Raw genomic sequence first — 242233 nt, 5'->3', positions numbered from 1 at the left:
CTCCTGTCCTTGCACAGTGCTGCCTATCACCAGCACCCCTGTGAAAATAGGTTGAGAAATGGAAGGAAACGGCGCCGAGCTTGCTGCTGTCGGGCAGGGTTTAGAACCGGAACGGCCTATGGGACTGAGAATTTGGTACAAAATTATGGGGAGAAATTTTGATCTGTCGTTTTCCCCTCTGCTTTCCTGTCAGCCGCTGAGCAAAGCCCCTGGGGGTGGGGTTTTTCACATGCTCCTTTTCCCCCCTGCATTAACGTTAACGTGAAAAAACCTAGGGGGGCAGTGGGGACAGCCTCCTACCCCCTGCTGCCCTGCGAGCGCACTGGCTGGATAAAAACCAAGCCAAAGCCTACGCATTGCTGGTTTGTCACAATCCCCACGGCCAGCGCTGCTGGAGGCTTGGATGGGAAATGTCAGAGGTCCTCCTGCCTTCCTCCCTTCCGTCACTCAATGTGCCAGGCTGTTCCTTGAAGCAGTGGAAGGTGAAGCAAAATGTGACACAGCTCCTGACCCAGGGGACAGGCGGTTTAATGCAGAAGAATGGTTAGAGCTCCCTGGAGCTCAGATGTACAGTGAGGCAATGCAAGAAGGAAGCTGTACCCCTGCAGAGCAGAGGCTATTGCTTGGCACTGAGCAGGGAGCGTAAGGTGGGAAGCAGAGACTCTTTGTCAAGTAAGTAATTTTTTTTTTATTTAAATTGCTGGAAAGCATTTATTGTGAAGGAACGGATAAGGACCCCCTTTTTTACAAGATAAAGCAGCTAAGGTACCACCAAGCTATTTTTATAAGAAAAATGGTAGCACGTGCAACATTTAAATGAAAAGAGCGAGAGGGAGAGAAGTACCATGTGTGATTGTTGTTCACAACTGTACAAGTCACAGGAGGGCAGCCCCAGGAGTTACCTCCTCTTCACAGTAGTAAAACTCTCACCTCCTGGGATGCCTGACCTCCCTAGCTCCTATGGGCACGCACAGGTACCTTCGGCATGGGCCGTAGCCGGCCAGAATGTGCAACTACATCCACCTCTGTAACAAGGCTTAAAAAATAACCCCTCCACAAGCGAAAACCCAGTATCAATGAGTCTGCTGTACACACACTGGGGAGCGGAGGGGGGCTGACAGGAGGAGCCTGGTGGGCCCATCCCCCCTCTTCCTGTATTGTTTTAATATTCTTCAAAAGAAAGTTACCAAAAATAAAGTCCCGGAGGGGCTGGGGTCAAGGAGCTGCTGCCAGAGTCTATCATCTGCGTGCGCAGCGAAAGCACCATGACGCAGCACCCTCTGCCGTACCATCCACACCAAAGTAAACATGGACCAGAACTTGCCTTTTGTCTGTCTTTGGTATTGGTTGAAAAGCTGCTAAGATGCATAGACACCTGAACAAGGAGCTGAGTCGTTTCTGGGGAGGGGGAGAGGTTGGTTAGCTCAGTTCAGGGCTCCCTGCCTTGGGTGGGGGCAGCAGTTCTCCACCGCTGCATCCCTTGAAGGCCAACATGAGCGTTCCCCTCTCTGCCTGCTGCTGTCCCTGTGGTTCGGGCAGGTAGGCTGGGGGGAGCCTGGCCAGCTTCCTCTGGCCCCACCATCCCCCTTGAATTGCTTTCAATAAATCTTTGGATTTTTTTTTTTCCCCTTCTTTGAGCTTCTCTTATTGTTTTGTTTCGAACAAAAGCGACGGCACGCACACAACAACATTCCCTCGTTCCTCAGCCCGGGTGAGAGGGTTCCCCCGGTCTCTCGCGCTCAGTACGCCAAGGTCGGCCCGCTGCGTCAGTGCTGGGGGCAGCCGGGCAGCTGTGCCGTTACGAGGGCGGTTTTGCGGTGTCATTGATTCCTGCCAGTAGCGAGGGGTTTCCGTTTTCCTGCTTCGGGGAGATGCGGCTGGCGGGGAGCAGGCTGCTGCTGTACGGGGAGGAGATGCTGCTGGCGGAGGAGGGGCGCAGCTCGCCGGGCGCCAGGTCTCGCTCTGCAGGCCGTAAGCCAGGGGGCTGCAGGGGGAAAGCCATGGGGAAGCTAGCCATGTAGAGAACCCGGCCAACTCGCTTGGCAACCTGAAAGGAGCAGAAGGAAGAGCTTAGTGGGCAGCAGGGGGAGGAGGCAGCTGAGTCAGGGTCGTGTCCCCCCCACTGCTGGAAGCACCGTATGCTGAGCTTGTGTTTCCACTCAACCTTCCAGCTGCCCTGGTTTAAAATGCAGTTGCGGGGGGGGGAGGGGGTGTGCATCATTCGAACGTGCAGCCTCGGTTCCAGGTGCATGCGGCACAGACCTAGCATGTGGCGGGGCAGCAGCTGGGAGCCTGGCTGCAGCACTGCTCCTTGCCCAGAGGGCCCAGTGTGAAGAGGCCATCCGCACTGTAAGCTGGAGTCCCTGGGAGCAGATGGGCTGCTGGCGCTGCCTGGGAACAGGAGCTGTCCAAGCATTGCTATTTTACAGGAGAAAATGGGGTGGGGGGTGTTGCACCTGTGGGGTGTCTTTGGGGGGAGGGTTAAATTTCAGGTGCAATACAGCAGCAGGTGTGAGATCATGATCCGCATGCTTTGGCCACCACCAGTGCCTTGCCTGGTTCAGGGGCCACTAGCCCCCTCCTCGAACCCTCCTTTGCACATGCCCATGTGTTTCTGGGGCTGGAAGGGGGCAGCGTGCATTGACCCACACCAAAGCCCCACTGAGCACAGGTCACCCAGCGAATGGTGGTGATGCCAACCAGCCCCTGCCTGGACAGTCTTAGCACAGTGAGATGGCCCTGCTCTAGTTTCCATCAGTTGTGTGGGAGCTCAGCACCTCGTGCTTAGCCGCACACCACACGCTGTCGACACATGGGGGTAGAGCCTGCACCTCGCCCCCCCCGCCCGCCATGAGGCCACAGCGTCTGCAGGAGCATTAATGGGGTGCAATGTGTAAAGTCCAGCTGGGGTGATTTTGTGGTGTGTGCACCTCTTCCCAGCACATGTGTACGATCCCTCTCCCACCGCCACCTGCAGCACCTGCATCCCTTGGTGCAGCCATGCTTCCTTTAGCATGCACGCCCCGGCAGCCTGGCTGCCTGCACAGCAAGCTCTCAGTGTGGGACGCAGCGAGTGGCACGGCGGCAGGGGGGAAGCGCAGCGTCCTAGTGCAGGTGTTTTAAGTGACACACTCTGCCCTGTGCCTTTTATGCTCCATTTCCTCCTCGCGACCCCCATCCCCCAGCCAGCTGGGGAGTGCTGGCGCTGGCCAGGCTGTGAGCTAGACTGAGGCTTTATGAACTAAGGGGTGGGGCAGCCAGCCGGTGCAGACACATCCCCTGCCCTCTAGCTAAAGCCAGGTCGGCGCTGGGCCACGCCTGTTTCCTGGGAACTTGCACCAGCTGCTTGCTCCATGTCTCTGCGCTGCCTAGGGGAGCAGCCTGCGCCTGCGGAGGGGAGCGGAGAGGAGAGAGGTGCCCGAGGCAAGCATGCCCTCACCACCCACCGTGGGGCTGTGTGGGGAGCCGACCCCCGAGCCCATTTGCTATGGAAATGAACACTGTTTGCGCATCACCCATTGCCTGCTGCTCGCATAACCTGGGACCAAGTGGGGCGTTGCCCCCAGTGCAAAGGAGCAGCCTGGGTGGGGGCGGGGGGCATGATGGGGCTTGGGAAGGTGCTGAGCACTGGCTGCCTACCTTTGTGTGTGGGGAGATGGCGTGAAGGGGTGACTGGTGGCAAATGCACAGGAGGCTGCACCCCAATGGCACAGAAACAGCTGCAGCAGGTTGCGCTGCCCGACCATGGCCAAGTTCCCAGCCCTCTTGCAGCACCTACCTGGCTCTGCTGCATCCTCTGCAGGCCATAGGCCTGTGCTTACCCCAAACAACCAGCCCGCCCGCTTTGGGGGGGGCCTTGTGCACCTTAACACGCCTGCATAAATCAAGCCAGGGCTTTTAAACCCCAGCGCTTAGCCCCCCCCGGCCCCCGCACCCAGCAAAAAGCCAAGCACATCTGGGAGCTAATGGGAGCGTGCTGTTTGAAGGTACGTAAGAGTTTTTATTTCCTCACGAAGTGCTCCACAGGGAACAATTGCCCACAGAACCTTTTTATTAGCCCCCTCATAAACAGTAAGGGCTGCAGGGACAGTAATAAAGTTACCCTCATTGTTTTACCATAATGTATAGCGTGCGTAAACGAAACTGGACAAACGCGTTCATGGGGGGGTGTGTGTGTGTGTGTGTGTGCGCACCAGTATGTACGTACATTAACATGCCTAAGGATGTAAACATTGTGTATACACTTACACATAAATGTTTATCATGGCTATGTAATACAGTAATAAATGGATGTAGGGTCGTCTGGTATTTAATTTATAATTAATATACCTGGAATTTATAGTAAATACAGATTGAACCGCTCTTATCTCACACTCTCTGGTTTGGAACCAAAAAAGCAGCCATGTAGCATTTTAAAGACTAACAAAATTTGTTAGCCCTTAACGTACTACTTCACTGCTTTTTTGTTTTGATAGTGTATAGACTAGCATGGCTCCCTCTCTGTTACTATTCTCTGGTTTAGAAAACTAATCCAGCATGAATTTGGTTAGCTGGATGACCACTTGGTGTGGCCAAGTTTCCCATGGGCTCATGAAGTTTAGTTCCAGCCACCAGTCCTGGGGCTCAGTGTTCTGGATGTATTTAGCTGTAATTTACCCTGAAGTGCCTTCTAAGAACCCAATAAGCAGTGGAAGTGTTGGGAATGTGCTAGACAAGATTGTGGGCCAGCAAATTCTCTCATCCACCACTAGTCAGGTCCCAAGGGTGCTCAATGAGAGAGGGTCATCCCATACCCATTCGTGTGACATTTTATGGTGGCTTGTGTCAGTGCAAATTCTGTTTTGCTTTTAGAGCCCCCCCCACCCCCGTCTCAAAAGGAACCCCCCCCCCCCCCCCAAGGTATTGAGCCCAAGCAGCTGTGTTGATGAGATTGAGTGGGTAGGCTAATTCAGCCACACTGACCCAAACTGATGGTCCACGAAACCAATGGCTAATTATCATGGATCTGCCCGCGGAGTCTGCCAGTGGCATTCAGAGAGGGGTGGGTTAAGGCTTGTCAGGCAAACACTGATGGAGGAAGGACAGCAAGCCTGAATCATGACTACTGCCAGCGGGGACCCAGCAGGCTTTGCCTGGCTTTCTTTAATACCATTCAAATGGACACGATTCAGGCCTTCCTCCTCTACACAATCTCCCTGCCTCCAAGGGCACAGGCACCGGCCCTGCAGCTGGGCGGTAGCACAAGGGCTTACGGGAACAGTGTTCCATGTAAACTGGGGTAGCTGCCCGGGACAGATTCAAATGCCTCCCAGCTGATTAGCACAGCGCCCACATCCGGCAGCCTGTGTTTCTATTGGTGGTGCACATCTGCACATGCCTTGGTGCATGTAACAAAAATTATCCCCCCCTTCCCCCCCCCGGATAGTAAAAGATGGGCGGGAATGCTGCCTGCGAGCATGACGCGAGTGTGTGCTGTTCATAGCGAGAGTGCTGGCCTTCAGCGCTCTCATATGCTGGTGAATTACAGGTGTATGCCCAGAGCAGTGGGGTAGTGGGTAGCAGATAAGGGGTCGGGGAGGGTACCCTCGCTCTGCCTCAGTCACCGACATACACAGCTGTTAACCCAGTGCCTGGTGCTGCAGAGCAACCACTAGCCCTGGGGTGGCCAACCAGTTAGAGGCTAAGCACCCAAACAGCTGGGGCGAGGGCGCAAAGAGCCATGCATTATAGCTATAGAAAATCTAGCTAGAGCCCTAAAGTAAATATATTGCTATGTATAAAAGCTATACTATAATACATGGCTGCATACTCCACCATCATCCCCGCCCCCGCCCCACCACCCCGGCCAAAAAAAAAAACCCCAATGCCAGCGACTCACTGGGGCTGCTGCCACGTGCGTCTCCCACCAAGCGCTGGGGTGGAGCTGCAGGTCACTGCTCAAAGAGCCGCCTGCGATGCGAGGACCGTGGGTTGGCTGCCCCCTGCACTATCCTGAACCCCCCACCCCGCCCCCGGCATTTTGGTCTCCACCCCATGGTGTGAGCAAGCTTGGGGCGGGGGGGGGGGGGGGGCACTCTGGTTTGCTTGTGCTCAGCCCCACGCAGCCACCACCACTGCTGAAGTGTGTGTGCTGGGGGGGCGCGGCGCTTACCTGTGATCTGATCTTCAGCGCCGGCCCCAGTTTGAGCCCCATGTTGGTCAGTAAGTGCTCTTCGGTCAGGAGTGGCAGCGTCTCACCATCGATAGCCTGGTCTCTGAATACCTGCAGACAAGCCCAGCACACCACCATGCTTACACATGCCAGTAGCAGCCAGAGCCAACACCCTGCACTAGCAGCTTGGGCGCGATGACCCCGCCCCCCCCACCGATGTGCCCAATGTATTTGTAGCGCCTCAACTGGTCCAGGATCTGTGCACCAGGTGCTGTACAAACCCAGCCCAAAGGGCCAGGCCCTGCCCCAAAGAGCCTGCAGGGCTTGACTGGTAGTCCCCAAACGAGGCGCCTTTCACCAGCCAGCAATCGGTGTCTGTGTGCTGCAAAGCCTGAGTTGCAAGTGCAGCATTTTTCACCTTTATGGTCTAGCCCCACAGTTGCACCTGGAAAGGAAAGTTGCACCTGCAAGGAAAGTCCTGTGGGCCTGGCATGCCCGGGCTGGCACTCCCTATGGCAGTACACACTGCCTTAATGTACCCAGCGACCTCCCCAGTTGAAAGCCAGCCCAGGACAGCAGTCACACACCGTTTGGCCCATCTGTTGCTACCCTGGTATGAAGCAGAGTCGAATGGGTTTGCGCTGGGGGTGGGGGTTGTGCTGGGGGTGGGTTTGCGCTGGGGGGTTGTGTGTGTGCCTGTTGGGGGGGGGGGGGGGGGGTGGCGCGGGGGGGGTTGGCCACCTGCAGCACATTAAGGACATCCCAGAAGTGAAAGCCTGCATGGCTCGGGGGGGGGGGGGGGGGGGGGGGGGAAGGGACACGGACACTGTGTGTGTGGATGTGTGTGTCACCCTTCAAGAGCATTGTGGGGGCAGGGAGGCGCTTCAAAAAAAAAACACATGGTAAATGAAGCAGGTGGGCCCGGCAGTGTGCATCAGCTGAGGCAGGTCAGTCCAAGCTTTTTTGGGGGTGGGGGGGGGGTGTGTGGCATGGGGAGGAAGGTGAAACCTGGGGCTGGGTGTGGTATGGGGATGAAGGCGTTACTCCTGGGGCAGGGTGGGGTTGGAGGGGGTAAATCTGAGGCTGGGAGGGTGGTTTTGGGGGGGGGGGGCAAAGGGATTAAACTTGGGGGGGGGGTGTTTGGGGATGAAGGGGTTATACCTGGGGTTTGGGAGGGTCATTTGAAGGGGTTAGCAGTGGATTTTTTTGGGGGGGGGGGGGAGCCGGGGGGGGGGGGGCGGTGGCCAGGGCTGGAGGCCATTTGGAGTGAAGGGGTTAAATGTGGTTTGTTTGGTTTTTTTTTTTTTTGGGGGGAGGCATGCGGTTTGGGAATGAAGGGTTAAATCTGGGGTGGGGTTGTGGGATGGAGGGGCAGATTTGGAGGCTGAGGTGGGCAAGGCCTGGTGACAGGTGTGGGGGCGGGTAGCAACTTTGGCAGAGAGAGAGAGAGAGTGTGTGTGTGTGTGTGTGCGCGCGCGCGTGTGCTATTGTTAAAGGTGGGGCCGGGGGGGGGGGGGGGGGCGGGCAAATAGTATGAGCACAGCATCCTGTATGGTGAGGCAGCAATGATGCCAAATACGCTGGCCCTTTGGCCAGCTTGCGCCCGTGCGGCGCACCCCTCCCCGCCCCACCGGGCCTGAATACCAGACGTGGCTGCAGGCTCACTGGACTGCAAACAGGGCTTAGGCCCCCAATGACTGCACCATTGGCTAGGTGTAATTGAGACCATCACGTGCGTAAAAAAGCCTCAGGCAGCTGACAGCTTAAAAAAACTGGGTCTTAAGAGTGGGTGAAGCCCAGCGATGTACGGCAGGCGCTGGCAGTTCAAACTAAACCTGCTCTCAGCCACGGCTATACCTGTTTCCATTGTTTCACCCCGACTCAACAGCCATGCTTGTCTTCAGTGTGTCACACCAGGAATTTTATTGGCTTGAGGTACACGCCCCCCCCCCCCCCAATACCCTTATTGTACCCACACACAAATCCTTAAACACCCTTTGAGCTGGACACCCTGCCCAATGAAAGGAAAACGAACGGTCAAAAAACACACTGTTTTGCATTAACCCCACTAATACATTGGTTCCATGGTAAGACTGCTGCCTAAGCAGCCTTGTGGTTGGAGAGTCAGGTCACCTCGGTTCTACACCCGGCTGCTGCAGCTGAAACTCCACCATTCCCCAGGAGTGCTCCTGCGGCTTTGGGTAGAATAAATTTTGTTACATGCACTGATGCATGGGCAGATGTGCACCACCATACTGCCCCCCGCCTGTAATTGGCTGTGGGCGCTCTGCTCATCAGCTGGGTGCCCCTTGACGCTCTCGTGAGTGGCCGCCCAAGTGCTCAGCTTACAGGGAACACTGCTCCCCAGTGTTTATGTCTGAAATGGTGTAATTGTACCAGGCTCCTGATGAGCTTGACTGCAATAACACCGGTTCAGCACCTCCAGCCCCACTCAGTAATTTTTCTTGTTTGCTACCCAGACTTTCCCCCTCAGTGGTAGAACCTGGCTTTGATGGGGCACACATCACTTTTCTCCTCCTCACCCACCCACAGCTTCGCTCCACGTGGGCTGGCCTCTCGCCTGGGCAAACTGTCTTGGGTCCATTGCACTAGCTGAATCTGCTCCAGCTCTTTGCCAAGCTGCTTTGCATAGCATTGTTATTCCAGCCCAGTGAAGGAAGCGGGGCGTGCAGGCTGCGCTAATGGTTTCTTTTTCAGCTGTGTGTTGCATGGCAGTACCACTCCCTTGGCGAGCGGCTGAGGAACGGCTGCAAATTCATTTATTGCTGGACTCCACCAGCAAAGCGGCACTTGATGACTGCAGCATGTGTTCCTGCTCTTTGACCTAGCGAAACTTAATAGACCAATTCCTTTCCTTCCTACCAAGCCAGCATGGCCAGGAGCCAAACGCTGCCTTGCTCCATTCGCCACGGACCTAACCTGAGCCTACTGAACAGCTGGTCTGCACCAGGGGAACAGAGCTGGAGGAGGCCAGAGATTGGGAGGGGGAAGGATGACTTTGTTTCCAATGACGGTGCTTTTTTGTGGCTCTGAACTGTGTTCCCGAGTGCACAGTCAAGCCACCGAGCGCTCGCTGGTGTCCTGGCGGGTGCAGACTGCAGGCCGGTGCCAGACCTCCCCGTGGCTGTGGCTTGGGGAGGAGCGCAGGCAGACAGCCCCGCAGCACCCCTGCATGCAGTACAAACCAATTAAGCACCACTCTTGATGAATGACAAAAGCATCAGTGCTTTAACCTCCAGCGTGCCAGCACCCCTGGCAGTCCAACACTGCAAGGGGCTGCTGGGGTTGTTTACAAAGGGTCCCATTTTGCAACAGTGCTCGGGTTTGCTGAGCACCAAGAGTGCTGCTGAGCCAGGGTGATGGATTCTCTGGCCCTACGCATGCAAGGTGGAGGAGGAAATGGCACACTGCTGGCATTGCGGATTCCCCCGCTTTCCTACCTGCAGTGGTGGGGGTCACACTCTGCTGTGTTTCAGGGGTGTATATCCAGCAGACCTTCCACAGCCACCAGATCTGGGCTTGTTTCACAGCCCATTCACCCCTGGAAACCTACCCTCTCCCTGTCTCACTAATACATGCAGAATGCCTCCCAGGGCCCAGCCTCCCCTTCAGCAGTCCCAGTAAGTGGAGCTCTTTAGCGGCTGCTCAGGAGAGAGTCAGGTGCTGCCCAGCTGATTAGCAGAACACGCACAGCCGGCGCCAGCTGCCCAGCTGATTAGCAGAACATGCACAGCCGGCGCCATGTGTTTCTATGGGTGGTGCACATCCGCACATACTTCAGGGCACATAAAATTTATTCCACCCTCGGATGTACAAAATTAGTGGGCCCACTACTCCACACCCTCACCTTGCCCCTCTCGCTTGCACATGCACCCCTTGCCTTGTTTCTGTACCGGGGTGGGCAGTACGCCGTTTGTGGACTGCATGCGGTTCACCAGGATTAGTCCCTGACTGGCTGCCAGATACTTTTTTCACCTGGGTGGAAACTGTGGGCACCAGGAAGCAATATCCCCAGTCCTGCTTCCCGCAGCTGCCAGTGGCCAACAGGCACTGCAAACGGCCTTACCCATGGACATGTGGGTTAAATAAAGCGCCAGCAGCCCACGGGGAGCTAGCCCATGTCTGGCCTGCAGGTGGCTTATTGCCCACCTCTGTTCTACACCCACGGCCAGTGTTCCCTGGATGCGGTGCTCGTGGGTGGCTGCTTAGGTGAGATTCAGGTGCTGCCCAGTTGATTAACAGAGCACCCACAGCGGGCAGCATGTGTTTCTATGGGTGGTGCACAGCTGCACATGCCTCAGTGCATTGTAACAAATTTTATTCCTCTCATGGATGGAAAACATTAGCGGGAACAGTCCTCCAGGCCCTGCTTTCCCAACCACCCAGACATAAAAACCTCTCACGCCCTCTCAGCCCCCCCCGCCAACCAGCCATTCAAGTCTTCCCTCTTCCCAAGCTCCCCTTGCTCTCTCAGGCACCCCCCCTTCCTTGCATGTTCGCCAGCGCCCCATCGCTGTCACACACAGGCCTCTCCTACGCTCTCCCGCTCACTCTGCGGGTGCAGGCTGCCACCTCTGAGGCAGCACCGGCCTTACAGGTGGTTTTAATGAAGCTTGTCAGGGTGAGATTAACACCACAGTGAGGGGGCAAGGAAGGACAGGCTCTGCCTTGAAAGCACAGCACCCAGCCGCCCCTGCCACCATCATGAATGGCAAAGGCAGGCTCCCAGCCTCCCTTGCCCCCCCCGCCCCGGGGAGCCTCATTAAAGAGATCTTTTATCTGTGGAACCAGCTGAGAAGAAAAGGCCTGAAACCCACGCCTGGCACCCAAGTGGCTCTCCCACCCCCTGCTCCCAGGAAGGAGGCTAATGGCTTTCTCACACTGCCTGGAGCCCAATCCATGGCAGGAGAAGTCCTTTGTGGGGCTGCTGGAAAGCTCTGAGCAGCAGATCAGCTGGGGGGTTGGCCTGCTGGCTGAGGGGGAGGCAGTGGTGTCTGAGGCTCCTGGGGGGGTGGCGGGAAGGAGCTTCTGAAAGTTACTCTTCAGCCAGCTCAGAAGCAAGTGCAAACCTCCACCCCCAGCCTCCAAGCCGGCTTCCTAGACTTTCCCTCCCTCCTTTTGTGTGTGTCACAGGAGCAGCTGTCTTTGTTTAGCTCCATTTCCCTCTTGTCCTCTTGCTCATTTCCCCTTTGGAGCTGCATCTTACTGCTCCCATCTCCCTGGCTTTTTGTGTTTGTCACCCCAGGAGCCAGACTCTCCAGACCGAGAGGCTCTTAGACCAGGTCCATACTAGGCCGAGAATTTGTTTTAAGAGATGCACTTCCAGCTACGACAATTTCATCCCCGCAGTCGATGTACTGTCGATCGATTTTTCTCACTGTCCTCACAGCAGGAGGTTGACAGGAGCCAACTTCCCTTACTCCTCACAACACCAGGAGTACTACAGTTGATGGGCAAATGCTGATGGTTTGGTTTAGCGCATCCCCACAAGGGGACGAAATGGACCTGTGCAAGATCAACCCTCAACGAGCTGCTCTTCCGGTGAGTGTAGACATACCCTTAGTTCTCACCCTCCACTTCCATGTCACTCTCTCTCCTGAGCACACTGTGCCCACTTCAAAGGGCCGTCCCAGCCAGCTCTCAATGGGGGCTTAGAAAGGATTTCCATGGCCAGGAGAGCCAAAGTATGGAGCTGGTTTTTGTGGCTCTCCAAGCACCCTCACGCTGCAGCACGGAGGGACATATTGCTCCTGCTGCAAAGGGCTTGGAAAGAACCCTGAATGTTATGTGGCAATTCATTTAGCATGGAGGTCTCCATCAGCTTCCTCCCAGAGCTCTCCCCAGAGTGCTCCTGCTACCTGTGTCCGGAGAGCCCTCGCTAGAACGGAGAGCGCTCGGTGCTGCCACGCTCTCGGGTGTTCAGCTATACCCGAGCGGACGCTGACCTGCACTCGCCGCAGGCGAAAGAAAGCCTGAGCATGCGAACCCAGCTGCACCACAGGCAAGGTACCACTGGCTTGTCACCCGGGCCCTGGCCCAGTGCTCCAGGCTGGCAGAGCTATTGCTGGGCACAAGAGATAACCTCATGCCTTGTGTCAGGCCAAGCCAGTGATGCATTTCGCTGAAGATGCTGCAGCCTTCCAGCTCCTGGTGCTCTCTGAGCAAAGGCCCTTCTCCACGGCCCTCCAAGGCGGAACACAGGACCTCATTATAACACGCTGAACGCTCGGCTCCCCTGGACTGCCCTGCACAAAGCCAGCATTGTATTGGGGTTGGTTGTGAGCCACGGTGGCCCCCCACACCCCTACCTTCCAAGGTGGGGAGTGGCTAACAGTGTAACTCACCCCAGGAGCAGCAGCAGACACCCCCCCATGCACACTGCTAGCCCCCCCCCCACACCTTTGCATGCCCTGGGGGCGTCTGCTGGCAGCCAGCGCTCAAGCCCCAATCCAGTAGGAAAACAGGAAAGCCAGACGGCTGACAGGCCCTGCAGGGCTCTCTTAAATATTCCGCCACATTAGCTCTGATTGATTGCAGAGGGGAGCTGGTGCTCCCTCCCCCATTCCCTTCCGCTTCCCCCCCCACCCCCGGCACGTTTCCCAAGCGGCCCTGGATTTACCTGCGTGTACTCTGCGCAGCCAGACAAACTGCCCACAAAGCTACAGACCTCCTCCACTGTCCATTTGCTGATGTCTTCCAGGGCAGGGCTCTCCTCCCCGTCCAAGAACAGACCTCCCACGGCGCCTGAGTTGGAGGGGTGCGGGGGGAGGAGGAGAAGGAAACATAAATCATTAAAATCCCACACGGACAGCAACAGGCCTACGATCTGAATATTTCTCTCTAGCCGCACATCCATTTTTAATGGCCTGTCAATTAAACCGCCAGGCAGGGTCAATGCTGCCTCCTGGAGGTCCCTCGGTTGGAGAAGGCGGGAGGAAGACAAGCGGGGGGGGGGGGTGGGGGGGGAAATTCCCTCTAATGTGTTTCATGTGGTTAATGTTCTTCAGCTGCAGCAGAGCCGGGGTGGGGGGGGAGACACCCCCGCTTTCCCAAGGCGCGTTTCTCCACACGCACCGCAAACCGGAAGAACTCCGGCTGCGCTGCGGACTGCGCTCCCCTGCCCTTTTCCCCGCTAAACGACACCAGGGCCTCGCACCCGCCACGGCCGCCTGCTGCTTTGCTGGAGCCAGGCTCTGGGACAGAATTTTCACTCCTTAGCGGTGAATCTCCCACAGCCCAAAATGTCGGGCTGCTTGATGGGCCATGGTGGTCGAAATGCGTAACCCGTGGCTGGGGCAGGATCTGGCCCGGTGGGAAGGAGACCCTGAATCTCTGAGGAGTGTGTGGCCCCCTTCACGCAAACAAGTCAATCCTCCAAAGGGCAGGGGCGGTTCACGTCCCGGCCCGGCCCTGTCAGCTGCAAGGCAACAGAGCGAGCACTCCAATCCCAGAGGGATAGAGAGGAGGCGTCCTTGCTCTGACAGCGTGGGATGAACATGGAAGCAGAGAACTGGACTACAGCCTAGAGAGGCGCAGGACAGAGGTCTGGAGAATGAGAAACAATGGAGAGAATCCAGTCAGGTAACTCCAGCGTCTCCTGAAGCAGGAGCAAGGGGACTGCCCACGTACTCATCCACGTCTGGAAAATGCCTTGTTTGCCTGGGGAACCCACCGCCTAGGAGGCCCAGAGCTCAGGAGGCTGCTGAAAGGCACAGGAGTTTTACAGGCCTCAGAACACATTGGATAGGGTAAAACTCTCCAGTCAGCTTTTACACTTCCAGGCACGAGCCAACCAGTAAGTGGCCGAAACATCACTGCTGCCTTCCCCCCGCCTCAACATGGGTCACTAGGTCTGTTGTGAGGTTTCAGAGCATCCTCTGGACCATCTGGTGCTAAGCATCGTCCTCAGCCAAATTTATCATAGGAGCTGTGGGGTGGAGAAGATCTCAGGGAGCCATCAAGTCCGGCCCCCTGTTCAAAGCAGGACTGACCCCACCTAACTCATCCCAGCCAGGGCATTCTCAAGCCAGGCCTTTAAAACCTCTAAGGATCTGTCCACTTGAAAAAGGGCTAGAATTGTCTCCCTCCCTCCTACCCCTTTGAAGAGGTGTGGCCTCGGGGGGATCGGAAATTTCTTCCGCCTCCCCACGTGAGTGGGATTGAGTATTCCCTGTCATAGCCTGCACCCACATGGAGGACTGCTGCACCTGGGGGGGCACAAATATAGAGCAGAACTCCACTGTGCTAGGGGCGGCAGAAATGCAGTGCAAAAGGTCAGTCCCTGCTCGAGGAAGTTCACAGCGCCTCAGCTCCTCCTTTCTAACCCGAGTGAAGATCAGACCCTACACCTCAGCTCCTGCCCACAGCCCTGGTCCCCCCCTGGCAACATAAGACAATTGGAGACACATCTCCGAAGGGACCTTGGGAGGTCATCTAGTCAAGGCCCCTGCCCTTGTGGCAGGACCAAGCACCATCCCTGGCATCTATTTGCCCCAATCCCTAAATGGCCACCTCAAGGATTGAGCTCACAGCCCTGGGTTTAGCAGGCCAATGCTCAAGCCACTGAGCTACCCCTCCCCACAATCAATCTCTTTTCACATCCAGGACAGGAACGGCATCCACACCCCTCCAGACTGGACCACTCTGCCTGCTGCCATACACAGAGGGTCCAGGGCACCACCACTTGCTGTCCTGTGGCCTTCAGAAGCTCCACGTTCCCCTGCAGTGATGTGGAAGAGCCAAACACAGGAACCCGACTCTCTGCCCCATGCTTTGGATTGAGCCCCCTCGATCTACGTCACCCCCCTTCTCCTCTCTGTAAACCAGAGCCTGGGCTCCAATCGACTTTCATCCCCTCTTACGAAGGCTGCCACAAGGGAACCATGAGCGTTCCCACACTGCAGAAGGAATGGAACAGGGCAGAATCCCAAAGGGTCTGGGATGTCTCTTGAGGAGCAGCATCTTCCCTTCCCTTCCCTTCCCTTCCCTTCCAGCTAGCGCCAGATGGACAAACAGATGGGTCCCTTAGTTCACATCATCGTTTTCATTTGTGGCGCGGTCACCGCTCTGAAACCCAAACTTCCAGCCGTTTACCTCGAAGCTAGTGAGACACTGGGACGGCTGTTTTATTTTCCGCCTCCTTTTTTGGAAAAGCGGCTGCAGCTCGGTACGTACAGGAAGTGAAACTGAACTCAGTTATTCCGGGCACAGCCGACACGGGCGAGACGCCTCCATCTGCAGCCAAAGCGAGTGTCTCCAAGGGGAGCTTGCTGTAGCAGCCAACTGCTTGAAAATGAGGCACTTCCTTATTCTGAAGGCAAGCCAAGGACTGCAGCAGCCCAGCACTTGGGAATGACGCCTTCTCCAGCCAGTCATTCAGCCAGCTCGCCTGCCCAGGCCTCAGGCACTCAGAGAGGCTGGCAGCACAGACCTGGCAGAGGCTGTCTGCAGATCCCAAAAGGATCACACTTGTGAGTGGAAGGGCTGATGTTCTCCTCGCCACACACATGCCTGGGGGCAGAGCTGGGGAAAGGAGCTGAGCCCACCCGCCTCTGTTTGCAGCTTTGCTAACGTCACTAACGGAGCGGAGCCAAAGGTCAGCTCTGCCAGGCAGCACTCTCACCAGCCCTCCACGCCTACCGCTACACCACATTCTGCTCCAGCCTCCAGCAGGGAGAGCAGCCCGGCCCGGGGGCAAGATCTAATATTTTCCACCTATCCCCACAGAGAGAACGCTCATCTCGCCAAAGCTCTGCTCACCAAGGGCTCGCCTTCCCTCCCCATCTAAACCAGGAAAATACAGCTAGTTCTTGACATGCGTCGCGCCGATATCAGTTGTTTGACACTTACAGCACCGAAACGTTGAGCAACGTGACGTAAAAATTCCTCACACTTAAGTCATTAGGTCATTTAGAAAACTGAAAATTACCAGACCGTCCTAGCATCCTCTGCGACTCTCCACTGCCTCATACGGCACGTTTAAAAATGCACTTTGAGTTAGGATCATTTCTTTAAATGTTGCTTAAAATGCTTTAAATGTCTGGTACAGTAAGTGAGTGGTGCATTAGGGGTTAAATGGTCACACAGGCACACTTACTGTCTTACACGGCGCCCTGACCTTGAAATAAGCTACGCAACTTGCACTATGCAAATTGTGTAGCTTATTTCAAGTAGATTTCGAAACAAGCTAATTCGGCACTTGGTGCTGTGTAAACGGGGCCACGTGCCGAAATAAAGCCCTATTTCGAGGCATCCCTGGACGCCTCATGCAATGAGGTTTACAGGGATGCCGGAAAAGCAGGCCCGTTATCTTGAAAGCTGTTTTGAGACAACGGGCATCTTGCATAGATGTGGTCAGCTATTTCGAAATACCGCTGTAGCACGAAATAGCGTCCACCATGTAGACGTAGCCTTACAGTCCCTATCACCCTTTACTGGTGTTATTTCTTAGGAGGGGCAATTCCTTATTGTATGTCCTTTTGCTTTAAGTTGCAACTTTATGGTCCTTATCCCCAACATATATCGAGGACCAGGTGTACTCAGGCTGAGGGTGGAAATGTTACTGACATTTTAGGGGAAATACCGGCACCCCTGGGCTCTGGCCTGTTAGCAATTCCTACAGCACAGAAGTTGGGAGAGATGCTGAACTCTTCGCTCCAATGAAGTTAGTATCAAAACATCCACTGATTGCAGCCTGGTCCAAACATCCCCTAGGGAACCCGCTCTTCATGAATTTCAGCTAAAGATTTGGGTGCTCAGCACCTTAGAAAGAGAGGACCTAGAAGGCATCTCTTCTGTCCCCTACTCTGCAGAGACAGCAGAAGCTCCCAGGCTCAGGACATGCCAGAACTGCTGGGTACAACCGCCTGGGTCATGCAAGGGTCAGAGACAGTGATGTGAATGTCTCTTCTGGCCTGGACCGCTACTGACCTCCCCAGTTTCTACAGGGAACAAGCCTGCTGTTGTCCACTCTCTGGCCCTGTCCCAGCTGGAAGGTCCCAAGCCAGCAGACCCCCAATTTGCTTCCCTACGCCGCGTCTACACGTGCACGCTACTTTGAAGTAGCAGTGCCAACTTCGAAATAGTGCCCGTCACGGCTACACGCGTTGGGCGCTATTTCGAAGTTAACTTCGATGTGACGCGGCGAGACGTTGAAGTCGCTAACCCCATGAGGGGATGGGAATAGCGCCCTACTTCGACATTCAACGTCGAAGTAGGGAACGTGTAAACGATCCGCGTCCCGCAACATCAAAATAACGGGGTCCTCCATGGTGGCCATCAGCTGAGGGGTTGAGAGACGCTCTCTCTCTCCAGCCCTTGCGGGGCTCTGTCGTCACCGTGTGCAGCAGCCCTTAGCCCAGGGCTTCTGGCTGCTGCTGCTGCAGCTGGGGATCCATGCTGCATGCACAGGGTCTGCAACTAGTTGTCGGCTCTGTGGATCTTGTGCTGTTTAGTGCAAGTGTGTCTGGGAGGGGCCCTTTAAGGGAGCGGCTTGCTGTTGAGTCCGCCCTGTGACCCTGTCTGCAGCTGTTCCTGGCACCCTTATTTCGATGTGTGCTACTTTGGCGTGTAGATGTTCCCTCGCAGCGCCTATTTCGATGTGGTGCTGCCCAACATCGACGTTGAACGTCGACGGCACCAGCCCTGGAGGACATGTAGACGCTATTCATCGAAATAGCTTATTTCGATGTAGCGTGCACGTGTAGACGTAGCCCTAGAGAGCACAGCCTGCTAGACCTCAGGACATAGCAAACCCATGTCTGGGGCCCCTGACGACAAAGCAATTCCAAGGACCTATAAGGGACGCTCCCTCTGATGGTAACGGCACATTATCAGATACTGCTAGGCAGTGGGGACTGGGGTTCTCGCTTCTTACCATTCATGGGAAGAATAAATTTTCTTGTGTGCACCAAGGCATGTGCAGATGTGCACCACCAATGGAAACGCATGCTGCTGGCTGTGGGCGCTCTGTGAATCGGCTGGGTGGCACCTGAATCTCTCCTGGGGGGCCGCCCGAGCACTCAGCTAATGGGGAACACTGGTAAGGATGCAGTAGCATCTGTCCCCAGCCAGGCTCCTCCTCTGGGACTGGCTAAGGGTGAAAACCATCCTCCCAGGCTGGGGTCTTCTGCACAGGTGCCGACATAAAAACAAGCCCCTACCAGCTGGTATTAAATACCCACACCCCCTACCCCCAGCTTTCTGCCAGCTCTGGTAAAAAAGCCAAGGGACTTGTAGCCTGAACTACCCAGCTCTGAGGTGCAGACCTCAGTCCCCAGCTCTGTGTCCCAAGTAGAGAGACATGAACTCAGACACTGGTGTCCCAGAGCATGAGCTCTGCCACGTGTACGCCCGGACAGCAGGCCTGTCAGCGGACTGGAGCGGGACCTGTCGCCGCCAACAAGGCTACAGTCCTGACAGCCAGGCCTGGGCTTCTGCACAGAGGACTGATCAGGGCAAGAAAATGTACACTGACCGCCCCCCACCCCACAGAAGCCAGCACACAGATGGGTTTACCCAGTCTTGTTATTGCTCGCTAGCCCGTCCCCCACCCCCGAAGCACACACCGTGGTGGGTTCCGGTCATGAAGCAGCACTCGAAGGCTCACGTTAATTGCTCTCCAGACTGCGGATCAATAAAAGGATTTTAGCCTCCGGCGCGCTCCATCCTTCACCTTTTCCAGCGGAAGGCGGTGGGTGTAGGGGACGAGAATACAACGCTGCTGAAACCTTGAAGGGATGAGGTCATCCTGGCAGCCGCCAGATCCCCAGGAGGCGGCTCAGAGAATCGACCAGACTCTGGCTGCCTGTCGATAGTTTTGTCATCGGGGACAGAAACCAGGCTGCTGCCTCCCAAGCACGAGAGGAGCCCTCCCCATTCTGGAAACCAGCTGGGCTGCCAGAGACTCCAAGCCTCTCCGCTTTCCCTTCTCCTACAGCCGCTGGGCTCTGCTATGCGAACGGCCTCTATGGACAGTCAGCTCCTGGGGACACAGGCTGTGTCTCCTCACCATGGTGTCCAGGCCCATGTGAGCCAGAAGAACGGCCCATGGACAGGAAAGAGTTTAGAGACCAGCTGTTTTTCTGTTCTCAGGCACAAAGTCCTCCTGGGGGCCAGGGTAATCAAAGGGTTCCAAACACTGGTCGCATACAGATGAATACACTGCAGAGGGGCTCTGGAAACATGAGTTCCGGTCCCAGTTCCCTGCAGCATGGCCTTGGGCCTCAGTTTGCCTTTCCCACCTGCACTTGCTCTGGGTTGTCCGACTTGGAGACAAGCTGGGCTGAAGCCAGCTACGAGGCACCCAAAACTCCACAGCGAACGTTGATCTACTGCTCTTTCTGCACTGTAACAATGTCAGTCCATGCAGCCAGGTAGAGCAAGAAGTACTAGAGGGCTGCGAGTTTACTCCCCAGACTGTCGCGTGCTAACGCTCCATAGAGATGCGCCGGACGTGTTCATAGGGCCAGCCCAGCACGGGCCTGATCTCAGCAGGGGCCACTGATGCAAGTGACAACTCTCCTAAGAACACACGGGGCACCAGCGTATGGCAAGAGCCCTCATGCAACGAAGCAATGATGGCCCCGACTCAGGAGGAGCCTGAGAAAGACAGTGGGTCAGTTTAAATGCAGACCTGATCATACGCAGGAATAACAATAAAGGACCTAGCCTAGTTTCTGAGAATTTGATGGGGTGGACGCAGGCCTGCAATCCACACCCGGCTTTGCAGGGTCGCACATGGGGCGAGCAGCGCACAGAACTGTGTGTTTCCCTTTTTAAATGACTGTGAGGGGAAGGCTCCCACGTGGTGTGTTTATCTTGCTGGCCACCTGACTGTCACGGAGAAATGATTTCCTTCTGGCTGGAAGGTGGCTCCGAATATCCCACGTCTTAAGGGCAGCCGCCCGCGCCCTGCCTGAGTCGTTCAGTTATAAAGGAGGAGGCCTAGCCCTGCTCCCGCTCTCACCGGACACAACCTCTAGCTCTTGCTGACAGCTCAGCTAAGGAACTGGACGATGCATCTCGCTTTGGTTCTGGGCTGGCGCGCTGGGTGAGCCAGCCTCCCAGGCAGGCTGGGAATCTGAGTACATGTCCCACCTCTCGGTGGGCTGTCCTTTCCTCCCAGCTCTGGGTGTTGCCTCAGTGGTGTCCCTGGTCGTGCTCACCTCCCTTCACGCCCTCCAGGACGCACAGCCCACTTTACAAGGCAGGCAGGGGACAGACAGACCAGGCTTTCCCGTGGGTTAGCAACCCTCTCAGGGAACTGCCCTATCACACGTGCATGGCCCCACTGCCTTCCTTAATCCTGGCTGCTGTGGGGCAGACTGGCTGGATCCCAAACAGCCTGCTACTCTTTGGAAAGGCATCGGGAGGTCACAGGAGCAAGAGTTTCACCAAGCCCATCTCCCTCTCTGCCAGAAGAGGGGTCAACTGGGCAGTGACAATAACCACAGAGGAGCTGTGGTTTCTAGCTATGTTCCTGATGGAGGAATGCAGCTGGTGGGCTCAGCCACTCCAGTGCCTCCTCATGGGCTGATGACCTGAGTATCGATGCATCCCCCATCCCTACACGCACACCCCTCCTGCCTGCAGAGAGCTGGGGTAATCCCACAGCCCCCGTTCCCCCCCAGGTTCACTGACTGAAGCGGAAAGTTAACCACCCTCCAGAGAAAAAAGCAGCCCTGGAGCACTTTAAAGACGAATGAAATAATGTAGTAGGTGACGAGCTTTCGTGGGGCAGACCCACTTCTCCAGAATCTCCAGATCTGCCCCAGGGAAGCTCATCACCTAATATGTGATTCATTTAGTCTTTAAAGCGCAGCAGGACGGCTTGTTTGCTTTGTGAAGAGACAGACTAACATGGCTCCCTCTCTGTGACAACACACTAGAGATTTCTCTGAGGTATACAGGGGCTTGGCAAGGGACCACCCCGCAGGTGACAATGCACAACTTTCAGGGCAAAAGAGCAGGGCTGTCCTGCGCAGGCAGCGGGTAGCACCTGGGCAACTCCATCCCTGGTGCCACAGGCCCCGCTCTGCCCCCACCCTACCCTGTTGCTGCCGCCCACCACGGCACCCTGCCCCAGGTAATCCTCCCCCATCGCGTCCAATTGCTGGAGCAGCCGCTAATGGCAACCCCCAATAGCACAGGGCCTGGAGTGACCATCCTGCATTATCCTATGGACAGGACAGCTCTGGGCCAGAGCTGCCAGGGAGGGGGAATCACTGTCTGGGGACCTCCTGCATCTCTGTCCCAAACCTCTAGGTTCTCACCAGGACATAATGCACCAGGCTCCCAGGCTCAATGGGATGGACAGGGGGCACCCGTTTTAATTCTGCACTTTCCTCCCGACCACCTGTGGAAACACAGTGAGAGGGTGAAGACCTACCAGATACGCCAGGCTGTCCCCACCGGCTGCCGGAGAGGACTGCTCCCTGCACTCCATCCCTGAGCAGTATGCCAGGCAGGAAGGCTTTGAGAGATTGCCCCACACGGCTAGTTTCCAGCTGCCTACCCTGAGATGCACTTCCTTTGTCCCAGACAATCCTCCTGGCTCCTTCCAACACTGAGAGGTGGTGACTGGATCCCCCCCTCTCCACGAGCCTGGTCATCTTTTAGCCCAGCTCTACCGATTTGATTCTTCCAGCCTATTCCCTTCACCAGTCGATCCCTCCAACCCTAGTCATCTTTGCTGCCCTTCCCCAGAGCCTGCTCTAATTTATCCATGTCTCTCTTGAACCGAGATTCCCAGTAAGGTCGAGCCAACTCCACAGACTATTCCCTCTGCTCGGTGAGGGTCCCATGCTTATGCACAGAACCTGCAACACAGCATGGCCATTTCCCTACCCATCTCATTAGCTTTGCCGGTACCCAGCCACACACCTCAGCATCAACTGCTCAGAACACAGCAGGCTCCAGGCAGGTGTATGTACACACCCAAGGGGGCAAGAATTCGTCTTCAGACACATTTGTGTTCTCCCCCTTTGAATCTTGGCTGCAGTGGAACCAGAAAAGGTTCACAAGAGGGCAACAAAAATGTTTAAGGGAACAGAACACGTTCTGAAAAAGGTGGGATTAACAAATTTGGGACTTTCCACTTGAAAAAGGGAACACTAAGAGAGGAGATGGTAGAGGACTATAAAATCATGACTGGTGTGGAGAAAGTAATTAAGGAAGGGGTATTTACTCCGGCGCGTAACACAAGGACAAGGCGTCGCCCAATGAAATTAACAGGCAGCAGGTTTAAAAGAAACAAAAGGAACCACTTCTTCACACAACCAATAGTCAACCTGGGGAACTCCCTGCCAGAGGATGTTGTAAAGGCCAAGACTATAACAGGATTGAAAAAAGATTCATGGAGTATAACACCCCTCAATGGATATTAGCCAGGGCGGGCAGGAGCAGTGTCTCTAGTCTGTTTGCCAGGAAGGAAGGGGTGGTAGGGGATGAATCACTTGATGATTACCTGTTCTATTCATTTCCTCTGGGGCATCTGACATTGGCCACTGTCGGAGACAGGATATTGGGCTACACAGAGCTTTGGTCTGACCCAATCTGGCCATTCTCATGTTCCTCTGAACTACTGTGCCATCCAAAGTTCATTTCTACTTGGGTCTACCATTTGCCCCTTTCCTTTATCATGCTTTTGATGCTCACCAGTCTGCTACCTTCTCCGGATCAGTGGTCTCCTCACAACCTCTGAGTCACTTTGTTTGAAGCTGGGCCCTGGACATTCAACGTTTGTTTTAACTCTAGCTGCTCAGACCCCATAGAGGCCAATGCACCAGGAGTATGGTGAACAGAAGACCAACCCCATTCTTAACATCCTGTGAAACTGGTCCTCTGCCAAGCCCCCGTCCCACGCAGCCACCCTCCCTAGTGCCACGGCACTCACCTACCTGCATGGAAATAGGGGCTCATGGTGTATGGAAACCCAAAGGGCAGCGGCTGAGGTGGTGGGATGGAGGCCGGAGGGAGGTATTTCACCTCGTTTTTGCTGATGCCTGGTCCGAGCATGTGGCTGGGGGACTCGGTGCTGGAAGAGCTGCCAGGGACATTCTGGCTGGAGGCCCCTTCACTCAGCTCCTTGGCCCCCTCATAGGTCTTGCCCGTCTCTTTGCCCTCTTTGAGTTCGCTGGCAGAGCTGCTGCTCTCAGCTTTCAGGCTCTCGGGCTTCTCGTCGCTCACTTCAGCGTCGCTCTCCGAGTCCTTCATCTCCTCATCATTACCGTCGGGCGCCCGGGCCTCAGCCAGCTCCTTGGCCTCGTTCGAAGGCTCCGCCCGGTGATGCGCTGATTTCCGGCTCCCTCTCCGGCTCTGCTCCTTGGGCGGGGTGGCACTGGGGACCCCGTGGTTGAGCGACAGCAACGGCGTGTTGTTGTGCCGGAGCACGAGCATGGCGTTCCTCCGCGACAGCTCCTCCCGCAGGGGGTGCCCCTCGGGGATGTCGTGCACGTTCCGCAAGGCCGGGTGGTCCTGGGGTAACCCCGGGTGCAGGCTCAGTGGGTCGCCAGCCAGTAGCCTCTGCCGATGGAGATTCTCCAGCTCCTTCTGGCGGATGATCTCAGCCGACATCTCGAGCCTGAACAAGGAGAGAAAGATCAGCAGGGTTTACGGGGTGAACTCATCCTTCACTAGCTACTGCAGCTTCAGAGCTCCAAGGCCTAAGGCTTGGGGGTGATTTTCACCCCCTTGTGTTGTTTCAATTAAATTTCCCCCGACACTGCTCACAGAATAGGGCAAGGAGTTTGGATTTCTTTCAGGACACTGCCATGTCCAACCCCCGTGCGAACTGGGCTCACTGGCCAGCTCCTGGCAGCCAGGCTGGCCAGTTGAGAGGAGCTGGTAGCAGGTGACAGACCCTTTTACCCCGACGTCACAGGTTCAAACCCAGCAGGTCACGCTAAAAGCCCTCCCCTTCTCACTCCTCAGAAGGGGGGAACCTTTTTTGGGTTGAGGGCCAGTGACAACCCTGAAAAATCAACCGGGGCCACACACAACTGAGAAGTGGAAAAAAAAAGTCATTGCTCACTGATGTAGCCCCAAATGAAACACCTCTCGCCCCTCGTGCTCCACCTCCATGGGAGAGGGAGGGGAAAAGACCGAGGTTCAGGGCTTCTCCAGGACTAGTAGATATTATGGGCCCCCCTAGGCTCTCAGTGAGGCCAAAAATGAGGGGTTCAGTGCACAGGACGGGCTTTTGGGTAGCAGGATGGGGCTGGGGGTGTGGGGTCTGCAGGAGGGAGCATCCAGGAGCAGGCTGGGGACTGGGGGGATTTGGGAAGGAGGTGAGGTGCAGAAGCGGGCTGGGTGGGGGGGTTGGGAGGGAGGTGGGGTTCAAGAGCAGGCTGGGAGCTCAGGATCTCGGTGGGAGGGGAAGAGGCTGCAGGAGCAGGAGCAGTTTGGGGTCTGGGTGGGAGCGAGCGTGTGGGAGCTGGCTGAGGTGAGGGGTCTGGATGGGAGGTGGAGTGCAGGAGTGGACTGGGGGATCTGGATGAGAGTCAGGGTGCAGGAGCGGGCTGGGAGCTCGGGGTCTTGGGGAGAGGAAGAGAGGGTGCAAGGGCAGGCAGGGGGTGGGGGCGCGGGGCCTGGGTGGGAGGGGGCGAGGCAATGGGAGTTGAAGGGGGGGTGGCGCTTATCTGCTCCTGTGCTCCTGCCACTCCCACTGGCTGAAATTCTGGCCAATGGGAACAGCTGGGGTGGAGCCTCTAGGCCAGCACTTCCCTGGGCTGCTGTTCCCCAGCCGGCGGGCAGGAGGGCAGCAGAGAGCAGAGCCGCTTCCTCCCCCTACCATGCAGAGCCCACGGGCCCAGCCTGGCCCCAGCCCGCAAGGCTCAGGCTCCCCCCGCTGTCATGAGGAGCCAGTACTCATGTTCCAGCCACGGGGCAGGGGGCCCGAGCCTCGCTGCTCAGACCTGGCAAGTTGCAGGTTGGATCCAGCCACAGCGTGTAGCTCTCCCACTCCGCCTTTAGGAGACAGCAGCACCGTGTGCACCCTCCCAATGGTGCGCTCAGCAGAGAGGGACTGGACAGGTGTGAGGGCTGGGGCAAGCGTGCCCAGCTGCTGCCTTGGCTGTGCCGACCCTGCAGAGGGCAGGCTTCCTGCCCCAGCGCTGCGCTGCCAGACAGCCCCATGGTCATGGCCAGGACGAAGGCCAACAGGGGACAGGGAGCTCCTCTGGCAGCACTCCTTACCTGGCAAGGTTCTGCTTCCGCAGCATCTCCTGCTGCCGGGCAAACATCTCTGCTTGTGCCGGCTGGAGAAAGCCGTAACCTGTGGGCAGGGGAAGCATGACATGCACAGGGTTAGACACGGCAGCCTTGGCCCTCTGCCACAGCAGCTGCAAGAGGAGGGTGGGGGGGAAGCCATGCAGCACAGGGCCCCAGAACGGCTCCTGCTGAAAGCTTTGCTCTCTGCCGTGCGGGGGTCTGTGCTGGCTGCAATCCCAGTGAGCTGCACAGATGTGATTTCCCGGGCCTCCCAATGCCAAAAAGGTTTCCTGCTCAGCACCCCCCCGGGTGACTTCACTGCTGGACTCCATTTCTGCTGCACGGTGCAACAGGCACACATCTGCTGTTCTCTGCGCAGGGCATGCCAGGAGCCCGCCCCGTCCCCCTGGGAGGCCGGCTCTGCACTCCCACGTGCAGGCTCTACTCTGAGACAACATTCCTGTGGGGCCAGGGAAATGGCACTGCCTGCTCCCCTCGACACAGGCCAGGGGAGCGAACGCCACATGAAGCCAAGCATCACCCAGTGCACTTCCTGAGGTGGGGCAGCTCCCAAGGCAGGGCTGGGGCAATGAGCGACAGCACAGCCTTCTCTGCCCCCATGCCACGTGGGCTGTCCCCATGCACTCACCTGGCGTCTGGCACAGCGCTGAAGGCACCCCCAGGAAGGGAGGTCTCAAGTGAGGCCCTAGTGTGATGTGAGGGGCATTCTGGGGTGACAGCAGAGGCGGTGGGTGGGACATGTCCCTAGAGAAAATGGAAGAGAGTTCGACTGAGCGATGAAGAATGGCACGATGCCCAGCGCAGCAAAGTGACCGTGAGCTTAGCTGAGCAAGGAGATGGCTGCCTCAGCAGGCATGCCTGCAGGCCTGCTGTATGTTCCCAGCCACTTAGGTACACACACACTCCCCTCTCCCAGCACAGCTGAGGCTCAGCTTTACAAACACACCTGCCCGTTAAAGGACTGCCCTGAGCCCTGCCTTCTCCTAAGGCTGATCTGCCAGTCAAATGCTACCATCAGAATTTCATTGCTCACCAGCCTGCAACTCCATAAATAACCCTGCTGCCTCATGCACAAAGGGCTTCTCATTCTCTCACATACCCTTAACTGCACCCCTCCCTTGCCTTTAGTATTCGAGCTGGGCTGGACAGTCTTTGGGATGTGAGCTGCGTCCTCCTGCTCTAAAAGTCCCAAGGACATTCCACTACAGAACAGACTCTAGCCTAAAGTTTCTGCTCAGTTCTTCCCTCAGTAAAACTCTCCCTGACACAGGTGGGAGCTGTGCCAGAGATAGAGGCAGGGAGAGACCAGAGAGAGACCCCCTCGAGATACAGGCAGCCGAGCAGCTGGCCCAAGCTTGCTGCGTTAGCGACCTAGCGGGAACGCTCTCCAGATGGCTCAGAAATTGTGCTTGCCCCGGGAGACAAAGGAGTGGGCTGCACGACTCCTGCTGACTGGGCCTGGGTGCTGGGCACTTTTACCATTAGTTGGCTTTGCCAGTCCCTCTACTGCCTGGCTCCTCTGAAAAGTATTCCCGTGGGCTGTGGGTTTCCCAGCCACGCCGCATGGGCGGCTGTTCTCGGCCCTACAGAGGCGCCTGCTTTGCGATGGATGGCCAAGCAGCACAGACCACATTTCATGGATTCACACAAAGCAGCGTGGCCAGGCCAGGAGCGGCTGGGTCCTTTCCCTCCAAGCAGCCACCAGCACCGTCCACCCAGTCTGAGAGTGGACGTGAGCCCGCTGCCCTGGTTACTATAAGGAGCTGAATGTCCCTGATGCCAAGAGCCTCCAATTCCCATTGGCAGCTGCAGACATAGAGTCTCACAGGCAGCTGGCCCCCAGGCTCAGCATTTCAAAGGGGTCCAGAGCTCCAGCCAAAGCACCTTTGAAACACTGCGGCAGCACTGTGTCACCTCTCTGTGTGTGAGTCCGAGGGAGCCTGGAGTGGGAGTAGGGCTGACTGCCCTAAGCCCCACCCCTTCAGCCCTTGGCTCCGCCCCTTCTGGAGCCGGGAGCTGGGCCCCCCTTCCCACCTTGCCCCTGGGCCAATGGCGGCTGTCAGTGCCACTGGTCGGAAGATCACAGCCACTCGCAGGATCCGGGTGTTAAAGGTGGGAAGGAGGTGGGCACAACAGCTCCCAGCATCCTTCATAACTCACACACCCATTGCCATCTCCCTCCTTCCCAGAACCGGCCCGCAGAGCCTCTGGAGGCTACCAGCACTGGCGGGTGTGAGGCTGAATTTCCTTCTTTTTGTTTGCCAAACGTCATAAAGAAAACACCGGGGGGCGGGGGGGCACAAAAGAGGAGCAGGCGACTCAAATCCGAACGCAGGGGAATGACCCTGGCGTCCCCGCTCTGAAAGCAGGCTCTGCTGGGGCGTATGCTGTGGGCCAGCTGGGCCGGGGTGCACAGGGCAGCACCGTGTGGAGGCATGGCCTTCCCCGTAGCAAACCTGCCTTTGAAACTTGCCTGTGACAAGACACCATCTAGCTTTGTGGGCGGGAGTCCCTCCCGGTTGTGCAACCTTTGCCCGGCGTGGTACGACAGGCAGCCTCTTCCCTGGATGCAAGGGACTGCTGCAGGTTGGAGGCGCGGTGCATGGGCAAAGGGCTCGCTGTAGGACTGGCAGAGCAGGAGAGGCTTGGAATAGCAGGGAGCACGGCCTGGCTGGCGGAAAGCTGCCTTGGCAGAGTCAGGGCAGGGTCCCATGCCTGAGCATGATGCAGGACGACAATACAGGACAACACCACAACGCAGTATGACGATGCAGCACACTGAAGTCCACCCTGCTGCGAACTGACGGTAACCAGAGCGGAAGGCAGCATGAGGGAGAGGGAGACCCAACCAGAGAGCAGCCCAAGGAGAGCCCGCGTGGAGAAAAGGGGACAAGAGAACGCGCAGGAAGCGAACTGCAGCCAAGGTCTGTGCCATTAGTCAAATCTGCCTGGGAAGCCTGCAAGCAAATCTCCGCCTTCCAGCTGCCCGTCTCTTAATTCCCTTTGATGGCCACTTAGGACGTTACTGCCTTCACCAGGGCATCTCGAGGCAAAGGCAGGCATGGGGCTGCTGATTTCCAGCTTATAGCATCTTCCTGCAAACACTGCTTTTTGTGTGTGTGTGTGTGTGTGCGTGTGTGAGAGAGAGAGAGAGAGAGAGAGAGAGAGAGAGCCAGTACAATATACAAAGCATTTGATCCGCGAAGGGGATGGCTCTGTGTGTGTGTGTGCGCCCATTCGCCCTCCGGGGGATGGCCACATGGGTGCGTGTTTAACGGAGGGGGGCTGTCTCCCTGCCCCTGTCCTGCCTCCATTCTGCTGGGAATGAGTTATCACTCCAGTTCACACAGCTCCCGCTGACCATTGTTTGTGCAATGCCAGATTTCCAAAACTATTGCCGGGGCCGGATGTGGGGTGGGGGCAGGTTCCTCCTCCTTCGCCTCCTCTCCCTAGATCGCCCCGAAAGGGCCGTATCCTTCCCGTCCGCCAGCACCTAGCCCGCAGCCCCCCCCAGACCCAACACAGCTGGCGGAATGACAAATTTCCCCCAATCAGACTTCCCTCTCCTGCCCCCTCATCTCCATCTGTCTTCGCCTCCCCGTCTGGCTCTTCCTTTGCGCCTGTCGCTCTTTTTGTCTGTCTCTTTTCTCCTGCCCTTCCCCCGTTCTGTCTGCTGCTCCTCCCCCCCCAACCCCCCCCAGCTCCCCTCTAAACTAATTGCACAGCTCGCTGTGTCTGGAGGAGAGCCACACATCGATCCGTCGCTGTTGAAATGTTAATGCTAATCGTATAACCGCTCCGCCAGCGCCTCGCGCTTCAGTGGCAGCTCCAATTAATCTCAGGTAACGCAGCGCGTGACCTTCGGCTCAGAGCCGGGGCAGCAGCCAAGCGATGCTTATGTAATTACACCATGAAGTGTGTAATCACCTGCCCTAATCCCTGAGGCCTCACAATTAGCTGAGGCCTTGGTCGCTGGGCTGCCAAGTGCTTTGCCACCCTGGACAGCCTGCGGATGAATAACGGACAATTAAAGCGGCATGACGGGGGCTAGGAGGTGTCGGTTCGATCGTAATTAGCCGTAATCATGGGGAGACGAGCCTGGCAGACATGCTGGTCGTTTGATAAGAAGCCATTTAGGAAATCAAGTTGCTTTTAACTCCTGCGCAGCCACCACGGGAGAATGGAGTCGGCCCGGGAGACGGGGATGCAGGTAAATCCCAGGTGCAGGCTGCACAAAGAGCTCGCAAGGACAGGTGAGACACAAAAGGAGGAAGAAGCCATCTGTAGGGATCAGGACCATGTGCTGTGAAATTAACGAGCCTTCCCTGCCAGCAACACAACCTCACATTACAGGGCAGGGCTCTGATCTTGGAGGCACTCGCTTGTCCTCCACCTTCTATACATCATGCACTCGGTTGCAGAAGCCGAGCACTCGGTTCCGCTTCCTGTCCTTTGTGGGAACACTGATCACCTGCTACCATGGGCTGGTCGTAGGGCTCGAGACAGGCAACACAGTAAGGCCAGAAATAGTCCCTGGAAGTAGAGAGGAGCTGTCCCTGCAGGATCGCAACTTTCAGGGCCCAGGAGTTAGAGGGAAACGTTAAAGGCTAAGCTGCAGAGAGCCCTGTGAGGATGAGTTCTGGGGGCTCCTTGCAGCTACAGAAGGCAGGTCCTGTCTGCACTGCAAACACAACAGCGGCTGGGAGCAAGCCCAAGGATTTTCAAAGCAGGTTTGGGCTTCAGAGCTGCTCTAATCCTGTTAAGCAGTGAGTGGGTTGTAGCGAGGTGCCTGGAGACAGCAGCATTTGCAATGTAAACAGAAGTTTGCAGCCTTCTTCCAGTCTGTGGCCATAAGAGAGGAGTAGGCAATGGGCAGGAGGAGCAGGGTGAGGTCAGAAAGAAGGGACTGTGAACAATGTTCCCTCTTTTTCTTTTCCCCATCCGTGGGCAGAATAAATTTTATTCAGTGCACCAAGGTGTGTGACGATGTGCACCACTATAGAAACAAATGCTGCCCCCCATGGATGCTCTACGAATCCGCTGGACAGCACCTGACTCTATCCTGGGTGGCCGTCCAAGTGCAGAGCTTCCTGGGAACACTGACTGAGACCCAATCGGAGCTTCTGTTATTAACAGCGCTGTGCAACCAGCTTTGTGGCCCTTGAACCAGAGCTGGGAAGTTGGGAGGTTCCCTGTGGACAGACCTGGACTGAAATCCTCACAGCTTTCCTCCTTTCTCCAACACAACACCTCTATGCACCAGCACCAGTCAAGTACCCACATCCCCATATTTCACGCTGCACCATACTCTGCAAAACCGGGCTAAGGGGCAGGGTAATACCGTGCCCGTAATCCCATTGCCTCCACAGTATCTAACGCTGCCAAACAAGCAGCTGTAGTGGAGTACTGCGGCACCTGCTGTCCAGCCTGGCGCAGGGCCGCTGCGTTCACATACCCAATGACCAGGGGAGCAGCCCCCCATCGCTAGATCGCAGCATAGCATCTCTTCACCTAACTAGTAATGCTGGGAAGGAGTTCACATGTCTACTGGGATACAGCCTCCAAGAAACCGCCCCACGGTCCCACCCAAGTGGGGTGCCCTAGCGCCATGAACACTGTGTCCTTGGGAAGCACCGTTCTGAACAGAGTCTGAATCCACCCTTGGTCCTAACCTAGCCCTCTCTCTCCTCAGAAACAGGCAGCATGGCGCTGTAAGCTCCCATGAGCCACAGGCTCCCATCCTGACCCAGAGGGGCCACTGGCAAGGATGAGAGATGGCTAGGTAAGATAGGCAGCAAGCATGCTAATTAACACCAACTGTTCAGGCAGCTTTAGGATTATAGAGACCTCTCTACAAGTCCTGGATGGAGATCCACCAGCTATTTGTACACAGGCTGGATAAGAGTGAGTTATACTGAACCAGCATCCCAGGGGTAAAAAGTCCACACCCATACCAATAACTAAGGCCACCTTGTATTGAAGCACGTGCATTAAAAACAAAAGGCTTTGGGCCAACTCCTGAGACTCCCCCTGCCCAGTTACATTTCAGCCTTTACTCAGGTAAACTGGAGAAAGGCCTGAGAAATCACAGAGTAACAGCCCGGTCCCCTGGGAACCTGACCCTAGCTTGGCCAATTACATTTGTTAAGCCCCCTTGTTTTGCAGAGAGCACTTCTGCATGCATCTTTCTCCTCTTTAAAAGAAAAAAAAAAAAAAACCTACATCCATGCCAGCTGGAGGCCTGTGTGTAGGGTATTAGGGGATTTGCACTGCATGCTGCTAAATTTGATATGTCCTTTAACAGGAGACAAATGGTTCGCAAGGCTTAAAAAGTATTGACTTTTCTTTAACAATAAGCGCTAATGGCCTTCAAATAATCAATATTTAAAGTCATTATGGGGTTACACATTATACTGTTAAAACCAAGCATTTCCTATTAACCCCATCGCGGCCTCCCAAATCCAGAGCTGCAGGTTTGCAGGAGTGAAATGGGTGAGCTGAGAGGGTCAGGAAACGCAGATTGAAACTGACAAGGCATAGAAATAAATTTAGAGAGGGTCAGCGGCTGCAGGGGGGAGCACGGGAGCTTCACTTTATTCTGCTTTGCTTTTGATAGGAAGAGACACTTTAAACCGGAGGTAATGGGCAATTGGCACATAGCTCCTGACTGGTTTGGAACAGGCAATGTTACTGCCCCTCCACTGACTCCCGCTGCACCAGGGAGGGAAATAAAATCCACCCAACAGCTTTTCTGAAGAATGTGTCTGGGGACTGTAGGTACCAGGGGACTTGCACTAGGTAGATGAGGGGATGACAGAAATATCTTTAGATGAGGAGGGGCTGGGGGAAACGGCAACCACCTTTAAAACTGATTCAGGGTGTGTCTACACTACCCGGAAGATCAACTGTGTCAGGGCTGATCTTCCAGAGTTTGATTTTGTGCACTTGGTAGAGACGTGTGAAATCAAACTATCTAAGGACGGTGGCTGACCCCTGCACTCCTCGATATCGTGAGGAGTACAAGGAAATCAACGGGAGAGTTTCTCCCATCAGCCTCCCTCTGTGTAGATGGCCAGGTAAGTCAATTGCAGATAAGTTGATTCTAGTTACGCAGTTGCCATAGCTACAAGTGTGCATCTGCAATCAATTTATCTCCCTAGTAGAACAAGCTGTGGTCAAACCAGTCCAGGTCGCCTGAATCCTGGCTTAGGCTATAGCCCCAGAAATCTTGGAAATGGGTTTGAATCTGGGAGGAACACTCAAACGTACACCAGGCCACAAATCAAAGACCGGTGAGTTCAGTGGAGGAAAGTCTTGGGAGGGACTACAACGTGGGAGGGGGGAAAAGAAGAGAACTGGAGTAAAAAAAGCCCGACAGGAAGCCCTTTAAGATCATGAGAAGAAGGCAGCTGAGGGGTGCCAGGCCTTGGATGCAGCAGGTCTGGGAAAGAAGCACACCCTGACACTCTTATTAAGTGTTTATAGCAAAATGTCCATTGCCTTTGAGGATAGTTTTGCCTGAGGAAGAACTTGAGTTTTACCCCAGCAATGGGCAGCTAGCCAAAAGCCTGCCGGCCTGCTGCTTTACCCCGTCACACCGCCAGGGAGCCAAACACAGGACAATTTCCCAGTACACGGATTTTCACTAGGTTTCATTTCACTCCTCTCCCATCCTTCACCCCCATTATTTTATGTGGTCCTGGGAAGTGATAAATGAAACCCCAGAGTGAATTATGCCCCCAAGACTCTGATGACATACAGTGTTAACAGCCCTTGTCCTGGGGCAATACTTCAAAGGTTTTAATTATATTGGCACAATATCCACGATACTTCACCCCCAACCCGGCTCATGTGCAAAGGTATATCCAAATGTTGCCTGTAATTTTTTCCATCTGTGCGTGGAATAAATTTTGTTATATGCACCAAGGCATGTGCAATTGTGCACCACCCAGTAGAAACACATGCTGCCAGCTGTGGGCACACTGCTCATCAGCTGGGTGGCATCGGAGTCTCTTCTGGGCAGCTGTCCAAGGGCTCAACTTACAGGGAACATAGGGTATATTCCACATCTTCCCTGGATCAGATCCATCCATCACCTAGTTTTAAGAAAAATATGCTGTCCATCAACAGCTCCCAACAAGCACAAAACACCCAGACCCAAAGTGTCATGGAATCCCTTTGGTTTCATCACTCCGCAGACAGTTCATGGATCAGCCAGCCTGACTTTCCTCCCCTGTGCAGTGCACTTCAGATGAGGCGTATACACATTTTCCCAGAACAGAGAGGAATACTAACTGTCCCTTTCCACTCTACCTCCCTGCTCACAAAACCAGGCCAGACACCTGAGACCACCCCCACAGGGAGGAGCTGGGGTGGATGGAAAAGAACACTAAGCCTGAGGGGGATGGCTAGAGGGGCAAATGCAAGCGCTCGCCTTTCACCTCTGAAGACTGGCTCAGATCTGAGGCTGGGCAGGCTCTGCTTGGAACCTAATGGGTCATTTATTACACACACCCCTGCAGAGCCTGCTCTGACGAAGAAGCTTCTGTTTGGATGAGGATGTACATAGTAACTAGCTGTAGGTGCCACAGGATAAATTGGCAGAGGGTGGGGTAGCACCCTAAGTAGGAAAGTGGGAAGCCAAAGGTCTCTCCAACAAAAACAAGCAAGCCCCACGTGGAGGGAGGGGATGCAACAGCATAGAAGCATATCAGGCTAAGGTCAACAGAGACAGGTTGTCAGCTGGTGGGAATGAACCTGCAACCGTAGAGGCAAACGCCCTGTTCTCTACCATGTGAGCTAAAGGCCAGCTGGCTCTCAGACAAGGCGGTAGAGCAGAGACTTCACTCTGCATTATTAATGGTCTCAGTGCCTCTGGTGTTACACCCACAAATCCGCAGATATCCATGGCTTGGCTTTGCAGTTCTGGATGCAGCCGGGGATACAATCATATCCACGCAGGGCTCTCCAGAAGCAGGGTCAAGCTAGAGCGGTTGGGATCTGGATCGAAACTTTTCCAAGCCCTTTAGGACCAGTCCCATAAGCAACCTTCTCAATTCGAGAACCCACCCTTACAAACAAACCTCCCAGATCTGGGCACCCTTTAATTCTGGTTTGAATTGTGAGCTGAATCACAGCCCTGGAGCTTGAAAAAGTCTGGATCTAGATTCCAAACTCTTTAGCTTGACCCTTTTTCTACACACAACGCCCTGGGGAAGGTAAGTCAGTTTTAGGTATATCAGAGATGAAGCTACACACTGAGTGCCTCAGTGTGCTACGGCCTCGTGACAAAGTTGTTATGTGACCCCAGGAGGGGGAATCGAAGCCTGCACCTGCCCAAGCTCCACGACCTGTGTGGATGGCCAAAATCAAAGCCCAAGGGCATCAGCCCCAGGCGGGGAGCCTGTAACTTGAACCCTGCCATGCAGAGTGGAAACCTGCAGCCATCAGACCTGGCCCATGGGTTCGCGCTTCATCCTTGGGCCTGGGTGGGGGGCTTGGCACCGGGCCCCAGCAAGTCTAACACGAGCTCTTGTGACCCCATTACAACAGGGTCGTGACCCACTGTGCGGTCTCAATCCACAGTCTGAGAACTGCTGATCTAGGTACTCGTGTGGCTCCCCTCACCCCAGAGGAAGCACCCGTGGGCTCCACACACTTCAGGGTCGTGCCTTTGGAAATGGATGCCTTTTGCTCATGCACCTTAGAAACAAGGTCCTTGGCCTCACGGGTGATACCTGGCCTGTGTTCTGACTCTACTACCTTCTCGCTGACCAGCGACTATAAATCCAGGGGGCAAAACCTGAGCCCCACCTGTCTTTCTGCGCATTCCTCTGCTCGTAGGAATTGTTCTGCAACCCTCCCCAGTCTGGAAAATTACAAATATACAAACCAACCCAACTTTTCCAGCAGAATGCAAAGGTCTCCACATTCCTCTTCTGCAAAAAGCTTGGTGCCACCTCAATAAATAAACCCGGCTTGGTGGTGGCGGCGAGGGGTTCTCCCTTGCTATTACTAATAGCTGACTTCTTGAGTGGCTAATTATTCATGACAGCCAAGCCACTACGTTTGTGAACTGACCGCCACACTCTCAACAGGAAGCTGAAATGGAATTGGAATGCCATGCCTGGCAGTTCACACCCCTTCGCATCATGGCTTATTACCCCTCCACCCATCCACTAGGAGTTTTCTCCACGGGGGCCAGCTCTTTCCATCCCATCTTCCTCCGCTGCCTTAGACTTTCCACACCCTTTCACAAACCGTCTCCCCCACGCCAAAGGAGCACAAAGGCTACTTTGATTTATCTTGTTGACAGAGACCACAGCAGTCAAATACAAAACCTGAGGCCAAGATCAACAGCGAGGGCGTGAGGATGACAGGTTAACCCTCCGCGTGCTGGATCTCTGCAAAAAACAAGGAAGAGTCCAGTGCCCCTGGATTCCTTACTGTTTTTGCTGAAATAGACTAGCATGGTGACCTCTCTGAAATTTGTCTCTGCAGTTTGTGCCCGCGTTTCTGCAGCAGTGTTTCCTACATTTTTGAGACCACGGAACACCAAAGAATAATGTCTTTTATGTGGAACACCTAAGAAAATTATCTGCACAAAATAAATAAATAAATGAACAGTCGTCAGGCCAAAGAAAAAGAAACAAACCAAAGAGCAACAGTGAAACCAAAATGAAGGAATGGAATCAGGTCTCATAGCAAGGAAGAAGTAACGTTGTCTCTGGTTTTAATAACAGAAAACAGACGCTGTCAGTGTATGAAATCAAAAGTGTCCCAGGCTCACGGCACACCTGGGAGCTGTTCATGGAACATCGTTTGAGAAACATTGTTCTACAGGCCCACTTACTGCGCTCCACAGCACAATGAGAGCGCAGCGGTAAACGGCCCTTCTGAGTGGGAGTAGCCTGAGGCACGATGACCCCAAATAACACTCAAGTGGTTAAGGATCTCTGGGGAGAAAAGACAACCCTGGGAACCCACGAGAAGCAGACTCGGGGAACTTGGCCCACAGGACCCAGCGCCTGCCTCCCAGCAAGTCCCGGCAATCTTCCCTCAGTGTAGCTGACACAGAAGTATCACACCCGAGAATTCTGCCATCCAGGTAGAACACACACGGACACAGCCTGCCCGCACTCTCGTCGCAGGACCAGAGGGCTGCAGGCAATTAACCTGTTGGCTCAGTTGTGTCTTGCACACAGGGAAAGGGTGACGTGCCCAATCGAAGACGTGCCCAGGTCCAGCTAGGTCTACGCTGCCAACTTTTCACACACCTTGTCCACAAGCTCCTCAGGCAGCTACCCTGCCCACACACTTGGGGGGGAGATAGAGGGAAGGAGGCAAAGGGGCACTGTCCTGGGCCAGCAATTCAAAAAGGTCCAGGGCCCCCAGCTGCTGTCCCTGCTACTGCAACACTCAGAGCCCCGGATGGTGCATTCCAGGCAACATTAAAAGCTGCGTGGGAGGGCACGGGTGACACAGTGCAAGCAACGCGGAGGGTAGTTCACTGCTCCGCCCACTAGATCATGCTGCCTTCCCACATGATTTAACGCTCTCTGGCTCAGGCTTTGTTAACTTCCCTCCACCTGCTTGGCAGTCCCAGGTAAATCCTGGTAGCCACTAAGACGCACTTTTAGTTTTCCCTTCCAATGTGCACCCCTCCATCCCCTCCCAGAAATGCTTTCTCAGCCAGTTCTCTGGCTGGCTTGGCAGCCCTCCAAGCCACACGTAGTCAGTGAAGTTTTCCTACCAACCGGCTGCAAGGAAACACGCCTAGCTTCGCATTCCTGACAGGTCTGTCTACAGCACGCATAGACTGTATAGGGTTTTACTGGCTGGGTTAGCCAAAGTGCAGCCGGTAGGATAAAGGTTTATCGGGACCGCCCAGCCCCTGCACGCAGACAGCTACTGGGCAGAGGAACCCCTGGAGCTGTGAGCTGACAGAATCACCTTCTCCTCTCATGCAGTCAAATTACTGTTCCAGATTCCTTTGCACTCCCCCACAACCTGAAATCAAGACCATTAGCAAAGGCTAGAGTGAAATCCTCCATGGCCCTTTACAGGCCCCCCAGAGGGAGTCAGCCCCAGTGGCAGCCTATCTCCTGCCTCTTCACTCCTCCGCTATCTTTGCAAGAAACAAAGGCAGCTTTAAGTTAATTTATCTCTGAACTTCCGGATTGTGAAGGGAACATGTTATAACACAGAGCGAGATAAGCGATCTGGGGTCAATTAGGAGGGAGGTAAACCAGTTTCTAACAGCACCGTCTAAGCAAAAGGGGAGCTTCTCTCTATCTCTCACACACACACACACACACTCTCTTGTCCTTTTAAAAAAAAACCCTCGCTCAGCTTCTGTCCCAGGGTGCCAGTTCCCTTTTGTTATTATCTGGGGCAGCTACAAAACTCTAATTTAAGCAGCTTTGCATGTTCATTGCCAAAAGGACACGTTCCATGCTACTGTCAACGCCTGGATTCCAAGGCACGATCTAGACAGAATGTTACCCACAGCCCACGATTCGCAAGCCAAGATCAGAAATGCACATGTGTACACAGGCACGTCAGCCCCATTCCCACACGTGTGCCAAGTGAGCACACACAACCCCCCACATGTAACGAGCAAGCTCATCCATGTGTAGGAATGTGCAAACACTAACATGCAAGCTCACAGACCTGCACATGCACCAATGCAGGCGTACATGTATGAGACATGCAAGCATAAGCCACGCATGCACATCTTCCCCATCACACATCCACTTCCCAAAGACACCCGCCCATCAACACTGACCACACACACACATAATGCACATTCTCGTGCACATCCAAGCTGACACATACATGCCTGATCAACCCACACATCACATCACACTCCTGATCCAAAAACCGGTCAGCCAGCATTTTAATGGACTGGGCCATTCTGTTAATGGCTTAAAAGTTTGCATCTTACTGAAGAGGAAGTTTCAGAAAAGTCTTGAAAGAGAGGCTGCTGAACTCTCTTTTATATTCAAATCTGACACATTAACATGTGGTTTGAACCAGGATGTGAATCATCTGGGTCATTATGGGGGCTCTCTTGCATACTTGGCTTAATCTAATTCTTGACCTCCCCCCACCACTTCTACCCCTCTACTCTCTGATTTGCTCACCTTGATAATTTTTTCTGATTTGTCAACCTTGATTACTATTTTTGGTTCTCTGTGCCTTAAATATTGAGTCTGTTCTGGTATGGCTATGGCCTGAAGAAGTGGGTCTGTCCCACAAAAGCTCACCTAATAAATTATTTTGTTAGTCTTTAAAGTGCTACTTGACTGCTTTTTTGTTTTGATCCTTTATTTATGGTTTTACTGATTTTTGCTCCAAAAAATCCAGTTTTACAAAAGCTATTAAATAATAATGTTATTCAATTTTTAACAAATTCCTGGAACTTACAGGTCCAGAATTTCAAGTACGTGAATATGTTGAGTACATTAAAAAAATCCATCACATTACATGACGTAGATGTATTTATGTTTATAATAAATTAGCCTGAGTATAAACGTGAGTCTTTCTGTTAAAGTATGGCAACGGAGTGGAAGCTGCACACCCACAAGTGAGAGTGTGTATGTTAGTGTTTTGACTCCTAAAAAAAGAAGTGCCAAAATTTCCCAGACTCAGCTCGCTCCTTAGAGATGGTGGGTCAGTAACCCAGATGGCCCAGGTAACAGTTGCCACCTCTCCTTCCGGATCAGGCCTGGAAGTGGAAGAGGTTGAGGAGAGAGCATTGAAGAGCTAGCCCTGCCCCCCACACTGCTTCTTCCATTCCAGGACCACTTTCTCTATCTGCTCCTTTTTCCTGCCCTCTCATCCCCCAGTATTACTTACACACACACGTCACCCAGAAAAGTTCAGTTGCTACACCAAGTTCTACCCCTTTTTAAATGTTTGCAGTAAACACCCTCTCCATTTCCGCGAAAACCAAGCAAGAGCATCCCCAGCCAACCCCAGGGCCAAGAGGGCACCAGTCACCACCCCACGTCCCCTTCCAGCGCCTGCCACCCGCACCCCACTGGTGGCAGGCAAGCCCCGCCTCGGGGTGGGGCAAATAAAATGGGGCGGGGCTAGCCACTTGGCCCGGCCCCACCCACCCTCCGCACGTGCGGCCCCCTACCTCTCGGGGAAGTGCGTGTCGCGGTGCTGGGGGAGCCCCTGTTTGCGGCGCTGGCTGGAGGAGTTGCTGGCCGAGGGCAGATGCGCCTCCATAGCCCCGGGGTTGCGCGCTGCTGCCGCTGCCGCCGCCGCCGCCTCTTGCCGCGCTCGGAGAAGATCTGCGGAGGGGGAGAAGCCTGCATGAGCCGGCGGCCGCCCCGAGCCGGAGCCACCCCCTGCCTGACCGCCTCCCCGCCCCGCTCAGCTCAGCTCAGCTCAGCGCATCGCTGGCGCGACGCGGCTCGGCTCTGCCCCCGCCCGCTCTCCCTCCCTCTCGCCCCCGCCGGCGCGCCGCAGAGCCAGGCTGGCCCGGGGCGCCGGGGGGGGCTGCAGGCGAGCAGGTGCGGCCGGAGCCCGGGGGTGGGGGCAGGAGCCAGTGCAGCTGCCGCGCGGCTGGGCTCGGGCTCCTCGGACGGAGCGAGCGGCGCTTGGCCACGGGCAGGCGGAGGGGGTGGCAATTAACTGAGCCTCTCTTCCCGGGGGAGAAAGTTTCCGCGCTGCGCCGGGTCCGGCTGGGCGTGCTAGCAGCAGGAAACCACGTGTGTCTGTGGGGAGGGCGGGAGAGCTGGCCCCGTGTCTGCTGGCGGGAGCTTGCCGGCTCCGAGGCACTTGGGACCCACCTCCCAGCCTCAACACTCCCCCAGCTGGCCAGGCCACCCTCTCGGGGGAGGTGCTGCATGCTCCGGCCAGGGTCCCCGCCCCCCCCACAACAAGTCCCCGGCCGGGATCCCCGCAATGGAGTTGTGGGGCAAAGAGCTGGCAGCTGTAGCTTCCCTTCAGCTCATGGCCGAGGGGACAGGAAGTGAGCCGGTGCTGTTTGCAGTGACCCCTCATTAGAGGGGTCTGGAGTCCAGGGGGTAGCTAACCGGCTTCCCCTGTAAGCAGAGAACTCCGGTGGCTGCCCAGGAGAGATTCACCCACAGTTTGTAAGGTGTCTTTGTATGGTTGGTGCACATAACAAAATTTATTGTCCATGAATGCAAGAAAATAGAGGGAATGTTGCTGTTAACATCACTCCACTGCCAACAGAGGCAGGGAGCAGTGCTTATGAACATACATAGGGGTGCATCCATTTAATCCCCCAAGGGAGAGGGGATAAATAAGGCCCAGAGTTCAGATCCATAGGCAAGGTTCCCTGTTGGATTAGATCCCACATGACTATGTTTGCTGTCTGGGGGTGTACCATTGCTGTTGAAAGCACCAGCTGGTTCTTGTGAGCACACACACCCTTGCAGCATGTCACGAACTGGCTCCCTCCCCTGTCTCTAGAGTGCATGGCCTCGGGTCCCTTGCTGAGGTCAGACACACTCAGCCCTGTACGCAGACTGCTGCAGCCCTGGGAGAATTAGCTCAAAGGATCCTGGGCTACTGTTGGTAGGGAAGGGACCTGGTTCCAAGAGTCACTGAGCTAGGCAGAGAGAATTCCTGATGGCAAAGGCGAAGGACAGGGTGACACTGGCTAGTTTGGCAAAGGCCATCACTGACCTAGCGGCAGAAATGATTGGGTTAATGATCAGAACTATGGCAAAGCCTACTCCCCCCCAAAAGAACCCCCATAATGGGTCAGACCAAGAGTCCACCTGGCCCAGAATCTGTCTTCCCGCAGTAGCCAGTGCCTCACCTTTGGAGGGAATGAACACAGGAGAAGCTGAGTGATTCAGCTCCTGTTCCAGCAGCCAAAGGCATAGGTACTGGAACTGGAAGGGGTGGGGTGTGGAAAAGGTTTTCATTGTGTGTGGGGTTTCCAGTTTGGTTCAAAAGCTCTCAGCACCCCCATTATAAAAATTGTTCCAACCCCCATCCAGAGCAGAAGTGGCCAATTAACATAAGGGCACAAGGGGGAGTTGCCCCAGGAGGCCCCCCCCTCAAGCTCCATAATTCCATTTTGTTTAAATAATTTGTTTTAACAGAACAAAAATATCATGTCACTCTTACTTCAAAATTAATATCAGGGTACTCTATTGTGCATCATGAACAATAAGCATGAGTAGATTTTAAAGCATAATGATGTTACATTAATATATGCAGGGGGCATGTGACTGTGTTGTCCCAGGGCCCCACATGTTCTTCATCTGCCCCTGCAGAGCGGGTGTACATGCAATGTTCCCTCTAATTTTTTCCTTCTGGGGCAGAATAAATTTTGTCATGTGCACCTAGGCATATGCAGCTGCACACCACCAATAGCAATACATGCTGCTGGCTGTGGGTGGTTGTGGGCGCTCTGCTAATCAGTTGGGCAGCACCTGACTCTCTCCTGGGCAGCTGTCCAAGCACTGAGCTTACAGGGAACGCTGGTTGCATGCCTGACCATCTTGAGTCAGAGCCTTTAATGGGTCACACACAGCTCCCCCTGCCACATAAAAAGGGATAGTGCCCACACAGGACAGCCAGGATAAGTTCTGAGTTTCCTGGCTTCTCAGAGGACATAGGCCGGTGTTACAAAAGTAGCATCCCCCTCCTAGCCTCCCCAGAACCTTTTGCCCAGTAGATAATGCCTGACACCCACTGGCCTCTGAACAACAGAACCATGGAGGTAAGAGTAAGTCATAGGGCTGCTTTCTTCCCTGGATGTTCTATCCCAGCCCAGGCTGCCTGCATATCCCTGCTGTTGTGTTAAGTCTAGTGCAACCCTGCCTCTCCCCCATGTCCTACCTGGAGCCTCACCCGTGCCCAGAACTTGGGGGAGAGAAGTCAGCAAAGGGAGGCATTGCTTTGGCATTTGCAATCAGACTATGAGCAACATCTGCCTTGCCCGGGCTAGTGCGTGGGCCGCACTCCCTGCTGGAAGGGCTCCCACAGCTCAGCCTTGGGGCACACATGCAGGGAATTCCAGGGAACGATTTAAAGGGAGGTGGGGAATGAGTCAGGCAGTAAATCAGTCAGTCTTTACAGCAGGAAGGGTAGAGCTGCAGAGGGCTGTGCAGAGGGGCTGCTGAGTGGGAAGTGGGGGTTGCAAAAAGCCTCATCTCAGTTCCTTGGGGGGAAGCAGCCACAGCCCTCCCCCTTCACTCACCGTTCTGCAGCTGGAGATTCTCACCCCGTTAAAGAGTGTGTGTGGGGGGGGTTGTAAATAGGAGACTGTTTCACATAGGACAGAACAGGAATCACTGCAATGTCCCCCTCCCGCCTGAGCTGCCACCCCCAGGCTTAGCTCACTAAGCCTGAATCTTTTCACCCAGAGACCAGCCTGCCACTTTAGGCCATGTTGCTGCAGCCTTGTTGACAAAGGGAACAACGCCCGAGTAGCTGAGGCAGCTGTGGTGCACACCTCAAGTGACTTCGGTGCAAGGCAGCACTTGCCCACTGTTATTTTGGAATCTGAATGCCCTGGTTCACAGGCACACGGCAAGTGCTACATGGGATTGGAGCCATGGTCCCCTAGGGCACTGTGATTCTGAAATAAGTGCCCACGTACACAGACTTGCAGCAAAGTAACTTACAAGCACTTTCATTCCATTGACCATACAGACAAGCCCTTAGCTGCTCTGACTCAGCTTCCCTCACCTGTAAAATGGGGATATTAATTCCTTCCCCAGCAGGATTGTTTCTGCACACTAATGAGCTAATGCTCATCCAAGCAGGGCATCGCTGTGCAACTGCCACACAACTTGATTTGATGCAATTATCCTGCAGGGGGACCAGAGCAGCCCAGGACAGCCAGTGAAACAGTAAAGTGCATTAGTTATAAACGAGACAGCTGCCTGCACGGCAAGAGAATCTTTCTAGGGTGCCACCCCACCACAGAGTAAACCACCAGGAGATTCCCTGCTTCCAAGCTGTGCTGCTTCCCCCACACTGGGCTTGCCTCTCCATATCTACTACCTACACTCAATTCCGGGGCACCCTACCACTGCACGCTTCTACCAGCCCAGAAATGACACCTCTGCCGCTGTCTGCATGAGACACTGGAAAACACCTAGACAGGAAACCCCCTCTTCACACCCACCGTCTCCTGCTCTGTGTCAGAGGAAGCCAAGCCGGAGACGAATGCACTTGAATGAAGGAATAGGGTGTATGTTGCTGTGTATCTTATAATCGCCATCACACTTTGCACATCTGTAGCACCTTCCATGCAGGTGCTTTGCCGGCGTCAACCCCTTTGCCTCCTGCAACCTTTCATAATTATTAATACCGTGCTGGTCCTGTGGTGTGGAAAGTCAGGACACTGCTGTGCCTCAGTCTCCCCATGTGTAAAAACAGGGATCATTCTTCCCTACCTCTGCAATGTGCTTTGTGTTCCAGGGCTGGAGAGCACTATGGAGGGTGCTTAAGATTACACCGGCCCCATTTTACTGATGCTAACATAGGTCTGGGCTCACCCACCTGCCAGAGCTGGGAACAGACCCTCTCATTGACTTTATTTGCAGTCCTGTGCACTATCCAGAAGACAAGATAGTTAACGTCAGATGTGTAAGAGGTATTTTTCAAAATTCAAATGATACATACTCTCTTCATGTGCCTGTAACACAAGTATGGCTGTACACCCCCCAGCCCTTCCCTCACAGGTGAGAAATCTTTCCAGGCACACCACAGCTCTTGAAATATCTGGCACCCTGCCAGGGGACTGAAAAAATGGAGGCTCTCCAAGAGTTAAATCTCAGAAAGTTTCAGTCAGGCCATGTGCCCTCCAGTCAACAGTTCCCCAGCTCCCATCTCCTGAACGCTGTTCTGCCTCCTAGGCTGGCCTCTCTCTTTCGCTTCTTCTCCCACTCAAGATTATTTGGCACAGTTGCCTCCACAGGGCTTGATTCAGCCTGAGACTGAAAGTCCCAGCCATGGATTGTGCAGTGCTTACTACAGGGAGGGTCTGGTCCATGACTGGGGGTCCCCGAGGCACTAGGAGAACACAGATAATAGCAACCCCAGCATAGCTGACAGCAAGTGGATCTGAAGAGGGAGGTTTTTAGGCATCAAATCCAGTATAAAACCCAAAGGTTGGGGTGTGTGCATCATGCTGCGCTGTACCAGAGGTCCCCCTCGTACCCGTTTCAGAGCTGAGAGACAGCCCGGTAGACACCCCCCCGCAACCTGTAAAATGGGGATATTAATTCCTTCCCTGGCAGGATCATTTCTGCACACTAATTAGCCGATGCTCGTCCAAGCAGGGCATCGCTGTGCAAGTGCCACACAACTCGATTTGATGCATTTATCTACTGGTGGGACCGGAGAAGCCCAGGACAGCCAGTGAAAATGGTAAGTGGATTAGTTATAAATGAGACAGCTGCCTGCATGGCAAGAGAATCTTTCTGTGGTGCTATCCCACCACAGAGTCAACCACCAGGAGCTTCCCTGCTTCCAAACTGCTTCCCCCATTCTGGGCTTGCCTCTCCTTATCTGCTACCTACACCCCCATCCCTACCCAGCCCCTGCCTCAGCAACCAACACCAAGCCTCCCTCTGCATCTCCAGCACTGGGGTGGGGAGCACATGGGAACGCAGTCTCCTGGCTCGGGATGTTGGGGAGGGCAGAGAAGGCCTTTCACTTCTAAATCACCATGATACACACAAGCAGAGGCAAAAGTAAGGGGTTGTGCCCTGGTGCACAGCTCCGACAAGAGCTGGCAAAAGCCAGCAGGGAGCTATCGGAAGAGCTTGCAAGGTCCCATGTTGCATTAGGAGAGGAGCTGTCAGTAATCGTAAGTTACTTTCACCCCTGCGAATAAGAAGCCAACATGTCAGGAGGACTCTGGGTCTTGGATCAATTCCCACATCACAATGAAAACTTACCACCACCCCACCCACTGCTTTCAAACAGGAATGATGAGGAACGTGGGAAATGCTGGAGAAGGAGCCAAGCAATGGATGGGCTCGGCTCAGACCCTCTTCCAGCCAACGGCGCTATCAACCACTTCAGAAAACAGTGCAAGCAACTTCCCTGGTGGGCAGTGATGGAATAACCGGCCCCCGGGAGGAAGTTTCTTGCAAACTCTGAGTAGTTTGGCTTGCAGCTTGCAGTGTGACAAGTTATATCCCTTCCATCCCATGGCATGGCTCCAGGCAAGTTCCCATTACCCATACAAGTGCCCAAGACCCGTCTCCTGGCCATGTTGACTAGACGTCCTTTTCACCCTTTGTGGGGGTGGGCCAGGGTCTTCCTAGCCAGGGTTGAGACCCATTGGTGGAAGGGCAGGTGAGGGTGGAAAACCTTGCCCAGCTGCCCTCTGGGCTGTGGATAAACTGGACTTCGGTCCCTAGGGCCCCTCTTGCTGCATCCACATACAGGCGAACTCATTAAAAAAAGAAGAGTAGAAACAACCATTAAAATGATCTATGTTTTTAAACTGGAAAGGCCTGTACGGGAGAGGGAAAGAACCAGCCAAATGTGCTCACAGAAAAAGCCTGCAGAATCCGCCAACCCGGGGACCCTGCGCCTCCAATGTTTATAAATTAATTATCTGAAAAACCGAGGTCACTCCTTATTGCCCCGGTGCCTGTAATTTAGAAGTCTGGCATGCAGCCAATTCCAGAAGCTGCATTGATCCTGAAAGACCGCAACAAACCCTCCCCCCCAACCCTATACCTTCCTGTCTTCTCCTGTTGCTCCCTCCTTTCACCACATCCCCATGGCCTCCCCCTTCCTCCCCAGCCCCGGAGGCTCTGTTATTTACAATCCCACACTCTGACAGTTGGTAAAGGAGAGTGATTGACACCGGACGCTGGTGGATAGCGGTTCCAGGCACGGAGACAGGCTGAATTCAGAACATGGCTTGCGTGTTGCTGGGAGGCAGGGAGCAGCGTGTGCAGTGCAGGAGCGGGGAAGGGGAGAGAAAAAGCAATTAGAAGAAAAAAAGAGGGAGATTTCTAAATTATTAACATTTTCTAAATAATTAACGTTACTGGTGCTGCCGCGTGAGCCTGCAGATAAACTGCGCTTTGTCTTGGCGCGAATAATTTATAGCCTGACCAGAGGCCTGTGGTGTGGAGCCAATCCAAAACATACTGAAGTTTTGTCTTGTCAACGTTGCACAAGAAAGCCTATCTGTGTGGCCTCCCCTCCTCCTCCTGCCCACCCCAAAACCTCAGAATCAGACCCCTCTCCCACGCCCAGAAATGCAGAGGAGAGAGCTCAGGCACGATTTTCAAGAACATGAGGCTTTTCACTGCAACAAGCTGTCCTGGAGAGGGAAAAACTGGGGTACCAACTGCTCTGGGGCACCTGTTGTGCCAGGGAGCAGGGCATTTTGTGTGTCTGGTGCCCAATTTGTGCCCAAGTGAGTTGCATCTATGTGTTGGCCAGTTGTGAGTCTGTGTAATGAGCTTGTGTATGCGCATTGTCTATGAGTTTACGCCAGCACACAGGCATATATCAGGCACAGGTTTTTGAGCTGTACCTATGTGCGTGCTGGGTGCCCATGTTGTGCTTATACACATGGTATTTCTGCCGTGTTTACTGTATCTATGCATTGATGCAGCATGTCCTCAACACATTTGCATGCACAGCACCTTTGTGTAAGCATATATCACCTACTGCGCTTGTGTGAATACTGAGCAAGCACTAATGTGTGTGATGTGCCTGTGTGTAAGCATACACTGTACCTCTGCATTGTCCTTGTGCAGGGGTCTGCTTCCTGCAGCTCTGGAGCTGCATGCGGCTCTTTAAGCACTTTTTTGTGGCTCCCAGCGCTGTACAGTAGAGCCCCAACTTATGGCGAGTTTACGTTCCTACACAACCCACGTAAGTCAAATTTTGTGTTACTCAGGGGAGCCAGGAAACCGAGCAGCACTGGTCAGTTTCCCTGCTCCTGTGAGTGGAAGGGAGCTGGAGCCCCTATTCCAGATGCCTGCCACTCAGAGAAATCAGGAAACTGACCAGCACTGGTCAGTTTTCTGGCTCCCCTAAGCCCTAGGCAGACAAGCGCCAGCTTCCTGCCACTCAAGAGTTGTGTTAACCTGAGATTGACGTAACTTGAGTGCGTGTATCTGGGGGTTCTACTGTCACTGCAAAGTAAAAAACAGAACACATAAAAAGTTTGTGAACATCCTACAGTGAAATGTATCGCATTACCAATCATTGTGCGTGTGCTGTTCTTAAAACAGGGGTTCCAAAAGCCTGGTGTGACATTATTTATTAAGGGCCCTCTCGTATTCACATGCATTGTGGCTCTTGAATTATTGAGCTTTTTTACTGAATTTGAAAAAAAAAAGTCTCTTTTTGCTACGTTGGGTACCGACCCCTCTCCTTGTGTGTACTGTCGTTGTGCACTCCATGCCTTTTATTACCGTGCATTGTGCCAGTGCATGTTACATACGTTGTATGAGTCTGTTCTGGTACGGCTATGGTCTGAAGAAGTGGGTCTGTCCCACAAAAGCTCATCACCTAATAAATTATTTTGTTAGTCTTTAAAATGCTACTTGACTGCTTTTTTGTTTTTACATACGTTGTGTGTGTGCACTGAGTGCCTATATGTGCCTTGTGCCTCTGTGGAGATGTGCTGCATGTCTCTGCACAGCGCCTATGTGCATGCTGGGGGTGCGCTGTGCTCACACACATGGCGTGTCTGGGAAGGGGAGTGCAGGGCCTGAGATGCTGAGCAAATCCCTAGCTCTGCATTAACCAGGATCACCTTCCTGCCACCCCAACAAGCAAATCAAATCAAATGGAAAGTGGAAAGGGAAGGCAGCCTCTTTATTAACCTAACAAGCAGCCCTGGGGATTTACTCCAGGTTGGAGATTTTCCTTCCAGTCTTCATCAGATTCTTTGCTGATGCTGCTTTGCCTCTCCTCCTGCCACTCCCAAACCCGCTCTTTCTCTCTCGGGTTAATCCATACCACACACAGTTTGGCAGCCGAACACTTTGCATAGAGAGAGGTACAGAGGAACAGAGCTGGAAATGGACTAAGGGATTTTGTGTCATGTAATTTCTATTCCCCCAGTGATGCCTTCTATGCTCAGACAGGTGTCAAACTCTCACCAACAATCCCTCTTGCTCCAAGACAGCTCAGTAATTCTCTCTCCCGGGAGGTTCACCCCCCTCACCTTCCTTGGCCTCAGAAAAGGTGAAGGGAGCATGCACAAAGTGAATAAGGAAAAGTTATTTACCAGTTCCCATAAGAACTGGGGGTCACCCACTGAAATAAATAGGAAGCAGGTTTAAAACAAACAAAAGGAAGTTCTTCACATAGCGCACAGTCAACCTGTGGAACTCCTCACCAGGGGATGGTGTGAAGACCAGGACTTTAACAGGTTTCATAAAAGAGCTAGATACATTCTTGGAGGTTCGGTCCACCAGTGGCTATTAGCCAGGCTGGGTAGGAATGGTGTCCCTAGCCTCTGTCTGTCTGAGGCTGAAAATGGGTGATGGGGAGGGATCACTTGATCCATCCTCCTGTTTTGTTCATTCCCTCTGAGGCATCTGATACTGGCCACTGTTGGACACTGGGCTAGAGGGACCTTTGGTCTGACCGGTGTGGCCCATCTTATGTTCACAATCAATGGCTTTGTTTTGACCATCTCCAGTCCTGTGGCAGAAAGTCAGATGTGCACAAGCGAAGGGAAGGTGTACATACAAATGGCCACGTGTACAGCACACATGGGTTCTTTCACTATGACCCAATTTCCCACTGGCAGTTTTGGTAACAAAAGAGTGCCCCTACAGATATGCTTGTGCTATACATCAAGCACCACACGCTAAGTTCTGGGTCAGGCTTCCCAGTTTAAGGGGCAAATACTTTTATTTTTATTAACTAATTAAAGCACAAACCACGATGCTGGAACACAAACTCCCCCAAAGAACCTGCAATAGCCCAGAATAATCAGAAACAACAAAACACAAACACCTGTTCTGAACTGGGGTTGTTTTTTAAGTCCTGGGGGTATTTTTATTATTGTTTTGCACTGATGTGGCAGCACTAGTGCAAATCCTTTGTATCAGCCAGGTGCACCAGTGTGAAAAAGGACCAGCCTCTATACAGCTTATCTCACTGTGGCTACGTCTACACTAGCCCCTTCCTTTTGGAAGGGACATGGTAATAAGCGAGTTGGGAAGATGCAAATGAGGAATATGCAGCGACTCATTGGCATAATAGTGGCCACCCGTGTAGATGGGGGGCCTTTCAAAAGCCCCCCCGGACTTTGAAAGCCACTTCTTCTTATGTGGTTTTAGGAAGAAGGGGCTTTCAAAGTCCAGGGGGTCCTTTTGAAAGGCCCCCATCCACATCGGCACCACACGATTTGAAAGAGCAGCTTTCGAATTGCGTGCGGCTGCTATTATGCTAATGAGGCGATGCATATTCATGGAAGCCCCTCATTAGTGTCTTCCCAACTCGCTCATTACCATGCCCCTTCCAAAAGGAAGGGGCTAATGTAGCCATGGCCTTTATGACTACACCAACACAAAACACCTCCTACAGGGTCAGCACCATCTTCACTTGCATTTGCTCTCTCTGTGAACAAATACCCACTGTGTAGCTAAACCACAGGCACCTCCCAATTATACCAGAGCAGGGAGAAATAATCTTGGCTTCCCCATAACACCCAACACTATTAGCCCAACTGTCTTGCTTTGTTGCTGTTATTTTGTGACTGCCTGGAAGTCAGTGCCTGGAAGCTGCCTTCAGTATCCTTGTGGCAAAACTCAGAGAGAGAGACACACCACAAGTCCGCTGGGCACAAAAGAAGTTTCGCCCTTTCAGCTCCTAGGTTTACCAAGCCTCTGCCCACATCAGATCTGGTTTCAGCCAGTGAGGGACCAATTTGTCTCCAGCATCACAGAGTTACATCAGAGAAGAATCTGCCTGTCTAGCCCCAGAAACCCATTTCCCACTGGCTTACGCATTTGCCTGCTAAACAGGTCCCATTGCACCCTGGGCTCTTCTCATTCCTAAAACCTCCGTGAATTTAATCCTCCTAAGGCAGCAGGTCATAAACACCAGCTACAACCACACACGGTGCAGACATGTGTTGTACAAATTCTCACACGCGGCCCTGCCAATGCACTTCGACTACATCTTGCAACACTTCCTCGTCCTCAAGCACTGGATCCTTTCTTACAACTGCTACTGCAGGTCAGCAACCACAGCCCCTTCCTCTGCCCCAGCCCTGGTCATCTGCTCAGCCAAACCTACAACCCACTCTGGATGATGCCAAAGGGTGACGGAACTAGTGTTCCCTCTCATTTTTTCCACCTATGGGCAGAATAAATTTTGCGATGTGCACCAGGCACATACAGATGTGCACCACCAATAGAAACACATCAAGTGTCTGGGGGTGTTCAACTTATCAGCTAGACGGCACCTGAATCTCTCCTGGGTAGTCACCCAAGCGCTCAGCTAACCGAGAACACTGGCAGAGTCCCACTAAATTTGCACCACTTTTGACCAAGTGAGACATGCACTGAGGATGTTGGATATCTGGGTTCACCATCTCCAAACCAAAGCAAAAGGAGGAAGGAGAGAGGACCCTGCACTTCCCACAAGCTGCCCTCGAAAGCTAATTGTCTAAGCTTCTCAGCAGCAAAACTCACAGCAGATCCACTCCATTGTCACCACTAGATGTTGATACAGCCCATGACAGTGGCTAGATAAAGTATCTGCGATCACAGGGAGTTAAAGAAACAAAATTACAAATCCAGCCCCTTCCTTCTGCCCTCCCCAAACAACTGTACCGCCATGGCTGGGGACCGCCATGCTGTTGGCCAACTGGAAGAGGCGTTGCTGCTGCTGCTCCTCAAAGGTGCTGTGTTCGTTCAGAGCTGACATCATCCGTCTGTAGTGTTCCTCTGGGGTCATCTGAGTCACCGAGTCCTCAAGCACGGGTGTGTGGGAATTTTCTAAAGAGCAGAAAGTTTGTTTAAAAAAAAAAAAAAAAAAGGCAAGAGATGGAAAAGAAATCACAGTGCAGGGAGACCCCGAGAACCAGCCACAGAAGGGAAGTCAGGTGACAGCCTTCCTCACATGCCACAAAACACATGCATGTGAACCCGACACACAAAACCTCCAAACTTAACACAAATGCATATGAACCTGACCCCCCAACACATGCACACATCCCCTCAATGCACAAAATCTGCAGACCAGCTCCCTAAACCACACACATCTGCTCCCAACACCCCTTCCAAACACACACACATGCTCTCAACACAATAAACTTGAGATTACATCACGCACGCGCACACATCACACACGCGCACACTTTTCAGAAGCCAAAAGTGTTACGTTATAATCAAATAAAGTTACAGGCAAGCTCACTTTATCGAACGGGGGAAGGACAGATACAGCCACAAACACATGATGAAAGACTTACTGAATTCTCGCCCACTCCCCTCAGGGGATGGTAGTTCTCTTTTCAACTAACGCCTAAACAGACACACGCTCCCCCTTTTTTCCACCCTGCCACTAGGAACATGCTTGGAGGAGGCGGCTACAGAGATCCGTCACTCCAGAGCTGCTCAACTGCCAGTAGATGCGTTTGAGAACGGCAGGACAGACACCACGCCGCCCGCTCTGCTAGGCACGGTGCTGACAACCCATCCGCTCCGCTATTGAAAAGGAAGTCACAGAAACAGACTCTCTCAGGACTCACACTGCTGAATACCACAGTCCTTAGGTGTTTTTTTTTTGGTTTTTTTTTTTATCTTTATCTTCACAACACTGCTGTGAGGCAGGCCTGGGCAACAGAGTGCAGGGCCGAGTGAGGGATTTATCAAGGGTCCCACAGAAAAAGTCCATGTGAACTGGAGACTGAATTCACATCTACAGTGTTGGACAGCATCTACCCAATAATTCTACCCCCGAGAGACTGCAGATGGTCATGTGGTTGAGGTGTCATATGGAGGCTTGGGATCAGAGTCCCTTTGTTACAGTCTCACTATATGATCTCAGCCAAGTAATTTACTCTGATTCGGTGCCTCAGTTTCCTCATCTGTAAAATGGAGGTGGTAGTTCTTCCCAGTTTCTGGGAGTCAGGAGAAGGTAACATCTGGGAGGTTCCCATAATGGTACAATAGTTATAAAGGAGATGTAGTTATTGGGCCCCCGAACTGTCTGGGCTATTTGCAATCAGGAGCAGAATTCTGCACCTTGACCTATACCTCAAGACTGTGGTTATTGTGAAGAGATTGAGACCAAGTCTACGGATTTCCTCATTACCTTGAGTAGCTGAAAAAGAATCAGTTGATGGCAGGGTAACAAGCATGTGATTCTTCCCTTAATCCTGAAATCAACTTGACTCCTGTGCCTCTTCACTTAAGCCCCCACAGCAACGCAAGAAAAACCTACGCCACCCAGATCTCAAATAGCTTATGTGCCAACCTGCTTCCCATTGCTCAGAGGTGTAGTACCAATGTCTCCCACAGATCAAGTGAGGTGGGTAGGTTCTGCCTCCCCCACACTGAATCCACTGGGATTGAATGGATAGTGAAGGCAAGATTAGTTACCGTGACAAAGGGTTAGTCTATACTAGGCAGATAAGTCAACTGCAGATACGCAAGTCTTGCTACGGCAACTGCGTAGCTAGAATCGACTTATCTGCAATCGACTTCCCTGGCTGTCCACAGAGGGAGGTTGGCAGGAAAAACTCACCTGTTGACCTCTCTCACTGCTCGCGATATCGAGGAGTACGGGGCTGACTGCTGGCCCAGATAGTTCGATTTCTCACGGCTCCACCAGGTGCATGAAATCGAACTCCAGATCGACCCTGAACAGGTCGATCTTCCCTGTAGTATAGACAAGCCCTAAGATTTACCGCACATCCCCCTGCCTCCTCCTTCACCGAGCCTTGCTCTCTTGTTGGGGGGGCAGGCTGAACCCTTTCAGAAAGGGCCCCCCTGCTCTCCAGCAATAGGGACCCCACCATACAATCAGGGGAAATAAAACTGGAGCAGCTTTTGTTTACTGTAAGCAGAATTCCGAGTAATTACCACACTTGTGCCTTGGCAGCGGCTGCTCTTGCATTATTTTATCTTGGATCATCCCCACAGGCAAAACCTTTTCATTACTCACAGAGGAACTCCCAGTAACAGCTTTAACGGGCAGACGGAAATGGGGGAGGGCAGGCTCCCACCCATCACGTAGCTTCACTAGAATGCCATCACGGTGACTGCATGAGAGAGCGGCCTATTAAAGGAACCATAGTGCACACACCCCGAACACGCTCTCCTTCTACCATGCACTCCCCGTCTCCAAGGCTGAGCCGTTCAAGCCTCCCTGAGAGGGCGGCCATGATGGCCCTAAATCCAAGATGGTAGCAGAGGGACAAAGTCCAGTCACGCAGCACTAGCTCTCTGTCACAGACTTGCCAGCACCCAACACTTGGCTGTGACTAGAGCTATGGACATACTTCTTGGACAACCGAGAGGTTTGTGCGGGTATCCGCAGAGAGGATGATCACTGAGGGGAAGAAATGGCACTGGAGAGCAGGGTTCCCTCGGATTTCTTCCATCCATGGATGGAATAAATTTTGTTATGTGTGCCAAGGCATGTCCAGATGTGCACCACCCATACAAGCACAGGCTGCTGGCTGTGGGCACTCTGCTAATCAGCTGGGGGCACCTGAATCTCTCCCAAGTGCTCAGCTTACAGGGAACACTGCTGGAGAGATAGCATGTTACAGCAGACAGGACACAGTACTAGGACTTGAGGTGACCTGGCTCTGATCCGAGTTCTGCCATTGCCCCAGTTCAGGCATGTTGCTTCACTTCACCTTCCCTATGTTTTGCCTGTCCTGTCTACTCAGAACATAGGATCTCTGAAGCACGGCCCCTCTCCCCCATGTGTTCACAGAACTCCTAGCAGACCAAGGCCCTGATCTCAACTGGAGAGGCTACTGCCATAACCAGTCCTAAAAACCATATGCCCTTCCTAACCCCAGGAAGGGAATGAGGCTGAAAGGGTTTCCAGCCTCCAAACCCCACCTAACATACCCAGTTCTTTACCAGTGACAGGGTGAGGGATTTCTTTCCTCTCTTGCTGGGGTCTACGACAGAGCTCTGTTCCCATTCTCACCCACTGCAGCACTCTGCAACCAGGGCCACAAACTGCAGCCACCAAAATCCACCCTAGCAACATGGGTTTGCATCTCAAAGACCAGGGGCTTCCTGTGAAATTCACAGGTTCAAAGCCTGAGTCGAGCTGTGTTGTGCCAGGAGTTGGAACTTCCAAGGGGTGCATCTGCCTCACAGCCCATTGACTCAAAAGAGGAGTGGCGGATAATTAGACACAACCATGGCACCTGCTTGGGCAGCAGGCGGTTGGTGCTTTCAGGACAGATCAAAGGGATTGGAATTCCCCTCCAAATCACCTTCTCTCCCCCATCTCTCCTAGCTCACACAGCCACCCACGGTCCCTGCCTTCCTAGCCCGACCTCCTCCCCAGCAAACTCACAGAGGCATCAGCTGTTTCTGATGCTCTTAACTGGAGCTCTGAGGAGAAAAGCCACAGGACACAGGCCCCGATTTAGGGAAATCGCTGAGGTTTCTTCACAGCCGTGTCATTAAGAAAAGGTGGCGGGGAGATAATGACACTTAATTACCCTAAACACTATCCGATCAGTCCCAGAGCAGATTTCAGGTGCAAGGTGGGTGGGGAGGGGGTGCCCGAAAAGCTGGATTCCCACACTTATAATTGGAGATTTCATATGATTCAGCCGGTGATAATTCCAGCTCGGCGGCAGCTTTGCTGTCTGCTTCTGTCATTACCAGGGTGGGATGGGGTAGGGGGTGGAGTAATGAGGGAGACTGATCTTGTCAAATGTCCTCCAGCCACCAGGTGTGAAGGAGACTCTGGTGTGGAAGCTCAGAAGCAAGCGCCTAGACAGACATCTGCTTGCCTCTCAGCTGCTGGCCTGGCCCACCCCATCCCAAACAAGGGCTCCGCTCTCACACTCTGTCAAGCCCAAGACAGTGCCCCAACCTTTCGTGCCCTCTGGGAACCAGCTCTCCAGAGCGGGCAGGCGCTCTGCTCCATACAGCTCTGTGATGCAGGCTACAACTCCACTTCCTCTCCCCAGGAGGGACACCCTGGGTCTTCACACCTCAAGGTGGGCAAACAGAACCCTTTGCTTGAAACTCAAAGCTAAAGGCAAAAAAAAAAAAAAGAAAAAGAAAAAAGAAAAAGAGTGAAAGCCAAAGCTGAGTGTTACAGTCGTGGCCAGCTGCTTTTCTTCTGTTCGTGTACCCACTGCAGTCCAACAGGGACATTCGTTACCAATGCCAGTGGGCACAGGAGCGGGGCCAGAATATTGCTCTTCAATAGATTTTAAGCAGAAAGAAATCCAGACCAAAATCACGGAGCTGGAAACCAGGGTGCCCTGTAAGCCGGGCCCTTGGATGGGTGCTTAGGAGAAATTCAAATGCTGCCCAGCTGATTAGCAGCGTGCCCACAGCTAGGTTTTGTGTTTCTACTGGTGGTGCACATTGGCACATGCCTTGGTGCACATAACATTTATGCTGCACATGGATGGAAACAATTTGAAGGAACATCGCTGGAGAGCTGTCAATTTTGGTGAAGTTTAGATCCAAGCTGTCTAGCTCTGGCCCACCACCAGGGACAGGTCTGGTTTTGTAAATGAAAGATCCAAAGTTGTGCTGTTGGTCTGTAGAGGGTTTTTTTTTTTTAAGTGATTCACAGAGAGCTATGAGAGAATGGCAGCCCCACAAAGTCATGCAGTCCACCCCACAGGGCCAAGGCACGATCGTTCCCTACCATGTATCTTCCAGCAGTTACTCCAGCATTAAATCTCCCCAGCTGAGGAGGCTTCTCACATTTAATTTTCAGCAGCTGAAATGGGGTGGGGGAACCTCCTCCCTGATTTTAATTCTTTATCTCTCTCTCTGCAAAATGTAGCTTTATTTCGTCTCCCGGGATTGGAGGAGCACATCCCCAGACCATGCTTTTGCTGCGGGGGTGAAGATTTTACGGGGGAATTGTCGCCCAGGGAGAAAGCTTCCCCCGTGACCTGCCAGCACAGCCCTTGCTCCGAGCCTCTGATACGCTCACATTTCCATATTAGACGCGAGAACGTTCTGCTCTGTTTGACAGCAGGGCTGGCGTGGCCCCGTTTCCACCCAGCTAGGTCTCTCCTTTGATCTCTGGTGCGTGCATCGGGGAGGGGGAAGGGAAGGTTACCACAGCGCTGTTGCTGGAAGGGTTTCCAGCCCCACGGATGTTTTTTTCAGCCGGCTGGAGACAAGGAGTGCTTTCCTCGGCTGCCTCGGCTCTCCTGGCTTTGTGAGACGCCTCTGTCGTGTCTCAAGATGACCCACAGGTCCAGGGTCAAATAGGCCACCTTCTAGACAATGCTGCCGTGCCCCACGCGACAGCCACACCTCGGGCTGGCATGTGATGTGACAGGAACAGGCCCTTCCAGGGGGCTGCTGACAGGCAGCACACACAGGCAGGGGAACAGCGTCCATAGGCCCCTCTACAAGTACCCAAGCAAAACCTCCCACACGGCACAGCTTTCCTGTAGCTCACAGGGCCTCACCAGCGGCACCGGTGAAATTCATGCCAGGGTTCTGCCCCTCTCACCAGCGCCACTGCCCACCACGGCAAACGGGCAGACCCAGATCCTGTCTGGCTTTGCTGTGGAAGGCAGCAAGCATCCCGCTGCTGGAAAGGGAGACCGGGCCAGTCCAGGAGCTGCCAACTCTACACAGGCTGTGCCCTCGCACTGCTCTGGCGGCAGCCCCGCCTGGGGGACTTTCCAGCATGGCTTTAGCTAATTAATTGCTGGATTGGTAGATTTGCAGGTGGAGCCTTTTCATGCATCTCCCCCCGTATGCCCCCCAAGTCCCAGTTGCACAAGCTCCCTCTTTACCAAACACCCCAAGCCAGGTTTTGCCCTCTCCTCAATAATCCAGCACAAACAGGTGCCCATTTGTAATACTCCTGCAAAGTCACACCTTTGCCAGGGTTGCTTGGAAACTTGTCAACTGCCCCGGGGGGAGGGGGGGAGTTAATCCCATCAACAGGGACAGTGGAAGGGAATCCTGCAACCAATAACAGGGCATTTCCCCAGTGCAGTGCAGAGCACACCCATGGAATGCTTTAATCCCACCCTCAACTGATGGGGAAGTCTTGGATACAGCTAAATTTGCAACACAGACAAACAGAGCTAAAATGCTGAGCTGATGTTCTGTCTTAGGCATTTACATCTGCTGCTGCTGCGGGTCATCTCAGTACCTGAAATGGAACACGGATTTGAACCCAGGTCCCCCAAGCAGCATTCCCTGTAAGATGAGCACTTGGGTGGCCACCCAGGAGATATTCAGAAGCCGCCCAGCTGATTAGCAGAGCAGTCACAGCCAGCAGCCGGTGTTTCTATTGGTGGTGCACATCCACACAAACCTTGGTGCATGCAACAACATTTATTCCGTCCATGGATGGAAAAACAAAAATAGAGAGAACTCTGCTCCCGAGCCCTAAAGTAGTGCTCTAACCACTGGGTGATCATTCTGCTCCCTTCTCCTGCACACACGTGGAAGATGAGCTTCCTTACCAAGCCCCACCCCTCGTCTGCACTGACACACTCTGTGAACACTTCCCATAAGCGGCCTTTCCCTGTAAAGAGAAATGCTGGTGCTACCTTGGGGACAAGATGTGACTGTGAACGGGACAGGCAAGAAGATGTCTCCACTAAGAAGAGGCCTCACGTGATTCAAAACAAGGCGAATGCCACTGCCCCAAGCCACTGGACAGTGCCTGGCACAGTGGCATCCTGGCTCAAACCCAGAGCTCCTAGGCGGTATCACAGTACAAGTACATTATCAATAATAATCATATCCCTGAGGTCAGAGCTCGTTAGGATTCTAAGGAGAGTCTGCAGAGATAATGGAAACGTTCACCATTGCTGAAGACAGGGTAAGTCCTAAAAGGACAAACTAGTATATTTCAGGGCATAAGTCACCAATGATGAAACTAAACGCCTGCAGGTGGCCCGGGTCACCTGATTTGGCCTCAGGGGGCTGCATAATTGTCAGACAGACATTCAGAATCGGGCTGGGACTCTACTCCAAGCCCAATGTCTACGCACCGATTTTTAACCCGCAGATTGAGCCCTGTGAGCCTAAGTCAGCTGACCTGGGACTGGGACAGCTGTGACTATGCTGTGCAAACACACCTTAAGTGACAGAGATTGGGAAGAAATGGCCCAGTCCATGCTGGGCTATTTTGGGGGGTGGGGGGGTTGTAAATCTTTCTACTACTAGTCTTCACTAAACACAACATATTGGACTAGATGAACCATTGGTCTGATCCCTTCTGGTCACTTGGACGGTCCATGTTCCTTATAGTTCCTCTAATCAATGCACAATTCAAAACACCATCACTTCCACTGGTCAAGGAACCTAACTCTTCAGTGCCGGCTCCCCATGGGTCAGAGACCTTACACAGCACGTAGGGAAGAAGAGCAGCACTAAACAATCTCAGGATGCCTGCAGCAGAAGAGGGGGCACTTTGGAGGTTTAAACAAGATCCACGTCACTTAGAACATCTGCGTCCATCTCCGTTTAGCTTAAAAGTTGGGAGGCTTTCAGGGAAAGGAGGGCGATGTGGGGGTGGAGTCAGAAAATGGAAGTGGAGTTGTCACCCATTTGGGCTTCTGGGGAAACCCTGAGCAAATGCTGCAGGATTTAGAAAGAAGCAAACCTGGGCAAAAGCAAAGTTTGGCTCCAATTTGGCTCTCATTTCGCCCAACCCAAGAGAGGGTGGGCTGGGGAGAGGCAGCCTTATGCTTGGTCTACTCTAGGCAGGTAAGTCTATCGCAGATACACAATTCTAGCTACGGCAATTACGGAGCTAGAACCAACTTATCTGCACTTGACTTACCCGGCCTTCGACAGAGAGGGAAGCTGACATGAGAAACTCTCCCATCGACCTCCTTCACTCCTTGCGATGTCAAGGAGTACAGGGTGGAGTGCCAACCTCAGATAGAGACATGCAAAATCGAACCACCAGACAAGCAAAACTGAACTCTGGAAGATTTACCCGATCCCTGGTAGCACAGACGTACCCTTAGCCAATCTCTGGTAGGACTGGACTGTTTCTGGCTGCAGCCTGCAACCAATGCAATCAAGTCATGCTGACAACAATTGTGCAGAATGGAATCCTTTTGGGGAGGTAGGGATATGAGTCATAGATGCAAAATGCTCATCTGGTCTTGAACAGCCTGCTTAGAGTTTAGCTGCTTCTCAACAAGACAGATTAAACAGCCACGGCTGTGCTGCAATTTCAGAGCATGTGATGGCTAACAAAGGGTAGAGGAGACAGAGTCAGCAGAAGCTGGACAGTGGAGCTACCTCTACACTGCAGAGACTAGTTCAAATAAGAGAGTTCAAAACAGTTATTTTGAAACAGATTATTTTGAAGTAACACAACAAAACACAAAATGTATTTGGAAATAACATTTCCAGACACACAGCGCTACTCTGAAATAGTGCCCTTGGACATCATTAAGGCTTATTTTGAAATAGCGCTGTTTTGTATCTTAACAGTGCCTACTTTGAAACAGTCGTTTCGAAACAGGCGTTACTCCTCCTGCAATGAGATTTACTGATTTCGAAATAACACACCTGCTATTTCAATTTTATTTCAAAACAGCCTGTGCGTAGTGTAGACGCTCACCCACTTATTTTGAAACAACGGCTGTTAATTCGAAATAACGCTGTAGTTTAGACGAAGCCTGGGTGGGCTACCTCCTTTATGGAAGTTGGGGCAGCGTGTGGTCTTGTATAGATCGACAGTGCAAATCTAAAAGTCCTGATTAATAAATACGTGTCAGCACCTGCAGATGCTGCCTGCTGGAATATACAATGGCACTTCTGATGTGACCTTGGGGAGGGCAAGAGGAGAACGGGAAGCAGGCATATGAACAAATAACTTTGGACTAGTGTATGGTATTGGCTTACCCATGGGACCTGTTAGACCAGGTATTGTTAGCACTTGCTAGGGATTCCGGCTTGACTATTCATGCATTCCCATCTGGAACAATTTGGAGATAAGAGGCAGGAAGGGGGTACATACAAGCAAATGACTGCAAATGACTGAATGTTACTAGGTAATGTTTAGCAGCTACTGTACCAGGCACTAGCTGCTCCCATTAGCAGCCAACGAGGACTGCTTCTGAAATACTCACACCCTTCTAGTCATAATTTGGGGTAGGAGGTAGGGAGGGGGGTACAGAAAAGAATATTAAAGTATCATCCCAGGCACTGTACAAGGCACAGCTAAAAGGCGCAAGAGAGGTTATTATTTTAGGAAGCAATGAACGTTCCACAGTAGCATACTGCCCCTTTGGGACCGACTGGGTTGGTTAACATGGGGTCGTTATCTGCATTCCCTCCTCCCCCATTTAAGAATCTCAGCTTCTGTACTCCAACACCATGAAACAAGACCTGACTTGCAGGCAGCCTGCCTAATGCCCTATTTTTTTTTTTAATGGCCAGAAGAGCGCAGGTTAAGGAATAATGATTGAGGTGGGCATTACTGACAGCTAATTAGTTTGAACTTAACAATAAAGCCTCTAAGTGAACGGCCTGAAAATCCTCATTTACTCAATCCCAGGATGGATTCATTAGCTGCAGGCTCCATTACCCACTCCACTTTGCTGGTGGTAAAAAAAGTTTTAAAATCATGGTTCTGGGAGGGAGGCATAAAAATGAAAGAGGAGAGTCCAGTAAAAACCGTCAAATGAAAATCAAACCATTGCTTCCCTCACTTCCACTCTACAGATTGCGTCTGTAGAGGGACAGCTTCATCAAGGCCGAAAGAGCATCTTGCTGGACTTTTACCATACTCGTAATGAGACACATTAAAAAAGCACATGCCAACATGACAGCGCGCTGCATGCCCTGTATTAAATATTCAAACCAAGAGTCGCTGCCTGAAAAAGACCCCTCCCCGCAACCCACCTCAGGAGCTCCCAGTTTGGTTTTTAAACGGTAAAATAATCAGGCTAAGGAAAGGAAATAATCCCCCCTCCCTCCCTCCCCCCCCCCCCACACACAGATCTTCCTTCCACTTAGCTGAAGAGAACACTGTGCATTGGTACCTTCCTGACACATCCCCATACTGACAGCTTCTTACTCAGCACCCCACATCCCTCCTTGTTAATCTCAATTAAGTTCAGGTCTTAAGACAAGCAAACGGGGTGGGGAAAAGAGAGAGAAGTAGCACTTACCCTTTGGGGACTCGCTTCGGGCTTTCTTGCTTTCTAAAGGACACTCACTGCTGCTGTTGGGAGAACATACTCTTCTCCTGCCTAAAATTTCATCTAGAAAAGAAAGAGAGACATACAGAGAGAGAGAGAGAGAGAAACGAGAGACCTCAGTATCAGATAACACTCCACTTCTTTCCCTCTCCCAGAATCAACCGGAGACTTATTTTGCATTTTGCTGCCCAAACACAGATTCAGGCTATGGATGGATGGGGAGGGGAAAAAGAAAGAAAAATCATCTTCTTGAGAGCCCGGATCTGCTTCCCTAATCATGCAGTCCAAAGGGATGGAAGGGCTCTTCCAACAGGGATCAATGCAATGGTTTTAAGCCGTAAATTCAGAATCTAGTTTATTTCCTTACTGAGTTTCATCATTTGTTCGGCAGCCTTTTGTCCCTCTTGTGTTTCCACTCCTTTCATGCCCTGATGCAAAGCAACTGGGGGGAGGAAAAAGGAGGTGGGAGAGAAAGAAAAACAATTCCCTCTGAATCTTCCTACCACAGTATCTCTCTCTCCTCCTAAAAACCTCAAGGTCCTTAGCAATCTTCTCCCTCTAGATTGTACGGAAACGCTCGAGCCTCTTGCATTAGTGCAGCTCTGCGAGCCAACGCAAAATATCTAATATACAATTACAGCGTCCCCTGAACAGATTTAAAATCAATATCCTCCCATAATAACGCTGGGGAAGCTGAAAGCATGAAGTTGCATATGGGCAGGAAGGAAGAGACAGTTTGTCACCGTGAGCATCAAATTCTCATTTATCAAGGGCTCGTTAAAGATGCAGCATCTCAAAAAAACCCTTGAAAACAAGTACCATATTTGAGAGCGTATATGTTGCTCCTGTCTATGAGTCAACATAAGCAAAGCATAGATGCGTTGTATGCACATTTCTTATGGCTGAGAAATGTTGCAATTCAAATCACCACTGTTTTAACACAGCAACAACAAAATGATTTCCCTTCCACATGACATCTCAATCCAAACCAGGGTCCTTTGCACTAAGTCATTCTGCATTAATTCAAGTTCAGCTAGCTACGTCTAGCTGGCTGAGCTGGCATTTTGTTAACCGGGAGGCACGGTGAAAGGAGTGGTGGCTGACACGTGTCCCAGCAGTGCAGAGAACAGACAGTTAACATGTGGCAGGCAGAACCTGCTGGAAGTGCCTTTATCCAATGAATGATGTTAGAACTCTGCAAAGTTACAAGAGGCATTTCAAGGTTTTAAAGAGCACAAGCTGCCTCAGATCTTATCTCCCCCTGACCCTTTCACCCTGGTGCTTGGACGGGAGGCAAAGGTCACCCGGAACGGAGAAACAGAGTAAATACAATAAAATGGTGGCAATCTGAAAACAGAGGGGAGAAAGGAGGGTCCCAGAGACAACAACAGAGCTTAAATTGTCAAGGTGCTTCACATTCGAGCCAAAGCTGGACGACCTACAAGCATCATTTGAAGGCACTTGAACAATATCATCAACGCTGCCTCAAGAGAATCCTGAATCTCTCTCGGGAGGATCGGCGCACGAACACTAGTGTCCAGGAAGAGTCAGACATGACCAGCATTGAAGCCATTATAATTCATCAACAACTCTGTTGGACTGGTCACGTGGTTTGGATGTTTGAGCAGCACCCTCCCCGAAAAAGATTCCTCCAAGTTAGAGGAAGGACAGAGGAGAGTTGGGAACCAGAGAGTTGGGAGCTGAAGGCACACGTGAAAAAGTGCAGTGTCAGTGTCGACACTTGGAAAAACCATGCCCAGGACTGTCCCCAGTGGAGAGCGGTAATCCAGGAGCGGGGTGCCACAATTTGAGAGATCCCACCACAGTGCACACGAGGAGAGGTGGAGAATTAAAAAAGAGCAGCCAGAACTGCCCCGCACCCCTCCAACAGCTACAAACACCTGCCCCTTCTGTGAAAAGATCTGCGGCTCCAGAACCGGGCTGATCAGCCATCAATGGACTCACAAATAGGAGGGTGACATGAAGACATCCTACTCGTTATCCAGTGACAGCCAAGAAGAAGAACTCAGCCTGGAACCAAAGGCTTGCCACGCACACCGTCAGTCAACAGAGCCAAGATCAGGAGTAACTAATGAGGGCCTGGCCTGGCCTCCTGTATGCAGGTCACAAGACAATGCCCACCCCTCTCCATCTGGAGTGCCTCATTCTGGGGTTTGAGTCCTCTGCTCATTCTGCTCTTGCGCTGCAGACCCTTGCAGCTGGCACAGCCAAGAGCCTGTGGCCTTCTCTCGTCCAGCATTTGTAGTTTGGTAACCATGATGCCCCCATGCTCCGCAGTGCTCCCCACTCCCAAACTGGGCAGGAGGGAAGAGTCACATTTGACCTGATTTCCTGCACTTCAGGTGGAGAAGGTGTTTGTAATTCAAGTGAGGAACTGGCTGACACACAGTTACAGGTACGGGTGATTCTAAGCAGCCGTAATAAGCACCTAACACCTCATTCGTGTAGCATCCGCACTATTTCAACCGCACAAACATACGCACAGGACTGTCAACACACAATCATTTTGACTTGCCTCATGTCACTCCTGACCCACAGCTCCTCCAGTACTGGCGAAACACTGACTATGCTGTGCAAACATAAACAAGTGCCTCACTCTTTGCCCCTGGCTCAGATCCTGAGTGTGCTCTGCCACAGTCTCCTAAGCACCGTGTGCACAAATGCAGCAGGGGGTCGAACACACTCATGTGGTTCGGGTCATGTTCTACGGAGAGCTCAATCTTTTCCATTTCTGATCAGCTCAGGATTGCAACCCAGATCTCCACACACGCAGCGTCAGCGCATATTAACACCAGTGAGACCTGCCACAGCTCATAGCCACGCACAGTCCTGAGGCTCCAAAAAACCTTTCACTAATGTTATTTTCTTGTTGAACCAGCAGGTTCCATTTTTAAACCCATATTACATTCAATCTCTTCCCTGCTAAAGCAGGAGCCAACTTTGCATTTCAAATTTGATTTTTAAATTTAAATCACGTTTTACCGCAGCACCAGGAGAACAAAAAGTAGAACTGTGGTTAAGGCATGGGGTCCCCTGCATGCTATTGCCAACTCTGCCACTGACTATTTGGCCATGAGCAAGTCACTTAACCTCTCTAGGCCTCATTATTAATGTGTTTGCATTACAGCAACACCTAAGGACCTCAAGTGACATCAGGCTTTCACTGTGCTAAGCCTTATACGTGCACATAAGAAAAGAGAGTCCCTGCCCCACAGAGCTTGCAGTCTAAGCCCTCGCAATGGGTAGGAGACAGGAGTTACTATTGCCAGACAGCAACGCACAGAGGAGCGTACCCACAATCACACAGGGAGTCTGGAGCAGAGCTAGAAATTTAACGCAGGTCTCCTAAATCCCAGGCCAAGACCATCCTTGCTCTAAGCTTCCTTATCTGTAAAATGGGGCATATGTCCACCTCACAGAGGTAGCTGAATGGTCCTGTTCAGTGCTATTTCCCAAGTTCATTGAGACCCTCAGGTAGAAGGTGCTACATAATGCATAGATTCATATCCTAGCACAGAAATGATTCTCTTCTCTCTACATCTAATCTGTGCAGACAGCCCGGACACACCAGTCCTATCTGGTGACTATATGCCCTGTGCCAACACCCTGCCACCCACCCATCCCCAGGCACCACTGCACCCCAGGGGCAGTCTATCAAAAGCTCCTTTTAGACACAAGCTCGAGGAACAGAGAAAAACCCACCCTGGGTGCCAGCTTACAAACATGCTCCCCCCCGCCCGGGCTCAGTGGAAACAGCAGCAGAGTGAGATCAGAGCGCAGGAGCCTGGGCACACAGCAGGTCTTAGTGAGAGGGGAGACACAACCCCCTCCTCCTTCCCATGATGCTAACTGAGAGAGGTGCCCTGGGTGGGTCCCAGCATGGAAAGGCCAGAAGGCCGTGTAATGATGGAGTCGTACCCTTTCCAAATGCGCTCACTGGCTTCAAATGGCAGGCACAGGAAGGTACCAAGAGTTGCACCTGCACAGCTCAGGCATCCCAGCAGCCATTCAAACCCAGCAATTATCTCGGGCATATTTTGAATTTTTCCTACCTGGGGGCCAGCACCACCTGCATTAACTCCCTTGCAAACCTTCATGACCACTGCCCCAGTCGCGGACTTGCCTTCCCTGAACTGAGTGTTGATGGATCTGCAACAATCCAAGCTTGTCAACTATGGCCGGGCAACAGCAACACAATTCTGCGCTGTCCCAGCTCCTTTACTCTAAGAGAGCTGTGTCCCGACAGAGGTGCGGGCAGTCAGGCCTAATGCTCAGAGCAGGAGCTGGCGTCAGGAACCTGGAGTGAAACCAGCGAGCAGGGCAGGTGCAAGGCTTGGAGCAAAGCTGGCACAGGAGTGATCACACGCACCGAGCAGCCACCGACCTGTTGCTGAACTTAAAAGCAGGGCCAGTTGGCTGCCTTGAGCCCACCAGGTCCCCGCTAGGGTCCAGCTGCACTCACTAACCTGCCTGTGAGCTGAGCTGGCTAGCCCTGGGCTTCAGCTGAAGGAGCTCTCTCCTCTCAACCTGGCCACTCGGGTACCAGGCGGGCACAAGTGCCATGGCGGTTCTCCTCTTGAGAACATCCCAAGCTCACTGCTGCACATTCCCATCACAAGGTAGCCCTGCCACGCGGGGGTTGTGGTCAGGGGCCGGAAGCAGCATGGGGACTGGGTTAGCTCCGTCCACGCCTCCGTGTCCACATGGTCCCGTTCTGCTGTTGGAAGGCTGCTGCCTGTAGCTGTCGGCTGCTGCCATTGCCTTCTCTAGGCCAAAAGCGGCAGGGGCACGCCAAAGAAACACCAACTCCACAGACAGCAGCCAGGGCTGACCCTGAGCAGGATCCATGTCAGATCCCACCCTGACACCAGCTGGGAGCCTGCCAGGAAACAGACTTCCCAGGCCCAGATCTCTTCTGCTCACAATCCCCACAAAAAGCAGAAAAGATGCCCCAAATGTGCGCCCAGAGCAACACACTTGGCTGTGGTGCCCCAGATCAAAGGAGAGCTGTTCCCGCTTCTCAAGGCCAGGGACTCTGGGGAGCCGGGAATACCTCCAAGAGCCTTTGAACAGCAAGAGCAAGACCAGCATGCAGAGTCCCGTGGGCCGCAAACAACTAACAACAAAGGCTGGCGTCCAGCCAGCAAGGGGCTGTGGGGTGGGCTGAGCACAAGCGCGTGGAACCCTGTGGCCAATCGACTCTGCCCATCGCCGGGCAGAAGCAAGCAAACAAAAGGGAGAGTGTAGCGCGAGGTCATGGGAATTAAGGGCCATCATTTAAGCAAGGCCAGGGGGTGGGGACAAAAATGATTTGGAGGCGGGGGGGACAGAGACGGAAGGAAAGCCGCGGGGCCTCTGGGGCTGGGGAGCGGAATGAGCAGACTTTACTACTTGCACAGAGTAGAGGAAGCCCTGTAGTTCAATCCCGAAGCAGCTGCTTTGCACCCTTCCGGCAACGAGGGCTTCATCCTTCCATGCATGAAAGTAACTTTTAGTTTTTCACAGATCCCGACCCACTGCAATCCAGGTCACTGCCAGCTCTGTGGCTAGCTCTCTCTTTCACTTGCTATGCATTCACCAGCTGAGCTGTTGTTGCACCCCGTCGAATCTGGCCCAGACTCATAGGGCTGCATCGGCAGACGTAGAGCAGCACTCTCACCCTGTCCCATTACTTGTGTCTGTGGGCTGCCGATAGCTTTTGCTGCACTTCACCCAGGGCACCTGCTTACTTTCACATCCACCTCCCTCTAGCAGGTCAGCTCACTGGGTGAGAAAGGCAGCGTTCCCTTTAATTACGTCCATCCATGAGCAGAATAAATTTTGTTCCATGCACTGCTGCATGTGCAGGTGTGGACCACCACCAGACACACATGCTGCAGGAGCTGTGAAAACAGCAAGAAGGCCCATGGCACCTTACAGACCAACATTTTATTGTGGGCAAAGACCTGCTTTGCCAGATACACGTGGGAGCTCTGGGCGCTCTGTTATCAGCTGGGCGGCACCTGAATCTCTCCTGGACAGCCGCCCAAGCACTCAGCTTACAGGGAACACAGCTGGTGTGGGGAGACCGCAGCCTAACACACTGACTGGTTATTGTCTTGTTGCTTCCTTGTGCTACCTGTGAGTCAGTCAGTCAGTCTCCACCTGTATTGTTGGACTGCAAGCTCTCTGGGGCAGGGCTTGTCTTTTGGCTCCGTGGGCCTGGGCCATTGCCAGGACTCCCAGCCCTGCACACAATACTCGTGTTAAATAATAATTTGCTAACATAGTCACGAGTCCCTAGCTAGAGATGAGATCACAGTGAGTGACAGATCTGGGCCTGTGGCTCAGGATCACTCTCGCCCACAATAGGGTTGCTGCAAATGTTGGTGCCCGGAACCCTCTCCCCAAACATCAACCCTTCAGGTCCCCTGCCTTGTTCCCTGTCAGCTGAGTGCTTGGGCAGCTGCTCAGGAGAGATTCAGGTGCTGCCCAGCTGATTAGCAGAGCAGCCACAGCCAGCAGCATATTGTCCAACTTAGTGGTGCACATCCACACATGCCTCGGTGCACATAACAAAATTCATTCTGTCCAGGGACGGAAAAAGTTAGAGGGAACATAGGTCCCCTGTAACAAAGTACTTTTAAAATGGGGAGCAGGGACAGGCACAAAGGGAGGTCTCCTGGGAGGCACCGCCCAAGGATGGAGTGTTTGAGCAGCTGGGGCAGCTGACGGTTCCTCTCTCCGTCCCTGGAGCATTTCCATTAGGATGCTGATCATGCAGCACTAAACAGGCCAGAGGATGGTATGGGCCTGCAAAACCTCAGCCTGCACCTGCCCTACAATCAGAGGTGTGACTACAGCTCAGACGAGCAAACCGAGCTCGCTTTGACCTCGCCTGTGTGGGCCACGGAAACCCACCTGGAATGCTGGCTACGTGCTGGCACTGCTAGTCCAACCCAGGGTCAGTGTTACTGCACAAAGGCACCGACTCCAGGGGTGCTGAGCAGCGTTCCCTGTCCGCTGGGTGCTTGTGCGGCTGCTCCGGAGAGAGTCCGACGCTGCCCAGCTGACTAGGAGAGTGCTCACAGCTAGGTTTCTGTTACTCTTCATGGTGCACATTCGCACATGCCTGGGCACGTGTAACAAAATTTACTTTGCACATGGATAGTAAAAATTAAGAGGGAACCCAGTAGCTGAGGGGCTGGAGCACCAAGCAGCTGTCTGGGGGGCGGGCCAGCGGCAGGCACTGGAGGGAGGGGCTGGGGAGAGGGGAAGAGTGAGTGGGGAAGAAGTAGAGGGCGGGCAGGGCCCCAGGACAGTGTGGGGCAGAGCACCCACCTGGACAGAAGTCAGCACCAGTGCTACAACCTCCTGACTGCCAGTTTAGCCAGGTGAGCGAGACGAACGCTAGCATGGCTCTGCCGACCCGACCTCCAATCACACCTTTGCCTGCAGTGTAGACAGACTCTTCACTTACTCCGTTTCTCAGAACTCCTTTCCCTCCTGGCAGGCCCTTCCTGACTCTTCCTTGGAAGAGACTGCAGGGAAACTGGGCTCAGAGTTGGGAGGAGAACTGGAAAAGCCTGGGGCACAGATCCCTTCTGGCCTCTCGCAAAGAAAAAGACTACAAATAGCAATGAGCGATATTTAGACCCCATCTCCTCTAGCACCATCATCTTCAAAGGGTTCTACCAGCCTCAGTGCCTGGGCAGGAGGGACTGGGTGGGCTTGGTCCATTTGTCAGATGAGCAGAGCACGTGAAAACCCAAGGTCACACAGAAAGTCAGTGGCAGAGCTGGTGTTTCACATCCTGACCCAAGTCGCCTGCTCCGATCTAGCCACACGCCCCTCCCCAAGTCTGGGAAAGAACCCAGGTCTCTCCTGAGGCCCAGCTCTGTGCAGTAACCAGCAGGCACGCTGCCTTTCATGCACCCTGTCAGCACCAGCCGTCACTCACCAGCTGTCTGCATCCCTTCGCTTTGCATCAGCAGCAGCCAAGCGCCTCCAAGCCCGGCCCAAATAGGAAGATACTCAGGGAACGTGACAGAGGGAGGTGCAGGTCACCCTGGAGCCGGCCTCCAATCTGTCTGCAACAGGCCTCTCTACGAACCATCGGGCACAAACACTCCCTTGTCTCCCACCTCCCTTTGCAATTCATTTCCATCCAACGCACTGAGTCACAAAAAGGTGGTAAATATTCATAGCATGAAAAACACTCGCAGAGGGGATATGCTGGGCTCGAGAGAGACACACAAGCTGGTTATCTATGCTCCCCAGAGAGTCTGGGTTAGCAGCTGTGAGCCCTTTCCCTCTCCTCAGGGACGATTTGAAGGGGACAGGCTGGGAGGTTCAGTGGGTAGGGTAGAGGGTCTGGGAAGCTGAAGCCTAGGATTCTATCCCCAGGGAGCAGTGTGGGGGAGTAAGACAAATACTATTTATGAAGCACTGTTAATCAGGACTCCAGGATTCTATCCCCAGCTATGGGCAGGCATGTAGGCTAGAAGGTAAGGCAGCCAGCCTGAGCATTAGAAGTTCTCAGTTTAATTCCCATCTCTGCTCATGACCCGCTGTTTCTCTGCTGTTCTGAAGTCCTCTGTACCTCAGCTTACCTGTTTGTAAAATGGGCATTCTGCACCTGCCTCACAAATGCAGTCTGAGCTGTAACCAGTGCTAGCAGAGAGCTTGAAGGTTATGGGATGAATGATGCCCAGGCAGTAAAGCATTGTGCCACGACCCCAGACAACTCAAGCTCATCCTTAGGCTGTGCGTGCTCACCGTGAGTGTCTCCACAGCTCTGCACCTCTTCTTCAGAAAACTGCTCCACTTCTGACTACTTGTCCCCAACCTGGGCCTTGTGATTAAAAACCTGCCTCCCTTACCCCAAGATGCACCCTCGCCCCAACCCTAGGGCACAGGAGAGCTTGATTGTAGCCTGGAGCCCAGGCCTTCCTAGAGCTGGGATGAGCAAACTTTTTACGTTGGGCCGCACTTTTCTTCCCTGCAATTAGCAGCCCCCTGCCCCCCGCCAGGGTAATCCAAACCAACGTAAATGTCAGTTATGTTCATAGGAAAAAAGAACCTTTTTGGCCCACGTCAGAAAAGAAGTCTGTAGAACGTAAAAACTTCCTTAATTCCTATAGAAATGGGGATACCCGGATGTAAAAACAGTAACACATTTCGACATTTTGAATGAGACGGATGAGCCTGAGACCCAGCAGCCAACTGTGCTGACCCCCCACTTAGGAAATTTCATGCCCTGCCAAGGGGACCCGCCACCCACTTTGTGCACCCCTGTGGTAGAGCAAGCAAGCTGGCAGGAAGCACAGCCCAGCCTTGGCCCAACGACCTCTCTTGACTGAGCCAAAGTGCTTGTGTGTGTGGCCGGTACCAGTGAGATTCTCCTCCCATACAGCCTCTGCACAGCTGCAGCACCTGGGCCGGTTTCTTGCTGCGCTGCTCTCACAGCTGAACACTAAAGCCTGGGATTCCAGACAGAGCTGCTGATGGGGCTGCATCCTGAGAGTCATTTAAACATCCGATGGTGCTCATTCTGCCCCTGAAAAAACCAGCGCTCTTCCAGCCCGTGACAGCTTTGACAGCCAGACTCCTTAATTCCTTTTTCTTATTCCCTTAATCTGTCATCTTTATCAGGCTGGGGAAGTGCCAGGCAGCAAGCAAGAGACCCGGCCCCCGATCAATCTCCACATTACAGCTGACAGAATGGTGCTAATAACTTATTGATCTAATGTTTGCCAAGCCCCACTGGGGCTGAAAGGCTGCCATTGATTGGCTTAAGGGAAAGAGCCCCTCAGCTGAGAGCAGAGCGGAAAGCTTTCAAATTGTCTTCTTCCTGAGCCCCTTACTTGGAGACAGAGGGAGGGCAGAGAGAGGGATAAGGAAGGGAAGAAAGAAGAAAAACATGTAAGAGGAAGAAAAGAGGGAAGAGTGAAAGGACAGAGAGAGGAAGAAAGAAGTGACAAGATGAATAAGGCTCAAGTAAGGGAAGGGAGGGAGGATGCGAAGTGTGTCTGGCAGAGAGGACTCAAGAAAGGCAAGGGAGAGAAAAGAGTGGTGCAGACAAGGAGAAGCATAAATGGAAGGAAATGAAATGAGGAACAATGCACAAGCTGGAGCTGAAAACTTTTAACCCACAGACAGGCTGAGCAGACAGCAAAGGTGGAAAACTGGGATGGGGGTCAGGGCATAGGAAGTGCCTGTATAACGCACAGCCCCAGATATCAGGACTGTCCCTATAAAATCAAGACAGCTGGTCACTCAAAACCAGTGTTTCTTAAACTGTCTTCCCCGAAACACTGGTGTTCCACGAACAACCCACAGGGGTGCCACGAGCACGTGGAAAAATCCACTGATGGTTTAGATTTGCCGTTATTAAAACCAGATACAATATTACTACATTGCTAGGAGACCTGATTAAATTACTCTAGTGATTCCCAAACTTAAAACATTCAGGTACCCCTTTTGGGACTTGGGCCTTATCAGCACAGCCCCTCTCCCAGTGCCGGCCCACTGCTTATCTCCTAAGTTTTAGTACTTTATTTTTTCCTGTGTACGCCTTGAAATCCTTTTGTGTACCACACTTTGGGAAACACTGAATTACTCCATTTTGGTTTGGCTGCATATGTTGCTAGTTTGTTTGTTTTTTTTCCCCTCTGACAACAATTTTTTTTCAAGAAAATTTTCATAGGCGTTCTATACACTCCCCTCTTTGTACTGACAACAAAGGGTTAACTCTCACTCCCCCACCCCCCCCGCCTGGCCTCCAATTCCCCCACCCGCAGCATTGTTGTTCTGGGAGGACGTTTATGTTTGAATGCTGCAGAAGGGCACAGCGGCGACAGGATCCCCAGGCAGCGTTCAATACCACGCTCAGGCGTTTGGGGAGGGCATCAGCGGCATCTATTTCATTGATGAACCAGCTCCCCTCTGCCGCGCGCTGCCAGCTGACGCCTCCCCGCCGGTTCGATCGGTACTGCAGGCTAGAAGCTTGCTTCTGCCACAGACCGTTATTGATAACCCGAGTAACTGCTGAAAGGCGCCCAACGCTTGAGGGCAGGAGGGACATCTTTGTTCAGTCCCACTAGGCCTGGGAGGGGCGTGTCTTTGAACCAGGGAGCTACTGCAGCCTGGGATGACCTATACAGGTATTGAGAAAACGAGCATCGGCTACAACAATGACTACAGCCAAAGCCCATCTGAAACCACCACACATGGTGGCTTCTCGTGGATTCCAGCTCTGCCCCACGGGCTGGGTTGAGCGCTGACACACAAACTGACCTGAAGAGGGCACCAGTGAGCAGCACCCATCACTTCCTGGAACGCAGCTGGTTCTAAATTGGAGGGATCTCAAGTGTTATTCAGCCCATCTCCCAGCAGGGCTGCTTTAGCTTCGTGGATCTGAATGGCAGGGGCAGGTTTTGTGTTTTTAAACTTCCTCGGCCTCTCCTTTAACGTCACCTTCACTCTTTAATGTCACTCCTCCGCAAAACAACCAAACACCCAACCAGGCCTGTCTCCAGTAAGGGGGAGTTTTCCCTCCTTTCATAAATGCTGAACCCTCGCCAGGGTCTGCACGAAAGCAAGCCCAATGCCTTCTGCTGGGGCAGCTAATCACAAAGCAAGCTCTTCACTGACACGCTGCAAAAAAAATTAAAAACTTCCAAGCCAACCTAAGCACTAGTGCAAGAGATCCTGTGACTTCCAAGCATGGTGTGAGTGACTTCAGGGCAGCAACTTCTGATAACAGATTACATGCAGGTCTATGCACTCTGATGTGCATATGTACCAACATACATATGTTCTAACACGTGCACTTCTTTGCACACTCACACACATGTACGTATCAAAACAAAAAGCAGTCAAGTAGCACTTTAAAGACTAGCAAAATAGTTTATTAGTTATAGCTAATAAACTATTTTGCTAGTCTTTAAAGTGCTACTTGACTGCTTTTTGTTTTGATAGTGTATAGACTAGCACGGCTTCCTCTCTGTTACTATTCACACATGTACGTGTTACACAAGCACACGCTTGGGGAGCCGAAATCTCGGGGCTGAAATCTATTGACTGGTGGTGAGGTTGGGAGCAGCAATTCATTTCTCGCTCCCTGGCAGCAAGCGAGAGCGGACAAGTCAGGTGCCACATTACACTCCATATTGGATTTCTATATATAACCTCAGGGAGATGTCACAGCTCTGATGATTTGTTTTGGGCTCTTTACTTGCTGCCTGTAAAACACTTGGGAAAGACTTTTGTTTTGGTATGTTTAGTTTTTTATGTAGGATGGGGAAGGGAGAAGGTAGGGTTAGTTTTGGTAGTGGGATAATCTTGCTCTGTCTGCATCTGTGAGGAGAGGATGAGAGTCTGCCTCTTATTTCAATGGCTCTCAACCTTTCCAGACCACTGTATCTCTTTCTGGGGTCTGATTTGCCCTGCATATCCCCAAGTTTCATGCCGCGTAAAAAATACCTGGCTTATAAAATCAGACATAAAAATACCAGTGTCACAGCGCACCATGGCTGAAAAATTGCTGACTCTCTCATTTTACCCTGTAATTCTAAAAGAAATCAATTTGACTATAACGATTGCACTAACATTTCAGAGGATAACATACAGAGCCATATAAACAAGTCATTGTCTGTAGGACACTTTCGTTTGCCCTGACTTTGTGAGCACATTTTATGTAGCCTGTTGTAAAACTAGGCAAATATCTAGATTATTTTTTTTCCCTGCGAACTACTGACACATGTTTAGCCTCCGAACCCGTACGGAGCATGACCTTGTCGCATCAGTGCATAAACCACGTCCACAGCAGTCATGGTCTTCTGCTTTGCGTGCTCAGTGTAAGTAACAGCACCTCAGATCGCATTCTCCAGAAAGACCTTCAGCACACCCCAAGTTTCCTCATAAATACAACCCGAAATGCGCTTGACGCCTCCACCACGAGCCAAAGAGCGAATAGTGGGGCTTTGTGATACCCTGGATGTTACCTCTCAACACCTTCCTCTGGTGCTTAGCGCCTCCTTCTCTGAGGCCCTTCCCTCCCTTGCCACAGCCAGACATGATCGCTGGGGTTTCAGATGGAGCTGCAGGTGAGCTGATGTACCCCTGTAACACTTCCGCACGCCCCCCAGGGTATGCACACCCCTGGTTGAAAACCACTGTTTTTTTTCACTTCGCAAAACACAAGACGGGTTGGGGGTGAACCAGCTGGAGCTCGTGTGCTTGTGTAACACGTACATTCGCCTCTTCTCACAAACGTGCCGTCCATGGCCCCAGCTACAGTCACGGCATCCCTCCTGGCTCTCCTCACTCAACTGTGGCTACAGAGCAGTGCTTCTCCACCCATTCCCCACAGTGGGCAAGGGCAACCCATGAACTCCCATTTCGGGGGGGTTAGCCCCTGAGTTCCACTGCTTCCTCCAAAGGCCCTGTTCCACCTGTTCCGCCCACCGGAGCTCCCCCCACCTCCCTCACTGTGGTTTGGCCAAATGACCCCAAGCGCCGGCCCTCCTGCCCCAAACCCTGGGCCTCCCACGAGCTCCAAGCACTGGCCCAACGCCCAGACCACTGGCTGGCTCCAACCCCCAAGCTTGACCCCAACCTGCTACTGGCCGAGTCACCCAGGGTCACTGGCCAGCCTGAGCCACCTGCCGGCTTGAGCTGTCCCAGTTTGCTGGCTGCCCCGGGCCACAAGCCAGGCACGCTTCAGGGCAGAGGGAGGAGGATGGAGCCACAGCCTGGGTTAGGGGAGGCTTAGTCTCCCCCAGTCTATGACTGTGGGGCACAGACACACAATATATTTACTAGCTGTATTGCCCTGAGGAGGTCACATGGGCCACAGCCATGTGCCCACTGGGCTGCAAGTATCCCATGGTCTCAGAACCACTGTGCAGCTCCCCACGCTAAAAGCCAGGTGGGTTTATCTTGAAAATGTCATTAATGTCCACAAGGGACTCAGCAGTGCAACCCCCTCAGACTCATTTTGCTTTAGGAGTTAGGCGGGCCCTGAGCCTTGCTCTCTGCAGGGATTCACTGAGCAAGCTGGAAAGGAGCACTGACCTCCTGATGTCCTCGCAGGCAGCACCGCAAATGAAACAACCCCCTTTGTGCCAGCATACAAGGGATGTGGACCTGACCTAACACCTGCAAAAGTCAGCAAAAAGACACCTTCCTCCCTGTTTTTTTAAAAAAGATAAATAATTAACAGGGAGAGGTTAAGTGACTTGCCCAAGGCATGTGCCAAATAAGTGGCAGAATCAGGTTTTCCACCAAGGTTTCCCGACTGCCAATCCAATGCCCTGTGTACTGGCCCCGGGAGTAAACGTAAGCACGTGCACACTGGTGCGCTGCTCTGTCAAGAGCTGGCTGATCAGTGGCAAAAGCCAGAAGAGAGCTATTGAAAGAGCTGTCAGGGCTCCAGGTTGCAATAGGCTGGCACCAGTGAGAAATGTTAAGTTACTTTCACCCCGACTGGCCCTGTGCTGCCACGCATCCCCAAACTGCACTTCCACCACATGCTTGGATGTTGTTCCTTCACCTCCCAAGACTTGAGCTGACATGCAAAGCAGAACACACCCACTAGCAGAGGCTGGTCATCTCCAGCCGAAATGGAACGTGACAGAAGCACAGAGAGGGGCGAAATTGGCAATTCCAGCCCCAGAGCAGACTCTGGGGAGCTGGGAGGTGACTGATCCCGGTCCCCCACGCTGCCTTGGTAAACCATTGTCCTTCACTGTAACACGTGTGCACAAAGGTGGCTGGGCTTCCCACCCCTATCTTCTCATTTGGAGCTGATTTTCTGCTCAATTTAAGGCAGCAATTCAATAAAGCCTTTTTTTTTTTTTTAGTTTTAAGTGGAAACACGTCTGTGTCCTGGCTCGTTATCCGAGGCTCAGAAACCAGCCCCTTCACTGCATTCTGTCTCTACTCATTAGTTGCAACAGCCCTGCCCTGAGTTAACTCTTGCCTGGCTAAATGCAAAGCCCTTTGAAGTCAGGGGGGATCATGCTATTGAAAGTTCACTGAGGTCTGTATCAAGCCCAAGGACAGCAATATAAGAGATTTCATGAACTACTCTTGCACACAGTATTGGATGAAAACCAACGTAAGGGACCTAGCGCACACATTCATGCCCCTTCCTGAAACCCCCCAACAATCTTTAACACAAGCCTCCCTATTCCATTTTCACTGCTGATTACGCCGTATTTCATCGCGTAGCCCAGAGCACCAGACTTGGAGAACTAATTCCTGCCTTTGCAACCCAACCCCTGGCCGACCTTGAATAAGACACTTCCCCTCTCCGTGCCCCAGGTTTTCCCATCAGTAAAATGGGTCATCACAACACACCCGCTTCGTGAAACCTTTTGTGAGATCTGCGGATGAAATGTGTTGTCTAAGAACGAAGTGTGACCCGCATCCATGGATGAATGTGCTAAATATTAGTCTTCTACGAAATCTCTCAAGGAGGCCTCGTCAAAAGAAATAAAACATGCGAATTGTGCAAAGGTTATAAAATATTGCTCACAAACCAGAGTTAAAACACAGAATTCATGAGCTGGCTAGAGACTAAGGGAGAAGGAGCCCTGTCGAAATCTGGGAGTTTGCCTCTTGCCCCAGTTGTCTAGACATTCTGCATCTAGTTTATATGAGCCATACGGGCCTCACCATGTGGGCAAATTGCAGCTGCATCTGGCCCGAAAGCCGGGGACACCCTGGAAGAGGATACCCTTCCCATTCGGTCAGGCTGTCCTGTTCAAGTCTCTGCCCACCGGGACCAGGGTCTCCAAGACAAGGCTGTACAGTCTGTCAGCACTCCTGGTAGAGAGAGACGCCAGCTTTCCAGACTCCAGGTGGGCCTTGGAATCACTGGGAAGAGGAGGGCCCAATCCATGGGACAATCCCACTGGAACATGGGACTGTATGACTCTCCTGTTGCTTGGAGATCCACGCTAGCTGAGGTCCTGCTAACCACACTGTGCCTCGAAAGGATCATGGCATGGTGCCCTGTTAGGTGCAACAGCCAGCCATCATGCCAGCTTCGTCCCGTCAGGTGGGCAAAAGGCAGGTAGGGGGAGGACAGCCCACATCTTCCTCTAGCGCCCATTGCCCTGATCCTGCTGCAGCCAATGGGAGTATTTACCCAAAGCACACCCCCCACCCCCCAGAATCAGGCACCAGGCAGGGGAGCCACTAGGGAAAGGGAGGATGGGGCAGGAAAAAGAAATCAAGGGCCTCTGCTGGGGAGAGGAGAGATTGTGAAGCTGGAGATGGCCCTTTCTGCTCCCCAAGGGGACAATGGTCCCCCAAAGCCTGCAGCCAGCCTGGAAGGGAGAATCTCAAGCATCAACTGTTACTCACTGGATCTGCAAAGTAAGCCACTCACCTTCCCCTCATCCCACCTCCCTCCTGCCCTGGCAGGCTGCATGAGCCAAACTGGATACAGGGGATTGGACTTGTTTACAGACACACAGCAAGCTGCTTAGAGGGGCTCTAAGTCCGTGTTTGATGTGCAAACCGTCAGCTTTGCTGCCGTGCCTTTGTCAGGCTCTGCTCATCCTTCTGCGCCTCTTCCTCTCTCTCTCTCTCAATTAAGATTAAAAGTGCTTTACACCCTCATCCTCTCACATGGCAAAGCCCTCTGGCGTGTCGCCGCAGCACCTTGCCTGCTGCCTCCTCTGTATCTGATCCTGTTGGAAACTACTTTTATATTCTCATTAGCTGCCTCCCCCTCCCTCTCCCTTCTCATGCTAAGCCTCCGCAGCACAGGCGGCCTCCATGCATTCCTAAGGCGGACAAGTCCCAGGGTATGTCTACACAGCAAAGTTATTTCAGAATAGTGGCCGCTGTTCGGAAAGAGCTTTGCAAGCGTCGACACAGCAAAACGGCTATTTTGAAATACTTTTGAAATAGCAGATGGCTTATTTCGAGTTCTGTAAGCCTCATTCTATGAGGAGTAGTGCTTATTCTGATAGTATATTATATAGATATTTCGGAATAGGGGTTATATATCCAGGGAACAGGGGATATTTCAAAGTAAACTATTCCAGACTAGCTTATTCCAAAATAATTGCTGTGTAGACACAGCCTGGAGTGCTTCCAGGGGCTCTAATCTGGAATAGGCTCTATTGTGCGTGGACACACTATTTTGTAATAAATGTTGCTTATTTTGGGGCTTCCCTGCAGTGTGGGCACGTCATTCCGGAATAGTTTGTTTTGGATTAACAACACCAGAATAGGCTAGTCTGGAATAACTCTGTAGTGTAAACATGCCCCCGATGTTTTCCCTTTTACCACCTTACAGCCCAGCTATGAGCCCGCTGCATTAACCGCTGCTGGATGTTGGAACCAGGCGTTTTGCAGGGAACACAGAATTCAAGGTGGAAGGCAGTGGGCTTTGGAAAGAGAGAAATTGGGGAGGAAGAAGGAATACAGACCTCTGCTATGCACATGGGACTGGTACAACCAGGCATCCACCACAGGGATTTTCCCCACAGCCATACCTTCACTGCACACACCTAGCCAAGATGATTGGCACCTGCATCAGTTGAACCTGGGTGTGAGCATCCCTAGTACAAAACCCTACCTGTATCACTTTCCTGTTCATTGGAGCATTGCCTTTGGTTCTTCGTGCTGAGCTACACTAGGATTTTTTTTCCAGCCAATTGTAGGAAAACTCACCTGTCCTTGGGAGTGCGAGGGAGGCTTCTGGGAAGGCACTGGAGGACTACGAGTAGTGAAGGAGTTTAGCTTTGAAGTCTCGCTGCAAAGCAGGCGGGGTCCAACCTGGGTTCCTTGTAGGCTGAGCGCTTGGGCGGCCACTCAGGAAAGATTGGTATATTGCCAAGCTGATCAGCAGAGCGTCCACAGCCGACAGCGTGTGTTTCAACTGGCAGTGCACATCCACACACGTCACGGTGCAGAAGTCCTCAGCTTACAGGGAACACTGGACTTGGGGACCATTTCTGGAGAACCTGGGGTCAGCTTCTGGTCTAAGTTACTCTGCTGGCCTGCGAGTTGCTCTAGAGCGACCTCATCACAAGCCTGGGGCCTGGAGTTTAAACCTGGGCTTCATGACAGCTACTTTCCTCCTCCTTGGAACATTTGCTGCCCTCGGCCTTTTTATGCAAAGGGCCTCTGAGTGAGAAGCCCTGTGTTCCAACAGCCGACTGGGGGACAGACACAGGTGCAGACAGATCTGTTGTTCCAAAGGCAGGTGGGGGGAGCAGGCTGTGGGCTAGGCCCCCCAACAGAGAGGGAAGGAACGGTACCAAGGAGGCAATTGCCTCTAGGCCCAGAGCTCCAGCCACCAATGCTGCAGCTGTGGCCAGAGCCCCAGGCCTCTTGAAATGTAAATGTGGCAGCTCCTTCCTGGAACCCAGGGCAGCAGGTTGGCTCCTGCAGCAATCCAAGCACAGCGCTGATAATAATCATCATAAATCTTCGGTGTCAGGCAGCAGACCCAGCACATGCAGGGGTTTGCTCCACAATTAAGAGATCTCCATAATATCTGAAAGGTCCCCAGTGGGGCTGGAGCAGCGAGGTGCAGCGAACATGCATCAAACACATAAGAATATCTCAGTCATTACGGCTGCCAATGATAGCTCCGAAACCTATCGATAGGGCAATTAGATTCTATCAGCACACGCCTTTTGGCCTCCTCTTCCGCTGTCTTTGCAAAAGCCTTGGTGATAGCTGCTGTTTCGGGGCCCTTTTTGCCTTGCTGAGAAATGATGGCTGGAGCGACGTATAGTTTTTTGCAGGTGGGGTTTGTGCTGTCTGGGTTTATGTCTTCAAGGTTCAAGAAGGGGGCAGGAGGGATCAGAATTTAGCTGTGAGCGATTTGCAATCAGACCGCTTATTATTAGTGATATTATTTATTATCTGCATTACCATAGTAGCTAAGAGTAGAGCCTCGCATAGATACAAAATCTGAATCTGTGCCTGCAAAAATGAGCCACGCTGATATCTGCAGATGCAGATACCACAGATTTAAAGCAGATATCCATGTATTTGCACGCTTCTACCTAAGAGTGCTAGCCATGAACCAGGCACCGAACAAACCTCCTATCTTCACTATACAAATGGAACATTTGCATAAGGAAGAACCAGCCCCGGATGCTAACTCCCTAAAGTCAGACTGCCACCTCTGCATGCCAGCAGGAAGGAAACCATAAGGACTAGTGGTGAGAGCCGGGGGAATTGGCAGCCAGGAGATGTGGCAGGTGACTTTATGCCACCTTTGTGTGGTACTTTGGAGACCCTCATTTAAAGCCACTATAATATGGCATTGCAGCTTCTGTGATCAGACTCTATCCCAGGCAGGTTACCACCACCTCCTTTCTCTCACTGTGTCAGTCTTTGTGATGCTGCTTTAACTGCTCTAGGCCCTGAAAGTTCTTTGGTGCTGCGACTTCTCTTATGATGCACATGTACAGCACCTAGCACAAGGGGGGGCCCTCAACTCTGTAGCTACTGTGTTACAAACAATAAACAACACCAACAGTGAATGCTCAGTATTATTTTCTCTCATCACGATTAAGTAGATTTAGCAGCAGCTTAGCCATCAGGATAACCCAGCAGTACATTCACAGCCCAGCCAGTGGTAAATTGGTGGTGGGATTTCCCCCCTGTAAAATTAAAAAGCAGGGTTCTGAGTTTTCTTTCCCTTTTCCCCAGCCTGTTCCACATCAAGGAATCTGCTAGTATGAATGAATGCTGCAGGTACATAATCAACACGCACACTAAAGAGAGACAGCTGTCAGGTTTTGCCCCCCATTGGGTACAGACAGTTCCTACAAGGGACCTACCTCTAAGCAGCAGACTTAAACTCTCCCCCCCTACATGGAGCCACAACAATCCTCCAGCCCCACTTTCATTCTCCCAGGCTATGTCTACATTGCTGGGGTTTTCAGCAACGTTCTACTGTCGAAATAAGTTATTTCTGAAAAGAGCATTCACACAGCAAGAGCATTTTGAAATTGAGTGTTCACACGAGAGAGCCCAGTTTTGAAATAAGAGCAATGACAAGCTCCTCCCTGGAGGACAATTAAGCTGTAATTACCTCTACTTAGTACACATGGAGTCAATTTCGAAATTGAAAGGGTGGGGCTGGCGAAAGTCCTTTGTTTTGGTGGAAAGTAGGGCTGTAGCTGTGTTAGTCTGTATCTGTGAAAACAACAAGAAGTCTCGTGGAACCTTATAGACTAACTGATTTATTGGAGCAAAAGCTTTCGTGGCACAGACTTGCTTCGTCAGACGCATCTGATAAAGCGGGTCTTTGCCCCGGAAAGCTTATGCTCCAAGATACCTGTTAGTCTCTAAGGTGCCACAGGACTTCTCTTCATTTTGGTGGGGTTACTATTTTGAGTTAAATGCCCACTTGCTCCAGAATAACAAGCTTTGCAGCATGGGTACAAGGATTTTTTTCCCCCCCACAAAAAAACAAACAAACAAAACCTAACCAAAACCAACCCAAAACAAAACAGTGTAGACAAGCCCCCAGTTTTTCCCAGAACATCACACCCTCAAACACTCTGTCCCTCGGCCAGCAGCCTTTCACAACCCTTGTAGAAAACACAGGCGTATTTCAGTGCCTCTCCTTCACTGCTCACATGAGCCCTGGATACACATCCAGGCTCAGACACTGTAACAGACCTGGGTGAGAGCGACACTCACGTCAACCCAACCAATCGAAGCCCAGGTCTTTCCCCACCTCTGGGATGGATCCATTCAGAGACAGATCCATTCAATTTGCAAAGGAAGGAGGGACTCCTGCTGAAAAGGTGAAGCCCACAAGCAGCGTTCCCTGTAAGCTGAGCACTTCTGCAACCACCCAGGAGAGATTCAGGTGCCGCCCAGCTGATTAGCAGAGCGCCCACAGCCACCCATGGCCAGCAGACTGAGCTTCTATGGTGGTACATGTCTGCACATGTCTGGGTGCACATAACAAAATTTATTCTGCCCATGGATGGAAAAAATTAAAAAGGGGCCATTGCCCATGAGCTGTTCTCCTAGATATGTCTGCTGGCAGGAAATTTGCAGAGTAGTGCCGGTGGCTGCTGGGGAGACAGGAGGGGTGTCACACTTTAAATGCCTGTGCCCACCACATGCTTAGAACTGGACCCAGTCTACAAATCATGGACCTTACATTCAAACTTTCCAAAAGCTTAGGAGCAGGATCCTGTTGCAGCCCATTACCTAGAGATGGGCCAACTTGCTACATTCAAATCAGATCTGAAATTACCCCGCTGCCCAGGGGCTCGGCTGGAGGATTTTGGTTTGACCACCTGCCATTTGGGTTTTAAGGGGCTGAGAAGAGAGCGTTCCTTCTTGGGGCCAAAGGGAGCCAGGGCCAGGTCTCTCCTTGTCAGCGTTCCGTTTCACATGCTACGACTCCTCCAGGGTAACTAGAGAGGGAGGGCGTTTGCCTCACTCATTAAAACCGTTGCTGTCTCCATTTCCGAATACCCTGGGGCCTGACTCTGCAACCCTGGGCTCATCGAGCCCCAGGCTATGCCAGGAGCACTCACAGGCACCCGGACTGGGGAGCAGACACTTGAAAAGTTTGCATTGGATTCTCACTGCAGGACGACCTTATCTGTTGTCTTTTGCTGCACTGGCACCTCACCCATCAGAGGTGACTGGTGCTGGGAGTGCCCTTGCCTTGTCCCCACCTCTGCCCCTCCCCCTCATTCCTTCCTCCATCCGTGCTCCACCCATTTCCTGCCCATGCCCCACCTTGTTCCCCCCAGTCCCGCCCCCACCAGCCTCTCCCCACAGAAGTGCTGTGCTGCTTCTGGTGGGTGCAGGGCAGTTTCCCCCCCTTCCCCCAAGCAACGTGGCCTAGAAACAGCACTTTCAGGCCAGGTCACTGCAGAGGAGTTGTCGGGGATGCAGGGGTGCATGAGGGGTGCATGAGGCCCCCCTCTGCATTCCCACAGGTCGCCTATGTCACCTACGCATTACCAAATCAAGACCTCAATTCAGCAAAGCACTTTAAGCACTTTCTTATGTGCTTGGCTGAACTGGGGCACAATGGCCTTATGCAACTCCCATCCAAGGCTCCTGGAACCTTTCCATTGTTTTTAATAGGAGCTGGACAACATTCCCTCTAATTTTTCCCATCCGTGTGCACCAAGGCACCTGCGGATGTGCACCACCAATAGAAAAAATGGTGCTGGCTGTGGGCGCTCTGCTAATCAGCTGGGTAGGATTTGAATCTCTCCTGGGCAGCCACCCAAGTGCTCATCTTACAGGGAACCCTGGAGCTAGCCCAAGCCACAATGAAGAAGACCAGCAGCTGTACCTGTTGGTATCAGACACTGCCTGTTGTACACACCCCTCCCTTTCCCGCCACATGCTTCATTTTGTAGGGGAACCCCCAGTGAAAACCAGATTCAGGATTAAGCTGCATAATCAATGATTCACAGGCAGGCACAAATGCCCAGCTTGCAGGCAAAGGCCCTATTAACGTACCCAGACACAGCGACACTCTGACTTTAGAAGGCTGGGGAGAGGCAAGATGAAAACAGAAAGACCATCATCTGCCTTTTAACAGTAGGGCCTGAACCAACAGCCAACACTGAACAGCCAAAACTCACTTCAACGTTAACATCCTGCTCTCAAGAGTGGTTTAGAAAAATCACATTAAAAAGCAATGCTCAGAGAGTCAGCTTTCCTGACACATACAGCTTCATTTAGAACATAAGAACATAACATAAGAACATAAGAATGGCCATACTGGGTCAGACCAAAGGTCCATCAAGCCCAGCATCCCATCTGCCGACGGTGGCCAATGCCAGGTGCCCCAGAGAAGGAGAACAGAAGACAAGTGATTTATCTCCTGCCATCCATCTCTTGCCCTTGTTATGAAGGCTAGGGCACCATACTTTATCCCTGGCTAATAGCCATTTATGGACCTGACCTGCAAAAATTTATCAAGCTCTTTTTTAAACCCTAATAGAGTCCTGGCCTTCACAGCCTCCTCGGGCAAGGAGTTCCACAGGTTGACTGTGCGCTGTGTGAAGAAAAATTTCCTTTTATTAGTTTTGAACCTACTACGCATCAATTTCATTTGGTGTCCCCTAGTTCTTGTATTATGGGAAAAGGTAAATAATTTTTCTATATTCACTTTCTCCACACCATTCATGATTTTATATACCTCTATCATATCGCCCCTCAATCGCCTCTTTTCCAAACTGAAAAGTCCCAGTCTCTCTAGCCTCTCCCCATATGGGACCCTTTCCAAGCCCCTAATCATCTTAGTCGCCCTTTTCTGAACCTTTTCTAATGCCAATATATCTTTTTTGAGGTGAGGAGACCACATCTGCACGCAGTACTCGAGATGTGGGCGTACCATAGTTTTATATAGGGGAAGTATGATATCTTTTGTCTTATTATCGATCCCTTTTTTAATAATTCCTAACATCCTATTTGCCTTACTAACTGCCGCTGCACACTGCGTGGATGTCTTCAGAGAACTATCCACTATAACTCCAAGATCCCTTTCCTGATCTGTCGTAGCTAAATTTGACCCCATCATGTAGTACGTGTAATTTGGGTTATTTTTTCCAACATGCATTACCTTACACTTACCCACATTAAATTTCATTTGCCATTTTGCTGCCCAATCACTCAGTTTGCTGAGATCTTTTTGTAGTTCTTCACAATCCCTTTTGCTTTTGACTGTCCTGAACAACTTGGTGTCGTCTGCAAACTTTGCCACCTCACTGCTTACCTCATTTTCTAGATCATTGATGAACAAGTTGAACAGGATCGGTCCCAGGACTGAGCCCTGGGGAACACCACTAGTTACCCCCCTCCATTGTGAAAATTTACCATTTATTCCAACCCTTTGTTTTCTGTCTTTTAACCAATTCCCGATCCATGAAAGGACCTTTCCTCCTATCCCATGACCACCTAATTTACATAAAAGCCTTTGGTGTGGGACCGTGTCAAAGGCTTTCTGGAAATCTAGGTATATTATGTCCACTGGGTGCCCCTTGTCTGCATGTTTATTAACCCCTTCAAAGAATTCTAATAGATTAGACAGACACGACTTCCCTCTGCAGAAACCATGCTGACTTTTGCCCAACAATTCGTGCTCTTCTATGTGCCTTGCAATTTTACTCTTTACTAGTGTTTCTACTAATTTACCTGGTACTGATGTTAAACTTATCGGTCTATAATTGCCAGGATCTCCTCTAGAGCCTTTTTTAAATATTGGCGTTATATTGGCCGTCTTCCAGTCATTTGGTACCAAAGTGGATTTAAAGGATAGGTTACAAACCACTGTTAATAACTTGCTTGCTGTGAACATCGCTCCCCCCAAAACAACCTGAAACTGTGCCCAAGTCTCTTCTCACTTACCACTGGACACAATGGAGTCACTCCATGTTCCCTCTAATTCTTTCCATGTGTGGACAGAATAAATTTTTTATGTGCACCAGGGTCTGAACGGATGTACACCACCAATAGAAACACACACGGCATTTGTATCTCTCCTGGGTGGCCACCCAAGCACTCAACTTACAGAGCACACTGGAGTCACTCCTGATTTACACCAGAGTGAGCGGCCCCCTTTGCGTGAACGTCCATATTTCTGATCTCTGCTATGCCAGCATCGAACTTGTGCTGTGGTGTCCAGCCTGTTCTGAAGCAGTAGCCATGACTGCAGTGTCTACTGTTATTTTGAACTAGCCACATTATTCTGAAAATGTAGTTATTGTTCAAGCCAACTAGCCACCTTCTACTGGCCAAACAGCCACATGTACCAGTGATTCATGTGCTGGACATCACGGGCCTTGAGCAACTGTGTTGAATAAAGTTGCTGAGCAAGGGCAGACACCAGTGCAAGGGAAAGCTGAAACCGGCCCTGATTCTCAGACACAAATGGTGAGATTTAACGATCCACTCAACCCCCAGCCACTAATCAGCCTGCAGGAGCAGTTGGCCGATTCTACAAGAAACAAAGAGAACCGACAGCGTCACCAGCGTTCACTTGTTGACTGAGGCACATTCATCACTGGGGGCTCCCTCCCTGCATCTTCCTCCCAGATGCTGACATCCAGGGGGCAAAGTGCACAGTTCTACTAGAGCATCCCTGGTTCAGCACAACAAGGAAGGGGAACTTCAGCAAGGCCAGGCCCCAATACAAAGCCATGCCAATATCTTTGCAGAGTTGGCAGGGATGGAAGTAGCATGGGGAGCCTCTGATTAATGCAATTACAAATCAAACAGAGCTCTCCCCGCCAGGCCTTTCTGCACCACTAGTCACTAACCTCAGGGGACATTCCACTTCTTTGCTGGAGCTCTCTCCTCCCCTGCATTTTAACACATGCTGCTAGATCTGAGACCAAAGCGGAGCTGAAATCTTGCTTTAACATGACTTAAAAAAACCATCCTTTCGTGTTCATCTTTGTGTGGGAATATGGAGAAACTCGCGTGCCTGGCTCTGAAATCTAATGAAGCTGGCCTGCCAGAGCAGAGGGGTGGGAAGTCAGCAAACCGAAACAAAGCTGCAGCCAGAACTTTCCTCTTCCCAGAGAACAAGGACAAAAGAGCCAGGCATCCTGGCTGCTTACCTGCTGCTCCTAAGCCGACCTCAATGCTGTTTCTCTTGAATTCACAGCGACTCTGGGTCTCTGGCATAACGAGCTGGCGGCTCTGATGCAGGTTGGAGATGATGGTGGAGAGGTCGTTATCGCGGCTGCAGTAGAGCAGAAAAATGCCAATTTAAGGATACCCTATTTACCACCACCTAATTGATTCCCACATATAGGAGACCATGCACATGCCTTTTTTTGTGTGGCCTAGAGATTGCTGAGTTATAAGGACGGTTTTTCCCTCCCTCCCACACTTGAAATTCCTAGGCAACCTCCTCTGCTTAAAGGGAGGGGATGCCCCTGGAGGGTAAAGCACTTTCCAAGCAGCAAAAAACTCAGCAGAGGCCAGCCTCCCAAATCCTCTTTGCCAGAACACATGCCCCAATCAAACCCAGAACATGGCCAAGAACTGAGCAGGCCTGTTCAAGAACTGACTGACCCTTGGCCTTCAGAAGATTGACAAATGGGTCACAATTAACAGACAGCTGCCTAGCTAGTCTTCCCATTCCTTCCTCCATCGCGTGAATGGGAGACTGCTTTATTTTCTCGCTGAATATTTTTACATGCAGAGGTTTACCAGGGACTTGGGCCCAGTGGTGGCCCAGAGCGAAAGCTACAATCTGGTTTAGAAGCCCTGTTCTCAGTCCATCATTCTAGACAATACCAAAATAACTGCTCCTTCCTTCTGGGATAAGGACATACGGACGGAGCAATTAAATATTATTTCGCCTATTATCCCTGGCATCAAAGCTGCTTCCAAGTGGGCTAGTTTTACAGCCAACATTTTTACAATGCTCTCGCCTCACCCCGCCCCGCCGCAACCCCCACAGGATGTATGAGCGAGCAAGGAGAAAGTGCAAAGACCTTCACAGGCACACACGTGAGAGTTAAAAGACTAAAGTCACAGTATTACAAAACCCCAGTTGTCATGCTTTACACAGAGAGGTAGTGGATTATGGATATATATATATAAATAGAGACAACAGACAACATAAGAAAGAGAGAACGTTCTTTATACATTTGCACACCTACAAGCTAACACTGGCAGTTCTCCATCTCTTTTTGATTAATGCCGCACGTTAAAAAAGCAACTTCTCTAGCCCAGAGTGCCTGTCCTATGCCGACACAATCGCTATGTTCCCTCCTCTCCTCGGCCAGAGGACAATAACTTCCTCCTGTGAGAGCTGGTTTAAGACATTACGGGGACAAAAAAAGAAAAAAGGAAGGCAGAGGGTCTCTTACAACTGTTACTCACATGCCCAGTGCACCGGCTCTGTGTGTCTGCGACACACAGCACATGACCGCCGACTCGCTGGCTTGGAGGAGACCGTCCTCAGCAGGGACCACCAGGGCAACTCAGAGGAAGCATGATCTGCAGAATGACCTAGCAATCAACTTCCCCTTAAATATCCCCCCATCGCCATCAAAACCGCAGAGCTTCTCAGATGCTCCAAAGAGCCCATCCCCGGTGGAGAAGCGAGGGCTAATCTGTCGTCTAGCTCTCTGCTAATCAGATGAGTTTATGACAGAAAGTCTTTAGGCCGAGGTACTTTCAGCAGGCGTCTGGCTCCAGATTTTCACAGGATGCAGCAGACGAAAACAAGACTGTGCTTTAGCAGCTGCTGTCGTCCGCCCCTTTGCTCACCTCCCCCTCCCACCTCAGGTCCAAAATCTCAAAGCCCTTTAGCTTCCAGTGCTTTACTTGCCTCTACTAAGCCAAGGCAGATTCCACCTTACGCCAGCAGAAGGCTAATTGCTTAAGCAAGTCTGCAGGTGTGCGGGAAGCCCCTTTCCCCCTGTCCCAAGCAGTTTTGAGTCTGATCCTCTTTGAGCTGCCACCTTTAAGATGCGCTGTGCACATATTTCAGTGTTTTAAGTCACTGATGAGATTAATTTGAAGGGCTTATCGGTTCTTTATAATCAGACCCATGAATAACTGGATGTCGGGTCTAGAAGGCAAATGCAGATAAATGCTTCCATCAGCACAACGGGGAGGGAGGAGGAGGTGAGACAGGGAGGAGCAAAGAGGGAGAAAGGCAGGGAGCAGGGAAAGAGGAATGGATGGTGGCACCTTGCATCCCAAAGGAGCCAACAGCACTTCAGTGATATTCCCACAGCCATAAAATTATACAGAAGGCTCACTTTATCCACCACTGAACTGCAGCTGCCTCTGGGGTGGGGCGTGTCAACTGTTTTAACCACAGGCAGCAATACCACATGATGCTAAAGCAGTGGTTTTCAACCCCTTTCCATTTGCAGACCTCTAAGAATTTTTGAAGGGTGATGCAGATGCCTTTGGAAATCTTACCTGTCTGGGCACCTCAGGGGCCCACAAAGCACAAGCTGAAAACTCCTGCTTTGACAAGAAAAGGGGCAGAAACTATATTCAGTGGAAACTACAAGGGGAGGTCAAAGGGGACTGAAATGTTACCCCAGAACTAGAACTGCCTTTCGAAATACACCAGGGGATTTTTAAGGACCTCAAATTCAAAAAGAGTACTGCCACATCCAGGAAAAAAAAAGAAGGCACAAGAATAGGGCACTGAATTACAGTACCAACAAAATCATCAGCAGCACTTCAAAGAGTGCTCCTGAGAGGGTTCCCAATGCAAGTAGAGGGCTGAACAGAGCACCCCAGCCTGTGAAATCTGATGCTGTGACAGGGCCTCCTGCCCCGTCCCTCTTCCAAGGGGTCCTACCCCATAGCCACTCTTCCCCAGTTGTAGCCCTAAGCAGCTTAGGCCCAGCAGCCTAGTCCTTTAAGTTTGGGCTCAGCAACCACTGAGACCTGAGTGAGTGGGCTTAGCCACTCCAGTCATTGCCTTGCTCCCTGGGCCACTTCCTCTGTGACCCCATGGACCTTCAAGGCCTGCAGTCCAGCAGACATCAAGCTGGAGCCTTCGCCAAATTCCCCCTGCCCTGCCTGAGAGCTCATCCTGCACTTTCCCCGGCCAGGACCCAACGGACTCAGCTCTGCGGGAGCACCTCCTTATATGCAAGATTGCTCCAGCAAACTGCCCTCTGATTGGCTCCCCAGAGAAGCCCTTCACTCATTGGCTCGTGCAGCTGCCCAGGCTCCTTCCAGCCTGCCTTAACCCCTTCCTTGAAGTAGTGGGGCACTCACCTCACTACAGATGAAATCCTAGTAAAACACAGTGGCTGTGTCTACACTTGGGCAAAACTTTGAAATGGACATACTAATGGCTAAATCAAAGAATACTAATGAGGTGCTGAAATGAATATTGAGTGCCTCATTAGCATGCTGCCAGCCACGGCACTTCGAAAATGCCACATTTCACTCACGTGCAGCTCGTCTACACGGGGGTCCTTTTCGAAAGGACCCCGCAAATGTCAAAATCCCCTTATTCCTATTTGCTTATAGAAATAAGGGGATTTCGACACGTGTGGGGTCTTTTCGAAAAGGACCCTGCATAGACAAGCTGCACACAATCAAAAGTGTCATTTTGAAGCGCTGCGGCTGCCATTATGTTAATGAGGTGCTGCGTATTCATTGCAGAGCCTCATTAGCGTATCCCAAAGTGTCTCATGAGCATCCCCCTTTCGAATGGGGTGCTAGTGTAGACATAGCCGACATGAGATACAGACCGTGAGAGCGGTGGGTTCCCTCTGCGTCCAAAGTGCTGCTATGGTTCAATCGACGCACCTTGCAAATTCTAGGTATGCAAGCGCAGTTAGCAAATGTCCCTTATCCCCAGAACCCACCTTGGTTACACCCATCTTGCAGCGCACTGAGATGAAGGAGGGCCACTCAGGCAGCCCGCTCACTACTCTAGGTCAGAGGTGGCCAACCTGTGGCTCTCAAGCCACATATGGCTCTTTGAGCAATGAAATACAGCTCCTGCTCAGAGGCGCATGTTGGGAGTGCTTACCCGTGCTCTGTGCAGGTGCCCCATTTGTATCTACCTATCTATAGAAAGATAATAATAAATATATGATCCGTGGATCTCTGCGCTGCATCCACAGCTATTTTGGCTCTTAGTCTCTAGCTGGCCACCCCTGCCTTAGGTTGTCTGTCACTGCCTTTGACTCTCAGCTCTTTGTGGTCGCACAGGGCTCTGAGGTCTTTGGCTCTACAAACAATAATTGGTGCTTTCTTGTGTTTCCAGAGCTAATCTGCAGGAAAATAACACTGACTTCAGAAAATGCCCTCCTGAACTCCCCAAATACAGACAGCTTCTCTGAAGCTCAGAGATGACGGATGTCTCTTCCATTCCTATGCCAGTCAAAGACAATGAGATTTTATCCTTCCCCTTTAAGGAGAGCAGGTCTGGCCCCTCAATACATTAGATTCTATACGATCATTCAATTTGGCGTTTACTACTGTTCACATTATTTGCCTCTCCCTGTTGACTCGAAGCTCAATCCCCACTCTTTGCCACTTCAGATGCAAAAATATGCCTCACATTTTTATACATACCAGGCTCCCTTGTGATTTACATCTGCTGTAATGTACCAGCTGCACGCACATCTGCGCTAGAGCTTACTGCACTCTACTGACTGATTCACAAAGAGGATAAGGGACCTACTGCTGTTGCCTCTGAAGGGATGTTTCTTTAGCTCTCGTGGTAGAGGCTTGCATTTCAAAGCAACTAAAGTCTGTGGGTTCTATTCCCAGCTCCCCATGTGAGAATGTGTGTAAAACAGAGTTAGCCTGCAATACATTGATTCTCTACACGAGTCCCTTATATTTTGTCTGCCCTCATAACCTCCTGCCTTTCATACAGCCATGCCAGTTAAAAGTGGTAGTTACACATCCCACGCTCCCCAATACCAGTAAGAAGTGGATTCCACTTGCACCACTGGCCTTAGAATACAAGCAAAGGAAACAGCCTTTTGCGGCCATTTGTTTATGCCCATAACTTTTCATCACACACTTCCAGAGGAACTGGATGTTCTTTGAGAAGATTTGACAATGTGACCTACCCTTTTCCACGAGGGGACTTTGTGTTTAAATTCAAAACATCTCCACCACTTCCCTCTCCTAATATACCTGCCAACAGCCCCAAACTCCTGCAATGTATTCAGGGGCTTGAGCCAACTCCTACTGAACTCTTTCCACCAAGTGCACAGAGCAATGGATTGGGCCCCTAATGCACAGCATGCAAGACCCGTGCAGTGTTGGCAAGTGGAATGAACACCTACCCTACCAGCCTGAGGCAGAGACAATCTCTGCTACGGTGACCATCTGTCCCATTTTGGATGGGACAGCCCTATGTTTTGGGTGCTAAGAAGGCATCTCAACTTATTTTAACAAAGGGACTAATTGCCCCATATTCAGGCCTCCTGCTGGCTGACCCTTTCCCCTGATCAGCACAGGTGCAGCTGCTGGCTGGAGAGCACATATTCACTTGCTTTCCCACCACGCTGAGAGGGAGCCAGCAAGGGGCCCTGCATAGTAAGGGGTATGTTGGGGCATGGGGGCAGCTGCCTTCTCCCAATGCCTCTGGGAAGCCACACCAGTGCAGCTGCCACCTGGTTCCCAGCTCCCCTGAGCTACCCCAAGGCATGGAGCAGCCGGAGAGGTGCCCCACAGAGACAGCAGCCCTGTTCCCAGTGCCCCGAGGCAACAGGGAGCCACCCCCACCAGGGTGTCCCATATTTGGGCCCATGAATTATAGTCACCCTGATCTCTGCCCTCTTGCCACAGCACTGGGCATGCGCTTCACTTGCTTATGCTGCACAGAAGGCACAGCTACAGCTGCACAATGGAGACGTGAACATTTCCACAGGAGCAAACATAATACATAGGCTGTAATATTAATAAATAAAGGCGGGGTGGGGAGGTGACCAACTAACCACAAGTCATTTTTTAAATGCACAGGAACTCTGCCAGTGCCTGTAATCAGCATGTACCGGGGTGCACTGGGGTCACCTACAAGCCAGTTCAACCCCAGGGCTCCAAAGATTCAGTGACCCCCAGAGGAACAAACCTTGGCTAAGGGGAAGAGAAAGGAGTAGGGGAAGCCTTCTGCCTCAGAGAGGATCTTCTCCATCTGCCCAGTGAAGCTAATAATTCCACTCAGGTGCTCACTTCCAGCCCCAACAGGAACGCATCCTACCTTGCCTCTGAACCACTGTTGGGCGCCTATTAATACAGGCCCCACTCCATGCACACAGGCACACACAAGCACAATCAGATTAAAGGTCTGATCCCTTCCAGTAGCATAATATTACATTTTAAAAACCGGATTAGAGAAGGAGGCTAGAGGGAGGTACGGCTCTCTGGAAAGGTCAGGGAGGAGACACTCAATCTGCTGGAGGGCTGCAGGTTGCCATGGCAATATTTAATTTGCGTGATTTTCAGTAATTAGCAGCTCTGGGCCGACAGTAACCCCAGTAAGATGCCTGTTGTCCTCTGAATGTAGGTGGAAAACAATTGGGTGTGCAAACTGTGCCCAGGAACAGACAGGCCACATTTCAGTCCTTCTGCAAACATACCTGTGTTTCAGCAGAGAGGGGTGGAGCTACTCACTCAAACCCAAAGCCCAAGAAATGACAGAAGGTGCCCTGCACATTTGCTTTCAGACAGATTTCAAGCCAAGAAGGGTCAAAATTCTTGCTCCGACATTGCCAAAGACTCAAGGGAACATTCCCATGAAATCGGATCCAAGAGAGTAGACATTTTCATGAGATTTCTGCCATTTGTGGGTCTAAAAATCTTATGACCAGACTTGTGAAAGTTCAAGATACTTTTATTCTGAACTTAAAACTTAGCCCAGATTTTGCATCAAAGCAAGACTTTAAAACCAGCCAAGGCCTGGACAGAATCATAGAATCACAGAACATGAGAACTGGAAGGGACCTCAAAAGGTCATCAAGCCAGTCACCTGCCCTCACGGCAGCCAACCACATCTAGACCATCCCTGAGAGATGTCTGTCTAAACTGCTTTTAAATATCCCCAGTGATGAAGACTCCACAACCTCCCTAGGCAAATTATTCCAGTGCTTGAACCACCCTGACAGTTAGGAAGTTTTTCCTAATGTCCAACCTAAACCTCCCTTGCTGCAATTTAAGCCCATTGCTCCTTGTCCTACCCTGAGAGGCCAAGGAGAACAATTTTTCTCCCTCCTCCTTCTAACACTCTTTTATGTATTTGTAAACTGCCATCATGTCTCCTCTCAGGCTTCTCTTTTCTAAACTAAACAAGGCCAGTTCTTTCAGTCTTCCGTCACAGCCCCTGTTCTCTAGACCTTTCACCATTCTTGTTGCTCTTCTCTAGACCTTCACCAATTTCTCCACATCTTTCTTGCAATGTGTTACCCACAACTGGACACAATACTACAACTGATGCCTAATCAGTACAGAATAAAGTCCCGCGTCTTGCTCACAACACTCCCGTTTATGAATTGTTAACTGTTAATATTAATGAATGATCCGAATTTTGGATCAGGGAACACACACTGAGGACAGTATAAGCCAGCGATGGGCAGCCTAGGCTAGTGAGTGGGCTGTGTGAGTGACCTTCCTTTACCTCAGTGGGTCACAAGATTGTCATAACCAAGACGATCTCCTGAGATAGGGTTGTTTTGCTAACTCTGCGTGTGCATCTAGAATTTGTGGATGTACTGACTGAACCATAGCAGCACTTCGATTGGACGCAGGGGGAGTACACTTGGTTCTCGCAGTCTGTGTTGTGTGCATCCTCACTTCACCTGCCCCCTTGCTTTATTTGCAAGTCATTTTACTAGTACCGGTAGGAAAAAAACCAGGCAGACAAAAACCAACAGAATCCAGCAGTCTTGTGCATGAGCAATGGCAAACAAAATGTTACAAAGGATGAGAACTTCACCTGCACCTGGTCCTTGCTTGCTACACAAAGGACGGGGATCCTGTCTTTGTGACAACGTCGCCCCGAGTGTATGGATGGAAGAGAAAGAGAGAGGGATGCTGTGAAATGAGCCAGGAAGTAAAAGAGAGAGTGCATGTGAAAGGAAGGAGGGAGCTCACACAGCTCAGGGGAAAGGAAGGAGAACAAAAAAGGGAAGAAGGAAAAGAGGGCCTGTGGGAAGGAAGGAAGGAAGGGCTCATACAAGGCAGGAAATGAAGACCGGTGGTGACACTCATTTAACACGCTAGAGTCTCTGACTTCCAATATCAGCAAATAAGAGAGATCTTAGTCCTTCACAGTCTTTCCCACAGCCAAGCTCAAGCTGGGAGAAGATTCCCTCACCAACATCCTTCAACACAGCTCCTGACAGTACAGCAAGACCAACCCCGGTGGAAGTGCTGAGCCTCCCGGCCAAGTTCAGCAAGAACACAACACAGTGCATGCTCACTGGCCAACATTTCTTACCACTGCTCATTCAAAGCCCCACCCCACCCCAGAGGGCTATGACCGCTCTATCGCATAAACTAGTGCACTTTGCACATGGGTAAGTGATTGTGCAAGGAGCAGGGCTGTTTGTTAGCTTCACAGCCAGCCTCTCCCATATCTGCCATTCCGAACATTTCCCATTCCACTACAATATTCACAATCAATGCGATTTAGAGGCCTTTAACCCTGATATTTCATGCAACCTTATAACCTTCAGGCAGCCAAGACCCCATCAATGTGATTAGATAAGGCAAGATTCCTGAAGAAAGAGCATTTCAGGATATTGTTAAAGACTCAGAGAGATGTCTCCCATAAATCTGCTCATATCAAAGGAAAAGCCCAACTAGGCTAGGAAAAAGGCATGATTTGTGTTTTGCCCTGGAAGCAAAGAGAACATCACCAGCTGAGCAAGTCATTGCAATGCCTACGCAATAGGGCACACCCCCTCCTGACTCCACATCAGGTCTTCAGACCAATCAAAAAAGAGCTTTCCCTGCCTTCTTTGAGAAAAGCTATCCCGGGTTTTACAGCAAGTCCAGCCAATGCTGGGGGAAGGAAGTTGTGAGTGTAGTACTGACTCTAGGAATACCTATTCAACGTAGACACCATCTCACACCACTCACTCACTTGCTTCATCTCAGCACTTTGATGGAAGGAGCACTCGGGACACAGCATCGCGAGACGCACAAATAACCAGCGGCCACAAACATTACAGCTGGGTGAGGAAAACATTGTCCATGTTTCCCACGACTGCCCCAGTCGCTGCACTGTCTACCATCAATGGAATTAACAGGTCATCTGCATGTCCTCACACTGGTCTGACCAGGCCCTCTGTGATGGAAGCATAAACGTCCACCTCTGGTAACTGGATAGCTCCACAGGTCACAGGGAAACAAGCTCGAGAAGAGCTACTGGTGGACATGACATCGGAAGGGAAGGCTTTTGATTGGTGGATGGTGGAACAAAGTTCTCCAGATTCTTTTATGGAATCTCAGCTGCACCAGCGGTTGCCTAGTTACTACAGCAAAGGGCATTCTACAAACACAACTGATCAATATTTGCCCCAAATTGATTTTGTTCCTCAGATAAGAAGTTTGTTACCTCAAGAGGAGAAAATGTTGGCAGCATCCTAGCAGCAGGTTTTCACATTTCTAAGGATATGCCTGTGGTGCAATCAGAAATGTGACTGCAGCAGGTGTAAACACACCCGAGCTCGCTTTGATCTACCCAGCTCCCATAGCATGGCATTGGCAGCATTGGCTGTACAAACCTAGCAGGGACTATGGGCATTCACCCAAGCAGCTAGCCTGAGGTGAACAAGTTGGGCCCGTGTAAGAGTGTGAGAGGGAGGCCAGGCAAGGCAAGGGTTAAACAAGGCCTGTTGGCCCAATCAGCCTCACCCTAGTTCACCTGCAGCCAGTGTCAGGCCTGGAGGGGTATAAAAGGAAGGAAGCCAGCCCAGTTTGGGGCTGACCAGCCAAGAGGCAGGAGCTGACTCTGAGGCAGCAGGGCCCGAGCCAGAGCTGCCACCCAGTTGGCTGCCAGAGGGCGCAGCCCAGGACCCCTCCCCTGGCTCAGGAACCCCTCCCCTGCCAAAGGAGGAACTAGATTCTCAGGGCTACACCCCAAACTTAACCCATAGACTCTCGGGTGGGGCTGAAGACCCACCCAGCAGGCCCTGGCCGGGGGCCTAGCCACTAGGCCACCTGGTCCCAGGTGCGAACCAGGCACAGCCCGTTTTTTTGTCCCTGCAACTAGCAGCGCCCCCCACCTTTCTTTTGGTTATGTTCATATGACAAAAACCAAAACAAAACCTTTCAGCATGTGTAAGAAAAGAGGTCTGTAGAATGTAAAAATTTTATTAATCACGTTATATAAACATGAACACGCAGACATAAAAACAGTGACATATTTCAACATTTGTCATGAGATGGATGAGCCTGGGATCCAGCAGCCAGTCGTGCTGCACCCCCCCTTACAAAATTTCATGTCCCCACAAGGGGGCCCGCCCCCCTACTTTGCACACCCCTGAGCTAGCCCATCTGACAGCAACAACATTGCTGCTGTTACTGGAGCTAGCTAGAGTAAAGTTAGCTCAGGCACGTCAACATGTGCAGCAGTCATAACCTGACTGCAGTGTAGACAGGCCCAAAGAAGAACACCACATTAAACAGCCCAAAGGAGCTCAGGCCCAGGTAGTGAACAGGAGGAGACAGCCAAAGAAGCGCAAAGCAACACCATAAATAGTAGAAAGTCAAGTTTAACAACCTGAATCTTTCCCTCTTTGGGCTGACAACCTTGTCCATTAACCCGTAACTCCACAAGGCCCCTCCGAGCTGTTTCTGTCATGAAGAATTCAAGGCTGCAGCCAGGTCTACACTAGCCCTGAAAGTCAAACCTAGATGTGCAGTTCCAGCTATGAGAATTGCATATCTGGAATGGCCATATCTAGGGCTGACTTAACGGTCCGTCCTCACATAGGGAGGTCAACTGTCAAGCCCTGACAGTACGATTTCACATGGCTCCCCCTAGGCACACAAAATCAAACCCTGGGAGATGGACCCTGACCGGCTCAATCTCCCGGTAAGTATAGCCACACCCTGAGAAAGCTCAGAATGAGGACTTCAGCAGCATGTGCTGAGCCTGCTCCCCTGAAGCTGGGCTGGTTCATGACCCACAGATTGCCCTGGTGTAGCAGGGAGGAGAATTTGGCACATCCCACCAGCAGGAAATGCAGAAACAGGTGCTGCACCACGCCCAGAGCCAGATATTTGGTGGGGAGGAAGAGCTGCAAGACAAGGCAGTTTGGTCATTAGAGTGATATAGACCAATGGTCCCTCTAATTTTTTTCCATCCATGGGTGGAATGAATTTTGTTATGTGCACCAAGGCACATGCAGACATGCACCACCAGTAGAGAGACATGCTGCTGGCTGTGGATGGCTGTAGGAGCTCTGCTAATCAGCTGGGCGGCACCTGACTCTCTCCTGGGTGGCCACCCAAGCGCTCAGCTCACAGGGAACATTGGCACCGACTAAAGTGTGAGTGGCAGATGAGATAACAGTGGTCAGTCACCCATCACAGTGAGCCCTAAGAGGGGACGGAGGGGTGAGGAGGCATTTAATTATTTGCAAAGTTTAACTGAGCATGCAGTGAGGTGGATGGGCAGTACACGCCTTCCATTATTCTACACAGACCGGGCACTGCAAGGCAGCAGCTGGTCCAGAGTAACAGCAGCAGGACCCTCCAGTACTGAAGTTCTAAGATCCACCCAGATGATGAACAAGAGACGATCCCAGACCTGCACGGTGTTGGGTGTCCCAAACCCCTGTCAGTTATGCTGGGAGTTGAAGGCTGCTGAGGATCTTTCATGAGCGGTAGCTGATCCCCACTTTGTCCCGTTAATGAGCCACCATCCTGTCCTGCAGCCTAGAAGCACGTCCAAAGGTGAAAAGGGTCTGGCAGCCTCTTGGCTGAGAGGGACAAGCAGGCAGCCAATGAAGGGCCAGCTGCAGGGTGGATACAAATCAATGATATAAAAAAAAATCAATTTTTATTTCTCATTTAAAAATAACAGTTACAATTAAATCAAAATCACAAACATGCGACATCCACACTTACAGTCTCATAAAAATGCATTAATGGCTCTAGTCAGTCCAGCCTCCCGACCAGCTCTCGCTTCTTGACAGTCCTGGGCTTTCAATTTGTGTTTCTCAACAGACTAAAAGTAACATGTGCAAAGAAAGACATGAGCTGGATAGGATTGTTTTTGTTCTGTGCTTATGAGGTGGTGGACCTAGGCCAACCATGACAGAGGAGTTAGTTAAGACATTAAAGACAGAGACAATACACAGGGAAGGAGAGAGGCAGCATAGAAAGAACAGTGGAGTGGTGTGGAAAGAAAAGGGAAATCTGTTCCCTATTTACCTCCAGCAAAAAACTCAGCTTTTCCCAGGGAACCCCTTCCTACACTTGTTTTCTCAAAAAGCAGAAGTGCCAATGAGTTCAATGGGGCTTACACCAAAATTAGGTGCATGCTACGCACAGTCAGTCTTAGCTTTTTTGGTAACTTGGCTTCAATCAATGATTTTTTGGGAGAGAGGTAAAAGTTGCTTTCATTTCAACCAAACCACCCTGGCCAGCTATAACAGCTCCTCCTGCAAGGCCTGTGCACCACAGCCCCAGGCAAACCAAGTGACACATACCAAACTCTTCCCACTCAGGGTGCCTGGACACAGACAGATTTCCGTGATGCTTGGCCCAAGCCAGACTCAAAGCTCCAGCCAGGCCTTTAAAAGTGTTTCATTTACTGGCATGAGCCAAGAGCGGTGTCTTTAGCAGCGAGAAGGATGAAGAGACTAATGGATGGAGACAATTAACCAAAAAATAAATCAGTGTCACAGTCTCCACATCTAGTGGAGGCGGCCAGGCGCCCGCAGGGCCTGGTGAGATTTTCACTGCACTGCTGCTCCAAGTGACAGGAGTGAGAAATGAGCAAAAGAGGTTTAAAATCCTAATCTGTTTCCACTGCGTCCCTCATCTCCCCTCTCCCCCAGCAACATGGGGACGCAACAGAAAACGCATCCTGCCCCTGCAAGGGCCAGACCTTGTTCCTCTCTGCAGAGAGGGCCAACACAAGCCCAAACCACCTCTTGCACGTCCAAAACAGGGCCCAAGGAGGACTGAAATGGCACATGGCCCTTCTGCATGGGGGTGACTTGTGGTTTACCGCACTGCAGAGCAGAGCCACGCCACCTTGCCGCTCCTCCCTGACAAAAAAGACTGGGTCAGAAACTCAACCAACATAGGCCTCCACTGATTCCAGTCCAGCTATGCAGTTTTACAGCAACTGAAATCTGGGCCTGTTGTAGCCAGCTCTGGACCAGAAAGCTTTTGAGTTATGTTTAATAAAATCATAGGCAAGATAAAGGGAGGATGACTAGTTTGTCCAGAGTTATGGAGTTTTTGAGATGGGAGGAGGAGGCGGAAGAGGAGGAGGACCAATTCCAGCTTTGGAAAAGGAGAGACTCAGAACGTCACCTGGGAGGAAATAACATGGAAACAGTACAGGTTGCACCTCTTTGATCTGGCACCCTCAGGACCTGACCAGTGCCGGGCGAGAGAATTTGCTGAACCATCGGAGGTCATTATTGGCTAGCAGCATTACCAACACTTCCACTGCTTACTGGACTCTTAAAAAACAGTTGGGGTAAATTACTTCTAAATAACAGCCCAGAACGCTGAGAGCCAGGACTGGTGGCTGTAAACAAACTTTACAGGACCACAGGAAACTTGGCCACATCCATGAGAACTGGTCATCCAGCTAAATAAAATCATGCTGGATTATGGATGTTGCCAGATGAGAGAGTTCCGGATTAGAGAGGTGCAACCTGTAATGTGACTCTCAGGTCAACTGATCCTCCTGCCGCTTAATGATCACTCAGCAAACACAAGGATTATATTTGATTTCACTGATCAATGCAGTTGCCATAAAACTGTCCTGCCGCTCTGCCCTCCCCACCATAAAAAATAAAACTCAATAGGTAAAATGAGTAACAGCAACATTTGCAGTGAAAGAAAATGAGGGCGTTTATTAAGCTAAGGGAGATGGAGAGTGAGTGCTGGTGAGCAGCCAGGAATCTGTTATGTAAAACACTCTGTCGCCCACTTAGGAAAACAGTTAGCACTTCAAAACAAAAAGCAGTCAAGTAGCACGTTAAAGACTAGCAAAATAGTTTATTAGGTGAGCTTTCGTGGGACAGCCCCACCTCTTCTGGCTGTGGTCTGAAGAAGTGGGTCTGTCCCACAAAAGCTCACCTAATAAACTATTTTGCTAGTCTTTAACGTGCTACTTGACTGCTTTTTGTTGTGATAATGTATAGACTAGCACAGCTTCCTCTCTGTTACTAGTTAGCACTTCAGTAATTCCAGTCATCTCTTGCCCAGAATAACAGGATACAGGTCCTGTTCAGGAGCTTACTTGCGTGGTGCATCTGGCTCACAGAAGATGCGTATCAAGCACACCCTTCTAATCTGGCTACAGTCTCTGCCCAGCCAGGTGGATACATCATGGAACTGCACAGAGTTTGTAGGTCTAATGATATGCCATTGCCGGAGCTTGCAGGAACTGAGCTTTATCCAGACAGGATGATTTCTGGGTGCCCTTTTCCTCCCTTTGTCCTGCCAAAAATGTTTATTTTTAAAGCTAGGTTAAGTATGACACCTGCACGTCACAGTACAGGCAAACAGCAACAGTGTCTCACTCAGAAGTGTCTGAACTGCAGCACACACCCAGGACTAGGACAAACATGTAAATCAGCCAGGGACTGCACTAGAGAACATAATTATCTTTTTATGGAAGCCATTAAAGGGAAACCCTCACTGGTCTATAAATATTGTTACTTCACTACAGTGCTGAGCAAACAACCTTATATAACAGCGGCAGCTATGTAACTTCAGGAGTGGGTTAAAATCTTCAGGGCTTCTAGCTGCATTCACTTATTAAAAAGGTGTTTGTAAACTAATAATCAATTTCCAGTGCACCCCCACGCCGGCTCTCCACATTAAGAGACCAGTAAACCAGCCTGAGATACATCCTTCGCATCAAACGGCAGGACGAGGTTACAAAATGAGGCACTTTGGAACAGAGCAGGACAAAAACCACTTGAATCATAGAACACTAGAACTGGAAGGGACCTTCAGAGGTCATTGAGCACAGTCCCCCTTCCTGCACGGCAGGACCAAGTACCATCTAGACCATCCCCACTAGATGTCTATCTAACCTGCTCTTAAATATCTCCAGTGATGGAGATTCAGCAACCTCCCTAGGCAATTTATTCTAGTGTTTAATATTGAGCATTACTACATTTCTGTACAATTCCACAGGTCGTCCCTATTACATTACACAGAACTTTCCCATCAGAGGGATTCAGACCCCCAACTCCCATTTTTGGTATTGTTTCGGGTTTTTTGTAAAAGCAAGAATTTATACAACTCAAACTCAGTGGAAATGTTCCCAGGATTTTTTATTTAAATGAAAACAGGTTTTTACAGCTGCATTAAAGTAAGTCCGCTCTGGCATTTGCAACCCAGCCACTACTGCTATTTGTTATGCCTGCACAGCAATGCACATGCCGAAGAAACAGGCCTCAACCTGGGTCCAATCTACTAGTCGAGCCCACCGTATCCATGCAGAATCCAGCTGATTGAGATGGGAGGCTGCACAGAGAAAGAAGCCTATGCTAGCCTGGAGGCATATGCTGTAAGTAGGACACAATTAAGCCAGTCCTAGAAAAAACAGGCCAGGGTTAACTTTGGAAGGCAATGCAACCTGTGAAAACGTGACAACCTTGCTCCTGTCACTCTGCTTGTAGGCTCTCTCTCGTTGCCCTGCTATCCCTCTGTTTCTTGTTGTTAAAGGCTCTGATCCTGGCAATCACTATGGACATGCAGAATTTTAAGAAGCTCCGCTGACGTCCAGGAGGACATGCATGTGCTTAGATGTAAATGTGCCTCTAAGAACTTGTAGGACCAGACATTGAGATTGGATGGTCTTCCTGTGCGTTCTCTGTTTAGTGCAACACCTTGTGCAAGGGAGGCCCAGATCCTGAATGGGGTGAGCTCCCTGGAGCTACCAAAATATAAATGGTCTTACTACAGGTTGAACCTCTTTCTCTCAGGACCTGACCTGTGCTGAACAAGAGACTGGCCCATGGGAGGTCAATATTCTCCAGCACATTACTAACACTTCCACTGCTCACTGGGCTCTTAGGAGACACTTAGGGGTACATGACAGCCCAGAACACTGAGAGCCAGGATCGGTGGCTGGAAACTTGGCCACACCCAGGATAAGCAGCCATCCAGCTAACTAAAATCATGCTGGATTATGGATGTTGACGGACGAGAGAGCTCTGAATTAGAGAGGTACAGCCTGTATGTATCTGGGATCACAGCCGAGTCCTGGCAACTCAACGGTGAGCTGGAAAGGCCAGAAGGGATGATTGCAATCGTAGTGCAAGCCAGAGAACCTTGCCTGGTAACTTTTGCATCAAGCCTGTAACTTCTGTGAAGATTCCAACCTATGCTCAGTGATCACCTCTGCAGCAGCCTGTGAACCTGGGACCCTCAGCCCTGAAAGCAGAGCCTTTTGCATTGGAGCCGAAACAGCAATTGCAGAGGAGGAGTTACAAGTGCTTGGCCCACCCAGTCTCCAGCCTACGCTTTGCAAAAAGGCTGGCCCCAGTGAGTGTTTGCAAGCACTGGCAGCAGACACACAGACTGGGGAGTCACAGGAGCAATCCCATGCACACCAAACCCAGACATTTCCAAAACCAAGCAAATCTTACAAGAACAATAGAAGCCCTTTGCTTCCCTGTCCCACGCCGCCACGCACAGAGAGCAAAGGGTTAACAATCTCCCGAGAAAGCTGACCCCAGTCAGGCTAGGATGGGAAATTCTCCAAAATAACTTTCCCTCTGCCTTGCCCTGCCTTAGCCCATGTGTGTCAAAGGCCCTTGGGTAGCCAGGCAAGGTCAGTGGCTGCAACCCCTCCCCGCAGGTAAGACCAAGATCCCTGAGTCAGCTGAATGCAGGGAAAGGAGGCGGATCAGAGTGAGCTAGCAGCTCAGACTGATCAAGATCCCCCTCCCTGCCCCTCAGCTTATCACCCGGCGCAATCTCCTAAGCGTATACAGCACGGCCCATACTTTTCTCCCCAAGTCGATGGCAAACAGAGCAGCCCCGGCAGGATAAGGGCTAAAGCGGGACACACAAGGATTTGGGTCATGGATTTGCAGGCTGTGAGCAGGTGACTAACAAAGAAACAGCAGGGGTGGGGGAGAACAATAGAGTTTGTTTCGATATTGAACAATGGGCTGCACAACCCGCTGATAGGATAGGTCACTTTTCCACAGGAGATATGTGAGTAAGCCCCAGCAAAGCCGCTCAAAGGCAACATGGAAGCTGTGCAGCAAGCAAGGGCTGCCAGCCTGTCTCCTCTGTCCCACCGAGGCTGGCCAACAGGAGGGCCAAGGAGGGCAAATGCCCCCCCAGGCCTGGTGTTTTAAAGGACCCAGAGCTCCAGCTGCCACTGCTGCTGCTTTGGCAGTGGCCAGAGCTCTAGGTCCCTTTGAATTGCTGTGGCAATGTGCAGCTGGGAGTGGGGGCCCAGCGTCACAGTCTGAGGGCACTGAGAGCTGAATGCCCTAGTCCCCACCCTTTCCACCCTTGACCCTTCCCCTTCCGTTAATAGCCCCGCCTCTTCACAGGCATGGAGCCGCCCCCTGACACACCTTGCCCTGGGGCCTGCAGCACCTGTTGGCCCCACTGGTCCCACCACTCTACTCATCCTCCTCTCCTTCCTCCCACCAACACAGTGCATCTAGGCAGCCTCATTTCTCCCCCTTCCCCTGCTCCTGGCGTAATCACACTGGCGCAGAGACGCGCTATGGGACTTAAAAACCTCTAGGGATGGAGATTCCACCACCTCTCTAGGTAACACATTCCAGTGCTTCACCACAGCTGTGTTATTCCAACCACGTCATATGCCTTTGACTGTGCCAGGGCCTCTAATTCTTCCTGTTTGTTTCCCAGACTTCTTGCATTGTGTACGACAATTGGCCTTTGATGGCTGCAGGCCCAATCCAGTTCCACTGAAGTCAACGGACAGATAAAGATTCCCATTGGCTTCTGTGGACATTAGATAGGGCTCTAAAGGGCCATGTCCAGTTCAGTGACTCTCCTTGCTCTGCGTCTTTCCTACATTATACTTTTACTGTTCCAGGCTCTGCTGTTGCCTCCGTGCACTCCATCATTATTACTGGACTCCTTGTTGCTCTCTGTCCTTCCCAGATGTCCATCTTGATGTACCTCGACAGCCAGTTATTTGTCAGTACTGTCCGCCCCCCCCCCACCCGCCTCTGCGAGCTGTCTCCTTTCTGCAGAGACATTCTCCATGAGGCACTTGTGAACAACAAACAAGCACAACGGCCCCAGGTGACTAAAACCCAAGCCCAGCCGTGGGAGATGCAGCCCCCACTCTTCAAGCAGATTTGCGCTGTGCAATTCATCCTGCAACGTCCCAAGCAAAACCCTCATAAAATGTCACTAATCCTTGTAACGGTTCGTAAAAATAATCCCTAGAGCTGGCAACCCCAAATGAGGAGCAAAGAAGTTTGAAGATGTTTTTATTGCAGTTCTGTTTCATCTGCCAGCCTGTCGCAAGTCCCTAAATAACAATGCCATGTCTTCAGTGGATTGTGAATGGGGCAGAGGAAATTCAGATCTGAAGCACTGTCCGGGGGAAGCTTATTCTGAAGGATGGTCTGGATGCATGCCTATCTTGTTAGGATGCTGAAGAACTGTTCACTTTTAATGTATGCCTCCACCCAACATTTTTACCCAAGATTTCCTCTATGGCTGGCAATGTACATAGGGCTCCAGGGTTTTCTGACCCTAATGCAAGTCTAATGCAGCACAGAGCTTAAAACACTAGCAGCTTGACTAGCTACATTTACACCATTGCTACGTGAGAAACTTAGGGGCCAAAAGCCCAGTGTAGACAAGATTAGAGTCCAGGTGTAAGCTCTGGAGAAGGAAGACAGTGAGCATGGGGCACAGTAGGAATAAAATGTGAATCTAACTCTGTCCCCCAAAAATTCAAAACAAAACTAGTGGAACCTCCCATCTGGTTCACCCCTTCCCACCCCCTATCCCCAGCTGGCCCCATTTCCTTTCCAAATGGGACAGATTCCTCGTATCTGTGAAACAGTGAGCATCACAAAAGCAGGCTGCTTGGACTACATGTGCCTTACACCAGGGCATCCTTAACAGGGCATGGTCCTTGCAGGTCCCTCACTGCACCACGGAGCCTCCGTTTTTGGCACTGACATTGATGTTCAGTGTGGGCAGCCCATCCCAGCAGCGTCCTGAATTTCCCTCTGCTTTGACGACCCAGGTGACTTTCCTAAAGGCCTAAATCGCAAAGATCCTGTGCTAGCCTTCCCTTATATGGGTCTGCAATCAGGGGTCCCTCTCATCTTTTCCACCCATGGACAGAATACATTTTGTTACATGCACTGCGGCCTGTGCGGGCGTGCACCGCTACAGAACACAGGCTCCCCACTGTGGGCAGCTGCGGGCACTCTGCTCATCAGCTGGGAAGCACCTGAATCTCTCCTGGGTGACCGCCCAAGCGCTCAGCTTACAGGGAGCACTGGCTATAACCTACTGCTACTGGCAGAGGTGTTCTTGGGACTGACATGCTCCTAAAAAATAACCCCCCCACACACAGTAGGCAGCAATCCAACAAGAGAACTCCCCTTGATGGTCCGTCTTCCCTGGCTCAACTGTCACAATGACTATGAACACCCATACATCTTCCCTCCCAACATCCATCAAGCCCGGTGTCATCCGTCATCCCCTGACCACAGCCTGCTGCTCAACACCGCCACTGAGCACAAGGCCTAGCGGCGCTGAAGACAGCCCTGCTGAGAAGCACAGGAAGGGCACAATCCCTCCCTGGGGCTTCCAGTAATACCGGAGCACCAAGAGCATCAGCATGGATAGGCGCAAGACAAACTCCCTCCTACCCAGCAGAAGACACAGTGACTTCTCAGAGACCGAGCAGCTGGCCTCAGCAGTCTGCCTTAGAATTCATGAGATGGCAGCAGCTATCTTACCTCTGCGAGCTCCCTGTAGGAGCACAGCTTGGTGGTTGCAGGCTTCCTGCAGGCCGAGCACATTGCACACAACCTGGGCTCTGTGCATCCCTTGCTTCCCACTGGGCAGCAACTCCCTCAAACCTCTTCTACTGCATGGACTTCCTTCACCTCCTGGTGCCTGCTTCCACAGGCGGGGGCTCTGAAACCCTCACCCCAAACCACTGTCCCCTGTTCTGCCACCAGCACCCCATTCCCCCTCCCCCAGACAAGGCCTGTGCGCACCCCCATTTGCCTGCCTCTCATGGCGGGTGTCTCATTGCCTGCTCACCCACACAGACTCCCAGGGCTGGCAAAGACCTTAGGAGATCATCAAGTTTCATCCCCCTGCTCAAAGCAGGACCAATCCCAACTAAATCATCCCAGCCAGGGCTTCATCAAACTGTGACATAAAAACCTCTAGGGATGGAGAGTCCACCACCTCTCTAGGTAACACAGTCCAGTGCTTCACCACTGTCCTGGTGAAATAGTTTTTCCTAATATCCATCCAACACCTCTCTCACCACAGCTTGAGACCCTCATTCTGTCATTTGTCACCACTGAGAACAGCCTCTCTCCACCCTCTTTGCAATCCCCCTTCAGGTAGTTAAAGGCCTCTATCAAATCCCCCCTCAATCTTCTGTAGACTAAATAAGCCCAAAGCCTTCAGCCTCTCCTCATAGGTCATGTGCTCCAGCCCCCTCATCATTTTTGTTGCCCTCTGCTGGACTCTCTCCAGTGCAGCCACGTCCTTTCCATAAGGGGAGGTCTAGAATTGACACAATATTCCAGATGTGGCCTCACCTGCATCAAATAAAGGGGACCAATCACTTCCCTAGAGCTGCTGTCAGTGCTGCTACTAATGAAGCACAATAAGGTGATAGCCTTCTTGGCTACGGGGCTACATTCTTGACTCAAGTCCAGCTTCTGCTCCATCGCAATGCCTGGGTCTTTTTCTGCAGAAATGCCAGGGACTCCCCATTACCTGCTTCCCCCGCCCACTGGGTTCTCAGTCCCCCTTCAGAGCCCCACTCCCCTCCCCATTCCCAGGACTCTGCTTTCCCCTCCCTTTCGTCATGCTCAGACCCTTCTTCCCCTCATCGGTAACACTTACCACCCCCTCCTTCAGTTCCAAGTGGATCCTTTCTTTTGACTCCCACCCATGCACATCCCTGCTCCTGACCCTCTCCTCCCTCCCACCACTAGATCCCATTTCCCAACTACGAATGCTCCCTGTAAGGCTCCCTACTTTCCACTAAAAGTCCACGCTACGGACAATCTCCCCAGACAGCACTGAGTTGCTGCCTGTGATAGGCAGAGGCAGCATAGAGATTATCCCAGAGTGCACACAGCCAGCCTGGAGGCCCTGAATTTACCTCTGAATCAGGCTTTCCCAGCATTCTGACACTCACCACAATCAATAGGCTCATGCCCTGTGATGAGCACAACATTCCCTGCAATTTTGGCATTGATCAGATGTTACTGCGCTACAAACAGACAGAGAACATTGTGGTGTTGGGGGCAGCAGCTTGCCTCCCGCAGGCAATAAATACAATAATTCACCGACATGCAACTGGGGTGTCTTACTTATGTGGGCACCTATTTAAAACATCCAAAACTCTCAATTCGTTACATGGCTACTTTGAGTTGCTGGAATCCTGTAATACTACCCAGGTGGGATGTTTTAAACAAGGGCTGCTCAGGGACAGGGTTAGAAAATGAAAATCATGAACTAGAAAGGCCAGGCAGACATCCTCCAAATACAGTACAGATTTATGAAAAATAAGACAAAGCCAGACACTCCAATTTGAATCCTTCCAAAATTCAGCAGGGGAAGTCGGGCTGAATCTCCCGCTCCACAGGCACTCCCTGAAGTTTTGATCCCAGGTTTGACCTTTTACCAGAAGGGTAAAATTCTTTGTTTGTGTGCAGACGAAATCTTCTGAGAATGTGCTCCCCAAATTTTGGCCAAGATAATGCAAATCCCAGCAAGATGCCAGAAGCTCTCAACATGCCTTCACATCCACAGTTTCCCCAAGATTCCTCCCAGCTCTGGCCCAAAGGGCTGTCACTGAAGCCCTGCAGAACCATGAATAACTGCTGTGTATGCACACAGCGCTCTCGCCATCATTTGCCCTGTCATGGTACACTGGGAATTACAATAAGGGGGTGATTTGTGGGGAGGAATAGCTCAGTGAGTTGAGCATTAGCCTGCTAAACCCAGGGTTGTGAGCTCAATCCTTGAGAAGGCCATTTATGGGTCTGGGGCAGATAGATTTAAAAAAATCTCTCAGAGATATTGCTTGGTCCTGCCAAGAGGGCAGGGGACTGGACTCACTCACCTCCCAAGATCCCTTCCAGCTCTATGAGATGTGTGTGTTTTGGAGGGCATGTAAGTGGTTTGCCTTTTCTGTGTCTATCAACCTTTTTTGCCTCTTGTTCTAAACACCAGGAATATATTTGTGTTTCACACAAAGGCTAGGTTATGCCAAACAGCAGCCTATGCCAGCTGTGGCCATCTTTTGAATTTCAGACATTTCTCCTCTGGCCCAAACCATTCCATTTCTGATTGTTAATTAACATATCTTGATATATCAGTACAGAAGAGAGAAAAGCAGTGATAACTACAGCCCTGCAAATCTTCAGGTATCCACTTTACATCAGTACGTATCCCCAGCTGCAAGTGTGGATGCGGATATCTGTGGCTCGTTTTTGTGGATGTGGATACAAATTTTGTGTTTGGAACCCTGCAAATTTGTGGATATCTACTTTACAGCTGCAGGGATGCGCATTCACAGATATGAATGCAGATATATCCATGGCTCTATTGTTAACATCTGATGACTAAGCGGGGAATATGATAGAGATCTATAAAATCATGAGTGGTGTGCGGCAAGTGGATAAAGAAGAGTGATTTACTCCTTCCTAGAACACAAGAACTAGGGATCAGCAAATGAAATAGAGAGACAGCAGGAAGTACCTCTTCACACAATGCACAGTCAACCTGTAGATCTCTTTGCCAGAGACTGTTACAGAGGCCAAGACTAGAACAGGGTTCAAAAGGGAGCTAGATAAATGCACAGTCCATGAATGGCTATTAGCCAGGATGGGCAGGGATGGCACCCCTAGCCTCTGTGTGTTAGAAACTGGGAATAAGCAACAGGAGCTGGATCACTTGATAACTGCCTGTTCTGTTCATTCCCTCTGGAGCATCTGGCATTGGCCACTGTTGAAATACAGGACGCTGGGCTAGCGGACTTTTGAGCTGACCCAGTGTGGCCGTTCTTATGTAGAGGAAGTCAACCACTTCAGGAAATCATGGACCCTGTTCTGCTCCTCCCTTTCCAATCATAGAGGCGTTTGTTAAATCAAAAAACCCTGGCAGCAAGGCCACAGTTAACACGAGACCCACCCAAATAACCACGTGCTGTGAGACTCCTTGGTAATTCCAAATCCTCAACAGAGTAGGGAATCAGCTTGAACAGAAAACAGCACGCTGAAGTTCAGCAGCAGAGGTTCCTAAACTGACCAAGTTCAAGGCTCTCCCAGGTTGCAGCTGCAGATCAAAAGTGCATTCACTGGTATGGTCCCCAAGCAGCATCAGGCAACACAGCCTCCTGAAAGGAATTTTCAAAGTATTGCTGCTCAGAACCCCCTGGAGACAGCTCTGCTCAACAAGGAGCACACATGAAGTGTCCACAAATCGGTGTAGGTTAGCAGCCCGCTCTAGCTTGACACACCAGTGCAGAATTGTTCTCAGCAGTATATTTTCTACCCCTCCTTCCCCAACTCGTTTTCATGACTCAGACCTCCTGCCTTGGGCGAATATTCCAGTGTCTAACACCCATGAAGTGGCTAAGCAAAAAAGGGGTCCCCCATTCACTGAGGCTTTAAAGAAAATTTTCCAAACAAGCTGGAGTGACTGTTCATTCCTGCCCAGCAGAGGCCTCTTCTGGGTTTCTGACCCATCCATGAAATGGAGTGACCCCAGGGTCACAGGCACTCTAGCTGACAGCCAAAAGCTAGACCCATTTCCCTCTGAAATACCTCATGAAGGACTGAAGCAAAGTCTGGGCTCATGACAGGTGCAAAGAAGTACTCCCAGCGTACCCCAACAATGTTTACAGCAGGGGTCAGCAACCTTTCCAAGGCAGAGTGCCAAACTTTGACCTTTTGACCTCTACGTACGGTCCAAGTGCCAGGGATACTTTTTAAAGTCACTAACAGTCCCACTTACAACAGCTTCATTCAATGAAGGTGCAGAGCTTTACTGCTGGGGTGGTGATTAGTTGCATTAGCTGGTATTTGTTAATCCACAGGCAGCCTGGCTTTGAGCAAGCCCGTGGCGACATGGGGGAGGAGGGGCAGGTCTGAGCTCCCACCTTACGTGCCACTTTTGGCATGCTTGCTGGGTGTTGCTGACCCTATATACAGTGACTTGATCTTCACAAACATGCTTCGTAGGTAGACAAATACAAACATCGCACAAGTGCCTCGGATTTATCTGCAACCATCGTAAGCACCTGCAGTTCTGCCTCTAGGCTGAACCCGACGAACTGCTCTTCTCTCTAACACAGAACATTCTTGTGACCGTCCAGCAGCTGCTCTGCTTGTATTTGAGATCCTCTTCTTTGTTTTCCAGTTAAACAAAAGAAAAGGTCCATTTGTTGCTGAACAAACTGAGTCTGCCCATCTGGAAAGTCTCTTGCCTCCAGCGCAAACCATATCCTGATTACCAACCAGGGCTTCTGTGAGCCAGGAGTTTCCTTGTTTATTCTGGCTCTGCCATCAGGAAACAGGTCCTGGAATGGAGCTTTGGCAACCTGCAATAGTTACAGAGGCGAGGGCCCTTTGTACTTTCTCCAAGAGGAGGGTTATAGCATTTCCCCCTGCAGAAATCAGCCCCCAACCCATTGCAATGGGAATGCCAAAGACTCAAGACATTCTTCCTTGCATCCTTCATTTCTTGAGCTTGCATTGCTCTACTGTTCCACTTCATCAAGGGAAATACTGAGCCACATGGGCGTATCACCTCCCACCCTCACAACAGCTTATAACTATCATGGGCTCCGTTAGACTGGTGTAAATCAGGAGTCTCTCACAGGTGCTGGAGATGGGGAGGTCAATGGTTATTGCCTCCCATTTTTGAAAACTTGAACTTGGTTGGGAGCACCAAGGGGAGGGGCCAGGATCCCCACTTGGCCCTGGACCAGAGATGGATGGTGTAACAGCAGAGATCCTTTGCTGCCAATAGGATGGAAGGGCAGCTAGGCCAAATCTATGTGAGCATTGCACTCTGGGGCACAGGGTCCCAACGCCACTGAAGTTTGGCCTGTTTGGGTTACTCCCAAAACACGGCCCCCTTTGGCAGTCAACAGACCCATTCCAGAGTCACTTCAGTGTAACCCAGAGCAAAATTAAGGGCAAATCCTACTCTGTGCTTCTCGGGTGCTCCCCTTGTCTCTTGCCACCACCCTGAAGAAAGCACAAACTGGGCACAAATTTTTCACAGCAAAGATGTTTTGCATGGGAACAAAGTACAACATGCCGGATTCTCCATCTCTTGCAGTCTCCTAATCAAGACTGGAAGCCTTTCTGGAACATGTGCTTTATCCAAAGGAAAGTTACTGGGCTTCCATCTCCCACATGGAGGTAACTAGATGAAATTTAATGGTCTGGAACATGCCAGAGGTCCAACTCGATAACCCATTCATCCCTTTTTGGCCTTCAACTCTGTGAGTCCACAATGCAGTGGCAGGGCAGGATTGGAATCTAGCACTTGAAAGTTACAGCCCTATTGTCTTATTTGCCACTGGCGAAGTATGGTCAGCTGCCCAGTCCTCCAGGTATAGGATGCAGCATGATCTGAGCTCGGGGAGGAAAATGTACAGCACTCCATTTTACAGCAACAACAGCATGAGTCCTATTGTATGCACGCATACATTCCCCCACCCCTCAATCGCCATGAACTGTGCTGATTGCAAATGGTAGGGTAGTTCTGAGTACCTACACAGTCAGCATCAATCCAATTCCTCACTGCCTTGATCCCAGCCATGAGGGCAAGATTTGGCTCTTATTACTTACTTTTCCAAACCCTGTCCCCCATGTAGTTAAACAAACTGCTGAACCAGCCCTGTTTTACTGATGGGGAAATTGTGACAGAAGTTAGGTGTCCTGCTTAAGACCACAGAGGGGTTCCATGTCAGAGATGGGGCTAGACAATAGATCCTGGTTCCCTTTCTTCTGCACAGATCAGCCTGTTCGCCTTTGCCTAATTTGCCAGTGCTTGGCCTTTCTTGCTGCAACTTAATGCTCTGAATCCAACGTCCACTGGATCACTCTGCAGCAGATGCTGATGAATGGAAGACTTTAGAGTCGTTCCTCTTCCGCATGAGCCGAGTGTTCCTTACATCCCTACTCTGGGCTTCCTACTTTAAAACACAGACGTACACCAGACATTATCTTAATGCTTTAAGGGACAACACAATGACTTGCTTTGATGCCTGGATAACATTATCTGCATCATATGGTGATACTTCTGCTGACTCAGCAGCATCCTCCAGACGCGGGTGGCTGTCTGCTTTGTACTTGGTTTCCCCTCGCCTTCCCCTCTTTCCTTTTCACCGTGCAGCTTCCAGGGGAATGAGCAAAATCAGCTCATTCTACTTCTCTTCTCACACATTCCTCACCTTTCTTCAGTGTGTCCCAACCTAACAACTTCTTTAAATGGCCCTTTCCATGCTGCCATCAGCTCTATTTTTCTTAAACACAACTGGCCACATCTACACAGAGCAAACCACTGCATTCAAAAATCCAGATGACGCACTGCCGGCTATACAAGTTTACAACAGCGCTCAACAGACGAATGTGAACGGGGCCCAAACAATGCTATAGCCAGATTTTTAAAAACTTCTAACAAACCGAGGTTCTCTGTAGGCTGAGTGCTTTGGCAGCCACCCAGGAGAGATTCAGGTGTGACCCAGCTGTTTGGCAGAGCACCCAGAGCTAGCAGCATGAAGTGCACCTTTGCACATGTCTTGGTGCACACAATATTTTTTCCATTCCATTCAAAAAATTGGAAGGTTGGTTCTGAGCTAGGTTTACATCTGATCCAAAGCACTGTATAATCTGGTTTGGTCTAATCCAGAATGGCTGGTCAGACTTTACCATGCTTAATCCGTGGTTCTAAATAAAGTTACTTGCTCTGGCTAGCTGAGGCCTTTTGCTTTCTCTACGATACTCTATGCCCCTTTGGTAACAGATGCAGCCAGAAGAAAATCTTCTCTGGGAGGACCATCGCTTTCTTGCCCTCAGTGGATTTTACATACATATGAACTGCTGAGACACGCGCCCCATTCAGCTAAGCACAGGGATTCATCCCACAGCAGATCTTCAAGCTGCCTGTAATATGCTTTCTGCAGTTTGCTCACCATGTGGTCTAACAGCTACAGCCAAGGGTGAGCAACAGGGCTTCTGGGTTCCATTCCTACCCACCTCCACTCGTTAACTCAAACAAGTCACTTAACCTCTGGGTACACAAAAGACTGACTTAGTCAGGGTCAATCTTCCAGAATTCGATATCACACCCCTGATAGAGATGTGCAAAATCAAACTAATTGGGGTCAGCAGTCAACCCCTGCATGCCTCGTTCTCACGAGGAGTAAGGGAGGTCAATGGGAGAGTTTCTCCCATCGACCTCCCTCTATGAGGACGGCCAGGTAAGTTGATTGCAGATAAGTCAATTATAGAACAAAATTGCTGTAGCTAGAATTGCGATCTGCAATCAACTTACCTGTCCTAATGTAGACCAAGTCTCTTTTTTGCCTGGACTTCCCCGGACTTCGTAAGTGCAACAGTTATACCAATATCTTCCTTGCAAACCAGTCAGGCTTCATTGTGTGTAAACTGCCTAAAGGTCCTGGGATGGGCGTCCAGTTTTATTCAATGGCTCTAAGGACAGGTCTACATGAGACCTGAAACTTGATCTTAGATTTATTCCAGCTATGACAATCGTGTAGCTGGAATTGACCTAAGATCAATTTATCAGGCCTTCCTCACAGAGGGAGGTCAACAGGATAAGCTCTTCCCCCCGGCCTCCTTTATTCCACATGAGACTGAAGAGTAATAGAGTCGACTGCTGAGCTTTGATGGCTCGATTTAGCACATCCACACTAGGCATGCTAAATAGAACCATGAAAGAGCAACCCACGTCGATCTTCCAGTAAGTATAGACATACCCAAACACTGAACATCATCAAAGGAGTGTGTTCTCACTTCTGGCTTTTTGCAGTCTTATCCCCTGCCTCCATCCACCACAAAGAGAAACAAACACCCTCCACTTGGCATTTTCGGTCAGACAGCACATGCTTTCTGATGAGCTTCAGCATAAGGAACCTAATCCAGGGTGCTGAACATCAGGATTTCTGCTAGGGAGAGCATTCAGTCCATGTCTGAATTACTGAGCTCTTAGGAAGGAGCTTGTTCATTACTGGGAAACCTGTTGGATTTTTCTCAAAATAAAAAGGAAAGTGCCCAATTTACTGAACCGTTTTAAAGTGTTCTGGAGAACACATCAATGCAAAGAACCGTAGGGAGCCCGTTGTTTGGAAGAGACACAATTAGAAACTTTGCTAAAGCTCCAGCCGAGTCATCCCCTTAACTTCAAAGCATAAAAGAAAAAGGAGCACCTGGCCAGTCCTGGAAGAGATCCTAATCTCCCTTTTCAGGGCAGTTTCCAGTGTTGATCTTTTGCTGCCTGTGTGTCGACCTGTATGTACCCAATTAAACCTCTTTTCACCAAGGGCAAGACAGACAGCGCCTCTAAGGTAACCAGACTCCAATGAAACCAGGCAACCTCTGATGACTTGGAAAAGAAGATCAAAGGCAACCTCTTGACAAAGAGGCAGGGCAAGTTAGAAGGCAGCACTCTTCTGATTTAAAAAGGGGGCCAGGGAGAGAACCACAGGACAATGCAGTGCAGAATAAAGGTAACACAGCATGAGTCTGGGGTGACCTGCATAAGTCATGGGCGGTGAGTGATGTATGTGACCCTGAACAAGGGTCAGCAAAACCTTTCTGCCATCGTATCAGGTGGCCAGTGACAGCCCATATTTCAGCTGTAAGGACACTTAGGTGGCTTAGACATATGTCTCCTCTGCATTGGCAAATCCGGAGTTTAAAATGTCTAAGGCAGGAGTGAGAAAACTGTTTGTCAGGCCCCCCTTTTCGTCTGTGCATTTAGCAGGCATCCCCAACCTATCTAATGTAATCCAAACTGACAAAAATTTCAGTTACGTTCATAGGGGAAAAAGAAAACCCAAACCTTTTGGCATGTGTAAGAAAATAAATATGTAGAATGTAAAAAATTTATTAATCGACATATAAATGTCAATAAACAGACATAAGAACATTGCCTTATTTCAACACGTTTAAGGAGATGGATGAGCCTGAGACCCAGCAGCTCATCGAGCTGCACCCCCTTATGAAATTTCACATGCACTCCCCCAAACGGGGCACACGCCTCCTTCGCACATTGTTCTAAGTGACCTTTCACAGCAGGCTCCAGTTTGTAGCATGCCATTTGAGGCCAAGCTGGAGGCCCAACATGAAAATTGGGGGGCTGATTTGTGAAGCTGCTGAGAGAACCCACAGCTGGCAAGTGTCAGTAGAATGAGGAGAGAAGTTAGAAGTGAGAGGGGCAGTGGTTTGAGTGGGAGTCCGAGAGAGCAACAGAGATGACAGTGAATGGTGTTCCCTATAAGTTGAGTGCGTGGGCAGCTGCCCAGGAGAGATCTAGCTGATGAGCAGAGCACCCACAGCCATCCACAGTAGTGGTACACATGCCTGGATGCACATAACAAAATTTATTCCACACATGGATGGAAAAACATGAGAAGAAACACCACGCTGGCTCCTCTGCAGCTTCTTCCCAGGGCAGAAAGCTGCACTGTCGAGGAGAATGGAGACAGACCTGAGGGTGAGCAGGGATTTAAGAGGCTGATGGGGGAAGAAATAGGGATGTGGGAGGGGGCAGGACGATCAGTGACAGGGAGACTGGCAGTACACAAAGCATGTGTTATGGGCAGAGAGGGGAAGAGTTCCTTTCACTGAGTCTTGCCTCACCTTCTCTGCTTCAGCCCAGACCCAAGCCAAATGACAATGCCTTGGGAACCTTTCCAAGGGCCACAGCCCAAGCTAGTCTGCAGCCAAGAAACCTTTAAAGAGTCAGGCCACACTAACTTTCTAGAGCCAAAAGAAAGGCAGCATACAAAACAGGCTGTAAAGGAAGAGAAGTAATTGGCTGAGTTACCTCTGATTTAAGTAAAGACACCCACCTGTTCACCGGGCCAGGACTATAATCTATTATGGAGATATCAGTTATGGCATTACAGTAACTGATGAGTTGGTTGGTACTTCAATCGGAGATTCAACCTCTTTACTATTATTCCAAATGACAGCACTTATGGCTTGAGTACGGAAAGGAATTTACAAATAAATCTCTTAATTTGAATAAAAATTAATTTTAAGATGGGGCTTTTAAGAAATTCACAACCTGTCAGCACCAGGCCTGCTTTGTCTTATCTTACCTTAGTTAATCATTAATAAGTACATATGTATATAATTATAAATAAATAAAGAAGAAGAAACATTAACTGCATCTTAATAATGGAAGAACAGACTGCGCCCTTATAATTAAAACTTGTTGAAATCTTACACAGAGGCTACATTTGAGGAAATCAGAATGTGAGTTAGTTAAGTTAATGAGGGTTACGTCTAAATTTTATTTGGGACCTGATCACCAGCTCAAGTCACATAACTGAGGCTGTTGTGTCATCAGAAGGATAGAGACTGTTGCTTTGTGTAGGGCCTACATAACCTGTTAAGCAATTATAGCGAAAGCCCAATTGAAATTTAAGAGTTCCCAACCTGACATTAAACCAAATTCTGCTCCTTTTGTTTACTAAGCAATGTCCCTTTAAATGTTCTTACTGACAAACCAGTGTTAAGAATGACAAATCTCATGTTTCAGAGCATCCATTTGTTGCACAGTTAGTTTGAAGTATTACAGGCTACTGGCTGCTTTCTCCTGGGGCATTCAGACTGGGCATTACTTTGACCTGCAGTAACAAAACTTGTGTCTCACTAAGCAACTGTCAGGGGTTTTGCCAGTTATAATGACAGTGAAAACAACAATGTATTGAGTTCTCTGAGTACCGTGGAAAAGGAATACCCAAATATTGAAACTAAGCTGTCAGGAAAGATCTACGGGAGACAGATACAAGTGGGGGGGACCAAAGAATTCTGCTCGCAGTCATAAAAATTCAACCAGTTTCAAAAATAGTATTTTAAAAGGTGGGAATTTTAATTACCAAAAGGCACATGCAGCTTTAGTCACAGCTGTGTTAAACTCCAAGATGATGGTTCAAATAACTCTTAGTTAAGGCTTGTGTAAGCACTTCCGTTATAAATCTCCAATCTTTTCAGGAGCTGATATCAGGGCAATACAATTTCATTCCAAACTGAAATTTATGAGAGGATCTGCTGGGAAGGACTCCATTCATTTGAATGTTTAAGTCTCATAAGCTTAGAGCAACAATGTAGGGACCTTAACCTGAAAATTGTCTGAACATGGATCTCTAATTTTTTTTTTTAAACAACATATTCTCCGACTTCGGGCTGTATGCTGCGCTGATTTACACTCCAGTCAAGCTCACTGTTTTCAATGGCTCCTAATGGGGTGTGACTCAGCACAAATTCACACTTCTCTCCATAATGCCTTCAATGCTCCAGTGAAGATACTAGGTTTCAGTCCAGCCAAGAACTTAAGCACAAGCTTAAATGTTAGGCTGAGTATGGATCACAGTATGATAGAATACTAGAACTGGAAGGGACCTCAAGAGGTCATCGAGTCAAGTCCCCTGTTCTCACAGCAGAATCAATGCATGTACTTACCTAAATGCTTTGCTGAATCAAATCAGGGACACCCCCCCACCCCCGGTTGAAAAAAAAACAACAAAGTTCTCACCCCACAGTCTATAATTTAGATGAGACCCTTTACACAAATACTTCCAACAGAACAGCCCAAACTGGTTGCTTTAAAGTTCAAAATTTTGCAAAGGACTAGAGGGGTGTCGATCCTACAATCTTTCTCCTGAGGTCCTCTTGCCCTGTGGTGACTCCACACAAGTTTTTCCAGGAGCTGCTCACCACCAGGAAGCAGAAGTTGTGTGAGCTGTGTTTGAAGGGCAGCGGATTAGAGTTGGAAATCATCTCTAATACACTCTCCTGCTGTCACTGATATTTACTTTTCATTAAACATTCCAAAGCTTATAAAGAGAGAACAACTCCGTTCAGTGGCAATATTGAAACTTATGTGTTTTCTAAAGCTGCTACATGACATTCTTTTGGGTAAGTACTATACTAGGAGGTGGCAATGCACAGTCGCACAGTCCTAGCCAAAATCACATCAGATAAATTATTCAATTAAGTGACCTTGCTTGTCATAGCTTCTGAGCTCCGCAGCACATGGCCCATCCTTCTGAACTGTTTGGAAAGCATCTAGCAGAAGTTGGCATTATTGCAAATAATGTTATAGCAATATTTTCCTATTGTTCACCCAGTTCTAGAACTGAACAGGAGATTTGCTCATATCACTGAAACTGCTGCTAGGCTGTTATCTGCAAGCTAATTAATTTTCGTGCTATAAAACTTGAGATCCCCCAAGACAGGTTTTTATCTGAGCTTCTCTTGTGCAAATCCTGAGTAAGGCCATCAACTTCCATCAGGTTATTCTGGAGTGAAACCAGGGCAGCCAAGATCAGAAGTCATCCCTCTGTTTGGGCCAGCAACGCCCTTCTGTAGAACATATACTTCTTTCAAGTTTCCATGCCAAGAGATTTTGCAGGAACCACCTGTTCTTTATTAGCCACATGCAATGATCTGTCTCTCCTCCAGAAAACAAACAGCATATGTCTGGTTGAAGTATTTCAATGGCAAATAGTGAGTTTCAGATAAAACAGAAGTCAGATCATGCATTCCTCACTTCTCTATAGAGGCAAATACTGTGGCTAGACATTTAAAAGATCTAGATAATCCCATCACCAGCAGTAACACTTGCAGTTATAGTGTTCCTAATAATATAAAGGACAGTCAAATCTGATGCTTCAGGGCATCAACTGATCAATGTAAAGGACAGGAAGGAATTTTCCCATTTGGGTAAAACCTTGTAATAATTGACTATTGACAGCGTATGGCTTTCAACCTTTTCTAGGTATTGATCACTGCAGAAGAACAGTCTTAAAAGATGCCACCCACAACTGGAGTGGTAACGCCTACATTCTCTTTCAGGTTTTTTCTTATCTTATTCCCTTTTTTTATAAAGTTTGTCCTTTAAGGTGATTTTTTCATATCTAAATTCCCCTCCCTCTATTCATTAAAGAAAGACAAAATGAAAGAACAAACGAATGAAAGGACAAATGAATGAAAGAAGGAAAGAAAACTTAACCCGCAGGAATGTTATTTCATGTCTAACTCCACCCATAGGCCAGAAAGGTGTATCATAAACTCTTAGCCTACCATACAAAGAGGGTGCCCCAAAATGGTACCTGCAAGAGGTCTCTCGGAAGGAGATGTTTAAATCCCAGTGGGTGTGTATCCTGTTAAACAAACAAACAAAGAGGTCAGTGACACTTACGGAACAGGGCACCTCCTACAACCCAGAGACCAGGCTTGATCACAACACCTGCCTTGTGTCTCGCGTGTTCCCCGACCTTATCCCAACCACACCTTCCCCGCCACTGTCCCAACATGCAGGCTGCTGTGATGATCCATGCTGCATGCACACACCGCTGCAGGAGCCCTCCACAGGCTTTGCTGTGTGGTCAATTAGAAAACTCCTCTCTCCTCCATGCAGCCACACTGACAGGTAGGGGAAGGGAGGGAGGGGGCATGAGGTCTCAGCCAACAGGATGAGCTCATGGGAAGCCCAAAAGGCTCAGCACTGACATTGGACTAAGACAACCCTGTATTGACCCAGACACTCCCTGCCTTAGCTGTAAATAAATTATTAGCTATCGCCCACCACAGAAATTAATTTGCTATAGCCTGTCACCCTGCCTGGTGATGAGCTAGTGCAGTAGATTCCAGATAAACAAGCTCTTTAATTTAAACCCAGACAGACAACTGAGATTTTCTTTCTCTCTGCTGTCCACAGGATGGAAAGTGCCCACCCTGATACGAATTGGCTGGGCTAGGATCTCTTTTCATCTGCTGTAAGTCAGCACCTCTAGGAGTCAATTTCACCAGGCAGCTCGCAGAGGATGGTAGCTTCCAGTCTTTCGTCAGGCCATGAGGATGGAGAATAACTCCCTACCACCAGAGGCCTGAGTTTACCAGGAAGTTATATGGGGCGCCCACCTGCTGGCAAAACATGTCACTACCACATCTGCCTATGAAAAACCAGCCTCAGCAGACACAGGTTTCTGAGAGTGCTAAGCAGATCCATCTGCAAAGAACGCACAGGGCGGGAGCCTAATGCACATTCATCTAAGGACAGTCATTGTCTCTCCCACTCCCATTCCATTTGGCCTTGATTCAGCAAATCACTTAAGCATCGTACTTGAAATCTATCCAGTTTCACCGAGGATCTAATCCAAAGACCACTGGACTCAACAGGAATCTGCTGACTTGAGCAGGCTTTGAATCCTGCCAGAAAGCGTGTAAGCATGAGCAGTGAAGTCAGTGGGACTTAAGCCCAGAGTTAAGTGCTCTGTTGAAAACAGATGGATTCAAGTTTGCATTTAACCTGGATAGGGCGGAATTCAAATGCTTTGCAGGACTGGAGGCATCTGCCTTAATTCTAACTGTAGGAAGCAGGTAAAAGCAACACTGAACTCTCTCTGAATTGTCTCCTATCCAAAGTACAGAACAACTGGCGACCTTGTTCCTACTGAGAGAAAATAACCTGTATATATAGGAAACTGGTTTCTTGCCAACTGGTGGGGGGTCGGGGGGTATTTGCTTGGTATTTAGGATCCATGTTGTTTCACCCATCAAATCATGCTCTGAAGTGTATCTATTAGTTCCATTAACTGCAAGTCCAATTTCTCATTTCCATCTCCCATTCAACAGCTTAGGAAACTACCTCTGGTTTTCTATTTTCCTGGCCTCACAGCTGCAGACAAAGATTATCAGAGCATCAGAGATGCTAAGCCTACAGCAGTAAAACCTGGAGCTTTGACTTCAGAAACCACCAGGTGCAAGGAATGGGTAGCTATTTAGTAGGGACAGAAGCAGAAGCCCTCAAAGGGTCAGACAATTATCAATGCTTTAATATAATGAGAAGGGTGTGGGAAGGACCCCCATTAACTCTGCCCGTCACCTTCACACAGAGGTTTTGCATAAGGTGGTGTTCCCAGGACGACATTCTCTGGCTCTTTCTTTCCAGATTTAGATTTCAATTTACTAGCAAGATGCCAGGTCTCAGAAGAAGCATTTGAAAGTGAAAGTACTTAAGGGCGTAGAGGTAAGTGGTAATTCGGATAAAACACAACATGGTTTTGCAAAAGATGGGTTCTCCCAGACCAACCTGATCTCCTTCTTTGAGAGGATAACCAATTCTCCAGACAAAGGAAATGCAGTAGATCTAATTTACCTGCATTTCAGTAAGGCATTTGATACAGCTCCACATGGGAAATTATTCATTCAGTTGGAGAAGCTGGGGTGTACTATGAGAATCAAACAGTGGATTAAGAGGTGGTTATCAGGGAGACAACCACAGGTCACACCGAAAGGCAAAATGTCAGGCAGGATGGAGGTTACTAGTGGAGGTCCTCTTGGGCTTGGGACTGATCTTATTCAACATTTTCATTCATGACACTGGCACAGGAAGTGAGAGTGTGTTACTAATACTTATGGATGACACAAAATTGGGAGGCATTGGCAATATAGAGGAGGAGCGGAATATCACACGAACATCTGGATGACCTTACAAACTGGAGTAACAGGAATGGAGGATGAAATTTAACTGTGCAAATTGCAAGGTCATACACTTATGGACAGACAACAAGAATTTCTGCTGTAAACAGAGGATGTATCAGTGGGAAGGGACAGGGGAAAAGAAAGACCTGAGGGATACTGGTCGATCACAAGATGACTCTGACCTGCTAATGTGATGTGGCTGTGAAAAATGATATCGCAAGCCTAGGATTCATCAGGAGAGGTATTTCCAGTAAAGAAGGGAAGTGCTGTTAAAATTACACTAGGCACTGACACTACCTGATCTGGAACATTGGCCATGTCTACACTAGCCTCAAACTTCGAAATTGCCATGCAAATGGCCATTTCGAAGTTTACTAATGAAGCGCTGAAATGCATATTCAGCGCTTCATTAGCTTGCAGGCGGCCGCGGCACTTCGAAATTGACGCACCTCGCCACCACGCGTCTCGTCCCGACGGGGCTCCTTTTCGAAAGGACCCATCAGCTGATGGGAATAAGGGGACTGCTCATGGGAATAAGGGGACTTCGAAGTAGGCGTCAATTTCGAAGTGCCGCGGCCGCCCGCAAGCTAATGAAGCACTGAATATGCATTTCAGCGCTTCATTAGTAAACTTCGAAATGGCCATTTGCATGGCAATTTCGAAGTTTGGGGCTAGTGTAGACACGGCCAATGTTCCAGATCAGGTAGTGTCAGTGCCTAGTGTAGACACGGCCATTATGTGTAATTCTGATCTACCATGCTTAAGAAATATGAATTCAAAACTGCAACAGGTTTAGAGAAGGACTACTACAAGGACCCACAGAATGGAGAAACGCCCCTATGAAAGGAAACATAAGGAGCCTGGATTGTTTGGCCTAACCTACCGAAGGCTGAGTTGCATACAACAGTATTCTATGAGCATGGCAAAGGGCTAGGAGTTATTTATATTAAAAGTCAATGCTGGCACTAGAACAAATGGATATGAACCAGCCACCAACACATTTAGGGCTGAAATTAGATGAAGATTTCTAGAGCTCTGCATGGACACAAAATTTGTATCCACATCCATGTCTGCAAAAATGAGCTGTCCATATCTGTGTATGCAGATACCCATGGGTATAAAGCAGATATCTGCAGATTTAAAGGGCTCTAAAGATTTCTCACAAACTCCAGCAGGACAAGGGAGAGAAGTTCTGAAACATCTTTTCCTGAGGAACAGTTGAGGGGAAAAAAAATTGTATAAGACTGACCTTGACAAATTGTTTTAATGAGGCTGCCTACAATGCCATGTGGCCTATTCACAACAGCTGCTAGCAAATAACCCCAACAGCCAGAGATGGGGCACTGGAGGTTGAAAGTTACTACAGAGAATTCTTTCCTGTGTATGTGTCTGGTGGGCTTTGTCTAGGATCTAAGTGTTCACTATATTTGGGATCAGGGAAGGTCCTACTGGCAGAGACATTGTGGTGGAGTTGTGGGGTGGTTGCCTTTCTCAGCAGCTTGGGGCGCAGGTCACTTGATGGTTTGAAGTAGAATAAACAGTTCTAATAAATATCTCTGACCTGATGTCTTCAAATCAAGATGTGAGGATTTCAGCAACTCAACCAGAGGTTAGAGGTCTCTTACAGGAGAAGGTGCGTGGGGCCCACAATGTGCAGGAGAGCAGACTACATGAATATGATGGTCCCTTCTGACCTTATGCTTTGTTCCAGGTCACTGATAAAAATGTTAAACAGCACTAAATGAAGAATAGATCTTTGCAGACCCCACTAGGAACACACCTGGTCATAGAAATCTCCATGTTTACAATTACCTTTTGAGACCTCTCAGCTAGCCAGCTTCTCATCCAGGTAACGTGTGCCACATTCATTCTGTATAAGTCTAATGTTGTAATCCAATTCATGCTATATCAAGTCAAATGCCTCACAGAATCTAAATATATTGGAAAAGCACTCTTACCTTTTTCAAGCAAACTTGTAATTTCATCAAAAAAGATATCAGATAAATTTAACAGGAACTACTCTCCATAAACCCATGTTGACTGGCGTTAATTATATTACCTTCCTTTAATCCTGTATTAAGTGAATCCTATATCAGCCACTTCATTGCTTTGTCTGAGATTGATGTCAGACTGATTGGCCTATTAGTATCCAGGTAATCTAATTTAAATACTAGCACAACATTATATTTCTTCCAGTTTTTTGTAACTTCCCCAGTGTCCCAAGACTTATTAAAAAATTAACATTATTGGTTCAAGAAACTCCTCAGTCAGATCTTTAAAAACTCTTGAATGTAAATAATCTAGACTTGCTGATTAGAACATGTTTAAACTTTAATAGCTACTGTTTAGTATCCTGCTGAAATGCCAGTGGAATGGAAAGAGTTTTATCATTATATGATAAGACTACATCTGTTTTTTTCTCCAAATGCAGAATATTTATTGAACACTTCTGCTTTTTCTGTATTCTTAGGATAGTTAGACCGTTGCTGTCTAATAATGGATCTCAATATCATTGTCGGGTTCCATTTTGTTCCCAATATACTTACAAAACAAAACAAAACAAAACAAAACTCCTTATCATCCTTAACTCTACTGGCCCGCCTTTGGAACCCTCACTCAGGCATCTGATGAAAAGCAGGTTTTTGTCCACAAAAAGTTATGCTACAAAATGTTAGTCTGTCAGATACCACAGGACTTCTTGTTTTTCCTGTTGGCCATAGATTTCCCTTTGTTCTTCTCTTCTTTGCTTCTCTCATCTATCTTCTACAATTCCCAGCATTTTATTTATATTCACTACTATCAGCACTCCTTTCTTCCATTTGCTAAATGCGTAGGTTATGGATGCCTTCACTTATTTTATAAACCAGACAATTTTTTAACTAACATGGTTAAAATGCTCCCAGATTTGATCTCACAAACAGGACAAGGGATTTCTACTCCCATAAGAAATGAAAACTTCCGCTGACTGCCTACCTCACTTTAGATACTTAAACTGCATGATGCAAATGATCTCATGGCAGCTGTATAGTGGGGACACAGGTGGGTGCTACAGTCTTCCCTGCTCAACAATATGCTTCCCTTGGAACAGGCTTGAAGTCAAATTTTAAGTTGTATAAAAAGGAAGATTTTTCCTTACCCTGCTCCATTCTGAACAAAACAATCTATCACTGCCCACAAACGAAATCAAAAGGAACAATCATCCCGCTGCAGGGCTTGGCTCAGAGCTACGTGAAGATTAAATGCCATGTTTGCCCCGTTGAAGTCTTGTGATATGCTGCAGCCTTCCAATAGAAAACTCGTAATATAGAAGAGCTGTAACTAAGGTCACCCAGCCCTCAGGCTTCAAATAGAATCACATGTGTTTCACTCATGAGATCACCAGAGCTCATCAATGGGCCAAATTCTACCTGGGGCCATGTGTACAGTACCAGCCACATTACAGGGATCCCACAGAGCATGCACACAAGCACACACGCACATAAGTGCAGGCGCACACAAAGTGTGGGATCCACCACAACCGGGACCTTAACCAGGGACACCGTGAATCACAGTAAGAACTGGAAATTTCTCCTCCATTCCCAGTGAGAGCTTTGCCACCACTCACTTCACCATGTCTGTCTCTCTGCAGGGGCCTCCACCCCACATGCTCACATCTAAGTTGTATATCTGCACATTACGCTGTTACGGAGATGAACACACTAAAGCACTTCCATGAAAAGCTTTCAGGCACAGGGCCAAGATGCAGAGGGGTGATTAGGTCCATTCTATCCATACGAAAACTGTGACTCACCACAAAATCAGCTGCAGACCAGTCTAGTAACAGCCAGTCTCCTGACTCCATGAGCTTAGACCACTGGGCTGTGAAACCTTCCTTGCATTGTAAAAGGACTACTCTCTCTCGACACAGAGTTTATATGGAGTGATTGCTTAAGGGCACGTGTCACAGCAGAGACTGGAGCCCATGAGTTCCTGGTTCCCAGCCCTGTGTTCAGTCTATGGCACTCCCCAACATTACCACCCCTCAATTATTTGTCAGTTCACTTAGAAGTCTCTTATTATTGTCAGATACACCTCACAGGTTGCAGCCAGTGTTCCCTGTAAGCTGAGTGTTCGGGAGGCCACACAGGAGAGATTCAGCTGCTGCCCAGCTAATGAGCAGAACACCCACAGCCACCACTGGTGGTGCACATCCCTTGGTGCACATAACAAAATGTATTCTACCCGTGGATGGTAAAAATGAGAGGGAACACTAGTGGCAGCAGCTGTCAATATGCCCAGGTAGGCAGAGCACTCTTAAATGTCAGAAACAGGTGACTCCTAATGGGGTTCAAGGCAGCTGAACACTGAAGTACAACAGCCCTGCCTCAGAGTCACAAGCTGGGGGGGTGGGGGAGAGGAGCTTATGCTGAAGGGATAGTGCAGCTAGACACATAGGCAGAGGCAGCTATTTCCTGAGATGGATAATTAAACATCCATATTTAGACAAATGAATAGGTGAGAATGAAATTAAATCCAAATTATCTTTTTTGGGGGGAGAAGGTAGTTTTGCCAAGCACCCTGGCTGCGTTTCTATGGCACTCCCTCCAATTAGATTTCCGAGACTAATGTACATTTTGCTTTAATGGGTTATACATTCAATTGAAATCAAATTACTAATAATTTGCAAGCTATCAGCTACACAAGCTGTCTTTGGGCTTTACACAGATACTAAGCCAGTTCCTGACAAATTAATAACCACCCCCACTACCCGCAAAAAAAAAAAAAAAAAAGTGCAGGCAGGTAAGCAAGCAGCAGCCGCGTCCTCTTCTACCCAGACCTCAGCTGTGCTGTGATCAGGTCTAAAGGGTTTAATAAAAATAGCCAAATGGGTCCCACAGCAGTAGGAGGTAAATGTCACCCCACCTAGCCGGAAAGAGAGTGAAATTAACAAACTGCCAGATCAGGCTCCTGAATCATGGAATCATAGAACACTAGAACTGGAAGAGACCCTGAGAGGTCACGAAATCCAGGCCTCTGCCCTCATGGCAGAACCAAACACCACCTAGATCATCCCTGACAGTTGTTTGTCTAACTTGCGCTTCAATATTTCCAAAGATGGAGATTCCACAACCTCCCTAGGCAATTTATTCCAGTGTTTAGGCACCCTGACAGGAACTTTTTCCTAATGTCCAACCTAAATCTCCCTTGCTGCACATTAAGCCCATTGCTTCTTGTTCTACCTTCACAGGCAAAGGGGAGCAATTTTTCTCCCTCCTCCTTGTAACACTCTTTTAGGTACTTGTAAACTGCTATCATGTCCCCTCTCAGTCTTCTTTTTTCTAAACTAAAATAGAATGAGAAGACACTCCAGTCTTCCCTGTAGGCTGCGCACTTGGCTGCCTCCCCAGCGAGATTCAGGTGCCGCCCAGACAATAAGCAAGGCACTTACAGCAGGCATCCTGTGTTTCTACTGGAGTTGCACATCTGCACATACTTTAATACACACAAAAAATTTATTCCACCCCTAGATGGGAAAAATTGAGAGAACACACTGAGGGACTCATTTTGGTTTAAAGAAAGAGAGAGAGACCCAAAAATTTAACAGGATGGTCTGGAGCAAATCAAGGCCTCTCCAGATCCTGCTCTGGAAAAGGAAAACGATGAAGTTGGCAGAATAACAGCGTGCAGCTGGGATAGTTTTTAATTTGCAAGTTTGTTCTCCCCCTCATTGCTCTTTGCTCCAACACTCCCCATGTGCTTTCAACACCAAAGCAGGAACCCAGAAGCGCCCAGCAGAATGAGTCAGACAGGCCCCTCGTGGCTTATCACTTCAGAGATCACAACCTGAGTCTGCAGCTGAGCTTCTACGCAGCAACCAGCTCTGTTTTCACTACTTCCTTTCCCCCTTCTGGCTGCCCCGCGCAAGCTGCAGTGACAAATAGTGTGAGCAGAGTTCAGCCAGCTCATTGCTGCTGGAGGAGCTGAGCCATGAGAGGTCCAATAAGTTCTTAGACTGCATTGGAGACAATTTTCTATTCCAAAAAGTTGAAAAAGCCACCAGGGGAGAACCTGTTCTGGATTTGATTTTGACAAATAAGGAGGACTTGGTCGAGAATTTGAAGGTGGGAGGCTGCTTGGGTGAAAGTGATCATGAAATCATAGAATTCACAATTCTAAGGACTGGTAGGAGAGAAAATAGCAAAACAGAGATGATGGATTTCAGGAAGGCAGATTTTGGTAAACTCAGAGAGCTGGTAGGTAAGATCCCATGGGAGGAAAAACTGAGGGGAAAAACAACTGAGGAGAGTTGGCAGTTTTTCAAAGAGACATAATTAAGGGCCCAAAAACAAGCTATTCCCCTATGTAGGAAAGATAGTAAATATGGTAAAAGACCGCCTTGGCTTAACAAGGAGATCCTGCATGATCTCAAACTAAAAAAGGAATCCTATAAAAAATGGAAACTGGGACAAATTACAAAGAATGAACACAGGCAAATAACACAGGAATGCAGGAGTAAAATTAGAAGGGCTAAGGCACAAAATGAGCTCCAACTAGCTACAGGCATAAAGGGTAACAAGAAGGCCTTTTACAAATATATTAGAAACAAGAGGAAGACCAAGGACAGGGTAGGGCCATTGCTCAGTGAGGAGGGAGAAACAGTAATGGGGAACTTGGAAATGGCAGATATGCTTAATGACTTCTTTGTTTCGGTCTTCACAGAGAAGTCTGAAGGAATGCCTGACATAGAGAATGCTGGTGGAAAAGGGGTAGAGTTAGTTTTCGAAATAAAAAAAGAACAAGTTAAAAACCATTTGGAAAAATTAGATGTCTGCAAGTCACCAGGGCCTGATGAAATGCATCCTAGAATCCTCAAGGAGCTGATAGAAGAGGTAGCTGAGCCGTTAGCTCTCATTTTTGGAAAGTCATGGGAGACAGGAGAGATTCCAGAAGACTGGAAGAGGGCAAATATAGTGCCCACCTACAAAAAGGGGAACAAGAACAACCCAGGAAATTACAGGCCAGTAAGCTTAACTTCTGTGCCAGGAAAGATAATGGAGCAGGTAGTTAAGGAAGTCATCTGCAAGCACTTGGAAGGTAGTAAAGTGATAGGGAACAGCCAGCATGGTTTTGTAAAAAACAAATCATGTCAAACCAACCTGATAGCTTTTTTTGACACTATAACGAGACTCGTAGATAAGGGAGAAGCAGTGGATGTGGTATACCTAGACTTTAGTAAAGCATTTGATACGGTCTCGCATAATATTCTTATCGACAAACTAGGCAAGTCCAACTTAAATGGGGCTGCAAGAAGGTGGTGGCATAACTGGCTGGCTAATCGCACCCAGAGAGTAGTTGTTAATGGTGCTCAATCCAGCTGGAAAAGCATAACAAGTGGGGTTCCGCAGGGGTCTGTTTTGGGACCAGTTCTGTTCAATATCTTCATTAATGATTTGGATATTGGCATAGAAAGTACGCTTATTAAGTTTGCAGATGATACCAAGCTGGGAGGGGTTGCAACTACCTTGGAGGATAGGGTCATAATTCAGAATGATCTAGATAAATTGGAGAAATGGTCTGAAGTAAACAGGATGAAGTTTAATAAAGATAAACGTAAGGTGCTGCACTTAGGAAGGAATAATCTGTTTCACACATACAGAATGGGAAAAGACTGTCTAGGAAGGAGTACAGCAGAAAGGGACCTAGGGGTTCTAGTAGATCACAAGTTAAATATGAGTCAACAGTGTGATGCTGTTGCAAAAAAAGCAAACATGATTCTGGGATACATTAGCAGGTGTGTTGTGAACAAGACACGAGAAATCATTCTACAGCTCTACTCTGCGCTGGTTAGACCTCAGCTGGAATATTGTGTCCAGTTCTGGGCACCCCAATTCAAGAAAGATGTGGAGAAATTAGAGAAGGTCCAGAGAAGAGCAACTAGAATGATAAAAGGTCTGGAGAACATGACTTATGAAGAAAGGCTGAAAGAATTGGGCTTGTTTAGCTTGGAAAAAAGAAGATTGAGGGGGGACATGATAGCGGTTTTCAGATATCTTAAAGGGTGTCATAAGGAAGAGGGAGAAAACTTGTTCTTCTTGGCCTCTGAGGAGAGAACAAGAGGCAACGGACTTAAACTGCAGCAAGGGAAGTTTAGGTTGGACATTAGGAAAAAGTTCCTAACTGTCAGGGTGGTCGAGTACTGGAATAAGTTGCCAAGGGAGGTTGTGGAATCTCCCTCGCTGGAGATATTTAAGAACAGATTAAATAGATGTCTATCAGGGATGGTGTAGATAGTGGTCGGTCCTGCCGTCGGGGCAGGGGACTGGACTCGATGGCCTCTCGAGGCCCCTTCCGGTCCTAGTGTTCTATGATTCTATGATTCTATGATCTCCCCAACTGCCGCCTTGTCAGTCCTCACACAAGATAAAAGCTTTCAAGCATTTTTAACCTATTGGGTTCTCTGGTCTAGACAAGGCCACAGAGTGAGGTGAAACCCAGTCAGGATTCCCCCAAGTGTTTTCATCCAACCTTTTCCATGCATGTGTGGAATAAATTTTGTTATGTGCACCGAGGCATGTATGAATGTGCACTGCCAGTAGAAACAAAACTTAGCTGCGGGCACTCTGCAAATCAACTGAGTGGCATTAGAAACTCACACAAGTGCACGGCTCACAGGGAACACTGGATCCCCCCCAAATTCTCCAGATCAAAGAAAATGTAACACAGGGACATGGCGACAGAGAGAATTCAAAAGCTCAGTTTTACATACTATAGGCTTCAGCCACAGTCCACTGGAGTCAAGAGGAGTCTTCCCCATAATTGCAATAGGCTTTGCATCAGGTCCTGTATTTCACCGTCACATCTGCAAAAGCCACCCCCACCCCCACCCCGTGGGTGCAAACAGGACAGGCTGCGGATATTCAGCTTGCGAGCAAAAATCCACGCAGCTGTCACTCATGGTGCTGCTGTGTTCAGAGGGCTGGAAAGTCACAATCAGCCCCTTGTGTGCCATTATGTCAGCACCCACCCCAGACAAGCCAGAGCATGCGGCTGTGAGCATCAAGTGCATCACAGGATGCAGAACAGCCTACTGATTAGAGCAGGCTGGGCTTGGGAATTGGGAGTCCTGAGTTTGATTATCTAGCCTGCAGATGCATGGCACTTCAGTTCTCCAGGCCCTGCTGTGTGGGTCTGTGAGGCTGGGACAACAGTGACGGCTCCCTCTTGGACACACTTTAGGATCCCCAGATAACAGGTGATAACTAAAAACCAACCCCCACCTGGCCCTAGGACACTGCAGGGTGAGGGGTGGTACAACAAGGGCAGAGATCCGAGAACCTGCCGCGAGCTGCACAAAGGTACTTGCTGGCCTGGGTTTGATTTAATTTGCTCTTACTTCTCCCCTTGCCCAAGCCTTGTACTGATGTCTTGCTCAGGAAGAGAATTCTCACTGTTTATCTTTTTTTTTCAATCCTACAGTATCACTGAGGAATAAGGAGCCATTTCCTCTCTCTCTTAAATCTAAGGCCTCATTAGATCAACTACCGCTTCCTGGCACTCTAGAGCAAATTCAGCATTTGCTTCCCAGATGGATCTTTTATTTATTGATTGATTGGAGTGATGATTATTAGACAGCAGGCAGACATGACACAGGAGGAAAAGCAGGGAGGAAAGAGCAGGCAGAAAGAGAGAGGAGCAGAGCAAACAGTCACAGCAAGCATCAGGTTACACCACCAGCACAAGGAGGGAAGCAGTGTCCCCTGTAAACCGAGTGCTTAGGGAGCCCCCCCAGGAAAGATTCAGGTGCCGCCCAGCTGATTAGCAGAGCGCCCAGATACACCCACGCTGCGCAGCATTGCTCCTATTGGTGGTGCACATCAAACATGTCTTGGTGCACATGACAAAATTTATTCTGCCCCTTAATGGTCAAAAACAGAAGGAACATTGGCGGGAACCGCCCCATCTTCTCTCCAACTAGTACCATTTGTCACAAGGGCTTGGACAAGAGGGACTGCAGAATCCAATCCAATCCAACAGACTGGCTCATCAGCGGAGCCCCAATTATCTTCTGCTCTGCCAAATTCCTCGCTCCCTTCAGCAGCTACAAGCTGGCAACGAAAGCTGCTCTAAAAACAAGGCAGCTCAGCCCATTCCCCAAGGAAGCACAGGAGGGTTTCAGCACCCTCAGGAAGACGAGGAGCAGAAGCTGGGTGTTGTCGAGTCAGGCTGTGACCCTGGACCAACGGGCAGACCTACTGACTAGATGCTGTCCAACGGGGCTGACAGCCCCAGGGTAAGGTGGGAGAGAGGCCTAGCTATGCACCCTCTGAAGGGGTGGGGCCTGAGGCACTCAGTCCTTAGTGCTGCCCAGACTGTAGCATGCCCCCCACCCACCCAATTCAGAGCCATATGGACCAGCACACGGCCGTCAATGTAGCAGGGGCAGGAGCCAGAGCTCCAGGCCACTTTGAAATGCTGGGCCCCAGAGCAACCGGCCCTTTGGCTGCCCCCCTCATTGGCAGGCCTGACTCTGTCAGAAGGGAGCAGGGAAGGCACATGGCTACAGAGCCGCTATCAGGCAGCATCACCGCAAAGGCCTGAAGAGACGAGCAGCATCTCAGACAGGGGACATTGTTCAGAGCAGCCTCTGCTGCACATCCAAGGGTTCCGTATCACAGGCAGGTGCATGCGACAGATATAATAAGGAGCCATCAGTTTGAACTCAATCAATTAGCGAGTCAAAGAGCAGCAGCCTTATGAGACGGCAGAAATAGCTTTCCACTTAGAGAGGGAAGCCCTGCCAGGACTGACAGCAGCTAACCATTAAGGCTTCGTGGAGGTCGGCAATCTTGCTGTTAGAAAATGGAACCCGAGCGCAAGCAGCGGCCCGAGCTGTTTTTTCTGGGCAGGGGGAAGGAGAAGATGGAGTTCTCCAGCGCAGAAGCACGCGGCAGGAACCAGAACAGAGCTGTGCAAACTAGGGATGTTAACCATTAACTAGTCCCTGAGGATGAGACTTACTGGTTACAGTTAACTGGTGGGGGCTGGTGCACCTCCTGGCCCGCCATAGGCAGGGGGGCTGCTACTGCCCCACAGGGCCCACTGCGGTTGCAAGGTGCTCCGGCATGGCGGAGCAGCTCTAGTCCACAGCAGCCCCAGAAGTGATGTGAGCAAGGGGTGCTCCAGGCCAGCCAGAGCAGCATCCGTCCACAGCAGGGGGCCCCTCTGTCCCTGCCCCAACACCCGTTTAATCAGTTAAGTGGTTAAACTTAAGGTTTAACCAGCTAACTAATTAAATGGGATTTTATATCCCAAGTGCAAACCACAGCTGAAAGCGCAAGAGAGAGAGAGAGAAAAGGTTACGAAATGTATGCAAATAAAGGTCTCCATTTCAAACACTGCTCCCATTGGAAAGCCATTGGCTTAATGCCAGGAAAACAAGGTAAAGATACCCGGGTGTCTTAGGGATGGACTCAGTGCTCCCGGTAAGCTGAGTGCGTGGGAGGTCATCCAGGAAGACTCCAATGCTGCCCAGCTGATTATAAGAGTGCCCACAATGCCCATAGCTGGCAGTGTGTGTCATAGAATCATAGAAGAGTAGGACTGGAAGGGACCTCGAGAGGCCATCGAGTCCAGCCCCCTGCCCTCATGGCAGGACCAAGCACTTTCTAGACCATCCCTGAAAGCCATCTATATAACCTCACATCTGCACGTCTTGGTACACATCTGCACATGTCTTGGTGCACATCTGCACGTCTTGGTGCACAGGACAAAATTTATTATGCACATGGATGCAAAAAATTAGAGGGAACCTTGGCTGGAACCATTACTGTCCCAGCCAGAGGATAATTCTCTGACAGGGTGTTCAGTAAGAGGAAAACAGCAGCGTCCCCAGGGACTTCCTCAGAACCACGGCTGCCCGCCCTTCTCCTTTTGCTACACTCCCATGCGTCTCAAAACCAGTTTTGATTTCAGAACAACATGGGGGCTCGTTATACAATCTGCTACTGCATTTGCTGCTCTCGCTCCTTTTCCACCATGTATTTCATCAGCATTTTTAACGGGGCACAGTGATTTCAGCCTATCCTGCATGTTACCCAAGCCAAAGTACAGATTTACAGGTAGGCAGTAATGGTTCCTTCAGGGCATTTGCAACTCCTCAGATCAAAAACTTTTACCATGTTAACTAAGTGCTTAAGTATTATTGCTTCTTATTATTAGCCCTGCCATTAAGGTCTGTTGGAGAATTACCCACAGATGTACTCCTCTGAGCCTGTCATCTCAAAGTTCAGGTGCTTCTTTTGTTGGATTTCTTTTCATCATATAAGAACAGCCAGATTCTGAAAGTTGTAGCTAAATTCTCTCACCCGCCTGGTTTTAAACCAAAACAGGAGCCCAGGCTTGGTTTACATTTTAAACTTATTCTGGAGTGACTATGATGGGCAGAAGTCAGAAGAACCCACAGCCCCTGGACAGCACAGCTAAGCCGGCAGAAAGCTGCTTCTGTCAATGTGGGTAAGGCCACTCAGGGAAGTGGTGCTGGTAAGCCAGCAGCACGTTGCACATCTGTTGATGTATGCTGCCTATCTAGCAGGCTGCGCCGGCGTAGTTATGCAGACCCAGGCTCTGCTGATAGACAGTGAGAAAGCTATCATTAACCCTTCAGCTGCCGTACAGTTCCTATAATCCATAGGTCCTATAATCCCCTACGTAAGAGCACATTTATACGTACTAGAAGATCAACTTGGCCAGGGCTGATCTTCTGGGCTTCGATTTTGTACATCTAGTGGGGACACGCCAAATCGAACCAACAGGGCTCACTAGTTGACCCTGGTATTCCTCATTCTCCGTGAGAACAGCATGGTAAGTCAATCTTAGATACGTCGATTCCAGCTGTGCAATTGTTGTAGCTAGAATAGCATCACTAGGATTGACTTCCAGGTCTAATGCAGACCTGCCCGAAGTATTGCCATGCCTATCTGGAGGTCCTATGGTAGCTATTCACAGTGGTGTGCCTCCAAGGCAGTTCTAGCCCTAATTCTACACTTTAAACCCTTCTCTCTTAACATTATAGGTTTGGATTCTCCAAGCTGTCTAAGGGAGTTCGGCGCCATGCTCCCATTTAACCTCAGTTGAATCCAGTGCTGAACATTCCTTGAAAAAACACCATATTATGGTTTTAATGTGCATCTGCGACAGACCAGCATGAAAGGAGGGACCAGTGTGGAGAGACTTGAGCTCAAGTGCTAGGCAGTGTTCCCAGTAATTTTTATCCTCCAGGGATGGAATAAATTTTGACATGTGCCCTGAGGCATGTGCGGATGTGCACCACCCACAGAAACACCTGTTTTCAGCTGTGGGCACTCTGATCAGCTGGACGACAGCCTGACACTCTCCTGGGCAGCCACCCAAATGCTCAGCTTACAGGGAAAGCCTAGTAATAACGCACAAAAACCAGAAAAGGCTTCATGCAGCCAATGTTCTAAGTTAGCCCTGGCCTACTCAGTGTTTGTACTTATGCAACTATTTCAGTGCGGGGTGTGATCTGTTACCTAATCCGTGACACTGGTGGAACCCCTTCCGTGGATAGCGCGATGTCTGTATACACATGCCTAAACTGGTATAGCATATTCCCGTTCTTGCATGAGAACGGCTGTGCTAATATTAAGCAGCTGCCTACTAACTGCATCCCCACTAGAAGAGTTGTACTGCATTAACAAAACTGCTAGAGTAAAGGAGGTTCCATTTGTGTGTGTGTGGCAAAGTCCATAGAAGTGCGAGTTTTTCTGCAACCAACGTTCTGACCGCACGGCCCCCTGGCGCTTGGGTGGCTACTGATGGGGAGTTTGCAGTCAAGAGTGTCAAATATCACAGTATCAATCCCAGCACAGGAAGCTGGCTGGGAGAGAAAGGATTTGAAACCTTCTGTTTCCCAGATGCAGAGCATACTGCTGGAATGTTAACATGAAATGTGCAGAGCGGGGCTCGAGATGTCTTGCTAATCACAGGTCACCTGGATCTCTGTACTGGGACCCAAACTTATGCAAACCAAATGCTCCCAGGGTAGGAAAAAGTCACTTCTGAGCATTTCTGGCTCCTTTTGACGCTTCTCTCCACAGGCACTCAGTAATACGTAAGGCCAGGACTTAAGAACACTCTGTCGGGCAGAGAGGTGACCTCACCAGTCCCTTTATCAAACAATCTGCAAAACGACACTTCCTTCCGTGACCGCACAAAGGGCCTGCAGAAGAGTGACCATGTTGCAAACCAGATTGCAATTCACCCTCTTTACAAACTACTGCTGGCAGAATTAATAATGAAATATTTGTACTCATTAGCATAGCTTTCTTCTGGGGCCTCCCAGTGCTTTCCGAACATCCAGTTATCTTTCAAGTAGTACTCCAGAAAGATTGGTAAATACTATTGTACCCATTTTACAGAAAAGGGGAAGGGGCTACTTTTCTTGCTATTACAGCCAGGGCGTGCAAAATGCTGTGGCCAAGCAACAGTGCCTAGACAGATACTCCTCATGCAGCGGAGATGACTTCAAAAAGTGCTCAGCAACTCCTACCCCTTTAAGAAGCTGCAGCATGCACATCTCCCAGTAGCAACCTCAAGCACTGGCAGGTGCATATAGGGGGAGGGGAAGCAGGCGGCAGGACCCTCAGCTATGCCCCTAATCCATCCAAGCATAACCCTGACAACTGCACTAGCCAATCCCCCTCCAATCTTGCAATCTGAGGGCATCAGGACCCAGGCATCCTGCTCTTAAAGTGTACCCACACGTAGAGCCAAAGTGGACTGGTTGCCTCATGTCACCCCGTGTGCCAGTGACAAAGGCAGGACTTGACCTCAGGAGACTGAACTCACAGACCCTTGTTCTGTTCACTAAGAGCCATTCCCTTGATTCCAGCCAAGGCAAACCTTCCTGGAGCTGGCTCGCCTTCCCTTGCCCTGATCCTGGGGGCGGAAAGAGAGACATCTCGTCAGAGTGAAATCAGAAACAGAAGTGTTCAAAAGGACACACAGAGAGACCTCCTGCCACCATTGTGGAGCTTATTTCTTCCTCTTCCCTGGAGGCAACGACACCCTCAGCCCAATCTGTCATGGCCCCAGGAGGCTGCAAGAAGTGAAATGAAACCAGAAGCAGATGCAGCCCTCAGCGGTTACACCTCTAGCCTTTATGATGATGTTGTTGCACTCTCTGGAACCAGGTTGGCCAGGCCTTCCTCCCTCCCTCCCGCGTTGGTAATGACGAGACAGACAGAGGTGTGCTCCAGCAGTGCTGTGCCCAGAAGCAACGCAACTACTTTATACTCATCGCTCTCCCCAAAGCCTACCCTGAGCAAGGAGCACACGCTGCCTTCCTGACCCACAGCTCCTCCCGAAGAGCTCTGTGCAGCTCAAAGGCTCGTCTCTTTCCTAGCAGCTGGTGCAGTAACAGCTATGACCTCTCCCATCTTGTGCATCGGGGAACAACGAGGCTGCAACAGCACCGCAAGCCGTCTCAGGGGGTAGCCATGTTAGTCTGTAGCATCACACACAACAAACAACGAGCTGTCCTGTAAACGATTTGTCAGTCTTTGAGGTGCTACAGGACAGCAAGCAGTGAGGGCGAGGGGAGTTCCAAACCGGCACGGGCCAGGTGGCCCTGCCCTGCCCCTGCTTTGCCCATGCCCTGCCCCCTCCCCACCTCTTCCTCTGGAAGTCCCATGCCACTTCCAGCAGTGCATGGACAGTCCTGTCCCAAGAGCTGCGCTGTGGGGCGGAACTGTTCCCACACCTTCCAGAAGCAGAGCGGTGCTGACAGTGAGTGTGGGGGGCAGGGAACAGATGCTGGGGATGCACATGACCCCCAACTGCAGGCTCCATCTTTAGGCATTCAAGGCCATGGACAGGGAGTGGGTGTAGTCTACACTCTAAAGACGTCAGAGCTAGAGCATCAGGCACTCCCAAGAGGGGAAGCCGTGACCAGCAGGTGCCTCGCAATGGGATATCAAAGGCAGGTCCTCAGTTTTTAGGTATTAGTTATTACTGCTTCCATCACCACCAGGCCTGGGCACTTTGGAACTGCCTCTGCCACTCGAGCCCTTCATCAGCTCCTAGGCAAGGAAAGCTGGGAGTGCCTGGGCCCAGGACTAACTGCACAAGGTCTCTCGGGGCTTGCTGACATTGTACTTTCCTGCGCTGAAATGTTCCCATTCAGAGTTAGTTAGCCGCTCCCCTCGTGGAGCTGGTTCACCTAGAGCACGATGAGGATTCTCACCCAGCACTGTTGCCATGACCACTCAGCAGCGCTTTAAACGCGGCCGTGCGGACACAGCCTCTGTCTCTATAATGAAACACCCACATAGCAGCCAGACCAACTTTACCAAGCTCTCGTTTGCCACCTGCTTCATCCCACACCCTTCATCTTCCAAAGGCCCCAAATCTTACAACAGATCCCTGGCAAATGGTGCATGTGCGGTCAATTGGACCCCATATTCCCTGCAGCCCTTATTTGCTCATCAGTAGGAATCTCTTTAGGCCCAAGCTCCAGGAAGAACTTGAATAGCACCTTCTGTGATACCACACCACAGACCTGATCCTGGGAAACACTCCCACAAACATGAATGGGGCCCTACTTGGGCCCTAGAGGGACAGAGCCAGTGACTGCTCTGGAGTGCTCTCCCAGTGAAAGTCAATGGAAAGCAGATCAGGCTGGTCTGAATGTGGAAAAAGGTAACGCAACATGTCCCCACAGACCCTCCACAACCACAGCAAAGTGAGGTCAAAAATCCCTCTTCAGAGTAACCAGGATTCAAACTGAACAGTAACCATCATCGCCTCCTTCTAAGGATTCAAGGCAAGGCTTGGAATGAGACCTTCCAATAAACTGATTGAAAAAGTGGAAGGAGCAGCCATGAAATGATGAGCTGAAAGACCAAGCGCTAATGACAAGTAAGGATTTCTTCTGCATTTCATAATAAACAGGGCCAAGCAATTACTGCAATTAAAGATTTACGATAAAAGCACTTTATATTTGGGAGACTGTGAATATCAATTACATATTTAGTATGTTATTCTCCAACCTAAGGAGAAACCCTCGCCTTGTAGTTTTGCAGGATGAAAAGAATGATTAAAGGAGGCTGGGGAGGGGAGAAATTGTGGTGACTTTCTGGGACTGATTAGCAGGATTCAGGAGTGTGTATACACGAGAGAGTGAAGACAAGATGCACCAGCCCCTCTTTTGCACTGCCACTTTGCCAGTTACTAACCCACAGGCAGCATTGCTGGCCAGCGACACAGAGGTTAAATGGTAACACAGAGAAAGCCGTCCTAGTCTATATACTCTCAAAACAAAAGAGCAGTCCAGTAGCACTTTAAAGACTAACAAAATAATTTATTAGGTGATGAGCTTTCATGGGACAGACCCACGAAGGCCTGAAGAAGTGGGTCTGTCTGTGCCCCAAAAGCTCATCAGCTAATACATTATTTTGTTAGTCTGTAAAGTGCTACTGGACTGCTCTTTTGTTTTGATAGGTTAAATGGTTACAGATGGGCCAGGCTACTCCTTTGGCTCCTTAATTCAGATCTCAGTTGCGAAACATTGCAGCTTCAGCTTGGAGGGAAGGGGAAATGGCTTATCTGCTCGAGAGCAAGAACGCATAAAACACAGAAAAGCAATTACATGCCTTCAGTTTCCACTCCCCTGTTTTTATAGAGCTTGTCTGGGAATCTGAGTGATTTTATGCATTAGAGAGAGATGATGATCAAAATGAGCAGCAATGACATGCATGGGGGGCTGAGACACAGCAGCACTGGATATTTATTTTCCTGTAGTTATAGATCCTTATAAACACCATATTTCTCTGGAGGGAGGCACGAACCCAAAGTTCGGCAGCTGAACAGCAGGGGCGATGAAGCTTTTCTCTAGAACCGAGCTTTGGGGATGCACAGCTAGGGATGCCTTCAGATTTTCAGTTCCCTGTACAGTTCTACATCTGTTTAAAGCAGGAGGAGTGCACAGTGTACAAATGGATGTTCAAAACATACACAGGGGCAGCCGGGGGGCAGGGTGTTCTTTCCTGATGTTTCACTGTTTTCAGTCCACAGCTCTTTCAACACACCTACTTGAATACTGACCGTAGCATTTTTAAGGCCAAGCCTGGGATATTGTCTTGAGCAATTTAACATTTACCATTAGGAGCATTAACCACAGCTTCCCCTGCCTGCCACCACTCTGTTTACCACCACCAAAAACTTTGCAAAGATTCTAGACCAGACATGGGCAAAGCGTGGGGGAGGGCTCCCTCGGAGGGGCACTGAATTTTCTTAAGGTGGAGCACAGCATGATCAGCTGCTGGATCTCAGGCTCACCCATGTAATTAAAAATGTTGAACTATGTTACTGTTTTTGTGTCTGTGTATTCACATTTATATACCAATTAATAAAGTTTTTTACATTCTACAGACTTATTTTCTTACACATGCCAAAGGGGTTGTTCTTCTCCCATATGAAGATAATCAACATTTCTATTGGTTCGGATGACATTCCATGGGTTGGGAGGGCCCTGCTAATTGCAGGGATGAAAAGTGGGGCCCGACAAAGAGAGTTTGCTCGCCCTCGTTCTAGACCACCGCTGTCACGTTACAACAAATGGGAACACAGAGCAAGATCCTCAGCTGGCATAAACCCATGAAGCTTCGGCACACTTTTGTCAGCAGGATCTGAAGGAATGCTTCCCTTACAGCCAGTGGGAAGGGACAGGAGAGAGCCCGACTGTGTCTATGTAAATAAAGTTTGCTCCTGCTTTGCTTAGATTTCTTGGCTATTCAGAAGACAGAATGGTATTCGGCTCACTGTAACCAACTTAACTGGTGACCCAACACCAGCTCTGTGTGTATCACATGCAGGGATAGCTGAAATATGGTGACCAATGTTCGTAGCTTTGTGGGAATACAGAAAAGTAGGACTGTGCTAAATTGTTCCAGGGGAAAGGACTCACATGCAGCCGAAAGAAGCTTGCTTAGCAGGGGCGCGACTTTTAGAGGCTTACGGGAGCAGAGAGGGTGATGGGAGATTATTCTGGTTAAGAGGCTGCATGCCCTCCCCTGCGTGGACTGGTTGGACACCACCACCAACGCCATTCCAGGTACAGAACTAAACTGGCAGCATTAGAATCCTTTTTTCTTATGGTAGCTGTACGGGGGCTGTGTTTCTTCTATCCTGCTTGCTAAGAGTTGAAATCATTTGAGACTGATAGGCAGAAATCCCAGCCAAGCCATGGATGATGCCTGACAGCCCAGTGAAGAGAGGCGATGAGACGGCGGTAGAGAACAGCAAATAGGAGGATGGCGAGTGCCCAGTGCAGTAAGATGCCTCTCTACCTCCCCCACTCAGATACATCTCTGAACTTAGAATCTGCCCTGACCCAGGGCCATAACTGTGAGTGGGGCACAGAGGAGGAGGGTTGGGCAGGTGAAGGGGACATTTAGGTTGCTGAACTTAAGAACCTGAGATGAAAAGGACACTGCCAACCTACTTGGGATGGGACTTTAACTCATGGTTTATGTTTATGAACCCTGCGGTGTTTTCCCAAATGAATGCCAAGTTGCTTCCCTCTCTTTTATTAAGTTTCTTTTCTACACTCAGGCTGTACTAGTGAGTGGGGAAGCATTGCCTCTCCAAGGCGCCCGGGGGCGAGGTGTCCATTTCCCAGGTTACTGAGTGGGGGCTGAAGCCGATTCTGTGTTGATGGATGGAGGGGTTGACAGAAGGGTTACGCTTACACCAGCTGAGGATCTGGCTCCGAGACTTTTGCCACGTTCTCCCATATGCGACTGAGATGCCGCCGTGCAGCACAGTCACAGAAGGCTGGACAGAGTCAAATGAGATTACAGTCCAAGGCCCAACTGCCAATAATACAGAGGCAAATTTCACGGTATGTCTGCCATGGACCCAACCTCTCCAAGCAGGAGGGAGTGGGTTACGGTGAGGAACACAGAGTAGGACCTCTGCTTCCATTCATTGCACCTAATATTTACATACACTCTGTCATTTCCAATTCAGAAGGTGATGCCAACAGGCAGCCCTTGAACTTAAGTTTCCTATTGCAGGTCCAGCCCACGCCCAACACCCGCCCTCATGTGCTCTCTGTGCCTCCATCCCCCAGCCGGAAAGTACCTTCTTTTCATGATACTGATATGAAAATCCTCCTCCTGCTTCACTTCAGGGTGCTGACCATTAGCCTTGTCGCTCTCCTCGCTGTCGTCGCTATGTGAGAAAATGGAGGTCAGCTCTTTCTTTGGGAGCCTGGTAGGAGGCAGAGGGATGGTTCTCTTCTCAGCCAGGCGACCCCGGTTCTGGCGAGCGGGAGGGATGAGCACCGGACGTTGGGGAGAAGAGGAAAGAAGGAGAACTTGATTAGACAAGTCAGGGTCCAAAAGTTCACCTCGCATGCTACGCAGAGAGAGTCAGAGCCCAGTTAACACAGAGGCGTAGGTTAACATACAGGCTTTCTTCCAGGGGTTGGTTGCTCATTACTGTCATACTCAGTGTAAATTTGCTGCAGCCATGTCAAATTCCCATTCCCTCCTACGCTCTGCCTGCTGGTCAGGTCCACAAGAGAGCCAGGAAGGCAGCAGAGAGAGGGCCCTGCCTGCCTCCCCTGGAAAGATTTCGTACTTATTATACAGGACAGATTTCATACCTCACCCATGAGGCTCAACCCAGCACCAAGCCCATGCTCCGATTGAGTCCCACTTACGTCCTATTTTGACTGAAGTGGTGCACGAGGGGAGAGGGGAAACCACCTGAGATACACAGCTTCTTGCAGGCTTTCAACTCGGGGGCAAATTCCCTTCAGCCAGAATACTGACAAGCTCACCCTAAAAGCCCCCTGTGACTCGAATAGAAATTTCCATGCTGTCCCACGGTGGCCATCACGCTTCCATCACACCACACGTACCACTATCCCTACAGCGCTTTTCATCGTCCTTGTCACACCCCCAGCTGAATCGGGTGGATTTTAACAGAAGAGGGGACCCAGGCAAAATAGCCCCAGGCTGCCCTGCCAATGCACGCCAATCGTCATGCAACTCGTGAGAAAGCCAAAGTACAGAGAGCTTGAAAACTCTTTAGGCAGACGACTGTCTTTTTGTTGGATGTGTAAGGCTGACGGACCTTGGGCGTCAGCAGGAAGGATTGAACCGGTGACCTGAGGGGCTAAATCAGGGCTCAGCAACCTTTGCAAGCCAGAGTGCTGAAATTTGACCTTGTGACACCTATGCAGGGTTGGAGTGCTGGTGATAGTCTTTGAAGTCACTAATAGTCCTACTGACAACAGCTTCATTAATAAGTACGGGAAGATGCAGCACTTTACTGTGTAGGAGGTGGCTGGTAGCATTAGCTGGTCTTTTGTTAACCCACCGGTGGCCGGGCTTTGAGCAAGCTACTGGCTACGTGGGGAAGAGCGGGTGGGGCTGAGTGACCACCTCACATGCCAGTGAAAATTGGTGCCTGTGTCACTCTTGACACCCACGCTGGGTATTGCTGACCCCTGGGCTGAGTCACTTGCCTCTCCAGCGTGAGCGAAAAGCCAACTGGCCCTTCCCTAAGGCCGCACAGCAGAGTCATCACTCTCCCTTGTCAGCGGTCTCAGTGTCTCCGGAGTCACATCTGTATGACAGCACCTGGCAGAAGGGGTTCCTAATCCCAGTAGTGACCATATATCTCATGTCTGATTGGTGTCATGTAACCCAGCAGCTCTCAACCTGCCCCAACTACTACTATACCCCCAGGTCTGATTGGTCTTGCAACCCCCCGAGTTTCACCCCACTGAAAAATTACGTGCTCACAAAATTGGGCCTACAAATACAAATGTGCCACAGCACACGAGGCCCGGAAAATTGCTTCCTTTCTCGTTTTTACCACACAGCGATAAAACAACTCAACTGGAATATTAATAGTGTACTAACACGTCAGTGCACAGCTGTGTACACAAGTGCTGTCGGTGTGCAATGTTAGACTATGTCTGTACTTACCAGGAATGGGACGAACTTCCCGGGATCAACTTCACATGCCAAGTGGGGACGCGCGCAATCGAACTATCAGTGTTCGACAGTTGACCCCTGGTGAGGGCTAAGGGAGGTCGATGGGAGAGTTTCTCCTGTTGACCTCCCTCACCGAGGATGGCCAGATAAGTCGATCCTAGATAAGTCGATCCCAGCTACGCTATAGTCGTAGCTGGAATTGCATATCTAGGATCAACTTTCATGTTTTTTGTAGACCTGGCCTTAGTTAGCACCAACTCTGCCACTGCCTTTTATGTAGCTCATTGTAAAACTAAGGAAGTATCTGGATAAGTTGATGCATTCCCAGAAGACCTCCATACACCTGCAGGGCTACACATACCCCTGGTTGACAACATCCGGTGTAATCCATCCATGAGTGTGTGCCACTGGTTTCCCCGCCGCCTAATCCATGGATGATGGGCGTTTGTTACAGCCCCACTTGGGAGCGTGGGATTTTTAGCTCAAGCTGAAGAAACTCATGCTTCCCACTCAGGGCCACACCGTTACACTCCCACAAGAATCAGGTAAGATGGCAACCATCAGATTCATGCATACGGTGTGAAAGGGGTGTGAGAAGACCAGAGACAGATGGGTACAAAGGGAAGATTCTTGCCTCTTAGAGCTTAAAATCTAACTGGACATCAGCAATCAGCATGAATAGGTGACTGAGAAAGGAATCACGAAAGCAGTGAGGTGAAGCAGGAATCTCATGGACTTCCCTAATACTGCATTTGAGCATGCCGCTTTTTCGGTGGGAAAGGCCAGGCGTGGCAGCCCCCTTGGCAGGTGCATGCTTTCAGGAGGGACCTGCAGACCAGAGAAGGTGACGTGTGTCAGCCCAGGTCAGAAAAATGCCCAGCAACATTTAACCTCACAGAGGTTCACTGAGGCTGCAGCTCTGGCTGTCTAAATAATCTTGGGAAATGAAATGCTCTCGATAAAAACAGAGCAGACCTACTGAATAGTTGGATCGGCCTCAATGTCCTTTTGTAAAATACACAAATTTCAAACTTTTCCAAGAAGGCCACATGAAAACATCCCTTCTGCCTTTGCCACTTACTTTCCAGCTATGTTAGTGAAGGAGACCCCTGATCACTGCAATAATTAGTTACATCCACCTAGAAGGTGGAACCTAAAGGAGGCATGTTAGCCTTTCCAGTCTCATGCCTTTCAGAGCCCAGGAAGCAGCTGCTGTGACCGGCAAACATCAGTGGGTCACATTGGTTTGAAAATGGGGAAAACCTTCCTACGTAGAGGATAAGGCACGTACCACGCGAAACACTTGCAACATACTTGCAAGTTATTGCTGGGGTGCAGTGGGAGGATCTAAGGGTGAGTGAAGAAGAGATGATGGACTCCAGGTGCTTGGACATCCCAGGATTTGCACAGGTTTTGGGACACACGGCAGCAGGGAGCTGATTCTCAAGTGCCCACCCTTGCCTGCAAGGCAGCAGGTTTGCTAAAGCTAGCTGAGATGATCTGAAGCCCATGTGAAGTGCCTTCCAAAAGCCAAAGCTAAAGCCAGCAGCTGTCCCCGCACTCCCAAAAAACACACCCTCACCAGCCTGCCTCCTTCAAGATTAGAGGAGACCCAAACATTTAGTGCATACAAACAGCAGCTGCTAAAAAGTCTCTAAGACCATGACGAACATGTTCTGGAGGCTGTGTCCTTACCCCAGAGACACTTTCCACATGCTGGGGCTTCTCCCTCCTCCTTCCCCGCTGGTCTCCCGCCAGCTTCACTGCATACAAGCCTGTTAACCAAGCTGCACAGACCTCAGCCTCTGGCTAAAGCCAGGCTTCATTGTACCATGACCCCCCTCCAACAACAAAAATTACTTCCTGCCCCCAGGAGTGGCGAGCTGAAGCCTGAGTCTGCTAGAGCGTTACTGCTCTGGATGAGAGGGGCAAAGTTTGGGCAGGGGGGCAAAGCTGAAGCTCACAGTTTTCAGCCCCAGGAAGACTGCCTGTAGTCTGAACCTCCCCCTCCCCCACCGCTGAAGCCCTCGGGCTTTGACTTCCACCTAGGCAGTGGGGCTACAGCTTCAGCCCTGGGCAGTGTTCCCTGTAAGCTGAGCAGATGGGCAGCCACCCAGGAGTGATTCAAGGGCTGCTCAGCAGATTAGCAGAATGCCCACAGCTAGCAGCATGTGTTTCTCCTGGTGGCACACATCCACACATGCCTCTGTGCATATAAAAAAAATTATTTGACACCCAGAAGGAAAAAATTAAGGGAAGCTTTAGCACATCAAACCCAGCCCTGGTGGCCCCAGTCAAAGGGGATCATAACCCACTTTGAGGTCCCAACTCACAGTTTGAGAACTGCTGCTCTTAACACCATACTTTGCAGCTATGGCTCATGTGGCATGTTCTGTAAAAGGGGGGATTTGTGCCAACCTCCAGTCATGCTGCAAGGCCAGGGCTGAATACGGGTTGGCTTTATCATCCCAGAGCTTTTTCCCAAAGTTGCAATTTATCATAACAATTAAAGGGGGCGGAGGGGAGGGTGTGCAAATTTCCACTGCAAAATAATTGCAATATGCTCTGTGCTGTGACTTTGCAGACTAAAGAGAACAGCACTGATCAGATAATAAAAACCATTTTATGGCCATTATGGTACCTTGGAGCAGTTACCGGGTCTCAGTGACTGCTCGGGGACTCATCAGATCTAACAAGAGTGAGAGTGTGACAGAAAAGGAGACGTTAAACCTCCAGAAAGAGCCCAGTGGGCCATGAACAGAACTAATAGCCACACTACAACAGAGGTTCTTCTCCCCCCAGCAACTTTGATAATACTCTGCACCTCTCTAAATTCATTCGTTTCATGAACTGTAGTTCAGCGACGCTGCCTGCCTCTCTGCCACACTCACAAAGGCATGTGACAAGAGGGAAGCATTCCACTTCCACTGGCTTAAAACCAATTCAAGAGAGACACTAATACTTAAAAACAAACAAACTGCCAGTGACAAACACTATCTGCTAGGCTTCACGCAAGGTTTAACTACACCTGAACTGCACTCCCTTGTTTGATTTGTTCAGGTGGCACCCACAGACCTGACCTGAAAAGGGAACAACCTGATTATACCAATTCTCCACCAGTGTTCCCTGTAAGCTGAGGGCTTGGGCAGCTGCCCAGGAGTGATTCAGGTGCCGCCCAGCTGATTAGCAGAACTCCCACAGCTACCCACAGTGGGCAGTGGGCTTTTCTTTTGGTGGTGCACATCCACACATGCCTTTGTGCACAGAACAAAATGTATTCTGCTCATAGGTGGAAAAAAGTAGAGAGTATGTTGTTCTCCACGCCATTACGCCAGTGGACTTGCATTAAAACGGAATGGAGCTTACAGTGACGTTACAGCCAGCCTGGCAGAGTGGAAAATGGAGACTCATTTGTCAATTAAAAATGCCCAAACCATGTTACTGAAAACTTGCAAGACAATTAAAAATTAATGACAGTGTTTAGCATTGTATTTGTACCACTTAAGCCATTCGCAGGGTTGTTCTGCATTTCTCCCAGGTCAGACAATTGAACAGACTGTAAGAGTCAATTCTATCCTTTACTTTCATCAGTTTCCAACCAATTTCACCTTCTTAATCCATGCAGGGGCGTTTCCTAGTGGACACACACATGCATTTCTATTAGATGTGAAGGCCACACCCAGAGACTACTTCAATCCAGGGGACTCTTTTCTCTCCTTTCAAAGAGCTCTGGATTAGGCCATGAGTGAATAGAATATAACTGGTAATCAACACACAGGGCCTGATCCAAAGTCCACTGAAGATAACGGAATTGTCCCCTCATAGGGTATGTCTACACAACCGGGAAGATCAACCCAGTCAGGGTCGATCTTCTGGGGTTCGCTTTAGAAATATCTGAGGTTGGCAGTTGACCCCTGAACATTCATGAGGAGTAAGGGAGTTCGACAGCAGAAACTTTCCCGTCGACCTCCCTCAGTGTGGATGGCCAGGTAAGTCAACTGCACATACATCGATTCTAGGTATACAACTGCTGTAGCTAGAATTGCATATCTGCAATCAGCTTAATTTCCTTATGTAGACCAAGCCTGAGATCAGATCCAACATCCCTTATCAATGCCACAGGCAGATTACACCAGCAAGAGGAATCTGTACAGGTGAGCACTGTGTACAGATACCAGCAGATACTCAGATTTGGAGGGATCCAATGCCACTTGACATACATGTGATAGGCAGTTAAACACGCACTCAGCAAAGCGATGTTATGTGATAGCACGCATTCAGAAACTGCAGTGGCATTATTCTGCATAGGTAGGTACCCATAAAGGTACCCACTTTACAGATATTTGATGGCGTTATCTTGCAAGTAGGAAGGCTTGTCTATGCACTCAGCTAACTTGTCTGTCCATAGAAGGGAAGGTCGATGAGAGAGTTTCTCCTTTCGACCTCCCTTACTCCTTGTGTCTCGCAAGTAGTACAGGGGTTGATGGCGACCCCTGAGAGCTCGATCTTGCATGTCCATACTAAACATGCGAAATCGAACCCCGGAAGATAGACTCTGAGTGGGTCAATCTTCTGTGGCAGTGTAGATGTAGCCTTACAGGAGGCGTGTTGACCTACAGCATTTATTTCCTTCCGATTCCCCTGCACATAAGTGGTGTCTTTTTAATGGGGACCAGAGCTCTAAGCAGTGCTATCTTAATGAGCTGCCAATTTTTGATTCAGATGAGAGGGTCCCTTGGGGAAGCATATGCTCCCTAGAATGGACCCGCCTCCCAGTACTACGCAGCGAGTTCTTTCCTTTGTCAAAACTTCGCTCTTCCCAGCGAGTCCTTCCGATCTCTGTCACTACCATTCACAGAGACATTCTGATTAACTGCCAGGAGCTATGTGAAAAGCCAGGGGCCACTGGGTAGCAGGGAAGCGAAGATAAGGAGAGAAATGCCAGGAACCCATTAAGCCTCCCACGCGAGAAGAAAAAGTTATTAAAAACATAGAGATTCTCAGCATTACCCAGAGGCCTTTGTGCAGCTGATGGGTAATCACTAAAAAGTACACATCTCTATGCAGCAGTACAATTATAACACTGTCAGCCTGACAGGCAACCTGAAACACAAATTCCCCTTCCTTTCTCCCCATCCCCAAGTCATCAAAGTTTCGGAGAACACACAAACCTGGCAGTGTATCCTAATCAGATGTCTGTTACTTCAGATTAAACGGGGCAGAGAGGAGCAAAGCTGAAGGCCCCACACAGTGAACACCTAGCTGGCAAATTCCACTTATTTATACCACAAGGGCTGCAGCACAAATGCCCCTGTGGATCTTAACTGGGGCAGTTGTTGTATAAATGACCCCCAACTGAGACAGCAATCACACCACCAGAGCCCATACAGCACTTTCCAGCCATAGATCTCACAGTGCTTTGCAAAAGAGGCCACCCGAGAGACACACAGAGGTTAATTAAAGTTCTTCCACACTTACAATTTCATTCATCCATGGGTCAAGCACCAACCACCCTAAAGGATAATAAGAGTATTACAGCTGTTGCAGTTATTAATATTATTCCCATTGTATAGATGAGAAAACTGAGATACACAGAAGTGAAATGACTTGCCCAAGATCAACCAGCAGGCCAGTGACAGAGCCAGGAATAGAACCCAGGTAAATACTCTCTACCTGCTAGGTAGCCCTGCCTAGAAGCCCCAAATATACTGTATGCTGTACACACAGATTTACAATTGTTTCTGTATCACTATAGTTCTTTAAAAACTGATATAATTAGAGCAATACAACCCCCATAGTGTGGACACAGTTATACCAGAATAAAACTTCCTACCACTGTAACTTTCTCTCTACTAGGGTGATTACTAATGGAATTCCATTGGTACTGACCAAAGGAGTTCAATCAGTACAAAAACTGCAGGGAGATGAGGCCACAGCGAGAGTCAGGGACTCCCAAAGACACTCTAATGCAGCTGAGGTGATAGAAAGGATGAGTTTAGCACTCTCATATAGAGGGGAAACAGATAACAGACACGCAGAGGTTACTTAAAGTCCTTCTGGGTCTGCCCTGATTGTTGTCATCACTGGGTCATGCCGCAGCCAACTGCATGGTTAGTAAGTAAAGTATTACAGCTGTTGCATAGTTATCATACAGGTGTTGTCCCAGGGAAATCACCCCCTTTACCACCAAAAATGTTTTTTAAAAAAAAAACTCATCAAGGCATGTGCTTCCAGCACGAATACTGAGTAAGCCCAGAGGAAATCCCTTCAGAGTCAGCATTCTCCTTTCATAACCCGAGGATTCTCTCACCCTTAGACTGAAGTGGGGGAAACTGACTTATTTTGGCGTAATCAGGACATCATCTGTCACAGTGAACGGCACAGGACACAGAACAGAATCACCTATATAGTCAGCTCCTCTCATTCCTCTATATACCCCTTATGATTATTTTTGCAGGTTAAGATACAGAATAATAAAACCTGGCTGGAATCTGAGTTGATATCCTGCTATTTCCCACTCATACCCCTGCTACCCACCCAGCTGTTCCCGTATCAGCTCATAAGTAGAAGAACATCAGAACAGCCACACTAGGTCAGACCAAAGGTCCATCTAGCCCAGTGTCCTGTCTTCCGACAGTGACCAATGCCAGATGCCCCAGAGGGAGTGAACAGAACAGGGAATCATCAAGTGATTCCTCTCCTGTTATCCTTTCTAGCCTCTAACAAACAGAGGTTAGAAACACCATTCCTACCCAGCCTGGTTAACAAGTAGTGATGGTCCTATCCTCCATGAATCTGACTAGGTTTTTTTTTTTTTTTGACTCCTGATAAAGTTCTGGTTTTCACAACTTCCTCTGGTGAGGAGTTCTACAGGTTGACAGTGCGCCAAATAAAGAAATACCTCCTTTTGTTTGTTTTGAACCTGCTACCTATTGATTTCATTTGGTGACCCCTAATCCTTGTGTTATGGGAACAAGTAAATAACTTTTCATTATTCACTTTCTCCATACCTGACATGATTTTATAGACCTCTATCATATCTCCTCTTAGTCTCTGTTTTCTAAGATGAAAAGTCCCAGTCTTTTTAATCTCTCTTCTTTTTGTTGTCCTCTTCTGAACCCTTTCCAGTGCCAAGATATCTTTTTCTTTATCTTATCCAGCTTCCGGTCACTCACCTTTCTGCCCTTCTAGAACCTTAAATACCATTTGTTGTTTTTATTGTCTTTTCTTTTTGTTTGTTTGCTTTTTAAAATACAGGCCGTCACTGCTCCTCTAAGGCCACGAGATAGAAATTGATATTGTATGTAATTCCACCGTTTTCCAGAGATTATGGATGCAACCTGTTCAGGGTCAGTCTTCCAGAGTTTGATTGCGCACCTGGTAGAGACGTACGAAATCGAAGTATATGGGGTCGACAGTCATGCCCTGTACTGCTCAATATCATGAGGAAGAAGGGACATTGACGGGAGAAACTCTCCTGTTGACCTCCCTTAGTGAGGATGGCCAGGTAAGTCGATTGTAGATAAGTTGATTCTAGATACGCAATTGCCGTAGCTAGAACTGAGTATCTGCAGTTGATTTACCTGCATAGTATAGGGCAAGCCTCAGTTGACCAGAGGTCTGGGGATGGCTGTACTTGAGCGTACCAGAAGTCAGCAACCAGGTAATGAAACTGTTGCAGGACAGAAGGAAGTAGAATTATAATATTTCTTCCCTTCCGAGGGTGGGGGTGGCTCTGGCTCACCAGGGGTAATCAAGGTAATCAGCATTGCAACATAAAACCACCCTACACCTGTCTGTCCAACTCCCTTGCTGCTCTCCCCTGGAGCTGTTTTCTCTTTATCTGAGAATACAAACCGGCAGTGTTGCTTAAGAGCTCTGTGAACACTGGCAGATGGAATGATGGGTGGGGAGTGCTGAAGTCGGGGGAGGGAAGGTTAGGAAAGGTTTCCTGCCCTGGGAGCCATTGCACCGAGGTCAAAACAGCAGAAACGCCCTGTTGTGACATTCAGAGTCAGCCAGAAAAGGAAAGATTCCTCTCAGAAAGTCCCCAGTGAGCATTTAATTGATCCCAGTGACTCAAAGGTCTCTGCTACACAAGCTGCATGGCAGAATCTCAATGCAAAAAATTAACACAAAACCAAAGCTCTTGCCAGTCCACACTGACTCGCAAGCCAGAACGCGGCCAGCTGATGCTACAGGGAAATAACCCAAACAGCTGAGCAGGTGCAGTCCTTGCGGACACCCTTTCTTCAGTAACAAAAGTAGCAATGTGCACGTGCAGAAGAGCAGTACACATGAAAAGACAGAGAGGCAGACAGACAGACAGAAAGCAGCAGCACACTAGGGCTATGTCTGGGCTTCTGTTGACTGAACTGCTGTTGACAGAAGTTTTGTTGACAGCGCATGAACAGATCTGCAGGGTGGGAGCATCCTGTCAACATCCCGGTACCCCTCATTCCACAAGGAAGAAAGGATGTCTCGAAAGAGGGGCCACATGTCAGAAAAGCGTCTCCTGACGGTTCTGTCAGCAGATGATCACCAAATGCGCTGCTCAATTTGCCTGCCTTTGGCCGACAGTTCTCGGCAATTTAGGCATAGCCATGGAAAGAACAAAAGAAAGAAAATCTACAGCGTAAGCTTCTCCCTTCACAACGATGTGGGAACCACAGGGGGGTCGTGAGGGAATTGGTGGAGTTGTGGGTGAGGGAATACGATCTGTATGTTGCCACTGCTGGGAGCTGAAGAATGCAAAATCTGTTCCATCTGCGGAGGAAACCCACAAGTCCAGACAGCTTTTCTTTCTCTTTTCATTAATAATAAAATTTGGAGAAGGGCTGGGGGGGGCTCTGAGCTCTTGGAAACGACTTAGAAATAACAGTCAAACTGCTTTAATTAGGGAAATGACACAAGAAAAGAGGCTAAACATCCCCTCACAGGATAATTAACTGTCCTTTCACCCAGTGTTTGCAATTAGGCTGGGATGTGATTAACATAAACACCTAAAGAAGGGTCCATTCGGTTTCAAAATAAGCCTGTATTCTCCCCAGGGCCTTCATTAAATGTTCTAGACCAGCGATCTACCATGCTGACTGTTTTGCTAGCAAATCCAGTTTTCCAGCAGCAGCTCGGATACCAGGTGTTTACCCCCTTCACCATTAAATCTGAGGTCACCGATTGAACAAGCTGCCCGGACCTCCCACCTTATCCCTTGTTCCCACATTCAGTAATGAACAAATGAATAAAACAACAGTCAGCAGCTTTCCAGCACAGCTCTTTTCCACCTCCCTGTCAAATGCAGTCCAGCTCCTAACCCGATGCCTAACACATTTATTATTTATTACTTCCCGGGGCAACAACAACAATGCACTAAGCTGGTACAAGGGCAAAGTCAGACAGAACCCCTGTCCCAACATGCCTCCCTGCCACGGTCATTGGCAAAACAGAAATCCCAAAACTGCGCTGCTGCCAAGATCTCCAGCTACATGAGCTAAAGGACTAACTCCCTCCGCTGGCAGCAGCAATAGGCTGTTACCTGCTATTGAATCAGCCACTGGAGGAAGACATGAGCTGCACACTACCAACCTGTTACAGTCTAAAAAGCAGCATGTGATCTATTCTTGTATTTTTGGGGCCGCACCCATTGCCCAACCATCCCTCCCAGTGTGATGATGGGGTTACCTGGAAGATGCAGAGCAGTTCACCCACTTGGGGAGTATTCCTGGCAGAGATGAAGGAACAGACCAGGATATCAATGCCAGAATAGGGAAAGCAACAGCTGCATTCAAGACTCTTCATCCCATACGTAGTTCACAAATAATATCTGCAAAGACGAAACTTGACTCTTCAACACAAATGTGAGGAGTGTGCTCTGGTATGCACGCGAGCCCTGGTGTACTAAACTGCCTTCAAATCACAAGCTACAGACATTCATAAAACAGATGCCTGAGGTACATCCTTTGCATCAACTGGCAAGACTTGGTCACAAATGAGGAGCTTTGGAACAGAGCAGGCCAAGAACTGACTGCCGCTCAAATCATGAGATGAAAGGGGCGATGGTTCGGCCACACTCTCAGAAAACCATCATCCAGTGTAGTCCTTCAAGCTCTCACATGGAACCCGCAAGGGAAACACAAAGGAGCAGGATCTTGGACAACATGGAGAAGATTGACAGAGATTGAAGGACAACAACTGGGGTATTCCTGGAGTCAGCTACTTTTATCCTGAGACAGAGTAAAGTAGAGGAGACTTGGAGATGACCTATGCTCCACTGGGAGTACAAGAGTTTAAGTGAAGTCATTCATCCACTATGCTGCATGCTGGAGTTGGCTGGGTATGTAGCAAGAAGGGGTTGGCTCTTGACAGAATTCATTAACACGTGACTGGGGAGAAGGGTCTCTTTCCTTCTGGCTGATTTGTGAGCAGCACGCACATTAATGTAATACATACAGGAAGGGCCTATGAAAGGTCTGACAAGATCACAAGGGTCCCTTCTGCATTTATAACCTAGGAATGGTAATAAACATCAGAAGGGGGAGGTCCCTAAGGCAAGAAACACCTGCTTCATGGGCATCTCAGGGCTTAGCTGCCCCAACCTTGTTAGAGTGGCGTAGCTTTGAAACTAAGCTAACCTGCACCATTCTTTCTCTTTGGCACTAGAGGTTGAATCTCTCTAGTCTGGGACTCTGTTCCAGCAACATCCGTGGTCCAGCAGGGAGCAGGGGCCATCTGGGAGTCCATCAGCAGAGGGGCTGGTGGCAGAGGGCAGACAGTCAGGAGCCCAGTAGGGGCTGGCAGCCAGGAACACAGCCAGGGCCAGAGCTAGGAGCAGGGCCAGGCCAGTGCCTGGGAGCCTGGCCAGGCTAGCAGGAACAGAACCTGGCTCGTGGCCAGTGGGCTGACCAGGGCTGGGAGTGGAGTCAAGCTGGCAGCTGGGAGCCGGGCCAGCAGCAGGAGGAGCTGGCAGCTGGGAATCCAGCTGGTACTAGGAGTGGAGCTGGGCTGCCAGTGTGGGGGTAGACAGCCCAGCCGGGGCCAACAACAGAGCATGGAGCCCAGGGCCTGCAGCAGGGTTGGTGGCCGTGAGGGGCTCCTGAGAGATGGGGCTAGCGGCCAGGAGGAGGAGTCTGGCCAGAAGGCTGGTGACCCTACAGCACTTAGAAGCTGGCAGCAGAGGGGCCAGAACTGATCTCCCCTGATCCAGCCAACTTGCTTGTTCAGGACCAGTCAGGTCCCACTGGTGCCAGACCCAGTAGGTCCAACATGTAGGATGGCCCCGATACTGCAATTGTCAAGCACCTCACCAACGTTGCTGTTTTTTCTGTAACAGCAATCTGCAAGGAAGAGAATTATCATTCCCATTTCACAAATGGGGACGTGAAATCCAGAGAGGTTATGTGACTCGCCCAAGGTCACAAAGGAAGTCTGAGGCGGAGCCATGCCTTCAAAGTCCCAGACTAACACCCCAGATGCTGAGCCCAGCAATTACTTTTTAACATCACCTCAACATGCCTGTAGGAGAGGTTGGCATCCTTGCAGTTACACCCGCGTCTCTAAGCCAAAGCCCTGCTCCCCTGCAATGCACACAGCTCTCCAATACATGTCAAACGCAGGAAGAAGAGTGAATGAGACAAACAAGTGTGCAGGAATTAGAGCCCACAAGGCCAAGGGGACTGTTTCCAACCTTGGGATTGTTTGAAGTTTTCTGCTTTGAGCTCACGAAATGAAAAAAGGTAAATGACTGGAAGTGGGTGCAAACACACACCATCAGCCCGCCAGAGCCGCACTGCCCATGTGAATTTCATTTCCTCACAGATAAACAAAAATGTTTTCCCTAGGTTTCTGAGCTAGGCCCACAGGGTCAGGGAATAGTCTTCTCTGACGTAGGCTCTATCTAAGCCTGGGCCTGGAGCTGCTACTGCAGTGTTCTCTCCACACACCGGGGAGTTGCTATGAATTCTTCCTTTGCTGGAAGAGGCAGTCGCCTCTGCATCCTGCCACATGGCCACAACAAGAGCCACTCCCATGAACAACACCTTTTCTTCCCACACACCGTGGGGGTTCATAGTAACCACACCAGTCCTGGCTTTCCCCATCTCCAGTGAAAACCCAATTTGCAGAAAGTTTAAAAAGGAAGAGGGAATCTGAGGGCCTGAGCTCTTGTTTTGGTTCACTGCATGATCATGGGCAAGACAACCCACTGCTCTGTGCCTCAGCATCCCCACCCCTCAGAAAGGTAATAATGCTTACCCAACTTTGTAAAGTACATTGAGATTTCCAGGTGAAAGATACTGAATAAGGGCAAGGGATGAGCCAGTCCAGCCCCACTTGCTTGTGCTAATGCTTACAGTCATGCATCGTTCTGTATTTGCTCTTCCTAGGCCATCATTTTGAGTGCAATATTTACACTCTTCTCCTGCCAGAGTGGCAGCTGACCATTACGCTGGCCTGCCTGGCAGCTGGAACAAATCCTGCCCAGCAATTGTTTTAAAAAGGAGGAACTCTGTTCACAAGCTTTTTTGCAAATTTGGGGAAATATTTCTTTTCACACCATTGTTTATAATAGTCAAAACCAAAAATCTGTTTCCTTCTCTGAAGGTATTTTCTTCCATCCTGTGGGCAGGCTGGCATGTTAATACAGACTCTCTCAAGTTCTAGGCTGCTGGTGCTCAGGATTTAAGTGGATCAAACTCTGGGATCAAGCTACTTTTGAAATTGTCCCTTTTACAATTAAAGTAGTAGTAACAGCTAGGAAAAGGGAAGTATTTCTACATACCCAACCATCTAGTTTCCTCATAGGGATGGAGATCCAGAGACAAAGTATAATTTTCAACGCTATTCTTCCCGCCTTAATATCCAATATTGTGTATGAATCCTCCATGTGACTCATGCCAAACTTTCACAACTATCCCAGGAGGAGTCTTAGTGGCTGCACACAAAACTTGCTGCATGGTAGATTTAACTCATCTTGAGGATAACTTATGCCTCGTGACCCCATCAAGACCCCTTCACTCCCATGCACCAAAAATCAACTAAAACAAAGAATCCAATTGCCGTTGAGGTTGAGTTCCAGAACAGTAACACCCTTTTGTCCTTGTGCACATCTGGAGACCACAGGTGAATTTCCTTAAATTGCTCAGATTAGAGCAGAATGGCAGAGGAGCAACACTTGGCGGTCCAAGAGAGGGAAAGACACCATCTTTGCTTGATGTTCTAGTGCTGAACTAAGAATAACTTTATCTGAGAAAAGATCCCTTCCCAGACAAAGCTCTTATATGCTCCCGATTCCAGAAAATGCTCCAATAGCCATGAAGAACAAGCCACACTGGTAACACTGACTGGAACCCTAGGAAAAATGTATATGCCTCCCACTGACTTAGGTGGGAACTGCACTGACTCACACCCTGTGATTCATTTGATCTCTGCAGCGTTTGCGATCACATCCACTAACTGCTAGTTTGAGTTCCACACGCAGATTCCAAACCCAGAAGGGACCATCATGAGCAGCAACTCTGCCTCCTGCGCGGCACAGGCCAGAAAAGCTCCCTGGATCAATTCCTGTGCGGACCAGAGCAAAACTTTTAGAAAAACATCTAATCTTGATTTTTTTTAATTGCCAGTGACAGAGGTTCCACCACAGCCTTGAAAGAGAAATACCATCCCAACAGCTTTCCCTGTCGGCGGAGCACTGGGGCGGCCATCCACGAGAGATTCAGGCACTGCCCAGCTGATTAGCAGAGCACCCACAGCCAGCAGCACTTGTGGTGCACCTCCATGCATGTCTCAGTGCACAGAACAATCTTTATTCTGCACATGGATGGGAAAAAATTAGAGGGAACACTGCAGCTGACCCTGCATGGAATCAACAATCCCTGGCTTAAGACCCCCAGGTCCTGATCCATTAGGCTGCCATGGGGGTGACAGATGGAGAATGTATATAGTCAGCTCTTCAAACGTACAGCAGAGTTTTCCAGGGTTCCCTGAAGGGCATCAGTAAGAAGAGACCTATCTAACCTTCTCTTTCCTGCAGTTATTATGCCGACTACTCATGCCAGAAAAGACAGAGGTGGGAAATGCCTATACCCTAACTGGCTGGGCACAGCGCAAGAGCAAAAAACTCATCTATCTTGTGCGCTTCCTCCTCCTGATGTCTGGAACAGTCTTGTACTTTCCTGTCATTCCTGGATACTATTGAAGTCTATCACCAGGAAATTCCACATGTTCGCTCTTTGGCAGAACATCTGTTGGTAGAGTTCCCAATCTCCTGGGGGCAAGGCCTGTCTGTTGGACCAAGCTACTGAATTATTTAGTTTTGTTTGGATAGAAGTTGTTTTTATTGTCATCTTTCTCTTCCCCAGCCACAGCAGCACATCTGAATCCTTTCTTGATGTACTCTGGTGGTTTCTGTGCCCCCTTGTCAATTTATACCATCCACTGTGGTCCTGTTGTTGGTCTCTAATAGGATAGGTGCTATATTCTCAATGTTCCTAGAGTAGAAAAATTATTTGAAGTCATGGCCAGATTCAGTTTATGTTGCAATGGGACCCTCTTTCTTTCACCAACTGCCTGGTCACAATGAGCATGACCATTCTTGAATCCTGTCCCAGAACAAAAAAGACAAACAAAATAATTTATTAGGTGATGAGCTTTCGTGGGACAGACCCACTTCTTCAGATCTGGAAAATTCTAATAAATTATTTTGTTAGTCTCTAAAGTGCTCCAGAACCGCTTTTTTGTTTTGTGAAAATGCAGACTAGCACGGCTACCTCTCTGTGCCTGTCTCAGAAGGCTGGTATCTCCTGTCATTCTCAAGCAAGCTGGGTTTTGTGAAAGGTCCGTCTGAGAAGAGGTCAGTTGAACCAGCTGCCATACAACATTTTAAAGGACTTTAAATACTGTCCTCGGTGGTCAAAGGGCTGTAGTGTCTTTAGTGTCACTATTGTGGACACTCTGTCCTGTCAGCATAATTATTCCACTTCCCCAAGTGCTGGGAGCAATGCCTAGGGAGAGCTTCTCTCACCAACATAGCACTGTCTGCATTAATAATAGCATATGGACATACACATCTCATAGAGCTGGAAGGGACCATGGGAGATTATCAAGTCCAGTCCCCTGCTCTTCTGGCAGGACCAAGCACCATCTGTTTTTTAATCTATTTACCCCTGATCCCTAAATGGCCCCCTCAGGGATGGAGCTCACAACCCTGGGTTTAGCAGGCCAATGCACAAACCACTGAGCTACCCCTCCCCTGAGTACCTCAGTTGGTGTAACATATATCATGCAGGAAGATGGCTTTTTCACCTCCCTAAGCAACTTGAGTTACACTGAATTAAGCTCTAAGTGTGGACAAGCCCTAAGAGAAGAGATTAAAATAGTCTGAACCCATCCCTTCAAGAAACCATTAGAGGCAAGATCTCTTGGGACTCACATTATAAGCCTTTTACCCTGAGACACTTGGGTGGGGGAAAATTCCCAAGTGACCAGGCACAAAAAATCTCTCTCAAAGAGAATAAGGTGCTCAAGACCCATTTAGGAGAGCTCTCCTTCAGCTATATCACAGACCCAGTGGCAGGACATCTGAATTGTTTTAGAAGTGATGGCCTGTGAAATTATTCTGCTTTTACAAGTGGACCTAGTGCCATATGAAGAGAGATTAAAAAGACTGGGACTTTTCATTTTAGAAAAGAGAAGGCTAACGGGGGATATGACCGAGGCCTATAAAAATCATGTCTGCCGTGGAAACTGCCACTGCGAAAAAATGAATAAGAAAAAGTTATTTACTTGTTCCCACAACATAAGAACTAGGGGTCACCAAACAAAATGAATAGGTAGCCAGTTTAAAACCTAACAGAAGGAAGTTTCTCTTCATGCAGCGCATGGTAGGCCTGTGGAATTCCTTGCCAGAGGAATTTCCTTGCTGGAAACGGATAATAAGGGAGGGACAACTTGATGATTTCCTGATCTATTCAGTCCCTCTGGGGCACCTGGCATTCCTGTTGGAAGACAGGATACTGGGCTGGATGGACCTTTGGTCTCACCCAGTATGGGGGCTTATGTCATGTAAAAAAAAAGTAACATCCACACCCCTACTTCTTGCATGGGAAAAAGCCATGCCATGCCAACAGTCACTCAACTGGCCCAGGTAAGGATGGGTAGCTACAGCGAAGCTGAAAATGCAGACAAGTGTATGACCAACTACAGTTATTCTTTTGATAGCAGAGAGAAGAGGCCATCTCTTATCAGAATCCCCTTCATGAGATGGAGGAGGTTCATGGTACAGGAATCTTCCTTTCTTTAAAAGAGAGTTTTAAGGCAGGAAGTTCTCTCACTGGTCAATATTCATGTGCTTCCTTAGGGTCCACCAAGTATCTGATTCCCCTGTGAGGAATGGAATGATTGTTCCCAACTGTTGGTGTACATGTTAACAACACTCCAAACTTCACTAAGCACTTCTGGCTCTATTGGCACACACTAAGACACACTGGAGGAGAATCTCAATTTTTACAGCCTTTTTGTAGGACACCTATGGTCCACCTGTCTCTCTTGCACAGCCAACTCAGGAATTACAGTAACCCTTCCCACTGGGAGCATCTTACTCTTAGCTGGAATTTGAGGAACTACCAGAAGCTTCTTGCTCTGCTTCTGAGCTACCATGTTGCTGGAAAGATTTCCAGACACCCAGTCAGAGAAGATGACAAAATGGTCAATACACCAACTTTAGCTGATCCTGATGTGCCTTACCCAGCTGCCTGGTACCTGTCCTATACCCAGAGGAAGTTTCAATCTGTTGAAATTTAAAAAGTTTCCATCATAGTGTTGTCAAGGGAGTCCTTAAACAATTTTATACCACCCAACAGAGCCTTGGACTAAATTACCCTTTGGATATAAATGCAGCATCAAAGGCCATGACCCACAAATTCCTTCTGAATGAGGAGGCAAGGGAGCTGGCCATAAAAAGAGGGGACTGGAATGCAAGTGGAACCTCTCTAATCCAATATCCTTGGGACCTGACTGGTGCCGAATGAGATAATGTGCTGGACCACAGGAGGTCAATATTGTCTAGCACATTACCAACACTTCCACTGCTTACTGGTCTCTTAAATTACAGCTAAATAACAGCCCAGAACACTGAGAGCCAGGACTGGTGGCTGGAAACAAACTTTCTGGAACCACAGGAAGTGTGGCCACACCCATAATTCGTGGTCACCCAGCTAACTAAAATCATGGCCGACTATGGAACCCGTCAGACGAGAGTTCACTGGATTAAAGCAGTTCAAACTTTGGAGGTGATGTACTTTAACTGCTGGACACAGTGGCTCTCCACTCCATGAGAGACACTTCAGAGCCACTTCTGAAGGCATCTGCAACTTTTTTTGGAGCGTGATTAGTTGGGGGACGGAAGTGAGACAAGAAACTGATGCCTGGATCAACTGCAATCTTTTTGTGAGGCCTTAGACAAGTGCCTTGACCTCTTTGTGCCTCAGTTTCCTCATCTTAAAATGAGGTTAGTGACACTATCTTTTTGTCTCCCGTCCTTTGACTTATTTACTAGAGTGTAAGCTCCTGGGGCGCAGGCACCATCTCTTACATCATGTTTGACCTAAGGGAATCCCAGGCACTATTCTAGTATCGAAACAAAAGCTGCTTGGAATCTGGCGGTGGTCATTCCGCCTATCGACATCAGCATTATTATTTGTTGAAGCCATAACGAAACAGAGCCATCAGATTTGTGAACAAAAGGAAACACTTCCCACTTATTACCTTCCGGCACTTCATAGAGCTTGAAGGATAATTTGTCACTCTTTTGCTCTGGAAATAGCCACTTGGAAAGCCTAACATCTGTTGGGGAAGCTCAGGAGTAGGGAAGCATGTTTGTCTTCTGGAACTGGTGGTTTTCAAAGGCTCTTTGGAAAAAGCTGGAGGAGCAGGCCGGCTATAACTTCCTGTGGCGGAACCATCCTAAAGAACGCGCGTGCGCATTCAGTACAATTCTGAGGTTAAAAGGAGGAAGCAGAGAGGTAAGGCCAGAACCTCCAGTCAATGTAAATCAGTACTCCGGAGCTATCGCAACTTCAGCCAGCTGAAGATCTCACAGAGCACTAAAACTGGAAGGGTCTTCAAGAGGTCACCGAGACCAGTCCCCTCCCCTCACAGCAGGACAAAACACCATCTAGATCATCCCTGTTAGATATTTATCCAACCTGTTCTTAAATATCTTCTCCAACGATCTTGGCCCTTCAGAGCTCCTACAACCATCCTGTACAATTTATTCCAGTACTTAACCACCCGGACAGGGTGTGACTGCCTCCTCTGCTCCCCCACCCCACCGCCTTCCCCCCATCCGCAGGCCTGCCCTCAAGCAGTCTTCTGTGCACTTTACATAACTACCTTCATTTCTGTGAGGTAAACTCAGGAATGGAGCAGTTGAGGTACAGATTTTTATAAGCGACTATTGGTTGTGACTCCCTCCATGTTATTTATTTATTTTTGGCTGCCCAGTTGAGACTGTTTGAAGCTGATTTTCAGGTGTCCTGGACATCCACAGCTGCAGTTCAAGTCCCTGGCAGCCATGGTCAGCTCAGCACCTTGGAAGAGTCAGACGAGAGGAGCCTGAGGCTGGGAAACTGGGAAGCCTAAAATCTGTGGCTAATTCGAAAATATGGGCCTTAGGGCATGTCTCCACAGCAAGGTTATTTCAGAATAACAGTTGCTATTCCAAAATAACTCGGTGAGCATCCACACAATGCAACTGCTATTTCAGAATATTTTTGAAATAGGGGACAGCATATTTCAAATTCAGTAAACCTCATTCTACAATGAATAGTGCCTATTCTGAAATAGGTATTTCAGAGCAAGGGCTGTGTAGACAAGGAATAGGGGCTATTTTGAAATAAGCTACCATGCGTCAAAGGACTCTAGTTCGTATTAGGCTCCACCGTGTCTGGACACTCTATTTTGAGCACTATTTCGATACTCATTTTGTGCGTAGATGCACCGTTTTGAAATCAACTAGTCCAAAGAAATCTCTTCCGGAATGGCTTATTTCAAAAAAATGCTGCTGTGTAGACACAGAATAGAGACCTGCCCAAGGCCATGTACGTTCATCAGTGGAAGAGTCAGGGAGCGAATCCCAGATTTCTTAACTTCTGATCCTCTGCTGGATCTTCTGCAAAAAGCACCATGATGTAGGCTAAACTAAGACAATCCTACCGTCAGTTTCAACAGGTAATCCCACAGGTGCAGCAGGGAGAAAGAGACCTTTTAGTCCCTTAAGAACACAACAGTTTCCCAGAAATTCCCCTCAAAAGCAGAGCAGCCAAAATGACATGCTGCTCCAGGCAGAGAGACAACAGCTGCTTCACACAACGGAGACAGAGTAACCGGAGACGTTTTGCAAGACATGGGTATTTCCCTGCGGAGGCTGGTGCCAAAAATCAACCACAGCTGCCTCCCTGACAGGACCACCCAGTGGCATCTTCCCTGCCTGGTAGATGTCCTGTTTGAAAACATGGCACTTAAGCTGTAAGTCTTCCTTTAACACCCCCGTCCAAGGCCATTTGGGCTTTCCAGGCCTCAATGAGCTCTGGACACAGCAATGGTAGGACAATGTCTTGTGGGCAGTAGCCAGGTCTGCCCACAAGATTTCTTTAGAACCATCCTGTCCTCCAAGGCAGGTCAAAGAAACTTTGCAATTCAAAAGCAAACAAGACAAGTCCAAAGGTGTGTTCATGGATCACTTTCAGATTTCCAAGGTGGCTTGTGTTTAATTAGATACAGAGCTTTACAGTTCCAGATTGAAGCTCTCTAGTCTGGCACACTCTGCAACATCCATAGTCTGGCATGATTTTAGTTAGCCAGATGTCCATGTCTCAGGGGTGTGGCCATGTTTCCTGTGGTCCCGTAAATTTTGTTTACAGACACCAGTCCTGGCTCTCAGTGTTCTGGGCTGTTATTTAGCTCTAATTTACCCAACAGACACATGTGAGAACAACTGGCGCAGTTTATAACTGCAAACTATGCTCCTGAAACATCTGGGGAAGGTCATGAAAATATTCTGAAACCTGCAGCTCATGAAACAGAGAAGCCAAAGAATTCCTCCAGCTCTCTCCCAGCCACAAAATGCAGAGCGCAAACAAAAGTCCAGAAAATAAAAAATGCTGTAGCACACTGTAATACTGCATTGCCTTTATGTAGCTTGAGGACTCCAAGCCCCTTTATAAGTGCTTGATATTTAAAGGCTTCCAACCCCTATGGAAGGGAGTGAGTAGATTTATCCCCATTTTACAGATGAGAAAACTGAGACCCAAAGCAGTTAGGTGACTGGCACAAGATTACAGAGTGATTCAGCAGCAGAGCTAGAAGTAGGCTTTCCAGTACCCTGCTCCAGCCAGGGGATAATATGGAGATGCATTTACTTTATATGAAAAAAAACAAAAACAAAAAAACACACACCACACATACATACAGAGCCACTGCTTAGTGCAGAGGTAAATATCTGATTCAGATGATCACAGAGCAATTTTGATCATTCCCCAGATTGCAATAAAAAACTCATGGCATTCTAGTTCTGACGTATCTTTAGTTTCCTTCAAGTCTTTGAAGAGCAGTTAAGTTCTTCCTTATTTCTGCTATTCACGGCAACACTAACTGAATCTAGGGACCCAAGAATGCTTGTCTTGGGTCAAAAGCAGCCTCAGCAGTGACAGGAGCATGGTGTCTCATTCCAGTGGGAAGCACGCAGCAGCCCACACCACAGAGCACTAAAGGAATTCTGTGCTTAGAGACACAGTACTGGACTGCAGGGATGTGACAGGACAGGGCAGGCTCCAGGAGGCAGCAGCCGTGTTGCAAGGGAAGACTGAGCAGAGCTGAGGGGCCTGCACAGCTGGTGTTTATCGGGGAAGAATCAGCAAGCTCTTGGGTCAGCCACAAAACTACTGCAGAAAGGAGAACATGGAATGCACCTGCTTACATGTCCTTTATTGGATCTGCCTCTTCTCCTCTGTGAAGATTAACTCGCTGTTGTCTGACCCACCTCATCCTCATTTCTACGTTACACCCACTAAGGTGCTCTGGGCTTGGGGCAGGAAGGGCTTCTTCGCACTGCTGCCCTGTGGGACCAAGCAGGGTACTGCCGGCATTCGCTGCCTGAGCCTGGAAGTTTTGGCCACCATGCCTTATGCTCATTTGCAAGCACTTCACTGTGGCACCTGAAGACAAAACACCCTGGGGCTCGGGGCCTGCACTGTGGAATTCCAACTCTGTTCCAGGCTCTGCCAGCGAGAAGGAACAGGAAAGCTCTCTCTACGGGCCTGCTGGCTCCTGATCAGGCAATACTTCCTCCTGGCCTCTGAAAGACTCTCCAGTCGGTATCTTAGGCCTTGTCTATAGTACATGGAAGATCTCCCAGAGTTTGATTTTGAATGCCTAGTAAGGGTGTGCAAAATTGAACTATCTGGGGTTGGCAGTCAACGTCTGTACTCCTCACTATCGCAAGGAGGTAAGGGAGGTCGACGGGAGAGTTTAATCCCGTCGACTCCCCTCTGTGAGGACGGCCAGGTAAGTCGACTGCAGATAAATCAATTCTAGCCACACAATTGCCGTAGCTGGAATTGCATATGGACAGTTGACTTTAATGTCTAGTGTAGACCTGACCTTTCTAACTGCTGGGGACTGGACCCTCAAGGCTCCACCCCCGTCCCAAAGGCCCCATCCCAGCTCTGCCTCTTCTCCACACTCTCTTTTGAATGCAGAAAACAGAACAGCCCTGCCCCAGCCTAGGCCCCACCCTTTTCTGAGGCCCCACCTCCACTCACTCCATTCCCCCTCCCCATATTCGCTGGCGGGGGTGGAGAGTTGTGGTGCGGGGGCTGCAGGATCTGGTTGGCAGTACGGGCTCTGGGGTGAGGCCAGAAGTGAGGGGTGGGGGTACAGGAGGAGGATGAGGGGGAGGATGGGGGTCCACGGCATGCAGAGTTTGTGAGGGGGCTCCAGGCTGGGTCCGAGGGGCTCAGCGCATGGGACGGAGCTTTGGGTTGGGGCAGGGGGTTGGGATGTGGGGGGAGGGCTCCGACTGGGGTGTGGACTCCAATCAGGGGCCAGGGATGAAGATTTTGGGGTGCATGATGCATGTACAGATAATATTTAATAATTTAAAGTATGTTGGATGGACTTGAAATAAAAGTTAAATCTCCAGGAGATACATCTCAGTAACGAGCCACTCAGCAGTAGCTTGCCATGTCCGGCCCTGTGGACTGTTGCTGTCATTCAAGGCTCAGTTGTCCAACTTCGCTCCGTCCCAAGACTTTCAATGCAAAGCCACAAGAAACAATGGCAAACAATCAAAAGCATACAGAGATAAACAAAAGGTAATACAAGCAGAAAATCACCCTGCCTATGAAGAAGTACAAAAGACTGTCAATACAGCAAAGGACGGGGGAAAAATACCTTGGCTCTTTTTATTGAGAGTTCTCAGAGTGTGTGTTTAGGAGCCAACGGTACCCCTGTGAAAAACTGGATCCCAGTCCCTATGCAGTCAGCCAAGTCTGCAACAGACTGAACATTGAGAGGCTGGACATCCTACTTTCTTGGACAGGAAACACAACTGTTAATAAGCTTAGACCACAAGTTTGCATTTTAGGGTTTTGTTTTGTATTATAACCATGTTTCCCCCCCACTCTCTTGTTTCTCATTAACTCTCCATTCTTGCTTAAATAAATACATTCCCCGTATGTTATAAATACTCACAAGCCATGCCTTTGGGCTAAACTGGCAAATTGGGGTACGCTGCTCCCTTAAGAGCACAGCATCTAGGATTTCTGTGAGTTGCAAATGTCAAGGATTAGAGACCACAGGGGAATCATTCAAAGACTCTCAGGAGCCACGGTGCATCTCTTGTTAATGTACAAGGCAACAACTGAATTGGTACAGCCTGGAGCGGCTGAAAGGCTGGTGGCTCATTGTCCTAGATGTCCCAAGAACCATCACAACAGGACAAGCGATAGGAAGTCCCCAGCATGTGGTTCTTAAAGCCCTGAAGAGACACAGGCGTGAGGGACCCAAGAGTGCTGTGATGAGCTCAGCACCAAACAAGGAATTTCATAAAGGAACAGCAAAGTCCCTTCAGCTTGTAGTAAGACAGCAGGCTCAGAAGAGCCAACACCAGTGAAGAGCAGAAGTCGCACCAGCCAAAACTAAGCTCAAAATAAAAAAGCCCAGAGCAAGTGGTTTGTACCTAGTTCTAATGTGCAAGAATCTGAAAAATACTTCCCATTGCTACCACACATCCCAAAGGCCTAAGAACCAAGTCTGACATCCCACATAAATAACACAGGCCAGGGAATGTCTCCCAACACTCACTGTCAGATTGAACTAGACCAGGGATTTAAAAAAAATAAACATCCAGTCCTGATCTAAAGACTGCAAAGGGAGAGGAAAATCTACCACTTAATTAAGACATGCAACACCCCTGTAAAGCAGCTTCAATGTTATCTCCGTTTCACAGGCAGGCAGACTGAGATACAGTGTCAATTAACAGAAATGAAGTGTCCTGTGGCACCTTACAGACTAACAGAAAAGTTTTGAGCATGAGCTTTTGTGAGCACAGACTCACTTCATCAGATGCTGGTCTTGGAAATCTGCAGGGCCAGGTATAAATAAGCCAGAGCAAGGGTGGGGATAACAAGGTTAGCTCAGTCAGCAAGGGTGAGGCCCACCACCAGCAGCTGATCTGGAGGTGTGAACACCAAGGGAGGGGAAGCTGCTTTTGTATTTAGCCAGCCATTCGCAGTCTTTGTTTAAGCCTGAGCTGAGGGTGTCGAATTTGCAGATGAATTGTAGCTCAGAAATTTCTCTTTGGAGTCTGGTCCTGAAATTTCTTTGCTGTAGGATAGCTACTTTTAAATCTGCTACTGTGTGGCCTGGAGATGGAAGTGCTCTCCTATGGGTTTTTGTACATTGCCATTTCTGATATCTGATTTGTGTGTATTTATTCTTTTATGTAGAGACTGTCCAGTTTGTGCGATGTATATGGCAGAGGGGCATTGCTGGCACATGATGGCATAAATTATATTGGTAGATGTGCAGCTGAATGAACCCACAATGGTGTGGCTGATCTGGTTAGGTCCTGTAATGGTGTTGCTGGTATGGATATGTTGGCAGAGCTGGCAACGAGGTTTGTTGCATGGATGGGTCCCTGAGTTAGAGTGACTGTGGTGCGGTGTATAGTTGCTGGTTAGGATTTGCTTCAGGTTGCAGGTTGTCTGTGGGCAAGGACTGGTCTGCCTCCCAAGGCCTGTGAAAGTGGGGGATCATTGTCCATGATGGGTTGTAAATCCCTGATATTGCGCTGTTAAGAAACTCGCCCAAGTCATACTGAAACTCAGTGGCAGAATCCTCATCTCCCCTGCCTCAAATGCTAGACCACATCGATTTCCAGTTCGGCCCCCAGTGCCTCTCCTGCAAAGCTTGGCACCTGTTTATTACACACGTGACCTTCAGCTCTTTGTCTGATGACAGCGGTGCCTTTTCTCCTCTGCCTCAGTGACATACAGAGAAGAAAGGGATAGTGTTTCCTCTGAGTACTCCATCACTAGCCAGCTCCCCCAGCGGGCTTGCACTGCCCTTATGTAAATGGCATTTCTTCCTCATGCTCCACTTCCTCAAGCTTTCTTCCGCTCCCCTCACCCCGCTTTGCCCCTCAACCCAGCAAAGACTGCCCAGGAAAACCCAGACTGCCATTTTCACTCAATGATTTGCCTGCCACACCTGGGGGATTTTCCAGCAAATTGCATTACTTTATTTGGTCAATTGGTCTCCAAATTGATTTTCCTGTACAAATAATGAACATTTATGGTTATTTTCCCCATAGACTGCTTTATTTTCCATGTAACAAAGAGTGATTTCCTGTAGTTTTGGAGACCCAGGCATATAATCTCAGTTATGATGACCCCTGGGTGACTGAAGTGAGGGAATGGCAGCTGAACAGGAAGGTTCAGCTTCCTTCCCTCCTCTCAACGGTATTGCAAAGATGCCCATGCTGTGTCTCAGCCGACTGCTGAATGTAAATAGCAGTAACAGACAGGACAGTTCAATGGCATGTTTGCCTTGGAAATAAACTGCTGTTTTAAAAGGGTGTCTCCAGTGAACCAACCCACTTTGTTATGTGCTGCATGTTCCCTGCCCCAGAGCCATCCAGGCGGGAGACAACCCTGCACCCTTTTCCCCTTGTGGTGAGCTGTGCCAGACAACGACAAAAAGATCTGAGGTCAATCCCCAGCACTAGGCAAGTTGCTTAGTCTCCATGCCTCAGTCTCCCCATCTGTAAAATAGGAACAACATCAGTCTCTTTCTCCCTTCTTTTGTCTCTCTTGCAAACTGCCTTGGGACACTTTCCATATGCAAAGACTGTGCAAAGGGACCCAGATCTTGGCACTACTGTAACACTAATAATCCATAGTGTTTTTACCCATCAAAACATCTCATCAGGCACCCTTGGGACCTGACCGGTGCTAGATGAGAAAATTTGCTGGACCACGGGAGGTCAATATTATCTAGCACATTACCAATACTTCCACTGCTTACTGGGCTCTTAGAAGACATTTAGGGGCAAATTAGAGCAAAATAACAGCACAGAACACTGAGAGCCAGGACTGGTGGGTGGAAACAAGCTTTGTGGACTATGGGAATCTTGGCCACACCCATGAAACTTGAAAGTACGCTCATTAAGTTTGCAGATGATACCAAGCTGGGAGGGGTTGCAACTGCTTTGGAGGATAGGGTCATAATTCAAAATGATCTGGATAAATTGGAGAAATGGGCTGAGGTAAACAGGATGAAGTTTAATAAAGACAAATGCAAAGTGCTCCACTTGGGAAGGAACAATCAGCTTTACACATACAGAATGGGGGACTGTCTAGGAATGACTACAACAGAAAGGGATCTAGGGGTTATAGTGGACCACAAGCTAAATATGAGTCAACAGTATGATGCTGTTGCAAAAAAAAGCAAACATGATTCTGGGATGCATTTGCAGGTGTGTTGTGAACAAGACACGAGGAGTCATTCTTCCGCTCTACTCTGTGCTGGTTAGGCCTCAGCCGGAGTATTGTGTCCAGTTCTGGGCATTGCAATTCAAGAAAGATGTGGAGAAATTAGAGAGGGTCTAGAAAAGAGCGACAAGAATGATTAAAGGTCTAGAGAATGTGACCTACGAAGGAAGGCTGAAAGAATTGGGCTTGTTTAGTTTGGAAAAGAGAAGATTGAGGGGAGAAATGATAGCAGTTTTCAGGTATCTAAAAGGGTATCATAAGGAGGAGGAAGAAAACTTGTTCTTTTTGGCCTCTGAGGATAGAACAAGAGGCAATGGACTTAAACTGCAGCAAGGGAGGTTTAGGTTGGATATTTGGAAAAGTTCCTACCTGTCAGGGTGGTCAAACGCTGGAATAAATTGCCAAGGGAGGTTATGGAATCTCCATCGCTGGAGATATTTAAGAACAGGTTAGACAGATGTCTCTCACGGATGGTTTAGACAGTACTCGGTCCTGCCATTGTGGCAGGGGGCTGGACTCAATGGCCTCTCGAGGTCCCCTCCAGTCCTAGTATTCTGATTCTATGATAAGTGGTCATCCAGCTAACTAAAATCATGCCGCTTTACCGAGTTTGCTGAACAACAGAGTTCCGGATTAGAGAGGTTCAACCTCTAGTGTTGCTGTATAGACACCACCCTCTGGAAGGTTGTTACCCAGAGTGCGCCTCTGGATTTAAGCATCAGAGAGAGACCCAGGGACCCCACACCTGCTGGCCTGCTGGGGCAGCCTGGGTGCGAGATGCCCCTGCTGCATGCCTGGAAATGGTACAGTGTGCCTGACGACACACTAGCCCAGTTAGCATGGGGTACTGCGCTGTCCCTGCAGGGAGATTGGTACCAGCACTGCTGCTAACCACAAGCAGTCCCTACGGATCAGGGTGCGCAGAAGATCACAGCTGCCACCAGGGTTGCGAGGAATCCTTCACACCTCTCTCTGGCTCCTGCCCTAGTGCCAAGCTATTCCCCATCCCAGTGAGGTAAACATCACCACCACTCTCCACTTGGAGCACAGAGACAAGTTGGGGAGAGATTAAGGATGTAAAATCCTGCTCAGTTACTTAACTGGTTACACATTAAGTTTAACTTAACCGGGGAAGTATGCAGCGGGGCCCCCTGCCACAGACAGGGACTGCTCCAGCTGAGCAAGAGAGCCCCTGCCCAAGGCACTTCCAGGGCCGCTGCAGACCAGGGCTGTTCTGGCCGGCTAGAGCGCCCCTGTCTGTAGCAAGCCTGGCGGGGCTGAAGCATCCACCCATCCCCATTAACCATAATCAGTCAGCCTCATCTGTTCAGAGTGAGGCTTCCCAGTTAACCGTTTAAGTGTGAACACCCCTAGGAGGGATGTTAAGTGATGTGCCCAAGGACACACACGGAACCATCATTATGACTCAGGAGCATCTGGCTCCCAAATCACGTTGTGCTTTATGGGCCATTTCGTTCACCTTCCTGCATGTGGATGGGCACCAGGCAGACACAAAAAGTAGCATGCGCAGAGCGCTCCACTCTGCCTCTTCCCATCAGCACCTCTCTGCCGAGCAGACACGATTCCCGTAACTTTGCAAGCATCACACCCATGCACAAACCAACCCACCCACCCAAGTAACCAACTCCAGATGCAGGGGGCTAAAGCTGATCTGTCAGCAATTAGGGAGGGACAGTGACACTACAGCAGCACTCTGAGCCAAATATCCTCCCTTTCCGCTGGGGGTAATTCAACTGGATTGCAATGGGGCTATGCCAGGGGTGAATGTGGCCCAAGGTATGTCATGAGTAAAGGATCAAACAATCAGCAGGGCAGGAGAGGCAAACAGTCATTTCCCTATGTGGGGATGGCCAGAGATGCCCAACAGCTAGGGAACTTGTGATCCAGTCTGGTTTCACCCACACATCCAGGCATCCAAGGCATGCAAAGCAGCCACTGCTTTCAAACATCTGGGTGGGGCTGGGGCCTTCTGGAATTTTGGGAGGAAGGGGGAAGGATTTTTATACAGCTGACTGGGATTAGCAAGGCCTGGTCAGGTTGAGGTACAGATGCCCGTAAGCACTGTTCTGAGCACACTGCTCCAGAGATACTCAGGCAAAGCGACAGCCCCCACCGCAATACATTTCAAGTCCACTAATGAAAAAAGGACTTGTGAGACAAAGCCCCAGGCAAGTTTTGATGGTCACTCCTGCAGGGATGGAAATTAATCGGACTGGGATCCCCGTGTTAATTATTCCATTTGGATGGCAATGGTTTATTATACAGCGGGCGTGGGGAAGCTAACAGCAGGGAGGGGGTTACATTCGGGGTTCTCTGTAAGCCACCCAGGAGAGTTTCAGGTGCTGCCACAAAATTTATTCCCATAGATGAGAAGAATTAGAGGGAATATATTGCAACATTTAATTTAATTTCATTTCATTCTTCTCTAATACTGACTGAGCTCCTGGGAACAAAGGCCACTCAAGCCCAGCACTGTACAGAGGCATGTGTGAAGACAGAATGATTGAATACAGTATTTGGGAGTGGGGAACAACAGACAGCAGAGGAAGGCAACTATCTGGAGCATATATCTCGGGCTGTAACGACACCGATTCCATGCATTCGCCCACCCCGCTCTCCAGGGCAGCATGTGGACTATGAAATACATTTCAAGTCCAATAAAATTACCTGATTTTAAACAATGACACAAGCCCATCAGAGTCTTAATACGTATTTGTTAACTGCCACGTTATAGCCTTTTTTCCAATTAAAAAAAAAAGTCAGCCACCCTCATGCATGAGGCGTAAAGCATTCCTCACTCTTGTTTTCTACAGAAATCACACACTCCTGCAGCCTGTCACAGAAATCTCTATCTTCCATTTCGCTTTGAGTTCCCTCAGGGGATGTCTTCACTACCCCAGAGATCAACCCCGTCAGGATCAATCTTTCGGGGCTCAATTTCACGCACTGGATAGGGGCACACAAAAATCAAACTATCAGGGGTCGACAGTCAAGCCTGGTACTCCTCAATATCGTGAGGAGTAAGCGAGGTCAATGGGAGAGTTTCTTCTCATAGCTGGAATTGCATATCTACAAGCGACTTTATGGTCTAACGTAAACCTGGCCATTTCCTTTGTCTGTCTTGGCCATTTAGACTGTCAGCTCTTCGGGGCAGAGACTGTCTTTTTCTAGGTGTCTGTGTGGTGGCCTGAAGCTGCGGAGCCCAGATCTCGACTGGCCCTTTATAGACCCAACAAGAATAATTACACAACCATCCCCAGCCTAGAAGTACAGAAGCTAGAACTCATTTTAAAGGCTACACGCAGCCCCTACTTTGGCCAGGTGTAGAATTGCTGCCCGATGAGACGCCAGTCCAGAAGAGACCCAAGTGGTGATACAACCCACATCTTCTGAATTACGAGACAGGGAACGGTCACTAGGCCACCTGGAATTTAGAATAAACAAACAAACCAACCAACCAACCCCAGAGTACACTGCCGATGCCAGACCGGCACTGAAAGCCACCATGGCGTGAAGGAGATGAATGGCTTTGCAAGGTGCACTTTAAGGCAGCCTATAAAATAAAACGCCTCCCTTCTGATTTTATAAACACAGTATAAAACCACTGAAGCTCTGCTCCATAATAACAAGACGAATACTTTGTACTTCCCTCCAGCCCTTTGCACCACGATCTCTGAGCGCTTTACAAAGGACGAAGGGTTCTCACAACACACCGGAAAGGTATTTTTACCACCATTTTATAGGCAGACCTCTCAAGATCACACACAGTAAATGAGTGGCACAGTCAAGAATGGACCTCAACAGTCCTATGATACAGTCCTATGACACAGTCGTTAGCCAACCATTTTGCCCATACAGAAGACACCTTCCTAGGCATCCCATGCAAATGACAGAAGCAGCCTTTGCACATACAGAATGGGAAGCGGTTGTCTAGGAACGAGTACTGCACAAAGGGTCTAGGGGCCATAGTGGACCACAAACTAACTATGAGTCAACAGTGCAACACTGTTGCAAAAAAATGCAAACGTGATTCTGGGATGCATTAAGAGGAGCGCTGTGAACAAGACACCATTATTCCATTCTACTGAATAAGCCTCGACTGGAGTACTGTGTCCAGTTCTGGGCACCGCATTTCAAGAAAGATGTGGAGAAATTGGAGAAGGTCCAGAGAAGAGCAACAAGAATGATGAAAGATCTAGTGATTGGGAGCTATGAGGGAAGACTGAAAGAACTGGGCCTGCTTAGTTTAGAACAGAGAAGGCTGAGAGGGGACATAATGGCAGTCTACAAGTACCTAAAAGACTGTTGGAAGGAGGAAAGAGGAAAATTATTCTCCTTGGACTCTAAGGATAGACCAAGGAGCAATGGGCTTAAACCACAGCAAGGGAGGTTTAAGTTGGACATTAGGAAAAACCTCCTAACAGTCAGGGTGATTAAGCACTGGTATAAATTGCCCAGGGAGGTTGTGGAATCTCCATCACTGGTGAATTTTAACAGCAGGTTAGATAGACACCTATGAGGAATGGTCTAGACGAGGGGTCAGCAACCCCCAACCCAGGTGCCAAGAGTGGCATGGGAGCTGATTTCCTTTGGCACATGAGGCAGGAGCTCAGCCCCACAACTCCCTCCCCATGCAGCCAGGCACTTGCTCACAGCCAGGCCACCTATGGATTAACACAAGCCCAGCTAATGCTACCAACCACCATCTACATGGTAAAGCTCCACATCCTCATTTATTTATTAATGAAGCTGTTGTAAATAGGACTATTAGTGACTTCAAAAAGTATCCCCTGCACTCGGACCTACATATAGGTCAAAAGATCAAATTTCAGCACTCCGCCTCAGAAAGGTTGCTGACCCCTGGTCTAGACAATCCTTGATGCTGCCATGAAGGCAGGAGACTGGACTCCATCACCTCTTGAGGTCCCTTCCAGTTCTAGTGTTCTGTGATTCTATGACAACCCTGCTTGAGACTGGATAGGAATCACATACAACCCTTTATTTTGACAACTGCCCCAGCTTGCTTGTTTGTTTCATGTTTTCACTCTGTCTCTTCTTTTAGACTGCAAGCCCCTGGGGGTAGGGACTGTCTTTTATTCTACTCCCTAGTACAACAAAAGTGCAACATAATAATTACAATATGGAAACACGCTATGTACAGCCTTGACACATGAGAAAAGATGTACAGATATACAGCTGTTGCATCAGAGCTGAGGTACTGTACAGAAATACAACATTCAGGCAGGAAACAAATGACCACCAACTGCCTCTGCTCCCCACTTATTAATAAACAGCCCTTCTGAGTGAGCTGGAGAACATGTTTAGGGAGCACTGGAGCTTGTCTGTTTTGAAGACAAAAAAGAAGAAAAAGCACCAGGAGAATGAACAAAACAAGAGAGGTAAATAATTCATCAAAAGGATAAAAAGAAGCTGGCAGGAGTGGGGCAGGGAAGGGAAGAGCACAACAGGGAGTGAGAACTGAGAAGGCAAAAATACACAGCTCTTGTGGGAGCCCCAGGAAAAAAAATTAAATAGGGAAAAACCCCATTTTGCGTGTGTGAGTTTTAAAGAGGAAGGGTTCTGCCTACACATCAGGGTCTCCCCCCTTTCCGGCATTCACCACTTTGTGGTGATGGGGGCAGGGACACACAAAGCATTCACCCATCTCTACCAACTAAGTGACGTAGAATTGGAGGTGGTGGCATATGGATTCCGGCAACACTTTTAAACCACGGAGAGATTTCCGAGGTGGTCACGTGAAAAACCAATCTACCCACATGGCCGACACAGATGTTGAACCAAAGTTTCTTTCACGATGCCACAAAGCTGTCTCATCCGCATGAAAGAGAGTTGACTTAAGTTGCATACAACTATGTATTGCAGGCTCATCACTTTGTTTCAAAACAAGCTATGTGCTCCAAGAAACCTCTCAATTTGGTGATGTGCTGCTGGCTGTTTGACTGACATCAGATTTTGCTAAAATGTATGGTTAGTTAAGAAATAACCATTTGACTGTTAGTGCAAATGCCTTTCCATTCCAGCCTAGAATTGTACCATGTCAGGCTGTCCACCCATTTCGCCAGCTAAGCAGAACTGCACCTGGAAAATATTTGGATGGGATGTTTTCAAGGAAAAATTAGCCAGTGGAAGGAACTGGTGTTTTTCGCTCACAGTGGCATTCTTTTTTTTTTTTTTTTTTTTTGGATCAATATGCTATGATATACTTTTGCTGTGGAAGATGCTTGATTTTTGGATAAGAAGATGCAGACCCAAGGTCCTCATAATTTGTCATTCTCAGACACTTTGTGTTTTTTTTAAGATTACAGTTTTTAATAAGGACAACGTCCCAGCAGTTTTGCTACATACATTCTGTCATTCTGAATTCTACAGCAGTTTCAAAAGAATACCGAGGTCTCCATTTCCTGAACTTTCCTGTTGTATGCCACTGCTGTATTTCGACCAGTGAGAGAAAGGAGATGTACAAGCGCATATTATTATTAAAATAATAAACTTCCCTAAATCACCAATTACAGGGAATGGGTGTGGTCTTTTACAGAGGCATTCAGGGATACAGTTTCAAAGTGTTGCACAAAAATTGTCTTTGCTCTGAATTTGTAAAGCACCTTACACAGTGGGAGTCCTATTCTAGGGTTCAGCCATGCAAATAACAATAGACGGTTTATGCAAACCGCCCCACAAGGGTACAGAGCAATTGTTCCAAAGGAAAGTGGGTGCAAAATTAACCTCAGAAGGCCTCTTTCTGCACTTCAAGATAAGGTCCATCCATAAACGCATCTGTTCTCATTAGCCAAATTTAGAAAACAGACATGACACATTGCGCCCTAGAGCGACAGAGAATTCATTTTTCTAAATCTCTTTAGGGGCCTCCTTGTGGGAATTAGTCAAGATGATGAGTAATATCTACATAGTTTGACAAAGACTAAGCCCACAGAGGGAGAACTGTCACTTGACAGGTTAATGGGACCGCAGAGCAGCCTTCAGGGCCAGTAACACGCTTACATCCTCAGACATTTCTAAAAGAACAGTCATGTAGGGCAGGAAAATGGGGTGGAGGTTCTGTTAAAAGCCCCTTACCCCACAAACACCTTATTTTCCTTAATCCATTTCCCTGGGGCATGTGGCAGGGAGAAGAGAATCTTATTCCCTCCTGCAGCAGCCTTAAATCTGCAGGATGGGTGGTAAGTGGGACATCAATGACACAGAGGCTGGCTCCCCAGGACGAATTTTGCGCTTGGTGATCACAGCCTACCAAGAGCATATTCCCATGGGCTGCAGGTAATCTCCTGACTTTGTTTCTGCTGGGAGAATGCCAGAGATAGAGGTGTAGAGCAGAAATTACCCACCCAGCCTCACCTTGCCTGGATCCTTTTCTAAAGGCAGTGCTACCTGGCTGCCCTCTGTCCTGGGGATAGAAAACCCACAGGAAAAATTCTAAGCCATTTAAATCAGCTTCCCTGGCCAAAGCCTGGGCCTGCTGCAAGCCACAAGCATGGACTGGCACACTCCCCAGGATCTCACAATTGGAGCACACATGTCCTTGTGCAAGTGCCAGGCAAAAGCGTAGCCCCTGAATCCTCACAAGCACAGGGACTGCTCCCTCCAGGTGCCCTGGGGCAGAGTCCCGTGCAGATACAAACTTCGCATCTGCATTGGCATCCACAAAAACGATCCGCAGATATAAACCACAGAGCTGCAAATTTTCAGGCTTCTAGAGACCCAATTTATACCTGCATCCATGCATAGCTGCAAAATGAGCTGTAGCTCATGGCAGGGGGTTGCTGGACAAGCTGGCCTTACGGGGGTTACTGTTAAAAGTGAGCCCTCCAAATAATAGATCCATTAGTCCCCTACCCTCCCCTTCCTTCCAGCCTCAACAGAAAACTACCTCGTCTGCACCACACAGAGATGTTGCTACTTCCCTGGTGGCTGTGAACCGAGAAGGAAGTCAAGCGTCAGACCCCACCCCTCACCCACTTCCTTGGCTGCCTCGCCTGGGGGGCCTTTCATCTCCCCACAAGCAGCCGGGACAGGATGAGTCAGGCAGCTTGTCTGGGTCTCTCCTAGGGCAGCAGGAGGGTGGACGTGCTGGGGACCGGAGCAGAAATCCTCACTCCACCCCTGCTCCCCACTCCTACTCAGAGCAGCCCTGGGAGGAGACAGCAAACAGGGGTTCCCAGCTAAAGAGAAGGCGAGGAAAGAGAGGGAACAGAAAGAGGGGATACCACCGCAGTGCATCTGCATTGGAGGTTTGCATTGGTGCAAACAAGCTCTTTCACAATTCTGCCCTGAGAGCAGCCTCCTGGGAAGGATGGGGTGATCCAACACTCCCAAGAGATGGAACACGGTCTCGCTTCGGGTGGATTTAAAGCCTCTCTCTGTGTCCTCCTCCCACCTCATCTTCACGTTAACCAATATACAGCAGAAACCAGCTGTCAGCATTGGCATACCAAACTGTGCCTGCTCACGCTGTCCTAACTCAGGCAAAAAAACCCTTTCATGCCTGGGAACGCTTGGGCTGCATAAGAACTTGGCCAGGATGCAGGGCAACACAATCCCACCTCTGATATCAGTGGCACAGGGTCAGACCCAAGAGGGTTTTTTTCAGCAGTGGCTACAAGTTTTAGATGCCCAATTCAAATGAATGGGGCCCGAGCAGGCAAGTTTCCCAGGCTGTTTCCACAGCCTTCTCCACGCATTTTTCTATTCTGCATCGTGTGCAGCAGGGTTCAGCACCTGACTGTTTATAAATAAAACCGGCACAGTGCAAAGCAATCTCCAGGGCCATGCCCTCAAACAGGTCGAGGAATGGATTTGTTGGGCGCCAAATGCCAGCCTGGAATCTTCAGCAAACCCCCTCTGGGCTGTTATGCAGATTTGTGCAGAGGAGGGTCTAAGAGACTAAGGTCAATGAGTAATAATTACAGCTTCTTTGGCAGAGCCTGTAAAGTTTGCTCTTAGGTGGAAAGAATTTCTAACTTCCTGGAAGGCTCCACATTGTTCACTCACTCCTGAAATGTTATTTACTGTGCCCGGGAGGTCAACTGGAAGAGGGATAAAGGAAAGGAGATTAAATCTCCACAAGGGGAATGCCTAGCACAGGTATGCTGTACTTTCAGGCTGCCCTGTGTGCTGGCTGCAGTGCTGCTGCTGTTTACTCTGACCTTCTGCTAGAGGAATGAACACCTGAGTGCTACAAATGCTTTTAAATCCTTAGGTGCATGTAGCATCTGCTTTTGTATGGCTGCTTCTAAACTGCCCCCTCCCATTCAGGTTCCCCTCCTGCTATTGTAAATGCCTCCCCTCCTTCATCAGCATATCTACAACCAGTGTTCTCTGCAAGTTTCAACCAGTGTTCTCTGTAAGCTGAGCATGTGGGCCACCTAGGAGAGAGTCAAATGCTGCCCAGGTGATTTGCAGCACGCCTGCAGCGTGTGTGTATATTGGTGGTGCACATTCAGGCATCACTCTGCACATAACAAAATGTACTCCATGCATTGATGGAAAAATGTTAGAGGGAACCCTGGTCACTGCTTTTTCTTGCGATGAAGTTCTTGGGAACAGGAGCTGCAAGGAGATGAGGGACAGGAAGTCCAGACTCTTTGCTAACCAGGGTTGCTAATCCTCTATCACTCAAATTCACCAAAAAGAAACATTCTTGGCAGAAAGACTTTTCCTTAAGCTTGTGTGTGTGTGTCAGGGGGATGGGGGGGATAAAAGGCACAAGGGCCCTGACTCTCTACTGCCTTGCCCTTCATGTAGTCACCTAGACCAGCATGAAACATGTCTACTGGTGCCAGGGCAGGCTTCTGGTTTGCTGACAGTCTCACCACCCCCAATGAAGTACTCAATGTGGGGAGGAACAGACACCTGGATTTCACGTCATAGCCAAAACACTGAATCCAAACACGCCTGACCTTTGGAGGGGGAAGTATGCAGATTCAAAGCTTGGGCCCATCTCCGATAGTCAGCCATGGCAAACATCAATAAAGACTGAAGTATGTATACAGCATAGCCTGCCAGAGGCAACATGATGGCACACCTGCCTTTGAAATCTAACAAGAGCTTTCCAGTATCGACCCTTTTTTTTAAATCATCGGGTGACCTGTCAGAGTAGTTGGTCCTTTGGCCGTACCTTGTTATCCCAGGACTATCTATCATAGGATACTAGGTCTGGAAGGGACCTCGAGAGGCCATCGAGTCCAGTTTCCTGCCACAATGGCAAGACCAAGTACTGTCTAAGACATCCCTGATAGACACCTATCTAACCTGTTCTTAAATATCTCCAGTGATGGAGATTCCACAACCTTCCTTGGCAATTTATTCCAGCGTTTGACCACCCTTACAGTTAGGAACTTTTTCCTAATATCCAACCTAACCCTCCCTTGCTGAGTTTAAGTCCATTACCTCTTGTTCTATCCTCAGAGGCCAAAAAGAACAAGTTTTCTCCCTCCTCCTTATGACATCCTTTTAGATACCTGAAAACTGCTATCATGTCTCCCCTCAATCTTCTCTTTTCCAAACTAAACAGCCCAGTTCTTTCAGCCTTCCTTCATAGGTCACATTCTCTAGACCATTAATCATTCTTGTCGCTCTTTTCTAGACCCTCTTTAATTTCTCCACATCTTTCTTGAACTGCAGTGCCCAGAACTGGACACAATATTCCAGCTGAGACCTAACCAGAGCAGAGTAGAGCAGAAGAATGACTTCTCATATCTTGCTTACAACACACCTGTAAATGCATCCCAGAATCATGTTTGCTTTTTTTGCAACAGCATCACACTGTTGACTCATATTTAGCTTGTGGTCCACTATAGCCCCTACATCCCTTTCTGCTGAAGTCATTCCTAGACAGTCTCTTCCCAGTCTGTGTGTGTGAAACTGATTGTTCCTTCCCAAGTGGAGCACTTTGCATTTGTCCTTATTAACATGCTCTAAATCCTTGTGCCCTGGCTCAAATCCCATCTCCATCAGGTCCTCCCCAGTCTAACGCAGGACACTCCCTGTCTGATTCTGGCTCAAACTCAAACGTCTCATTAGTTCTCACAAGATGTCTCCTATTCTTTAATACATGTTACCCCCATTTCCCATGCCCATTACATGATTTAGAGCAGGGGTCGGCAACCAAAAATAGCAAGAACAGCCATTTTTTCCAATTCATTAAAAAAAAAATCAATACTTCAAGAGCCACGATGCATGTGAATACAAGGTGGTCTTTAATAAAGAAAGTCAAACCGTACTTCTTGTAACCCATTATTTTAAGAGCAGCGCACACACACTGATTTGTGATGCGATACATACTTACTGCAGGACGTTCACACACTTTTTACATATGCTATTTCCTCACACTTTACATATTTGTGTTTGTACCACTGTCTCCCTGACTTCTCCCTCTCTGGAGAATGCTAGGGAGAGTTAGCCAAACTCGAGATCACACATCATTTGCTATTTAGATATGAAACAAAAAAGCAGTCATGTAGCACTCAGAGACGAATGAAACAGCCTGCTCCATGAAAGCTCTGCACCTAATAAATTATTTTATTAGTCTTTAATGTGTTACATGACTGCTTTTGTGTTCTGTGAGGATACAGACTAACACAGCTGCCCCTCTGTAACAATGTGGGTAGGAGTTGTTGAATTTTGGGCTTTTAGATGTTCACCATTTATCAAAAATACTCAGGAGGTTGTTGGTTTTTTGATTTTTGGGTTTTTCTTCTGTTTTGTTTTGTTTTGTTCTGTTTTTTTTTGTTACTTTACAATTACAGCGTCAGGAACCACAAAGAAGTCCCCAAAGAGCCCCATGCGGCTCCGGAGCCGGAGGTTGCAGACACCTGATCTAAAAGTTACTTACTTGAGTGTTGCAGAATTTTGACTCCATTTGGTCTCTTCTATATGCACACGCATCATTCTGATTCTCTTTCAGGTACACAAAATAAAATAAATATTCCATTGGCCTATCCGAGTATTTCCTCTTGGTGCAATTTTTTAAACCAGCTATTTTTACACAGGGCCTACGTTGTTGAGTTCCTTTTCTGCGCCGTTCAGGAGCCCTGTACAAAGTTTGTGTCTCTTTAAAAGTTTTGCTGCAATCACCGAACACAATAAACCACGAAAGCCAACCACCAGTTCAATGGGGCTTTCGGCATCTTTGGACAAGCAACACTTACCCCATATTTGCGTGCTTTCACAAGGCACTGTATCAAAGTGCCTACACGCCTACATTGAACTGAGCATTTCAAGTTTACACCAGAATCCTGCAACTTGTGTGCTGCAACTCCGCTCAACTGGGCTGCTTTGCCTGGCATTACGGATTTCGTGTCCTTTATTACTGCACATCACATTGAGCTAGAAAGCATGCAGATCTCAGCAAAGTCAAAGTGAAAGTCAATAAATAATCAAACAGAGCCAAAGCCTGCTGGTCTGGAGCCAGCAAAATTCTCAGTGATGTCTCTTTCCCTTACGCTTAGTACTAGAACACATGGGGGACAGAAGCACTTTTACCACCATATTACCTAATACTGCCCGGAGCCGGTCTAGATTATCATCATCGTTGGTTTGTACTAGGCGACTATTACGCTAGGAGCTGCACAAACAGAATGAAGGAATGGTGGCTGACACACCACCTAGGGCTTGCAAGAGAGCTTAAAAGCCAACTGCTTGACTCTTTAATACGTTAGCATTTCTCCCCATTGTTAGCATGGGTAGTAATGTGACAATGGGCTATTTCGTGGAATGAAACAAATCCTTCTGGTGCTTCTTTGCCATGTTATTTCCTTTTGGATTCTGGTCAGAACTCCTGGTACCACAGAAGGAGGCACTCTTGTAAACCAGTGACTCAGGAGAGCCCCCAAAACAGAAAAGGACGGTGCTTGGCCTTTAGTCAACAGGAAGGAGCTCAAGTTACTGCAAGCACTTTCCTGAAGCAGCTCTTTGCAGCCTATTACGATGTCATTCAGAAATAACAAGCAGAGGAGAATTTTTTAAAATTAAATTTTAAGAGCTGCTTTGGCCAGGAGATCTTTATCTCCAAGGGGTAATGGACTAGCAGTGCTTTTCTATTAGTAGTAGGCATCCTTCAGTCTGCATAGACTTTAAAGTTTCAATTGAGGACTTCATTTACAGCGTCTATTGTGACTATAAAGACCCACGTGAGAGTGACAGTCCTTGCTGCATCTTTTGCAGATGTAGTGGGTGTCTGGCAAGTCCTTATTGTGCTTTCTGTGTGCTCGCTTCTCCTCTACTAGCTGTCTGATCTTCAACTCGCCCTTCTGAAGGCCCTTGTGTAACCCCGGCCTCCATCTGCTGCGGTTGTCTGCTAGATCTTCCCAGTTGTCCAGCTCGATGTCTACCTCTCTGAGGTCTCTCTTGCAGACATCTTTGTAACGCAACTGGGGGCATCCAGGAGGTCTTTTGCCAGAGGCTAGCTCACCATACAGGAAGTCTTTTGGAATCCTTCCATCGTTCATCCTGTGGACGTGGCCAAGCCAGCGGAGTCGACGCTGCCTGACGAGGGTGTGCATGGTGGGGATTCCAGCTTGCTCGAGGACGGCAGTGTTGGTCACTCTGTCCTTCCATGATATTCCAAGGATGCGCCTCAGGCAGCGCAAGTGGAAGACATTCAGCCTCTTTTCCTCGCGGGCATACAGGGTCCAAGTCTCACTGCCATAAAGGAGGGTGCTGAGGATGCAGGCTCTGTAGACTTGCATTTTGGTGTGAGTGTACAGCTTGTTGTTATTCCACACTCTCTTACTGAGTCTGGACAGAGTTGTGGCCGCTTTTCTGATCCTCCTATTTAGCTCAGCGTCCAACGACAGGGTGTCAGTGATGGTGGACCCGAGGTGAACGAACTTGTGGACAACCTCTAACATATAGTTGTCAATGCTGATTGATGGGGATTCAGCAACATCCTGACCGAGTACGTTCATCTTCTTTAGGCTGATGGTAAGCCCAAAGTCCTTGCACGCTTTGGAGAACCGATCCAGCAGTTTTTGAAGCTGGTCTTCTGTGTGAGACCCTACAGCAGCATCGTCTGCGAACAGCATGTCTCTGATGAGGACTTCTCGCCCCTTAGACTTCGCTTTCAGCCTTGCAAGGTTAAACAGTTTCCCATCAGATCTTGTGTGCAGCAAGATGCCCTCTGTTGAAGATCCAAAGGCATGCTTCAGGAGGAGTGCGAAGAAGATCCCAAACAATGTCAGAGCAAGCACGCATCCTTGTTTGACGCCGCTCCCTATTCTGAAAGCATCCGATAATGCGCCGTCATATTGGATGGTTCCTCATGTTTTCGTGGAACGACTGGATCATCTTCAGTAACCGTGGAGGACAGCCTATCTTGTGGAGCAGTTTGAACACACCATCCCTGCTGACCAAGTCAAAAGCCTTGGTCAGGTCGGGGAAGGCTATGTAGAGTGGCTTCCTCTGCTCCCTGCACTTCTCCTGCAGCCGCCTTAGAGAAAAGACCATATCAACGGTAGACCTCTCTGCACGGAATCCGCACTGCGATTCGGGGTACACCCTCTCAGCAATCTTCTGGAGTCTGTCGAGGATGACGCTCCAGCCTTTGCTCTTTGTGAATTTAGCACATGTAAAATGAGAAATCTGATTGCAAATTCCTATTGGGTTAAATGCAACAGCGCCTGTGTCCTAAGGCAGCCAAAAAGAAATCAATACAGCTGTGTGTCTGTAACTACACCAGCAGCTACAACCTATGTACTCCCATCTACAGCAAGAGAAGGGAGACAAACAAGAGCAAAGGCTTAATGCCCCATAAGCTGTGACGGAAAAGGCAGTGCTGATGCACAACATCCCTGTCCCACCTCACAACCACCCCTCCAGCCAATTCCATGGGGCTGACGCTCTGTATGATAGCAGGGGATAAGCAGGGTAGAACCAGGGGAAGCTGACACTGCTCAGGCACATTCTCCTCCAGCCCAAGTGGGGGTTAACTGTAGCATTCACTCCCCCACATTTTCCTCTGTGGCTTCTGCACAGGGGAAAGATCACAGAACACTAGAAGTGGAAGGGACACTGAGAGGTCATCGAGACTGGTCTCCTGCCCTCATGTCTAACCTGCTCTTAAATATCCCCAGCGATGGAGATTCCACAACCTCCCTAGGCAATTTATTCCAGTGTTTTACCACCTGACAGTTAGGAAGTTTTTCCTAATGTCCAACCTAAACCTCCCTTGCTGCAGTTTAAGCCCATTGCTCCTTGTCTTACCCACTGAGGCTAAGGAGAATAAGGAGAATAATTTTTCTCCCACCTCCTTGTAACACCTTTTTAGGTACTTGTAAACCGCTACCATGTCTCCTCTCAGCCTTCTCTTTTCCAGACTAAATGAACCTAATTCTAACAGCAGCAGGGTTCCCTAGGAGTGCTGGTACTAGAGCAGCCCACTGAGTGCACAAAGGGTCAGGATCTGTGAGGCCATCTGTCCCCATGCACAACAGCTTCCCTTCAGTTCCTGGAACCCCTCGCCCTGAGGATGGAATTCAAAAGCCAGAAACTCTCATTCTCCTGGGCAGCCTGTCTCCTCCTGTGGGCACTTCTCTCCAGAGGCCAATATGCTCCACGTTCTCACTGTAGTGATTCATCCAGGAAAGCTTTGCTCAGAGGCAGCATCTGGTTTGCTGGGCAACTCCCCCCCCCAGTTTTCCAGCTGGAATGACTAACACAAAAGGGACAGAAGCAATTTGCTCAAGGTCACAGAGTCACTCAGTATTAGATTCCCTCTTCCCAGGCTCCCTTAAGTCCTTTGCACTGCCAGGCCCCATAGGCATGGATTTTGGCAGGAGAGGTGTTGCATTTTCTATAAATGTGGACTGCAATTTTTGTTATTATAAAAGAGTTAAAAACAGTCGTGCAATGAGTGTGCATAAGAGATGTTAAAGAAAAATTTGAGTGGAAACAGTGATTGGTAAAATGATTTTGTTGTACTAAAAAGTTATGCAGTAATAAAGGTTTTATAGAAATTACGCTCTGGAATCTTGCTGTAATGTCGTATGTAAAAAAGTATATTCCCTTGTTCCCCTCCCTTTCCTGTTGCTAGCCACCAAAGGCATGCTGGGAAATGTAGTCCCGGCTCTGCTCCAGGGTCAGTTCTCTAGGCAGGGAGCTGGCCAAGGAACTACAGCTCCCAAGGCGCCTTGGGTTTCCCAATAATGCTCTGCAAGCTCTTTCTGCACAGTGCAGCAGGGAGAAAGGGAGACACTGGACATGGGGAATGCATGCATACCCTTCACACCCTCCCCTGCATATGGCCCTGTCTATCCATGGGCTGACACAGCTGCCCCTGAGTTAACTACACAAAATCCACTCATGGCTCCTCTTCACTGCATCAGGTGGAATTCGTATATGATCATCCCCAATTCATGAAGGTCCTTACACAGCCTTCCAAAAAGCTTTCACCCAAGAAAAGACTGTATGATCAGGCCCCCAAAAGTACATATGCAGTAGAATACCTGCATCACCTTTTTCTAGCAAGAGAAAGTTTAGTAGATTTGTGACATAAACAATGACAGTGATTAGCAACCTAAGCTAGTGAGTGGACCTCATCAGTGGCCCTCTTTCATCTCAGTGGGCCACAAGACTGTCATAACCAAGACAGTCTCCTGGTATATGGTTGTTTTGTTCACTGCACTGGGGTGCCTAAAATTTGCAGGGTGTGCCGACTGAACCATAGCTGTGCTGTGATTGGCTGCAGAAGGTGTGCGCAACTCTCACAGTCAATGGTGTGTGCAATCAGCACACACCTCACTTCACCTGCTCTTATTATGTGTGCACATGACTTTAATAATACCAGTCGGAAAAAACAATGCAGACAGAAACCAGCAGAATCTGGCAACCTTGCCTGTAGGCAATGAGAAACCAAATGTCTCGCAGGCCGCATGTAGAACCCTGATGAGCCGCATATGGCCCATGGGCTGCAGGTTGAGGACCACCGCGCAACGGGAATAGGATACATGTTTTCTGAGGCAACGACTCCTTTTTTCCCCCTCTCTCTTTCCTTAAATGACATGACTGGATAGAGCATCGCACAGAAGGACCCTGAGCCTTATTTGGGACTCCCTAAACATTCATGTAACAAAGAGAAGCAGAAAACCAGATATTTGTATATCTTTGGTACACACTGCAAAGCTCATCTGTTTCCTTAAGGTTTACACTGGGACTCAGCTGAACTGGCTGTTTACAGAGCTGCAAAAGGACTCGTGCACCAGGCAGCGTATCTGGCTGGGCCAGGGTGTTGCTGTTTTAATCAGCAGCACAACGCTTACAGCCCAGGCCAGGTAGCCCCGTCAACCTGAAAAAAAAAAAAAAAAAATCTAAGCTCAACGATATTTTCACGTGTGTGAGTGCTGTGCACATTCATCCTGCAAGTGTGTGCTTCACAGACCGATCAAAGCTTGTGCTGATATAAACCAGATTTATTGTGTTAGAGCCGGGATGAGCAAAATGAGGGGGGGGGGGGGGATCAGGCCTCCTGGGGAGTGTGGAATTTTGTAAAAGGGGGTACAGCACAATTGGCTGCTGGGTCTCAGGCTTGTCCATCACATTAAAAATGTTGAACTATGTTACTGTTTTATGTCTGTGTATTCACACTGATACACCGATTAATAAAGTTTTTACATTCTACAGCCTTATTTTCATAGTTTTATGTTATATATGAACAAAGCTGAACTTTATGTCTTGGAATACATTAGCTGGATTGCAGCAGCACTGCTAATTGCAGGGATAAACAGGAAGATGTTTGCTCACCTCTGTGTTAGAATAACACTGGGCCCCATAACATTTCAGAAGTGGTGGTATCAATAAAAACAGAAAAACCTAACATGCTTGTAGGCAAGCAGACCTCTATCCCTGTCTGGTGGATTAATTAGTGGTGGATCAGAGACAGGCACACACGAAACTAAAAAGATAGCTCCATTTCCTTGTTTTCTGAGGCCTGTAACCAGCAGTTTTCACTGGCTTTCTTCTGTCCACATTGGAAATGATTACTTAATAGACATGCACATGCTTTTTGCAGGGCAAATGGGGAAACTCACTCTGTGCTGAACACGGGCCTGTGCACCACTGAAGCTTTGCCTAAATTAAAGCAGAGCCCCAGCAGTGCTTTCGAGTGGAAGTGGAAGTGTGGCCACAGCACCGAAGGAGAGCTCTCCCAGCACCTTACATAAACTACCTCCACAAAGGGAGTAGCTGCTAACAGCGCTGGGAGCTGTTTACACTGGAGCTTTACAAGTTGAACCTCTCTAATCTAGAACTCTCTTGTCAAGTAACATCCATAATCCAGCATGATTTTAGTTAGCCCAATGACCACTTATCATGGCCAAGAGAACAACAAGAAGTCCTGTGGCACCTTATAGATTAACAGATTTTTGGAGCTTAAGCTTTCATGGGCAAAGACCCGCTTTGTCAGATGCAGGAGTGGGGGTGTGGGGTTTCCAGAGGGGTATTTAAAGAGTGGGGTCCCAGTAAAAGGGAGGGCCACCTTTTCTCGAAGATACAGACTAACACAGCTACCTCTCTGATACTTGTCACCACGCAAGGCACTGCATTTAGCCATACTGAGTGAAAATCCATCAACCTCATGAAAAAATTTGTACAGATACAGACAGACATCATCTTCCTCTCCAAATACAAACAGAAGGATACCTCCCTTTTACTGGGACCCCCACTCTTTAAATAACCCTGTGGAAACCCCTACCCCACTACTCATGCATCTGATGACGGGGGTCTTTGCCCACAAAAGCCTATGCTCCATTAGTCTATAAGGTGCCACAAGACTTCTTGTTGTTCTCGAAGATACAGACTAACATGGCGACCTCTCTGATATTTATCATGGCCAAGTTTCCCGTGGTTCCATAAAGTTTGTTTACAGCTGCCTGTCCTGGCTCTCAGTGTTCTGTGCTGTTATTCAGCTGTAATTTACCCCAAACGTCTTCTGAGAAGTAAGTGTTGGTAATGCTGTTAGGCAATATTGACCTCCTGTGGTACGGCAAGTTCTCTCATTCGGCACTGGTCAGGTCCCAAGAGCGCAGGACAAGAGAGGTTCAACCTGTACTGAAACTTGCTGCGCTGGGGGAAGGGGTATTTTTTCACACCCGAGCCAGAAATCTGCAGTGCAGACTTAGCCCAAAATAATACTTTAGACCTATGGTGGTTGTCGCTAGAGGGGAATCAGCTCAAACTCACCTGGGGCAGTCAACCTAGACCCACAGGTCACTCTAGGATCAAGAGAGCATAAAAAAAACCCACCTTGGTCACAACCGTTCCTCTTGGGTGCTGCATCAAGCACCTGGAGGAGCTGAGCCACTTGTTAATGGGGAGGCAGTGCCTTTCTTGGTTGCGTGGCTGGGAAGTATCCAGCCCAGTTAGGTAAGAGTTGGAGAGTCATGGGGCAGCTGTCTTATGGCCTGCGCACAGTACGTCGTTGGTCTCGGCCCATTTCCTCAGGGATGGGTGGTTGACACCTCACAGACTCAAATGTGTCACCTCAACAGGATCCCTTGTTGTCTCTCAGCTGACAAGCAAGGACTGATTGGGTCCTGGAGATCAAACTGCCCCTTCTCAAGATCAGGGAGTGGGGGACAAAGGGAAAGCTTGTGTTGAGGCTGATAGGAGGTCCTGCTCTCAGGATAAACTGGCCTTCACAGAGAGGAAGGGTGACCTAGCAAACACTGTGGGACTCAAGTGACCTTTATTACCAGCTCTGCCACTGATCTGCTGCATGACCTTGGCCAAGTCACTTCTCTGTGTCTCAGCTTCCTCATCTTCCTGGCTTTCTTTATCCAATGCTTTGAAATCTACAGCTACAAGATGTGATATAATATTTACTTTTATTCATTTTCCAGATGCTGAAAATGCAGTCTCCTTTCACAAGCATGAAACCTCACAATAACAGAAGACCGCAACCAGTATCAGAGCTCTGGGGGGGGGTTGGACTTGGTGATGTCATACATCTTTCCCTGCTCCAATTACTAGGATTCTTTGGTTTTACTCTTTGGCCTGCTGGGAACAGGCTGATGGATCAGTGGATCACAAGAGCTGTGACACTACCAGACATTCCCAGGACACTCTGAGGACAAACACTTGTTCTTCTTACAGTCTTACCATATGTCAAGTTTCACAGTTTGCAGGATATCAAGATGTTTCATGCCAACCACAGCTAACAGCACAGCATCTCTACACAAGCCAGTATCAGGGATGCCTCTCTGCACAGGTGATTACAGGTTTGCCAGGAGGGGAGTGGACAGGGTGTTTCCTGATGGGTATTATACTAAGCAGTAAAGCCAGTTACTAAGGCATCACATGCCAGGTATTTCTCCCGCTCACATAAGCCCTTATTGATACTCTTCCAGGAAAGCAAACACACAGGGCAGGAAGATTTGCTTGTTTAAGGAGGTACAAGCCTTGACAAAACAGACCGTAATCAGTTAGTTAGATCACTCCCGAACTAACCTGCTTTGTAACAGAAAGACTTGACTATGAGATTGGGCGTGGAGGTAAACAAAGGAGACACACAAGGACTGTGGCCTAGAATAGCATCCAGGTGTGGAAGGAAGGTTTGACATTCACCTGAAAGCCACAGTGGCTTTTTGAAGCCAGACACTCCTGTTCATTACTCCAGCCCACAATAGTAGTAGGCATCCTTCAGCCTGCACAGACTATGAATCGCGCCCTTTAAAGTTTCAATTGAGGACTTCATTTACAGCGTCTATTGTGACTATGAAGACCCACACGAGAGTGACAGTCCTTGCTGCATCTTTTGCAGATGTAGTGGGTGTCTGGCAAGTCCTTATTGTGGTTTCTGTGCCCTCACTTCTCCTCTACTAGCTGTCTGATCTTCAACTCGCCCTTCTGAAGGCCCTTGTGTAACCCCTGCCTCCATCTGCTGCAGTCGTCTGCTAGTTCTTCCCAGTTGTCCAACTCGATGTCTACCTCTCTGAGGTCTCTCTTGCAGACGTCTTTGTAGTGCAACTGGGGGCATCCGGGAGGTCTTTTGCCAGAGGCTAGCTCACCATACAGGATGTCTTTTGGAATCCTTCCATCGTTCATCCTGTGGACGTGGCCAAGCCAGCGGAGTCGACGCTGCCTGACGAGGGTGTGCATGGTTGGGATTCCAGCTTGCTCGAGGATGGTGGTGTTGGTCACTCTGTCCTTCCATGATATTCCAAGGATGCGCCTGAGGCAGCGCAAGTGGAAGACGTTCAGCCTCTTTTCCTGGCGGGCATACAGGGTCCAAGTCTCGCTGCCATAAAGGAGGGTGCTGAGGAGGCAGGCTCTGTAGACTTGTATTTTGGTGTGAGTGTACAGCTTGTTGTTATTCCACACTCTCTTGCTGAGTCTGGACAGAGTTGTGGCCACTTTTCCAATCCTCCTATTTAGCTCAGTGTCCAACGACAGGATGTCAGTGATGGTGGACCCGAGGTAAATGAACTCGTGGACAACCTCTAACGTATAGTTGTCAATGCTGATTGATGGGGGTTCAGCAACATCCTGACCGAGTACGTTTGTCTTCTTTAGGCTGATGGTAAGCCCAAAGTCCTTGCACGCTTTGGAGAACCGATCCAGCAGTTTTTGAAGCTGGTCTTCTGTGTGAGACCCTACAGCAGCATCGTCTGCGAACAGCATGTCTCTGATGAGGACTTCCCACACCTTAGACTTAGCTTTCAGCCTTGCAAGGTTAAACAGTTTCCCATCAGATCTTGTGTGCAGCAAGATGCCCTCTGTTGAAGATCCAAAGGCATGCTTCAGGAGGAGTGCAAAGAAGATCCCGAACAATGTCGGAGCAAGCACGCATCCTTGTTTGACACCGCTCCTGATTCTGAAAGCATCCGACAATGCGCCGTCATATTGGATGGTTCCTCTCATGTCTTCGTGGAACGACTGGATCATCTTCAGTAACCGTGGAGGACAGCCTATCTTGTGGAGCAGTTTGAACACACCATCCCTGCTGACCAAGTCAAAGGTCTTGGTCAGGTCGATGAAGGCTATGTAGAGTGGCTTCCTCTGCTCCCTGCACTTCTCCTGCAGCTGCCTTAGAGAGAAGACCATGTCAACGGTAGACCTCTCTGCACGGAATCCGCACTGCGATTCGGGGTACAACCTCTCAGCAATCTTCTGGAGTCTGCCAAGGATGACGAGAGCGAACAGTTTACCAGTGACGCTTAGGAGGGAGATTCCACGGTAGTTGTTGCAGTCGCTTCTGTCTCCTTTGTTCTTTTACAACATTGCGCATATCCTGTGGAACCTCACCCTCTTTCCAGCACAGGCACAGTAGCTCATGTAGGGGTTCCAGGAGTGTGTCCGCGGCACACTTGATTACCTCTGGTGGTATACCATCCTGGCCAGGGGCCTTTCCTGCTGCAATGCTGTCGATGGCTCTCTTCCGTTCATCCAGAGTCGGTTCCTGATCCAGTTCGTCCATTACTGGCAGGAGCTCGACGGCATCAAGGGCTGCGTCAACCACAACGTTCTCGCATGAGTACAGGTCAGAGCAGTGCTCAACCCAGCACTCCATCTGTTTGGCTTTGTCAGCAATGACTTCACCAAATTTGGATTTCAGAGGTGCCATCTTGTTCTGGGTGGGTCCTAATGCCTTCCTCATACCCTCATACATTCCTCTGAGATTACCAAAGTCGGCACAGGTCTGGATGCTGCTGCATAGCTGGAGCCAGTGGTTGTTGGCACAGCGCCTGGCTGTCTGCTGTACTGTTCTTCTGGCCGCTCTAAGTGCTTGCTGGGTACTCTGGCTTGGTGAGCGTTTGTACTCCAGGAGTGCAGTGCGCTTCTTTTCAATGACTGGAATCATCTCATCGGAGTTAGCTTCAAACCAGTCGTTCATGTTTCTAGTTCTTCTTCCAAACACCAACAAGGCCGTGTCGTAAACTGTATCCCTCAGATGTTGCCATTTGGATGTCGCATCGGCGCCCCCAGGGCTGCTGCGCAGATTTTCCTGGAGGGTCTCTCTGAACTTTTCAGCTTTCTGCAAGTTTGCCCACAAGCTGTAAAGATACCACTTGGCAAGCATCATGCACCACGGTGAGCAGAGGAAGAGAAAACAACACTCCTTCCACGGTGGTCCAGTACCCCGGCCAACAGCTCCACACACCAGGTTTCCCATACACAAACATTAACCAACAGAAAGAGAAAAAGAGGAATCCTGCTGGAGCTGTAACTGACACACCCTGGAACAAAGGACGCTAAGAGAGGTGGATATTTTATTGATGTAATGATGTGGTACAGGTGTTTTGTGGGGGTGAACCTAGAAATCCTTATTCTAAGTGACTACACTTTGGCTTTTCAATTGCACCGTTCGCTGGACTATTTCAAACTTTTTAAAAACTGGTTAATTAAGAACAATGGTACTGGGCCATTACTAGATGGAAACAAACAATAATAATGCAGAAAAGCCAGGACTATTCAACAGATATTTCTGTTCAGCATTTGGAAAAAAGCCAGATCATGTAATCATATCATATGATGTTGATAAAATACTTTTCATTCTAGAGGTAATTAAGGAGGAATTTAAACCACAGCTGGTAAAGTCAGACATTTTTAAATTGGCAGTTCCAGAGAACTTGCACTCAAGAGATATAAAGGAGCTGGCTGAGCCCATCTCTTGACCGTTAATGTGGAAGTTCTGCAAATGTTTAAACAGGACAAATTAGGTAATTACATGCCCAACATCAAGCAAAAAAAATGGACAGGCTGGTACTGGGCTTGATGAATAAAAGAAGGGTAATACAGATTGAACCTCTCTAATCTGGCACCCTCAGGACTTGACCAGTGATGGACGAGAGAATTTGCCTGACCACATGAGGTCAACATTGTCTCACACATTATCAATCCTTTCACTGCTTACTGGCCTCTTAGAAGACACTTAGGGGTAAATTAGAGTGAAATAACAGCACAGAACACTGAGAGCCAGGACTGGGGGCTGTAAACAAACTTTATGTGACCATGGGAAACTTGGCCATGCCCATTATACCTGGATGTCAGGCGAACTAAAATCACACCAGATTAGATGTTGCCAGACAAGATTTCCAGACTAGAGAGGTTCAACGAGTATAATCAATGCCAATGAACATGGATTTATTGGAAACACATTTTGTCAAACTAACCTAGTATCTTTCATACAAGATTACAAGTTTGGTTGATTAAAAGAAAACAGTGTTCACATGACATACTTAGACTTCTGAAAGACATTTTACTTGGTACCACACAACACTGCGATTCAGAAACCAGAATGATATTAAAAAACAGACACACATTAAATGGATTTAAAACTGCCTAACTCTTCGATCTCAAATTGTAACTAAGCATCCAGAATCATCGAGTGAGTGTATATCTAGTGGGGTCCAAAAATTGCATGCCACCTTTGCAAATATGGACCAGAACTGTTCCATGCTTCAATTTCTCCATCTATAAAATGGGGATAAATTCCTATGTTACTAATTGCTGGCACTACACCATTTAACATTCTTCTCAATGACCTGGAAGAAAACATAAAATCATTACTGATAAAGTTTGCAGGGGACAAACAGATTAGGAGAGTGGTAAATAATGGAGACGACAGGTCACTGATTCTGAGTAATTGGGATCCCTTGATAACCTGGATGCAAGCAAACAACACATGTTTTAATACAGACAAATATAAGACCATAATATCTAGGAAGAAGAAATGAAATGCAGGCCGTGATCACTAGATGAGGGATTCTACCCTGCAAAGCGGGAGTACAGGTTGTTCATCATAGATAATCAGCTCAACCTGAGTTCCCAGCATGGGCAGTGGGTAATGTAGGCAAGGGAAGCTGTTGCTTTGTCAAACCTGCATATATTTCCCAGCTGCGGGGGAAGGCTGCGGCCATGGCAGGGCAGCTTGGCTCCCTGGCCACCGGGGAGGGCCCCAACCCTCTAAGTGGCCAGGAAAGATCAGGTGGCGCTTGGTTCCCCAACCAGGGGCAGAGGAAAAATTGCTGAAGAGGTGGGGCCTTGGGGCAGAAGGGGTGAGACTGGAAGTAGCCTTGCCCAGCTGGGCCTTCACCCTACTCAACTCTGTTTACTTCAGCCCAGTCACACTAGCAGATAATTTCATCCAAAATCTTTTAAGGAGACACTTTGTCAATTTCAGGATTAAAAGAGAGAGAGAGAGAGAGAGAGAAAGAAAAAGAGGAAAAATATTTAACAACTAGTATGAAAAGTGATAACACAAGACATATGTGGGTCACCCCACTCGTGCTGGGTGACATTTCAAATGGCAGCCTTACTATTTTAGGACTATATCATCTCCCTGATCTGCACACACACCTTCGGATGTCCCTGGAAGCTGTACATGGAATATAACATGGGAATGTCTAGACAACTTGAGGCAGTAACTCCTCCAGCCTGGATCTACCAACTTGGGCTAGTGGTGCTCACACAGTTCTCTAAGGGTAGTTGTGTAGACAGTGCTCCGAAACTGCAGTTCACACTGGAGCACAGACTTGAACCCCACAAGTGAGGAGGGTCCTGAGCGTGGGATCCAGTCTAGGGCCCAAGGACTATACTGCTGTAAACCAGCCCCACTGCCCGAGCCCAAGTCAGCTGACATTGGCCAGCCTTGGGTGTTTAATTGCAGTGTAGACACCTTCTAAGGCAATGTTTCTTACGATAATATTTTTTATGCAGAACACCTATGAAAATTCTCTTTAAATAAATAAAAACCCCAAGAAGCAACATATGCAGCAAAAACAAGTAAGGTAGTAATGTAATCAGGTGCCATAGCACTGAAGAAGTAACATTGTATCTGGTTTTAATAACAGAAAATATATGCAGCTGCCACACATCCTTGCTAGTTGCTACGTGGCTGTGGCACATCTGTGAGTTTTTCACAGAACACTCGCGTTCTGCGGAACACACAGTGGAACCCCGAGATGTGCACACTCATGTTGCACATATCTCCGTTTAACACGACTCAGGGTGATAGGGAGCTCGTGCCTGGCTCTGGGCTGTCTGTCACTCAGGGAAGCCAGGAAACTGACCAGCGCTGCAGGGCTGGTCAGTTTCCTGTCTCCTGTGAGCAGTGGGGAGGTGGGAGCCAGATTCCAGTTCCCACAGAAGCAGGAAAACTGACCAGCGCTGCTGTGCAAAATTTGACTTACGCAGGGTTGCAGCCTATATGTAAGTCAGGGGTCTACTGTAGTTCAAGAAACACTGCTCTAAGGGACCACAATGAGCCACTTTCCATGCTTCACTAGGTTCCTGACCCAGACCAGATCCTGATCAGCGCCATCCCAGTCTGAAGCTGGAGAAAATCCGCTGAAGTCAATGCTGTTAAATGGGCGTAAATCTAAACTGACTCTCATCAGAATCAGATGATGTATTCTCACTACAGCTAACATTTTAAAAACTGGTACAATTCAGATCACAATTTAGTAGTCGCACTAGTAGTACACCTGCAGTGGCATGGAGCAGAACTCCACTGTGCTAGGGGCTGTACAAACACAAAACCAACAATAGGCTCTGTTGCATTCACACCGGAAGGCTTATTTTTCACTCAAAAGAAAAAACCTACTCTAAAATACTACAGTATGTACTACCCTACGCTGGCCTACAATGCTTGAGCAATGCTACTGAAAGCCAGAGTGCTTTGAGAGCTAAGGGGGCAAATCACAAGAGGGAGATAAAAGGCAAACTAGTATCATGAGCCCCGTCTGAGAGTGGGGGGGGGGGAAAAAATTGAAAAACTTTTGTTCTGTTCATGCCCACCACAAAAAAGAAAAGAAAAACACTCTTGGACATCCTAGGTTTCAGTAGGTACTAAGGGAAGAAAAGTTATTGATCTGAAAGAATTCATTTTACTATAAGGGGCTGGTCCTTTTACTTATTTAATAAAGGTCTGGCATCAAACCACTGTGAATTTCAGGATTATCTAATTCTATCTAATCTCATTCAATCATTGATGCTCCAGACAGTAGCTGAAAGGAATGCCTGTCCTTTCCTGTCTTCAGGCGCTATCTCCAGTTGCCCTAGCAACACAGCAAAGCAGCTTCAACACAGCTGAGTATCACCTACCACATTTATCCCCTGGTAGGAAGAAAGGAGTCAGTTATAGGGGAGCTCCTGCAGTGTGAAGGGTAGACGCTTGCAGAACCATAGCTGCCACTGGAGAAGAATGGATCCCTAACTTGGAATTAGCAAGACCCAGGAAGAGTTCTGGGGGACACAGGCTCCTAGGGAGAAGTGCGATATGACAACAACGGGCTGACTTCCTGCTGCCCAACAGAGCGTGTTGCTCTTTTTTAGTCGCAAGTTTTACACCAAAAGAAGTTGTAGAGATTAAGTGGCCTCTTTTAACTGGAGCTATTTAAAATCTCAGGGTTGTTTAAAAAAAACAACTCTAAAAACAGAGTTACGTCCCAACTAAATGCACGCCCATGACTTTCTTCACTACAATATCATGATGAGGACTATTTTCAAAGAGGGCTTATTTTCATTGCCAAAAGTTCTTAAATTCTGTCCTCTAGCACTGAAAAGTACTTTGTTTTTCCTCTTCTGAAAGCACCGGAAATTGTTCAAGGAAGGGTCTTCCCTTCTAGCTGTTGAATGCAAATCACATAAACAAAGCCTGCTCATTTAGAATCTTCCATACAAAGATCCCAAAGCACTTCAGAAACACTGATTAAACCTTACCACAATGCTGTGAGGTAGTTTGGTGGTTAAGGGGTACTGGTTTGCAATGGGTACCCTGAGGCACAGGAAGGAAGGTTCAAAAATGGATTTTTAAGAGTGGCCACTAGTCTGGAATGCCCAACTTAAGATACCATGAGTCTGACTTCTATTGGAGCTTTACGTGTTCAGTACCTCAAAAAACAAACAAACAAACTATTCTATTGGGCATGTCAACCTCACCCCCAGGGCTTGAGAACCAACTTCAAGCCCAGGCAACCTCACAAAAGCACCACCTATGGAACTATTACCAGTACACTCATGTGAGCCCTACTAGCACATCTGGGGATGTAGGCTGGGAAGCTTGCTCCTCAGATGCTGTGTAGACATTCTCTAAGCATCTCAAACCAGGCCCTGAAATTAGAGCCACCCCAAATTAAAAGGCAGGATGGGCCCAAGATATTTGCCCAAAGGCACAGAGCAAGTCAATGCTGCAGCTAGGTATACAACCCAGGAGTCCTGACTCCCCAGTCTTGCCATTACACTTAGGCATCTCTCATTGCTTCTTGATTCCACAGTACGCAGAAAAAGAAACCTCTGATGCTATGTGAAAAAAGCAGCATCTTTATCCAAGCAAACAGGAAAAGCCTAGCGTTCTCAGACAAGCCTTATATTAACTCAGTGTTACCCAATTTTATTTGGCCACGGAACCCTTTTAAACTCACAAGAATTTTGCAGAACCCCATTCCCAGGCTCTATCCCCCTTGGCCCCCCAAGGTCCCCCCACAATCTCCAGGCTTAACCCCTCTCAGCCTCAAACCCAGCCACCCCCCAATCCACAGGATTAATCCTCAGCCCCAAACCAGCCTTCTGTGGCACTGGCTGGGGAGCCTATGCCAGGTGGCCACGTGCACCCAGCATAAGGAAGGCTGGCATGGAGGTGTTTGGTTGGCAGGAGTGAGCTGAGCCACGCCCACTGGAGGGGTGTGGCCACTCCAGTATCAGGGTGAGCAAGGGGCTCTCTGCAGCTCCCTGCCCTGCTGCCGCTGAAATGACAGAATGAAATTCAGTTGGTTCAATGGCTGGATCCCTCCTGCTGCTCTGCAAGCCATTAAACCAATTAAATTTAGTTCTACTATTTCAGCGGCGGCAGAGCCAGGAGTTGCCGAGGAGTCAGCTACGGTGATGGAATTTTCTGGAGGAACCCTTATTTTCACTTCGAGGAACCCTGGGGTTGCACAGACCACCATTGGAGAAACGCTGCATTAACGAAAGCCGCTGTGCTGCAAACAGAGGTGAACAATTGGCACACAAAATAACGGTAGCTGTCAGCCCTCAAAGAGTTTCCACTGAATGGCCTAAAGAGTGTCGACCTTATCATGTTCTCAGTTTCTACCCCTACCTGCTACCTACACAGAGATGCTTATTCCTTTCCCAGCTGCAACACAGGGTCCAATCCCACACACCTTGTTACTGGCAAATACCCCACTGAAGTCAAGGCTCTTTGCATGAGCTCCTGGTCTAAGATTACAATATAGTATTTAAGGCCACTTTCTGCCCTCTGTGCAAACAACCAGGAGTTCTGCCTTTTAGATGCAACCTCTCCAGCTCCTGCCCTATACCAACAGCGCTATTTCCTGGCTTTCCCCTACTTGCATTACAAATCATAGGGGGAAACACTGATCCCTCCATTTTACACAGCACCAATTACTGAAACGGTTATAGGTCTGTGTGACGTAATAGTTACCAGCAGACATCACTTACAGGCCAGCGAGTCTGCTTGTAATGGACCAGTCTTCTTGACCTAGACCAGAGATCGGCAACCAAAATAGCAAGAAGAGCCATTTTTTCAAATTAGGTAAAATTAAAAAAAAAAAATCAATAATTCAAGAACCACAATGCACGTGAATATGAGACAGTCCTTAATAAGGAAAAAACTATAATTTTTGTGACTTGTATTTTAAGAACAGTGCACACACAATGATTCATGATCTTATGTATGTTTTCTGCAAGACATTAACAGACTTTTTACATATTTTATTTCCTCACACTTGACGCGTTTGCGTTTGCACCAGTCTTCCTGACGTTCGCTCCCAAACCTATTTTAATTATGCCCATTATTCTTCACATTTAATTTCAGTTTTTCTTCTTAAAATGTGGGTTGCCCGTCACAGCAGGAATGTCACAAGCTTCCTTTTCCTTTTCAAAATCAAGACTTTATCAGCAACACAATCAAAACACAGATATAGTATGATATCCCACAATGCACTCCACATATCAAAGGGACAGTTATCCAACATTTCGAGACCACACATGGTTTGCTGTTTAGGTATGAGTTATTCATTGTTGGGCTTTTATACATTCACTGTTTATCAAATAATCAGGAGGGTATTTTTAACTTTGCAAATATAGCATTGGGAGCCACAAAGAAGTCCTTAAGGAACCGCACACAGATCCAGAGCCACAGACTGAAGAACCCTGATGTAGGCTCAGGAGGAGCCTATGGAAATTTGCCCTGGTGACAGACATTAGAGATGAAAGAAAAGCCTTTATTGAGCCACAAAACACCCATCACACCTGACAACGAGGAATTTCCAATACGCAGGCATTATTATTTATAACGATTATTAAAGATTACAAGGAGCAGGGCACATTTGCACATAAAAGCATCCCTATTTTGCAGCTTTCTGTCCACATGCAAAATGAAGCAAAAGCAGCTGAAATTCTGCATTAACTAGATCTAAAATGTAGGTAAGTTTGTTTTTCCCCTCCCCAGCTTAGGAATTCCCTTCTTCCACCTTCTGAGACATGTTACAACAAAACCCAGTATTGGATTATATTTACAACCCAGGGGAAAGTGTAATTTCCTCTCCGCTCTCGCTGGTTTTGTTAAAATAACACAGCCAAAAATAAGAGCAAGGAAATGCATTTCCCTGGTGGGGAGTGGGGTGTTCTGGAGAAATATGTTAGTGTGAGAGCAGCAGAAGGAAGGATGCAGCAAGGAAGCTGAAGGAGATGGCTGCCAATTTCACTTACAAACCCACATGTGATTCATGCAGCGATAAGTAACACACTCAGCGAAACGTCTCGGTGCCATCAACTGAAGGCGCAAATTTGCTGACAGAGGGCCCGATGCTGAGAAGTTCTCATTGACATTAGTGGAAGTAAAGGATGCTCCCTCTCCTCCTGGCTGAATTGGACCAGAGCTTGGGGAAGGGGCTTTCCCAGGCAATTGACTTGGTGGAAATGATGCATTTGCTCTGGGGGATGATAGAGTGGAGGAGGTGGTGATGCTGCCAACCCAGATTCAGCAGTGGCATCTGCTGTGTGGCAAGAAACTTGCCAGCCCTGTGGATGAAGGACTGTGCATAGCAGAAACACAAGAAGCTAGTAAAAGAAAAGAACAATGTGTAGTAAGAGGAGGGCAATGACGAGGGTATAATTTCCACCAAATGTTACTTTATTCTGGCGTATATTAAAAACAGAAGGACTCTCTTCGAAAAGCCTAAGAAAAAAGATGCTGCTTCTCTACTCTCCCTGGCTTACAAGCCCATTGCAGCATGTAGCAGAAAAAAATGCATCACTGCTACGCAGTTTAAACACGGGGTGGTTTCCTTTTAAATGCTCGGGAAAAAAAGAATAAAGTCCAGGCTGTGGCATTTAATGCTGGTCCCTTTGTCAATTCTGCAGGTTAGGTCCCTTGTTCACTAAAGGCACTTGCCAACAGGCTCCAAATGAGCACTGATCCTTTTGATTAAGGCCAGCAGGTTTGGACACAGACCATTGCAAATTAAAACCAGGTGCCTGCGCCCTGAGGCGGTAGATACCGCCTGAAGCAGTTTAATGACATCTCTAAATAATTTTGACAGCAAAATTACTTATCCTATCTCACCTTTACGCTGCCCTTGACAGATTCCCTAATGAGATGATGTTGCTTTGGCTACTTTTATTTAGCGCTACATACCTCTGCTCTACCCTTAACTCTTTTCCTTTCCACTGGCAGATTTTCTCCAAACTTGCCGGGGGTGTCTTTAAACTTGATTCCAGTTTGCCCCTCACTCAGCCTTAACTGCAAAGCCCAGCCTGTGTTTGCTAACCTACGGGGCTTAATCCACTCTAGTACTCACTGGGGGTAAACCAGAGTGTGGGACCACCCATGCCCCAGTTGCAGAAAATCCACCAGGGGACACAATGCAGCCAAGCAAGAATGACAAGCACTGTGCTTGGGGGTGGGGGGAACACACAGCTCAGAAAGCCAGTTGTGCTTGCTGGGGAGAGTGCATGGACAAGGATGCACTCATTGATCCACAGGCTTATGGAGCCCCTGCTGGAAATTAAAGTTACCATTTTCTTGCAGAATCCCTGAAGCAGTGGAAACGCTGCCTGCTGCCCTGCCTCTGAACCCAGGAATAAATTCCCCATCCACAGCACCAAGGAGGGCTCTTCTGACTCATCTTGTCCAAGTCACATCAAGTCGCTGGTGATTTTGCTCTTAGTTCCACACCATAACAGCCCCCCTAGCATTCCCCTTGCAGCTTTACTCCCTAGACGAGCAGCCTTCTTGACCATAGTTCTTGCCTTACAACTCCCCTTGTTACACAGGTCAATAAATATCCTCCACTCTCTATCTGTTAATGTCCCCAGAACGTTAACATGATTTTTCCTATAACAGTTTATCCACCTCTGCTATTCACTCACCATATGGTGAGCCAATTAAGGGTTCCCTTCTTTTCAGAGCATATTTAAGAAGACACAGAACTAAATCAGTCTGTTCAGCACCACTGTCCCGCACTATTCTTACACTTCCATATAAAATAATAATCAGCTCTTTCATCCCTGCAGCACCTTCTTCCCAAATCCCCAAGGCACAGGGACAACAGCAGAGCAACTGCAATGTATTCTAAGCAAGGGCTGGGCCTGAAGGCCCTCCCCCACCCCCCACAAGGGTAACATCTAGCAGAGAACACAGCTTCCCACTTAACCGGGAACACCTTCCAGGGGCAGGCTGGCGTCCCACTCCCTTCTGGGTGACCTCAAACCACAACTTTTGGACTATGAAGCTCTGTATGTTCCCAGGACCTCACAAGCTTAGACACCTGCTCCCTCATTGCCAATAGAGCAGCTGATGTGTATTGCTCATAGCCCAAGCATTTGTAAGCCTTGGGGCTGGAAACTGAGGACTCAGCTCCACAGTTTGCTCCAGGACTGGTCAGGCAAAGTCTCTCTTGCTCCTCCCCTCGGAGCACAGCGTTTTGACTTGGACTTCTCCTGGAGGTTGTCCACGAGACTACATCAGCTGAACCTTTAGAGCTGTGGGAGCATTTTGGTTAATGGGGTTCAGGCTCAGAAAACAGATCCAATGGATGTATTTTAAACATCCCCAAAATAAATCAACTACCAAAATCCTAAACAAAACTGAATAATTCAACATCCAAACCTAACTCAACTAAAATGTGCTGGAATTAAACAACAGTCCACTTCAGCATGAAACCACAAATAAAAGCAGCAGGCTGTGCCAAGGGCCTCCAGGAATGAAATGCCTGTAAATCTGCTCCCCAGAGGGGCTTCTTCTACAGTCAGAAGGAAATCTCCTAGGACACAAGGAAAAAGCGGAAAATTGCTCCCTGCATGCAAACCCCAGGATCCACACACTCCAAAACTCAGAGACACCAGACCAAGACCCAATCCATTCAGTTAGCACCAAGTTTTCAGACTCAATCCTGCCCATACAGACAGAAGGGAAAGAGGATGAGAAAGTTAAATCCTGTTCTTACAGGTGAATTTCATTGGAACAGTCTCTCTTGGGGCAACCAGACAGCATGCATGAAAAATTGGGACAAACGGCAGTAATAGGCACCCATAGAAAACAAACCTCCAAGTAGCAGGACTGTCCCTATAAAATCAGGCCATCTGGTCTCCCCACCTCCATCTCATTCACCTCTTTCCCTGTCTATGGAACAGCTTCAAAATTCTCCCTGCAGCCCACAACTGCAGGTATCACAGTAGGGCTGAATTTCCCCATCTGGCTACTCTCTTCTGACCCCTTCAGGTTGACAGAGGCACCACCCACATTGCATTCCACAGGCCAAGTGCAGAGAACAGGGGTAGACAGCAAGAACTCCTGTGTCTAGGGTCCAGTGTGAACTGATCAAAGGAAAAACCCACCTCAAGCCCCCTGTATGGCTGTATTACTAACTCCATTGCCTCCAGAATAGAAATACTGCACAATACTTGGCACAGTTTGAGCTACGCAATAGGAACTTGGACTAACTGGACCACAAACTTTGTTTTTAAAATTAAAAAAAAAAAAATCCTATTCCAACCCCACACAAAATTCGCCAGACCCAATCCAAAAGAAAACCAATACCTGCTATTTATCTCAACAGCAAAACTGGGTCCTAGTAAGCTCATGAGCTGCCATCCTCACTGGCCAAGTTATACACAATTAACATGAGTCCTGGAACCCAAGCAAAGAGGTAGAGCGATTTCAAAATATATTCTGTTTGGATTTCTTTTTTGTTTTATTGCACCTGTGCCAGGATAGGGTTGGAAGAAGCCTGCCCTTCTCTCTTTATGTCTGACCTGCACATCCAATGCAGGGCTGGTAAGGCAGATTTCAAAAGACAAGCCCTAGCTGTGGAAAGACAGAACTAAAAAATAAGGAGGAAAATCTCATGTCAAATCCTAAAACATTTTCAGAGGCAGCCCGGCTCACTATGAAAAACACTCAATGGTCAGTCTGGTGATGGAAACAATGGAGGATGATCCAGGCTAGAAAATCTTTCCTCATTGCTGTACTGGGCATGCACATGACATATCTAAGCCCCTTTGCTCGAACCAGGCAAGTTTTAGTGCTGTCCACCGCAAAATCATTCCCTTGTCCTCCCACCCTCTGCTAAGGTGACCATCCCATCTGAACAGATCAGGCCATCTTTTGGGGGGCTGGCACAGCCAAAAAAAAAAAAAACCATACTCATGGCCACCAACAGCAGTACAGCCCTAACCCGTCTAGGGGCTCCTTTGCTGCAGAGAGAGACGGAGAGTCACTGGCATTGTGCATGTGCCAGGAAGAGCAAAGGCATTGAGGGGGGATGCTGAAAAATTGTTCATAGCTGAAATGCACTGGAATGTGCTAAGGGCCTTTAGCCATTTAAACTAGTCTTAACAGACAATATTCAAGACACAAGTGAATAGGGGATACAGACCTATGCCTTCAATTTACCAGCCTCCCACCTGCAACGGCTGTTGTCAGGTTGCCCTCTAATTTTTTCCAAGCATGGGTGGAATAAATGTTGTTATGCGCACCACCGGGACAAACACACACTCCCAGCTGCGGGCACTCTGCTATTTAGCTGGGCAGTACCCGAACCTCTCCTGGGCAGCCCCCCACGCGTGCTGGCTGTGCCTCCTTGGCCTCGTGCATGTGCAGCAAACACAGGGGGAGAGACCCATGCACTGGATCCCAGTTGAACAGCAAAGAGGTAGGGGGAAGAAGCTGAGAACTGGGGGGAGAGCTCTCCCTCACCCCAAACACACAGGGTGCCTGGCTAGCAGGCCTGTGCAATTCCAGGCTGAAGATCTCCCAGCGCTGTCTGAATCCGCAGGCCTCCAGCAAGCCCCTTTCCATTGCAAAGCCAGGATGGGGGGGAGGGCGAGACCAGGGACCACGCTCCCGTGCAGCACCTGGACTCAGCCTTTTCCTGCTTGCACTCAACTGTGCCCATAAAATGCACGGGGGAGGCGTGTCCGTGCCCCCCCCCTCCTCTGATTGATGCCCCGGCCAGGCTCCGAGACGCGGGCGGGGGAAGTTGCCCGAGGGAGGAGTCGCCAAGGCAGCAAGCGAGACGCGGCTGCTCCTCCTCCGCCTCGCAGGAAACCAGCGGTCGGTCGCAGAACTAGCCGAGGCGCCGGCCGCCGTCTGCAGCTACAGCAAAGGAGCTGCGGCTGGGGCGAGCCGGGCTCTGCTGGGGCGGGGGAGCTGAGCCCAGCTGCATTCCTTCCTGTGAGTGTGTGACCTGCCCCCGAGCTAAGGGGGGGGCACTTCCTAGTGCAACCTCACTGCAGCGGGGCAATGGCAACCTCCCTGTGAAGGGCGGGGTTCCCATCAGAAGTCCTGGCCCATGAGGTGCCTGGGGGCAGCCAAGCAGGAGAGACATCAAAGTGCCCTGCTAAGGTCTGGCATTGCTCCAGCACTCCCCTCCCCCTTACAGGCCCAGGAGATTCCCTGAGAAAGAAAAACACACACTCTCCCCTGCCACGGCTGGCCACCTTCCCCTCTGTCAACCACCTCCCACAAGGTGGGAGGGAAAGCAGTCTGTCCTTCCTTACTCTAGGCTGGTTTTGCTTCGAGGGCAGGTTACAGGAGCTGGTAAAAAGGTTCAGATGCAAGGTAAAAATCGCCAGCTCCTTAGAGCAGCTTACATAAACTGGTTCCTTAGCAAGGTGCAATTTCCTTCCCAAATCAGCCCGCCCCTTATCAGACCCGACAGGGCCCGTGACCAAGCACTGATTTTGATTAAAGCCCCTGATGTTACAAATTCGAATGGACAGAACAGTTGTGTAAATTAAAGGTAATCTTTGCAATGCCGGGGGAAGTGAGGAGTTGGGCCAGGTGTCTGAGCCATTCAACTTTCCACCTGCAGCACCAGGAGGGGATAACTCACCCATAGGCAGCTCGCTCTACCCCATTTCAAATACAGTTCCCGAGCTAGGCTGGCCTATTCCTGTTGCCGGTAGACCGATCTCATCCACAGCAGATTCCCAGCAGTATAAACTTCCCTGGGTAGTATCAGGCCCCTGGTTTCGTTGGATGCTCTTAATACAAACCATAGCAGAAAAACCCAGGTTTCATAGGTGGAATTCACACTGTCCTGCTGTGTCTACAATATAAAATACAGTAGGCTCTGTGTAGGATGACTAAGAGCCCCTCATTGATTGTTAAACCTCAGTCATCAGACAGGGAAAGATAAATTGTTCCTATTTAACTGTTTCGTAGTATAATTGTTTTGAATACATAGTACATGCAAATACTCCAGTGCACTGTCAGGGCATTCCAGAATTAATGTAAAACTGCTAGTACGCACTGGCCAGCTAACCAGCCAAATCATACTTGCCTGACAAAGCAAAGTGCCAGTGGGACCTCTCATGTGAGTAAAACAAGCAGGATTTGGTTACTGTTTTATTCACGGATTGCAGAAAGAAGAAGAAAGTTTGAAGCAAAACCTCACTGATGCTATGAAGGAAGGATGGTCTCATGGTTAAAGTACAGGCCTGGGACTCAAGAGACTGGGGCTCTGTTCATAGCTCTGATGCCGTTGTCCTACACCCGATCAGTGTTCATTCTAATTTTTTCATCCATGGATGGAATAAATTTTGTTATGTGCACCAAAGCATGTGTGGATGTGCACCATCAGTAGAAACACACACTGCTGACTCTGGGCACTCTGCTAATCATCTGAGTGGCAACTAAATCTTTCCTGCGTGGCCACCCAAGCACTCAGCTCACTGGGAACACTGTATGTGGCACCAGGCCTACAATGAGATCTACCAAGTACAGCCCTGGTCTGTGCAGAATCCCACACAGAATCCCACAGAATGCCTGTGGGGTTACAGGAAAATGCTGGAGGCCACATGCATGGATCTTGTTGCAGGATCAGGGCCTGATTTTGCAAGGTGGGGAGCACCCGGAATTCTAGATGAAGTCACAGAGAGCTGCAGAAGGAAGTCAGACCCTGAATCCAGAGCTGTTTCTAAGAACAAGCAAACAGAGTGGGTCAACCTAGACTCCAACTTTCAGGGGTGCTGCGCCACTCAGAGTTGTTTAGGGGAAAAGGGGAAAAAAATATTTTCTACCCTGGCTGGCAAAATGGCTGCATTCCTGCTCAGCTGTCTTACAGTATGTCTTCACTACAGGGAAGATCGACCCTGCTGCTGTCAATCTTCCAGAGTTCAATAGAGTGTGCCTAGTAGGGACACACTAAATCGAGTTTACAGGGCACCTGCATTGACACCACTACTCTTGTCCCCCGTTAGGAGTAAGGGCGCCTGTCAACCTCCCTTAGTGGACATGGTGCAGAAGCCTGAATTAAGGTATGTTGACTCTAGCTACATAGTTAATGCAGCTAGCATTGCATACTTTAATTCACTCCTCTGCAGTGTAAAGCTGCTCTTAATATTTTGGCTAGACCACCTCTAAAATGAGCATAATGACACTTTATTCCCACACAGAGGTGTAGTGAGGCTAAAACAATTAGCATTTGCCAATGGCTTTCCGACCCTATAATGCAAGCTGCTGGGTAAGTGCATTGCTTTTGCAGTATAATTTCTAAAAAAGTAAAATGAGCATTTTATTTTAAAGGGACTTCTATTAAGATACGTTTATCAAATATAATTATCTCCATCTTTCACTTCAGTCATGCCTTAATAACTTTAGGTTGTCTTCCTGCAACAATATAACACGCTCAGTGGTTTTAGTAAGCTTAAGAAAATAACGCCTAGCTTTCCCATAGCACGATTTAAACTCAAAGTAAGGAAAATTATTGCAAAAGCATGCTGATTGCTACATAAAAATAACCGAAATAGAAGCCAGTTGCTGTGCTAAAAGAATCAGAATAAAGGTTATTCTGCAGTCAAAACCTTTCCTGCTTCATCTCACTAGGAGAAGGAGGCTGGGAGACACGTCAGGATGGATTTTCTTTTTCTTCCCTAATACTAAATGAGCTTCTATTTCCACCATCTGGTTTTCAGACTTTTCCAGTTTAGACCACATTTTAACACGGAGATTGTCTCAGGACAACTCAGATACCCCCTCCACACACACATGCATGCACACACACAACCAAGTAGCATCCCCAAGACAACAACAACAGTTGCTTATGTAGAAAAGTAATCTAGGCAAAGAGACATTAAAAGCGGACCAGGGAAAATACCCACTCCCTCGTGGGTACCCTTATATGGGCTATGGCACCAGAAATGGCTGCTGAAATATGAAAAAGTCACCCTGGGGGAAAAGCTGATGCTCCCTGCTCCCTCCAAGCAACAATCTATGTGTATCTCCTGCCCATGGGATATCAACATTCTGTATACCACAGTAAGCCAGTGGGCACACTCTTCCTCTGACTCTCTGTACTTTGACAGAGACTAGGACTCTTCTGGAGCGTGGTCGGTATCTCCTTAAATTCACACCCACCCTCATCCCAGCATTCCATGTTGTGTTCTAGTTGCTCCTCCAGCTGTTAATTAACCGGCTGGTTATAACTTCCCTCCTTCCCTGTCCTCTATCCGCTGCCTAAAAGAATAAGCCTGCGTAGTTTTCCAACCACAAGTTTTGTACATGTTAGGTACCACAGGGGACCTGCTTGTGTTACACTGCTATGGGCAACTGAGTCTGTAACCCTTCCTGGCTGTAATGGGCCACATGGACCTTCTACTTTCTGTTAACTGGTAAATCGGATTAGTAACCTAAACTTGAAATATTAGCTGTGTTTTAAAAGAACTGAGCTGCTGAAAAAGAAGAACAGTAGCATCACTAAGTCAATGAGACTAAATCATGGTAGTCAACGTTATGGGTGAAATAAAGGTGACCAAACATCAAGTGTGAAGATCAGGACAGGGACATCAGCTCATTCTAGGCGAGATCCTGATGCCATTAAAGTACATGACAAAGCTCTGATTAACTTTACTGGGGTGGGATTTGACCCTATGTGAATCACTACTTGTGAGATAAGTCATGTAGCACTTTAAAGACTAACAGAATACAGACTAACACGGCTATCTCTCTGTCACTAACTGCGAGATAATAATTGACAAATTATACAGTGAGATACAGAGCAGCTTTAGGTTTTGGTCTCTGATGACTTTTTCAGTGTAAAAGGCTATGGCACAATATGTGTGCACAGAGTTAAGTTGAAATATAGATTATATATTTGCTTTGATCTCAAGGCCACTTGCTGAATATTTTACTAAGCAACTTTTCATTTAAACATGCATATATATATATATATATATATATATATATATATATATATATATATATATATATATAATTTGCATGTGTGAGTGCATATATATAAGTATTTACACAAAAGAATCATTTAAATTCTGTGATCCAAAATAAAAATACTCTGCTTTCATGGAGATTGACCACATATAACCTGTCATGAAGACAACAGAAGAAAAATACCCTTCTGGATACAAACTTGCATTTTTGCCCACAGTTTTCATTATAAACATACATTAAGTTCCAATGATTTTTCCAACACCAGGATTTAGTTCAGTGCTGCAAACCGAACAGGACTTTAACAGACGAAAATAATTTTAACACTATGTTTCTAGTGCATACTGCTATCCCAGCTACACACATTTTAATGTCTTAATTCTATGCAAAACACACTTCTATTTACGATATCACCATCATCCCTTGAAAGTCCTGATATCACACATTACAAAATTTTAAGCGTCCCCAAGACATACTCAAGCAGAGGATGGAAACACTGTGAACTCAATGTTTAACGTGAAGCAAAACAGAGCTATAAAAACAATGATCACCATCCTGCATGTTACAGAAGCTATTTTGCTGGGTGGAGAAGTGCTGAGAAGAGGTTGAAATACAAAAATGTTTGTTAATCCTTCTCAAGTTCACCTAGATGTCATTAACTTTTTGCAAAGCATGAGTATTCTGATCCTAACTACTTTTCATTTCTTTGGGTTTTTAATTGCTTTACCCTTAGGCAAAATATGCCAAAAAAAAAAAGTGGGAGCCAGACCAGAGGTGGTGAAAGATCCACCGTTTGCATATCTGACATTCTCCCCACCCCACCCCACCCCACCCCACCCATACATGCACACTCTGCCTTACATCCTTCAGTTTCAGCACTGCTTTGACCAGCTGCTCAGTTCACAACCTCCCCTTCCTCTGACATTTGACAAGACTGCAGCTCTGCTCCCAGTGCAAAACAGGGCTTTTGGAGACGGCTCCATGCCTGACCGTGGTCCCTAGCCCACTGGGAAAGGGGGGAAGGGGATTTAACTAAAACACATATTTGAGCAATAATCTTACCACTGGAGACGAAATTCGACACCCAGGGCAATCACAGATTGGAGGATGTACCTGTAAGATTCCTTTGGACATAAGAGTCTTCAAACTTTTCCCTGCATGCAGAGGAGGACAAGAAAAAACAAACAAGACGGGTGGGTGTTTTTAGACACATAAGCAACCGGCTTTGCAGAAGAAAAAAAAAAGCAACTCGGATCCGCCCGGGCAAACTCCCCGCGCCCGCCCGGCTCTCCCCACCCGGCAGCGCTCAGGCTTCCTTGAACTTTCTACCCCGTCGAAATCGGGCGGAGAAGCACCCGCGCCGCCCTCATTAGCCTCCCTCTAACCTCGTTAGGAGCCTTCTCGCCGTCTGGAGAGATGACTAATGAACAGCACCGCCAGGCGCTCCCGAGCCGCAGCGCCCGCTCCTTCCCCCGCCCGGGTGCCGAGCTGGGCCCGGGCATTTGCAATGAAAAGCAACGGAGCCGGCGATTGAATGAATGCAAACCGCCAGGCGGCCCGGCCCAGCCCCCGCGCCCATTTAACCCCAGGCCTCCCGACTCGCCCCAGAGGGACCGAGGCTTCCCGAAGGCAGCCGGGGCCCGGGGAGGAGCATTATAATTAGCGCGGCCCCCTGGAGTGACTCCCCGGGTCTGGGGCGGTCGATAAAGGAGGCGAGGTGGCAGCCACCCCCTCCTGGCTCGGCGGGCCCCTGGGCTGACAGCTCCAGCTCTCAGCTAATTACGTGTCACACCCCCGCCCCTCCCGCTGCCCGGCTCGCCACCTGCCCAGGCACCCGCAGAGCCTCCGCGCCCGCCCCGGGCTGGGGGACGCGCCCAGCTGCAGAGGGGTAGGCGGGGGGCAGCCGGCAGCAGAAGGCAGAGCCGCTGGGGGGCCCGCGCCGCCCGCCGCCGGCCGAGCTGCCGCTTCCCCAGCGCGGCTCAACTTCCAAACACAGACCGCTGCGGCTACACACACACAACTGCACACCGACACCCTCTGCTACACACCGACACCTCTGCTACACACAACTACACACCGACACTCTCTGCTACACACAACTACACAGCGACACCCTCTGCTACACACCGACACCCTCTGCTACACACAACTACACAGCGACACCCTCTGCTACACACCGACACTCTCCTACACACAACTACACACCGACACCCTCTGCTACACACACCTGCACACCGACACCTCTACTACACAGCGACAGCCTCTGCTACACACACAAGTACACACGGAAAGCCTCTACTGCAAACACACACCTACACACCGACAGCCTCTGCTACACAAAATTACACAATGACAGCCACTCCTATACACACACACACACACACAACTACGCACCGACAGCCACGGCTACACACCCCCCCACAACACAGCGACAGCCACTGCTACACTCAGGGAATAACACACCAAGTGCCACTGCTATACACAGAGGCAACTACAAGCAGTCAGCTCGAGTGGCACACACACAGAGGCAAGAACACACAGCCACTATCATACACACAGATAACAAGGATCCACGGGCAACTACACACACCGACACAGGCAATTATACACACAGAGAGATAAAAGGAACACACACACAAACGCACAGTTATACACACAACTGCAAAGGCAGCCACACCTATACATACCCAGATAACAACGCACACAGAGAGGTCACAGAGAGGCAGCCACAACTATGCACACACGGATAACAACGACACACAAACCCACAACTATCCAGACAGAGAACGATAAACAGAGACCGCGCCAGCTGCCCGTACGCACCCATAACAGTGCACCCAGCGACAGCTACAACCACACACACAGCACAGCTACAGAGCCAGCCACAGTTGCCAACACACACAAACCACAACTATGCACACACTCCTCTCTCGCTCACACAGCTCTCTAGAGGCAACAAGCACAACTACACCGAGAACCCCAACTCCCCCCGCACACACACAACCATAACCGCATGCACAGAGACAACCACAACTATACACGGAAGCAGAAAAGCACAACGCCACACGCGCCACTCTGCAATCCCCCCCGCCCGGGAAAGCCCTGACCCCCATTAAACCAGCACTCACCCCACAGCGCTCCCCATGCGCCCAGCGCCAGACCGGGCCCTAGGCTGCTTCCGGCCGGCCGATGGCCACCCCCCGGGTCGCTTTCCCCGCGCCGCGCGCCAGCCTCCCGCGCGCCCCTCGCTCCGCGCGGCTGTGTCGGACGCGGAGCCAAGCGCCCCAACTCCACCGAGTCTAACCCCCTCCCGCCTTTAATCACCAGTCATTTGCACGTGCACGCACGAGCCCCGGCTCCCCCCAACTTCCCTGACGGTTCAGTCTCTACCCACAGGGAAGGAAACTTCTGCAGCCGAGTGCAAACCCGCCCCCCACCGGCTCTCCCTTCTGCACTGTCCCCACCACCCAGAGATAACTGGGGGGGGCTCTGACAGGGGGAGGGGGTCGCGAAAAAGAGGGGGACAGGGATCCCCTCTAACGATGCGCAGAGCCAATAATGACCCCCCTTTGCCGGGCATTTTGCGGGAGGGGGCGTGTGCCGGGGCGAGGGGTACCCCCATGGGGGAGGGGGCGTGCGCCGAGCCGAGGGGTACCCCATGGGGGAGCGGGGCGTGCGCCGGGCCGAGGGGTACCCCATGGGGGAGCGGGGCGTGCGCCGGGCCGAGGGGTGCCCTTACCCTTGTGCCTGATGCTCCGCTTCCAGTCCTTGGCGGTCTCCCTGCCGCTGACGAACTGGAACTCGTTGGGGGTGAGCCACTCGCCCCGGTAGCGGATGGAGGGTCCTTTGCTGCCCTGGCACAACTTATTGATGTAGAGCAGCGCCTTGTTCTCCCCGCACTCCACCTGGATGCAGGGCTCGCCGCTGTCAAAGAAGGGCTGGAAATCCGGCACGGAGGAGAAGCGCTCCAGCATCAGGTCCTCCGGGAGGGGGTGGTGGGGGTGGTGCGGGTGGTGGGGCTCGGGGAAGCCCAGGTAGGCGCGGGGGTGCTGGGCGAAGATGTGCTCGTAAGCCGGCGGGTGGGGGGCCACCACCGGGATGGCCGCGGCCGCTAAGGGGGCCAGATAGCCAGGTAAGGTCTCCATGGGCTGGTTGAAGGCGGCCAGGGCCATCTCCTCCCGGTCGAGCCGCTCCTTCTTGACGGCGGGCATGGTGCGGCGGCGCTCCGCGTGCGCCCTCGCCTCGCCAAAGCGCCGTGGCTCTGATGGCTCGGGTGCAACTTGCCCCCGCGCGGGCTGGAGCGGGGCTGAAACGCGCCAGCAGCAGCAGCAGCAGCACCTTTGGCGCTCGGGGGCAGGAGGTGGCGGGTAGGAACCCCCGGAGGAGCCGGCCGGGGACTCGGTCCAGCCCAGCTGTCTGGGATCCCTCTCCCAGGCGGAGGCTAAGGCACCGGAGCCGGCGCGCAGCGCGCAGAGCCGCCCCTCCGGACTGGTCCCTGACATCTTGGAGAGGTCTCTGCCGCCCGAGACATTATTTGGGTTGGAAACGCGTATCGATCCCCCCCACCCCTGTGATCCACCCACCTCCCTGCCACGGCTGGACCGTCCCCGGCCACCCAGCCCCGCGCTGAAGGCGCCCCTGGCTCGTCTGTCTTTAATTAGGACAATTAATCCCCGCGCCCCCTGCTCGCCCCCTCCCTCCGCTTGCAAACACTGGACAGCGCGGTGGCTCCCCCGCTCCCCCGCACCCCCCCACGAGTTTGACGGGGCAAGAAGTTTTGGGGGGCTCCCTGGCGCTCCCCCCGCAGCCGGCAGCAGCTTGGCCTCTGCTGGGGCTTTAGGAACGACCGGGCGTTAGGAGCAGCCGGGCAAGCCCCCTTCCTGGCTAGGAGGAGAATAAAGGAGCAACAGCAGCGGCAGAATGAGGTGCGGCCACTACGCGGCTTATGCCCCCCTCCCCCATCCCCTTGCGCCCGGGGCGCGCACACAGAGGGGCTCAGAAGTCGCCGCGGAGTTCGGGACTCCGACCAAGCCAGACTCCCCTTCGCCGCCGCTTCTCTAACTTGCCCCATTTAAACAGCAGCGGCGCCTGCACACGCGCGCGCGCGCGCACACACACACACACACACACAAAGCAAGCAGCCGGCGCTCGCCCCGGGAGAGGGGGGTTAGCGACGGACGACAGCCTGGCTCCACCGCCCCACGCTTCGCCCGCCCGGCCCGGCCCAGCCGGCGCGGGGGGAGGTTGTAAACGATCTGGTGCCACCTTGGAAAGTCGACAGGCAGCCGTGGGGGCGAAGGGGGGCAACTCCTCCGGGCCCTGAAGAATATAACCGGAGTGCAGACGAGCGGGAAATACACCCAGCACAACCTCCAGGCCTTTTCCTCTCGATCTCTTATCGGGGCGCACAGTTTTCACGCTTGTTCTTTTTAGAGCCTCGCTGGTGAAAATCTAAACCCCGTCAAGGGAGGGTAGCGCTTCCCGTCCCCGCCAGGAGCCTTCATAGAAATTAACCTGCAACTCTGAGTCATTCCAGCCTGTTAGAGGCTTGGGGAAATAGCCGCAGAAGAGTGTGACTGAGGACCAAGTCACTTGCTTGTTATGGTCAGGTGTCTTGTACAAGCTGGAGAAAGTGCCCTTTATTAGGGTGCAAAGGGTGAGGGGATACACTGCAACAGAGTGTTTGATGAGCGTGGGTGTGTTATGAAAGTCAGAGCCCATCAGGAAGAGAAAACAATCAAAAAATATCACTTTCCCATTCAATATGCCCCACAAGTTTTGCAAGGTAAGTAACAGCTGCCTTGCCTTTAGCTCCTCCTCGCTACCAAACACTCTATCTGCATATATACCCGTTTTATTTGGAGGAGATGGATGGGATAATCCCAGATTAAACCTGCCGATGAAATGTGTGTTCATTGTTTGGACAATCAACCATCGGCAGAGTTAAGAGGGCTAAAGTGGAACAGCTCCTAATTACTAATCATGCTTTGCACTTGGAGAATGTTCTTTAATCAAAGGATCTCAAAGCACTAAACAGACTTACATAAATTAAGTCTCACAGCTCTCCATTATGTTCATTTACCAGATGGGGAAACTGAGGCACAAAGAGGTCAAGACTCAAACTGTGAACCCCTTACTGGCCTGAGGGAGCAAGCTACTGGCACAAGTAATCAGTCCCACTGTAACTCCTCACCAGCCTGGGTAAAGAGAGTGCATATTCTGGCTCTGTGTGATTAACCCATGATCTCATATGGATGTTTCTGCCCCGCTTGCATGAGCAAATAATACTGTGCTCTGTTGGCAATGCCCTCAAATCAATGGACTACTTTTGTAGAAAGAACCACTCCCCCTAATTAAGGGTACAATTCGAACCTGTCGCATGTGGTACACTCAGGACCAGACCTGTGCTGGATGAGAGAATTTGCCAGAAGATGGGAGGTTAAGTATCATCTAGCATATAACCAACACTTCCACTGCTTACTGAGATCCAGGACTGGTGGCTGTAAACAAACTTTATGGGACCATGGGAAACTCAGCCACAACCACAGTAAGTGGCAGTCGTCTGGCTAAATAAAATCATGCCGAATTATGGATGTTGCTGGATATGACAATTCCCGATTAGAAAGGTTCAACCTGTAGCAGAATCTGCTTTACTGCATTTCAGCAGTAGAACCAGGAAGAGGATGCAAAAGTGTTAGATCTTAGTCTCCTCTGGAACTATTTGACATCAATCTCTGTTGATAGGTTCCAGAGGGGTAGCCCAGTTAGTCTATATCTTCAAAAACAACAAGGAGTCCTGTGGCATCTTACAGACTAGCAGATACTTTGGAGCATAAGCTTTCATGGGGGAAGACCCGTTTCATCAGCTCCAAAATAACTGTTAGTCTATAAGGTGCCACATGACTTCTTGCTGTTGATAGGTTAATACTACAGTCTGTTCCCCAAAGATGTAAATTCTGGAACAATTTTCACCTTTTGTTTTAAGAAGGCAGATTTACAGACCCTTCAGCCTTCTCTTCTAGGCTCTCCCTCACTTCTCAGCTTTCTCCACTCAGCCTGAAGAAATCACTAGGGCTAGCATCACCAAAGAAGTTGTAGTCACTCAGTTTGGGAGGAGATCTAGGAAAAGATGGAGCATTCTATGCAACAACAGACGAGCATCTCAGAGTGGCAGTAAGACATGGGGCTGTATTTCTGAGTAGAAACACTAGGATGGAACCTCCAACAGGAACTGTGCTCTTGCCCTGCTAAAAAAAAATAAATCTTCATGCCATGTAGGTTTGGCCTATTTGGAATTGCAGTTAGCGCACGGCAGTGCCCTGAGGTCATGTCTCCATGATTCCTTCAGGAGGAGTCACAGTAAACCAGTGGCAGAATCTTCCTCATCCTGAAACAGCTACCACTTCTTTGTGGTTCTCAGACCATACTGATCCAACCGCCCAGAATTCATGTGAACACCCTGCATGGCGTTGCGTTGCCATCCACCCGGAGAGCCATTAGTGAAGGGCTGCGATGGAGCCCTTCTTACCTCCGAGACCTTTTATTTACCCTCAGAAAAGAGCTGGCTTGCCAAGGGGTTTTCCCAGTACTTACTAGCACCATTGCTCTTCATCTCCTAAGAGCTGAATTCAAATGTGGGATTAGTCATCAATGAAATGAATGTGTCAATCTCAGTTCTGGCCCCATACGGAAAGACACCCCTGGGCAGATTTCTATCTACCCAAGGACATGTAATTCCTGGAAGAGCAGATGCTGCAGGTCATGACTGAAGTACTTCAGTTGTGTGGGGAACTTGCTCATCAGGGCTTTGCACACCCACACAGACCTGGGGTGCACTGGCAGAACTGGGGGAAAATATTCTCTCTGCCCCGCCATACACACTATAATTTAGCCTTAGTGCTACCAATCTGTCACTCTAACAAGCACCTCCCCAGTTCAGCTAAAGCACAAAGAATACCTGCTGGAGTTGAAGCACCTAAATGACTGAGTTAAACACAGTGGGAAGCCAGACACCACCCAACTCTGCCCTCTGCAGAAGAATTCTCAGGATTAATGTGAAGAGATTCACCAGATCAGAAAGCTACTGACAAATTCACACATAACCAGAACAACACCAGGAACAACATACATTAAACCCTCAAGACATGCGCAACCAAGTTGCATGTGTCTTGGGTTAACACAACTGCCACCTCTGACAGGAGCGGGAAACTGCTCCTGTCAGGGGCAGCAGCCTGACTCTTGCTGCCCCAACAGGAGAGGTTTCCTTCCCCTGCCAGGGGTGGCAACCTGGTTCCTGTCTCCCCTTGACTCGCACGAATACAACCCCCGTGTGACTCGAGGGTTTACTGTACAAAGATGCAACTTACAAATGCTAAAATGAAGGGCTGCTATACTTATCAGAAAATCGACATACTGGTGGTCAATCTTCCAGGGTTTGAGTTTCTCCCATCAACCCCCTGCTGGGGGGACAGTGGCAAAAATCAGTTGACGATATGTCAACTCCAGCTACGTAATTTATGAAGCTGGAGTTGTGTATCTTAAATCAATTTTTTTCCCCCTTGTGTAGACCCAGCCAAAGGCACTGGAAAAGATCTAGAATTCTGGGGGCAAGACTCATTCCTGTTGAGGCAGGGATTCATTCTGGAGCCCCAGTGCAGTGTGCTGGAGAGGGTTTGTTCTTGGCGGCAAGCAAGGTAGATCATTTGTTCCCTGTAAGCTGTGGGCTTGTGCAGCCACTCAAGAGAGATTCCAATGCTGCCCATCTGCTTAGCTGAGCACCCTCTGCTGGATTTGTCTCTCTCCTCGTGGTGCACATTCACACATGCCTTGCACACATAACCAGATTTATTCCACGCATGCATGGGAAAAGTCACACCTACATAGAAAAGACCAGAGGGAGCACTGGTGTTTACGCTGTTGGCATCATCCCAGGTTTCACAAAGTGAGGTCAGCTTTAAAAGCATGGTCAAAGTTCCACAGGGACCCTGCTGACTGAGGCTACATGAAAACATACTGAATCAGGGAATCCTCAAGGGGCACCATTTTAGGAAGGTGCAGCCCACTTTGGGAGCTGCACTAACCAGCTCTGGTCCTGCAGTGGGACAGAGGTTGTGGGTGTCTTGCCTTCCTGTAATCCCCACTCAGAAAGCTCTTGGGGGCAGAGACTGTCTATGTTCTGTTTGTGCAGCACCTTGCACTGAAGGGTCTCTGCCTGTGACTGAAGCTCCAAAGTACTATTCCAATACATATAATACACTTGATCTTGCCAGGATTCCTGCCTCCTGGAATGTGTCACCGAATCAAGCCCACGATCTTTTATTTCTCTCTCGGATCAAAAGAGCCAGACAAGTGCAAGGTATTAGCTGTATGAGTTAGGAGAAGGGATGATCTTGTGCTTATAGCACAGAACTGGAGGCAAAGAGATCACTGACTAATGCTGTCTTCCTCCATGACCTTGGGTAAGTTATTTAAGTGCACAGGACCTCAGTTCTCCCATCTGTAAAAAGGGGGTAATGCTTTTCCTAGTTTAACTGGTTATTATTATTGCTTTGCAGTACAGTAGTACTTACAGTCTCCAGATGAGATCAGGGACCCATTGTGCTAAAGCAGGTACACACACAGTGAGAAACAGTGCCTGCTTCTAAATAGACGAGTTGGATAATAGGGGGTGAGGGGAACCTGAGGCACAGAGGAATCAGCGACATGCTCGAATTAATAGATTAGGTTGCTGAGAGTAAAACCAAAAGTTTCCCAACTCTGATGAGTCCTATATTTCTTATATAGTATTTGTCATTGGGAGATCTCAAAGTGCCTCCCAATCAATGTATCGATCCTCACAATGGCCACGTGAGGTATGATAGTACTATTACCCTACTGCAAAAGGGGGAACAGAGGCACACACGAGCTAAGGTCACAGGATGCCTATGGCTGAGCAGGGAGTTGAGTCCTGGGACAGTGCCCTGACCACTAGGCCATACTATCCCCCCAAAGGGGAGTTGTGATACTAACAACCATTAACGACGGTGAAGTGCTCTGAAGCCTTCACATAAGAAGTGCTGGCGAAAGGCAAAGTGTTATAGCATCCATCTTTATCCCTGGAGGTGTGACTCAGAGAGACACCCACATGTTCTCTCCATTCTTCTCCCCAGGCTGCCTCCATGAAATTACCTCGACAGTGTCACCCCCAGCCACAGGAAGCACATGTTGGTCCCTGACTCACACTACTGAATCACCCAGCACTTAATGAAAGCCCAGTCTGATAACCAGGACACTGCTTCTGGAGCCAATCAAGCTGCTACCTGCCCCAGAGGACCCCAGGCTGTCTGACAGCCAAGACTCGGGGCTTTTTATCTTTTGTTCCATGCCAGGTGTAGCCCTACCATGTGATGCTCCGCGTTCTCGGCAGCATATGAGCGGCTCAGCTGTGCTGCTGGCGTCATGCTCAGTGGGATAGGTATTGGAGGTAATGTTAGCCTCAGGCCAGACTGCTTCATTACGGGAGATATTTTGACAGCCGGGCAGCGAGAGCAACAGCAGGTAGGGCCCAGGTGGGGTTTCTGGGGAACGGGGCATGGAAACATTGAGAAGGATTCTGCTGCCCAAATCCTCCCCTGCCTCCACGCACTTTTCCCTTTACAATCCAGCTGAAAAGGTGGCCAATCTTTTACACCCACGAAAGGAATCATTGCTAGGCCTTCTTCCTTTCCTGTTTCCTGAAACAGGGTCAGTGCTGATGGGCGGTTACTGCCCCAAGCTGAACCTTTGGGCAGGGGCTGGACTCGATGCCTCCTGCAGTCTCTTCCAACCCTATGATTCTATGAACCTATACATTGCAGACAGCCCTGTCTAACACGCACTTCACTCTGACTGTGCATTTTGCAGGGTTCTCATATGTGGGAGATCTTGCTCCATCAAGCTCTCGTCACACACCTCCTCCTCCACATTCACCTCCCCAGAAAAGTCCTCTCTAAGCCAGGAGACTTACCACAAAGACCTCAGCACTCCCAGCTCTGAGAGACTGAAGTGAAGGAGTGTGGCCAGTGATTTATGTGGAAGCCACAGATGATATCTCTAAAATCTCTGCTCCCTCCCTCTAAACATCAAATAATTCCTTTTGCAGTGCGTTCATTCCCCCCCCTCCACCCCCCGGATAGTTTGCAGACTCACCCGTGACTGCAGCTTCGAGAACCTTGCATGCCATCACGCACGCCACACACGATGAATTCCACAGTTGCAGCACCAGAAGGTTAGGGGCATATGGACCAAGCGTTGTCTTGCAGAAGCACTACAGGTGGGCATGGCGCTGTGCAGACATTAGCAGGCAAGAGGTCTGAGTCTCCTCCCTTGCATGCTGGTTTAAATCAAGGATAACTCCACCAAAGTGCAGCTACCGTGGGGGAAATGGGGTTAGAATCATGCCCAAAGCCTCTATCTCAAAAAGGCTAGCATCAAAGGTCCTGATTCTTCTTCCATGAAAATCTCCACAGAAGCAGGAGCAGGCCCCAAGTTCATTGGTTCAGTAGGATCCTACCAAATTCACAGGCATGAAAAATGCATGACAGACTGTGAAATCTGCTACATCCCCCTACCCCATGAAAGCTGGTCTTTGGTGTACTTTTACCCTATACTGCGCTGATGTCACAGGGGAAACCAGAGCTTCTCAACTTGGGGGTCCTGACCTTAAAGGGACTTGAAGAAGAATCACAGGGTTATTTTAAGGGGGTCACAGTATTGCCACCCTTACTTCTGCACTGCCTTCAGAGCTGGGCAGCCAGAGAGTGGCAGGTGCTGTCTGAGGGCCCAGCTCTGCAGGCAGCAATGCAGAAATAAGGGTGGCAATACCATGACTAATGTCCTTACTACTGCTCTGCTGGTGGCAACTCGACTGGTACCAGCTGCTGCTCTCCAACTGGCCAGCTCTGAAGGCAGCATTACTGCCTGCAGCAGCATAGAAATAAAGACACCATGCCACAGCCCTCCCTGCAACTCCTTCCATTACAACACCACAAAGTTTCATGTCTGAAGAGTTGAAATCTTGAAATTGATGACTTAAAAAACCAAAATCCTATGACTGAAATTGACCAAAGTGGACTATGACAATGGCAGGGCCCCACGTATTAATCAGTAAGTGAAAAGCTACAGAGGGGCTGACAGCCACTGCAGGCCTTGGGGCAAAGTGGGAAGGGAGGGGCCAAGGATGGAAGGGGCAAGGTGATGGGCAGAAGGGCAGGGCAGAGGGCAGTTAGCTCTTAGTGTTCTCCAGACTGTGGAGCTGCAGCCTCCTCCCCGTCCCCGTCCCCAGAGCCATGCTGCCGTGGCATTTCAAAGGGCCTGGGAGCCCTGGCCACTGCAGCTGCCAAAATAGCAGTGGTGGCAGCTGTAGCTCCAGACACCTTTGAAACTCTGGGGCCTGGGGCAACTAGACCCCCTCCCCCACCACGCCCACCCCATGGGCAGGCCTGCTCTCAAATGACATTTATCAATCAAGCCACTAAAGCGCTCCTTCTCAGCCAAACTCTTTGAGAGCAAGGAACTTGGCCACATGGTCCGTTTTCTGTGCCGTGGCAAAGACTTTTATAACAGACACCAATGGAATAAGGAACATGACAGCCAATGTTGCACTAGTCACTGTGTCTGAACAATCACTCTTGTTGAAAGCCCCGTCTCTATCGCTCCAACCATGGGCCACTTCCCTGTACTTGATTCTGCTTCTTCAACTCTTTTCCTCTTCCCAGATCTCACCCTAAAATGCATCTCTTCTCCCCAGCCAGCGGTGCTCTCTCTCAAATGCTGTTTATTAACAGCTTTGTAACTGCACCGAGACACCAGGGATATCACAGCTGCCTTTTTTTTTCTTCTGCTTCAAATGCTCACACTTCACCCACTCTAATTCCTGCCATTACTGAGAAAAACCACACTGTGTCAAAAAGACTGTGGCAGAGATGGTCACAACATGTGAAACTGAAGATGGACTCTGGCTCAACACTTGTAGCTCACTCTGTTACCCTTCACTTCTCCCACCTCCCCTGCTAACAACAGGGCAGCAACATTGCCAACTGACTACACTGAAAGCTATCTATGGCTGGAAGCTGTTGCTGGGATAGGTCACCAAATGTGAGCCATTATCTGGAAGAAGATACTATTATACATCCTATTCGAATATCCAGTTAGTGTCATAAAAGGCCAAGTCATGACACCCTCCTTAACACACGTAAATACGCAGTCCATCTCTCACATACTTCATAAAAGAACAAGCATGGCCTCCTTCTTCACACACACACGCCAACACACTCAGTAGGCTTGTCTAGACAAGGATTTCAAGTGTGGTATTACAGCATGTTAGCAAACACAGTGGTTCTCAGCCCAGGGTACGTGTACCCCTAAGGATACGCAGGGCTCTTCCAGAGGGTACATTAACTCAGTGTTTCTCAACCCTTTTTATGAATTAAAAAATTGGACTTATTTTATGTTCATCTATTTTTTTTATCCTTTTTGCATAACCATAAGATGGCAAGTTTATTGCCCATAGGTAATTTCTTCCAACCAACCATTTACAATTAAGTTGTTCAAACAAATATGTTGCAATGGTAGAAAAATGTGTCTGAAAATTGTAGGTATTGGTGTACTTTTTTTTTGGAAAAAGAGGTACTTTGTAAAAAAAAAAAAAAAGTTGAGAAGCTGAGCTAGCACATAACTCTTAAGGGGGAATCATAGAACTATAGGCTTAATACACTTTTAAACATGTGCTAAAGTGGGCAAATGAAAAAGTGTGGGAACCCTAGCTTAACCAATTTAGCCCATGTTAAAAACACACAGCCGGGTCTACACCAGGCTTTTCAAATGTATTAGTCGAAGCTGTCATGTTCTAACCACACACCTTTAAATCCTTGTGCTGGTCTATACAGGCTTTTTTACTGCATATAAGTACAGAAGTTTATAAAGTGATAATGTTAAAGTGATACAACCTTTTAATAGCTGAGGGGATAACCTATATTGATAAAAGCACCTTTAAACTGGTGTAACTGCACCCACAGCACCAACCTGCATTACCCTCCTGTGATGAAGTGGGGTGTGTGAGGATTTTATTCCCCTGCTTAGCTGCATGTGTTTCCTGATGCCCTGTAGTAACCTGAGGCATGTGCCTCAGTTTCCCTAGGAACAGAATCAGTGTATAGTGGAAATGGCAGTTTCAGTGTGATGACTTCTCACATGCAGACAATGGTGCTTGGGGCTCTTGTAACCTAGGCCAGCAGGTGACAACAGGTGACACCTTTGTTTCCCGGGAAACAGGAAAAAGGAGGCGTCTGGCTGGTTTTGAATTGGAACTGGGCTGTTGGGCGAGGTAAGTCTCATCTGGCTGGAGGGGGAGGAAGAAGGGCCAGGCCCCTGCTCAGGGACACCCTCTGGGACCCTTCTCCCCCTGATGGATTGTACTCACCGTTCCTGTTTCTGTGCTGGCAAATTTGTTCTACACTGTGTCCATGTCAAGTAATAAACCTTCTATTCTACTTGCTGAATGAGAGTCACATCTGACTGTGGATGGGGTGCAGGACCTGGTGACCCCCACACTGTGGGATGCCTCCCTACATTCATTTCTATACCAATATGGTTATAGACATACAAAAGATGTGTGTAAGTTGGTGCATAATCTAGACAAGGCCAAAGACACACATTCTTTTCTCTCTATACCACTTTCAGACAGTTACAAGGACACATATATAAAGAGACACAGTCACACGCAAACAGAATTACACACAAAGGCATGTGAACATACATGTATACACTCCCATGCAGAAGGCCCTTGCAACAAGAATGAAGGTTCGGAGAGAATGAAAGCTGTTATCCTTAGAGTGGTGGGGCTCCTTAATCCACCAGCATCTGTTAAAAACATCTTGTATGTCAATTTATAACAGGCAGCTTATAAGATGGTGAAATTGTTTGCTCTCAAAAACCAAACTTGTGCACACACAGAAAATTACACCCTCCTCCATGCACTCATTCACACCTCCAAGATTTGACACAAAGGCTAGGCCAAGCCAATGGGTGATCTTATTTGGTTGTGATTTGTTTTTCTTTTCTTTTAAATCTTACTTTCCCAGAAGAGAGATTCATTGAAGTAAACCAGTTGCCATGGCTACAGTGCAATGAAGAGTTTTAATCAAACAAAACTCAGATAAGCTGTAAGGAAAAAATAACAAAACCACAACAGAATAAAAGGAATTTCCAAAACTATGTAAACAGTCATTTAAACATTTGAACTTCTGCTCACAATCACCTGAAGGGAGTGTGTATAGGAGACGGAGAGAGAAAGAGGGGAAAATGTTCTATAACTAGTTAGCATAACTTCTATTTGTTTTGTTTGTTTTTTTACTCTAAAACTTTACCTTTTCTGCATTTGATCCTATCAAATACCAACTTTTTTAGTGTTATACCTGCTGAATTTGTTGTTGCTTTCTATATTTTATGGTATGTCTACACTGCAATTTAAGTTGCAATTGTAGTGCAGGTACAGGTTGAACCTTTCTAGTCTAGCACCATCAGGACCTGACTGGTGGTGAACCAGAGCATTTGCTGAACCTCATGAGGTCAATATTGTCTAGCAGCATTATTAACACTTCCACTGCTTGCTGGGCTTTTAGAAGACATTATAGGTAAATTAGAGTGAAACAACAGCCCAGAACACTGAGAGCCAGGACTGATGGCTGGAAACAAGCTTTACGGGACCACAGGAAACTTGGCAACACCCCCGAGCAGTGGACATCCAGCTAACTAAAATCATGCTGGACTGTGGATGTTGCTGGATCAGAGAGTGCCAGACTACAGAAGTTCAACCAGTAATCCTGTTTGCGCAGCTACCGATAGCAGTGAAGCTGCAGCAGCATAGACACCAGCATGAGCTAGCAACACAAGTACATATCCAGGGCCCTGGTGGGCTAATACTTAGGCAGCTAGGTTAGTCCTTGCTGCAGTCCAGGCCACTGCTACCTCTGCACTGCTATCGTTAGCCACTGTCACTATATTAAAACCAGCACAGGTATGCCCATCTGTGCCACAAGTACACTTTACATTGCAACATAGCTTCACCCTTAATCAGCTGCCCAGCTGAGAAGATAGCTGCTGTGGCACGGTATCAATGCTTGGCTTTCCTGGGTACAGTCCCAGGGCAGACGGATGCAGAAAGGCAGCAGAAAAAAGATATAATTTAGTCTCAGCCAATTCTCATTGTGTATATGTTGATGGTTGTGAGGGTTTGTGCAGGTGTGCTCGTCTGTACCCTCCTTATGAGTGTTTGCTTATTAATGTGCATGCACCTCATCGGGGTACTTGTTAGGAAAAATGTCTAGCCGTTCGAGTGAGAGCAGCAATCTCTTTAGCACTTTATAGTGTCACCATAGTATCTGAGTGCCTTGGGAGTGGTAGTCAACAAGCCAGAGTCCTAGTCTTTGATACCTTGTCAAGGTCTCTTTTCCATCTCCCTTTCTCCTTGCGATAGCGAGGAGTGCAGGGCTGACTGTCAAGCCCTGATTGTTTGACTTGGCACATCCCCAGTAAGCACACAAAATCGAACTCCAGAAAATTGACCCTGACCGGGTTGATGTACCAGGTAGCATAGATGTACCGTCTGTCTCACAGTGAGACTATGAGCCAATCACTTAACTTCCCTGGGCCTCAGCTTCATCCACCTGTAAAATGGGGATAAAATAGCCCTACCTCACAAGTATTCTGAGAGGCACAGTTCATTATGAGTTTGCAAAGTGTTCTGAGATCCTTGCATAGGACAGGGAAGAGCCCAGAGATGGACTCTATTCCTAACGTACGACTAAACTGGAGGTAGAATTTCCAGCACTTACCCAGGCTAGCTCTGATCAACCTGCCCCACTGAAAACAGAAGCATAGCTGAGGTAGTGCAAGTGGCAGGATCATATTCAGGCCAGTGAGCCCATCCCACCACTGCAGCTACATGTCTGTCTTTCGCCTGCTCGCCTGCTCAGAGTAACACCTTCCAGACAACGTTCCCTCTAATCTTTTCCATCCATATATGGATTTTTCCATTCGTACGAGGAATAAATTTTATTATGTGCACTGAGGCATGTGTGAGTGTGCACCACCCATAGAAACACAAAACCTCACCCTGGGCATTCTGCTAACCAGACAGACAGCATCTGAATGTCTCCCATGTGGTTGCTCAAGCACTCACTTTACAGGGAACATGGCTTCCAGCTCTGGCGTAGAGGGACCCTGAGGGCAAGTCTACACTAGATGTGAAAGTCAATCCTAGATACGCAAGTACAGATACAACCGTGTAGCTGGAAATGACTTATCTATGATCGACTTACCTGGCCGTCCTCACAAAGGGAGGTCGACGAGAGAGTTTCTCCCATTAACCCCATTACTCCTCACTATAATGAGGAGTAGCAGGGTCATCTGTTGAGCCCTGATAGTTCGATTTCATGCATCTCTACCAGGCAGGTGAAATCGAGCCCCGGAAGATTGACCCTGACCGTGTCGATCTCCCAGTAAGTAGAGATGAACCCTTAGAGTTGGAAAGGTTTAGCCATTAAGGGCACATTGGTTGTTTGTGATGGAGCAAACCATGATGCTCTGTGCATTTGAAAAGCTGGGAGAGAGGAAGACAAAGAGGGGCGTATTATTTTTGCATCCCCTGGATACTCATTTTCCCCAGGGAAGCCACGAGGTGGAGGACAGAGGGTCAAATACTCATGGCCATGCCTTGCAAGGGCAACGCACTTGGTGTTCATCCGAAGGCAGGCATGATGCTGGAGCAGACTGGAGCAATGCAGGGGATGGAAAAGGATGACAGGAAGAGGGTGAGGGGAGGTGTGTCAGGGTGCTGTAAGAACTCGCCTCATGCCATGCCAGTGCTCAGGCAGCTGTGGAAGAAAATCACCCATCAGGTTTCCAGTTCCAGAGCTCAATCATCCTTACATGTTTTGCGGTGAAAATCAAGGGGAGAACTCTGGGGAAACTCACCTGCAGTGGGTTGAAAAGCTGTCAGCCTCTCTGCTCCATACCTCCCCGGAGACACACAACCAGACCCTGGGGAAAATAATGAGCCTTCGTGTCCCAAGGCTGTAAATCTCTTGTGTTTTGTGGAGGGAATGTACCAGGGGAGACCGCGAGAGAAATGCTTTGTCAGTGCCCTCCCATGTTAGATGACTCCAGCTCAGACATTGTCTGTGTCCATGTGGCTTCCCTGTCACAGACTGTCAAAGCTTCTCAGTGGCTTCTCTCTTCTGACAAGCCCCTCCAAGCAACATCTGGTTTGTTCTTGGTACTTTCAGAAAGCAATTTTTTCTATTCCTTTCTTCCTCTTCCCTACCCCTTTTCCCTCTCCTCTGCTAGAGGTTATGTACACCAGGGATTCCATTAGAAGTGACATGGCCACTGAACAGTGCTCTTGCCAACCTGCAGAAATGAACTCTGTCATCTATTGCCGCAGGACCTCTTACTGGCTGTCCTCTTAACGTCACAGGGCACGTGGGTTGAAGTTTCCCCTTTGCCTTGCACACGTGCCACAGCGAATGATGCTGTGTGCAGGCACAGTGCAAGCCTAACACAAATTACACAGAACCTGCCATTGCAAACCATATATTGGTACTCTGGCATGCACTGTGCACTCATGCACTTGTATGCAGGGTAATAGAGGTTGGTCAAATACTGTACAGCAAAAACTATAGTCATACAATTGCTAATAGCCCTTCTGTGTGACCATGCTCATGTATTCCTTTATGACTGCCTGGGAATGCTTGGAGCATGGCTGTTTTTCATAGGAACACGTGTGTTACCCCCCAAACTAGGGGATTGGTGAGCAAATAAGAGTATTTGCTATTTGCTGTCTGTCTGCGTAGTTCTCTTGTTTTCTCAGGTTCAGTCCTCCAATCCAGGAGCAAAACCAAGTGACTTGTGACCAATCACACTGCAAACAGCAAATGCTGAATTTTCCAATCAAGTTACTTTGACAACTGATCCATCCAATCGTTCTTCCAAACTATTTAGCAAATGCTGACAAATAACTAATGTATTCACAGCAGGAGAAATGGGCCTTGTATGTCACGCAACTTATTCACAACTGCCAGCTCTACTCTGCACACGCACACATACCACACAAACCATATTCACTCCTTGCACAAACACGTGCTGCATGCACGCTGATATTCACAAGGGCCAAACACAAATGCATTTACACACCACAGACGCTGTCCTAAACTACATCGAAAAACAATGCACTGAAAAGATTAACCAACTTTAAAAGTCAAGTTGCAAGTCTAATGAGAAAAAGCATTTTGACAAGTACACTATTCTTATAGGCTCTTCCTCTAGTCTGGTATCCATAGCATAGACCTATCAATGGCTACCAATAAGAACTTGGAAACAGTTGCAATAGTGGACTGCCCAACACACAGCAAGGGAGTGACAGTCTGTCCTGGGGACCACCACCTGCTGTTAGACACAGGCCATACAAAGCTGAACAGGGGCACATGCAAAATACACACCGCATGAAAAGCAGAGTAGATCTGCCATATTTTGTGCTCAGTGTAAGCCTGGAAGAGCTAAAATACTAAGCCCACGCTCCACATATAGCTGGTGGAGAGATACAGTCAGCTGAATATAAGCCCAGCTTTATGGGAGCAGTTATCAGAATTTCAGCCACTAACTTTTCTACCATATGGTGGCCCACGTCCCATTCCCAGCAGACTGGCAGATGTGCCAACAGCTGAAGGGGCAGAGAGCTCTGTCTTCAGGTTCCATCACACATTTCATCTTTCACTAGGCAGAAAAGGCTCAGGGCTAAGCTGGAGCTGGGTGGATACGGTAACCAGGTAGATTTCTCAAATCAGCCCCCAAAACACCAAATGTTGGCTGTGTCATACTAAGCTACGAAAGTCGACCACAGGTAAGCAATTCTAGCTACAGCCATAGCTAAAATTGAAGTATCTAGGCTCGGCTAACTTGGCTGTCAAGACAGGGGAATGTCAATATGAGAGCTTCTCCCGTTGACCTCCCTTACTCCTTGCAAGGAGTACAGGGGTCCATTGCAACCCTGGAGAGGTGGATTTCACACGTCTCTACTAGACACGTGAATCAAACCCCGGAAAAATCAACCCCAAGTGCATTCAGGAGTAATGTGATTTTTAAGCATGCAATGTGGGATCCAGGTTAAAGCAGCCTTAATAGTAAAATCACAAGTATAACCAGGGTTTTCTTTCCATCGGAATGCCACAGAATGGTGTTCCACCACCTTTTTTCCGCCCCCACCGCCATTTTTAAAAGACAGAGGGGCTCCCTGCCTGCCTCCATCCGCTGACAGCCCTGGCCTTGCTCAAGTGCATGGTGAGGATAGAGTGGGGCGGGGGAGGGGTTGGTGCAGGCCCAGAGCTGGGGGGAGGTGAGAAGCAAGGAAGGGGGTCAGGCCCCATGTGGGTAGGAGGAGGGGTGTGGCTCGGGCCTCTACAGGGAACAGTTAAGCTGCCCGGGGCAGCTTGGGCCCTGCAGGTGGTGGCTCGAGTCCCGCTGGGGGCAGTTAAATTGCACAGGGGGTGGCTTGCCCCCCCCACGGGGAATGGTTCAGGCCATATGTGGGATGGCTAAGCCACCAGGGGGTGATTTGGGCCCCGCTGGGGGCAGTTAAGCCACCCAGGGGAGGTTTGAGCCCTATCAGGACTGGTGATCTGGGCCCCACTGGGGGGCAGTTAAGCCACCAGTGGGGCAGCTCGGGCCCTGCACAGGGTGGCTAAGTTGCCTGGGGCAGCTTGGGCCTCACACAAGGGCAGCCTGGGCCCCTAGGTGAGGTGGGGCTGGGCCAAGGGGCAGGGTGGCGGTTTGGGGCTTGAGTTCTGCCAGCTTTTTTTTTTTTTTTTTTTTTAAAGCACTGAGTGTAACAGTTTAAATACACAAAAAACACTCAAATCTACCTATCCACCCACTCTTCAGTGCCTGGATATAAGCACGTTACAACAAAATGCTGATTAGGATGCCGATGAGAATATCATAGGAGGCTGATCCAAATTTCGCTTGACAACATAACCAAATTCATTTAGAAGTAAGATATGGCTTTTAATTAGCTTTAATTTCCAATGAAAATAATCTTTACATACCCATAAATTACAGAGTGCAGCTCCCCTCGGCCCAGTCATGAGTGCCTGTGAGGGTACAGCTAGTGTGACTGTGAGTGACAATACTGTATTTCACTGTGAGACTTCCAACTGTTCCCGTATAGTCACCATTTTAATTATAGCAGCACAGAGTCCATCAGCGCTCGGTAAGAGCACACGGAAATCAAGTCCTATATTTGACTAATCCCCAAAGTAACAAAAGCCCAGTGCAGTTACCAACACAGAGAAATGTATGAAAACCATCTCCACTGCCTCCTAAACAGAGGGTCGTTCTATTGCTGTTAGCCACAGGCTGCAAGCCCTGGGAGGTCTGCACAGCCTTGGTGCATGGATTGGCTTGGAGACCTGATTGCATGACAAAATCCTTCCTCCAGGCGACACTATGTAGAGCTGCCCTCTGGCTGTCTTAGTAGCTACAGAAGTCTTAGTGGCTCCTATAATTGCCCTGCCATAGAATCATAGAATCCTAGGGCTGGAAGGGACCTCAGGACGTCATCTAGGCCAGCCCCCTGCCTAAATCAGGATCAACCCTAATTATACCATCCCATGCAGGACATTGTCAAGCCGGGACTTAAAAACCTCTAGGGATGGAAGTTCCACCTTCCGTGTAGTCACTGTCAGCTGCTGTCCCTCCTTAATGAGCTTGCCTTCATCCTCCCATAGTGGACAACCCCCTCTTGTGCAGGACCTTTGGCACACGTGGTGGGACGGGACAGGCAGTCACGTTCAAGAAACCCTTGGTATCAGAACCCAGCAAGCCAAAGCCAGATGGTACCACTGGCATTTTCGCAGACTACTACACCTCTTTGTAGAATGAGATCCAGGGAGAAAGGAATTCTCAAACAGTGTTATTTTGGAATAAGTTTTGCTCCTTTTGAGGCTTCCCTGTAGTGTGGACATATTATTCTGGAATAGTTTACTTTGGAATAGTAACTCTGGAATAAAATACACTGGAATAACTCCGTAGGGTAGACATGCCCTATGGTAAAATATTTATCCCTCTGTAGTTACAGATAAGGCTGTCTTCCCACAACAACATCAGTTCATCTTTCCTCTAGCATGAAGCACCTGCTTGACATACAAAACAAGGTGAGGTTGCTGCTTTAGTGGGAATATTTTCAGTGTTTTAATCCCATCCGCACTGCAGACGTGGGGAGGCTCTATTCAGGCTAGACTCTGGCCAAAGACCTCAGTGAAGGGCCTGATGATGAACGGGAGGGGCAGTTCACTTTCATTTTAGTTGAAGGAGAAGACAATCTTTCTAGGTCATATGGAATTTTATTTCTCCTCTTGTCCCCACCCCCTGCATGTTGATGGAAGATGTCAGAGTATTTACATCCCAGAATGGGGAGCAGAGCGACTGGAAGCAATTAAAGGGCTCTCAGCTCATGGCGGGGGCAAAGAACCCAGATCTCAGCTGAGAATGAGCAACAATAAATGAACAAAGCGGGAAGACGGTGCCAGCTATAGGCCAGAAGGAGGGAACCAGAAGGGGACAATGAGTGGAGAGTTCTGAGGATGTCCATTGCTCCAAGGAGGAGCCCAGGGATCCAGCAGATACCTGCCAGAGAAACTCTGTTCTCATGCAAAATTCTTTACAATAAACAAAAGATGATTAAAAATGAACTCTCTGTTCTCATGTATGCACAAGGGCCCTCCAATCACAGACACCATTATCTGGGAGGGAGAAATCCTCTATTTCTCCAGAGTAGACATCAATACACAAGCTTCCTCTGTCCCACACCCCATACACTCCCTTGGGCCCAGGGGGCCTTAACACTGCTCTGGAACCATTGCCTTTAGTGCTGTGACAGGAGTTTGGCCCCCATTAACCAAGCGATCTTTAGCCTCTGTGCCAACTGGAGCCCAGATCAACAGCAGGGGTAAGTCAACACAGCTCTTCTGTGTCCAATGCAGTTAGGGCGATTTAAACTGGCTCAGTGCAAATCTAGTCACTGCCATAATTTTGTTCCAAGAATACTTGTTGCATTTTTCATACTATGACAATGCTCCCGCAAGTGTTCTTGTCTACTCTTGGAAGCTACACAGGGGGCAACCCCGGTTAATACCTGGATGGGAGACCCATTAGGAATTAGGCTTTTTAAAATGAAGTCTACTCTACTGCCTTAGATGCCCCAGAGAGATGCAGGATAGGAATCAAGAAAGAAGATTTCCAGCACAACAAGTAATATGGGTGGTGGACGGGGAGAATAAGAAAACAGCAATTTAGACGCAAGGGGTTCTGAGGCTCAGCGGTGTGAGGGACTCTCTTTGATTTCAGCAGAGGATAAGGCAGGCAGCCAGCACCTCACAGAATCAGGCCCATGGGGTAAGCAAAGGCAAAGAAGTAACAAATAAAACAGCTGACAGAGGATGACCAGGGTCATTGCACCCGTGGCCCACGTGGAGGAAGGCCGCCTTCCAAAGCAGATTCCAGGAGCAGTCGCAAAGGAAAGTGGCTGTACTGTAGGCAGTCCGTGGAGTCCTCACTTCAGGACTTAGATCCTTGTCGCCTTGCCGTGAGCTGTGGGGGAGGGGGTGGTTTTAAGATAAGGATAAGTAATGTAAGAACCCGTTGGCCCAGCACCCTATAGGCACACGCTGAGGCATTCAGCAATTTCTCCAAGAACTAGCACCTATGGAACCCTCCTCAGCAGGGAGGTTCTGTGGAGGCTTCTTATCCAAGTCCAGGCTAGGCCTGATCCTGCTTAGCTCACGATAGCAGACAAAATCACAACAGCTTCTATTATTTCTATTCCTTCTGCTCCCTTCTCTCTGGACACACACACACCCGAACTTCCCATTACCCAGAGCTGTCGTCACTTCAAACTGTATCCGGTTGCACCATTTCTGCGTGGAGTGCTGAAGGGGCGCCAGAAGCCAGAAAGGTGCTGTAAAGCCAAGGGAAGGTGCAACCTGATGAACTACAACTAGGCATGGTTTATGTTCCTAGTGCAGAGAGGTCAAATGATACTACAGCAAAGACAAAATGAGGTTTATGGCCATTTAAAAATGTTTTTACTTTTTCTCACACACACACACTCTCTCTCTCTCCAGAAAGCCCAAGGTGAAAAACATAAATCTCAGCTCCAATAGTGGAAAACAAGAACCCTCTGATCAGGAAGACCCTCGCTTTGCCCATACCTCTGCTAGCCAGAGTTGAAGTTTCTCATAATTTTGCACCTACCACATTCTTCCTGAAGATGAGCTCATGCTGCCAAAGTCAGGGGGAGGGCGTTGGACCTAAGGGGTTTGGGGTTCAGTATGTGACTTCAGCAAAATCTGGGTCCAGATCCAGGTGTGTATTTTGGACCCCACTCCAAATTTCTGGCATGTTCAGATCTGGCTTTGGGTTCAGACCATCTCTAGTCCCTGGGAACGGCAGCTGTTGGTGGTTTTATTTTCGGGATTCTGCAGGTACTTTGTCCATTTGTTATTGTGTCTCTTCAAGGCCGCGTCTACACATGCACGCTACTTCAAAGTAGCGGCTCCAACTTTGAAATAGCGCCCATCACGGCTACACGTGTTGGGCGCTATTTCGAAGTTGAAATCGATGTTAGGCAGCGAGACGTCGAAGTCGCTAACCCCATGAGGGGATGGGAATAGCGCCCTACTTTGAAGTTGAACGTCGAAGTAGGGCACGTGTAGACAATCCGCGTCCTGCAACATCGAAACAGCGGGGTCCGCCATGGCGGCCATCAGCTGAGGGGTTGAGAGACGCTGTCACTCCAGCCCCTGCGGGGCTCTATGGTCACCGTGTGCAGCAGCCCTTAGCCCAGGGCTTCTGGCTGCTGCTGCTGCAGCAGCTGGGGATCCATGCTGCATGCACAGGGTCTGCAACCAGTTGTCGGCTCTGTGGATCTTGTGTTGTTTAGTGCAACTGTGTCTGGGAGGGGCCCTTTAAGGGAGCAGCTTGCTGTTGAGTCTGCCCTGTGACCCTGTCTGCAGCTGTTCCTGGCACCCTTATTTCGATGTGTGCTACTTTGGCGCGTAGACGTTCCCTTGCAGCGCCTATTTCGATGTGGTGCTGCCCAACGTCGAAGTTGAACGTCGACGTTGCCAGCCCTGGAGGACGTGTAGACATTATTCGTCGAAATAGACTATTTCGATGTAGCGTGCATGTGTAGACGTAGCCCAAGTGAGCCCAAGGGAAGGCAAACAAAATCTCATCCCAAGGCCCAAAACAGCTGCAACTCTCTCAGCTAAGGTTCAGTGTTACCTCCAGATCACGCAGGTTCTGCATGTCACAGTCTCGTCTGGATCAGCAGCACTGAATGGATACAGCTCATTGCCAGGCTCAGAGTTAGCATCACAGCAGAATTGACAGGAGTGGTTGTGACTGGACAAATGCCACTTTCTCTTCATTTTGGAGTCAGAGGCTCCACGATGGCTGAGTGACTGGAAGTTTTAATTGGCTGCGCAGTTTGGCTTCAGGAGAGGAGGTCATTTTAGGGACTAGTGGATGCTTCACATCTATCAAATATAAGGTGTTTCCACACTGCCCATCACCATGGTATCTAGGCGCCACTCTAATTCTGGACTGTGATTAATCACACAGCACAAGGGAATCTAGTTCACCATCATATTAGCTAGCCACCCCTTCCTGCACTCTTGGCTCTGTAGTGAAACTGATGTCTTTATTTATGACACGCTAGAGATGCCACAAGAGTGAGAGCTTGTCTACACAGGGACATTTACAGGCACAATGATGCTGCTCTGCAAAAATTATACTGTAAAACTTCCAGTGTGACACTGCTATCCTGGAACACCAGAGGTTTTCTTCCCAGTCTGGTTTATATCGCCTTGGAAATGGCATAAACTAAACCCGGGAAAAACTTCCAGTGAGGGGTCAGCAACCCCAGGAACGGGTGCCAAGATGACACGCGAGCCCCACCCTTCCTCCTCCACGCAGCCAGGAGCTTGCTCAAAGCCAGGCTGGCTGTGGATTAACAAAAAAACAGCTAATGCTACCAACCACCACCTCAACAGTGAAGCTGTGCATCTCAATTTACGTATTAATGAAGCTGTTGTAAGTAGGACTATTAGTGACTTTAAAGTATCACCAGCATTCCGATCGTACATAGAGGTCACAAGCTCGTATTTTGGCACTCTGCCTCAGAAAGGTTGCTGACCCCTGTTCTAATGTAAGAGCATCCACACAGAGAATTATACTGTGCAGTGCAGCTTCCGTTAATAGCCTCTATCAGAAAATCTCCGGAAGCCTCAGCAAGCACCAGACTGGGGCATAAGAGATGCAGACCCTGTGGGGTCAGCCTGAGGATTTCTTTGTTCTCTTTTTAAAACAACCTTGTAGTCTGAGTGGAGCACAGGTCATCTACAAGTCTCCTCCACTTCTCGCTGTCTTGGTACAAAACTTCTGACTCCAGGAGCACCCCATTGTTGTCCTTCAATCTCAGAAGATCTGAGTGACTCCTGCCTTCCTTTGTGCACTGCTTTGAGCTCTCCCCTCCCAGAAATGCAACACAGGAGCGAGGGTTTTCTGGTGTGAATACTCACCACTGCACATTGTAGATTCACTAGGGTGTCCCCTTTGCTAAAGGGGACATAAATACGCAGCCCTCAGCTCTGCGTGGGACTTGTGGGAGGACAAGCTGTGCTTCTAGGATGTGTTTTGTAACAAGGAGAGGGCATTAGAGGGTGACATGAAGAACATGCACACAACATAGAAGGGGGAAGCAGCACCCCACAGAAAACTCCTCCAGAAGCCCCAGTCCAGTCACGCCTTCTCTAGAAGCTCCCCTTCCCCTGAGCTCTCTGAAATAACACCTGGAACTGGTATCCAATTACAAGATGTAATACATGAAAACTGGAGGACAAATAGCCCTTCTCTGACTGCTGCCAAGCATCCTTCCTCCTCAGCATTGCCTCTGACTTCTTACCTGCAATCACAGTCCCTCTGCCTCCAGACAGCATCCCCCACGTCTCTATCTCTCCATTTAGATGCCCAGAATTCCCCTGTATGTTTAATTTCCTTTCCTGGCTAAAACAGCCCTGAGACATCCCAGGAGGCTTTGAGGGTTTCTCCCACTGTAATTAACAAGGAGCAAAGTCTTTTGAGGCATATTAGCACTGCTGCAGGCAGGCAGCAGAAGGAAAATAAATGGGTTCAGCAGCTCCTGGGACATTAGTGGGGCTGCAGACAAGGAGGCAGCAACAGGAAAGAAATACAGCTACACAATAAGAAGACAGATGATATTATTTCATCTCCTTTTAGCAGGGGACAGAAAGGAAAACTCCTGCCTGAGAGGGAAATGTTTGCCTCCTAGTTCCCAATTTTCTGGAAGAACCCATCACACCCTGGAGCAGGGCTGGGTTTTGAGTCTCAAAAGCCTCTAGCATTAGCAGGGGCCCACAATGCCAGAAGAGAAGAAAGAGCTGGGAGCTGCCTGCCTCTGCAGTCTCAGTGCCAGGATGGGCTGTGTGTGAAAGTTCCATGATGCTGTACATGGGGCTCCCAGCAGATATTTTGCTGGACAGAGTTCAGGGCTGACCATGCCCAGAGTGATCTGAACGCAACAACTCACTAAGGTTTATAAGGGATAAGACAGAGGCCAAACAATGAATCTCCACTACAAGCTTCTCTAGCTACTGCCGGTCTTTTCCCTGTATGCTGGAGTAACTCACTGTACAACGGGCATTTCCTGCTAACAAGCCAGCCCATAAAATAGGTCTTTCTGCTGACCTCCAGCGTCAGGCTCTCAAGTAGACCCATGTCACAGCCCCAAAGATGATGCCCACCAAGGGGACCCCACTCACGTCCCCTCCTCACAAGGGTCACAAAGCCTCAGGGACTTTAAAAGCCAGCTTGCAAAGTAATGAACAAGCTGAAATAAGGGGGAAATGTCAACAAAGGCCTGCACAGCACCAGGAGACCCTTGGAATAAATGTACTGTACAGTAAACGCTTTCATCTCTGGCAGCCTGGACAATAGAGAGGTACACCTAGCAATGCATAACACTCATGAAAAACAAGATTAGATATTAAGAAACAAACAAAAATGCATGCAGAGTACTTTATTTACCAACAGTAGTATTGTGTGCTGTAAATTTACGCTATATTTGCTGTATTTATTTGTTATTTACTTTCACTATACTGGACTTATGGAAAACATAACTAACATTTACTTATGGTTAAAATGCCAGTTATTTGAGCATTCCAAATGCTGGATCTGAGAGTTTACTGTACCTAGGAGCATAATTCCACCAGTAAGTGCCGATTAGGTCAGCTTGGACACTACAGGAGTTATTATTATTAAAAAAAATTCAACTTTACTCCTAAACATTTGGTTAAAAAAAACTACAATTCATGCAGACCATTTTTGCTCCCCTGTGTATTTGGCCTAACTCCACTTAGAAACAGCACCCTGCCTGCATATCCCAGGGTACTGCTACCACACCCATGGCTGCATGCAAGCAGAGCACTGAGGAATGGAAGGGATTCTGATGGCAATAGGGACTGGGAACCGGTTTGGGGTAATGGGGCATGCTGCAGGTAACCAAAGTCTGGGGCAGAGATGATGTACCATAATGGTGTTTTTATATTAGCGTAGATAAGTAGAGAGAGAGAGTGGATGGGGATAGACAGACAGAGTAAACTCTCATATCCAGCAGCCCTGGCATCTGGAGGTTGCTGGATATTCAAACATTCTGGATATAAGAGAGGTATACCTAGCAATGCATAACACTCAAGAAAAACAAGATTAGGTATTAAGAAACCAACAAAAATGTATGCAGAGTACTTTATTTACCAACAACTGTAGACTGTAAACTTACACTATGTTTGCTGTATTTATTTGTATTTACGTTCACTATATTGTACTTATGGAAAACATAACTAACCTTTACTTAGGGTTAAAATGAGGGATATTTGAGAGTTCTGGATGATAGAATGTCAGATATGAAAAAGTTTACTACAGATCAGTAGACAGACAGTATGGGGAGGGAAGGACAGACAGACCAACCAAGCTTCATGTAGCACTTTAAAGACTAACAAAATAGAATCCTAGGGCTGGAAGGGACCTCAGGAGGTCATCAAGTCTAGCCCCCTGCCCAAAGCAGGATCAACACCAACTAAGTCATCCCAGCCAGGATCTTGTCAAGCCAGGACTTAAAAACAGCTAGGGATGGAGATTCCACCACCTGTCTCAGTAACACTTTCCAGTGCTTCACCTCCCTCCTGGAGAAATAGTTTTCCCTAATATGCAATTTACTCCTCTACTTCTGTAACTTCGGACCATTGCTCCGCTCCTTCTTCTGCCATCCGTCACCACTGAGAACAGCCTCTCTCCAACCTCTTTAGAGCCCCCATTCAGGCAGTTGAAGGCTGCTATCCAATCACCCTTCACCCTCCTCTTCTGCAAACTAAATAAACCCAAATCCCTCAGCCTCTCCTTACAGATCAGTGCTCCAGCCCCCTCATCACTTGCATTGCCCTCTGCTGAACCCTCTTCAATGCATCCACCTCCTTTCAATACTGGGGGAGCCCAGAACTGGACACGGGACTCCAGATGTGGCCTCACCAGCGCCGAGCAGAGGGGAACAACAACTTCTCTAGCTCTGCTGGCAATGCGTCTCCCAATGCACCCCACGATGCGGATGGCGAGGAGGGCACCCTGGTGGCTCACATTTGTAACGATGGAGAACAATAATGTATTAGGCGATGAGCTTTTGTGGGGCAGACCCACTTCTTCAGCGCTGGAGCTGGCAGACAGACAGACAGGACTGAGTCGCCTTTCCAGAAACCCTAGTGCCCGGGCTCTGCCCACCAGGGGCTCTGGCTTTGCTCTCCGGCCGGGAGAGGGACTTGCTGGCCGACCGTTGGCCCAGCGGCGGGTGAGGGAGGGAAGGGGGTGGAGCGGGACCCGGGCCGTCCCTGCGCCTGGCCGTGGCGCTGCAAACCCCCCGCGCTGGGTCCCCGCCCCCGCCGGTGGCTGGCAGCGGGCCCGGAGCCGCAGCGGTGATAAATAACCCGGGGAGCGAGGCGCGGAGCCCGGCGGGCGGGCGGAACAGACTGTGACCTGACAAATACCCGCTGGGAAATCACCGCCGCCCGCCGCTTGGAGCCGGCCCGGCCGGGCCCCGGGGGGAGGGGGGGAGCGCACGGGAGCCAGCAGCGCCGCCGGCCTCCGCCTGCAGCCGCTCCCCGCCACGCCGAATGAGCATTGAGGCGCCGCGGGCCGGGGGGGGTGGGGGGGGAGAAGGGGGCAGGGGGAGTGGGGAGAAGTAAAAGTGCAGAGAAAAGGGTAAGGGAGGAATATGGACAAGGGAAAGAAACCCAGAAACTGGGGAAAGGGGCTGGGGGGTGAGGGAGAGAAGAAACCCCCCGTCAGACGGATGAGGGGGAGGGGGGAGAGGAGGGAAAAGGCAAGAAACAAAATAAAAAGAGCTCCGCCCTGGTACTTTGAAACACACAACCCCTCCCCCCAGCAGGGACGGACACAGAGAAGTGAGCTGCCCCCCCCCCCCCCCGGGGAGTCCCAGCCAGGGATTCCCCCAGAGTTCTTTCTGCTGTGACCCCCCCACCACCGCAACACACAAGTTTCTATTTGCATTTCTCAGTCCTGCTCTTGTCAAGCAAGAAGGATATTTTTAAACTAAGGGCTGGTAGAAAGCCGACAGGTGCAGGGGAGCACGTGGATCCGACAGACACATTAGGGTTACCATATTTGAAGTTTCAAAAAAGAGGGCGCCCCCGAGAGGGAGAGTATCTATCTGTGTCTACCAACTCATGCTGTATTAACGTGTTATTAATTTATTCTTGTTCTTCTTACTATTAATGTATTAGTGCACTAAATGGATACAGATACACACCCTCTCAGGGTGTCCTCTTTTTTGAAGGGTCAGCGAACTCTTCTCTCGCTAACACAGCAGTTCCCAAACTTTTTGCGGTCATGGAAAACGTGGACACCACGGCACTCTCTGCAGAACACCATCTTTTTTATATCACCATACTATGAGGAACATTACTAATGGAAAACATTT

At 49.5% G+C, this 242233-nt stretch overlaps 2 protein-coding genes and 1 long non-coding RNA gene across 6 annotated transcripts; 1 reads left to right on the top strand and 2 right to left on the bottom strand.

Annotated features, from left to right (window-relative positions):
* Positions 1-1742: 1742 nt before the first annotated feature.
* On the bottom strand, positions 1743-215478 carry SAMD11 (sterile alpha motif domain containing 11). Of its 4 annotated transcripts, none has more exons than XM_074975989.1 (14): positions 214838-215476; positions 212161-212252; positions 143501-143679; positions 120985-121035; positions 87329-87453; positions 61698-61790; positions 51190-51354; positions 39549-39705; positions 26031-26146; positions 25367-25445; positions 23071-23753; positions 12792-12916; positions 6152-6262; positions 1743-2047 (listed from the first exon to the last, which is right to left on the bottom strand). In XM_074975989.1, the coding sequence occupies exons 1-14, from the start codon at positions 215307-215309 to the stop codon at positions 1799-1801; spliced, it is 2697 nt and encodes an 898-aa protein (XP_074832090.1). In that variant the 5' UTR covers positions 215310-215476; the 3' UTR covers positions 1743-1798. The 4 variants fall into 4 exon arrangements, with proteins under 4 accessions (XP_074832090.1, XP_074832093.1, XP_074832092.1 ...); XM_074975992.1 differs by having other exon boundaries at positions 212212-212252; positions 214838-214944; XM_074975991.1 differs by lacking the exon at positions 214838-215476 and adding an exon at positions 212484-212798.
* On the bottom strand, positions 74495-74807 carry LOC142001087 (histone H4-like). Its single transcript, XM_074975994.1, is given in 2 exon segments — positions 74495-74710; positions 74712-74807. Coding segments are annotated over 2 exon segments (312 nt in total).
* LOC142001088 (uncharacterized) lies at positions 214993-233774 on the top strand. Its single transcript, XR_012642392.1, has 3 exons — positions 214993-215075; positions 233240-233321; positions 233553-233774. It is a non-coding gene; the product is annotated as an uncharacterized LOC142001088 (long non-coding RNA).
* Positions 233775-242233: the final 8459 nt, after the last annotated feature.

Source organism: Carettochelys insculpta, chromosome 23 (assembly GCF_033958435.1).
Source record: "Carettochelys insculpta isolate YL-2023 chromosome 23, ASM3395843v1, whole genome shotgun sequence".
Classification (NCBI taxonomy): Eukaryota; Metazoa; Chordata; order Testudines; family Carettochelyidae; genus Carettochelys; species Carettochelys insculpta.
This window is presented reverse-complemented; position numbering and strand designations above follow the sequence as displayed.

Bases quoted from the DNA above. Each gene is read 5' to 3' on its own strand.
- SAMD11 (XM_074975989.1), bottom strand. From the start codon at position 215,309: ATGCCCGCCGTCAAGAAGGAGCGGCTCGACCGGGAGGAGATGGCCCTG. The intron at 12,917-23,070 runs GTAGGTGAGTGC...CCTCCAACTCAG, and splicing joins GAGCCCCTATTTCCATGCAG to GCGCCGTGGGAGGTCTGTTC. The intron at 2,048-6,151 runs GTAAGCGCCGCG...TGCTCCTTTCAG, and splicing joins CGCTGAAGATCAGATCACAG to GTTGCCAAGCGAGTTGGCCG.